Source organism: Onychostoma macrolepis, chromosome 06 (assembly GCF_012432095.1).
Source record: "Onychostoma macrolepis isolate SWU-2019 chromosome 06, ASM1243209v1, whole genome shotgun sequence".
In the NCBI taxonomy this organism is placed as follows: Eukaryota; Metazoa; Chordata; class Actinopteri; order Cypriniformes; family Cyprinidae; genus Onychostoma; species Onychostoma macrolepis.
Window position 1 is genome coordinate 2,760,960 of NC_081160.1, and position 269,903 is coordinate 3,030,862.

A 269,903-nucleotide genomic window follows, 5' to 3' on the forward strand; every position below is an offset into this window, starting at 1 on the left:
TTTAAGTACATTATGGAAGTGTACTTGTGTTTCACCGGGGAAACTCTATATGTTGAGATGATTTAGAACTGAATTACTGTGTGTCAGCGGTCAATCAGTGACAGACATGTCTCAATGAAGGGTCCTTGAAGACGACATCTGTTAAACATAAACCACATGCTTCACATGTGCAATGCATTCTTTACATTCGATCTCCTTACCAGACGCTCCTAGAAACATTCAAGCATCTCAGCATCAACAGACCTGAAACACACTTTGTCATTGTAACACAATAGTGGGTTCCTTGATCGGTGTATCATGGATTTAAAAAAGCTTTAGACCACAGGTTTCTTAGCTTTCCAGATTTACTGAATCATAGCTTTTTTGTTGCTTTTTTTAATTGTGTACTTATAAACCCACTGTAACCAAACACTTATTGTGACTTTTATTCCAAACACAGCGGGGAATATAAGTGAAATTTCTTTCTTCCAGGGCGATGTCCACTTAAAGCACTAAGAGTGAATGCATTCAAACCTCACCTCAAGGAAATATCCTGAAAGTAAACAGAGCACATGGGGAATGCTCTTGTGCTATGAATGGCATGCTCCAATGATGGTCAACAAGAGGTCACACTTTGTCTAAATTTTAGAAGAATCTCGAAAAGCCGTGCATAAGTGCAGTGCTATATATATATATATATGTATGTATATGTAGGATGAGTCTTTAATTCATTGATTGGATGGTGACGTGTGTCATTATATAGCTACAAAACCTAAACATTAGGCTACTAACAAAATTACATTATGAATGAGTACATTTTAAGTAATTTGTTTTGTTCCTGAATGAATCGGTGTTTATGAATGAACTGGTTGAATGAATAATTCAATGACTCTCTTATTAAGACAGTCAGTTGTCGCCACCTACTGGAGCATCAAAGTAACCTGCAGAAAGAATCACTTTAAAATCCTCACCGTACACACAGTTTGTAAGACAAGTGGAATGATACAAACAGCAGTTTGACCAATCGGATAAAAAAAAAAAAGCTTTCAGAATAATTATCAAAGGCACAGTTTTTGTTAATATTGACGTGCAGTGATGTTTATGCAGGCAGAGCAGTAAAGATAATATATCCTGTTCTCACTCAGCTCTGGACATCGGCACCTGGGATCTGGCGTGTCAGTTCAATAACACTGATCACCACACGGAGCTGAACGGCACTGACCGGCTGATCGTACGGAGAGGACAGGCCTTCACCGTCAGCCTGTACCTGAACTCCGGCTCTTACCAGCCCGGATACAGCCAGCTGCACATCACTGCAGAGACGGGTAATGCGCTGAGATCTTAACCTAATATTTTAATACCCCAGCTAATGTTCTGACAAGTTTCTTTCAAAATTATGAAGAGTTCTTCCAGTAACATTAATAGAACATTCATTCAAAGTTATGATGGAATGTTCTATCCTGGAATGTTTTGGTTGGACATTCACCTGAACATGTGTGTTTTTTTTTTTTTTTTTAATGTTACTATTTGTTTCAGATTGTTCATTCAAATGGAACAGTCCCATAATGTGTGCAATATAATAAAATGCATATGTTCCCTGAACGTTCACATAACCAAGGAAATTTTTTTAAAACATTTTAAAAACTGGATGTTTTGAATGTTCAGGGAACATTCAGAAATAATGTTTTTATTACTAAATAGGAATGTTAGCAAAACATTCTTGCAACATATTTTTGTCAGCTGGGACATTATCGAGTGCAGGTAAGATGTGATAGTTTAGGGCAAAAACAAATTAATTTAGATGCTTTGTTTTATAGATTTTTATACCCCTACTGCCTGTTCTTTATGCCTGGGGAAAAAAAAATGTTTGGAAAGAAAGGTTGATTTAATTCTGTGTTTCAGTTGTGGTGAAAGTTAGTTAAGTTCTTCCAGAAATAAACAATTTAAACTAGCCTCAGGTGGTTTTCTCATCTCAGCAAGCATGACCACCTGACAAGTGCCTAAAACTCCCCTAAAACCATGAAAACAGACCAACCCAACCAGTTAATCACAAACTAACCAGGTTAGGCTGGATTTGTTTTGTTTTTTCCTTTACTAAATGAAATGACATTAAACAAAAATGTGATTCTTTTACAATTTTTTTTTTTGGGAATCGTTATGTACATAATAAGAGTGTTGACTGACATGCCTTCTGAATGAATGAGTTTTAAAAATGTTAAAGTGAATAATCTTTTTGAACACTCAAATGGCAGAAATTCCCCTTATAATAGTATGTAAGCAAGTCCAGAAGCCCTCTATTGTTCCTGTTTTCCAAAAGGGGATCAAGTTCATTTTTTATAAGTAATATAAACAAATGAAACACAATACTCAAGTGCAGTTGAGGATGAAGGTTAACACTACAGAGGGAATGGCAGGGCTCTTGTTGGACTTTGTGTTACAGATTCTGTCATGTGCTGGAGCTGGAGCAAGAGATAACATAAATACATTAGTGAACACAAAGGGAGGCAGCAGTGTAAACGCTGGCGTTCAGACAGGAAGGGCTCTGCTCAGACTCAGATAACTCTAATATCAAGAAAACAAGACCATCTGGCATGTTTAACGGAATCTGTGACCAGATATCACACATGTAAACTCCTTAGAAGTTATCGAAGAGTCAAGTACAAAACTATTGGTTTTGGTGAACGTTCAGAAAAGTGTGTCTTTGTCTTTCTTAGTGGCATGAGCCAAGCACCACACAACTTCTTTAGAAAGAGAATAATAGACTTCTAGAATAAGATCTTTAGGAAATACTAAGTTTAATAATGAGCACAAACATGTCTTGCAGACGGTCACACCTCCAAACCAGCTACGACTGTGACAAGCAATTTATCAGAGTTTCTATCCGAATTTTTTAATGTGAATTTTGAGATGTTGCATTAAAAAAAGTTGAACATAACATTTTAAAATGCACATAAAAGCTTAGGATAATCAAAAGCTCATTGACGTTTAAATGGATAGTTCATCAAAAAATGGAAAAACGGTCATTATTTACTCACGTCATGTTGTTCCAAAACTGTACAAATTTCCTTCTTCTGCTGAGCATAAAAGAAGATATTAAAATAAATGTATTAGTTTTGGTTCTCATTGATCTCCATTGAATGGACAAAAAAAAAAGGAAGTGGAAATCAGTGACATCCGTTGTTCTTCAAAAATATGGCAGAAGAAAGATTTGTAAGGACATGAGGGTGAGTAAATGATGACTGAATTTTCTTTTCTGGGTGGACTGTGCTTTTTATTTATAATGGGTAATTTTGTAGTGGGCGTGGCTACCCATCATGACTCTTCAGAAACAAGTGTTATGGTTAGGAAAAATGATTTATTTTTATTTTTTCCTTCCAGACAAACTAAAACTCAGCCATGATTCAGAAGTTGTTGACGTTGTCTTACTGACGGTAACTTTAATCTCTTCTGTGTTAGTCACACTCGAGCGCTCTGGAGCGAGTTCAAAGGAGTGCTTTTCTGGAAAACATCCAAGTCTGAGCACATGGATTTGCAGTGTGTGCGTTTGTCCGGCGGCCTTTAAACGAGGGGTCAATGAGAGCTTGCATTCCCAGAGACTCAGAGACTGGTGCCGCAGCTGCAGACACATTCCTGACCGCTGTTTAGGGTTGAAGGAGAGGGGGATTTCAGTGTGAATATGGAGAAATATTCTCGTTCCAACTGCTGATCGTATCTAGAAAGTCCAGAACTAATTACATGAGCTCAGACGAAACCATGCATCCCTACAGAACCCTTTATACTTGAAGATCTGTCCTGCAACAAAGCAAAAAAAATTTTAAGATTAAGACTCACCAGAAAATAGCAGATTTTTTTGGGTGATTTTATTCCACTGAGCTTGTTGTCAACGTATTCTGGGGTTGCAGTATCCATGAAGATTACACGCAGTGCTGACTAATTAATATGTATGAACAACATTTACAGTAACACTTTAGAATAGGGAACACTTATTCACTATTAACTACGACTTTTCCCTCAATAAATTCCTAATTTGCTGCTTATTAATAGTAAGTGCGGTAGTTGTTAAGTTTAGGTATTGGGTAGGATTAGGGATGTAGAATAAGGTCTTGTAGAATAAGGCATTAATATGTGCTTAATTGGTTCTAATAAATGGCTAATATTCTAGTAATATTCGTGCTAATAACTAGTTAAGAGTATTACCACATTTACTTTAGAACAAATATTAATATTATGTTCTTACTGATGTTCTTTTGTGAATAAGATTTTTTTTTAAAGTATATTATTGTTTTACCAAGACTGCATTTATTTGATAAAATATACTTTTAAAGTAAAGTGTAATTTATTTCTGTGATCAAAGCTCAATTTTCAGCATCATTACTGCAGTCTTCAGTGTCACATGATCCTTCAGAAATCATTCTAATATGCTGATAATATTGCTTCTTATCAATGTTTATATTATTTTTGTAGAAACCATGATGGATAGATATACAAGTTTAAAAGAACAGCTTTCATTTGAAATATAATTTTTTTGTAACATTATAAATGACTTTACTGTCATTTTTAGTCAATTTAATGCATCCTTGCTGAATAAAAATATTAATTTCCTTTAAATTTTAACGCACAGCTTTACTCTTCTAAACAATTATTTAAAAATTGGAAAAGTTTATGAAAAAGGAAAATATGTATAGATTCCCTATTTAATCATATTTTGGGTAATTTCCATAAACTTGCATCAGAAAAGAGCATGGATTGCTCTTGCTCAGTAATATCGATTGTTTTTGCTGATATAGTTCTGATGTTTTGGCAGGCCCTCAGCCGGAGGAGCAGTATGGCACCAGGGCCGTGTTTGGTCTCAGTAATGAGATCAACGACACGTGCTGGAGTGCGGCGGTGAGCAGTCCGCCCGGAGACACTGTTTGTCTTTCTGTCTGCGCCGCTCCTGACGCTCCCATCGGCCGGTACGTCCTGACTCTAGATGGGCGCATCCAGTTCGACTTCATACTGCTCTTCAATCCCTGGTGCCCAAGTGAGTGAAAACAGATGCGTTTGGGTGTTTCTCACATGCACACGCCTTAAGGTTAAAGACACGGATATCCTGTTCTTTATATGAACTGATGACAAAGACAGATGAGTAAGATCTCCGTGTACTCAACCCATGATCTGATTTACAGGAGATGTGGTCTACATGGACAGCGAGGAGAAACTGGCCGAGTACGTTCTGGCCCAGGATGGGATCATCTTCAGGGGCGACGCCGAATACCCAGTCCCTTTGGCCTGGTATTTTGGACAGGTACCAACAAACACATGGTTACACATGTTTACCATCTAGCTGTGAGCTCATCTCCTAAGAAACACAAACAAGTGAGCGCTGCTCAAAAGACAGCAGAGACACGAATGAAGGTAAAAAAACATGAAAAAGAAATAGGAACATTTCACATTTGTGTGAATCCCACAAAAAGCCTGACGAGAATGCATCTAAATCAGTGTTATTATAGTATCAATACTCTGCTATCATAGACTGTATTTTTTTGCATTAGTTTTTATTTGTATATTTTCTGTTTAGATTTTAATTACATTTTAATTTGTAATTCTGTTTTTGTTTTTTCTTTTAATGTGTCTGTTTAAATTAAAAATTAATGCAATCTAAGTAATTTTAGTTAAAATTTGAAAATTTGCCTTGGCAACTAACTGAAATAAGTTTTAAAAATAAAGAAATGTATATAATTATTCATTTTATATTTTCATTTAAATTGTAATTAAAGTCTTAAATTCTGTTTTGCTGCTTTTTTTTTCTTTTTTTTTTTTTTTTTTTTAAATATGTCTGATTGTATTAATTTCTATTTCAGTTTTTAGTCATTTTAGTACTTCAACTTAAACAAAATAAGACATTTTGCCTTGCCAACCAACTGAAATAAAATGGGTTTAATATAACATATACAATATAAAACATAAAATATTTTTAATAAATTAACTTCAAATTAAATTGACATATTACATAAAACATATTATTTTCTATATTTTAGTTTGTTTCTTTTGATATTTATTTCATTTAAATTAATATAAATGTTTTTTGTTTTAATTTTATAGTTTTAGTTAACAATGACCACACTGAATCAAATCACCCCAAAATGAAAAGCTTGAAGAAAATGAAGCCCGTTTTTGTATCATTAAGATTTTTCGCATTGTAATTATGAGTTCAATTTTTGATTGCAGACTTCTGAGCATAGTTTGAGACATTGTTGATCTCTTATGAAACCTTAGTTTAGACGCATGTGAGATTACTGATGCAAAACATCCAAGGTGCCAGAAATTTCAGAAAGTGTTCATGTGTTCTCCATTTAATCTAATTGCTAACTGGATCTCCGATTTTCCCTTCCTAAAGGCATTTTGAGGAAATATTTTAGTAACCGCTACAGATTGTAACGTGCATTATTTGCATATTGATTGTATCTCGTGTTTGTCCTGTAGTTCGAGGAGGGCATACTGGATGCTTGTTTGAGAATCCTGGACATAAACCCTAAACACAGAAGGAACCCTGGGAAGGACTGTTCTGGACGCAGAAACGTCATTTATGTCACAAGAGTGCTGAGTGCTATGGTCTGTACTGTAATACGCACACACAATTGAAAAATAGTCAATTCTGAAAGAAATGAGTACTTTAATTCAGCAAGGATGCATTAACTTGATCCAAAGTGACAGTAAAGACATTCATAATGTTACAAAAGACATCTAATTCACATTAATGCTGTTTGTTTGAACCATGAAAAATAAAATGTATCCCAGTTTCCACAAAAACATGAAGCAGCACAAGTGTTTTCAGCACTGATAATAATAAATGTTTCTTAGTTGGCAGACATTAGGATGATGTTTTGTCATCGCTCGGCAGATCAACAGCAATGACCGGGACTACGGCGTGCTGGAGGGCTGCTGGAAGGACACGTTTGACGGCGGCGTGAGCCCCATGTCCTGGAGAGGAAGCGTTCAGATCCTGAGGACGTGGAACAGCACTTCCTGTCTGCCGGTGCGCTACGGCCAGTGCTGGGTCTTTGCAGCCGTTGCCTGTTCAGGTATTAAAAGAACACAAAGCATGCTTTAAAATAAGCTAAAACCACTAAAAATTAAGAAGCAAACTATAAGTCATGAGAATTTCTGTAATGAATATGATTTTTTCTAATTATGTCAAGCTCTAAAATATTTAATCGTATAAATGATGATTATTATTATTAAGGCTGCATTTAATTGTTAAAGTAATATTATGAAATACTATTACAATTTGAAATAACTGTTTTCTATGTGAATATATTGTAAAATGTAATTTTATTGCGGTGATCAAAGCTGAATTTTCAGCATCATTACTCCAGTCTTCAGTGTCACATGATCCTTCAGAAATCATTTTAATATGCTGATTCTAATTTGCTGCTCGGGAAGCATTTCTGATTATTATTAATGTTGAAAACCGCTGTGCTGCTTCGTATCTTTGTGGAAACTGATACATTTTTTTCAGGATTCTTTCATGAACAGAAAGTTCAAAAGAACAGCATTTATCTGACATGGAAAACTTTTTTGTAACATTATAAATGTTTTTACTCTCGCTTTTGATCAATTTAATGAATCTTGGCTGAATAAAATAAAAAAATCGTACTGAGCACAAACCTTTGAATGGTATTTTATGCAGTGTGTGGTGATTTTGTTAGATTCTTTTGCATCAGTTTGGTTCTGTTTTGTGTCATTGTGTGGTCAGGGTCTAAATGCAGACAGATGAAGCAGGTTCTTGTGTTTGTCCTCAGTGTCTCGCGCTCTGGGAATCCCATGCAGGGTGATAACAAACTACTATTCTGCCCATGATACCAACAGCAACCTTGTTATCGAGCGCTATGTCAACGAGAAAGGTGAAACAGACAACAGCACCACCAGAGATATGATATGGTATGAAGAACCACGTCTTTCATCCAAACATGTTTTAAGAACACTTCTATAAAAACCAATGCATGCACAGTAATTTGTCAGTCAATAAATATAAATAAAACTACAGGGGAAAAAGCACATATTTGGACACTTACAGTATGGAAATGTCATTATATTGGACATTCAACAGTGTTTTTCTGCTGTAGGAACTACCACTGCTGGGTCGAGAGCTGGATGACGCGACCCGATCTCCCGCCGGGTTTTGACGGCTGGCAGGCCAGTGACCCGACGCCACAGGAGAAAAGTGAAGGTGTGCAGACGCTTCTTTTCTTTCTGACATACAGCAAATCAGACATCCTAAACTTAAAGGGATAGTTCACCCAAAAATGAAAATTCTTTAGTGCAAAAAACGATCGTCTTACCAGTGATATTTTAGTATCGCTGAAATAGTTTTTATATATATTAATATTTTAAATCATGTTTTATTTATATTTACCGATTTCTTTTAGAAGAAACTTTCATTGTGTTTTATTTTTAGTAGTGGGTTTTTTTTTTTTTTTTTTTTTGCCTGTCTATGTAGTTTTTATTAACTTATTTCATATTTAGGTTTAGTTGCTTTTAGTACATAAAGTTCAACTAAATTGAAAGGATAAATGTTGCCTTGGCATCTAGCTTAAAAAAAAAAAAAAAGGTTTTATTTTGGTTACCTTTTATTTTTTCAAGTCATAAAAATAGTTTTAATGGTTTTTATTTTAGTTTCCGTTAATTGTTTATTAGTATTTTTGTCTTGTTTTCAAGTACAAACACCAAAAATTTTAAATCAAGACTTGACACTTACTTGAGAAGCAGAATGACTTAAGATATTACATCTAATGTTCTGAAACAATCAAAATGAATGAGTTTATGCTTAAAACAACAAGAAAAAATATATATATTTGCCAGTACTTAATTCAAAGGGAAAACAAGGTTTCTTTCTTGCACTATTGGCAGGTTTTTTCAGAGATCTTGTTCTAAGCAAAAACCTTTAACTCACTTAAATTTGACAAATTTTTTCAGAAAACAAAAGTAAATTTCTGTTATTTTGCTTCTCAAGTAAATGTATCTTGATTTAAGAATGTTTAGATATTTGTACTGGAAAACAAGACAAAATGCTAAGTAAAAATCATTATTAGAAGTGTGTCATCATTTAATCACCCTCATGTCACTTTGGTTAATTTATTTACTTTTTCTTTTTCTTTTTTTTTCTTTTAACAAAAACTTAAGAGGTTTCTGTCCCTCCATTGAAAGTCCAGGTAACCAAAACGTTGAAGATCTAAAATCATCATAAAGGCACCAATGAATTGGCAAATTAGCAATGATAACTTAATAGAAGTCTTGAGAACAGATACGATTGCTTATTAACCGATATTAACTGAGATGTGTGTTTCTGTGTCTCAGGCGTTTTCTGCTGCGGGCCGGTTCCTGTGCGGGCGATAAAAGAGGGCGAGCTCACCCTCAAATACGACGCTTCGTTTGTGTTCGCAGAGGTGAACGCAGACTTGGTGTACACCCTGAAATATAAAGATGGGAGCACAAGGAAAATCGTGAATGACCAAAAAGTAGGGCAGAAGATCAGCACCAAGAGCGTAGGCCGAGATGAGAGAGAAGACATCACACACCTGTACAAATATCCTGAAGGTAAGAACACTCAAACAAGTGCACTTCCTACCTATATCCACGCACATGAAGACGGGGTTGATTTTCCCACGACCTCTTGCAGGTTCTGCGGAGGAGAGGCAGGTTTTCGAGAAGGCAAACCACCAGAACAAGCTGCTTCAGCAGAAAGGCAACCCTGGGCTGCACATCACCATCAAGCTGTCGCTGGGCATCAGGAAGGGCTGTGACTTTGACGTGTTTGCAATAGTGAGTAATAACACCGAGGAGAATAAGAAGTGCCGTCTGGTGTTTGCGTCACGCGCCGTGTCGTATAACGGCGTCATCGGCCGCGAGTGCGGCTTCAAGGACCTGCTGAATGTGGAACTGTCACCTGGAGGAGGTGAGCGGCCTGGGCTTTCATTACTCACTGCTCTGTGTGTTGATGTGTGAATCAGAACTCTATTTTGTGCACAGATATTTGATGATAAACTCTTTCGGCATCCTTTAAAGTGATAGTTCACCCAAAAATGACACAAAGGAAGATATTTTGAAGAAAGTTTGTAACCAGGCTGTTTTGGGGCACCATTGATTTCCATAGTAGGAAAAAAAAAAAAAAAACTATGGAAGTCAATGGTGCCCCAGAACTGCTCTGTTTCCCACATTCTTCAGTATATCTTCCTTTGTGTTCAGCAGAACAAAGAAACTCATACAGGTTTGGAATTACTTGAGGGTGAGTAAACGATGACAGAATTTTCATTTTTGGGTGAACTATCACTTTAAGTACTGCACTTTGGTTGCTTCAACCTGAGTATGTAAAATAAGACTGCATGCTAGCAATTCATTGGCCAAGCATTCACATGTACATTAGCATATGCATGGAGTGTTTTTCGCCTTAGTAAAGTTTTATAGCACTTTACATATGTGTGTCAATAGATTTCAATAACAATACATATTTTTAAAGGCCATTTTCTCAAAATGATTTTTTTTTTTTCTCCAGCACTGAGCCATAAATCTCCACTTCAGTAGCACTTGCACACACCAAACTTTACATTTTTATTCCTGTCTATATCCTGAAGGTTTTTTACAGAGGGATTTCATATATAATTTGCTTGATTATATACAACACTTTAATCCCCCCAAAATTGTGACAGTGTTTTCTGTCCATTTTAAGCATTTTCTGAATTATGAAGTGACAAAAATTAGATGCCCAAAATTCCCTCTGTAAAAACTTTCAACTTTCAATATATGTCAAAAAAAATAAACAAGAATTTTGAAACTGACATCATCCAGTGTTTAGATTTCATAAACGAAATTTATGAAAATTAGCGCATATTTAATTAAATGACTCATTTGCATATCTAAACCTAACATTTTAGACAGGTTTTTGTTTAACATTTACATTATGCAAGGTTTTTGTAAAAAAAATAACTTGTACATAACACACACACATGCCATTTAATATTATTTGTTAATAATTAGTAATAGTAATCTTTTTATTGATTTTAATTCTTCTTAATTTACATTTTTAATATTTCATAATATAATAAGACAGAACATAATTGATACTCAATTTACATTTAATATTATTTATGATCTTATAAATTGTGTAGATGCTTTGTTGTGCATATACTATAGTGTGCGTCTTCACTGTGTTGTGTGTTTGTTCCAGAGAGGAAGGTTCCTCTGAAGCTGAACTACAGTAAATACTGTAATAATCTAACGGAGGACAATCTCATCCGTCTGGGCGCTCTGCTGATCGACTACAGCACGAAGGAAGCCGTCATGGCCATGCGTGACGTTGTGCTGGATGACCCCGAGATCAAAATCAGGGTACGAACACATTAACCACAGCACCTTTCACAGTGATCACAAGTGGACATGACAACCCAATCATGTACATGCTGTCAGAAGCATGCTGATGTATGTGTGTCATTCCAGATTCTGGGAGAACCCAAAGAGAAGCGTAAGCTGGCGGCGGAGCTCACCCTACAGAACCCGCTGCCAGAGCCCTTACAAGGCTGCTGCTTCACCATCGAGGGCGCAAACCTCACCGGCAGCAGCTGCATCACAGAGAAGTAAGAACTCAAAACTGTGCTGTCTTTAGTACAATGAGACGGTACAAACATGTTTGTGTGCACTTTCTGAGATATCACATGAAAAAATGCTATATGGAAACACCAAGATGCAAATACAGTTCACGAAATGCACTGCAACTAGTTGCACTTGATTCTGCAGTACAGTATGTGCACTTACAGTGTATTTAACCAAGGAAATACTGAGTAATATAAGGTAACTACATGGCTTAAGGTCATTAGGGTTAGGTTAAGAGTTAATACCTATATTTATATAACATTTTAAGTATATTAATAATTGGATAATATAATAATTATTATTATATTAGTAATTATATAATGTAAACATAATTTTAATATTTAATTTATTTTTAGAGGTAAACTTGCACTTTTTATATAATATTTTAAACAATTGATACAGACAGATATTGTTGATTGTATGAGCACAGTAATATAGAGTAACTGCGTTAAGGTTAAGATTGGGTTAATACTACTAATTTTCTACTTATTGCAATAATAATAATATGTACACTAAAATGGTTTCGAAACAATTTTCACTAATCAATTTGACAATTACAAACTGCAAGTAACACATTGAATTAAATGTGAATTTACTTCTTGTAAAACACTCCAATTATTTTCAAACAATAATGTTGTACAATGTATGTACATGTAGAACAGCACTATATCCATTAAAAAAATCCATAAAACTTAAAACCCATAAAATGCATCAACTACAATTAAAACGCATATAACGAATAAATTCATAGATGTACATCAAAAAAGAAGATACCCTTCACACTGTTCTTTTTTTATTGCCTGTTAGCTTCTATTTGAATGAACACTATTCAGACAAGGAATATGAAAAGAATCAAATCTGTGTGATGTCTTACGTGTAAATATTTATTCGTCTCAGACTGGAGTCGCCCATTGAACCCGGGCAGGAGGCCAAAGTCAAAATCTACTTCACTCCCACTCAGTCGGGCCTGCGCAAACTCGTGGTGGATTTTGACAGCGACAAGCTGGGCCACGTTAGAGGATACAAGAACGTTATCATCGGGAAATGAGAGAATGGAATGCGAATCATCTATTTTTTTTCCATGTACTTGTCAGTATTCACAGAGTATTACGTTATCTTTTATATACTGTATTTTTCTAAGAATGTGAAAATCCAAGCTGGGCTTCTGCAGCAGTATATACTGTACATGCACGCTATGTTTTCAAGCACAGTACGCAATAAGAAAATTGAAAAGAAGACATCTTTTCAGTTTTAGGACATTGAAACATGCACATTCCTGGATGTTTGGAGCCACATTGCACTGTGGGAAATATCATGTTGTAAAAACACAAGAATGAAAAGGATGCATGGAAGAGATGGCGATTTAATGAGGTTTTTGGAAAAGGGAGTAAATGTTTTCTATGTTTTTGCTTCATATATCTTTATATTCAGCTGTGACTTTTTCATTAAAAATCATTTATGCTACGATCTTGAATGGAGTGTTTTTAGCCTGTTTCATTTTAAAGGGCTCACATCATGAAGAATCAAATTTGAATTATTGATATTTGAAGTGAAATTTTTTTTTTTTTTTTTTTAACTAAGCAGCAAAATCGACTTTCAAAAACAACTTAAGTTTGTTCACATTAATCATGAAACTGTATAATGATATTGAGTGAGTGCCCTATGACTTTTTTGCAAAAACCCCCTTGACCAACATCCGCAGTATTTTTATCCCATCATTTAATTCCCTACACTTGTTTGATTTACTTCATGCTGTTATCAACATAAACATTAGCAGATTAAGCACATTGACTATTCATTTGCCAACAAAGGCAGCGTACAGGAAGCAGTTACTGATCACATGCGCCTTTCCCAAACACTGTTGCTAGAGCACATAAACATTTACAGTATTACAGTCAAATCAGACATTTGGCATCAATTTTCTGGCCACATTCACTGTTGTTTCATAACGGGTAATAAATGAACTCACAAAGTTACACTAAATCCTTTCTGTATTTCCTAATGTAAATATAGCAGAAGTACTGCAGATAGATGAGAGTGAACTGTCATATGTATTTATTTTACAATTAAATCTTAAAATTAATGAACTTCATCACTTACCCATATGTGTAAGTGGGATTTGGACGGGAAATATTAGTTCAAGTGAAAACAGAAATGATAAAGTACAGTATAGGCCACATTTCCTCGCTTTGGGCCCCCAATCAGCCCGGGCCCATTTTGCCATGCGTACCCAGACACTATGTGTAAGCTGTGTTGGAGCATGTTTGAATTAAACTTTGATCTTGACACCCCTGACCTACACTCTGAAGAACCTTCAACATTTCCATCCGACAAAATGTTTCTTCTAAGGGAAAAGGTTTCTTTAGAATCCTATTGGAATGACTTTATTTCTAAAATTCATGGAGCAATGGTAAAGTAACCAAACCTTGAGACCCCCCCCGCCCCCCTCGCCCCCCCCCAGAGTAATTTATTCTGTAAACTGTCCTTTTGCAACCTTTATTTTTAAGCGTGTATTTGAACTTAAAGCACTTAAAGTTACAAAGAACGACTGCAAACCACAGAGAATAAAACTTTGCCTTCCCATGTTTTAACTCCAAGGAGTGTTTAATAAATATTTTCACAAAACGTTTGTATTTTATATCGTTTTGCTTTGATTTTTAAAAGACATGTAGAAAAAATTATAATAATAAAAACTAAAAATCATCTTTTGTGTGATTCTGTGTATGCAGGTTTGTATTGCAATGCATAAACATTCCAAAGAGGTTCTTTCATTCTACAAGCTGACAGCTGATTCGCATTTATCTTGTACCTGAAGGCGTCAAAAAGCTTTTAACATAAATCAGTCTTTAATGAACAAATCTATTTTCATTGATGTAGGGTGTGGTTTGTGTATTTGGCTTAAAAAGACGTGATGGAGAGTAATTACTGACAGGATTTTAGTTTTATGGTGAACGATCCTTCAAATGACCTTAGCCACCTGAACTTTATTTATTTAGGGTGAAGAATACTGACCTCTGTTGGACAAAGAGAGAAATTATCTTAATCCAAAATTAGAAATTATATTAAATCACCTGCTCAACCCCTGCTCCTGAGCATGTTAGTTTTATAATTCGTTTCGAAACACTCCATTAATTCCCTCAAATTCGTGGCACAACCAAATTCATTCCACAGCCACAACACACACAGACTGCCACAGAAATAGCCTACTTGTACTGAAACAGAGCCATGCAATATTCTTGGTGTTTTCTTGGTCAGTCTGCAGTCTTCTTGGTAGTTTCAAAATGGGACGTTGCTATTGCTCATTAACTTCCTTTATATGAAATGAACGGTGATTTTTAGGAAAGGATCATCTAAATATGAATCTGAAGATTATAGGTTTATCCTGAGGATGGCAGTGTTGCATCATGCACATGTTCAAACTTCAAAGAAGCCTGATGTGACAGACTGAACATAAAGCACAGCAATGCATGCATCACAAACAGACATGCATCACATTTTTTAACACAATACAATCAATCAAGGCTTGAAAACCTCGATCATTCCATACATACAGAATGTGCGCAATTATTTTTTAAATAGGTTTATATGACTTTAATTGAAACAAGTGACAATATCTTCAGAAATTCAATAAAGTTACATAACTGAAACATTTGCTTCCATAAGGAACATTAAAGCAGAACAAAGCAGATATACAGAAGATGCATCATTAAAATCACTTTAACATCAGAAAACCGCAGAACATCTGTTCAACATTAATGGAAAAGCCCATTTAGAAATGTAGCTCTATTTCAAATTCTTATAAAATGCACACACACACACACACACACACACACACACACACACACACTAGCCATATACCATCTTGTGCGCAACACATTTTGTCAAGATACAAGCTAAACAAATGAAAATCACATACAAAGAAGAGAATAGATAAAGTTAAAGAGTAAAGAGTAAAGGTAAACATCCCCAACATAAACAATATATTACATTCAGTCCTTGTCTGTCCTTCTTTTCTAATGAATAAATTAACATTTCACTCTCTGCCTGCAGCTAAATTCACCCTCTTCGTTTCTTCTCAGTCATTAATAATCACCTCTCGTTTCTGTTGCTGTTTTATTCATTCGATTCTTCTCCTCTCCTTATGGTGACCACATGACCAGAGAAATCAAGAGAGGTGAAGCCTGAGCCAAACCAACTCAAAGAAAACTAAAGTTTTGCTGATTGCCTAGTGTTTTTGAGACAACTAGCCAACAGAATTGGTTCCAAAAGTAAGTAGGTTCAATTTTAAAAGCTTTTTAAGTAGTCGGAATAAACTATCCCTTTGAATCTACAAATGGCTGGTTCCTTTTTATAGCACAAATCAGCAATTGCAATAAAACTAATGTTAAGATTAATTACGTGGACAATGGTTTGTAACATCAGGACTGTTCTAGTTTTATCGAGACGTCTCTCTTCTCGTGTGCAGTTTTCAGCAGGACAGTCACTCTGTCTTCATATCTCTGCTCTCTGATTGGTGTTTCTTTCCCGTTCTCGTCTTGTTCCCCTCATGGAGCTGATGATGATCCTCTTCATGAAACCGATGGGCCACATGCTGCGTTCTCTGCTCTTCTTCTCTCTTACGGTGGCTCTTCTGATGATCTTCAGGACCTGCGTTCTGCTCTGATGTCTTCTTCTCCTCTTCTTTCTTCTGGTCTCTGTTGTGGACGGGACTCTGGTGTTCCTGCTGGAGGTCTGGCTGAACCTGCAGATATGCCTGAACTGTGTGCCGCTGGACTCGGCTTTCACTGAAGTCGATGACTCGACACTCGTACGTTCCCTCGTCTGATGGTCTGACGCTAGACAGACGAAGCTTATGTGAGATGTTGCTGCCAACCACTTTTACCACCTTAAAGCAAACACAAATGATTATTGAACAAGAACATTCAACTAACAAAGCAAGTCCTTTGAAGCTAATTACGTTTGGGAATTAAGAAAACCAATCATGTTTATGTGCACCAATTAAAATGAGTGCATCTACTGAAGAAGCATGTTTGGAGCGACATTCTCTCACAGATTCTTTCATAAAAAGTCAAATTAAAATGAATATACAGACATGTGAAATACCCTCATGATCTATGTTTTTACTAGTGCTGGGCAACGATTAATCGCGATTAATCGCATCCAAAATAAAAGTTTTTGTGTACATAATATATGTGTGTGTATTGTGTGTATTTATTATGTATATATGAATACACACCCATGTATGTATACATTTAAGAAAAATGTGTTATGATTATATATTAAATATATTTATATATCATATAAATTATATTAATAAATATATACATGTAAATACATGTAAATCTTTTCAAAATATATACTGTATGTGTGTGTCTTTATATACACATAATAAATATACACAGTACACACAGATATATTATATAAACAAAAACGTTTATTTTGGATGCGATTAATCGCGATTAATCGCTGCCCAGCACTAGTTTTTACTGCATAATTGCTAAAAGAATAAGCTAAAGAGACTAATATCAACAAGAAAATAGCATGAACAAGTCTTAGTTTGATCAGAATGATGTGAATTTGTTAAGAGATGTGAAGTGTCAGCAAAATATAATAAAATCAGAATATAATGCATATGTAAACCCGATCATTAAGCACTTATATTTTGTCAAATTAAGAGAAATGTCAAAATGCAAAACTCACACTTATTTTAGTTGCTCCCTTTGGTGTGTTTTCCTGTGAAACCACCTGCAGACACATATTCTAAATAAAAATTAAGTGTTTAACTGTATATATGTATACATACACAGGTCCATTTATATTTGGATACTGACACAATTTTGGCTCTGTATGCCACCAGAATAGAATTAAAATGAAACAATCGAGATTAAATTGAAGTGCAGACTTTAAGCTTTAATTTAAAGGGTTGAACAAAAAGCTTTGGAATTACAACCATTTTTATACACAGTCCCCCCATTTTCAGGGGCTCAAATGTAATTGGACAAATAAATATAATCATAAATAAAATGTTTATTATTAATATTTTGTTGAGAATCCTTTGCAGGCAATGACTGCCTTATGTCTGGAACTCATGGACATCACCAGAGGCTGGGTTACCTAATTTGTGATGCTTTGCCAGGCCTTTACTGCAGCTGACTTCAGTTGTTGTTTGTTTGTGGGTCTTTCTGCCTTTAGTTTTGTCTTCAGCAAGTGAAATGCTGCTCAATCGGGTTGAGATCAGGAGATTGACTCGACCATTGCAGAATATTACATTTTTTTTAACCGCAAAAACTCCAGGGTTGCTTTTAGTGTATGTTTTGGGTCATCGTCCATTTGTACAATGAAGCACTGCCCAATCGCTTTGCTCCATTTGGCTGAATCTGGGCAGAGAGTATATTCATATACATTTCAGAATTCATCCAGCTGTCTTCTGTCTCATCATCACTAAACACCAGTAACCCAGTGCCACTGGAAGCCATGTAGCTTATGCATCACACTGCTCCACCATGTTTCACAGATGATGTTGTATGCTTTGGATCATGAGCTGCTCCAAGCCTTCTCCATACTTTTTTCTTACCATCATTTTGGTACAGGTTTATCTTAATTTCAGCTGTCCAAATAATGCTTTTCCAGAAGTGGTCTTGCTTTTTAACCCTCTGGGGTCTGAGGTGATTTTGGGGCCCTTGGGATGTTTTGACATGCCCTGACATTTGTGCTTATTTCAGCTACTTGCTAACATGCTATTGGTCAATATGTATTTTTTTTTTTTTTTGTATTCAGCACAAACTGTGCTACAATAATATGTGAGCAAGATTGATCTACATGTTTGCATTTTTTAGAAAAAAAAAAAAAAAAAAGATTATGCATAGTTAGTAAGGTTTGGGGGAAAAATGTAGCTGAAATAAGGCCATAAAACCCATACTGAATAGAAGGGCACGAGCCACGCGTGGGCGGGATCACATTAGAGATAATGAGTTTAGACGGGAAAGACTGAACTGGTTTCATACGGATTACTTTATCAAAGAATATTTGTTTTCGATAAGTCTTGCTTAATTTAAAAGTAGACATCTCAAGCTATCTATAGATATATCTCTCATGTTCTCTAAGAGTTTTAGTTCATTTTATTGACGAGTTTCAGATGGATATTCGTGGAGACAAAGACAGAGAATGCACCATTCTTTTACAAAAGCACAATGTTTTGTTGTTACTGTGAGTTTACACAAATACAAATAGACACTTAACAGTTGCGAATGATATATAACACTTACTTGTGTTGACCAAAATCAACTGAGTATTTTTAGTGTCTTTCAAACTGATCTTAAAAAAAGTTAGCTTTTTTTAATTTTTTTGTTAAGATGTTTTTTTGGCAAAGTCTAATCTAGCCTTGTTTGCACCTTGTGGTGAACCCTGTGTATTTGCTCTGGTGAAGTCTTCTCTTGATTGTAGACTTTGACAGCGACACGTCTACCTCCTGGAGAGTCTTCTTCTCTTGGCTGGATGTTGTGAAAGGGTTTTTCTTTACCATGGAGAGGATTTTCCGATCATCCACCACTGTTGTCCTCCGTGGACGTCCAGGCCTTTTTATGTTTCTGAGCTGAGTAATTCCTTAACCTTTCCTCCAATTTTTCCTCAAATTAAAGCTCAGATTGTGCACTTTAAGCCCATATTCAGTATATACTTGAATATGTTTTGGTCAACAGCTAAAATAATGAAATTTGTGCCTGTGTCCAAATATTTATAGACCAAACTGTATATATCTAAAATAAGGTCACGTAAAAACATCTGAACAAATAAAAAGAGGCTTTCCTGATTGGTTGTCCAAGCTGGTTGCTCCGCCCAGTCTCTGCTGTGTCTGGTGTACCACCACTGGATCTCCAAGGAGACGGAGGAGGAACTAGAGCCTCTGAAGGAGCAGGCCATCTCCACATCATCTCCAGCCTGAGAGACCACGTCCTGAGGAACCTCGGTGAAAAGAGCTGAAGAGAAACAGAGATTTAAAAAAACTACACTTGATACTATATGCATTTTACTGACCATTAGTCATCCTGCTCTTAACAGCCACTGGTTCTGTGAATCTCTTCACACAGATACTTTCAGTCGTGTGTGTGTGTGTGTGTGTGTGTGTGTGTGTGTGTGCATGCGCTTGTGTGTGTGTTTAAAGGTCTGACAGTCCAATGCTCAGGAAAACAAATTAATTGCAAAAGGACTAGAGATAATTAAGCAGACACATCTGAGGACAAACAATATAATGAATTAATTGGTACAAAACACACACATGCAGAGTCTGTGTGTCTGCCGATTGCCTAAAGGGACTAAAATGTTCTCCTAAGAAACTGCTTCTGCAAACTAATGTTCTCCATGTCTTCATTCATTTCTGATAATTATTTCTGTCTGAACTACTGTGCAAGGAACCGCATGCAAACAAGACATTATAAATTGACAATGTACTCTTGTAATCGTACTTCAGGTGAAAAGTAATAAAAATTGTTGGTGTTTTACTAGCTCGAGAGTTTTGCACAGAAAAAAAAAAAAATCTAGGTAGAGACAAAAAATATTAAAAGACAACAGATGATTCTGTTTTTTAACAAATAGCCTACGCTGTTAAAATGAAAGGTTTCAGGGGGTTTTCGCACACTGTAAAAAATAAATAGCTTAGAAAAAATAAATAAATAAATAAGGCAACTTGATGCAGTAAGACTCGAGTTCTCTCAAAAATAGTTTTTTAGTTCTTCTCAGTAAAAATACTTTGTTTAGCTAATGTAAATTTGTTTGTTCATGCAATGGTGATTGTCTTATTTTGCTAATAGAAAAATTCTTGTCACAGCAACTGAAACAGCAATCACTGTCGTTGAGGTAATTGATTTTATTCTGTTTCCTGGAAGAAAGAAAGAATGTGTAAAAACTCACCACATTATTGAATTTATGTTTGTTTACAAATGACAAACCTTAATGGATAACTTAGTCTAATATGTACAACATTGTCTCTGTTTGTAAAACATCCTACAAGACTAAGATATCCAGGGAATGGATGAAAGTGGCTGAACATACTCTCTAGGCCTCAAAACTAGACACACAAACCTCAAGAACAGTAGCAGTCAACAAATGTTAAAAAGATGAGCTCTTTACATAGTACAACGAAAAACTAACAATAATGATAAAACAACAACAAAAAAGTTTAAATGAAGTCAGCAAACAGCAACAGACAACTGTGTTTGACTAGTTGGGACAACATTTGGGGTAATTTTGTTGGTCTGACAAGGGTTATATAGTTTCAAGGAAATAGCATTTTTTTAGTATTTGAGACTCAAAAGGTTTTGATGCCATAGAAGAACCATTTTTGGTTCCTTAAAGAACCTTTCAGTGATCAGGTTTTAAAGGTACAGAATGTAATTTTGACAGCTAGTGGTTGAAATGAAAAACATTGTTTCTCCCACCTTCCTGAGACTCAACACTCACGTGGGTTGACAGATTGAAGACATGCAACAGGAATGAGCACAACTGACAGCGGAAGGCGACAAGCCTCACACTGCAAGCTGATGAGTTGATTTATCTTTTAATGCCTCTGGTCACAGAACTTTTTAGATGGATGCTGAGACTTTTTAGGTCGGCTAGAATCTGTGATCTCTGACCCAGTTTGTTTGCGGATTCCATGACTGCAATATGTTGTGTTTTCCACCATCTGGCAACCCGGGGTGACGAAATACTATTAGGTAAATTGGCATTGGGCAGAGTCACACAGACCAAAACAAAAACTTCCCCAAACAGAACCCATGTAAACACAGCATGTTGTTAAAAAATATCTGCAAACATAGCGTTTTTATGCTTTAGTACAGTCAAAAAATGGCATGCAGTACTTTTAAAAGAACCACTTTTTTTTGTTTGTTTTTTGCTAGTGTGAAGAACATTAAACATTTTTTTTTTTTTTCATTATAAAGAACCTTTTTGGAATGGAAAGGTTCCATGGATGTTAAAGGTTCTTCATCAATGCCAATTAACAACAATTCAGTTCAAACTTTTCAATTCAATTCAAACTTAATTTTTGATTTAATTTTTGAAGACATTTTTCTTCACACATTCAATTCCTGTGAGTAGAACTACTCTTACATTGTGGTTTAGGCATTTTGTTTGAAAATGCTGTGCTGTAAATATTAAAAATATCTAATGGGAAAAATGAAACTAGGCTTATTACATTTGCTTGGGCATCAAAGAACTTTGAAGAGCTTTGAAGATGTTCTGATCATTTAGTGAAGGGATATAAAACTGCATTGCAGTTAATAAAGCTCAAAATACCACATTTATGATTCAAGCATTGCCAGTATTTTGAATCCATGCAGCACTAGTGCACAAACACACAAACATAGCACTCTTCAGATGAAAATCACCACCAGTAAATAAAAGTCATATTTAATCTACATAAACACAACAGCTGCTCTCATCCACGGTCTCATCTTCTGTGCTTTCCGTCTGCTCCTCTCCAGCCTTTCTCATTGATATCCACCTGAAATATGTCAACCTGCTGTAGGGCACTGCTTATGGAACAAGACAGGCTGTATCCCATGGTGCATTGTGCTTTTGACAGCCTCATGACGGATCTTTCTAGAATGGCCTACAAAGATTTGATGTTTAAATAAAATCAGTACTGACGCAAATCAACCTTCACCAGCTCATTACCAAACACAGAGAGACTTTACCAGACGCTGCTAAAAGACAGACTATAAAAAAGGTCAAAATTCGCATTCATCCTTAACATTCAATGTGCCACATTGTCCCAAGCTTGCTTGTAATTAGAAATGAGACATACAGTTAACTAATATGTCCAATTATATTTCACATTTTACTAAGTGAAATGATATAGCATCTAAAACTTAATAATAATAGTAAATTCCATTCTAAAGTATTATTTTGCTGTACATTATTCATATTAAAGTAGAAAGAAAAATGCTTAATATTCAAAATATTTACAGTATAGTAGCGAATGGGGTAAAACTAAAAACCGCAACTAAATTTAAAAGTAATAAAAATGTTACTTATAACTGACTTATTACTCATAAATGTTAATTGAAAGTGAGTTGCCAAGTCTACATTTTTTTCATTTTAATTTAGCTTGATTAAAACTTGATGTACTAAAATAAATAAACTTAAAATGAATAAACTCAATAAAAATTCATAAAAGCTATAGACATTAAAAATGACAAAAAAAAAACTATAATGAAAAACAAAACACAACAAAATTACTAAAACTTATATACAAATATGTTTTAAATATACATTCAAATAATAATAAAAACTATTTTAGTATCTCAATGATACAAAAATAGCTTCGAAACAAACATACAGAAATGAAATGAAGTCAGGATTTAGTATGCTGGTCTGTTTAAATGGTTCAGAAATTGTTTACAACATTTTAGTAAGCAGCTTGAGCCGTAAATTCCCAGAATGTCCACAAAATACTAAAAATATAATTACAGAATATAGGATATAATTAAAAAACTCAATTAATTTGAAAAGTCCTGCTGCAAACAAAAGGAAATAAAATGAGATCATTGTAAAAGCTCCACCACTTCCCTCTCTCTCTCTGTCTGTCTGTGGCAGACGTCATAAATCACACATTCATAAGGATGAAGGATGACACTAACATGCTTACTGTGAACAGAATCTGCTCAACAACCAGACATTTGATTGCACTGCAAAAAATACTGTTTCCACTCCTAAAAAGGATGCACAAAGACAATGAATACTGCTTGAATGCACACATGAAGTCACTCAGTTAACTTGCTTATAAAGAGAAATTGGCAAACTTCCTCTTAAAGAAAGCAATTTGCAGAATTCACTTTTTCAGAACTCTTTTCAAAACTTTTTCTCTGAGCCACTGCAGATAGAAGCACAATTTAAAACATGCAACTTTGGTTTCAAATCTTCTTGTTAGGACCACTATCAGTACTGATAGGCCTACGCTAATCATAGCTGTCATCATAATCTTGATTGTTTTTAAAAATGAAGAATAATGACAAATAAAAAAGCAAGAAATCTCCAAACTGGGGTTTTAAAAGCCGCTGCAGATTAGAGTCACTCTCTCTTTCAGGAAATAAGTGCGTAATTGTCTGAATTGTAGGCTTGAAAGAGACTAATGCAATTCCAGCAGAACTCAAGCACTGAGCCGCTCAGACTTTATACAACTCCCAGAGCAGATTTCTTCTAACCCCAGGGATGGACACTGTGAAACTCGTCTCAATACAATGCATTGTATTTAGTACTGCACTGTACAATATATGTCCATGGAAGTACATTATAAAACTGATCTGAATCTAAATTCTGACTGAGTGAGCAAGAAAACTTAAAATATGCAGATAAAACATTTGCTGCTTTAATTAACAGTATATTAACACCCTACAATAAGCTAATGAACTAAGCTATGTGGTAGATTATTTTTGTAATATTATGTTATATGGATATGACTTGTCATATTTTAATTAAGCTATGAATAAAATGAACAAAATTCATAGAAAAAAAATCCTTGTTCAATGTATCAATGTATGCAGAAATGTTGATAATATGCCATTAAATAAAAAAAAAAAAAAGAATTAAGTAGTGGATTTTTATATTATCAACAATAATAATTACAGGAAATATTTTGATAAAATTATCAATAAAATGACTCACATTTTAGGAAACCACACACAATGGTGGTGAATTTAGTAGCGAAACAAAGAAAGAGCAGTTAGTTTTTTTCAACTGCTAACAAGCATTGTTCAATACTGAAACCACATTTTCAAAACTGTTCATATAGTCTGCATTACCAACAAGAATCTTGGCCAAACAGTTGATCTGACCTCCAAAAACACAAAAACAAAAAAAAACATCATCAGTCTAGTATAATGAGGTGTATGTGCAGTATTGGAGTCCCAGAAGACCTTTGAGTGTAGAGTTTGTATGTTCTCTCCGTGTTGATGTTGGTTTCCTCTGGGTTTCTCCCACAATCCAAAGACATACAGGACAGGTGAACTGGAGACTGTAGTGAGAGTGAATATGAATGTGTGTGATGGACTGGACATCTGTCCAGGAGGTTTTCCTGCCTATGACCCTACATTGGACAAGCGCTGGGAAAATGGATGGAATAAATGGATGGATGTTCACAGTACCGTGAGGGTTCTAGTCCTATCTCTCTCTGCCACTCTTTTTTCCCACCAATGTGTCTTCCCTGATCTATATTTCCAAACAAAATCATTCCAAAGCCATCCATTTATCAAAAGATAACCAAGAAAGAAAGAAAGAAGACTAAAAATAGGACATCTGGCTTGGCTTTCAGCTGAAATTGCATTTAGCTGTGTTTGGAATAATAATTATTCAATTTCATAATAAATATTCTGCTAAGATTTTATATTTCAATATAATTCCTGCAGAAATGGACAGTTTGCCATCGTTCTGATTTGAATGTGCTTTTATCCGTTTTGAAAGCAGTGTGTTAGCATCTGAAAAATGTACAGTGTTTAGCAGGTTGTGGAGTATGAATGACAAAAGTGTTTGTGGATTTTGAAAAATGTGGTCATTGCATGCATTTTGTCTGAAAGCAATGAAAAATGATTCACAGTTTGGTCCACATAGACTTCTGTATTGCTGAATGTGTGAACAGTTTTGAAAATGTGGTTTCAGTATTGAACAATGCTTGTTAGCAATTGAAAAAAAAAAACTGTAACATCAAATTAAAGGTAAAATTTGAAAATTATAATTATTCTTCAAATTTTACAAAATACACTCTAATAATCTTTGTTTTGTAGTGCAACTGAGCCATTTTGGTCTGTACTCTGTACAGTATGTTTCATATTGATATTTTATACAATCAGCTCCACGCACACACACACACACACACACACACACACACACACCACATAAACATCTTTTCCCTTTGCATCTTGGTAATTACTCCCTGATTTCTGCTCTTTGTTTCTGTAATGAGAATGTACACCGTGACCATCTGTTTTCTTTGTTGGAGAGAGAAAGTCTGTGCGTCCTACAGTTCCTCTGGTCATTAATATGCACAGTCTCCATTCAGTTGGTATAAAGGTAATTATCCAGAGTCTAAAACGCTGCAGTGTTATTGTCTGAGAGCCGGTCTGCCCAGCAGTAACACAGACTCAATCATCTCGCTCTTACATCAGTCTGTTTAACACACTTTGATTGCTGAAACTGTATGAGCTTCATCACACTCATGGATCACCTGTGGCAGCACTTACAGCCCTCTCTCTCTCGTTAGAGGAGTCGTTATAAGCACTGCATGATTGACACTGGGATTTCTGATTGCTCTTTTTATCACTCAAATGCCATCTAGTATTGAAGGGCATTGTGTGAATATGAATTTCCAATGCACTTGAAAAAAACTCTTTTTCTTCTCTGTTGTAGCTCGTTTCCTAATCTGACTTTCTAATGAACCTGGCATTGTGTAGTATTGGCTCATGGATGAACTGCTTATGTTACTTTGTAGCAGTGCTGTCAAATGATTAATCGCGATTAAAGCATCCAAAATAAAAGTTTTTGTTTACATAATATATGTGTGTGTACTGCGTATATTTATTATGTATATATACATAAAGTCACATACAGCATATATTTTGGAAATATTTACATGCATATACATGTATATATTTATATTCTTATATTATACATAAATATATTTAATATATAAACAAAATATTTTTCTTAAGTATATACATGCATGTGTTTGTATTTAGATAAAAGCTGCTTTAGATAAAAGTGAGTGCTAAATGCACATTTTCTGTACACATTTGCAAAATGTGCAAAACACACCCATGTATTTAATGTTGATGTGTCTTTTTTGCATAATATTGTCTATATTGTTTTGTATAATATTTAGGATTTTTCTTTTACTCTTGCCTTGAAAATTGACCTTTAAACTATACAATAAAATATTTATTTATTTGTATGTATATAGCTTATTTAAAGGTAGGTCTATTATTATTATTTCAGCATGATTGTAAATGTGATATTGCTTTTATACAACAGTTCGATGAACAACTTAACAGTAAGTAACAAAAATTTGTTCCACCAGCAAAAATATTTCCTATCGAGTCTGTTGAGTAAATGATTCAACGACTCATTCTATAAAGCAGCCATTTGTTTCTTTCCTGACTAAATCACTTATTTTGAACAAATCAGTTGAATGAATGATTCAGCTGACTCACTCAACAAAGACATTTGTCGACATCTACTGGCGAACTGATGTAACCTGCAGAAAGAGTCGCAGTACAAACACACACAAGCGAATGATACAAACTGCTGTTGAACTGTATGTCAGTACTCCTGAAACACTGCTCGACCAATCAGATTTAATGTAGCGTAGTGTTTAAAATGTTAGTTAAAGTGTATACTGTACAGTGTGAATGTGAAAACTGTTTTAAGCCCCTCCACTGTTGCTTGTGTTGGTTTACTATCTGTTGGTAGATGAGTTTTCTTCCAGGTTCCAGTGACCTTGTGGACTGCAAAGTGTTTTCTTTTCATTCTTGCCTTTACTTTGCTTCCAGTCTATTTTTATGAGGTTTCCAGCAGAGCAGCATTACCGCGGCAAGATATGACCACCACATGCTACAGTAGCTGGAGGTGTTACCAATGCTTTACAGATCATCCTGTACACTTCCCCTGAATGATTTCCCAGGAATCTTGTCTTGGAATGTTCTTTCTTCATGAAGACATGTCTCCATGGAAATGCAATTTCATGTGCATAATTGCATGCTGGTGCAATCAAATCAAGTTAATTATGCATTCAATAACTGTATTATTTTTGATTAATTCAGTGAAATTAATTACCTTTTAACCTTTTATTACAGGCTACACGGTTCTATGTTAAACCCATAATTGCTCCATACTGTAACCCAAAGGGTGAATGCATTTGTATGTGTATGTGTAATGCTTTATTTCTTACTATGTATAACATATTAAGCAAAACTGTGAGCATAGTCACGGTTAAAGACTGCAGTAGACAGTGCATGTTGCAGTGGATGTTAGTATAATTTGTATTTTAGAATGACTGGAACATTGTATTGACAAATCGGTCTTGCTGCTCAGTCTTTGAATGACTTTGCAACAGTTTTTGACATTTGCAAAACTGGTTACCAATTGCTTTGCAAAATGATTCACTGTTCTGAAGGGCTTGAAATGAGACACACTAGTGATGCCTGCTGGTCAAAACGATGTAAATGCAAATAAACAGTTCAAAGATGCATAAAACACCCTTTTACAAACCAACTGCAATGTTTTATTGAAAGTGTAATCTAACAAATGCAATTAGCTAATCTTCTTAATACCATTAAATATGAAGCGTCCGTATATTATGTTATTTTTTAAATTTGCAGGGCATTTCGTTTGTTTTATTGAGTATTTGTTAGTCAGGCTAGTTCACTAATAACCACAAATCTTCATTTTTTTATTACATAAATGCATCAATAAGATGTCTACAAATGTATAAAATTCATCCGATGTCAAGTAAAAACCATATAGACATTAGTTCATGGGTTCACAGAGATCGGCCCCTAACAACTAACCACTGAAATTTCTAAAGTTATGACAAAACAAAGCCTTGTTTACTGAAATCACATGACTTTGCCAGTTTGATACATGCTCTGATTAAAAAAAATATATATTTGCAAATGTTTTAAAGCTTCACAAAGGTGCATATTAATAGCTATCAAGGCACCATAACATCATATAAGTTACAACATACTTAAACTTTGGATTTAGACATATACAATGACATTTTTCAGATTTCAGATAAAGCACCTTAAAAACACATTAGTTTTTACTGCACCATTAAATGACATGCAATGTTAGCACATATCTCTCTACCTGCAGAGATGCAAGCATTAACTACTACAGCGATTCTCAACAGGTTTACCTCTGAATGACGAAATAAATAATGAATGAGAAATAAGGAAGTTGTTGACACGAGCATGATATTTGTTCTGTCTCACCTCACCAAAGGGTTGATTGGTTTAATCTCAGCTGGAGGAAGACCTCCACACAGACGAAAACAGACAGCAGAGGTCAAACCCAGCTGGACCCCCTGTCTGAACAAAACCCCCTGTAGACATTATTAAACGACCTGAGACACAGAGAGAGAGAGGAATCACAGCGGACGAGGAGATGACAAATTCTGTGCAGCAAATCTTCCCATCAGACATGTTTCAATATACTGGATATACTAAACGCACATTCGCTTTCATTTATATCCCAATTAATAACAAATGCTAAATAATTTTCTTACTTCGGTTTGAACAGTTTTTGTCTGACTTTTTTCCAGATATATTCCAGCTGTTTCTTCATTTTTCTCTTTCTTTAATTGAACAAAACATGTTTTTAAATATTTAACTGCCTTCAGAGTTCTGAGAAAAGAAGTCAGAATGCCATAATTGCAAGATATTAACTCATAGCTGTAAGAAAAAATACAGAATTGTGGGTTTATATCTCATAATTCTGACTGTATAACAATTGTCTGCTATACAGCTTCTACACATCCTTACGCAGAACATGAAACTCTTCAGTTCGCCTGTACACTTCACAAAAACACAAGATAACAGGACTAACTTTAACTTTTAATCGACTCCCAGTGGAGAGGACGGTGGCGCTAATTGGAGAGTTTCAAGGTAACCAATCAATACTCATCTCATTCACAGCATGCTCGTTTGTATTGATCAAAGACAGAAGAACATCTCAAAAATCCACAGCAATCACAGAGCATTAATCACACGACGCAGAAGAACAAAGCAGAGGAAAAGTTCACGGTTGCACAAAAATATTCAGCAAAATAGGTAACCCTGAGAGCAGCCGCTCTGCTCAAGAGAATAACTAGAAAATGACTGTGAAACTATTTCCAAGGAATTTGAGGAAACAAATGACAAGTTCAAGAAGTTTTCAGGAAAAGGCTCAAGAAGTACTCTAATACAATTACTCAACAAATAACTTCCCACTGTTTTTACACAAGTGAAAACTTTATTAACAATTCCATTAACTAGCAAAAATTCCAAGGCTTTGTTTTTCTAATCCCTGGGGATTCCTTCACTTACATTTTGCAAGAAATGAAATCTAATCTGTTTGTTTGAAGACTGTAGTTCATATCCAATATATCTACACTGGTTACCGTGACTGAAGCACCAGCACAATGTCAAGACACTATAGCTGTCAGTGTAGAAAAAAAGAAAACGGTGAATTTTGCGCTGCTCATGTCCATCTTGACATCTCGGCTTGGTGCTGAACTCACACCGCACATCAGACAGCATTAACATCAGAGGACTTCCAGCGAAGAGCATGAAAAAAATCTCATAACCATCAGAGACAAGGAGTTAATATTTTTTTGTATTTCCTTTTAATATTTAACTAAAAAAAAAAAACTAAATATTTAAGAAATGCAAAAGAATTCATGCAACAGCACAAAAAAAGTATACAAAATTGTTTTGACCATTTAATATTTCAAGAAATGTATCTCCTTATAAAATTTTAAAACTACTAACCCCAACCTGATATTCATGAAAAATACTCAGAAATTCTATTTAAAATTGCCATGAGAAGACAGAACAACAAATTATTTTGTACAGTTGACTCTTGTCTTAATGAAAGCCAGTGTGGTTTTATTGTGTTCATCCATATTGCAAAAATTATGATATTATGATTTTAGATTAAAAAACAGAATTCACAAAAATGATTATACTTAAGACTGTTTTAAATGGGTGTTAACTAGGCCACATGCATATGTAAATGGAAATTTAACTCAATACTTTAAAGTTACATGAACATATACTCCGACAACTTATGTGACATATAATGTGACAACTTGCCCCGGTCTGTCCTGTAGTTGGTTGTAGGCTATTCACAATATTGTATTTGTTTTAATGTGACTTGCCTTTAAAATGCTATTTCTGTTATTAGCCTACCATTTTATCATAAAATCTTAACCTTTTCTCCCCTAAGAAGCTTAAGATTAATTTCCAAATAGCCTAACTTTCAAAAACATTACTTAAGCTAATGGTTTCAAACTCAAATATTCATTAATGTTAAGTTAAAGAATTCATACAATCAAAGAGAGAGAGAGAGAGAGAGAGAGAGACAGAGGAGATCAAAACTTATTGTTTTGTAGTTTCCTACCCAGACCGGATTTTGGGCGTTCTGAATCAGTTCATGCATGGGCTATATGATGCTCCAGAAATGCTCGTTTGAGACACATCCCAGCACACTCAACTCAATGCCATTCCGGTTGTTTCCGTTCCCCGCACACACCTACCGTTTCCAGATACGTGATTGTCCACTGCCAAATTTGCGCTGATTTGGGCATAAAGTCCCAGCGACTGTATAATCCACAGCATCTCTCCAAACGAGCGCATTTGTGCTCTATCACTCATTAGATCCTGCCGGTAAGGCGGCACCTGAGCGTCGGTCGGTGTCTGTGTTCGTCACGCTCCGGAGCGCACTAATTGCCGCGCGGCTGCGGCGGAGGACCACACGGAGGAGGGGCGCGTGTGATGCGGTCTGCTGAACCTCCAATTAGGCGGAGCGATATAAAGTCATTTAGGAACCTTCCCTGCTCCTACTATCAGGTGAAAGTCACTTTCTATGTTGTGCAGACTAAACATTTCCATAGTTATTACCCAGGATTAAGATCACATGCTTTTCATTAGAGTAGCCAAAAACTGTACTCAAGTAAAAGTACTTAAAGAAATATTTACTCAAGTAAAAGTAAAAGTAATTGTCTGAATGGTTACTTGAGTAAGAGAAAAAAAGTTCGGATAAAATCGGATAAAAAAAACTGCTCAAGTAGTTAGTTACTACTAGTTACTTTGAATCATATACACTGTATATCTATAGTCTATTTTTATTTAGATATACAGATAAAATTTATGTAATGTAGCTATATATATACTGTAGCTATAGCCTTTATGTCAGTCTTCAGTGTCACATAATCCTTCATAAATCATTCCAATAGGCTATGTTGATTTATTATCAATGCTGTTCTTTTTAGCTTTCTATTCATCAAAGAATCCTGAACAAAATGTCACAGGTTCCAAAAAATATTAAGCAGCAAAACTGTTTCCAACACTGGTAATAAATCAATATATTAGAATGATTTCTGAGGGATCATATGACTCTGAAAACTGAAGTAACAGCTGATGAAAATTCTGATTTGCATCACTGAATTAAATTATATTTTAAAGTATATTAATTATGTATGCATATATAACCTAAAATGCAAAATGTAAACAAATGTAGCCTATATTTCTGCAAGCGTAAATATTGTGAAAATATCAATATTAATTGTGTCTAGGCAAAAGCATTCCTCCTGGAACAGGTCGCGCCGCTGCGCAGAGCTGACACGGGTTTGGCGGGTGTTCATTTCATACTCTGTGACAGTATAAATTATACATTGTATTTAATGTATAAGGTAGCCTACATGTACAACAAACTGGTAATGTCATAGTGGTAACGTGTACTGTAATCAGATGTAGCTTATCTATACCTGCGGAACCGTAGACAGCACACACGGTGTTCATCTAATAAAGATCTTCATAGCTAGCAAACCATAGCCTTTGCAGATTTGTTTTCAATTTACTGTCGATCCAAAGCCACGTCTTCAACGCTCCTGATGTTACAACTCTGAGTGAGAACCGCTTCAGACGACTCAGCGTGTGTGGCAGGGAACTGAACGAATCATTCAAACTGATTCGCGAACCAGTTCACTGGTCTGCCAACTGGTTTGATCAAGCCTTTGAACAGAATTGACTTAAAAGAATGAATCATTCGCGAACGGGCATCGCTCATTGCCCAGAGAAAAGTAGATGGCATGTTTGGAATAAATTGAAGCATTTTTAACTTGTATTGCATTAAGATAAAGTAAGGAGAGGAGCGTCGCCTACAGTAACGAAGTAAAAGTACCGTTTTTTCACTAAAAATGTTCTTCGAGTAAGAGTAAAAGTACCATCTTTAAATATACTCTAAAAGTATTAGTTACCCAAAAGATGTACTCAAGTAATTGTAACTCGTTACTACCCACCTCTGCATTTAATAGTGTAGTATGTTGTACATCTGCAGATGATCAGATATTATCATTGTAGTCACAAAACCAAAAAAAACAACAACCTTATGGTGCATTCAAGTCATGACGGAAAGATCGAATGAGCTGAACGCACATGATGTTCTAACTACAACTCAACTTTCTTCAAGCAGTTTTAGTTTTGTGTCACTGAGAAAATAGATGCGAAAGATGCAGAGTCTATTTTGACAGTAAATTTGTTGAACTTCATTTTTTTCCATTTACAACAAGCTAGGTTGTCTGTATAAAATGATAGTATTTATTATATAGCGTAATTATGCTATAGAATACGTAACAATTCAATTTACAGCACCTTTGTACAAGTAATAAAAACAGTAAAAAGCAAAACAAAATGTACAGTTTATTCATCATTTTGTAAAAGTAGAGTTATAAAATCTTGCTGGATTTTTTGGTAGAAAAGGTATATTGTTATCTTGCTCTGGCCAAGAGACTTGAACGCACATGATGCCATAATTTCACCTTTGCAATTTGTAAATGCAACCGTACAGGAAAACGTCAGTGTACCATTAGATCCAAGAAAGTCTGACCTATATTATTATTATTGGAAATAATGTTTAAAACGTTCTTACCTGATATACTATATTGCTCTTCAGTGCATGTTTTTACATTATTCGTATTAAAACACTGTAATGCAAAGCTCTAAAGTTTACTTGAGCAGCATATACATTGCTTTACCAGACTGCAGTATTTTATAATCTTACAGACAGTCCAAGCATATCTAGCAGATTCATAAATATTAAACATAGCTGTGAGGCTGAAGGAAATGGAATAACCTGTGCTAAAATGGTTGCACCGGCCTCACAAATGTTAATGTGTCCAGTTCTCAAACCGACTCACAGACATCAGGATCAGGTCTGAGCCCAAGGGAGTCTCGTCCCTGACTGAACGTGTGTCCTTTTGCCTTTTCTGACTTATAAGAGAACATGTTTAACATGTAAATGAAGCGTAAGATCACTACTTGGTGGTGTATTGTAACTGCATGTCAAAAATGGTTCCAGTGAGGAGATACTGCATTAAAAGTTGGCTGCAATCATGTCTCAGTTTCAGTCTCAAAATAAAATAAAATAAAACAGTAGCACCCGAGTTAGATTCCCGTCTCAAGGTCCTGTGCCAATCCCACCCCGCTCTCTCCCTTTAATGATTTCCTCTCCGCTCTCTACTGTCCTATCCAATGAAAGGCATAAAAAAAAGAGAAAAATTATTGTGCACTCTCAATACTAAATAAAATCATTCACACAGTAGTTTTCTGTGTGGCTAAAAGGGTTTTACAAGTTCTTAGTTGCCTTAAAGGTCACTAGAAAATTGCATGCTGTCTCTCTTAACTTTTCAATCAGCGATGTTTGCTTTTAAAAGCAGCGTTTTATTGCAGATATAGTCTGGTGGATGTAAATGTCTCTCTTGCTGTGAAGGGCAAGGCCAGCACTTTAGCAGGTGCTAACCTTGAAGGTGCCATTGAGTGCGGTTAGACGTCTTCATACTTCCTCACAGTATAATCAGAACATGACTCAAAACTCAAATAGAGAATACAGATTTTCTTAAAGCTTGTCTTTAGACTGGATCCTGAATGGCTCTGGATTTCAGGCATGACCTGCGGCTCACAGTGTTAGCTGTTTTGAGATTTTATTTTGGCCTTAGCGCTTAATTGATCAATAGGATAATTGATTGGCTTGCTGTGTTAATGAGTTAGTGATTTAAATGGTAATAAAAAGGTCCAGGCATGCTTCTGCTCCTGCTAATAGTCAGAGAAAACAACAACCTTGAAACAAAAAGAACACACTGTAAAAAATTGTTGTAGTTTCTACAGCAAAATTTTACAGAATTTTACTGTTTAAACATTTTACAAGATGTAGCTGCAATTCGCAATGCATTATGGGTCAAATAAGGTTTTACAGTTGTTAACAGTATATTTCCATGTCAACTGTAATTAATTTACAAGAAACAGGTGTTGTCACTGTAGCTCCTGCTTTTTACACTACTTTACTGTAGTGTGGCATTATGGGATTGCGCGCGCATCATTCAAATCTGAAATCCAGTGACTGGAGCAGTGCCAGAACGATTGAAGATTAGAGGCTTTATTCATAATTCCTGGTAAATTAACTTAATTTTACTTAAGAAATATATCCTTTTAACTATGACAAAAAATAAATATATCCTTTTATATTTATTTAAGTTAATGTATAAGCGATATCATGTGCAATAGCCTGCTATCACGACATTTAGACCAAGTGGCCATGGTAATTTATGTGCAGTAAACTGGAAATTGCTATTATAGCATAATTAGGCTGAATGCTGCATTTTTCTCATTTTGGTAGATTAATTTTCTTATTGAGAGCATTTAAAGTAGTGTTTACCCAACTTTTAACCTAATGCCCAGTGTGAACGATTGTCATAGTTGTCACGGGATGGTCGAGAGATGAGGCGAGGACTCAAGTGCAGGAGAAAGTGGGTCTTTTAATAATAAAAAGAGAACAAAAACCACCCCGAAGGGGAAAAACAGGCAGGCAGGCAGAGACCACAGCACATGTAAACGAACCCACACACAACATGAAACATCTGACATAAAACAACGACACAGCACAGGACTGCAGACACCAGGAGACTATATGGGGAGCCAAACGAGGAGGACACAGGTGAAGGAACTGAAACAATAATGAGATAACAAGGAGGGCGGGTCAGACAATAGACAGGAGAGCACATGGCACAAACAACAAACAATAAGCCATGTGCTGACACACACAGTGACATCTGGTGGCCAACCGGGGCACACCAGCAGGGCCGTGACACAACCCCCCCTTTAAGGAGCGGATTCCAGACGCTCCACACACTAAAACAGAAACCAAAAAATGTCTGGGAGGGAGGAGGGCCGGAGGCGGATCAGGAGAGATGGTGGGCCAGGCCCATGTAGCGGCAGAGGGGACCTGGGCACTGAGGCAGCGCCGGCGGGATGGGGACCCAGGGCAGAACCAGCGGCCACCACAGCAGTGTGTGGAGCTGCCACCCTGAAACAGGCAGTGGCTGGCTCCGCTGCTTGGGGCCTTGTGAGCGCCGCCGCCGGGAGGATCGTGAGAGGCCACCGCCGCCGGGAGCTCTGTGAGCGGGCACCGCCTCGAGAGGAACGTGAGAGGCCACCGCCGCTGGGAACCTCGTGGCGGGCACCGCCGCCGGAAAGGCCTGAGATGAGCCCCGCCCCCTCGGAGAAAAGCTCAGCGGACACCACCGCTTCGGGAGCTCTGTGAGCGGGAACCACCGCCTCGGGAACCTCGTGAGCGGGCACCGCCGCTTCAGGACGATCGTGAGCGGACAAAGCCGCCTCGGGAACCTTGTGTGCGGACACCGCCGCTTCGGGACGATCGTGAACGGCTACCGCCGCCTCGGGAACCTTGTGTGCGGACACCGCCGCTTCGGGGATCCTGTGAGGATCGTGAGCAGCCACCGCCGCCTCGGGAACCTTGTGTGCGGACACCGCCGCCTCGGGAACCCTGTGTGCGGACACCGCCGCCTCGGGAACCCTGTGTGCGGACACCGCCGCCTCGGGAACCCTGTGTGCGGACACCGCCGCCTGAACCCTGTGCGGACACCGCCTGAACCCTGTGCGGACACCGCCGCCTCGGGAACCTTGTGCGGACACCGCCGCTGAACCCTGTGTGCGGACACCGCCTGAACCCTGTGCGGACACCGCCGCCTCGGGAACCTGTGTGCGGACACGCCGCCTCGGGAACCCTGTGCGGACACCGCCGCCTCGGGAACCCTGTGTGCGGACACCGCCGCCTCGGGAACCTGTGTGCGGACACCGCCGCCTCGGGAACCCTGTGTGCGGACACCGCCGCCTCGGGAACCCTGTGTGCGGACACCGCCGCCTCGGGAACCTTGTGTGCGGACACCGCCGCCTCGGGACGATCGTGAACGGCTACCGCCGCTTCGGGACGATCGTGAACGGCTACCGCCGCCTCGGGAACCTTGTGTGCGGACACCGCCGCTTCGGGGATCCTGTGAGGATCGTGAGCAGCCACCGCCGCTTCGGGGATCCTGTGAGGATCGTGAGCAGCCACCGCCGCCTCGGGAACCTTGTGTGCGGACACCGCCGCCTCGGGAACCTTGTGTGCGGACACCGCCGCTTCGGGGCGATCGTGTGAGGATCGTGAGCAGCCACCGCCACCGGGATCCTGTGAGGATCGTGAGCAGCCACCGCCGCCTGAACCTTGTGTGCGGACACCGCCGCTTCGGGACGATCGTGAACGGCTACCGCCGCCTCGGGAACCTTGTGTGCGGACACCGCCGCTTCGGGGATCCTGTGAGGATCGTGAGCAGCCACCGCCGCCTGAACCCTGTGTGCGGACACCGCCGCCTCGGGAACCCTGTGTGCGGACACCGCCGCCTCGGGAACCCTGTGTGCGGACACCGCCTCGGGAACCCTGTGTGCGGACACCGCCGCCTGAACCCTGTGCGGACACCGCCTGAACCCTGTGCGGACACCGCCGCCTCGGGAACCTTGTGCGGACACCGCCGCTGAACCCTGTGTGCGGACACCGCCTGAACCCTGTGCGGACACCGCCGCCTCGGGAACCTGTGTGCGGACACGCCGCCTCGGGAACCCTGTGCGGACACCGCCGCCTCGGGAACCCTGTGTGCGGACACCGCCGCCTCGGGAACCTGTGTGCGGACACCGCCGCCTCGGGAACCCTGTGTGCGGACACCGCCGCCTCGGGAACCCTGTGTGCGGACACCGCCGCCTCGGGAACCTTGTGTGCGGACACCGCCGCCTCGGGACGATCGTGAACGGCTACCGCCGCTGACGATCGTGTGCGGACACCGCCTCGGGAACCTTGTGTGCGGACACCGCCGCTTCGGGGATCCTGTGAGGATCGTGAGCAGCCACCGCCGCTTCGGGGATCCTGTGAGGATCGTGAGCAGCCACCGCCGCCTCGGGAACCTTGTGTGCGGACACCGCCGCCTCGGGAACCTTGTGTGCGGACACCGCCGCTTCGGGGCGATCGTGTGAGGATCGTGAGCAGCCACCGCCACCGGGATCCTGTGAGGATCGTGAGCAGCCACCGCCGCCTGAACCTTGTGTGCGGACACCGCCGCTTCGGGACGATCGTGAACGGCTACCGCCGCCTCGGGAACCTTGTGTGCGGACACCGCCGCTTCGGGGATCCTGTGAGGATCGTGAGCAGCCACCGCCGCCTGAACCTTGTGTGCGGACACCGCCGCCTCGGGAACCCTGTGTGCGGACACCGCCGCCTCGGGAACCCTGTGTGCGGACACCGCCGCCTCGGGAACCCTGTGTGCGGACACCGCCGCCGACGATCGTGCGGACACCGCCTCGGGAACCCTGTGTGCGGACACCGCCGCCTCGGGAACCTGTGTGCGGACACCGCCGCCTCGAACCCTGTGTGCGGACACCGCCGCCTCGAACCTTGTGTGCGGACACCGCCGCCTCGGGAACCTTGTGTGCGGACACCGCCGCCTCGGGACGATCGTGAACGGCTACCGCCGCTTCGGGACGATCGTGAACGGCTACCGCCGCCTCGGGAACCTTGTGTGCGGACACCGCCGCCTGGGATCCTGTGAGGATCGTGAGCAGCCACCGCCGCCTGGGATCCTGTGAGATCGTGAGCAGCCACCGCCGCCTCGGGAACCTTGTGTGCGGACACCGCCGCCTCGGGAACCTTGTGTGCGGACACCGCCGCCTCGGGGATCCTGTGAGGATCGTGAGCAGCCACCGCCACTTCGGGGATCCTGTGAGGATCGTGAGCAGCCACCGCCGCCTGAACCTTGTGTGCGGACACCGCCGCCGGGGATCCTGTGAGATCGTGAGCGGACACCGCCGCCGACGATCGTGTGCGGACACCGCCGCTTGACGATCGTGTGCGGACACCGCCGCCGACGATCGTGTGCGGACACCGCCGCTTCGGGACGATCGTGTGAGGATCGTGAGCGGACACCGCCGCTTCGGGACGATCGTGAGCGGGCACCGCCGCTTCGGGGATCCTGTGAGGATCGTGTGCGGACACCGCCGCCTCGGGAACCCTGTGTGCAGACACCGCCGCCTCGGGAACCCTGTGTGCGGACACCGCCGCTTCGGGACGATCGTGTGCGGACACCGCCGCTTCGGGGATCCTGTGAGGATCGTGTGCGGACACCGCCGCCTCGGGAACCCTGTGTGCGGACACCGCCGCCTCGGGAACCCTGTGTGCGGACACCGCCGCTTCGGGAGCGCGAGCCGACCACGCTGCTCGCATTGACATCAGTGGGGGTTCCTGCACGCTTCGGTTCAGCCCGGGACGCTCTGGGAGCGGGCTGGAGGTACTGGGTGCGGCAGACGAGGCCTCTGACGCCCCTTTGATTGTCGCTGGGGGCGCTGCAGCTTTGTCAGCCACCACTGGAGGCGCTGCAGCTTCGGCGAGCACTGCCTGAGGCCCTCCAGCCACCCTAGCTGGGGAACGTGCCAGGAACTCCACAAATTCCCCAAACGTCAGGTGGTCCAGCCCCCTCATCCTCCACCATTTGAGGGGCTCCTCAAGGGCGCTATTGAAAAGGTCCTTGAGGGCCGCATCATTGTACCCCAAACCCTCTGCTGCACCACAGAACCTCAGGGCAAATTTCCTCACGTCAGTATCCTGCTGACGGAGGGAGCTCAGGGCCTGGAACTGGAGGATGCGTTGGTAGAGGGGGCTGCTGACGTTAGCGGCTGGTGGATGGTGTGAGCCCATTCTCCGCTGAGTCCTCATTTCGGCTGTGTCGTTCTGTCACGGGATGGTCGAGAGATGAGGCGAGGACTCAAGTGCAGGAGAAAGTGGGTCTTTTAATAATAAAAAGAGAACAAAAACCACCCCGAAGGGGAAAAACAGGCAGGCAGGCAGAGACCACAGCACATGTAAACGAACCCACACACGACATGAAACATCTGACATAAAACAACGACACAGCACAGGACTGCAGACACCAGGAGACTATATGGGGAGCCAAACGAGGAGGACACAGGTGAAGGAACTGAAACAATAATGAGATAACAAGGAGGGCGGGGTCAGACAATAGACCGGAGAGCACATGGCACAAACAACAAACAATAAGCCATGTGCTGACACACACAGTGACATCTGGTGGCCAACCGGGGCACACCAGCAGGGCCGTGACAATAGTAACGTTCTACTATCTGTCATAAGCAAAATATGTGAGATTTGATTTGTTTATATGTTTTCAACTGTCCCATATTGACATGACATCTTACTATAATTAGAAACTACATGTAAATGAGAAATTGTGTCTATTGCCACTGTAGTTGTACTCGACATTAAAGGTTGTCCGGGACAATTTTGTAGTGAAAGACATATTTAACGTTACATGCCCGATTGGACAAGATAGCCTGATTAAAGCTTGATTGAAAAAAAAATAACTATGGAAGCATCGAAATGCAAGACTGATTCTGATTTTATTACATTCAACATAAAAACAAATAACTTTAACAGCACACATAAACTCACGGAAGAAACATGAGGTAAATGTTCAAGCTGTTGAGTTTATTTATAACATCTAATGTTACTTTAATATTATTAAGTAGCATAACAAGTGATCTGTTGCTGATTATCACGATTGCAAATGTTACATAGTTCAATAAACAATTAGTTAACATTAAGTTACTTACTTTTTATACACAATATTGACTGTTGTTCTATTTCACCATCGAAAATAGTTCCAAACAAAGATCAAAGCAAAACTCAGCAGTGTTTTTACTGAATGAATCAGCATTCTGAACGAATCGGTTCAATGAATGACTCAACTGACTCACTCATATTGCTGCCACCTAATGGTGGTTTAGTTTCACGTTTAAAAGTATCATTGCATTTTACAACATTTCTTATTTGTAATTTCAAAATTAATGTAAAACATTAATGTCATAACACAGTTGTAATTTTGCATTATAAATTATTTAATTTGATTGGTGGTACAGTTCTACAATGTATTGTTAATTTAATTTATTAATCAAATGTAAAAGTTTATTTTAAAATATATGCATTTTTGGGTGTTCATTTTGGTCTCATTTATGTAAATGCATGTTTTTTTTTAAATCACAAGATAATTTTCATTATTTCTTGTAGGTGCAAAGAATAGCAGCTGATGTGGAGAAATGTTTGATGCTTCAAGACTCTCTGAAGCTGATTATATTAGGTAATGTATTAATTCTTATTAATTCTGTTGTAAATCATTTGATAAACTTGCATTTTAGATTACATTTTATATTGAAATGCTGTATTGTAAGTTACATTATTGCTTCTATTTATTCATTTCAGGTGCACCCAGTGGCTTTTGACTAGGCCTATTCGAGGGTCACATGGTTGTGAATTCATACCTCAACTTTGTGGCTGGATTTTCAGTCTTATTACAACTTCAGCCTGGCATCCGTCAGCAGGCGTCTTTTGCACACTTGAATTAATTTCAAAGGTAACATGTTTTACTTGAGTAATTTCATTTGTGAAAAAGGTTACTTATTTAGTTTAAGTACTAGTAAATGCTGATTGTATTGTATAAGTGGCATTTTTACATTTATTTTATTGAGCTAGTTTCGTTCAATACTGAACTTTATTCTAAAGCTTCTGCTTGTTTTATGTGCAGATGTTTTGTTGGAAACACAACACTTACTGGATACAAGACGGATACATAGAGGCAAAACAAGTGGAAAGGTCTCAGAGAAGAGGGACAACCCTCATGTGTGTGCTCATCTCAGAAAGTTGATGGACTTTCAGTATGTATTTATTAAATTGTCTTTTGCAGGAATATTCTAAATTTAATATAACATAAGCTCAAACAACAGAATTTGTGGTATAATGTTGATTCCAGCATTTTATTTTAATCCTTTAACCAAAATTATACAAATTCTGTTGATTGACCTTAATTTTTTTATAGAAAGTAAATGTTCTACTCAGAATATGGCTTTTTTTTTTTTTGATATAACAGTTAGTTGTAGTTATTTTGTGATGCTATGTTATTTTTATGATAAGATTTTAACTGTTGAAAGACTGACATTTTTATTTTTACCAGTAAAAGCCTTGCAATGTCTTTCTGCCAGTTTTAATAAATATTTATTTGCAACATCTTTGACTTGGTTTTTATTCATTTGTAAATGAATTAAGATAGTTCTCATGATAATTCATTTAAATCAGTATTTTACAGTTTACTGTTAAAATTATTCTTTGCAGCATTTTCATTGTTAAATTATTACAACATCATCTTGGATTTAGGGGTATTTACAGGATTTTATTGGCAACTGTTGTTGCCAGGTAAATACTGTACTTTCGTGAGATTACAAAATATTGCTGTAATATAAACTACAAGTTTAATTCAATGTTACTGTAAAAATACTACAAATTACTGTATTTCACATACAGCAATTAACTGTGATTTGCTTTGCAGTATTATACTGTAATCCATTTTACAGCAATTAACATCATTTTTACAAGATTTTATTGGCAACTTTTTTGCCAGTAACATCCTGTAAATTCTACAGTACATTTTTAACAGTGCAGGGTTCTAAAATTAAGTTTATTTTTCTGACCCCTCTGACAGATATTCTCTTTTTTAAACATGAATTCACTTAATATTGATACTTTTTTTGTTTTTTGTTTTTTCGGAAAATGTCAAGCAAGAATATTCTGATATTTCTCCTGGAAAGCAAGACAAAATGCTAAGTAAGAAAATAATTTTTGCAGTATAGCATGTAAAGTTACTTTGCATGAAAGTTTTATGCATATGAAAATTGCACAGATGTTATACGTACATTCAAGATGATAAATACAATATCCACTCCTTTTTCCAGCATCACTGCACACCATGCAACTTTGGAGTTTGTGTATCAAGACGAGGTCAGTTTTACAAGCACAAAACTTTGCCTTTTACTTTTATTGTCTCAGAGAATGATCTTGCTGGGGTTGTAAAGTGCGCAAACAAACTCTAAACACATCCATTATCTCTTTAAGAGCTGCAGCAGATGGGATTTCATTACACTGTTCATGTTGAGTGATGGCAGCTATAGAGCTGGTTTCTGCTCCTGAAAGCCATGTGTGTCTGTTCAGAAGTGCCAGCTGTGAGATGCCAAGACCCAGAACACTCACCGCTCACAAACGGGCATTAACAACAGATGCACATATGACAGAAAGAGAGAGTGAGGTGAAGCCATGCTTGAAATGAACAACTCTGAGACGCTCGCTCCTATTCTGCAGTTTGCTGAACTCTGATTTTAATAAAATGAATATGCGTCTGATGCAAGTTGAAGAAGTATGCTATACATTTATGCATTTAGCAGACACTTTTATCTTGACTTATAGAAGAGGAGCGAAAGCTATATTACACTTTCAGAAATGTTCTCTGATCAAGCTCAAATGTTTTTTTATATATTTATTCATATAAAAAGGGACAATGTGCATCAATCAGCATTCAAATAAATGTAAATATACCTGAGTCTGCAAAAAGGCTAAATAAAATGATTATAATCAAAATGTTTACTTATTTACGTAATGAAAAGGAAATGATCTGGATGTTCATGATGAGCTGAAGATGATACTGATCTTACACGAAGATGCCAACTTGAAGTGTGTTGTAATATTTTATGTAGTGTTTTAGATATGTAATATGTAATATTTTAGAGCAGTACAGTGTTTTGTGTAATTTTTGTAGCTCACATGATATTAAGATTTTACTGTAAATTACTTTTCATTTGTAAAGTATTTACTTCTAAAAATATATATTGTATTGTGTATTAATATATATACAATTTTGTTTTAATGTATTGTATTTTATGTAATATTTATTTGGGTTGAATTTTCCAAATAATTATATCATGATATACACTGTAGCAAAAGGAAAGAACATTTTCTGTTAAGTTTACAAATATTTCCTTTAACCCTAAAACACAACACAATACAGTTACATTCCTATTAACATAATACATAATACATTAGGCCTTATTTTCACATGTACAGTTACACAAAAAACATAAGGCATTGTTTAAACACATAAGGCATTGTTAGGCATAAACACATTGTTTCTGTGCCTCATTATTTTATAAGATTACTATTAAAATGAACTAAAATGGGATTCCATTGAACTAAATTGAATCTAAAGGGATCTTGCTTTATGGCTCCTGATTTAATTTTTAATTTTAAGCTTCAATTGCAGTTAATTATTTGTCATGCTATACATCCAAACAGACGACGGCATTGTTGAAGCATGCTCTTTTGTTTGCTGTCAAACGCTTGACCACTGTTCGTGTGTGTATCACAAAATGCTGCGGAAAGTCCTACACGACGGTAATAGTGTGATTAAGGTGTGTACATGTCTATACTGCACTTCAATAATGCGACTAAAATAGGAATACTCCACACGTCTTAATTCGATTTGTGTTTACTTCAAGCATGATTTTAGCCAGATTAAGTTAATCAAACATTTCTGTTTAAATGGTAAATTTTTAATTAGAGTATTGTCTTAGTCATGTTAAATTCTGAATATTGTTGTCCATGTAAACGTACTGTTTGTCTAAGCAGATATGAGTGAGAGGAAAGCAGGTTCATGAAGTCATTTAAGCACTCTGAAGTCCTGGCATGGATGTTGGGTAATGTGTGTGTGTGGTAAGGTCAGTTTTCTATTGGTCTCCTAATAGTGCTGCTTTTATGTGTTCCCTGCCTTCATAACAGCAGCATGACAGCTGGTATTTCACTGGCACAGTAATTGGCCTTGAGAGGCTGAAAATGGCACATACTTTTCTATTCCTCTTTCACATATTACATAAAGGAGCATTTTAGTGCTGCTATTTGCAGCTCGAGTAAAACTAGACAAATAACTGGATGGGAAATGCACGCAAGAAGTCTTTGTGTGTTGGCTGTAACATCAATATTACATCCAAACAATTCCAGCACAGAAATAGAATTCAACATCAGAGCGTTATGAAACCCAATCTGTTCATATGGATGCATCATTTTTGGTTCAACGTGAGTTTTCCTCAATATGACCTTCCATCTTTTATTGTTTCATAGAAATTTGATGGAATTAATAAAAGGGAAACACTCACACTCGCACACCAAACAGATGATAATTGAAACTCTCTCACGGGAAGAGAGCAAATAGTGAATGAAATAATAAAGAGAAAGCCACCACAACAGTCTGTGGCAATGAAAGCAAACCGGCTTCATTAGCCAGCGTGTTTGGCAGCACTAATGGAGACAAATGACCGCATGTGAAAATGCTGCCAGCAGAGGCCATATAAACAGAGAAATGCTTCATTCTAATGCACATGGAAACAAGTCCAGTCAGTAAACAACTGCTGCTCACAAATGCAGCATCCCAGACGACCATCAGTGAATGATAATGTGTCAGACTATAGCATCTGAGAACAAACAGTGTCACTAAAATGAGAAAAAAGACAAAAATCTGTATGCATGTTTTATTGTGAGAAAGCAGTGTAGGGTGTCCACACTGAGCTGCAACTCTACACTGAAAATAAAGTGATTTCTGTAGGTTACCACAATGAATATTGTGGTGCAGAAGACTCGGGAGGCTCGAGAGGATCCATGTGCAGAGGTATATTTATTGAAGCAGAGTCAAGCAGACAAGGGTCATACACAGAGCAGGCTCAGATAGCTAATAACAAATAGATAAGCAAGACTTCGCAAGAGTGTGCTGGCCAACTGGGTCTATAAATACACTGGTGGATGACGTAAGAAGAGCAGGTGAGGGCAGAACCGGACGTTAGAATTCAGGAGCCAGCTCCCTCGTGCGTTTGGAGGGAGTGGCAGGTGTGTGTGCAGATAACAGAAATATTTTCTTAATAATGGTCATAAATTAGCTATCAGATATTAGCAAATGAAAATCAAAGTAACAACAAAATGACTGAAACTTTAACCAAAATTAAAATGAAAACAAAATATACACATTAAAATGAATTTGGTACATTAATAACAACTATAATACTTACTAAATAATAATTAAAAAACATTTATCTAACTTTTTAAATGTTTTCGGCCACTTTATTATTTCTTCTGTCTGAAATAAAATGATCATGAAGTTTCTTTAAATGAATACAATCTCCTGACATTAGTTTACTGAACATGCAGAGCCATTTAAATTATTTGTAGCAACTCTGCTATAGTTTGAAGAGAGTTTTTTTTTTTTTTTTTTTTTGCAAGTGTGTGCAAGTTATAATAACTTGGGCCTTGATATTGCCTCCAAACTGTGTTTCAGCCTGGATAAGGGTTGTGTCCGTGGGGAAATAAACACTTCTTTAACTGTACATGGGATTATGACCATATTAGCCCGGTTCTGTCAACACTGCACTGGCTCCCTATCAAACATCAGATAGATTTTAAAATCTTGTTAATTACTTATAAAGCCCTGAATGGTTTAGCTCCTCAGTACTAGAGCGAGCTCTTATCACACTATAGTCCTCCACGTCCACTGCGTTCTCAAAACTCCGGCCGTCTGATAATACCTAGAATATCAAAATCGACTGCAGGCGGCAGATCCTATTCCTATTTAGCACCCAAACTCTGGAACAATCTACCTAACATTGTTCGGGAGGCAGACACACTCTGTCAGTTTAAATCTAGATTAAAGACACATCTCTTTAGCCTGGCTTACACATAACACATTAATACGCTTCTATTATTCAAATCCGTTAAAGGATTGTTAGGCTGCATTAATTAGATCAACCGGAACCGGGAACACTCCCCATAACACACGATGTACTCGTTACATCGGAAGTAGAATGGCATCTACGCTAATATTTGTCTGTTTCTTTCCTATTCTGTTTCTCAGTCCGTATCCGATCAGATGGTGATCAGCACCAAGAGATGATGTCTACAGCCCTGATCGTCAGCGGAGACCAGGACACCCAGATGACCCCCAGAGACATATCCCCAGTGAAGACCTTGATTAAAATACAATAAAACTAAAAAAATATAACAAAATAACTAAAAATATAATAAAATACCTAACTACATAATACTACTATTGTTAGAAATTACAACAAAATTAAAACAGAAATATAAACTTTTGAACTGCGGGTTTCGTCTGGTCAGAGGAGAACTGGCCCCGACTGAGCCTGGTTTCTCCCAAGGTTTTTTTTCTCCATTCTGTCTCGGAGGGAGTTTTGGTTCCTTGCCGCTGTCGCCTCTGGCTTGCTCAGTTGGGGACACTTAATTTCTAGCGATTATCGCCGATTTGATTGCACAGATACTATTTAAACTAAACTGAGCTGAACAATGACATCTCGGAATTCAATAATGAAATGCCTTTAACTGAAAATTGAGTATTTAATCTTATTATACATTACTGACACTCTGTCCTCTAATTTGATACTGTTAAGTGCTTTGACACAATCTGTATTGTTAAAAGCGCTGTATAAATAAAGGTGACTTGACTTGATGATGTAGAGTAGAACGATGGCTTATCTGACAACTGTACGCAATATTTGGGTCAGTAAAGACAAAGCAGCGAACAATGACCCAGTTCTCAGATTAATTCACAACAATTGCACACTGCTTCCACTCAGAAGAAAACAGAGAGTGGTTTGGAGAATTTGAAGAGTTTATGAAAAAAACAAAAACAAAAAACAGATGATATATGTCATTTATTCCAGCATGTCACCACACAGACTTTCAATAAAAAGGATCTCTTAAACAGATTAAACTCACTCATATTGATTGTGTGAACATTTGTTTGGTTATGATGCCCAAACCAACAGAGATGTAACAATGTTACATCTTAAAGATCCACTTTTCTATAACAATCAGAAAAAAAGGTTTTGATGTCTCATTTGACAAAATGTGGAAAAACCGAACACTTTATCTCACAAAATTTGCTTATTTAAAATAAAATAATGCATGCGAATTTTGTCCAAAATGAGTTTTAATTTGTTCATGGTGGTTTTGTTTAAAATGACACAGCTCACTGTAAAATAACTGTACATCACTTGTAACTTATTCACTGAAGCTCCATTTTCATCTGATGAATTGCTCCAAGTAAGCGTGTCCAGAAAAACATATTGTATTTTGAACAAATGTTCTATTAACGTTACTGGAAGAACTTTGAGAGAACACTGCCAGAATTTTAGCCAAAGTACAGAGAACGTTCCCTGGTATCTGGGTGGTTGCTTTCCGTATAAACTGCAACATTTTCAAAATGACATGTGCATGTCACGAATCCTGTCCGTGGCCTTCTGTCCACTTGCCACCAGAGGTCGCCCTCCGATTACATTGACTTTCACAACACACAAACTGTTACATATCACCCTGGACTACAATTCCCATCATCCATTGCACTGATGACACACACACACACAGCTGATTCCCATCACACACCTTACTTAAGCCATGGACTTCCTCAGTCAGCTCGCAGAGTATTGTTTAGTGTTTATCACTGTGATAGCTACTTTACGGAGCCTGCTCTAGTTTTCATAGTCTAGTCATAGTCTTGCCTGTTTTCCTGGTTCCTGATTCTTGCCATGTATCTTGGATTAACCCTTTGCTTGCTGTTTCGGACTGTGTTCGCTCCTCACCTGGACTTAAGCTCATGTTTATGGATTACGTTTGCTGTTGTCTGACTCAAGCCCGTTTAGGATTGCTCTTTTGTCTTGCCTGTGCCATACCTGTTTGCTGATGTTTGACCCTGCCTGTGTTTCTAAAAGCTTGCACATGGATCCTGTATGGCTCTGTTACAGTGCATTGGGATCTGTGAGCCGCTGCAAATGTCTGATTTAAATAAGATGCAGTGTAATGAGACGGAGAGGGGAAGGTGATCTTGACGCCTAATCACAGAGACAGAAATGTTCATCGCAGGTTGACTCTGTGAGAGCCACTCTATAACCCTCCTGTGAATCATCTCATCTTAATGTGCATTTCAAACCCACTCAATTATTCTAATTCACCATGGCAACAGCATTAATGAATGTTCTTCCTAGAATCAAACGGTTACAAATGAAGAATCTTGCATGTAACGTTCAGGTGTCAAAGGCACTTTATGAAGGGGTCATGCCGTGTCAAAAGCTTCCCTAAATCATATTTTACACCGGATCTCAGCTGTTTTTTCTCAGCCAGTTTAATGCATTTCTCCTCCCTTTTAGAAGTCAATAAGCCTGTTTATGTTTTTCTTCCTATCGAATCATGATTATATGCTTAGCTGCATTTTTATTTGTGTTTAGCATTTTTTGCATTGCTTTTTGAACAACACACTTCCAGTTGAAAACCACTGATATATTGCACATTTACAGCTCTTTATATTCATACTAAAATATCTGCATGTTCTGTATTTTATTGCATAGCACCAACAAAATAGAAAATAAAACTGCCTTCAAAAATGTGATGAACCAGTACCAAAACCTGCAAATCTCCAAAAAGAGACATTAAATTAAACAGCCACATTCTAACCAACTGTGTTAGAGAAGCTCAGAAAGCCTTTATAACTATTTCAGTCATGAGCACACAGATATAACAGTAAGTAAATCCGTTGAGGCAGCCGACACATCGTGGCTGTTTACCGTCACACCAGAGATGATGATGATGTGCAGAAATGCTAATTTTATTCAGTGTAGGCGCCAAGAGCCACTTCTCTCTGTCTCTCGTCTCTCTAACACTCATGGAGCACTGTTATGCCTCGAATGCCTCTGAATATGGAAAGACATCAGCTTTCAAATCATTCGGAGCGAACACAATGTTCTCAGTGAGCTGCCATACAAGCAATAATTGTATACAGCTGGGAAATAAGACACAGTGCAATGGTGGCATTATACTTTACACAGGGAGTGAATGAGAGTTCCTTATCAGATGAATACGCTTCGGAAAATGTCATTGAATATATGTGAGCAGGATTTATTGTTACTTTCTGCAAACAGAAAGAGGATTTTTCAGTGACTCTTTCTGCAGGTTGCATTGTTACGCCAGTAGGTGATGACAAGCGACTATCATCATTCACTCATGCGATTGGTTTAAAAACGCTGATTCATTCAGGAATAAGTCAATTGACTATATTTATGAATGAGTCATAGGGCTTAGTTCACACTGCAGGTCTTAATGCTCAGATCGGATTTTTTGCTGAAATTTTTTTGCGCTGTTGTTCACATTGTCATTTAAATGCGACTGCCATCAGTCTCATGTGTGAACCGTATACGGCCCTGAAGTGTCCCGCATGCGCAGAAGAAGATGTGACATCAGATGCAGCACACTGTGTTTGCGGAAATAAAAATGGATGCTGCTCGTGTTAGCGTGTGTCTAGCAATTTTTAAGTTAATGTGCAATCGGAGCCTAAATAACGAAGTGATAAGAAGAAGAATATTAAGAAGGAGAGCACGATTTCCTCCAGCGCAGAATTGTGATGTCTGTCGCATTTGACGTAAAAATCACATGAAATGTGACATGACCGTTCAGACAGAAGTCGCATTGCAAAACATCAGATATGTATCCGATTTAGGACCACATATGAAAGTGGCCTGGGCCTGATTTGAAAAAAATCTGATTTGTGCTGTTCAGACTGTCATAAGAAAATCAGATATGAGTCACATTTGGGTAAAAAGTCAGATTTGGGCCACTTTAGCCTGCAGTGTGAACCTAGTCATAGTCTTTATACATTGTCTTTATGAAGGAGTCCCAGATTAATTCGCTCAACTATTCATTCAAAAACACTGATTCTTTCAGGGACAAAACAGCTGACTGATTTATGAATGAGTCATTGAATCGTTCATCCAAAGGATTCATTCAAAAACACAAATTAATTCTGAAAGTATTCAAGTGACTGTGTTTAAAAAGGAGTAACTGATTCATTTACTCAACTAATCTTTCAAAAGGTGAGTTCATTCAGGAATTAAACAAGTAATTGTGAATGAGACATCGAATCATTCATTTGACTCCTTCAAAAACACTGAATCATTTAGGAACTAAAAATCACCCTGTTATTGGTTTGAAACTACTTGTCAGCGGGGAAAAAGTAACTGATCGTTCATTAAAGCAATATCACACTGGGGGAAGTCATGGCCTAATATGTTAATCTGTTGAGAATATGCTACGTTATTTTGTTATTTTAGACCTCCAATAATCACTAATATGCATGAATCTCATTACAAAAGCACCAGGAAAACCAGTGCGCCTTAATCAAATGTTGTTTATCTGTTCTATGCAAATTTAATTAGACAATGCTTCATTTGCATATTTAAACAACATTTCAGAAAAAAAAAAAAAAGGCCTGTGATTAATTAATTAGGGAAGAATGGTGATATCTATTAGATTGTTTTTACCCTATTCACTGTAGTGTCTTACCTTAAAGAAAATGAAGATATTGTATAGTCCACTTGTGCTGAAGAAAAGAAGAGGAATCAAATAAATTGAAGCAAATATAGAACAGAAAGAAACAAGACAGAGCAAAGGAAACCAATTAGTCGGTGCGGTTCAGCCACCCCAGAACCAACTCAATTACACCGAGCATTTTGTCCCAAGGCTGCCAGAATCTTTCATCATTTGATTCTATAGTGGTGGAAATGCCACCCCGACACATCCATCTCTCAAATGAAATGAAAACCTTCATCTTTCTCCTTCCTCCAGACTTCTTCCAGTCTTTGTTGTTCACTCATCTTGCTGCCATCGCTGCAGACTTTAAAAAGGTCAAAAGATGCTCTAGAATTAAAATGAGTGAACATCATACTCTAAAATTCATGTTCACGACTCAGATATTGTGGCTCTGAATATTTAGCAGTGTGAGAAACATTCTCTGCAACTGAGAGTTACTGTGTGATGAAAACAAGGAGCAAAAGCAACAAATTGATCACAAAATTGACAAATAGATTTATTCTAATTAAGAGGAGTCCCCAATCCATATGACCAGATGTGATTTATAGTTCTGAGATTAAATTAATTAATAAACACGTCTCAGATTTTTTCACATCAACTTGGATTTTTAATAAAAGGCTAATTTTAGCTACAAATTTTAATATCCATTAAATTTGAAATGATCTCATTTAATGGATAAAAGTGTAACATTTCTCCATTTAAACATTTGTTGTGTTCTCTATGTTCTACTGTGAATAAAATATTGGCTCATGTGACTTGAAAGTATTTTAGTTTTAATTTTATTCAAATTTAAAAAATGTCCCAACATTTCTGGAATTCGGGTTTTAATTGGATGTTTAGTATCTTTAAGTGCAAGTGAAATGTAAACATAATTTCTTAATGCACTACAGCATTTCCATAAAATGTTACAAGAGTTTGTGTGTGTGTGTGTGTGTGTGTGTGTGTGTGCGTGCTTGTTTCTGGAGATATGACATGACAGCTTGACATTTGGCCTTCACAGTTTGCTTTGTTAATTGCCACTTATAGAATATGAACACTTTTTAATGAGCTGCTGTGTGTAAACATCAGACCATAAGTGTACAGTTTACAAGGTATATTTGTAGCTGACAAATGGACATGCATTTTTTTTTAAATATTTGTTTTAGGGAAAGTGACTTTTTGTTCACTTTTTGGAGATTTTTATATTGTACATTTTTCAAAACTACATTTTGCCAATTAGTCTCTCATTTAATATGAGGCTTATGTTTAGCGTATCACATTTCAAAGTTTTCACATTTTAGCTTTTTTTTTTTTTCAAACGCTGAAATAATAACCAAGAGATTGCCCAATTAGAAAAGGATTCTGAGTAACTATACAAGATTCAAATAATTAATGAAATAAAGAGTGTTGTTAATAGTACATAGGATTTTATTTTATTTTAATTTTAGGGCTATACATTTCTGTTCATTTGAAAAAAATTCTGTATTTCACATCAATCACAATAAAAATCAATAAAAGGGTCAATAAAAGCATATTTCATGTCAATTTGCTTGTGTTCCTGATGCACAAATATGTAACGTAATAGAAGTAAATAATACGCAGAAAATTAGAAAAGTAGACATTCTGTAAAACCGTGATTGCATTGTAGATTGTAGAGATCATCAATGACAATGCTTTTGGGAAGCACAGTTCTGTTCAATTGAGCTGCACTAAAACTCATGAATTTTAACCAGTTCTCCTTCTTTTCCTAATTTATCCCAGATGTACAGGCCTTGTGTCAAGCAGGACACACACACACACACATACACACACATCTGGCTTCATCAGTGCTGATAGGGGAGGACTGGATCTCTTATGGGAATGACCATTACCAGGCAAAAGTGGGTTCATTTTGACCTGTGTGAAACTGTCAGAGAGAATTTCAATGAGGCAACACAGAGGACCAACTAAAGTAAAAAAAAAAAACCCTCCAGGACTACAGGCTGTGATTACATGGAAAACACCTCACATATAATGGGAAAAATGGGATGATTTTACTCTTTTGTTATCAACAAGGAGAAATGTCGTGGTGACGTGTCCTTCAAACAGAGTTCAAATATAGTGTAATTGACCCTTCACCAGGAGGTTGATTGACAAGCAATCTGACCAATGATAAGTCCGAATCTGCCATTTTGTCCGACAAATACACCAGACAGGTGAGTAGATTTATGTCGGTGGACTTGAACTTGAAAAATGGTGTGTACTGACAACTTTCACAGTTGAAACAAGAAACCTTTTGATGTTCATTCATGTTTATTGTGTGCTATAGATTTATTTGTGTTGCCTTGTTTGATTTTAGTACATAAGAGTAATGATATGAAAAAAAAATTGCAGGAAAAAGAAAATCTGTGTGTGTTATAAAGATAATGTAGTGCAGTCTAGGTGCTCTGTAAACGGTCAAACTGTGCTCCACTTCCAGCAGCGTGAGAGATGGTGACTGTGATGATTCAGTTCATGGTGTTTAAAATTAGCCATGACATCCATCACTGGCACCTGGAGAGGAGCAGGGCACCGGCCGTCCTTCAGCCCGCACACATCTGCATCAGTGCACTTCAGAAGAGCAGCCACAGGGGGAGCCAGAGGTCTGGAACACCTGGAGAGAGCTCTGCATGCATGCATCTTTGGCCCAATGGTAGTTGCTCAGCTGGTGCATGTGAGCTGGATCTTTACAACAGAAAATTTCTATTCAAATTTACAAATAGTTGAGCTATAGCCTTGTGCATTTGCCTGCTGTGTCCTACATTGAGCTCCAGGAGCCTTTCCAATTTGAGCCCTTAATTACCATGAGGTATGGAAAAAAAATCATAATGCATTTTAACATGAATGCATGTGATGTCAGATACAGCAAAAGTGACTGTGAGCACCTGCGTTTAAATGAATGCTTACATTAAATTACAGCTCAAGTCAAGTCTTTCCTCTGGATGGAAACAGTTTCAAGAGGAGACACGCTGCCTGCTGCCTACAAAGACAGCATACTAACTAAAAACAAAACATCATAAGAGAACAATGCACCACACAAATACTCCTGCAAAGTGCACTGGAGACTATAGAAGCCCATTTTCGCCACATAAGAAAAAAAAAACTAATTATGGGATAAATTTCATATTTATGAGACAAAAGGCTGAAATTATGTCTTAAAAAGTTTAAACATGACATAGAAAGTCATAATTATGACAAAATTAGAGCAGCTAAAATTATTACAAAACGTTTGTATTTTGACATAAGTCATTATTATGACTCAATTGATATAGTCGCATTATGACAAAAAGTCTAAATTATGAGATACTAAGCCAATTATGAAATAAGATAAATAAGAAATAAAATTACAAAAAGTTTAAATTAAGACATTAAAGTCAATTGCATTTTAAAATTCATAAATACGACAAAGTCTAAATAATGAGATGCCAAGTGACATAAATCGAAATGATGAGATAGTAAGTTATAAGTCAAATTATAAAAAGTTTAAATTATGACATAAAAGTCAAAATAACTGTTGATAATAATGACAAAAAGTCATGGTGAGGTAAAAGAGATGGTAAGGATCCACCCGCTAGTCCAAACAACGGAACCCGGTCGAAGGTTTAATGCATGTTCGGTCTTTTACTTGCGCTTCTGAATTTATCAGGATTTAGTTTCAATTTTAGTCTAGCTCCGTGCTTGATCTGACTCCAGTTTCAAGTGATCATTAAATTTAGACAATATTTATAATTAAAAATTGATCACAGACATCGATTGTATATTAATTTAGATATTTGATTATCCTAGACATCCCAAATTTTCAATTATCCGTTCACTGGGGACCTAATGTCGCACAGAGTCTCACGCCCCGGGTTTTTGCGTAGATCTCACGCTCACAAACTCTCCAGTCCGATGTTAGTCAGAGGGTGTAGGTACAGTAGACTAATACCTAATTGTCTGCCGCCAACTGCTTGCTTATGACAAAAAGTGTAGTTTACTTAGTCTTTTCCCGTACAACTTGCCAGCACCAGTGATAGACAGAAATCTGAGGTCTCCGATGACGTGCCAACTGCTTCAGTTTGATCTATCCTGGCTGTAGATTTGCGGTAACAGAAGCCTCCTCACAGTCTAATAGTCATAATGATTTCAGGACAGTTCAGAATAAATCAAATATAACAATTTATTATTAGTCAGGTAAAGTTGTATCATGCCAATTACATAATGAAACAATTAGAAGCCAATTCAGAAAGGATAATGCAATTGGGAATCACATTGTGACCGCGTGGCAACCCTGCTCCTGTACATAGAGACTGTGGCTATATGGGAAATAGCCAAGTGACCTACGCAGGAGACGAACAAATTTAACATAGTCACACATGTAACAGTTATCCTACTTTAACACAAGACACACGGTCTGAAATGCATAGCAAAGCACTCAGATGTTTTAGAGAATAAACTTAACTAGCCTGTGTGCACATGTAGTAGCACAAACAACTATACAGTGTGCTCTATGGGCACAATGTGTTTAACACAATTACATTTTTAATCATACCTGACAGCAGAGAGACACACAGCAGCAGAGCTCCAGAGACCCTCACACACTGCATGGGGTTTCCTGACTAGAGAAATTCCAAAGTAGTGTTTTGTCACTTCCCTTATATACCCAAATAAGAAAAACAAAAAAATTCTTCAGATCAGTTGTAAAAACATAAAAGACCTTTTGGTGTTTCTGGTTCTAGTGCTCCAGGGTCGCACCTGGATGAAGATGGATAAACATTCCCGCAGACCCCTAAAGGGGACACCACCCCACCCCTCCTCAGCAGAACACAATTCTACAAAAGTTTTCAGTATTTTTCATAATACAACTGACTACTGTGAAATTGAGACCAATTTACCAATCGCACAGAGACCTTTAAAATGATACAAAACATGAAGGGGAAAAACAAAAGGTTCACAAGATTCATGATATGTGGTATTTGCATATTCTTAATGAACTTTGAGTGAACCCTTTCGGGGAGAAAGAGGGAGATGCAGAGATGGCAGGGTGAAGAACGGGGTCGTAAATGATCAAAGAAGATAAGTTTGGTCAGGGTGGTGTGGTTTGTTCTCTTTGGAGATCTTTTGTTGTCTTTGGAGATCTCTTCTCCAGATTAGTTTTATGGCTTTATTGCATGGCATCTGTGAGTTCCTGAGTTTTGGCTTCATGAGGAGTTAATTTCATAAAGGAAATAATTTCACTCCCTACAGTAAAATGACAAAAGGTTTAAACGGACATAGAAGTCAAAATTATGACAATTTCAATTATGATATTGAGTCATAATTATGAGATAAATCGAAATTATGACAAAAATGACAAAGTTCAAAATCATGACATAAGGAGTCATACTTATTACATAAATTCTAATTTATTTTGAATTGATAAAAGACGGCAAGGCGCTCCCAGTGGATAATTTACTGTAGGCAGAGGAGAGTCGCAACACCCAAGTAAGTCATAAAATGATTACAGAAGTATTGCTCAGAAATAAAAGATCACAAAAGTAAATTAAATTTCAAGTATGTACATAGAAGTGTAAACATGTTACTCAGTTCCCAATTGATTTGAACAGAGCTTATAGCATGTTGCAAAACTGACAACACAATGCTTTAATAAATAAACATTAAAATGCATAGCAGGCAACTTAAACTTTTGTTAATACTTTTCACTATTCAGTGATTAGATCTAACATTGATTCTTATTTCATCCACAATCTTGGATGAATATTTTTTAATGAACTTAATACAATGCATTCTGTAATTGCCTTTCCTGTAAATGATAATGGTACTGCCTCAAAATTTGACTAAAAGAAGGTATCTTCTTCTTAAGTGAATGTTAGTGTTTGTCAATATCCAAAGTCATGAGTTCAATTCCCAGGCAAGACACAAATGCACTGTAAGAATAAAAGTGTTTCCCAAATATGTAAATGTTGTCTATGTAGATATTTTAAATGTGTCGAAACATGTAAGCTTACGCATCAGGTCACAGCTGCAAAAATTGTATTCTCCAGAATTTCAGGTTTGTTCTGTTCTGATGTTTTGATCTTTTTGTTTAGACTGCAGTGTCTGTTACAATAAATATAGCGCAGAAACATGACAGCACGTTACAAAAAGATGACATTTGCATTATGTGTGGGTGTGTGCTCATATATTTGCATATAACTTTACATGGAAGATCTGTCATGATGAAATCTCTCCAGCATTGGCAATGCATCACACACAGCTGCATGAGTTTGGAGCGTGTGAAGATGATGATGATGGAATTGTTAGTTGCGAATGCTGAAGATGTGCCTCGATTAGACTGACCGAATTTAGACATGTGAATGGGTGATTAATACCACAGCAGTTTCACATACAACAACCACCAAATAATTTTTTTATTCCTTCTTACTATGGTTTGAATTGGCTCATAATTAATATCTGTCGGTTAAAATTTAATGTAATTTTTACTGAAATGGTTTGAATTTGCCTCTATATGTCTCTCTGTGTTTTAGGAAACATTCATAACAGCATATCTTCTTTTCTCCTGGCACAAATGGCCACACAGCTAAATAATCATCATGCTTTGTATTTCTATAGTTCATGTTCAGTTTACATGTTCATCACACTTGTAGTTCCAGATCATTACTTTCATTATAAACTGTGAGTTTGCTGCTGTTGTTTTCTTGTAGAGACTGATGCTTTCTAGAGGGTTTGTCAGTCCTGCAGAGACTGGAACACAATAGAGCTGCAGCACTGAACTGTGTCCTGTAACTCCTCCATTAGACGAATCAATAAATGCTGCATCTTCTGCTGTCAGAGGAGAACACAACAACTCCAAACCCCAGAGAAACACAGAGACTACAGTCGTGGAACAGTTTACACTGCAAAAGTATTTAATTACTTATGATTTTTCAATGGTTTTCAGTAACAATATATAAACATTCTTAAATAAAGATACATTTACTTGATAATAACATTAGAAAATCTATTTTTTTCTGAAAAATTTGGTTAGTTTTTGCCTTTGCAAGAGGGTAAAAAATAACAATAAATAAATATTAATAATAATAATAATTTAAAGGGGAAATAGGAAATACATTTTTTTTCTTGCCCCTTTGGCAGATATTTTTTCTCATTTTTAGCAAAACCATGTATTTGCCTTAGTTTGTGGTATTACCGTCACTGTTACTATTTCTCATATAGATTAAGAATGTGAGAGTATTTAAGATTTGAAATTAGATCTTTTTTTTTCTGGTTCATATTTTAACACTAGACAATGGGGAACTGTAAACGGTTTCCAGGACAGTTTTAATTTTAATGTCACATGTAACTAACTAACTAACTAAATAAATAAATAAAACTCAAAAATGTTACTAATCCCTGGGACAAAAGAAAAGTGCCCAATGTTACAGGAGCACTCATGTGTTTTTTTTTTTTTTTTTTTTATTAAACTAGTCTCTGAAACACCTTTATTGCTTTCTGTTTTTTTTTAACACTGTAAATATCACTGTAAAAAAAATATTTTTTGACTTGATTCACTCTGAACTGTATATTCAAGATTATTTAGCCAAAAAATAAAGTATTTTTTCTCAACATGTCCATGTGTTATACTTGTTTGCGATCTGTTCACATGAATTTTCCAGCAGAGGGCAGACTAGTTCACAGCAGGAAAACATTTCTAAAACTGACTTGTTGAAAAGTGTTGGACACATTATACATATTTTAGAAAAAGGCTGACAATGTATTAGAAGATCATTAAATAGTACTTCATGTTGTGGCTTCACAATTCGTTCTAAAGATGTTTGACTCTAAGATGCTTGAACACTGATGGTCTTGAATCCGTGCAGGACGGTGGGAGGATTCATCAACACTAAACTTGCGTAAAGCATCTTAGCACCCACCATCCTGGGAGTGAAATTAATGGGCATCCTCATGGTTTCTCGAGGCTGGATCTTAAACCTGAAATATAAGAAAAAGGACATTTAGGGAGCAACAACAGGCAAGCATCACTGTTACTGCTGCTCATGTTTAGGTTTAGTGATTTACACAGAGGTTCATTTTAGGCCTACATAATGGGGCAAATCTACAATTTATACACAAATGAACTTACACTAGAGATTCTGCGACATGCATACACACAGAAACTGAAATAACCTGTGATTCAGAAATGCTGACGGACAGGTGTGTAACTTTTAATAGCCACAGCTGTACACGGTGAACACCCTTCCAGTGTACACATATATCTGATTGAACTCAACTGTTTGACGCCCATCAGCGACTTGTTCTCACAGACTCACTCTTCAGGTATGTGAACAAAAATTCATCACGGTAACCATAGTTTCTGCTAAAATACTGTTACTACTGTAAAATCAAAATGAATATGGGATCTATCTTAAATCGTAAGAATCTTTCAATTAAGCTAATTATGCAGAGACATTTATTGGTCGATTCTTCTGAAAAGTATAACACTGACACTTTCTAAACGTTATTCTGTTTGTTTGAACATCCCAGCCAGCCCAACTACTGTATCAACTAATGGTGTGCAGTATGAGCAGAGCTATCTGTTTGTTTGACCATAGGACCCCCTTGAAAACAAGATGATGCATCTCAAGGGGTTTATCCCAAATAATACATTTGTTAATGATGTGGGCGTGTTTGGGGAAACCTGTTTCATAACAGTCATTTACTTGTATGATTATGTTGTGTATTCATTTGGTGATCACCCATGAAAGATTTGAAACACTTCATGTACCTTGTTTGAACTTTCTCCTGAAGTCCTGAACAGGCTACAGACAGTTCACCGCTCACTGCAATGCTGAACGGGTTGGTGAAGGTCACTGTGGCCACTTGCGGCATATTGATGACCATATACTCGTTCTGAACCTGGAAGAAAAAATGCAAAAAGATAAAACCTTGATAACAATTTATACATGAAGCCTTCATGTATAATGCATTATAAAGGTGTTTGTACAACATTTGTATGTTGTAATGCATGATACATTTCCATAAATAATTGGAACCAAAATTAACATGCATTTTAATATTTGACAATTATTTGTGATCAGAACAGAACAGAATTATGAGATATAAACTCTGAACTGTGAGAAACAAACTTATAATTCTGATAAGAAAGTAAGAATTGTAAGATATGAAGTAACAAATAAAATATGCAATTTAAAATGGTTTAATTTGTCTTGTCATTTCATCTTACTAACTGCATTCTGAGCACATTGAAGGATGGGACTCTATTTTGTCCTTTGGGAACTGATTGGTCAAGTCATGCTGACTTTTTTAAACTACAACATTAAATGGCTACATGGATTGGGCCAGCATATACCTGTATATTGAGGGAAGGGCTGCGGATGTTGAACTCTTCACAAGCCAGCACTCTCTCCTGAGACTTCACATCCTCAATAACCACGGCCAGGTTTACCAGAGAATCCTCCGCAGCCTCCGTCAGCATGTAGTCGTTGAAGGAGATCTCATGTTGTATAGTCACAGCTGGTGGAGTACAAGAAACAGGAATCGTGGATTTGACAGAGCTCAATTCCTATTGAGTTATTTCGCCACCTTTTGGCATTCAAAATCATATGAAACAATAATATCCATATGTTTTTTTTTACACTGTAAGACTTGGAAGTAGACGACATGTGTTATGCATAATGGCTGTGTTCAGAATGGAATATTAGCTTACTGCACAATGTACACTGCCCACTATTTGTAAAAAAAATTGTAAATGAACAGTATGCAGTATGCATTCCAAGATAAACATATCAGACAGTAGTAGGCTACGTTTTTGGTCACGTGATCTCAACAAAATGCATGCGAGTCGCATCTAGCTTCACTTCAGAAAGCCTTTATTTACCCCCAACCACCATTTCTATGGATGGATGGATGTGCTTTATTGGACTTCAAAATCTCAACACCCTTTCACTCCCATTATAAAGCTTGGAAGTTTTTTTTAAATATAACTCTGTATTTGTTTGAAAGAATAAAGTCATAAACACATAGGATGGCTTAAGGGTGAGTAAATCATGGGGTAAATTTTCATTTTCGAGTGAACTATGCCTTTAAGATTTTATGGGGTATTTAAATCCACCCCTTTTAACCCATCCATCCATTCATGTTTTTTTTATGTTTTGCTATACCTTGTAAGGCTTTATGTTTTAAAAGAAAAATAAGTTTGGCTGTAAAAACCAAAAGGTCTGGTTATACATTTTAAGCTCATTTTAAGTAATTTTTGCCGTTCACTATAGTTTACAGAACTCTTACTTTCTTTTGGGCCAATCATCACGTTGTCTTGAGCCACCCAGAAGCTTCTAGTGGGATTGCGGTTGTACTCCTTGTTCTGAGCGTTCACATGTTTTCTCAGCAGTTTCGGAACAGCGACTTTGTTAGTGATTATGACGTTGAAAAAAATGCTTTCACCAACTACAGGGGGTTTCAGAAGCTGGAGAGAAACTGCAATGCCCTGAGGTGCTGCATGAAAGGACATGCCAAATGAAATGTTTGATCACTGCATTCAGTCATGTTACTCAAACAAAGAAAAGGAAAATCAAATGCTAGAACTTACCCACTCTTCCTGTAGCACCTTCACCTCTGCGAGCTGGAAGAGAGTTTTTTTTTTTTTAAATGCAGATTTAAAAAAAACAACAATAAATCTATAAAATAATAAATGCATATTTACATATAAATATTATCAAAACCATATACGTAGGTGCAAAGACACACACACACACAGATTCTGATACTAGTCAGATGGATTACAATCGTCAGCTTCCTAAAAAAAAAAGTAGAGTGACTTACCATTACTGCTCAGTGCATGAACTGTGCTGTCATCTAAATGAGAAAGAAGGAGATTTTTGTATAAAACTCCCAGTAATTTAACAGTAAGTATTTTGTATTTTTCTGTCTCTTACCCATCTCAGTTTTGTATTCAGACGTGATGTCCTGCATGCGCATGGATCCTGGATGTTTGGTGCAGATCAGAGCTCCAACTCTGTTTTTGTCAATGCTGGTTGATAATACTTTCCCATCTTTGATGATTATTGTATGCACATTCGCATTCACTGCTGCGTAAACGAACGGCACATCATATTGCGCCTCCACCTTCTGATGATAAATGGCTGTAACAGCAGCAGGGCCACAGCGGAACGTTTCTGTGACAGAATATTGATGTTTAAGCATGATTATCATTAAATCCCTCAAAGAAAAAAAAAAAAAAATAGCATGCTTTGGAGAAAATGAATGTAGGCAGCTCATTAGGTTTTGGAACAAAGCCCAAAACTAAACTGGCCCACCAGACCAGTATATAAGAAACTGGTATTTTCAGCAGGAATAAAAAACACATGAGTTTTCCATATGCATTTGCCTGTAATGACAGACCTGCACTCTTCTCTTGTGGCGTGGGGTCGAGAACCTGCCATCCGTCATAACCTCGACCCAGATCAGGCCTCTTCATCCAACTCTCCACCCACATATGGAAGTTCCTGAATAAGGCCAAACACTTTCAGCTCACATTTTAACAGAATAAAAATGAATTGTTCCTTTTTAATGCAATCAGATCATGATTATTTGTATACTGTAGCCTAATGATGATGCAGACGTGTTTACCGAAGCATAAGGAAAAACATTAAAGTACTAAAGATTAAAAAAATCAGAAGAAGGAATAGTTTTATTCTGCTTCTGCATTAAGTTGATCAAAAGTTATAGTGTTACAAAATTTTCGTTCTTTTGAACTTTCTATTCAAAGAATCCTGAAAAATAAAATATATCACAGTTTCCACAAAAATATGAAGCAGCACAAGTGTTTTCAACACTGATAATAATCAGAAATGTTACTTGAGCAGCAAATCAGCATATTAGAATGGAATAAATTGCATTTTAACAGATATTCACCAACAGTTATTTTAAATTGTAATAATATTACACCATATTACTGTTTTCGCTGTATTTTGGATTAAATATGGATTTTAGCATAACTCACCAGATGCTATCCTTGCTGATGGGCAATTTTTCCCCCATCTCATTGTAATATTCCTCGATCTCCATATTTTTGTTTGTGTCGTGAGCGGAGTTGAAGTTGGTGATGACTCTTGTTGGAATGCCAAGGGCTCTCATTACTATTACACAAACAAATGCATTTAATATTGATCATCAACAGCACCAATTAAATTACCATAGTCACAAACTCCCACACTGTTTCAACTGCAGATTATTTTTGTTCAGTCCATGAAACGCCAAAAGAAATTGGCCTTTTTTGAGTGTGGTATTATAAATCACCATTCACTTTCACTGTATGAAAAAGAGCTCCTTTTGTGTTTCACAGCAAAGAAGATGTGAGATTAAGTAAATTAACCCTTTAAAGCACACACACACGCGCACACACACTTAAAAGATTGGGGTCAGTAAGATTTTTTGAAAGAAGTCTCTTACAGTATGGTCACCATTTATTTGATCAAAATCACTGTAAAAACAGTAATATTGTGAAATATTACTACAATTTAAAATAAATTTTTTCTATTTGAATATATTGTAAATTATAATTTATTCCTGTGACCAAACCTGAATTTTCAGCATCATTACTCCAGTCTTCAGTGTCACATGATTCTTCAGAAATCATTCTAATACACCGAACAATTCTGAAACATTTCTGATTATTATCAATGTTGAAAACAGTCGTGCTGCTGAATATTTTTGTAGAAACTGTGATACATTTTATTTTCCAGGATTCTTTTATGAATAGAAAGTTCAAAAGAACAGCATTTATTTGAAACAGAAATCTTTTGTAACATTATAAATTGCTTTACTGTCACTTTTGATCAATTCAAAGCATTCTTTCAAAAAAAAACAAAAAAAAACGCATTGACCCCAAACTTTTGAATGTAATGACTTCTGTTTGTCCCACCTGTACACATGACAGCAGCAAACACCCAGCACTGTCCGTATTTCACAGGCCTGAATTGTGTTTCTGCCCACTTCCAGAGAATATCTGCGCTGCCGGACCACTTTGAAGGGTTGACGCCGTCGCTGTAGTCATCTGACCAATTTCCCAATAACACTCCTTTATCATCATTAGAGTTCACCTGTTTAGAAAGACAGAGAGACTATATTAATACATGAAGAGAGAGAGAGAGAGCAGAGAGGAGCGAATGAGAGCAGATCCTCACCATCGCTGAGATCACGCGGCCGATGTAAACCGGATCGCTGCGGTTCTGCAGATCTTTTCTCATATCCGCTTGATGTTGAGGACTCAGCTGCAGCAATTTCATACAGATGTCCAGTATGCCTTTTTCATACTGAAAACACATTAATGCATGACAGGAGTTAATGTGAAGCCGGTTTTCAGTGCTGAGCTGTCAGTAAATGGTCAAACATCTCACCTGATCAAACGACCAGGGCCTGGAATCGATGTTCCCAAGACTGCCTTTAAACAGCAGGCCGAAATCATTCCTGACAAATTCAGTCCTCAGATCCTCCGACTGCAGGAACACCGAATCAGCTGCAGAAAAACACAACCGTTTGTTTGTTTTATTGGTGATCTTTGTGTAAAGACAATAAATGGAAGCAGTAAAGAGGCTACGCATTACTGTGATTTTAGCAGTGTATAAAATGGCAATGTATAATTACAATACAATTTTCAATGTATAATTACACTACCATTCAAAACTTTTTCTTTTTATTTCTACTTTTATTCAGCAAGGATACATTAACCTGGTCAAAAGTGACAGTATGGCATTACAAAAGATTTAGATTTCAAATAAATGCTACTCTTTTGAACTTCTATTCATCAAAGAATCCTGAAAAATAAGATGTATCACGCAATGTTTAAAAAAAAAAAATCTGAATGATAGCAGCAAAAACCACTCCATTTTTCAGCCTGCCAAGTAAATGCATACTATCAAGGCATTCGGTTTTGTATGGACACAGACAACACTCACCTTGGCACCAGGGGTTGCAGAGGAGCGTGAACTGGCCGAGAGAGTGTGTTCTCGCAGTCAAATGGGTCTCGACTCTCATCTGGAGCGTGTAGACGCCGACAGAAGCAAACGCAGGGCTGGACAGTGATACCAATAGAGAATGGGGTCCAGTCGGGTTCGGGACGCTCCTCTCCAGAACGGCGCTCCATTGAGTCAGAGAGGGCTGTCTGAGCCTGGTGACCGGGACCTCCACAGACAGCGGACCTGCGGTGAGGAGAGGAGCGGGTACTTTTACATTTGCAGTAAAATTATACAAAACTAAAAAAAAATGTCAGGTTTTACTTTCCTTGTGAGGACATTTGGTCCTCATAAAATGTAGGCAAAACCCAACCCCCTCACACACACATACACAAACAAACATACCTAGAACAATTTGGAAGATCAGTTTTTCCTTCAGTGGATCAAATGGCCACCCTTCATAGCTCATTAGTACTGTGAAGACCTGTCCTCTCCGCAGAACCAGAGTGCTGGAACTCAGACCGTCGGTCTTGTGCCGGATCTGGTTTTGCACCTGTTGCAGGTCGATACCCCGAAGTTTGAACTCTGCGTCAAAAATGGTCAAATTATTTTTGAGGCAGCTGCAAATGCTTTTATGTAAAAATATAACTAATTTAAAATTGCAAGTAAAAAATATAATTTCATTAATTTTCAATATTTTTCAAATAGCTGTAATTTTAAATGTAAACTGTAAAAAGCTGTATTTAAGCAAAAAAAAAATTTAGAACTTAATAATGTTTAAGTGTTTAAAGTTAATAGCAATTAATTCATTATTTATTATAGCAGAGTAAATAGTTAAGTAAACTAATCTGATTATTTTAAGAAAAAATTAAATGCAATAGGCTTATAAATATAACTCAAGAACTCATTGTAAAAGGTTTTGAAAATGTATTGAAAGTAAAACAATAAAAAAAATAAAAAAAAACAGAAATAATTTAAAAAAATTAGAAGCTCACCATCCATGATGCTGTGTTGTGGTTTGCTGTTTGATTCAAATTCTTCGTTTATTGTGCTTTTTATACGGAATCCTTCTGCCCCTCCCTATTCAAGTTGCCAGACCACATTCACGTGAAGACACGAAATGTTACAATCAAAAGAACCAACACCTCAAACAATTACGCAATCGTAAATACGTGAGCACTGTTTCAGCAGGTGGATACAGAATGTGCAGGCTCAGACATCTGTGTCATCTAATGCCTTATACCTACGATGCAGGATATTTTTCATGTCCTCATCGTACTAACATATGCTATTTATGCTATTTATTTATTTATTTATGTATGTATGTATGTTTGTACGTTTGTTCATTCATTCTGCCAGTCAATCATTCATTCAAGAGTTCTTTCTGGTCCTGATTGGATGAGCCGTTTCACCATTTGTATCACTCTGTTTGCAGCATTTCTCACAGTGAGTATCATGGCGGATACCCAAACCCACAATAATTTAATAAATAATATAATAATAAAATAATATCTGCTGTTATGCCACGGAATGTAGTTTTAACAGTTTTTTAAGGTAAGAAAGTGGTTTAGACTTCAAAACAAAGTTTTTGGCTGAGGGGAAATTTTCATAAATTTATATTTTTATAAAACTTTAATGCTTAACCAGAGCTCTGCCTTTGTAATCTTGACTGAATTGCTTAGTAACTAATGGCTATTTTTATGCGTGTGCGTGTGTAAAAAATAGCAGTTAATTAATGCTAATTTAAATCAAAACACACAGACACAAATACAATAAACTATTTTTATTTAAAGCAGAATAAATAAAGGCAGTTATATTGATGTACAATTACAAGCGAAATAATATATTTTCTGTTTGTTTATTTTTTTGCATTACAGTATGAGAATTGAATGTAAAAATAGAAAATACAATTTTAACTTTTTTTCTTTTTCTTTTTTATTTATGTTTTCTTTAAGCAAAATTAATGCAATCAACACAATGCAATCTTTTTTTTTTTGGTTCTGGGGTAAAACAGGTTTTGTGCAATTCAGCCCTCAGAGAATACTAACAGTGAGTCTTGAAGTGTTATTTATTTATTTATTTATTGGTTGGTATTTTCATTGTTGCTTGAAAGCTTTATTACTCTGCATTGTATGTACTGTGAATAGTCCGCATTTATAAAGCACGTCATTGCGTCTACAGCCACGGAAAGGGCCTGAGATCACTGAGATTACACGCCCTTATTCATGACAGATATATAACGGATAAGCAATGGAGGGGGTGTGGTGCTTGGTTTCACTCACAGATCACTCATTCACTCTGCCCATTTTTCTCTGATTATGGACTCTGATTATAACACTCTCATTAAGTAGGAGGATTATGAAATACTGTATATGACATAAAACAGCCTCTGGACATACACTGTAAAATGTGAAAGTTGACTTAACTTAAAAAAAATTGAGGAAACCCGTTGCCTTAAAATTATTACGTACATAATAATAATAAAAAAAAGTTAAGTGAACTTGACAATTCAATTAACTTACTTTTTTTAATATCATTTACTTAAAAATTTTAAGGCAACGGGTTTCCTCAATTTTTTTAAGTTAAGTCAACTTATCACTTTTTACAGTGTATTAGGAAAAAACTGTGGTATTTACATGATCAGCACAGTCTTTGTAAATGGACTTCATGATCTACTGTCTCAAATGCTGCACTTACACTGAGAAGGATTAAAATACAGCAAGAACCAGAGTCAAGCGTGCGAGACATGTCATTGGTAACCGTGAGTACTGTGATGTTCCCTAAAACCAGACTGCTCAGTTAAATCAGAAATGTATTTCAACTGTGATTCCTTAACAGTGCCCTGATACCACTTAAAGGATTGCCTGAAGATTTATGATATCTGAAGTCTGTCTTTCTTCCATCGGTGCTCAGCGCACCCACACTCCTGTCTGAGAGCACGAGTGGGCCCATTTAACCAAGGCTGAACTTTTTTCAATACCTGTAACCTCACAGGGGCAATCGAGTCAAATGAGGCAATTGCTGTTAAAAAGACTTTCAATTCATTAAAAAGATTTTCCCAATTCATTGGGATTGACACCAAAAGGGCTGTAAAAGCATTAAAGGTTCGAGTAGATGGACACATATCATTAAAAGGGCCGTAGAAGAATTAAAACATCTAATGAAACATGGCGAATGATAGGATTTGGGCAGAGTACAAGCTAGCACAGAGTCAAAAACCACTGGACAATGATCAGAGATAGCAGTGTCACAAATCTCGAGATTATAGTCACAGAAAAACCAAGTGAAAACACCAAATCCAAAGTGTGACTTTCCTGGTGTGTGGGTCCAGAAACACCTTGTTTCAACAAAGACAAATCAAATACAATACAAGCTCAGAAAATAAAAGATACAAAAGCTGTCACTGGGGCAGTACTCTTTCAAAAGTTGCTAATATGCACACTGGAGGTATTAATATATACATTTAAGGTTACAATATACACCTTTTAGAGGTAAAGTACATAGGTGCACTTTTTGAAAAGGTGACAACTTTTGTAAAAACAAACAAACAAACATAATATATATATAATTTTAGGTAACACTTTATTATAGGGACCAATTGTCACTATTAACTAGCTGCTTATTAGCATGCCTATTATTAACATATTGGCTGTTTATTAGTATTATAAAGAACATATTCTGCATGACCTACATCCTTAATCCTACTCAATACCTAAACCTAACAACTACATTACTAACTATTAATAAGCAGCAAATTAGGATTTTATTGAGGCAAAAGTGAGCGAGAATTAGACCTTCAAATAAAAGTGTGACCAAATTTTACAACCCAAAAATGTAGTAAGAACATTGTTAAAATAGTCCATGTGACATCAGTGGTTCAACCTTAATTTTATGAAGCTACAAGAATACTTTTAGTGCACCAAGAAAACAAAAATAATGAATTTATTCAACAATTTCTTATCTTCTGTGTCAGTCTCTGCTGCATGTTCTCTAGAGTAAAACAATGCATGTGTGTGCATTGCTCTGCTTGCAAACAAGGCACAGCGAATCCAGGTTCTACGTCAGAATGCCAGCTCCTGTGTCAGCAGCACCACATGCATGTGTCGTGATACTCTCCTGAACGCGCATTAATTGACAAGGATGAGAAGAAATTGTTGAAATAGTCATTAGTTTTGTTTTCTTTGTGCGCAAAAAGTACTTTGTAGCTCGTAGTATTTTCGTAGCTTGGTAAATCATAATTATAAAAATAATTGTCATTTATTTAAGTTTAAATTTTGGCATAAAAAGTCATAATTAAGACAGAAAATCAAAATTATGAGACACTGTCATCATTTTGAGATAAATTGAAATTATTAGAAATCATCTAAGTTGAAAGTTATTACAAAAATTTTATATTATGAGATCGCAAAATTGTAAAAGAGCTGAAATTATGAGATAAAAATTATTACAAGTTTAAATCATGACATAGAAGTCATAGTTATGTTAAAAATGAAAAATAGTCCAAAATTATGAAAATTATGAAATAAAAATAGACAAGTCTAAATTATGTGAAAATTGTAATAATGAGATACTAAATTTGAACTGAGATGATAATGATGAGCGTGACATACATCTGAAATGGTGAAAGACAGTACATGACTCTCTCAGTGTTGTGTTGAGAGCAGACAGTACTGAGTAAAATAACAACTCAACTGAGGTCGTTTTTTTTTTGACATATTGAACTTTTGTCAAGACTTTTCAGCACATTACACAACGACGATATATGCATTGTTTGTGCATGTTTGTGGGCGTGTGCGCATATATTTGCATATAACTTTACATGGAAGATCTGTCATGAAAGAATCCTGCCAGCGTTGGCAGTACCTCACACACACAGCCGCATGAGCTTGGAGGGTGTGAAGAAGATGATGAAATTGTCAGTTTATAGCAAATGATCTGATGAAGGATTGGACTGAACAAACTGGTGATTAATGCCTCAGGAGTTCTATTTAAATTAATTCAAAGGGAAAATAAATTATTTATCTTGCCTCTTTGGTGGATATTCTCTTTTGTTTTCTGCAAGACTCACTTAATTTTGACATTTTTTCATAAAACAAGGCTTAAAATCTTATGCCATTTTGATTCTTAAGGTTTAAGAATGTTTAGATATCTGGGTAACACTTTATAATAACTGCACACTATAAATCGTTAGTTAAGCATTAGTATATAGTTATTTCATCCTTTATAAAGCATTGTTTCAACATTAATAGGCATTAGTAAGCAGTTTATAAAAACAGCTATAAATGTTTTGTTCTTGAGCATATCTATAATGTTTAATAATTGTATTTTTTACAAACCAGTTATTTAGAAGTTGTCAGTGGTTCATAAGATCATTTAGAAAGTTTAAGTAAATGATTAATAAACTATTTAAATGTACATTTATAAATCTTATGTAGACACATGATAATAGTTGCTCAGTGTGTTAATAAATGCTTTATTAACACATATGCCTGCTGTAATTCTTCATTAAGTCAGGTATAAAATATTTAGTAGTTGCTAGGCATCTACTTTTGTGAGCTCATCTAAAGTGAGGACTATTTATACCTTGTAAAACATTTACAAAGGAGATTTAAAGGCTCATTTATCTCCCAAACAGAAAAGTTAAACAAACACAACACAGAGGGACACAGAACACAGAAATATTTTTTCAAGATGCAAAAAAATTTAACTGTACAACTGTACACTTGATAAAACAATGAAAAATAAACCTCAACATTTCATAGAAAAAAATAAATAAATAAACATTCAAGTGTACAGTGGTATAGTTTCTTTTTTTTTGCATCTTCAAATAAGTATTTCTGAGTTCTGTATCCCTCTGTGTTGTGTTTGTTTATTTTTTCTGTTAGGAAGATAAAAGCCTTTAAATCTCCTTGAATCAAGAACAAGGCATTTATAGCTGTATTTATAAACTGCTTGCTAATGACTATTAATGTTAGAACAATGCTTTATTAAGGATGAACTAACTATTTACTAATGCTTACCTAATGATTCATAGCGTGTTACCGATATTTGTTTAGATACATCACTGTTACCGATTCTCATAAGGAAGACTTTTATATGGCGTCAAATCTATGCCATTAATGACCGAGCGCACCACTTATGCTGGCGCGCGCGGTAAATCACTTCCGCGAGAGGAAAACAGATCTACACGCGAGGAAACGGCAGCACGCGAGCTAATTTCAAACACTCGCGCGCGTCACTTGTCCTCTATGGCGTTTGGATAGGTTCTTTATTATTACGCTGTAACATATGGCAAGCCAAAGTATTCATAAACGCCTGCTCGGGCGTCTGATTGCACACTGACACGTCAAAAGCGTGCGTTTTGTCAGCAAAACGCGCGTCCTCGACATGTGATTTGCCATAAAAACGTGCGTTGTTGACGTGCGCTTTGGGTTCTTGGAACACGCGCAACGGAAACGCGTGTTTCTTTTAATCAAAACGCGTGTCCACGACCTGTGATTTGCTGTAAAAAACGCTGGTTGTTGACGCGTGCTTTGGAGTCACCAAAAACGCGCGTTTTTGACGTGCGTTTATCATAACAGAAATGGGCGTCGAATACTTGCACAAATAGGGCACAATCTACTATGTTAATATGAAATAATTTTAGGTATTGCTTTTTTACCTGCATTTTAAATTACGCATTGTGTTTTCGGGTTACAATGGATAATGGATAATGTCCTGGAAAATTACTAGCAGCCTATATTTTCCATTTTTCTTACAGCATACTAACTGATCAACAATCGCAAGTACAAGCTATAACAAAGTGTAGCCTATCATAAATGAACAATTATTCAGTTGTTATTATTATTATTATTATTATTATATTGAAGAAATCCAAATAGCAGCTAATTCAATTCACGTGATGTGTGTACTGCTAGGCATCTTTGGTTTTCTTTTTGTGTAATTAGGATGGAAAATGTGTGTCTTTTTATTGTCCGAGTCACTTATCAAAAGTTGCTAAAAGTTGCCAAATAAATTTAAAAAAATTGCTAAATTTGTTGCTAGGTGCTTTTGGAAGAAAAAGTTGCTAGGGTAGTCTGAAAAGTTGCTAAATTTAGCAACAAAATTGTTGAGGCATTTACAAATGTGAAAATATAGCTGAATTAGTAATTATAAGCACAAACTATTTATGTTAATATATTCATTAACTCAATCACAGTCTGTAAAATTCATATATTTGGTCTTTGTTTGTTGTGTAGACTCCTATTATTTTCACATCTTAAATCACTTATTTATTTGTTGATGTTTTTGCATATCCAATCTAAAGTGGAAACTATTAATCAATTGTAAAGGTTTATAAACATTTACTAATCATTAGTACCTTCATGAGCAATCATTTGATGGCAAAAAGTTTCCCAAATGACCAGAATTCACCCTATTTTCACATCTTTACAAATAATTTATTAATCATTTGTTCATGTTTTTGCAGTACCCAATCTAAAGTCGAGACTATTCATCATTTGTAAATGTTTATAAATATTTACACATTTTTTAGTATCTTTATTGTCACTGGACTTTTAGCTACTGCAACTATGTTTGTGTAAAGGGTGGTTAGTTAAGTTTAGCTAAATGCTTGGTAAAAACAAACACATTGTAATTTTGGTGCAAAACATGTTTTTATTACACTTATATTAGTATACTGGTGTGCAGGGACGTGCACAGGAATTTTGAGGGGCAGTTGCTCTGACCTAAAAAAAGGGCACTCGCCTTTCAAGTATTTATGTTCTGCTCAGGCAAGATCTTTGAAATGACCTCTAAAATAGCCTATGTTTTTTTAGATTACAATTATTTAGTATGCAGCTCTTTAACCCTGTACTTTCTAGCATGGTCCTCTCATCTCATATTTGGTGATCATCACTTAGGCCTACCTGATCTATGTGCCTCCTCCTGGTCCACATTTTCCTCACATAGACTGGAGGCTTGTGACTGCTCCTCCTCATCTTAAATGGAATGTAATTATAAAACATTGCCATTAGTAGGCTAAAATATGAGTCTGACTAATTAATCAATTCACATACACAGTGTCATGTCATCTTTATCACAGTGCAAAGTCTCTGTCTCACCTGCTGGTTGGCTTTTTCGCAGCCAACCCTGCAGTGATGTGCTGCCCTTTGCTGCCTCCCTGAATCGTCTCTCCCTCTCCTGAATCCGCCTCTTTTCAGTGGGCATCTTGGCTTCAAACAATACCCAAAATAGTGATAGGATTTAGGCATTTAACCATTTTGAATAAAATAACTAATGTGATGCATTACTTCCATCATTCATTCTTCTTGCTAAAATGAAATGTGAGAAACTAACTATCAGCAGACATGTAGCTTAGTTTGCTTAATGCCTACCAGGGACGATTCTAGGATTTTCATTTTAGGGGGGCTCAGCCCCCAATGAGGGTATAACAAAAAATAAATATTTATAAAAAAAATTATTGAAAATTTGTACAAAAAAATTGTAGAAACTAAAAAACTAAGAAAATTCTACATAAATTAAATTCAAACTTTTTTTTTTTTTTTTTTTCTTTTAATTAATACAAAACACACACACACACACAGTTTCAATCTCTGTCAATCACTCTGATATGCAATTAAAATTAGTGCTGTCGGTCACTGTCTTTAATCATTTCTATGCATAACTGCATGGTAGTTAATGCCACATGCACAGTAATATTATGTTCTATATTGAAAGCTACATTTCCAAATGAAAATAGCAATAACGTGATCGTTTTATAAAGTATGCGTTCATATGTGTTAAGGGCTTTCGCTGAAGGAAACAGCTGTGGTGTGATGAGTGGTGAATGCAGCGAAAACTTTACAGTAGATTGGAAACCATGACTTTTTGTGAACTGTATTTATGACAAAGAACTGCATAGATGTAGATATTATAACAATCTATCGATAAACACACACCTTGTCCTCTCCTCTGCGCCACCGCAGTCTGTGGATTGAAGAACGCGCAGAAAGATGCGGAGGAGCCGAATTTCATTTGAAATTTAAAGGGAAAGAATCGCAAGATTTTTAGGGGGGCTGAGCAGAAATTTAGGGGTGCTAAAGCCCCCCTAAAAATGGCCTAGCGACGCCCATGATGCCTACCAAAAAAATAGTAGCCTAGCCTAGGCTGCTTGTCTGCAAGCTATCTGTCTGATTATTTAGGCTAAACGTGGCAAACTCATCCTGGATTTATGAAGATTTTAATTCATTTCATAAAACTTGATGATAATCGTCCGTTTGTTATACCTTTCCGACAACGTTAAGTCGTCTCACCCGACAACCGCGACAATCTCCTAGTGCCGCTCATGCAGGCTCAGCTCAGGTGCCGGTCGCGTGCAGCGCTGCAGCCACGTAAACAGAGTTTGCCCTTCCCCTATACTGACTTTCACTTTCCCGAATATGGAAGTGAATGAGGCTTTGCGTTTTTTTTTTTTAAATCTAGGCTTACGTGAAATTCTGCATCCACATTTTTTTTATTAATTTTTTTCCACCTCGGAAGGGCAACGTGAGTCGAGAAGGGTATATGGGCAGTTGCCCGGGCAACCTGAGCAACCCCCCTGTGCACGTCCCTGCTGGTGTGTATCATTAAACAGAATATTCTTTGAATCATACATCAACAGGAGGGGGAAAACAAATTTTCAGGAAAATATATGTATCATTTACCAAAGCAATGAAATATAAACGGATTGAATCATGTTCCCTTATCAAATTGACCCCTGTACACTGCTGACCCCTTACCCAACCTTAAACCACCAAACCTGTCCCTAACCCTACCCATATACCTCAACAGCAGCAAAAGTGTTAAGAAAAGAAAAGCTTTTAATGATTGAATAACATGTTAAAATCCTTTGTAGATTTTCGAGATGTCCATGATCATATGAATTAGAAGTTTAATAACATTTGTAAGCATTTTAATTTACATTAAATGTTAATTAGCCTATTAGGTAAGGTATACAGTTATTAGTAAACATTAACAAGCACGTTATTTCACGTTTCTTTATATGTGAATATATATTAACTAATGATCTGTTAACCATTAGGCCTATATAATGTTTGTTAATGATCTATTAATAAAAGTTATTATAAAGTGTTACCCGGTGAATGAAAAACAGTGATTAACCAACCTTACAATTGTGTCTTCCACAATATCGAGGTCCGGGTTTAACGTTGACAAAATATGACGATAAAAGTGATCCTGCACTGTACCAGAATTCTATGAGCCATGGTGGTCATCTAGGTGCTACATGGTGCTATAGAGGTAACATTACACAGCTGCTAAAATGAACAACTTACATCCCTTAGACATCACATAAATTGTACCACACCACTGATCTAGAATAGAGTTTATCAGACCCATTTCTTTAATGAACCTTAACCACATACAATTAAAAATGTTTAATATTTAATATGTTTAATGTGTTTTGTGGGGGGAAAATAATACCATTTTGAGAACACTAGAAGGGAGCACGTTCTTTTCGCCTGTCTGGATACTTCAGACAGGCGTTTGCACCGCCAGTTTGGTTTACCTGTTTACACGTTCATAACGTGAATTTTGTCCGACTCAAAACGCAAGTATTCGACGCCCATTTCTGTTATGATAAACGCACGTCAAAAACGCGCGTTTTTGGTGACTCCAAAGCACGCGTCAACAACGAGCGGTTTTACAGCAAATCCATAGTTTTCCTCTCGCGGAAGTGATTTACCGCGCGCGCCAGCATAAGTGGTGCACTCGGTAATTAATGGCATAGATTTGACGCCATACTTTTAGCTTAATTTGATGTTTTAACACTAAAGCAATGGGTGGGGGGAGGGGTTCCAGGACAGTTTTAATGTCACATGTCTTTTTCAGCATGTCAGTATTTGAATATTTGCTCTCACTGAAGCTGACAGGCTCTGTTGTGAATGACTTCACTAGTCTGCCCTCTGCTGGAGAATGCATGTGAACGGATCGCAAACATGGATAATGCATGGACATGCTTTATTTTCAGGATTGTGCCTAAATAATGTTGTCAAACAAAACAAGTCAGATTTCACAGTAATGTAAAAAAAATTAAAAAAAAGAAAGCAATCATTTCTAAATGTGTTTCAACCACTTCATGAGGGTGCACAATCATTTCTGAAGGTGTTTGACTCTAAGATGCTTGAACATTGATGGTCTTGAATCCGTGCAGGACGGTGGGAGGATCCTCCAACACTAAACTAGCAGAAAGCATCTTGGCACCCGCCATCTTGGGAGTGAAACTGACGGGCTTCTTTATGGTTTCTCGAGGCTGGATTGTAAGGCTGAAATATAAAACACAGGACATTTAGAACAAAAACAGGCAAGCATCACTTTTACTGCTGCTCATGTTTAGTGTTAGTGATTTACAAAAGAGTTTAAAGTGTATATAATGGTGTAAATCTGCAAGTGTAACATACAAATGAACTCACATGAGTTTCTGTGATATGCATATGATTACAGAAGTGCTTCAGAAATGCTGACTAACAAGTGTGTACTGACACTTCTAATAGACACTGTAGCAGTGAAACTGATGTCAAAGATAATCATGTCAATCTCAGAAACACTCCCACTGATTGAAAACTGTATGTACTCGACTGTTTGACGCCCATCAGACCTCACTCAGGCATGTGAACTAAATTTATCAAGAAAATCAAAATTTCTTCCATAATTCCACTGTGACTACAGTAAAATAAATAAACATGGGCTCTATTTTAAGTGTAAGTGTAAGATTCTTTCTGTTATTTTGTTAATTACTTGACTGTAATGTATAGTGTGGCTTTATTGTTGTAAAAAAAAACTAAACTCAATATGGCATTTTCGTTGCCATAGAATTATGGTTACCATGGTAAATTCTGAAATGGTTTTGCACACTTGGGAAACTTAAAATAACTTCTTTTCTACTAAATAAATGTAGGAAGACAGGTACTGTGTGTCATTTTTTGAATGTTAAAATACTTTCTCTCATACAAACTTAGGATGCAGATACATTTGAAAGTTGATTCTTCTGAAAATTGTGACACTTTCTAAACATTATTCTGTTTATCTGAGCATTCCGACCAGCCTGACACATTGTATCAACAAATGGTGTGCGTTTGGGGGCGGGGCTGACCAATGGATGAAAGGGGAAATGTTTGGGAAAACCTGTTTCATTTGTTGATGCTCAGAAAAGAGCTTTAAAGACTCAAACAACACACTTTACGCACCTCATTTGAGCCTTCTCCTCCAAGAGTCCTGAACCGGATACGGTCAGTTCGCCGCTCACTGCAACGTTGAACGGGTTCGTGAAGGTCACCGTGGCCACTTGTGGCTTGTTAATGATGACCGATAACTCATTTTGAATCTGGAAGAAAAAAACTAATTGCTTTAGTTCTTTTTTACTTGTGAATTTAGTTATGCAAAAACATAACCCTTTATGTATAATGCATTATAAAATGTTGTAATGCATTATATGTATTATATATATGTTCTTAAAATAATTATAACCAAAATTAAAAAGCATTATGATATTTGAAGATTCCTTCTTACATCTAGAATATATATATTTTTCAATGCATTATATTTTCTCAAGGTGTAACAATGACTAGATAAGTATTATAATATTTTATAACAATATGGTTACAATTATTCATGAGATCATGCAATGCATTATAAGGGGCATTGAAAAGCATAATTAATGCATTAAAATACTTTTATAATGCATTATAGATAAATGCTTCAAGTAAATTCTCCTACATAATATCTATGATCTTGGAGTGATGCATGGATTTACAGTGTAGATAATAAAAAACACCTGAAAATGGTTTAAATTTGTCACAGAAAAATTCTTGTTTCTTACATAAAGGGGGTCAAGGGTAGAGGTGGTCATGTTTCTTTTAAAGCTCGTATAAATGTCCATGTTGGGCCAGCACTTACCTCTATATTGAGGGAAGGGCTGCGGATGTTGAACTCTTCTGAAGCCAGAACTCTCTCCTGAGACTCCACATCCTCAACAACCACGGCCAGGTTAACCAGATAATCTTCCTCAGCCTCCTTCAGCCAGTAATCATTGAAGAAGATCTCATGTTTTATAGTCACAGCTGGTGGAGTACAGTAAACAGGATTCAGTCACGTGACCTCACAATTCCTAATGAATCATTTTGCCATGTTTTGTGGTATTCGAAACCATGTGGTCCAGATGGAGGTTTTTACAAGACTTAACTTGGGTGCACTGCATTTCAGGGTTTTGGCCTGTTTTGCCAGAGGATAAAGACTGTACATTTTAATAATCTATATCTACTGAAAGCAACATTTGTCAGCGTACAATAGCATATACATGTTAGCATCAGTTTAGATTTTATAGGCTTAAATCCATTCATTTGAACCCAAAATCATCAGTCTGTCACTTTTCTGTTATGTTTTGCTACTTTATCTTTATATTTTAAAAAGTAAAATTTGTTTGGCTGCACTGATTAAAAAATATTTTCTTCCAAACCAACATTAGAGAATCATGATCAGATGGATTGTAATGCTGCCTGAAAAAACAAGTCGTAATATTTCTGCCATTTCATTCACCCCTACAGCAGAATAAATGTGTAAAACACTTACAGGTTGTGATTATTTTTATTTTATTTTTGGGGGGGTTATAAATACATTTGAAACTCATTTTAAGCAATTTTTGCAGGATTCTTACTTTCATTCGGGCCGATCTTCATGTTGTTGTGAGCCTCCCAGAAGGTTCCAGTGGGATCGCGGTTGTATTCCTTGTTCTGAACGTTCACGTGTTTTCTCAGCAGTTTCGGAACAGCGACTTTGTTAGTGATTATGACGTTGAAAGAAATGTTTTCTCCGACTACAGGGGGTTTCAGAAGCTGGAGAAAAACTGCAATGCCCTGAAGAACTGCATGAAAAGACATGATAGATCAACGCATTTAGTCATATTACTCAAACAAATAAAAAGCAGTGTTTATGAGGAAAGGAAAAACAAATGCTAGAACTTACCCGCGCTTTCCATAGTCCGTTCAGAACTGAAACAAATGCTTCTTTCGGCAACTTAGATGAATAACAAAAAATATTTAGAAGAAAATCATTATAAATATTCACATAAAAATATTCTCTCTTTTTTTTCCCGGTGATGCTGTCACTAGTCAAATGAATTACACTTCAGCTTTAAACATTAGAAAGCTAGAATGACTTACCAGCAGAGAATGATACACGAGATGAGTATTCATCTAAATGTAAAAGAATGAGGTTTTTGTATGAAACATATTTTAACGGTAATAATAAAAATAATAATAATAAAACTTTATTTATATAGCACCTTTCAAACATAAAATGTGACTCAAAGTGCTTCACATAATCAAGAATACACAGTTAAATAAGCAGCAACATTATATCCAATAAAACAAATACATCAAGCATTAAAATAAAAAAAGACCTACAGTACATACAACACATTCTATAAAAAACAAACGTACATTTACAAAGTAAACTAACTGAAAACTAAAAAAATAAATTTTTTAACTTCCATTTAAAAATACTGAGTGTACTAGCTTCCCTAATATCTGATGGTTTTGGGACATAATTTACAAAGGCTGCATCTCCAATTTTTTTTTCCTTCTAGAACTGGGAACCTCCAATAAACCTGTATTAGATGATCTTAAAGTTCTGGAATACAATTAACAAGAGAACTGGTAATGTAATTAGGTCCTTGCCCATTACAGTGTAATTCTTACAGCTTTATACTGTATGTAATAAGCAGGACTTCATAATCTATTCTAAATTCTATAGGAAGCCAATTATTCACGTCTCACGTCTCATTGACTCACGTCAATAAAATATTATTGATGTCTCCAAATGGCAGCATATATAATGAAAATAATTGTCTTTTTTTATCATTCTTTCTCTTACCCCTCTCAGTTTTGTATTCAGACGTGATGTCCTGCATACTCATGGATCCTGGTTGTTTGGTGGAGATCAGGGCTCCAACTCTGCGTTTATCGACCGTTTTTGATAACACCCTCCCATCTCTGACGATTATGATATGTATATCCCCATTCACTTCTGCGTAAACAAACGGCACGTCAGACATGCATCCACCTTCTGCTCATAAACGGCTTTAACAGCAGCAGGACCACAGCGGTATATTCCTGTGACAGAATATGGATGTTTAAGCATGATTATCATTAAAATCCCAGCATGCAAAAATCCCAGCAAAAAAAATTGCATGCTTTGGAGGAACTGAATAGCATGCTATGTAGGCAGCTCACTAGGTTTTTTATAGGTTAACATTGTAAAAATCACTGTAATGACAGACCTGTACTCCTCTCTTGTGGCGTGGGGTCGAGAACCTGCCATCCGTCATAACCTCGACCCAGATCAGGCCTCTTCATCCAACTCTCCACCCACACATGGAAGTTCCTGAAAAAGGCCAAACACTTTCAGCTCACATTCTGACAGATTAAAAATCCTGAAACAATGAATGGTTCCTTTCCACCGCAATCAGTTCAGGTTTATTTGTATACCGTAGCCTAATGATGGCGCAGACCTTTTTACAGAAGTAAAAGGAAAAGCATTAAAGGACTACAGAGGGGTCCTATAAACATTTTTAAAAGTTTTTATATATATATATATATATATATATATATATATTATTTTTATTGAGCCAGGATGTATTAAACCAATCAATTTTATAGTAAAAACATTTTGAAATGTTACAAAGTTTTCTATTTCAAATAAATGCTGTTCTTTTGAACTTTCTGTTCATGAAAAAATCCTGAAAAAAAAAAAATGTTTCAGAGTTTGCACAAAAATATTGGGCAGCACAACTGTTTTCAACATTGATAATAATCAGAAATGTTTCTTGAGCAGCAAATCAGCATATTAGAATTTCTGAAGGATCATGTGACACTGAAGACTGGAGTAATGATGCTGAAAATTCAGCTTTGCAACACAGGAATAAATGACATTTTACATTCATATTCACATTAAAATTTATGTGAGTGTTTACTGTTTTTACTGTATTTTTGATCAAATAAATGCAGCCTTGGTGAGCAGAAAAGGCTTCTTTCAAAAACATGAAAAATCTCACCAACGCCAAACTTTAGAACAGTAATATATGTTTTTAGCACTATAACTACATATTTTTAGACTTCTAGGCTTTGTAGCGTAACTCACCAGATGCTATCGCTGCCGATGGACAGTTTTTCCCCCATCTCATTGTAATATTCCTCGATCACCATGTTTCCGTTTGTGCCGTGAGCAGAGTTGAAGTTGGTGATGACTCGAGTCGGAATGCCAAGGGCTCTCATTACTATTACACAAACAAACACTTTTGATATTAATCATCAGTAGTACTTATTGAATTACCAATGGCCAATGAAATTAATACTTCAACCAAAAATGACAATTTTAACTCACTCCCATGCTGTTTCAACCACATTATTTTCGTTCAATCCATGAAACACAAAAGGAAAACGCGCGCTCACACACACACACACTACCATTTAAGAGTTTGGGGTCGGTAAGATTTTTTCTTTTTTTTTTATGTTTTTGAAAGAAATCTCTTATGCTCACCATTTATTTGATCAAAACATTCAATAAAAAACAATAATATTGTGAAATATTATTACAATTTAAAATCAGAAATCATTTTAATTTGGTGATATTATGCTCAAGATATTTATGATTACATAGAAACTTTGAACTAATAGAAAGTTCAAAATAATCTTAATATTTTTTTGTATTAGAAATGTCTTTACTTCAGCTTTTGATCAACTTCATGTGTCTGAATAAAAGTATTCATTTCTTTAAAAAAGATTGCTCTGACCCCAAACTTTTGAATGTAATGACTTCTGTTTGTCCCACCTGTACACATGACAGCAGCAAACACCCAGCACTGTCCGTATTTCACAGGCCTGAATTGTGTTTCTGCCCACTTCCTGAGAATATCTGCGCTGCCGGACCACTTTGAAGGGTTGACGCCGTCGCTGTAGTCACCTGACCAATTTCCAGATAACACTCCTTTATCATCATTAGAGTTCACCTGTTTAGAAAGACAGAGAGACTATATTTGTCACAAATCCTGCCCGTGGCCTTCCGTCCGATTGCCACCAGAGGTCGTCCTTCCATTATATTAACTCCCACACTACACAGACTGTTTTGTGTCACTCTAGACTACATTCCCATGCTCCACTTCACTGATTACACTCTCTCACCTGCAACCAATCACACACACTATATAACACCCACTCAGATCCTGCTCAGATCTCCGAGTATTGTTTAGCGTTAGCTACTGATAGTTACTTTACGGAGCCTGCCCTAGTTTTCCTAGTCTAGTCATAGTCTTGCCTTTCCTGTTTTCCCGTTTTCAGATTCTTGCCTGTGTATTTCGGATTACCCTTTCGTCTTGCCATTCGGACTCTGTTTGCCCCTGCCTGGACTATTGCTGTGTACCTGGATTATCTTTCTTTTCCTTGCCCTGTTGGATATTGTTCGCCGGAGACTGACCACGTCTGTCCTTGGATTACTCTTTGTCTTGCCTATGCCATACCTGTTGTTGTTGTCGACCCATGCCTGTTTGTGACTATGTCATGGAATAAAGCTTTGCATATGGATCCGCATGCTTCCTCTGTTCAGTCCATAACAATATTAATACATGAAGAGAGAGAGCAGAGAGGAGAGAATGAGAGCAGATCCTCACCATCGCTGAGATCACGCGGCCGATATAAACCGGATTGCTGCGGTTCTGCAGATCTTTTCTCATATTAGCTTGATATTGAGGACTCAGCTGCAGCAATTTCATACAGATGTCCAGTATGCCTTTTTCATACTGAAAACACATTAATGCATGATAGGAGTTAATGTGAAGCCGGTTTTCAGTGCTGAGCTGTCAGTAAATGGTCAAACATCATCTCACCTGATCAAACGACCAGGGCCTGGAGACGAGGTTCCTGGGGCTGCCTTTAAACAGCAGGCCGATATCACTCTTGACATATTCAGTCCTCAGATCCTCCGACTGCAGGAACACCGAATCAGCTGCAGAAAAACACGACAATTTGTTTTGTAATTTGTGTGTAATTACAATAAATGAAGGCAAGTAAGTTATAAGGCTATGCATTTCTATTTTAATTTTCTATTCATCAAAGAATTCATCACAAATGTTTTCAACATTGATAATCAGAAATGTTTCCTGAGCGGGAAATCAGCATATTCAAATTTAAAATTATTTCTGAAAGATCATGTGACACTGGAGTAATGATGATGAAAATTCAACTTTGATGACAGAAATAAATGACATTTTAAAATGTATTAAAATGGAAAATAGTTATCTACATGGAACAGTATTACAATTTTTACTGTTTTTTAATTAAATAAATACAGCCTTGATGAGGAGACGAGACTAATTTCAAAAACATTAAAACATATTGCCAACCCCAAACTTTTAAAAGGAAGTGTACATAAGGTATTATTCTTAATAAATAAAATTTGGACCATGTAATATATTTAAGTAATTACATTTACATTTATTCATTTAGTAGATGCTTTTATCCAAAGCAACTTACACATGAGGACAATAGAAGCAATCAAAACCAACAAAAGAGCAATAATAGCAAGTGCTATTATGACAAGTCTTGGCTAGCCTAATGTAGTACACATAGAAAGGATGTATATATACTCTCTATTAATTTTCTAACTGCTTGTTTTCTTGTTAACAACTCTTTATTTTTTATTTATTTTTCTGGGAACAGTAGTATAAAACAAAAAGCAACTGTGCAAATTTAGAACCCACTCCCTGGTAGACATAAAAAAAAAATTAATAATAATAATAAAATAAATTAATAATAATAAATAAATTAATATTAATAGATAAATAAATAATAAAATTATTTTTATAAAGATTTTAGAAAAGATGACACAACATTAAAAGCTGAATGCCATAAATTTACAGTTTTCACATTAGATCCATGTATAAGAGAAGTTGAGAGTTCCATCGAGATGATGTCCAACAAATTGCACAGTCCAGGTTCATCTGTCCATTGTGAGGAGGATTCCAACGGTTGACTAGCAATTTTTTTTGCTGCTGTGAGAGCAGCTAACAATAAACATCTAACTGCTTGTTTTCTTAAAAAAAAACAAAAAAAAAAACCCACATATATACATATATATTAGGGATACACAAATATGACGGTTCGGTACGTAGGCTACCTCGGTTTTAATGTCGCTGTTCGGTATGATTTCGGTAGGTACAGCAGGGGGGAACTAAACTTTTTTTTTTTTTTTTAAATAAACAGTGGTTTACTGAACAAGTTGCTCTTTCTTTAAATACATTCAGTTATAGTTTACATTTTCTTAGTGATACAAATCTACCTCAGCTTATGCTTAAAACTATAGGGAGCCCCTTTACATTATAAGGTTACAATTAGGCCTAACAACTTACCCCAAATTTAAATTTAATTACAATTTATTTTTAAATAAATGATCAACACTCAACTTAAAACAAAATGTATGCAAACACGTAAATTGCACATAATGCAGTTTTTAAATGAACTTCTAAATAATAACATTTCTAGGCTATTTGTTAAAATATATTACACACTGGCTGTCATTCATAACAGATTCATTTAAACATACATTAAATAATTAAGACTAGCAGGTTTCGTAAAATATAATGAGTATATGGTGTAATATTTCGCGAAATTCTCCTCTCTAAACTTCATTTCTCTAGTGACCTAAAGAGGTGTGGACAGTGATGACTTGCCTGAGGTAAATTAAATGCTGCATGATATTTTATTTCCACGCTGTTTTGTTGATGTCTTTCCGTGGTTGAAAAACTGATTGAGCAATTACATGAGGAGAGATGTTCAGTCATGTTTATTCGCGTTAAAACTAGTAGCAGCCTACAGAGGAAGGAAGGAATGATGGCGAGTCTGATCGCGGCCGCTCGAGTCAATGCTTGTGTTGGGTTTATACCAGCACGTTTCGCATATAATACGCAGTTTTCGAGTGCATATGATACGAAATTTGTTGGCGTGCATATGATACACAGTTTTCGCGTACATATGATACGCATCTACCCCACAACCATAATCCTACCCATCGCTTAGCATATACACGCCAAAGTCCATTTTTGCGTATCAATACCACGAGTTTTCATTTTTATTTGGCGTACTATTTATACGCACTTTCATGAGATCGGGTTGTCTGAACCGTCCCAGAAGCGGCTCTCCAAGGCGTTTACAGATCTGTCGTGCCACATCAAAGACTGTCAAAACGCCATTTATTATTTGAATTTCCTGAGAAAAAAATTTATAAAAAAACTGTATTCGTTCCGTACACATGGGTACGAAGACGTGTACCGTTACACCCCTTATATATATATATATATATATATATATATATATACTGTATATATATAATAAAAAGAAAACATGATCAAAACAAGTAGATATAATAGAAAAAGAATAGAGAAAGCTAATGTTAGAGGAAAACGAGCAGTTAGAAAATGAATAGGGCAAGTGTTAGAGGGTCACGTGTTTTTTTAAACAAATAGATAAAATAGAATTAGAAAAGAGAATGAGTTAGAGTTAGAGGGTCAAATAAAGATGGAAGGGATGTGTTTTTAGCTGTTTCTTGAAGATAGCTATAAGGACTCAAATTGAGTTGGGCAGGTCATTCCACGAGAATGGAACAGTTCATGTAAAAGTCTGTGAAAGTGATTTTTGCCTCTTTGGAATGGCACAATAATGTGTCATTCACTTGCAGAACAAACGCCTCTAGAGGGCACACAAATCTGAAGTAGTGAATTTAGGTAAAGGGGTGCAGAGCCAGTGGTGGTTTTGTAGGCAAAAATCGATCCCTTGAATTTTATGCGAGCCAGGAATATTTTATAGGTAGCCAGTGCGTTCTTTTCAGCTCATTACAGATTAATCTTGCTGCCACGTTCTGGATTAATTGTAAAGGTTTGATAGAACTGTTGGAAGAACTGCCAAGAGAGCATTGCAATAGTCCAGTTTGGACAGAACAAGAGCTTGAACAAGGAGTTGTGTAGCATGTTCCGAAAGAAAGGGCCTGATCTTCCTAATGTTGCATAAAGCAAATCTGCAGGACCGGGCAGTTTTAGCAATGTGGTCTGAGAAATTCAGCTGATCATCAATCACAACTCCAAGGTTTCTGGCTGTTTTTGAAGGAGTAATAGTTGATGTGCCTGGCTGGATGGCGAAATTGTGATGATGTGATGGGTTTGTTGAAACCACAAGCAGTTCTGTCTTGGCAAGGTTGATTTGAAGGTGATGCTTCTTCATCCAGCAAGAAAGGTCTGTTAGACCAGTTGAGATGCATGCAGCTATCGTCGGATCATCAGGATGAAATGAGAGGTAGAGTTGAGTCTCATCAGCATAGCAGTGATATGAAAAGCCATGTTTCTGAATGACAGAACCTAGTGATGCCATGTAGACAGAGAAGAGAAGTGGTCCAAGAACTGAGCCCTGAGGCACCCCAGTAACTAAATGTTGTGACTCGGACGCCTCACCCCTCCAAGATACCTTGAAAGACCTATCTGAGAGGTAAGACTCAAACCACTGTAGTGCGATTCCTGAGATGCCCTATTACAATAGGGTTGACAGGAGGATCTGGTTGTTATCCGTATCAAAAGTACTTGCCAATGTATATATTTTAACTTGGAATGAGGCTTTTAGATCAGAAAATCTTAACATCATGCATTTTCTTCAATTGAGTCCTACAAACATGAATGATTTCTCAAATAATGTCTCCAGATAAGAAGAGGTGCTTCTTCATTTACATTTCAAGCAATGAGACTTAATGAAGAGTGATTTGGACTATCAAGTAACTAGTAACCACAAAGAAACATGCTAAAAACCCATGTGATTTTCAGTCCGGCAACTAACATCCTACTAAGGCATTGAGTTTTGTTTGGACACACAGACAGCACTCACCTTGGCACCAGGGGTTGCAGAGGAGTGTGAACTGGTCGAGTAAGTGTGTTTTCACATTCGAGCGGGCCTCGACTCTCATCTGGAGCGTGTAGACACCGATAGAAGCAGATGCAGGGCTGGACAGTGATACTGAAAATGCACGGGGTCCAGTTGGGCTTGGTGTGCGCCTCTCCAGAACTGCGGTCCACTGAGTCAGAGAGGGCTGTCTGGACATGGAGACCGGAACCTCCACACACAATGGACCTGCGGTGAGGAGAAAGGTGTGGATGTCAGGATAGAGCACGAAAATAGGGTTCTGGAATGAGTTTTCTCCATAGAGTAATTGATTGTAAGTTTTCATGTATTTTGTTTATACCAATTACCAAATACCTAACAATTAGTTGAATAAAACTAAAATCATTAAAAAATCTAATTATTTTAAATAAAAAAATGTTAACTAAAATAAAATATAATAAAATACAAAAATACTTACAGACATTTTATTTCAGCTAGTTGCTTAGGCAAAATTTCTCATTTAGTTTAACTTGATGTAATATCTAAAATTAAATGTTACAATGTTAGTATTTATGATGTTTATCTTGTATATTCAGTCACCATTAATGTGTGTTTTAAGTCTTTTTTTTTAAACTTACTTTAGCCTGCTAATGTTTTTTTCCTTTATTCTATTTTGTGTATTTTTGTACTGCCTTATCCATGCTGTAACGTCTAAATTTCCCCTCAAGGATCAAATAAAGTCTTATCTTAACAAACTAAAACTAATAAATGTAATAAATTAGTTATGAATTAGCAATGAAGCTATGAATTATGAACTATGAATTTTATCATAATGGAATTATGCACACACACACATGTTCGTTTTTGTGAAAAGTGGGGACATCCCAGAGGCGTAATGGTTTTTATAGTATACTTACTGTATGTGCTATTGCCCTACACCAACCCTACACCTAAACCTACCCCTTACAGGAGACTGTGCATTTCAACTTTCCCCAAAAAAACCTCATTCTGAGTGATTTATAAGCGTTTTGAAAAGTGGGGACATGGGTCAATGTCCTGAGATGTCACCTTCACCTTGTAATACCTGTCTTACCTTTATCATTATACAAATCTATGTCCTGACTTTTCACAAAAACGCGCACACACACACAAACTCACACACACACACATTAGGTTAATGCTATTTTCTATCAGCTAACCCAACCTCTACCCCTAAACTTACCCATCACAGAAGCATGCGCAGAGTACTAGATTTAAATCAAAACATTTTTTTGCCTGATTTATAAGCCTTTTTAACTATCGAGGACCAGTCAAAATGGCCTCACTAGTGGGTTGTCAAAGTTCTCAAAGTATGGTCCTCAAAAGTATAGTTAAAACAACTACACACATGCACACGCAAACGCACCTAGAACAATTTGGAAGATCAGATTTTCCTTCAATGGATCGAATGGTCGTCCATCATAGTTGATTGTCACTGTAAAGGCCTGTCCTCTCCGCAGAACCAGAGTGCTGGAACTCAGACCGTCAGTCTTGTGGTGGGTCTGGTTTTGCACCTTTTGCAGGTCGAAAGTTCGAACCCTGAACTCTGTGTAAAAATTTGCAAATGTGATATTAATTATCATTATTTTGATAGATAATATACGTAATTGTACCACTAGAAATATTTACGTGTTTGAAATTGCAGTTAACTAATAATTTATGATTAACTATTATAAATAATTTTCTTGAAATAAAAACACAGTAAAAAAATATGTAATCTAAAAAGATTACATGCAGTAGTAAAGATTATTGCAATAAGTTCTTCATAAAGCCATAAATAGCAAAATAACTCAAATAATATTATAGTCTGGTTTTTTTTGTAAAATGTTTAACAAAATGCCTTGCTAATGAACCAGTAAAAATTTTTATAATAAAAACATGAAGCTTACCATCCATGATATGCAACTGTGATGTGGTTTGCTGTTTATTGTGCTTTTATACAGCATTCGTCTGCCTCGCCCATTCCACTGAAATTAGCAGAACCCATTCGCATGAAGTCATGACAATGTTGAAATACATGCCAAATGTTACAGTCAGTAGAACCAACACCTCAAACATTTACTCAATCGCACACGCATAAGTGCTGTGTGTGTGTGTGTGTGTGTGTGTGTTTCAGCAGGTGGATTCAGTATGGGCAGCACAGAATGAGTAATACACATACACGGACATCTGCATTTTGATGGGACAAAGGTGAGATCAGCACAGACAATGTACATATGCAAAAGTGCACAGATTTGACCCTCTGTGCATGTATAAAAGGGCCTGTTAAGAGAAGTTTAAACAAAATTACAACAACATGATGATTTCCCTGTCATAGTGAAGACTGTGAGGAGTGATGTGATCATCAGTGAGTCATAGCACTAGCAGTTTAATCAGTTACAAATGAGAGAATTAATCAAAATTAGGGTGACATTACTATAATACAGGACCTCCATCTTCATTAAGTCACATGTAAAGTTATATGTGTGTATATGTTTGTCTAGATGAGGTGATAATCAGTGGCAGGTGTGGTGATGGCTGACTGAGTGCAGGTGGAAACCAGGAGGAAAGCGAGGAGATGTAGTTCTGTGGTGACTGGGCTGGTGACAGGGGATAGTGACTGTGCTCCCCGCTCCCAGAAGGTGCGACCTCGCACCAAAATAAGTCAAACTGGGGAGTGGGAGGAGGACAGGACGGGATGAAGGTAGAATCCACAGCAGTGGTGGTCCATGATGCAGGGTGGAGTTAAGACTCCCAAGGTGGAGCTGGCAGAGCAGGAGATCCTCACGATGAAGCCGAAGACCACCACATCCGAGCAGACGAAACTAATCCCAGGCAGACTGGCTGGCTTGAGACCATCAGGAGGATCGGCTGGCTTGAGAACATTTGGGGGGCTGGCTGAGAGATGGGCATCTGGTGTGCCAGCTGACCTGCTGATGTATGGTTTGCTGGGTGATCGACTGACTGAAGGGCTGATTTCAGCAAAAGTTCAAGGGCAGCCTCCATGGCTGAACTCGTGATGAATCGCCGAGATTAGAGTGGTTTTTAAAATGAGACTTCTGGGCTGGAGCAAAATCTGACAGTGATTGACAGGAACAGCATCTAGGACTGAAGCAGACTCATGGACTGGCAGGAAACTAAATGACTTATTCGAAATGGGCTGACTTAAAATTGCTGATCTTGATCTCCTAGCCTTATTTATGGACATGATGAGAAAATCCTCCACTTTAGAAGTTATTCGAATACTCACTGGCACTCCTTAAACTGTGTTTGGTTGACTTGTCAAGATGCAATGGCAGCTTGGCTCTGATGGTTGTTACCAGTTTGGTACTGGATGATGAGGACTGGCACATAGAAAGGAACTGGTTACCAGAGAATTGCCGCTTAGCGGTATCATTGTTCTTCACCTCACTGACATCTTAAACTGTATAAGAGCCACAAAATTAACAACACAGTCTAAAAATATTCTCTCAGAGTGAGGGTAGGACTGCCTGGTGGTATCATTTGTGCTAGATGACAGTCTAATCCAATCCAAAACAAGTCCATGAGAGATTAGGCATCTCAGGGTACTACACGACAATACTGGACAAATTCCTCAACATTCCTATTTCCCTTTCCCATACAATGAGGGTAGGCAAGGTGAGTGCTTGATGTGTCTAGATGAGGTGATAATCAACGGCAGGTATATATATTTTTAGCTTTACAGTTTGACAATAGTGAAATCATCAGATGCTTTTAACAGGTTTTATGCAATTCACCGTGATAGATGACCAATAATATTTTTGATATTTTCCTTGTTGTCTAAGTGAATAATTAACCTGCATTAAATAAAGACTGAATAGTCTGGATTTACAAAGCATAACATTGTGATGCGCAGTCATGGAAAGGGTTTGAGATCACACACCCTCACTCACACCTGTGAGACTGAATATTATATAAATCATGACAGATAAGAGATATAAGACAGATATATACATGTAGATACAAAACACTTTTTTTTAACCCAAGTGATGGGTTCAGCCCGTTGGGTCATTTTATTGGGTTATTTTTTATATTTTTACCCAGGTGCTGGGTAATTTTTCTGTAACTAAGTTGCTGGGTCATTTTTAACGCTGGGTTATTTTTTCTACCCAATTGCTGGGTTGAGCCTGTCTCCGATGAAACAACCCAGCTGCTGAGTTACAGAGCACAGGCTTTTTGAGTCTTCTACAGAAGAGAACGGTTCTCAGTGCCACCGATTTGGTGCACTTCTTCAGAGAAATAAAGGTTTGTATACATTTTATTTCATTTATAAAGTCTTTACTGTGCTGTAAATTGTATTATTTTACCAAATTGGGTTGTTTGTAACCCAGGATTTCTTAGAGTGCAGACAAAAGGTGCAGATATATCTGTGGTATACAGATATAAGGTGAGGTACTGTCAGGCCTGGTCTTAGTTTCATTTTGGGCGACACACACTCTTTTACTCTCCCTTTTTTCCTGTATGACACAATCATTCAGTAAAAGGTTTGTGAAATACTTGACATCTGACAACATCTGCACTTATTTAGAAAAACATTTATGGTATTTCCAGTATCAGTGGTGATGAAGATGATTTCACAAGTTATGAACAAATAAAGACTTGCCTGTAAGAAACTTGTGAAAAAGTTAATGAATTTTATTATGTTGTATGTACAGTAGATATCTGCATGAATTAATTATAAACGTATTTATAATTATAATGTGGTTTGAAGATGTTTTTATTAAACTTTACATAATTTTTCATGGCCATATGAAAGGCAAACTAACCTGCAATAATTAAACGTGTTAAACAAATATCCTTTATTTAATCCAATTTTATTAACCAATGTCTTTGCTGTTGATCTTCAATGATCCAATTCAAACATACTAATAAGCAAAAATGAAATTAAACATTTGTGTTTCATTTTTTAATTATTGATTCTCCTGCATCCTATTCTTCATGCAATCCAGAATGGCAGCATAGCTGAAAGGTTTGTTTGAGCTGTGTCTTCTACAGTACAGACATGAATTTATACTTGCTTCAGCCTGAGGCTTATTGATTTCACTTTTGGCCTGGAAGAACCTTTACCTAGGAACCTTAAAGAGTCTGCCAAATATATATATTTTTTATGTTAAAAACAAATAAGCAAGTGCAGCCCAGATGAGGAAAAGTAATGTAACGTAATGCATTACTTTCTAGAAAAAGTAATGTTAAGTAGTAACATAACGTAATGCATTTATTTACTTTTCAGGGAGTACCACAATACTGTAATGCATTACTTTTAAAAATAACTTTGCTTATTTGCAAATAATGCTTATTTACTTTGTATTATTCTTATTTTATTTATAAACAAATATGCAGGAATATGTTTTATTTCAACCTTGAAAATCAGGAGGACTTAAGTCTCTGCTTTTAAAAAAAATCTCTATATATTTTATGTCTTATTTCACCCAAGTAACAAAAGAAAAAATGAGAATTTACATTGCTCATTGAAAATTAAGTTTTGACAGTTTTCATGATTCACAATTCTTATTACCATGATGCAAAAAAGCATATGTTTTGAAATTGTTAAGTACTAATGCATCATTAATTAAACTAACTAGCATGGTCCTGAATGCAATCATTCTGCATATGCATTCGGTAGGTATGTACAGTATCAGTGGTGGTGAAATACTTCACAAGTTATGAAGAAACAAAGACTGTGAGAAGCAATTATAAACGTAGTTATAAATAATTATATATTACATGTATTTAGAATTATAATGTGGTCTGAAGATGTTCTTATTAAACTTCACAACAGTTTTGCTAAAGCAAAATAATCAAACATAATCTAGACCAGGGATAAGCAGTGTTGGTCCTGGAGTGCCGCTGTCCTGCAGATTTTAGCTCCAACCAATCAGCACTTTTAAACAAACAGTTGAGTGAATGAAAAAAAAGACTCCTTTATAAAGACAGTCACAAGTGACAATCACTTGTTGCCACCTACTGGTGTAACATCTCGGTTACGTAACCCTCGTTCCCTTTCAGTCAGTCACTCCGAGTCACGTCGTTGACTGACGAATTGGGATCTCAAATATATATCCCCTCTCTGTTCGCAGAAAGTTCAGGCAGGACCACTTTGGCAAGTTATGTTGAGTTTATTGAAACAAGTTATCTTTGGCGGAATGGTTCCTTGTGGAGTTCCATAATTATTTGCACATACTGTACGAGAGCTTTAGCATTAACCTCCCGGAACCATCAGCTTGAGTGATATACAGATGATTAAGAAACATAAGCAATGTCTTAAGCGAAACAATGGTAACATGTAGACTTTGCAGTGAATCCTGGGACGACTATACTGTACTGTAGCTTGCTATGAAGAGTGAATATCTCTCGGCAGTGAGGTCCATGACAGCTATGACTTGAAAGCCTTAGTAATCTGAAACAAAAAGAAGACGACAGCCAGAAGGTGCACAATAATATGCTTGATACTCATAGATGGGAGGGAGGGAGGGTTGCAAGCAGTTTGAGCATACATCCCGACTCCCGAGCTGTAATGCCATGTATATATATCCCCAGTCTAATAGAAGAATGGTAGAGGTTGGAGCAATTTGTCTGCTGACCGCATCAGTTGACCACAGCACTATGCCTACGTGGCCTCACTAAACTATCGCTGCACTTGATTTCAGGCAGGACCACTTTGGCAAGTTATGTTGAGTTTATTGAAACAAGTTAGATTTGGCGGTATGTTTCCTTATTTCCTTATGGGTGTTCTCGCTACATAATTATTTGCACATATGAGAGCTTTAGCAGATAATGAGGAAATTACGTCTCTCCCTTTGCCAAGTGCATTCCAAAAGACTACATAATGGCACGCACGTGCCCTGTTCACTCCAAAGTCCCCACTTCAAGGGGATAGGGATGATCACTTCCATTTGGAATTTGCCTCATGAACTGTTCGCTTCGATACGCGTACCATTACACCCTACACTTTACAGGTTGTCGCCTCCCATTGACATTTGTGCTTGTTGTGTTACTAGTCCTCAATCTGGCAACCCGCGTGAGCGTTGACAAGTCTCTTACTGATACACTAGATGGCTTTCAGCAACAGGCATTTTACTTGCTTAATCACAGCATATGCAAAAGTTAGAGAAGCTTGAGAAATAGCATTTCCAATAAACAGATGAGTCATAAGCTCATCTGGTTATTGGAAATATTTCGAGACAATCAGATGCCTTGAACAACAGCCTAAAATTGAGTGTTGAAAGTTTAACCGGGTAACAACCAATAGCCTCAAGCAACAAGCATGCCTATTAAAACATGTTACTGAACACTAGATAAGCCTTAACAAGCAAAAATCCCAATACTCTAATAGCTTTAAAGCAGTGACCTTCTGAAATAACATAGACCTGGGGCCAACCTGATCTCACAGAATTCCGTGTAATGTTCACGGACTTAATTAACCCCGAATCTGTGGTGGCATCACGGAATCGCCGAAAATTCCGTGATGGGCTCACAGAAGGCATCAGCCGTGGTCCATGCACGGATTCACTGGTTCAACACCAGCGCTGCATCGGACCACGTAAAAAGAGTGATTCCGATGCAGTTATACTTTCACTGGAGTACCTGACCCCACCCCTACCCTAAACCTACCCAGTTCTGAACAATAATGATGACGATAAATTTCCCAGTATAGCGTCGGCATACTGATGCTAAGGGTTTCCGTGCGTGGAGCACGGCTGATGCCTGTCACTGACTTATATTGGTATCACTTCTGTGAGCCCATCACGGAATTTTTCTGTGATCCCATCACGGAATTTTCGGCGATTCCGTGATCCCACCACAGATTCGGGGTTAATTAAGTCCGTGAACATTACACGGAATTCTGTGAGATCATGTTGCCTGGGGCAGCATGCCCTTAGCAGAGAAGAGCAGCAGCGAAGGGGTGTTCTTCTTTAAATAACAGACTTCATGCTTTCAAAGTGGAACTAGGCACAGCTAGATGGACCTTCTTCTCAAACTTTATAAACAGTAACTTAAACACTCGCACTCTTTTGCAACAATGGGCTGAAAAAGCAAGACATTTTGAAAAGATTCAGCTGGGAGAAAAATCTAGCAACTAATTAAGTTAATTGAGATCAGGTCATGTTAATCATGTTACAATTAGCTATAAAAGGGATGTCTTAGAGAGGCAGAGTCTCTCAGAAGTAAAGATGGGCAGAGGCTCTCCAATCTGTGAAAGAGTGCGTAAAAAGCGTTATGCGGGTGCATAAGTGCATACGGTATGGGTAGCTTGCATGTTTTGAAAGGCACTATGAATGCTGAAAGGTATATAAAGGTTTTAGAGCAACATATGCTGCCCTCCAGACGACGTCTATTTCAGGGAAGGCCTTGTGCATTTCAGCAGGACAATACAAAACCACAAACTGCAGCTATTACAACAGCATGGCTTCGTAGTATAAGAGTCCGGGTGCCTGCAGTGCAGATCTTTCACCTGTAGAGAACATTTGGCGCATCATTAAATGAAAAATACATCAAAGATGACCACAAACTCTTCAGCAGCTGGAAACCTATATCAGGCAAGAATGGGACCAAATTCCAACACCAAAGCTCCAGAAAGTCATAACCTTGATGCCCAGACGTCTTCAAACTGTTTTGAAAAGAAGAGGAGATGCTACACCATGGTAAACATGCCCCCATCCCAACTATTTTGAGATCTGTAACAGGCATCAAATTTGAAATGAGCTCATTTTGTGCATAAAATTGTAAAATTTCTTAGTTTAAACATTTGTTATGGTCTCTATGTTCTATTGTGAATAAAATATTGGCTCATGTGATTGGAAATTCTTTTAGTTTTGATTTTATTCAAATTTAAAAAACGTCCCAACATTTCCGGAATTCAGGTTGTAAATGTATAAATGTATGACATACTACTTTAACTTGCATCAAAAGCATATTAATTTTATTAAAATCAGAGTTCAGCTAGAACTACAGAATAGGAGAGAGCATCTCAGAGTTGTTCATTTCAAGCATGGCTTCACCTCACTCTCTCTTTCTGTCATATGTGCATCTGTTGTTAATGCCCGTTTGTGAGCGGTGAGTGTTCTGGGCCTTGGCATCTCACAGCTGGCACTTCTGAACAGACACACATGGCTTTCAGGAGCAGATTCCAGAGAAAACCAGCTCTATAGCTGCCATCACTCAACATGAAACAGTGTAATGAAATCCCATCTGCTGCAGCTCTCAAACACAGCCAGAGATAACGCATGTGTTTAAGTGTGCGTTTGTGCACTTTACAACTCCAGCAAGATCATTCTCTGAGACAATAAAAAGTAAAAAGCAAAGTAAAAAGCTGTTTTGTATTTAACATTTTGAATTTATGTATAACATATTTGTGCAATTTTCATATGCATAGCATATGCATTCAACGTTTTTCTTTAATATTTATTAATATTTCTTGTTTTCCAGTAGAAATATTCTTGCTTAATTTTCTTGACTTGAGATTTTACAAAAAAAAAAAGTATCAAAAACAAGAGAATATCTGTCCTCGGTGTCAGAAAAATAAACGTAATTCTTAATTAAATAAACTTATTTGTTGCCCATTCATAGATATTTTTTTCATGTTTTATTCATAAACTCCTAATTTGAATACATTTTTATTTTAGACAGCAAGACTTAATATAATAAATAAGCAAATAAAATAAAATAAATAGCAAGACTTCTTCAAATAAATTGTGTGACGCATGTGGACCGTTCTTTTGTTAAATCAGGCTTTTTTAAATCCTGTTCTTTTTGTTTCAAGGTTTGTTTCAGAGGGTCGACCATCATCACGCTTCCGATGTGAACGCTGTCAGACTAAACACGCGCTGCTCACGCGCCACTGACGCTTACGATGTGACACAGGTGTTAAAGACATTCAAATCTGCATTCATGCTGCTGCTGATCCAGCAACACAAACAGTCTTTTCAACCTCACATCATTATTTCTGTGTTACAGACATTTAAATAACAGAAGTACTCGGATAAAAGTTTAAGCAATGAACATTTTGTCAGAACAACTAGTAAATTACATTATTTTGTGAGAGAATCGTGATCTCCAATTTATATATATATATATATATATATATATATATATATATAAAATTGTGATTTCTCAATTTATCCAGAATTGTGCAGCTCTAGTTTACATGTTGTTTATTACTGCATATAATTAATTAAAATAGAAGTTTAATTTCATAAAGTATGATGATTTCAAAATGCACCAACATTTTTGCATTTTGTGTTTTTCAGTTGAATAAAAGACTATTTTCCCTATATATTCCCCATCATTGAGGATTTAAAAAAAAAAAGTCAAAAAATATTGTCTCGTCGCATCTCGTTCTCGCGAACCCAGTCTCGTGTCTCGTCTCGTGGGATAAGTGTCTCGTCACACCCCTAATATGTATGTATATATATATATATATATATGTGTGTATATATGTGTGTGTGTGTGTGTGTGTGTGTGTGTGTGTGTGTGTGTGTGTGTGTGTGTGTGTGTGTGTGTGTGTGTGTGTGTGTAAAACCATGCAATGAAGAACAATAGTATGCATTCTTTCCAGTGATAATAATAGCTAGATAGTAAAGTTTGTAGACGAACTTAAAACGACAAGTTGAGAAAACTCAAAAATCTGCTGAAGCTGGTTGCCTTAAAATTTTAAGTTGGCTCAACTTTTTTTTTTTTTACAGTGTAGTTGAAAACCTGTATCAGGCAAGAATGGGACCAAATTCCAACATCAAAACTCTAGAAACTCATGACCTCGATGCCCAGATGTCTTCAAACTGTTTTGAAAAGAAGAGGAGATGCTACACCATGGTAAACATGCCTCCGTCCCAACTATTTTGAGACCTGTAGCAGGCATCAAATTTGAAATGAGCTCATTTTGTGCATTAAATTATACAATTTTAGTAATTTTACAGCAAAAACAGTAACATTCTGAAATATTTTTATTCTTTAATTCCATTTAATATTCTATTTGAATATACAGTGGGTACGGAAAGTATTCAGACCCCCTTAAATTTTCACACAAAAAAAAAGTTGACACAAAAACACAGATTTGTTGACATTTTTGCAGATTTATTAAAAAAGAAAAACTGAAATATCACATGGTCCTAAGTATTCAAACCCTTTTCTCAGTATTTAGTAGAAGCACTCTTTTGATCTAATACAGCCATGAGTCTTTTTGGGAAAGATGCAACAAGTTTTTCACACCTGGATTTGGGGATCCTCTGCCATTCCTCCTTGCAGATCCTCTCCAGTTCTGTCAGGTTGGATGGTAAACGTTGGTGGACAGCCATTTTTAGGTCTCTCCAGAGATGCTCAATTGGGTTTAAGTCAGGGCTCTGGCTGGGCCAATCAAGAACAGTCACGGAGTTGTTGTGAAGCCACTCCTTCGTTATTTTAGCTGTGTGCTTAGGGTCATTGTCTTGTTGGAAGGTAAACCTTCGGCCCAGTCTGAGGTCCTGAGCACTCTGGAGAAGGTTTTCGTCCAGGATATCCCTGTACTTGGCCGCATTCATCTTTCCCTCGATTGCAACCAGTCGTCCTGTCCCTGCAGCTGAAAAACACCCCCACAGCATGATGCTGCCACCACCATGCTTCACTGTTGGGACTGTATTGGACAGGTGATGAGCAGTGCCTGGTTCTCTCCACACATACCGCTTAGAATTAAGGCCAAAAAGTTCTATCTTGGTCTCATCAGACCAGAGAATCTTACTTGGAGTCCTCCATGCGGGCTTTCATGTGTCTTGCACTGAGGAGAGGCTTCCGTCGGGCCACTCTGCCATAAAGCCCCGACTGGTGGAGGGCTGCAGTGATGGTTGACTTTCTACAACTTTCTCCCATCTCCCGACTGCATCTCTGGAGCTCAGCCACAGTGATCTTTGGGTTCTTCTTTACCTCTCTCACCAAGGCTCTTCTCCCCGATAGCTCAGTTTGGCCGGACGGCCAGCTCTAGGAAGGGTTCTGGTCATCCCAAACGTCTTCCATTTAAGGATTATGGAGGCCACTGTGCTCTTAGGAACCTTAAGTGCAGCAGAAATGTTTTTGTAACCTTGGCCAGATCTGTGCCTTGCCACAATTCTGTCTCTGAGCTCTTCAGGCAGTTCCTTTGACCTCATGATTCTCATTTGCTCTGACATGCACTGTGAGCTGTAAGGTCTTATATAGACAGGTGTGTGGCTTTCCTAATCAAGTCCAATCAGTATAATCAAACACAGCTGGACTCAAATGAAGGTGTAGAACCATCTCAAGGATGATCAGAAGAAATGGACAGCACCTGAGTTAAATATATGAGTGTCACAGCAAAGGGTCTGAATACTTAGGACCATGTGATATTTCAGTTTTTCTTTTTTAAGAAATCTGCAAAAATGTCAACAATTCTGTGTTTTTCTGTCAATATGGGGGCTGTGTGTACATTAATGAGGAAAAAAATGAACTTAAATGATTTTAGCAAATGGCTGCAATATAACAAAGAGTGAAAAATTTAAGGGGGTCTGAATACTTTCCGTACCCACTGTATTTAAAAATGTAATTTATTCCTGTGAATTCAAAGCTGAATTTTGTCACATGATCCTTCAGAAATCATTCTACCATCATTCTAATATTCCTATTTGCTGCTCAAAAGCATTTATTATTAGTATTATGTTGAAAACAGCTGAGTAAAATTGTTTTCAGGTTTCGAATAGAAAGTTCAGAAGAACAGCATTTATCTGAAATAGAAATCTTTTGTAACATTATAAATTCTTCATTCATTATAAAGTCTTTATCATCACGTTTGATCGATTTAAAGCATCCTTGCTAAATAATAGTATTAATATCTATAATTTCTTAAAATATATATATACTGACTCCAAGCTTTTGAATGGATATAGTGTATAAATGCTGATCTTTGAATATTTCTATTCATCAAAGAATCCTGAAAAAAAATCTACTCAACTGTTTTAAATATTGATAATAATACTAAATGTTTCTTGAGCAGGAAATCAGAATAGAGAACAGTGAAGTGAAGTGTGGCCAAGTGTGGTGACCCATACTTGGAATTTGTGCTCTGCATTTAACTCATCCAAGTGCACACACACACACACAGTATGCTCAAGGGTCTCACCTCAGTCATGGTATTGAGGATGGAGAGAGAGGATGGAGATGGAGATGGATTCACTCCCCCCACCAACAATTCCTGCCGGACCTGAAACTCGAACCTGCGTGAGATCTCATTATTAATAATTATAATTTAACATCATGCGTCATTAAGTAATGCCTCATGCCATGCACATGCATAGACATACTGTCTCAGAGGGAAGCATGCAAACTGTGGCACTGGATGTGCATGGAACTTAGACTTACAAACTAACTAATGGAGATATATCCGTATAATAATACAAAAAACAATGACATTAATTATCTGGTATGTATAGCATATTTACTGAAATGGTTTAAATTTGGCTTTATGTTTCTCTCTGTATTTTAGGAAATGTTCATAAGATACTCATGTGTTTCTTATGCTCCCATCGAACATTATTCATAACAGCATATCTTCTTCTCTCCTGGTACAGATGACCACAAAGCTCAAATATCACCATGATTTGTATTTTTATAGTTCATGTTCAGTTGAAATACAATTGTTGTTGTACCAGTGACTTTGTTACTGTTGTTTTCTGGAAGAGACTGATGCTTTCTAGAGGGTTTGTCAGTCCTGCAGAGACTGGAACACAATAGAGCTGAAGCACTGAACTGTGTCCTGTAACTCCTCCATTAGACGAATCAATAAATGCTGCATCTTCTGCTGTCAGAGGAGAACACAACAACTCCAAACCCCAGAGAAACACAGAGACTACAGTCGTGGAACAGTTTACACTGCAAAAAAAAAAAAAAAAAAGTTCTTAGTTTTTGCTTAATTAAAATGTTAAAAAGTATTTGTCAGTGGTGCTACGTTCCAGGACGTATTTGTTTAATTCCCTGTCTGCATCTGTGATGTATGTGGTCACCGTTTATTTATTTATTTGGTGCAATGTGGTTGTAGATTGTTTTCTTTGTTTTGCATTGTGTTGTTTTGTACTCCCTCTCTGGTTGTTCTCTCTCTCTCTGTCGTCCCTTCAGCCAGGTATGAGCATCAGCTGTGCCTAATTAAAACCAAGCTCGGTAACACTTTAGAATACTCTTCCATCATTAATCAATAACTACACAAGAACACATGAGTAACACAATATTAGCACTTTAGTAACTACTAGTAACTAACAAGCAACTCTGATTAATGAATTAGTAATTAATAGTGCTTAGTCGAATGTGGTAGTTCACTATTAGCTAATCAGTAACTATTATTTTTTCATACCTCCCTAAGAACTACTGTATACAGGTTCATAATTAATATGAATAATACATAATGCATAATTAATTCTAAAGTAAAAGTCATGGTAACTCGCTAGTAATGACTCAAATATTACCAAATTCTTCAGAAGGAATTACTAATTATTTGGATCAGTATTCTAAAGTGAAGATCATGATAATTCTCTTTTATTGTAAACCGTTGAGGTTTTTGTAAGGTCAGGTTAGTAATTCATTTAGCTAGATTTGGTAACACTTAAATCATTACTAGTGGGTTACCGTGATCTTCACTTTAGAATACTGATCCAAATAGTAGTTTCTTCAGAAGGATGTAGTAATTACTATTCACACGAGTAATTACTATCCAAAACCTTACATGTATTTCAAGAGCTCACAATGACGTCAGTCAATATTAGGAAGTTATGATGATCTTCTCTTTAGAATACTGATCCAAGTAATTAGTAATTCCTTTAGAAGGATTTGGTCATTCTTGAGTCATTACTAGTGGGTTACCATGATCTTCATTTTAGAATTAATTATACATTATGCATAATTCACATTAATTATGAAGCTGTATACAGTAGTTCTTAGCAGTTCTCCGGGATATATATGTAAAAAATAGTAGTTATTGATTAGCTAACAGTGAACTACCAGTTTCAACTGAGCACTATTACTTACTAAATCATTCATCAGAGTTTCTTGTTATGTAATGGTAGTTACTACAATGTTAATAGTCCATTAGTCACTTGTTCCTGAAGTTATTCATTAACGAAGGAACAGTATTCTAAAGTGTTACCCCAAGCTCTGGGGGTGACCTGATTGGTTGATGAGATGGGAGCTGGTGGATAAAGCTGAGGTGGAAGCCAGGAAGCCGAGTGTCTTTCCTCCTGCCCCAGCATGTGATTGTTGGTTGATTTTGTGAGGGCCTAAAGCCTGGGCTTGTGTTACTAAGTGCTTGTTTTGTTAACCAATCTAACCTGTTTATAGTCTGACTCTGTTGAACTATACTATTCAAGTTCTTTTGCCTGTAGAGAGGTGGACGCTATTTTCTTTTGCTAATTGTGTTTTCTCCTGTTTTTGGTCAGATAGGGAGTGAGGTAAAAGTTATGTTGTTTATTTGTCTTTTCTTTATTCAGGTCAGATAGTTTGCCGCACCTTTTCCCAAACCCCTAGACGGGGATGGAATGTGACAGTGGGGTGAGACAAAATGAATTCAAACAGAAAATAAGTTATTTTTCATGCCCATTTGTTTTCAGCAAAAACAATGTTTTTTTTTTTGTTTGTTTGTTTGTTTTTCATGGTGACAATAATTTACAGTATTAGCATCACTGTCAGTGTTGCCAAGTCTGCTTCTTTCCCGTAGAGAGCAGGGATTTCTCAGACTTTTTATAAAATACTTGCAACTTGTCCAATACCTTTCAGCATGTCAGTATTTGAATATTTGCACTGGCTGAAGCTGACAGGCTCTGCTGTGAATGACTTCACTAGTCTGCCCTCTGCTGGAGAATGCATGTGAACAAATTGCAAACAAGTACAATGCATGGAAATGTTAAGAAATATACTTTATTTTCAGGCTTGTGCCAAAATAATATTCAATACACAATTCAGAGTGAATCAAGTCAAAACTATTTTTTATAGTGACATTAAAATTAAAAAGCAATCATTTCTAAATGTGTTTCAACCACTTCATGAGGGTGCACAATCATTTCTGAAGGTGTTTGACTCTAAGATGCTTGAACATTGATGGTCTTGAATCCGTGCAGGACGGTGGGAGGATCCTCCAACACTAAACTAGCAGAAAGCATCTTGGCACCCGCCATCTTGGGAGTGAAACTGACGGGCTTCTTTATGGTTTCTCGAGGCTGGATTGTAAGGCTGAAATATAAAACACAGGACATTTAGAACAAAAACAGGCAAGCATCACTTTTACAGTTACAAGCATCACTGTTACTGCTGCTCATGTTTAGGTTTAGTGATTTACAAAAGAGTTTAAAGTGTATATAATGGTGTAAATCTGCAAGTGTAACATACAAATGAACTCACATGAGTTTCTGTGATAAGTGCTTCAGAAATGCTGACTAACAAGTGTGTACTGACACTTCTAATAGACACTGTAGCAGTGAAACTGATGTCAAAGATAATCATGTCAATCTCAGAAACACTCCCACTGATTGAAAACTGTATGTACTCGACTGTTTGACGCCCATCAGACCTCACTCAGGCATGTGAACTAAATTTATCAAGAAAATCAAAATTTCTTCCATAATTCCACAGTAAAATAAATAAACATGGGCTCTATTTTAAGTGTAAGTGTAAGATTCTTTCTGTTATTTTGTTAATTACTTGACTGTAATGTATAGTGTGGCTTTATTGTTGTAAAAAAAAACTAAACTCAATATGGCATTTTCGTTGCCATAGAATTATGGTTACCATGGTAAATTCTGAAATGGTTTTGCACACTTGGGAAACTTAAAATAACTTCTTTTCTACTAAATAAATGTAGGAAGACAGGTACTGTGTGTCATTTTTTGAATGTTAAAATACTTTCTCTCATACAAACTTAGGATGCAGATACATTTGAAAGTTGATTCTTCTGAAAATTGTGACACTTTCTAAACATTATTCTGTTTATCTGAGCATTCCGACCAGCCTGACACATTGTATCAACAAATGGTGTGCGTTTGGGGGCGGGGCTGACCAATGGATGAAAGGGGAAATGTTTGGGAAAACCTGTTTCATTTGTTGATGCTCAGAAAAGAGCTTTAAAGACTCAAACAACACACTTTACGCACCTCATTTGAGCCTTCTCCTCCAAGAGTCCTGAACCGGATACGGTCAGTTCGCCGCTCACTGCAACGTTGAACGGGTTCGTGAAGGTCACCGTGGCCACTTGTGGCTTGTTAATGATGACCGATAACTCATTTTGAATCTAGAAGAAAACACAGATTGCTTTAGTTCTTTTTACTTGTTAATTTAGTTATGCAAAAATATAATTCTAAAGGTATTCATAATGTACCTTGTAATGCATTATATATGTTCATAAATAATTACAACCAAAGTTTAAATGCATTATAGTATTTAAAGATTCCTTCTTACATCTGAAATTGGTTGTTTGTCATGCTTTAATGCATTATATTCTCTCAAGGTGTAACAATGAAGAGATAAGTATTATAATAATGTACACAATTATTCATGAGATCAAGCAATGCATTATAAGGTGCATTACAAGGCATAATTGATGTAATAAAAATACTTTTATAATGCATTATAGATAAAGGCTTCAAGTAAAGGCTTCCAAAGCACATAATCTCTATGATTGCATGTCTTTGAGTAGATAATTTAATAATAGTGAAACAACATCTAAAATGGTTTAATTTAGTCACGTCTTGTTGATTCTTACAAAAGGAGTCATAGGTAGAGGTGGTCATGTTTCTTTTAAAGCTTGTATAAATGTCCATGTTGGACCAGCATATACCTGTACATCGAGGGTAGGGGTGCGGATGTTGAACTCCTCTGAAGCCAGAACTCTCTCCTGAGACTTCACATCCTCAACAACCACGGCCAGGTTTACCAGAGAATCCTCCGCAGCCTCCTTCAGCATGTACTCCTTGAAGGAGATCTCATGTTTTGTAGTCACAGCTGGTGGAGTACAGTAAACAGCAATCAGTCACGTGACCTCGCAATTCCTAATTAATCATTTCGCCATGTTTTTGCAGTAAAAAATCATGTGGTCCAGATGAATGTTTTTACTTTTGCTGTGTGCAATGTTATACTACTCTGCCTACTATTAAATAAACAGTATGCAGTATGCATTCCATGATAAATATTTCACAGTAGTATGCCACATCTTGGTCACATGACTAGGGATGCAATGATGCACGCAGAGCTGGTTGAATATCGATAAAAACAATTCAAGTCAGTTGAGACATTAAATGAATCGTGATACAATTTGGGGTGGGAATTTATATTAATGTATCTCTGAGGGGAAGTCTTCCCAAAATATATTTTTTTCATCTTGCCTAGGTGCTGCTTTGTTTACAATGGTAACGCTGTTCCAAAAGCACAACCTGCTGTCAGAGAGTAAATTTACATTCTCATTCAGCCCATCTGCTGTTTTTGTTTCATGCAGATGTTTTATGTCATCTAGTTTTACAAAGCTAAAGTCAGACCATTCTGTTTTTGATTCAAATTTTGAAACTATACAATCTCATTTAAAACAGAACCTGCTCATGCTGCATGTATGCAGCGTCTTTATTTGGACTGTGATAAAAATACAGCGGTTGCCTCTAAGTTTAAGTGGGAAGAGCGCTGGCAAAGCCTTAGTTTGTTTATATGGAGAGATTTCTTTTATTTATTTGTTTTAGGATTTGTTTCAAAATTTCAATTTAGTTTGTTATTTGACATATTTCAATTTCACAAAGAAACGTATAGCATTTTGTCTGAGAAATAATAAAAGACCTCCCCTCCTTTTTTAATTGGTCTTAAATATGATTTTGTTAAAAAATCGTATTGTGAAATTAGTATCATGAATCATCACATCCCTACACATGATGCTTTCATGATGCATGCAAGTGGCCTCCTGCCATCTTAAAAACAAATGTGTTTTTTCTTTTTTTTAATTACATTTTTCTGTAAACATTCTGGCAGTACGATGAAACAATGAGTATATCTGCTGAAAGCAATATTTGTCAACCACAATATGTTAGCATCAATTTAGATGTTATGGATTTAAGTCCATTCATCTGAACCCAAAATCAGCAGTTTGTCATTTTCCATTTTGTTTTGTTACCTTATATGGCTTTCATTTTTAAACAGGAAAATCAGTTTCTTATAAACCAACATTAAAATCAACCATGATAAGATTGTGGAACAAATCATAATATTCCTGTCATATCGTCCAGCCCTACAGCAGATAAATGTGTAAAACACATACAGATTGTGATTTTATTGTTTATAAGTACATTTTGCAGGATTCTTACTTTCATTCGGGCCGATCTTCACGTCGTCGTGAGCCTCCCAGAAGGTTCCAGTGGGATTGCGGTTGTACTCCTTGTTCTGAGCGTTCACGTGTTTTTTCAGCTGTTTCGGAGCGGCCTCATTGTTAGTGATTGTGATGTTGAAAGAAATGTTTTCTCCGACTACAGGGGCTTTCAGAAGCTTGAGAGAAACTGCAACAGCCTTAAAAACTACATGAAAAGACATGATAGATCATTGTATTTAGTCATATTACTCAAACAAACAAAGAGCAGTGTTAAGGAAAAACAAATGCTAGGATTTACCCTCTCTTTCCACAGCAGCTGCAGGTTGAATACTGTATCTTCCAGCACCTCCAGCACCTTCAGCAATTCCAGCTAATTCAGCACCTCCACCATCTTAGATGAATAACAGTTTTTTTTTAAAGAAAATCATACAAATATTTACAAAAAAATATTCTTAAAATGTATTTAGTTGCCATTGAATTCATTTAAGTCTGTCATGTGCGTCTTTTTTATGTTAAAATGTTTCCTCAACGTTTTCAAGAAAAAAACAAAAAAACTGTTAAAAAAAAGTTTAAGCAAAACAGATTATTGGAGTATGTTTTACAAGAAAATACTATTTCAGTATTACTACTTGAAAATTTCAGTGTGTTAATTGCCGTTTCCTTCCATTTCCTAGAAAACAGCTTTTAAACATTAGAAAGCTAGAATGACTTACCAGCAATGCCTGGTGCACGAGATATAAATTCAACTAAATGTGAAAGAAAGAGATTTTTGTATGAAAACAGTATTTTAACAGTAAGTTTTAGTCTCTTTTTTATCATTCTTTCTCTTACCCCTCTCAGTTTTGTATTCAGACGTGATGTCCTGCATACTCATGGATCCTGGTTGTTTGGTGGAGATCAGGGCTCCAACTCTGCGTTTATCGACCGTTTTTGATAACACCCTCCCATCTCTGACGATTATGATATGTACATCCCCATTCACTTCTGCGTAAACAAACGGCACGTCGTATTGCGCGTCCACCTTCTGCTCATAAACGGCTTTAACAGCAGCAGGACCACAGCGGAGCATTCCTGTGACAGAATATGGATGTTTAAGCATGATTAACATTAAAATCTCAGCTCTAAAAATAGCATGCTTTGGAGGAACTGAATGGCATGCTATGTAGGCAGTTCACTAGGTTTTAAAACAAAGCCCACAACTAAACTGGCCCACTAGACCAGTACTAACCAGCTTAAACCAGCCTATATGAAACTGATCTTTTCAGCAAGTTTTCCATATGCATTAGCCTTGTACAAATCACTGTAATGACAGACCTGCGCTCCTCTCTTGTGGCGTGGCGTCGAGAACCTGCCATCCGTCATAACCTCGACCCAGATCAGGCCTCTTCATCCAACTCTCCACCCACACATGGAAGTTCCTGAATAAGGCCAAACACTTTCAGCTCACATTCTGACATTAAAATGCAAGGATGCATTAAATTGATCAAAAGTGACAGTAAAGTCATTTATAATGTTAAAAAAGAGATTTAGATTTCACATAAATGGTGTTCTTTTGAACTTTCTATAAGTTCATGTAATCAGAAATGTTTCTTGAGCAGCAAATCAGAATGATTTCTGAAGGATCATGTGACACTGAAGACTGAAGTAATCATGCTGAAAATTCAGCTTTGATCACAGCAATAAATTACATTTTGTAACACAGAAAACAGTTATTTCAAAATGTAATAATATTTCACAATATTACTGTTTTACTGTAGTTTTGATCAATTAAATACAGCCTTGGTGAGCAGAAGAGACTTCTATCAACAACATGAAAAATCTTACAGACGCCAAACTTTTGAACAGTAATGTATGTTTTAGCACTATATCTACAGAGACATTTTAGCGTAACTCACCAGATGCTATCGCTGCCGATGGACAGTTTTTCCCCCTCCTCATTGTAATATTCCTCGATCACCATATTTTTGTTTGTGTCGTGAGCGGAGTTGAAGTTGGTGATGACTCTTGTTGGAATGCCAAGGGCTCTCATTACTATTACACAAACAAATGCATTTAATATTGATCATCAACAGCACCAATTAAATTACCAATGACCCATTAAAGCACTTCACCTAAAAATAAAATAATCTGCTCTTTCAAATGATTGTTTTATAAGATTTTTGAGTGAATTAACACTTTAAAGCACATACACTAAAATTCAGAAATGTAGGGACAGTAAGTTTCATCTGCTCACTAAGGCTGCATTCATTTGATCTAAAAACACAGTTAAATCAGTAATATTGTGAAACATCATTAGAACTGAAAATAACTTTTCTACTTGAATATATTGTAAAATGTAATTTATTCCTGTGATGCAAAGCTGAATTTTCAGCATCATTACTCCAGTCGTCAGCAATCATTTTAATTTACTGATTTGCTGCTCAAGAAACATTTCTGATTACTTAGAAAATTTGAACTTATAGAAAGTTCAAAAGAACACCATTTCTGTGAAATCTGAATATTTTTTTTAACATCAAAAATGACTTTACTTCAACTTTAGATCAATTTAATGTGTCCTTGCCGAGTAAAAGTATTCATTTCTTATCTTACTGACCCCAAACTTTTGAATGTAATGACTTCTGTTTGTCCCACCTGTACACATGACAGCAGCAAACACCCAGCACTGTCCGTATTTCACAGGCCTGAATTGTGTTTCTGCCCACTTCCTGAGAATATCTGCGCTGCCGGACCACTTTGAAGGGTTGACGCCACCGCTGTAGTCACCTGACCAATTTCCAGATAACACTCCTTTATCATCATTAGAGTTCACCTGTTTAGAAAGACAGAGAGACTATATTAATACATGAAGAGAGAGAGAGAGAGCAGAGAGGAGCGAATGAGAGCAGATCCTCACCATCGCTGAGATCACGCGGCCGATGTAAACCGGATCGCTGCGGTTCTGCAGATCTTTTCTCATATCCGCTTGATATTGAGGACTCAGCTGCAGCAATTTCATACAGATGTCCAGTATGCCTTTTTCATACTGAAAACACATTAATGCATGACAGGAGTTAATGTGAAGCCGGTTTTCAGTGCTGAGCTGTCAGTAAATGGTCAAACATCTCACCTGATCAAACGACCAGGGCCTGGAGACGAGGTTCCTGGGGCTGCCTTTAAACAGCAGGCCGATATCACTCTTGACATATTCGGTCCTCAGATCCTCCGACTGCAGGAACACCGAATCAGCTGCAGAAAAACACAACCGATTGTTTGTTTTATTGGTGATCTTTGTGTAAAGACAATAAATGGAAGCAGTAAGTGATAAGAGGCTACGCATTACTGTGATTTTAGAGGTGTATAAAAAGGCAGTAAAAGCAATGCAATTAAAGACGCCAACTACTTTTTAAAAGATCGTTTGTCTGTTTCTGAAAAAATTAATACTTTTATTCAGTGAGGATGCATTAAACTGATCAAAAGTGACAGTGAAGGCATTTATAATGTTAAAAAAGATTTATATTTAAATTAAATAAAAGCTGTTATTTTGAACTTTCTTTTCAACTAAGAGCCTACAGCACTCACCTTGGCACCAGGGGTTGCAGAGGAGCGTGAACTGGCCGACAGAGTGTGTTTTCACATTCAAGCGGGCCTCGAGTCTCATCTGAAGCGTGTAGACGCCGACAGAAGCAGACGCAGGGCTGGACAGTGATACTGAAAGAGCTCGGGGTCCAGACGGATTCGGGACGCTCCTCTCCAAAGCTGCAGTCCACTGAGTCAGAGAGGGCTGTGCAATCTTTGAGATTGGGACCTCCACAACAATCGGACCTGCGGTAAGAAGAAAGTGTCAGAATACTGCTCGAAAATAGGGTCAAAATAATATTAATTTTCCCCATAAAGGGGTTGAATTTATAGGCAACTTAACTTTTAATGTATTTAGTTTATACCAGGACTATTCATTATAGTTATAGTGAACTAACCATAAAAAAATCTCGCCATTTTAAATATATTAAATGTTAGGGCTGTCACGGTTATTTTGGTAATCGAGTAATCAGTCGATTAATTGTTCTGATGATTAATTGGATAATTAATAATATATATATATATATATATATATTTATTTACAATAGCCTTTGAAATTACTTAAAATAAGCAACATATATAATAGCAAAGAGGTAATAATTAATTTAAATAAAATATCAAAAGCAAGTAATTATATATGAGTAATAAGTAATTTGTTTTATTGAACAAACGTGTTAAAATACATATTGCATTATAAACAATACAGCTAATGTACATTATGCATTATGCTATGGTCTGTCTGAATACTGGATTCTGATTGGCTGGCAGGTGTTGATTAAATTCGTTGAACTGCACAGGTAGTTCCAGGTCAGTTTAATCACGTTCTATATTAATGCGCGTCCATTGGTAACCATAGTAACATACAGTTACAGTTGAATAGTAACACAGACGAAAATAACAGTCACTTTTATCGTTCCGGTCAAATATTGCAGCGCAAATATTATTAACATCCCAGATGAACGTTAAACCCAAACTCACAACAATATGCAGAGATGGAGGAGTTTGAGAAGCAACACACATGTAAATGATAACAGTTTGTGTGGAGCAGCATTCACGTAACCTACATGCATCTAAATAACTAAAGCGCACATATTAAGCCTGCATTGCATATATTTATTTAATTAAATCGTGGCGTTTGTGAACTCAATATGCTTTTTTTTTATGATTTTTAAATGGGTTTATATCATGCAGCCTTGTAAAACGCGCATAATACTGTGCATTTCATGGATTCTCGTGGAGTGCGCCTCTCGGTGTTTTGTTGGTTACTCAAGGTCAAGGGGCAAAATGCAATCGTGGATTTTATTTTATCAATTTTTTTTTTTAATCGATCAGGCCTACTCGGATTGAATCGAGGAATTGTGACAGGCCTATAAAATACAAAAAAGTAAAAAAAAATAATTTTATTTTAGCTAACATTTATAATTATCCTTTAGTTAAACTAAAACTAATAAAAATGGCAAAAAACAACTTCCACTGAAACTGAAATGAAAGTAAAAGCAGAAAATGTAATAATAATCAAATGAAAAATATTAACAAAAAATATAATAGTATATTAGTGAAACTAAAATAACACACAAACTGCTTTTACAATTGCATATTGGAACAAACCTAAAATATATTTGTTTTTATAGTTTCATCTTTGACTTTTTCATAGCCATCATCATTTTTAGTCAAAGTACTGCAAATAATTGGTTACAATGTAGTAAGTCACTCTGGATCTGTCTAACTAATGATTACTGATGAATTTCATCACAATAGAGGGAGTGTGATGTGAGATGAGGTTGCATTTTCAATTCACACAACCACCCACACACAAGCACTCAAACATACCTAGAACAATTTGGAAGATCAGTTTTTCCTTCAATGGATTGAATGGTCGTCCATCATAGTTGATTGTCACTGTAAAGGCCTGTCCTCTCCGCAGAACCAGAGTGCTGGAACTCAGACCGTCAGTCTTGTGGCGGGTCTGGTTTTGCACCTTTTGCAGGTCGAAAGTTCGAACCTTGAACTCTGTGTAAAAATGAGCAAATGTGATATTAATTCTCAGGGAAATGTTTTAAGAGAGAGACAGAGAGATAAACTAATTTGAAGTTGCAAATGACTAAATATAAAAAGTAGAAACTGAGTATTATTATAATATTATTATTATAATACAAATATAATTATTTTAATATAATTTTTTAAATTATCAGAAAAGCTGTTTTATAAGCAAATAATCAACTTAATTGCACAACTAGAAATAGTTAAGTGTTTAAAATAGCAGTTTATGATTAACTATTATAAATAATTTTCTTAATAGTAGATTAATCTGAAAAGATTACATGCAATAGTAAAGATTAATGCAATAAGTTTGTTATAAAGCCATAAATAGCAACAATACTGTTTTTTGTAAAAGGTTTAACAAAATGCCTTGCTAATAAACTAGTTAAAATTATAATAATAAAAACATGAAGCTTACCGTCCATGATATGCAGCTGTGTTGTGGTCTGATGTTAGATTCAGATTCATAGATTATTGGGCTTTTATACAGCATCCATCTGCCTCTCCCTTTCCGCTAAAGTCGCCAGACCACATTCATGTGAAGTCAATACATGCCAAATGTTACAATCAGTAGAACCAACACCTCAAACAATCACACAGTCACACATGCATGAGTGCTGTGTGTGTGTTTCAGTGGAGTAATGTAATGTAATGCAATGCCAGAGTAAAGTAAACCACAACAGATCTTTTTTCCTGACAAAATCAATATAATGCAATATTTCTATCTGCTGAATGTAAGCTTTTCCATATTCCAAGCTTGCGTGCTGCACCGGGGACATCACATGCATGTGCGAATCATGAAAATTATGAAAATAAATCTAGGAATTATTTGATTGTTAGATTCTAAATCAGCAGGGTTGAGGCATCAAAAGTAACTAAATAACTAAGCTGTTTTATGGAAAGTAAATATTATTACTGAAATCTTATTAGTAATTAGTTACACTACTAGTTACTGCAAAAAGTAATATTACAGTAACTAAATTACTAGTAACTAGTTACTGCCCAACACTGGTGGGGAGTGATGTGACCATCAGTGAGTCATAGCACTAGCAGTTTAATCAGTTACAAACGAGATAATTAATTAAAATTAGGGTGACATTACTATAATATAGGTCCTCCACCTTCTTTAAATCACATGTAAAGTTACCGGATGTGCACATCTGTATAAACAAGAAATCCTGCAATACTAAAATTCATAAAAAGTACATTTTCATTCCATCATCAAATGAATAAATAAATAAATAAATGTGCTGGAGGTAGATTATTTACAAATTGTAGTCTGCTATTAATTACAAATTACATGTCAAAAATTGTAGTATTAGATATTGTATTTGTACTATTTAATTGCTTTTAGGTTACTTTTAACCTTTTAACACAGATTTGAATCTATCTATCTATCTATCTATCTTATGTTTTTTATTGACTGTAATTAGGCATCTGAATAAAAAAATAATGAAGTGCTTTACTATTTTTTCTGTCTTTCTTGTATAACAGTAAATTTGGAAATTCATGGATAAGTAACTGTAATTTATTTATGAGTGTTTTAAAATGTGATACAATCTAATTAGTAAATACTTCATTTTTTAAATCGGATTAATCCAGATTACAGATATTATATATTTGTTTTTGCATTAAAGTATGACGATGGTAAAATCGTCTTGAGGAAACAATTACAGTATTAATGGTTCTTTATAAAGGCTTAATTATCTTCAAGGAATGTGACTAATGCAATGCAGTCTTTCTTTTCCCGGGAAAAGATACAAGATGCTCTTAACAGGTTTTGTGCGATTCACCCTCATAGATGACTAACATTACTGATAATTTCCTCGTTCTCTAAGTGTGTAATTAACCTGCATTTAATATCAACTGAAGAACATCACATCACGGAAAGGGCTCGAGATCACACGCTCACTCACACCAGTGAGACTGAATATTAAATAAATGATGACAGATATAAGAGATCAGTGTGCAGAAGGTGCGGTGCTGTCAGGCCTGGTCTGAGTTTCATGTTGGGTGACACCCAGGTCACTCCTGTACTCTTCCTATTCTCCGAAGAGATCTCATTATGACACACACATTCGGTAACAGGATTACAAAATACTGTATTTTACACATGATGACATCTGCACGTATTGGGAAAAACATTAGTGGCATTTACAGTATCTGTGGTGGTGAAGAAGATTTCACAAGACATGAAGAAACAAAGTTGTATGTACAGTAGATGTCTGTTTGAATTAATTATAAACATGTATTTATAATTATTATGCGGTCTGAAGATGTTTTTTATTAAACAAACTTAACTTTTTTCATGGCCATATCTGTAATGGAAAAAAATCAGGTGTGGTGTGATTTCGGCTGCCGATTATTATCCTATCATTTAAGTGATTCAATCTCATTTGCAAAACAAATGGTTTTTGTTGTTCTCAGCCGGTTTATAGGCTGTACAAGGAAATAATCTAGGTTATTAATCTAGGGACTGTTACAAGTTTGAGGCCCTTCCCAATATAAACACACCTTCAGCGTAGGTTTCTAAAATTACTCACTCTTCACAAAGCCATTCAACAAACTGAAGTGGATCATAAAGGCCTTGTTAAAGTGTACAAAAGCACTCTTATTCTTGACAGATGAGGCTGTTAAACTAAAATCACACCAAAAGAGTCTGATGCTTTAGAAAGGAAACAAACGGGTTGTAATGTCAAGTGAATATCAATGACAGAACAGCTGTCAAAAATAATGCTTCTACCAAAACCAGGTTTAAAATACTTCACAGAAAAGCCTGTTTTGGGAATATCTGGAGTGTCTTTACGGCCTTATGGTTTGAAATAATTAAGGGAACAATGAATTAATCAACAAAACATTACTAGTATTACATTCAAGAAATCTGGACTTTAAATGCTTGTTTACTTTTTGCATTATTGTTGTTTAATTTAAAAATGATCAAAAGGGTTTTATTTCAATCTTAAAAGTACAGTCATGAGGACTTAAGTCTTTGCTTTTAAAAAAAAAAAAGTATGTTTCTTCTTATTGACTTAAAAAAAATATTTAATTAATTTTAGCTCACTGTGATTAGTTACGACTAAACGTTAAATACAGATTCTTGATTTTGTGTACTTGTATTTCCAAAGCTAAGAAAAAACACTTTTGACTTTTAATCATGTACAATTTTTGACTCAATACTGTGCCACAGTTTCAATATTTTCTATGTACATCTTACACCGTTTTTTTAGCCCCGTTGTATACAATCCAGTGAAGCATGTGCATAATGTAGGACTATATGGACAATTAACATATTTAAAACAATTATAATGACTCTCCTAAACATTCTGGTTCTGTATTTAATCAATTAATAGATACATTCTTACATCAAATCCACACAAATACAACACATGGAAAAATGAATCTTGAATATAATGGCACAAAATTACTTTTGAATTTCAACGTACTAAATTGTTGCTCATATTGGCCCTTGCATTTTGATTAATAATAGTTTTGCAATCAGCAGAGGAATAAAATAGATTAAGTACCTACCCAAATTAACAATGCTGTGGTGAGAATCCAGAATAAACTATGGACCCACATGACAATTAATTATAATAAAGCATTAATCAACAGAGTACACAATGCCATCATCTGTTTGTTTGTTTGATTAATTGTTAGTTTACTTTATAAAGTCATGTGACACCAAAAAGTGCTGTTTTACAAAACAGTAGTCAGATCTACATTCGTTAAAATACAGTAGAGCGGGAAAAAACACCAGTGACTGACTGCAGAATCTCACCAAAACACCCGGGTCATATTTCACCCCCCCAAAAAACAAGAGAAAAACACGGAATTTAAATTGCACAGATTGCAATTCTCATTACCATGATGCAAAAAAAGCATATGTTTTAAAATTGTTAAGTGCAACATTATACATCATTAGTTAGAGAAACTAACTAGCACGGTCCTAAAAGCAAACATTTTCCTTATGCAAAATAACATAATACTTCAAGCAAAATAATTGCTTTCAATTGCTTTAGGATGAAATGTGTCACGGAAATGTTTTTGAGAGATTTAAAATAATGTTGGTTTCTGTTCTTTCACGATGGTTTAATAAAGTTATCATGAAGTTGTGGTGAGGGGGGCGTGGTCCGGCGGGGTCTACGGCGAGAGAGAGAGTAAGTACATGGGTCAAGTTCAAGATGACAAACATGGGATAAAGCCTCCAGGAAACGGGACTAAGGAGAGAGACTTGAGACGGAGGACTCGTGTGCTGCTATTTGAGAATCTGTTTGTAGCGCACGCTGCACGCGTTTATTTGGGGTGTTACCCAGATTTAATAAAAAGCCACGAGTCTCACTACCTCGACCCCGTCTTCTTCCTTCCAACCCTGTTTGAACCGTATCACAGAAGTGAAAGTAGTAAATCTCATTTAAAGTGGAGCGAACATAATCTAGACAGTGTGCAAAGAAGTCAATTAGTGCAACCTGTAACACGTAAGGCAACACAGTTTTGACATCTCTGATTTCTATATGTATCACAAATAAAGTTAAAGTAATTAAACCCTTCAATACAACAAAACTAAAAGGAAACAAAAACTCTAAAGTGGTCTCTTATTTTGCTAGATTCTATGGTTTAATGCAGGAGCCTAAAGTTGTCCAACTCATTTGGCTTTTGGTTTGTTATAGATGAGAAAGTCTGAAATGTCATGCCATGTGTTGCTGTCGTGGTAGAGGTAGTTCATGGAGGACTGGAGGGACGGCTGAAGCGTATGAGGATGATACTCAAACAACCAGAGCACGATTCCCCACACCAGCGTGGCAAACAGCGGGAACGGGTCTTTCTTGGGCTGCGGGATGAAGCCCTTTTCCACGGCCAGTCGAGACAAAGCAAAGAGAATCCTGGACAGCAGGTACATGTTTATCTGGGAAACGGACCAAATTACAGAAATCAGAGATATTACAGTACTGGTGAACGCTTGATGAGTAAAATGATCATTTATCAATTATAAAGATCATTATATGCCGATTTATTATTATTATCAAGGTGCAGAATATTAATATATAAATATATAACAATTAAATTAGTGCTGTCAATCAATTAAAAAATGTAATCGCGTTAATCACAGTCATGGACTGTGATTAATCATGATTAATCACAAATTTAAAATACTAGGATTTACCTGTAAATGTATTGAAATAAAGAAATGCATGACAAACTAGTTTAAGGAAACAGAACCTTTCACACTTCCGCCAGGTATGAGACATAATCCTTATTATTCTGTTATCATTATTCTTTTGTTTTCATTTAGCCATTATCAGCCTTTAAACTGGCAATAAAACTTTACCAAGCCACATCACTTCAATCCCAGTATACATTTAAACAACTATTATCAAAAGTATTTCAAAATAAATACAACAAAACATTCTTGCGACCTTACGTGAAGTATTATGACAAAATGCATTATGAAGAAGAATTGGACCTGTTCTGCAGCTGCATTAGAGCTAATATTAGAATCATGCTTCATAAGACAATTTATGAGATTAATAGTGCACTTTTACTCAGAACTCACTTCAAACCACCATCGAGTGTTTGTAATAAATTCCTTTTGTGATCACGTGTGGAATTTGGTCATTTACTGTTGTTAAAATATGCTATTTATAGCCTTTTATATCACTGAACAAATTAGCATTTCAGATGTACACATTCATCAAAAAAAAAATCACATACAAATATCCTATCGTAATCGTGTGTTTATTATCTTATATAATCTATAGTGGCTGTTGTCATGTTTATTTCTGCTGCTCTGCTGAAACTCACGTTGTTTGATGTTACAACCGTCTCTCCGTTCTTAAGTTGCCAGGGATACATTCCAAGTATAATACACATTAGTAAAAGGATCTATTTTAATTTTTATTTGTCTATATACACTTTGGGCGATTGCGGTACATTATAAAAGTAGCCCAAAAAACCGCAACCCACGGCTCTGTAATTTTTCCCACAACTGTATTTTCAAAATAGCCCACTTGTGCCGCTGCCCTGGTTCACTGGTTCACTGTAGCCTCATCACACAATCATAAATGACCTTTCGCGCTGCACTGTGGTCAGGCCAGCCTTCACTTTGAAAATCACGATCATTCTAGCCGCCACGTTATTTTGTGGTGCACGCATATACTATGCGTTATGGTAATAGCGTGTTAAAACCATACAGTCTATGGTTAAAACAGATCAGAGGAAAAGCGATCTTTAGCTTTTATTTATTGAGCCAGTTTCTCTGTGAATGAATGAATGAATAAATAAGTTTAAAACTATAATGATATAAATAAATAATTAAATAAATAAACCAATTAATATGAACAAAATAATTCAATTCTGATGTAGCATTTCATAATAAAAACCAGTTTTGTCTGATTTTGAATAGCTCTAATTTTGAAACTCCCTGTTTCCACGAACCACTTTCAATTCACATTAGTAGTTCACAACCCCAGGGTGTCACTTAGCCAGTTTTAGGATGGTCTGATGTAGCATTACAAAATAAAAGCCCTACAAAAACCTCATATGAGACCAGTTTTGTCTTTAAATTCAGATAGCTCTAAAATGGAAACTCCCAGTTTCCACGGACCAGTTTCAATTCAAATTAATAGTTCAGCACCCCATGGTGAACTCCAACCGTTTTAACTGATGTGTCATTTCAAAATAATATAAATATATATAACATAAAACATATATGCTGTTTTGTCTATTGGTTCAGGTTGCAACAGAAATTAACTGAATGCTGAACAGGGAGTTTCCTTTTTAGAGCTATCTGAATATATAAACAACCTAGCTTATATATGAATATTTGGAGGGCTGTTATTATGTGATGCTACATCAGACAGTCCTAAAACTGACTGAGTGACACCCTGGGCTGGTGTACTGTTAATCTAAAGTGAAACTTTTTTGTGGAGACAGGTGATTTTATTTTTATAACTATGTGAATTTACAGATACAAAATGGATATGCAAGTTTTATTTTGTTATTTCTCATCAGAGAGTTTTTTTCATATTAATTGGTCTATTTATCTATTTATTTATTAATTTATTTATATCAGACCGTTTTAAACTTATCATTTATTTATTTATGTATTTATTCATTCATTGACAGAGAAACTGGCTCAATAAATGAAAGCTAAAGATCACTTTTCCTCTGATCTGTTTTAACATGCCATTACCGTAATGCGTAGTATATGCGTGCATCGCAAAATAACGCGGCGGTTAGAATGACCGTGATTTTCAAAGTGGAGGTGACGGGAAGAAGTTGGGGTCAAACCTTATCAAACAATTAATTTGCGTTAAAAAAAAAATTAACGCGTTAATATTTTTAGATTAATCGCATGCGTTAACGTTTACACCCCTAAATTAAATATATGCATACTGTATGTAAGCATTGTAACCATTGCTGTTGCCATTTTGCCCGTGTCTGAAATGAGTCATACCGACATTACCTGAGAACTTAAAGTAAAGTTTACCTATCAGTCAGATGCACGTTAAAGTTGTGTTCCCCACTATAGCAGCAAAACATTCATATATATATATATATATATATATATATATATATATATATATATATATATATATATATATACACAGTGGGGCAAAAAGTATTTAGTCAGCCACCAATTGTGCAAGTTCTCCCACTTAAAAAGATGAGAGAGGCCTGTAATTTTCATCATAGGTATACCTCAACTATGAGAGATAAAATGAGAAAAAAAAAATCCAGAAAATCACATTGTAGGATTTTTAAAGAATTTATTTGCAAATTATGGTGGAAAATAAGTATTTGGTCAATAACAAAATTTCATCTCAATACTTTGTTATATACCCTTTGTTGGCAATGACAGAGGTCAAACGTTTTCTGTAAGTCTTCACAAGGTTTTCACACACTGTTGCTGGTATTTTGGCCCATTCCTCCATGCAGATCTCGATGGGGTTGAGATCTGGAGACTGGCTAGGCCACTCCAGGACCTTGAAATGCTTCTTACGAAGCCACTCCTTCGTTGCCCGGGCGGTGTGTTTGGGATCATTGTCATGCTGAAAGACCCAGCCACATTTCATCTTCAATGCCCTTGCTGATGGAAGGAGGTTTTCACTCAAAATCTCACGATACATGGCCCCATTCATTCTTTCATTTAAACGGATCAGTCGTCCTGGTCCCTTTGCAGAAAAACAGCCCCAAAGCATGATGTTTCCACCCCCATGCTTCACAGTAGGTATGGTGTTCTTTGGATGCAACTCAGCATTCTTTCTCCTCCAAACACGACAAGTTGAGTTTTTACCAAAAAGTTCTATTTTGGTTTCATCTGACCATATGACATTCTCCCAATCCTCTTCTGGATCATCCAAATGCTCTCTAGCAAACTTCAGACGGGCCGGACATGTACTGGCATAAGCAGGGGGACACGTCTGGCACTGCAGGATTTGAGTCCCTGGCGGCGCAGTGTGTTACTGATGGTAGCCTTTGTTACTTTGGTCCCAGCTCTCTGCAAGTCCCCGTGTGGTTCTTGGATTTTTGTGTGGTTCTCACAGTTCTTGTGATCATTTTGACCCCACGGGGTGAGATCTTGCGTGGAGCCCCAGATCGAGGGAGATTATCAGTGGTCTTGTATGTCTTCCATTTTCTAATAATTGCTCCCACAGTTGATTTCTTCACACCAAGCTGCTTACCTATTGCAGATTCAGTCTTCCCAGCCTGGTGCAGGTCTACAATTTTGTTTCTGGTGTCCTTTGACAGCTCTTTGGTCTTGGCCATGGTGGAGTTTGGAGTTGGACTGTTTGAGGTTGTGGACAGGTGTCTTTTATACTGATAACGAGTTCAAACAGATGCCATTAATACAGGTAACGAGTGGAGGACAGAGGAGCCTCTTAAAGAAGAAGTTACAGGTCTGTGAGAGCCAGAAATCTTGCTTGTTTGTAGGTGACCAAATACTTATTTTACCGAGGAATTTACCAATTAATTCTTTAAAATCCTACAATGTGATTTTCTGGATTTTTTCTCATTTTGTCTCTCATAGTTGAGGTATACCTATGATGAAAATTACAGGCCTCTCTCATCTTTTTAAGTGCGAGAACTTGCACAATTGGTGGCTGACTAAATACTTTTTTGCCCCACTGTACACAGAGATCTGATCTGATCATCATCAGTCTGTCTGGAATGACATGAAGAAACAGAACAAACTGAAACAGACTAAATCCAGAAGAACTGTGTCTCCAAAAGCACCCTGAAAAACTACGAGCAAGTGTTCCTAGGACAAAAGCTGCTTTAAATGCAAAGGATGCTCGCACCAAATGTTGATTTTAATTTAGTTAATAGAAGTTAATTGATAAGGAAAATCTTTTTATGACATTATTTTTGACAGAATCCTCATTTTACAACATTTTTATACAAGTGCCTAAAACTTTTAACAGTACTGTAAAAATCTCACATATATACATATACGTGTGTGTGTGTGTGTGTGTGTGTGTATATATATATATATATATAATATACACACACACACAGTGTAATTCACAAGTGTAAGTGCTCAATATATGTACGCCGATGCTACAGATATGAATGAGATGAATGAGAGATGTTGATGATTGCACTATGAACAGAGTAAAGTTAAGTCTCTCTTAAAATGCCTCTTTGTTATAAGTGAAAGGTACCTAAATGACAAAATTGATTACCTGACATCTTTATAAACTAAATGCCTTTTTTTTGTTTTGTTACGAAAGTGCGTATTGTAATGTTGTTGGTTTACATAATCAAAATTGTGCAATTATTGCTCTTTTGTCCCCACCTATGTCAACATTAAACCTACGCCCTTGATATTATCAATGTTGAGAAGCAGTTGTGCTGCTTTATATTACTGTGACACACTGTCATTTGGACAGTTTAAAAGGGAAAGTAAATACAGTGTTACAAAATATTTCTATTTCAAATAAATGCTGTTCTTTTGAAGTTTCTATTCATCAGAGAATCCTGAAAAATAAAATGTATCACAGTTTCCACAAAAACATGAAGCAGCACAACTGTTTTCAACATTGATAATAATCAGAAATGTTTCTTGAGCAGCAAATCAGTATATTAGAATGATTTCTGAAGGATCATGTGACACTGAAGACTGGAGTAATGATGCTGAAAATTCAGCTTTGATCATAATTTTTTTATCAAATACATTTAAAAAAAATCTTAATTATTCCAAATTTTGATCACTAGTGTATATATACAGTTTACATTTTACAGTGCCCTCAAAAATGATTCGAACACCCAAAATGTATGAATGTCTTTGCAGTACACAAAAACGTAAAAGCAAGTACAAATTATTTCAAAGAAAACCAGATTAAAACATTTTCAAATAGAACATTTAACTAAAATGTTATTAATAGTGCTGTCAAATTATTAATTGCATCCAAAATAAAAGTTTTTGTTTACATAATGTGCGTACTGTGTATATTTATTATGTATATATAATGACACACACATACAGCATATATTTTGAAAATATTTACGTGTATATATTTATATTCATATATAAATATTTAATCTAGAAACGTAAAAATTTGTCTTAAATGCATACATGCATGTGTGTGTATTTATATATACATAATAAATATACACAGTACACATATATATATATTATTATGTAAACAAAAGCTTTTATTTTGGATGCGATTAATTGTTTAAAAGCACTAGTTATTAAATGATAAATCCAATAATCCACTAACCTGGCTGTTGATGTTGTTATTTTCTCCAAACACCAGCCAGCCTCCAACACAGGCAGCCAGAAACGAGTGAGACTGCAGCTGTTTTCCCTGCAAGCGCTGCTGGAGAGCCTGCAGGCCTTTATAAGTGAACACAAAGCAGGCTAGATTCCTGGAGTGAGTGTATGTGGCCTGAGCGATCGCCCTAAACTTCTCTCTCAGACTGACGTGAAGATAAAGCGAAGATTAGATTTTATTTAACAAGTCATGATGTATATATGATTATTTGATGTGATTATCTGATCAGCTTTGGAACAATGACTATGCAATGCAAAACAAACATACAAAATTACACTGATATATATATATGTGTGTGTGTGTGTGTGTGTGTGTGTGTGCGCGTGTGTGTGCGTGTGTGTACATACATGTATATGTTTGTATGTGTATATATATATATATATATATATATATATCCTAATATGGAAATCATAAAATAACATAGTATTTTTCCCACGTGTTATTATCCATATATCAACAAGTAAAAGTAGCAGTAGCTATAACTATTTTGACATTAAAGTGACATGGAGTTATCTGAGAGTTCAAAGTTCACTTCACCTGCCACTTCTGAACAGAAACGTCATCACTAGGGCGTGAGGGGCACGAATTTTAGCCCCATATCTAGAAAATAAATAAATAAAAAAGAAATAAAGCAAAATGAGACCCTATTCATATTAACAGTATATAATTACTTATTTACAGTGAATCGAATGTCCAAAACTAGCAATATGCAAACCTATTACTTTAAGTTTAAGAATTATAACGCACATAAAGAAAAAAAATCTATGCATTTAAATACGAAAGATGAAATATAATTAAAAGTGTTGCAGCATGTCCAAAAGTAAACATTAGAATTACAACTATGCAAATACATTTATTACCAAACATGCATAAAAACGCTATTTAAAGGTCATTCAAACTCACACAGCTCCATTCCTGAAGCCTTTGACGACTGCCAGAGCAGTTTTATATTTGTGTTGTTGCAGGAGATTGTTAACCGTGTATAATACAGTTTTAAAGAGACCTGAGGCTGCCATGACTCTCCTTTGAGACGGACGCCTCACGCTGTAACACACGGAAACACTCCTGCTCACAACGGTTCCGCTTAAACCGTCCGGAACGACAACAATTATATGAAACATTATAACTCTTATTATAAAAACATCTGTGTCCAGGTAGGATTATTAAAGTCTTAATAAATTGAACCTGAGAAGGAGTTTATGAGGTTTTGCATTCACATCTCCAGCTGTCATTACTGAGGTTCAGCACGAGAGGACGCTGCTGTCATTCCTCACTTTACCTCATTTAATTTCTTTTAACTTTAGGTCTATGTTTTTAAGCTAACAGAAATATTTAATTGACGATTTATGTCTGACGTGAATTATGAAATGAATGCATCATTTTATAAAACTAATTTCTATTTGACTTGGACCAGATAACGTATTTGTGTTTATTGTTTGAATAGTTTGAATCTATCTGTTCTCTTTCTGTACAGAGTGTTGGGCAGTTTCTAGTAACTAGTTACAGTAATGATATTACGGTACTTTATGCAGTAAAGTAGTGTAACTAAATACAAATACATTTCAGTAATAATATTACAGTTGCTATCAATTAAACAGTTTGTTACTTACATTTACATTTAGTCATTTAGCAGATGCTTTTATCCAAAGTGACTTACAAATGAGGACAATGGAAGCAATCAAAATCAACAAAAGAGCAATGATATGCAAGTGCTATAACAAGTCTCAGTTAGTTTAACGCATGTAGCAAGTTTTTTTTTTTTTTTTTTTTAATTTAATTTTTTTTTTTTAAATTAGCCTATATAATAAATAAAAAGAAAACAGATAGAATAGAAAAAGAATAGAGTAAGCTAGTGTTAAAGACCCTTTTTGCTTTTGTTAATTGTATAATAAATAAAAAGAAAACAAATCGAATACAAAAAGATTAGTAGGCTACGGAGCCCTGGAGGGGCCGTCTTCGGTTCACTTAGTTTTGTCATGGCCACGAGATATTAATTTGTGGGAACTTCATATAGACCCTTTTTCTGTTAGTAAACAATGTGACGTTTTCTGTGGGCGGGGCTTAGCTGGAGGCAGAAAGATTCCACTGACCGCTTCACTAACGCTAGCTATGAAGTTTGTGTACCTTGTTTTTTTAACAATGGCTGGAGAAAATCCGATTTTACCTGCATATGTAAGGTCACTCACTGTGCAGGACCATTATTGTTATTTAAATAAGTTAACTTTAACGGACAAAGTCAGATTGGCCGACCCTATGCTGATGGACGATCTGACAGGATTAACGTTACCTCCGATTGAGTGACTCGTTAAAGAAACCTAACGAGTAATAAAGAGACACAGGTGAGTTTCTATCTAGTCATGAAGATGTACATTTCAACTTCAGCAGGCTATTTTTACAGCTAAACGTTACGTGAGAGTGAACTGCATGGGCCAAAATACAAAAAGTTAAACATTCAACGTGATGATATATTATTTGAAGTGATGATGTAACTTATCATGGCCAAATAGTTATTTTAAAATATATACATCCTGTAAATTATGTAAGTTAAATTTACAATACTTTACATACAGTACATTTAAAGGAAGATGTGAATATTTTCTAGAAATAAAAATTCCAGAAATTAATTTTGAACTTTCTGTATTTGATTATTCTTTCTTACTAAGTTCTTAGAAAGTCCAGCCACTATCAATTACAACAATATATATTACAGATTATTAAGCATATACATCGTCAGTTTGTTGTTTTACACACATGCACGCAGACATTATTTCATAGTTGTGAGATGCATAAGAAATCTTTAGACACGTAACACAAACCATAATCCATAACAACAAAAGACACTACTTTATTTAACCTTTTCTGATAAGAAGTGTGCGCTGCAAACGCGAGCATTTCTGAAGATAGTTTCTGTCCAGTCCTCTCGTTTTATCTTGACTAAACACAGCTGTCATCGGTGTTTTGTCGGAGTGGCAGCAGGTATGCGTTAAAATTTCAAATTGGAGCCTGTACTACATAGATTCTTGCATCCAACATCACAACAAGATGATATTTTAAGCTCCTTATGTAGCCGAATCTGCGCTGGTTTGAATGGGCCGCCAACTGACCTGGAACTGCCTGTGCAGTTAAACGAATTTAATCAACACCTGCCAGCCAATCAGAATCGAGTATTCAGACAGACCATGGCATAATAAGCATTATTACGTCAAGGTTTCCCAAACTGGGTTTATGAAGGAACTGCAGGGGGTTTATGAAAATAAAATTGTATAATAAAATAATTTTAAAACGAATAAAATAAAATACTTATTGAAAAACTGAAATATTTTATTTGTTTATCTGCATGTCATGTGACCATAACCAAGGTCAGAGAACCATGAACATGCAAATGTGATACTTCATTGTTAAAATATTTATTTTAAAATCTCAGGGGTACTTCAAATAAAAATATATTAGGTGAAAGAGGATCAGATGACAAAAAAAGTTAATAAATTAGTGAATTTGTGCATTTTAATGTGTTTGAAATGGTCAAATGCTGTGTATCCACTTGACTAATGACTGATCTCTGTGTGAATGTCCTCAAAACTGGAAGACTTTAGTCTTTTAGAGTGTATATGCGGTAGACTATTTTAGAAAGGAACATTTAAAAGGTAAAAAAAAAGGATAATTAGGGAGAATCAATTAATTATGAATAAATTATTGCTATTGTGTAAATAATATATAATCATGTAATCCATAAAAAAATAACTGCAGTTTATTAAGCATATTTTAAAATGTAATTTAATCTAATTACAAGCACTTAATTTTTGGAATCTGATTAGCCTACAAAATCCAGATTACATCTGTTACTACCCAGCTCTGTCAATCACCATTGAGCGTTTATAATGACTTCTGGCTGTGATCAAATGTGGATTTCGGTCAAATGATGAGGCAGAAATATACTGTTAGTAATAACATTTTAGATTTTGTAGGGAAGATACGCAATTACAACTTCTGTGGGGCCTGAAAAAAAGTAATGTAACATCCATCCCCAGCACTTTTGAAAAGCTTGCTACGCCCCTGAGTATCTGTATATGAGTATATGTCTGGGTATTGCGCGTGCCCCGTGCCCCCTCGGAGTCTATCCTCCCACTTGGAGGTCTCCGGGCTGCAGCGATATATACTTGGGATCCTGTGAGGATGGACACACGGCAAATCCTGCGACTCTTGATCGTTTTATCAGGATTGAACGGAGCGTGTGAAGGTGAAGTGTTTGTTCATTACAGCAGTGTTTTGTTTACATCGGTGGGTCAGTACTATATTATTTAATTTGTTTTGGTCACTGAACGTTTGGCGTTTAATACAACGACTGGCTCCATAAATTCTCTGCCTTTTCACTGACATAAAGCAGGATGTCTCTGTTTATGATAGAAACTCAAAATTTGAGGGCTAGCATGCTATCAAGTCAGTCAAAAAGTCAAAGTCTGCTTTATTGTCAATTCTGCCACATGTACAGCACATACATACAGATAATTGAAATTGCGTAACTCTCACAGGGTTTCTGCGGAGTCTTAAATTGTACAAGAAAGTCTTAATTATGATTTCAAGAGGTCTTAAATTTGGAGATGGAAAGACAAGAAGTGCATGGCTGAATGTGACGATTAAACTTCAAAAGGCTATGATTTCATTAAATAAACATGAGCGCTTCAAGTTCAAAGTCCGGTGCTGAGCTGCTTTGTGTTCTGTCTTTACCGGGAAAACCGTAATATTTCAGCCAAACGCGACACCTGCTGGCAGTGAATGAATCAGTTACCATGGGTTAAACTAGTGCGCGTACGAGTTTCACTGCATGATTCAGTCTATTAAAATACATTTAGGGCGAATTCCAAACAGAAGTGAGCATCCCTATGCCCTACTTCCTTCGAAGGGCAGAGACCTTGAAGTGTGTTCTTTAAAGGGTGTAGGGCATTACTGTCTCATATAAGCGTTTGGAACTCGCTTGGTGAAGGGAATGACGGACAAAATGTTACCTTGACAACGCTGCGCGTGCGTGCAGCATTCAGCGCTCCAACAATTGTTGCAAATAAATATTTCTTATTGTTATTATTTTATTCAAATATTGTCTAACTGTGTCTTATTTACTATTAAACTTTTTCAAACTAAACTTGCTTAAACTTGTTAACAATACAGTCTTAAATCATATTTTTATCACTGACGAAAATATTTTGTATTACATAAAAATAAAGAAAATTTAATTAGCTTATTCTACTTACGTTTGTATGTAAAATCAAAATAAACCCCAACTTTGCTTTAAAATGCATCTCAAGATCTCGCCATGGCATGTTCCCTTCACTAATGGACTTCTGGAAGGGCCCTTCATGAAGGGATTAAGTTGTTCACTTTCGTTTGGAACGCCCCTACAAATGGCGTCCCCTTCCCGAAGTGCCCTTCAAGGGCGCAAAAAAGCCGTTTGGAATTCGCCCCATATTTATATCATTTCATATAGTTAATATCCATAGGCAGTGGTGTAGTGGTGCCTGGAAAAGTGGGTATACTCTTAATATATGCCCCCAATTTTTTTTTTTTTTTTCAAATGACCCGGCAAAGGATGAACCGACCTGTGTCATAAACAGTGACATGTAAAACTAGTTTTGCATATTTAGTTCACTATTGTAATATTTGCACACTGTCACTTAACTTCTGCTGCTTGAGTAAGGATCATATGAAAATAATATTATCCACAGAAGAGGTGCAGATTTAGCAATAAATAATTAAAATAAATAAACAAATATAAATAGACTGCAGCAACTGACATTTTGTCAGAACCTCTAGTAAATTGCATGTTATTTTGTTTAGTTGTCTGTTCAGAATTGTGGGAGAATTATGATCTCCATTTGAAACAAACAAAACAATCGTGATTCTCAATCATTTCAGAAGTGAGGGGGACAGAAATGTCAAATATGATAACTTTTTTGTCTAATTGACAGGTTTTATTACAATTATTATTATTATTATTCCTCTTGCTTTTAATTGGCTGAGAAATCAAATACACTGCTTGACTATTATATAGTTATATAATATTATATAATTTATAATATTTTTCCTGTATTTTCCTAATGACAATTTTATGATTTGTTTAGCCTATATACTACATTTTTTCCCCATGTTTATCACAGAATAAGGCAGAATATATATTTTGTAGCCTAGTAGCCTATCTATTGCCAAGTGTAATAAATGCTATCAATTAGCACTGCATTATTCAGAATCAGATGCTTTTTATTACCTGGAGATGACTTGAAAACACACATAAACCATATAGTTGCAATCATGTGTTTACATTCTTAACGTTTCTTTTATTCAGCTTTGCAACAGTAGAGATATCTTTGGCTACAGCGATAGCTGGATTCTTGCACGTCGTGACTCGTAGTTAGTAGCTACTTCTACGAGGCCGATTTGGACTTTCTGCGCGAGAGTGCCATCCGGCTTCGAGTAGCCTATAAATGAAACATACACTGCATGAGAGTGTTTACGTCTCGTTCCTGACCGCATCACTGTCTTTACTGGATGTTTTAGAGAATATTTGCATTTATTCACATACGATTGTATTAGTTACTCATATGCTGGACTGTCATGATTTGGCTAGTGCAGGACGTGCACCAGGATTTAGAAGTGGGTATACAGAATCTCGGCTGATAAAGAAGTGGGTATACGCCGTATACCTGCGTATACCCTCCACTACACCACTGTCCATAGGCGTAAATCCGGGGACGGGGACAGGACCCCCTATCTGAGGCTTGTCCAACATCATCATAACAGTTACTTCAAAATTATTATTTACAACTCTTTGCAGAACACAATCCCTGTTCCCTGCATCTCCCTCCTGCATAATCTGTTTTTCTTTTTGTAGCTGGAAATCAGTGCACAGACAATTTGCGGGCTATATTTTTTTAATACTTCCAGTCTCGCTCGAGAACAACGATCTGACTCACGCAGGTTCTCGCATTATTTCCTTATCACTTCTCGCGTGTGTTTTGTTGTGAAACGTAGTTTGCGGATCAGACAGAGCTGTCGGCGATTCTTCATAGAGCTTGGGAACCTACATCACGCCGCGTCGGATTCCGCCATGTTTTAGGTCACGCTCAGGAGCACACAGCGTAAACAAAGGCAAATCACCACAGAAAAAGCCGACCGTTTTACATTCATATTTTTTGAAAAACATCTTACATACGCTTAGAATAAAACGGACTAATATATGTAAATCTCTTTAAAAAAAAAAAAAAATCGCTGTTGTTTGTCTGAGAGGCTGCAAATATTCATTACTAATTAGTCTAATCTAATCAGTCTCCTTCAGTGGTACTGATATGTACTAACTGCTAAAACACTTATGACAATTGACCATGGTTTTACTATAGTAAACGTGTAGCGACCGTGTTTTTGGTGAATGTATTACGAACTGATATTAGGCTAATATTGTAGACCTACGTGTTGGGTTTAGTTCAATATGATATTAAATGGCAGATCAGTGGGTTTAATGCGGTTGTAATGCGGTCAAAATACTATGGATGATGCAAAATAATAATTATAATATGACCGCGTGGTGAACCATGAACTCATATTTAAACACGGTCTCCATGCTATGTACACATGCTGTGTACACATATCTATACAAGTACAAATTGATAATTTTGGCTGTATTATTTGTATCCCCTTCAAAAATTGCTCTTGAGAAATGTTACGTCTAGTGTCCCCACCTACTGTCAGATGAAATTTACGCCCCTGTTAATATCACATGAAGAGTGCCATTTTTCTCTCTCCAAAAATCAGCATGATTACAAATGTGATATTGATTTTATGCAACAGTTCAATAAACAAGAAGTTAATATTAAGAGACTTACATTTTAGACACCATATTGGCTGTTTTTGCTCTATTTCTACCACAAAAATAATTCCAAACATAGCCACAGCACTGATTTGCGTCTCTGAGCTAGAGGTCTGCATTCCCGCGGCTGTACCGCGGGACCTGACCAGATTTCTTGCGACGCCGGATTTAATTCCCGAATAAAACGCGGTTGCGGTCGGTAACTCTGGTGCAATTTGAACGGGAGCGGGCGGTCTAACAATATCCCGTTCCCGACGTCTTTTCAGAACAACATATCTGTGCTTTATTCAAGCACCGGTACAGCCTGCACTCGCATGCCCTGCACGCATGAACCAGTGCTTCGTTTTATTTGCAAGTGTCTGTGCGCAGCATACGTATAAGGATGCTCAGAGCAGGCTGTAGCAGTGAATATACTGCCCGCAGACAGAACAGGCAGGTTGTCGATGAGTGACAGAGCAGAATAAAGATGGAGCAAAGTGTGGATGTGCTGTCCTTGAAGAACGCTCAACTCAGTTTTGTTTATATTTTGCTTAGCCTATAATTTTAAATGACAGATGTCGAATTTATTTATTTTTCTTCCGCGACACTTTTCCTAGGCTACTGTGTTTACAGCAAGATGTTAAACGAATTTAGTATTTTGACAAGACGAATAAAATTATAATAGGCCGTTTTTGTACAACCTACATTTTTTCCCCCTCTGCGACACTTGTTCCTATTGTGTTGTAAAGGTTAAACGAATTGTATCCTGACAAGACGAATAAAAATAAGGAATACAATTTTTGTACATTTTTATTTTCTCTGTGACACCTTTTTTTTTCGTACTGTGTTGGCAGCAAAATGTTAAACCAATTTCGTGTCTTAAGACACAAAATTGGTTTAACATTTTGCTGTCAATAAAAGACTCTTGACGACGAATAAAATAACAAAAACAATTTTGTGCAGACTACACTTTTATTTGTTAGCCTATCTGTCTTTCTTTCAGTAGAGGAAATTTAAATGTGTGATTCTGGAAACGAGATCTAAATTTAACGGGAATGGTCGGATCGGGAAGAAAATTATTCAAAGCGGACAGCGGGTGAACAAAGAGTAAATATATCGCGGGAGCGGGACTTAAAAAACAGTCCCGCGCAGACCTCTACTCTGAGCAACATGACAGGGTTTCGTTCCTGAATGAATCAAACGTTTTTGATTCGGTTCAATCGCAGTAACTCCCTTATTAACGCTGACTTACTGCCACCTATTGGCCGTTTGAATTTCACATTTAAAGTATATTCATTTTTTTAAATAATTTTAAACGATCAGTTTTCAAAGTTTTATGTTTCAAACATCATTTATGCATTTGTAACTGCGCAGGTTAGCATTCTATGTCCCTCAGAGCTGCATTAAAGAGTGTGCAAATACATCTAAATGCCACTTCAGATGCATTGCAAAGATACATTTTGTTGATACTGATTTCATTTGCTTGGTAACAGCCCAAATGCAAGAATTTGACTCAAAAGATTATGCACACTTTTAGAAAAAATGGCTCGTTGGAAAAGACTCATTTCTGTCACTGCTGTGAACTGACCACACAGAATAAGAAGAATATCAAAGAAATTCAGGAGTCAGCTGTCCATGGTAATCTTTAAGATACCAGCACAATAACACACTCAGCAAAATATCATCTAATTATCATTATCGATAAAATCCCACAAAATATCAAGATATAATTTTTTTGCCAATTTCACTCACCCCTAATTCATGTTATTTAATTTATATAATAATTTATTGATGATAATTGTTGAAATCAATATTATAAATGCTTTTGATTTATCCATTTTCTTAAAAATGGTTTAAAGGCTGAAATGTAAAGTTTATCATTTTACAAAACTTTTTGTTTTTGTGAAAACTTGTAAATTATGCTTTTTACAGTCCTTTTACAGTTTAATATGGTACTATAGACATTGCCCTAACCCTAATTTTATTTGTGCAGGTCTTAAAAAGGTCTTAAAAAGTCAACACTAAACACTAACAGTTGACTTAAAAATACAGATAAATACAGTTTCAATATATGTACATACAAACTATACAGATATACAAATAAGGACACTGTAAAAAAAAGATAGATAAAGTGGCGTAAGGCACATGGCAGATAGAGTGCAAACTCGTTAAATAAACTAAACAAAACTAGACGTAAAAGTACAGATAAATACAGTTTCAATATATGTAAATACAAACTATACAGATATACAAATAAGGACATTGTAAAAAAAGATCGGAGGGTCAGAGTTCAGTGGTGCGTGGGGTAAAAGATGGGAGGGGGGCAAGGTTGGGAGGGAGTTCAGCTTCCTGACAGCCTGATGGATGAAGCTGTCCTTCAGTCTGCTGGTCCTGGCCTGGAGACTCCACAGTCTCCTCCCTGATGGCAGCAGACTGAAGAAGCTGTGTGTCGGGTGGGTGGGATCACCTGCAATTCAGAGGGCTTTGTGGGTGAGATGGGTGCTGTAGATGTCCTGGAGGGAGGAGAGAGAGAAACCAACGATCTTCTCAGCTGCTCTCACTATGCATTGAAGTGACTTGCGGCAGGACGCGTTGCAAGCGCCATACCACACAGTGATGCAGCTAGTCAGAATGCTCTCAATGGTGCCTCTGTAGAAGGTGCACATGATGGGGGCCAGGACTCTGGCTCTTCTCAGTTTGCTTAGGAAGTAGATATGCTGCTGTGCTTTCTTGGCCAGTGCTGCAGTGTTGTTAGTCCAGGAGAAGTCCTCTGTGATGTGCACACCCAAGAACTTGGTGCTGCTCACTCTCTCCACAGTCGCACCATTGATGGTCAGAGGAGCATGCTGAGTGTGCACTCTTCTGAAGTCAACAACAATCTCCTTCGTTTTCTCCACATTCAGAGAAAGATTGTTGTCACTGCACCACCTGGCCAGGCGGCTCACCTCGCACCTGTAGTTTGTCTCATATCTGTTGCTAATGAGACCCACCACAGTCGTGTCGTCTGCAAACGTAATGAAAAGGTTGGAGTTGTGTGACGGTGTGCAGTTGTGGGTCAGCAGAGTGAAGAGGAGGGGGCTCAGCACACATCCTTGGGGGGCCCCTGTGTTCAGTGTGATGGTGCTGGATGTGTTACTGCCAACCCGTACTGCCTGATGTCTCCCAGTCAGAAAGTCCAACAGCCAGTTGCACAGAGAGGTATTGAGCCCTAGCTGGACCAATTTGTGAGTGAGCTGTTGAGGGATGATTGTGTTGAATGCTGAACTGAAGTCTATGAACAGCATTCTGACATACAAGTCTTTTTTGTCCAGATGTGTGAGGGCAGTGGCGATTGCATCATCGGTCGAGCGGTTGGATCGATATGCAAACTGAAAGGGGTCCAGGGAGGGGGGGGAGGACAGACTTGATGTGGTGCATGACTAGTCGTTCAAAGCACTTCATGAGGATAGGAGTAAGTGCGACTGGACGGTAGTCATTGAAGCAGGATGGAGATGATGACTTCGGGACTGGAATGATGGTGGTAGCCTTGAAGCATGTGGGGACAACAGCCTGACTTAGCGAGATGTTGAAGATGTCTGTGAAAACATCGGTGAGTTCCAATGCACAGTCTGTCAGTACATGCCCAGGAATGTTGTCAGGACCCGGGGCTTTGCATGCATTGATCCTGCTGAGGGTGAGTCATCACTTGCTCACCGGGAGGAGGTGGAGTCTTCTGTGCAGTGGTGCTGTGGTGAAGGGCCTTGTAAGCTCCTCTCTGGGTGGTGTAAACAAAGTCCAGAGTGTTGTTTCCCCGTGTTGGAAAGTCTACATGTAGGTGTATTTTTGGGAACACACTCTTTAGGTCTACGTGATTGAAATCCCCAGCCAAGATGAGAAAAGCATCTGGGTGGGCTGTCTGCTGCTCACTGATGTGCTGGTACAGTTCATTCAGTGCCTCACTCCTGTTGTTGTTGGAGTTGGGAAGGATGTATACAGCAGCGAGCAGTATGGCTGTATATTCCCTCGGTAGATAGAACGGCCGGCACATAATAATCATAAACTCCACCAGTGGTGAGCAGTGTTTGCAGACCACAACAGCATCGCGGCACCACGCGTCATTAATGTAAACACAAAGCCCGCCGCCGTGGGTCTTACCTCCCTCTACGAGAACTCTGTCCGCTCGATAGCATGATAGCTGGTCGAGCTGAATGCCGCAGTCCGGCAAGCTGTTGCTGAGCCATGTTTCCGTGAAAACAAAAACACAACAGTCTCTTACAGTCCTCTGAGTTGAGCGTAGTAGTTGGATGTAGTCCAGTTTATTGTCCAAAGAGCGCAAGTTGGCCAGTGCGATGGTGGGGATAGCTGGCTTGTGTGGGTTAGCCGCTAGCCTAGCCCAGATACCTCCGCGCTTACCCCTCTTCTGCTTCCTCTCGCACCGCTTGTGGCGCCTCTGCTGTGGGCGAGATGCAGTAGTGGGGGTCGGTGATGGTGCTGGCCTCCGGAGCAGACCGAGGTCCCGCAGCTCTTCAGTGTGCACTAAGTTTAACTGTAAAAATGTGGTTCTGCCGACGTCGAGCAGAAACTCACGACTGTATGCGCTTTAAGACAGATAGACGTGATGAAGACGTACAAAAACACTGCGACTCACAAGATAAAAAACACAAAAACACCGTTCTGTCAGGAGAGAGAGAAGCTGCAGCGTGTGCACGTGCCGCCATCTTGAATGTTTTTATTTTTTCGTTTTTTTTCTTCATGTGACTGTAGATTTGGATAAAAACTTCAGAAAAACTAAAATGAACTTGTGTGATCAAAATAATGCAATATATTTAAGTTTATATGAGTCTGAATTAGAGGTCTTCATGGAGGACCCGGGACCCGTATGGGTTCAGGTCTATATTTTAAATGGTCAGCCGGGGGTCGGGTCCCAATCTATTACTTCGGGTCCCGGGTCTGTTTAACATTGTGTGTAATACCCGAGTCGATCGGAGAACACCGCACCCGCCAGTGTTCAGTGTCAGTCAGCATGCGTGTGTTTTGTAACTTGCAGTTTGTAAAATTAGGATGAGAAAATTGTGAGCGGGAAATAAGATGAAAGGAAAAAAAAAAAACTTGCGTTACCTCGAGCCGCCAGAAGCAGAGCGCGGGCGGAGTTAATGTAGCCTACTGCAAGCGGACGGTGATCATGGATTCCTTCATGAGTGATTTGGAAAAAAAAAACAAGCTGAAACAAAACTGAAGAAGAGACGTACCTGTTATTGAACACGCACGCAGTAAAGTGTAACGCACTTCTTGTTCTGCACGTTTTTTGCTAAAAAAGAATAGCTCCGAGTCTTTATTACAACCAACAATAAGTATCGTTATTGTTGCATAAATGCAACAGTCGAAGTTGACTTGAGATGAAAAAAACAAAAACTGCGACGTTGCATTAGTCATCCGTCACTGACCGTGACAGCAAGTAGATTTTTAAAGCAATAATCAGTGGATTAAGAAGGCTCTTTCAGTCTGCAATAGAGAGGAACGAGCTAACATGGATGGAAATGTATTGGCTAGGAGGATTGTATGCATCACAGTCAGGGAGAAGGCTACTGACAGTAGTAAGGGATTTTATTTTATTTTTTCTCTCGCAACTTGTTATTGACTTAATAGCAGTTTGCTGTGCAATATGTGCCGTTCGGGTGCAGTCGGGTCTGTGTCTTCCGGCCGGGTTCGGGTCCAACTTTCGAATAATGGTCGGGTCCGGGTAGTACATTTAAGGCATTTCTCGGGTCTGCACGGGTTCGGGTCCCACTTTCAGATAAAATACGGGTCCGGGTCGGCTCGGTGCAGCACATTTACGGGTCTTTTTTCGGGTTCGGTACAAATTTTTGGACCCGTGAAGACCTCTAGTCTGAATATGGTTGTTGAGCGACACAGTTAAAAGCGTTCATACACATACACACAAATTGTCATATTTGACACATTCAATAGGATTTAATTATGTTTCTTCTGAACATTTGCTGTATACTTTTCCTTGTTTTTGTGCACGTTTGTAATTTTGTGTTTTTTTTGTTTTACTATCTAGGAAGTAATATGAGAGGCTTATAATTTACATGATCACAGTATCAGTTACAGTAAACAAATACAGATACAGTGAACTAAAATGGCTTTATTTGGATCCCGGCGGACTGTTTTATTTAAACTTGTTTGTTTGAGCCTCAGTCTGATTTTTTTTTACCCTCAAAATAGCTTATATTAGGGCTGGGCGATATATCTCATGCGATATGCATGCACATCTCATCAGTAAAGCCGGTTCCTTGATTAGCGGTAAATCTCCATCACCTGTTTTCAAATGGAGCGACATTTAATACACAGAGCCGTAGATCAGTGACAAGCTACGCAATATCGCATTCATTATCTTCCATTATATTGCCTAGCTTGTAAGTGATATATCGCCCAGCCCTAGCTTATATAATCTATGTTGGTTGACCTGTTGCACATTAAAGGCAGGGTAAGCGATTTCTGGAAGCCAATGTTGATATTTGAAATCACCAAAACAAACACGCCCCTATACCCCAAAAGGGTCTCACCCCTATTTTGATAGATCCGCCCTACATATACATAGCCTACGCAACCCAGGCAACAATTAGTTCTGTGAAACATAAGCCGCTTTTCCACCGAAATTACCTGGAACAGTATGTCCCAGGAACTTTTTTTCCCCCCCAGACCTGTTGCTGTCTGCGTTTCCATCGTGGTCTAAAGTACCGAGAAGATTAGGCGAATAGTCTGGTGACGTAAGGTTAACGTACATGCATTACAATGAAATGAAATATTATATCAAACATTGCCTGTTTTCATTTTCATTTTAACATATTAATAGAACAATAGAATAAAGACCAAAGATTACCTGTTCGATTTATATGAAGGTAAAATGACGTCAAAAAGATTTGCATGCGCAGGGTAAGATTTGTGAAAGTGTACATACGATAGCAAGCGTAAATTAATTTTGCATTTGCAAGAAAAGAGTTGTAAAAGTGCAAATTGCATTTCAAGCGTAAGAAAAAAAGATTTGCAGCCTTTTACTGTTTTTTGTAAGTGTATATCATGTATTGTGAAACTGCAACTTCATGCTAAGGCAAAATAAATATGATCTGTATTCTTCTGACTTTCATTTTTCCGCGCTTACACTTTTGGCACTGTTGTTTCGCCCAAATACAGCCAAAAGTATTGCAAGCCTGTGCACAGTGTTTTGCAAGTGAAAACAACCTTATCAAGAACTGCAAAACGGATTGACTGCATAAAACCAATATGTGTGTGTAGAAAAAAATCGTTGCAACTGTCTAAATGACTTGCGTGCATAGAGCAAAATGTTCCCCAAATAACCCGCTATGTATGTCTGTGTCTTTGCGCTTGCAGTTTTGGCACGATTCTCTCGGGACCTTCTTCTTTCAGCCAATCAAATGAGGCTCTTGCTGACTCTCGATTTACTCTTATCTGATTGGTTCAATAAACACTCCAGATGTGAGAACACATCTTTATTTTAATTTGACTCAGCGTCATTCTTATTGCGGGGATGGTATTTTTAATGCACAGATACATATTAAAAAATAAATAAATACAATAAAATAAAATAATAAAACAAAAAGCATGTTCCTTAGAAGCTGTGTACCGTTAGGCTGACTACCATGTGCTCATATACTGATTTTCAAGCTAGAGTGAACATTATTGGATTGGTTCGACATTGCATTGAAATTTAATATTTTAGATAATCTGCCTACAAATTATGTTAAACTTTACAATCAAAATGTTTAATAGCGATTTGTCTCCAGATTTGACTGTAATGCAAAAACTGACACTTCAAACCAAATCAACATTTAAAAAACTACAACTACTTTGACAAAATATAGTCTTTAATAAATTCTAAATATATGCATCTAAATGAAAAACCAAATGCAAAATAACTATGTCTGAATCAAATATTCCCAGAAACCATGAAATACACAGTAATGTTGATATTTGTATATGGTTATACATCCATCTAGTGGTTTCACATAGCATTACAGATGGTAAATGCATGATTTAGGGGTAAATATTTAGTACAGTAAAATCTCCTTTAAATACATGTTAAAGGAAAAACAAAAATCTGGCATCAACCCTGATCAGGAGACATGGTGAAATTATGCATAGTAGTGCAGATACTTTCAGTAGCATCAAGATTACAAACTAATATCATATGGTCTGCTGAAGAGGAGGATGATTAGGATAAATAGAGTGAATACACAGAAATGTAATTTCCTAATATTAGCTCGAAATTCAGAATGAACACATACATGGTAGTCAGCCTAATGGTAGCCTACACAGCTTATAAAGGATCATGCTTTTTTTGTTTTATTATTTTATTTTATTGTATTATTAATTATTAATAGATTTTTTAATATGTATCTGTGCATTAAAAATACCATCCCCACAATAAGAATGACGCTGAGTCAAATTAAAATAAAGATGTGTTCTCACGTCTGGAGTGTTTATTGAACCAATCAGATAAGAGTAAATCGAGAGTCAGCAAGAGCCTCATTTGATTGGCTGAAAGAAGAAGGTCCCAAGAGAATCGTGCCAAAACTGCAAGTGCAAAGACGCAGACGTACATAGCGGGTTATTTGGGGAACATTTTGCTCTATGCACACAAGAAGTCATTTAGACAGTTGCAATGATTTTTTTCTACACACACATATTGGTTTTATGCATTCAATCCGTTTTGCAGTTCTTGATAAGGTTGTTTTCACTTGCAAAACACTGTGCACAGGCTTGCAATACTTTTGGCTGTATTTGGGCGAAACAACAGTGCCAAAAGTGTAAGCGCGGAAAAATGAAAGTCAGAAGAATACAGATCATATTTATTTTGCCTTAGCATGAAGTTGCAGTTTCACAATACATGATATACACTTACAAAAAACAGTAAAAGGCTGCAAATCTTTTTTTCTTACGCTTGAAATGCAATTTGCACTTTTACAACTCTTTTCTTGCAAATGCAAAATTAATTTACGCTTGCTATCGTATGTACACTTTCACAAATCTTACCCTGCGCATGCAAATCTTTTTGACGTCAATTTACCTTCATAGATTTACCCAAAACAAATTATATCTTTTATTGAACCACTACAGAGACATCAGAGCCAGCGGAAAATGTCAGAACTCAAGAACCTTCTGCTCCTTGAGTTATCTCTTCTTGCCTTATCGTTCCGCAGATGATTTCCTCTTTTGTTTTTTATCCGCCATCTCTATCTTTCTGTCACTCGGCTCGGCTGTTCACTGAACGCTCTCTCCTCCACATCATGAGTAGACACGCCCCTTACTGCTGATTGGCTACAAGTTTTTTTTGGTGCTCGGCCCCGACCCGGTTTTCTAAAACATTTTTGAAAAATCGCTTACCCTGCCTTTAACAAAGGTGTAAGTTCCTCCAAATGTTTAGTATTGTTTGTTTGTTATTAATGATCGGTTTACCTGTTGTATTTAGCTCTCAGTTCACTGTAAGTACAGTGGAAAATTAAGTAAATGGTTGCTCTCAGTATGAAATGACATGTTAATGTCCGGACAGAAGGAAGGCGTGTAGTCTGCAGATTGAAGCTTTCCTTTTGAGTGATGATATGGTTTTGAGTAACAATAACCTCTGAGCGCAGGTTATGATAATGGTTGGGTGTTGTGTGGGTTAAATCTCAGTTCTTTGTAAAGAAGGGACAAAATAAGGATATGACCGAACAGTGACCCCTTTTCTCTTATACATGTCTGTCTGACTCTTTCTCTCTGCATCATATAGAAATACAGTGTGTCTTTGTCCATGTCTGGTTTGATATGGGGTAACTCATAGCCAGGGGGTTTTCTTTATTGCTGTAAAGGTTTCTTCTTAACCTGCTGTAAAAAAGGCCCTTAATGTTTTCTGCATATAAAAGGCTGACAGGCTTGGTCATGCAGACTAGTTTAAGAGCTCTGCATTTCCCCTCAAGGTTCAGTAAAGTGCATCCATCTGTCTGTTAATATGTTGATCAATATGCCTGTCTAGGAAAGAATTAATTCATTGTGTTCTCTAATGATCTTTAAAAGCATAATACTTTAAAATGATTTATTTATAATAAATTTAAATGCTTTAAAATGTATGATGATAATGCTGATACTTGGCAGTCTTAGATTCTGTACTGGGACAAAATTATAGTGTGATATAGCTAATGTCTTCATTTAGCCTTTTGATGATATTCACTATATTGGTTTATACATATATTTGTTTATATTTTGGTTTCTTCAAGAAATATGTAACACAAGCTATTTTCTGCAGCTGCACACTATTACCCACAGTTTATGAGTGCTAAAGGACCATATCTATTTCTCCCTCCGTCATCCTTCAGTGGTGTGTGCCAATCCACTCGGCCTAAATGGCACACACACACCTGGACAGAGTATGAGTGACCACAGGACTTCATATCAGCTTCAGAGTCATCATGTGGTTGACACATCCCACAAGGACACTGATAATGCCACGCAGCCAAAACAAGCTCTCCTCATGGAAACTATCCCGGCTGAGCCCTGCCCATAGAGCTCATCACAAACAGATTGTGAAATATTACAACAGCTCCAAGACTCAGCACTCAAGGACGACTTTCTGGAAAACATCCAGGACAACATATCACAGCCACCGGAAACACCAGAGCCAGAGCTCATCTCACCAGACACACTATCCCTCTCTCCAGCATCTCAACTTCTAAGCTTCTCACAGAAAATGGAGGAACTGGTGTATGCTGGGATCAAACTCTCCCACTCTTTCGCTGCAAGTCCCCAGATATCAACTAAAAAAGGCGGGCCTCACAACCACCAAAGACTGCAGGCCCAGCTCTCCCTCCTCCTCCTGTGAGAGCTCTCCGACCGCTGCCACAACGCCAGGCCCAAACCCTCCTCCATCGGCTGTAGGTGAACCAAAAACAACTGATAACAGCTCTCAGTGATGTGTCGGGTCCCGCTATATTAGCAGCAACATTCACAAATGTTTACAGAACAAGCGGGAACCCAGTGCTTGTAGCTTTCCCTATTTCTGTTTTATCACGTGATAGAAAGTCTAGGGCCTTCTCAAGCCGTACGGCTGACCCATCTAATCTGCAGCCTGTAATTTACATTTACATTTATGCATTTAGCAGACGCTTTTATCCAAAGCGACTTACATTGCATTCAAGTTACAGTTTTTACATTTTTATCAGCTCTTGCTTTCCCTGGGAATCGAACCCAGTAATGAATCAATCTAAGATTGCTGTAAAGACAAAATGTAATTCCATCAAGTTAGCATTTTTAAACATTCGCTCACTAAAAAATAAATCATTTCTGATCAATTATTTAATAACCACAAACAACCTGGATTTTATGTTTCTAATTGAAACATGGCTTGAAGACAGCTGCAGTGCAACAGACCTAAATGAAACAGCCCCTCCTAACTTTAACTTTACAAGTGTCTGCAGGACTGTTAGGAGAGGTGGAGGTGTAGCTGCTCTATTTAAAAATGTTTATCAATGCAAGCAAGTGTCATTTGGTCAGTACGTGTATTTTGAATATCTAGGTATTGTGCTAAAAGGTGCTCCACGCATTCTGTTTATCATTATTTACAGGCCTCCAAAATACTCTCCAGCCTTTGTTGAAGAGTTCACAGAACTGTTATCAATGATTTCCTCAGAGTTTGACTGTTTTGCTATTGCAGGGGATTTTAATATTCACATAGATAATGCAGAAATTATAACAGTTTTAAACACTTTTGACCTGGTTCAGCATGTGCATGGACCCACACACAATCGTGGACACACTCTAGATTTACTCATCAGTAGAGGTATAAACATTTCATCCGTTGTTATTAAGGATGAAGCACTATCTGATCTCTTCTGTATTTTCTTTGATATATTGATCTCTGTTACCACTGAATCTAGATCTGTCTCTGTCAGAAACAGATGCATTAACGAGAACACTAGTGTGCTATTTATGAAGGCTATATCTTTTAACACCAAGCATTTCTGCAGACTCTGTTGATCTTCTCCTGGATTCATTTAACTCAAAAGTTAAGAATGTTAATGATGATATTGCTCCGGTAAAGGTCAGCAAGAAGACTGGCAGACAAAAATCATCTTGGAGAAAATCAACAGCAGTTCATAGTATGAAAAGACAATGCAGAAAAGCTGAGCGGATGTGGCGGAAGACAAACTTGAAATTCACTATAGCATCTATAAAGACAGCCTTCATGCTTTCAATGTGAAACTAGCCACAGCTAGACAGACCTTCTTCTCAAACAGTAAATTAAACAACACTCGCACTCTTTTTGCTACTGTGGAGAGACTGACAAACCCCCCAAGTCAGATTCCCAGTGAAATGCTCTCCAACCGCAAATGCAATGAGTTTGCTTCCTTCTTTTCTGAGAAGATCAATAATATCAAAAAGGAGATTGGCACATCTTATGCAGAGGTCACACAGATTCGACCGCAATTTCAAAAAGAAGTGACTATGTCTGTTTTTAAAGCAATTGATAGCAAAATTTTGGAATAAATAGTACAGCACCTTAAATCATCTACCTGCTATCTTGACACACTTCCCACATCTTTTTTTCAAAAGTGTGCTTAACTGGTTAGAAGCAGATCTCTTAGAAGTGGTGAACGCCTCACTTCTTTCTGGGACTCCCTGAACTCCCCAAACTTCCTGAAAACTGCAGTTGTTAAGCCCCTTCTGAAAAAGCGCAATCTTGATAACACAATGTTGAGCAACTATAGACCAATATCAAATCTTCCTTTCATAGGTAAGATTATTGAAAAGGTAGTTTTTAATCAGCTGAACAACTACTTAAAACTCAATGGATACCTGGACAATTTTCAATCTGGTTTCCGAGTGCATCACAGCACAAAGACAGTGCTTATTAAGATAATAAATGATATTTGCTTCAATTCTGATTGTGGCAAAATATCAGTGCTGGTACTACTAGATCTTAGCGCTGCGCTTGACACTGTTGATCATAACATACTTCTAGAGAGACTGGAAAACTGGGTCGGGCTTTCTGGGATGGTACTCAAATGGTTCAGGTCACACTTAGAAGGGAGAGGTTATTATGTGAGTATAGGAGAGCATAAGAACGCTCCATGTTTTTAAATGGTATGTATTCTGCCACCTATTGATGTCTCTGGGCTAAGACCCAGGTATCAGTGAACCGTCCCTGCCTAGAATCTGTATCTAACATCACAGATATTCAAAAAGACTAACTTGATCTCTCAACATAGTTATTATAGTGTTAGGGGCGTTTTAGCCCCGCCCAAAAAATCCTGAACATAGAATTGGTGAAAAACTGGTTTAACTCCACAATTCAGTACTACATAGTTCAGTGTCTATGTAATGTGTTTCAGCAATACATTTCTAACATTTGTAATGTGTTTAGAAACAATTCTCAGAATTCTCTTTACACGGACTTTAAGTGTCAGTTTTCTGAATAAATAAGCTTCCCATTGATGTATGGTTTGTTAGGATCGGACAATATTTGGCCGAGATATAACTATTTGAAAATCTGGAATCTGAGGGTGCAAAAAAATCTAAATATTGAGAAAATCGCCTTTAAAGTTGTCCAAATGAAGTTCTTAGCAATGCATATTACTAATCAAAATTAAGTTTTGATACATTTACAGTAAGAAATTTACAAAATATCTTCATGGAACAAGATCTTTACTTAATATCCTAATGATGTTTGGCATAAAAGAAAAATCGATAATTTTGACCTATACAATGTATTTTTGGCTATTGCTACAAATATACCCCAGCGACTTAAGACTGGTTTTGTGGTCCAGGGTCACAAATATGTCTTGAGACTCTCTCTTATAAACACAAAAATGCTTTAGTTCTTTAGATGGCATCTCCCCAAAGCACATCCTCTCATCTATCATTGCTTAAGGCAGCTCAGATGAGTCGAGTCTGTGTGGTCTGCTGTTCTTCACTTTTGACCGTCTACATCCTCCATTTACATGTGTTCTGGTCCAAGTTTGATTGAATCATCTCTGTCTGGCTGCTCTTATACAGACCTGATGTCTGAATCTTTAACCAAGAAAAATTGTGTGGCGGGGAGGAAAGAATGCAGTGGGGGTTGTGACACTTAGCAGCCACAACAGCATTTGTGTTTTAATTACTTTTTCCTTTTTATTCGAAACATTCCCAAACGTATTAACTATATCATGAAATATCTTGATTCTCACCTTTTATAGATTATGTTAGTTGATCTAGTGGGCAATGGTCAAAGTAACCTAATAATGTAATCTATTAACTACACTGTAAAAAAGCCAACTTTCAAAAAGTCCTCCTAATAAACATAAAACAGTAAAATGAACTATGATATTTTCATTGGAAGTGTTCATGCATTATACTAAGTTGATTCAACAAATTCGTTGCTTAAATGTTAAAAACATGCAATATTTTGTTGATCTAACTAAGAAGTTTAAGTTTTCATTGATTCTAACGTTTCTTGTTTGCGCGTGCGCAGTTTGAACCTTGAACGCATGCGCACTTTGATACTTCAGCTACTTCGGCTGTATGACGCAGATTTCAAAAAGTTGATGCTGATGAGGGGTGATATCGTGCCTGGTATGTAGTAATAATATTTTATAATCGATCAATTTTATTTGCCATGTATAATGAATATGGTCTTCTCAAACTTACGGCCTAATCTATTTTGCAGCGTGTTTCTGTTTTCGCGCACTTTTGTGTGGTTGTCGATGCTAACGTGAAGGACGAGTGGCGTCGTGCTTGATCGATCCAGCTTTTCTATAAAATTAAGTAAGTACTTTTTTTTATTTTTCATAATCGACTGTATTTTATTTGCCATGTATAATTAATGTTTTGCTCTTCTCAAACTGACGGCCTAATCTATTTCGCAGCGTGTTTCTGATGTTGTGCACATTGAGTTCTTTTCAAAGCTGACGTGCCAGATAAATCCAGCTTTTCTATAAAATCACTGGTACGTAGTTATCATGTTTTATAATCGACTGTATTTTATTTATCATGTAAAAAATGCATTGACCGTGTAGACATCTTCCTATATTATATGGGTTTGGATTAACGTGGGTTAGAGTAAAAGATGACAGAATCATTTTTGGGTGTACTGTACCTTCACCTCCTAAAGCAGAAAGAACAAATGCAGATTTTATAAACAAAATATATGTTTGTTTGTTTTGTTTGTTTTTAAGGTGAGTGACATTACCAAACATCGTAAAACAACGGCTCTTGAGGGATTGCTACTTTTCCTGCTTGAGAAGTCAGCAAATTTGCTCAAGATATGCCTGGTAAATTACCATTTTCATACCCTATTTCCAAATCCATTTGTAAACTATATATATTTTACATGTATTCAGTTTATTTACACAACAAACAATAATAATAATAATAATAGGGGACAGACGTGTATTCAGACAGAACGGTTCACGGGCAAATTCCCAATGGAAGGGCAGGCACGTGCCCTGCTCACCCAAAAGTCCCCACTCCAAGGACTCTACCTTTTGAAGGGAGTAGGACATAGGGATTATCACTTCCATTTGGAATTTGCCCAGTGAACCATTCTGTACGAATACACGCATCGTTGCACCTCTAAATAATAATAGTAATTATTATTATTATTATTATATGTAAATTTACACTTCCATTAATACCTACCTCCCATCCATTATTCTCCCAGGATACGAATTCTGTGAACTGCTGCACCAAAGGTGTAAAGATTGGAATTCTGACTGTGGAGGAAGATGATGTTGCCGGTGTTACATCGCAGCCCACTGTTATCAACATGGCCATAATCTTGGAGGAGGCCATTGTGCTTGAGGACATTAAAGATCTTCCATCTGCATTTGCATATTTGTTTGGCCTCTTATATGCATTTAACATGGAATATCTGAAAGAATTGAAGTACACTTTTGAAGTCATCATGGATCTAGGTGGTACCTGCTCAGCTAGAGTGCAGTCATTGAAATCCAAACTTTGCTAAATGGATGAAGCCACTTAAATGACGTTCTTGCGTTGGCTTTTTTTAATACTTTTATACTTAATGACTACAAAAAACACCTGTTTTCATTCAGTGTGCTAATTACTGCTAAGGTTTTTGTTTATTTGTTTGTTTGATTGTTTCAGCCTTTGCCTTAAAGGAAAATTCACCCAAAATGAAAGTTCATTATTTACTCACTCTCATGTTGTTCCAGACCTGTGATTTTCTTTCTTTTTCTTGAACACAGAAGAAGATATTGTGAAGAAAGCTGACAACTAAAGGGTTGACTGTCATAATATTTTAATCCTGTGGCAGCCAGTCAGTGACTACCTTCAACTGATCGGTTATCAGCATTCTTCACAATATCATCTTCTGTGATCAAAAGAAGAAAGAAAGTCAGGTTTAGAAAACTCCAGTTGTAAATTAGAGTAAATGATGAAAAACTTTCATTTTGGGTGAACGATCTCTTCAGGCTGGAGTTTCTCCTAGTGTTTTTTTTTTTTTTTCCTGGACAAAGTAATTGTATTTTATTTCTGTGTAGACACTCTACTTCCAAAGATCTGGGTCAAGATTCGATTACAGGCATATCAGTGTATGTTCTGACAAGAAAAAGTACAGTGTACTTATAGCTGCTGAGTAGGGTTTGTAGTGTACTCGGATGCTTTATTTTTCTTATATATATAATGGCAAATTGTTTTTGAGGAACATTTAGGTTGATGTTAAAATATGCAGAATAGAAGTTTTCACATAATTGTTACTTTAAAATCTACCAAAAATGTTAAGTACATTTGCAAATGTGCCTCATGTCACAGGACAGCTAACATTGTATGGTATAATTAACACCGGTTTTGTGGATTTCTTTAACATTCAATGCATTGAATTCAGTGTATAATGTTAAGAAGTTAAAAGGCAATATTTGATACTGTTATGTCATTGCTGTGCATTGGACACAGAATGTTTAAATAAAAAAATTATTTGACCTATGTTATGGTCTCTTCTTTAATTAGACTATTTAAATAATATATAATAAATCAGTCTAGGCCTATTTGTTCAGTAAACAAAAAATATTTAGTTCTGTAATTCATTAGGTAAACATGACAATTTATGTTGTGTCAACTTGTAACCTTAACGTAATCTTTTGAGTTGGGTGGACTTCAGTCCCTGTTTGTTGAGTTTACTCAAAAAAGCGCTTGCGATAGGTTGCCTTATTATTTTAAGTTTACTCAACTTTTTTTTTTTACAGTGTATGCATAAAAACCTGTCTGTTTACTTAATTAACAGATATGGGTGTCATGCCATAACATATTTTAATAAGACTGACTTTATATTTAATGTGAATTTAACATTGAAAGTTAATGTGAATAAAAACATTGTAAGTTAGGCTACTAATATAACACTTTCATTGTACAGAAAGAGAGCAAAGAACATACATTATCAAAGAACATTTTCACTGACAGTCTAGAGTTCAAGCACTCTCAAAACTCCCTTTAAAATCTCTGAAGCTGTTTACACTGTGAAATTAATGTCTTACTTACAGATTCGTATACACATTTGTATTTTGTTGTTTCTGACGAGAGAATTCGCCAGAAAGAGGTATTCAGTCAGCGGCGAGTGAAGAAAACACGGCATTTTAGTGATGACTCATCTGAACACCTCTGATTGGTCATTGCATTCATAAGCTCAACAGCATTGTGTGTGATTGGTTTAATGCGCAGTGCTGTAAAACGCGTCTGTCTCTGGCTCAGCGAATGCAGATTTGAATTTAGCGGCTGATGATATGACGCTGAACGATATAATCACGCCTGTGCGATTGTATTAAATATAGAAAATATTAATCGGCTGTTTTTGTCTTTTGGAAGCTGTTTTGGCAGTAAATAGTTACTAGTAATTTAGTTACTGTAATATTACTTTTGCAGTAACTAGTAGTGTAACTAATTACTAATAAGATTTCAGTAATAATATTTACTTTCCATAAAACAGCTTAGTTACTTTTGGTGCCTCAACCCGCTAATTTAAAACTAACAATCAAATAATTCCTAGATTTATTTTCATAATTTTCATGATTCGCACATGCATGTGATGTCCCCAGTGCAGCACGCAAGCTTGGAATATGGAAAAGCTTACATTCAGCAGATAGAAATATTGCATTATATTGATTTTGTCAGGAAAAAGATCTGTTGTGTAAGTTGTGGCTTTACTTTACTCTGGCATTACATCCCTCTGATCAGCATGTGGTATATTATATTAATATAATTAAAATATTTTTGGAAAATTAAACAGTTTCTTACAAAATGTAATTTGATAAAATACATAACGAAACTTAATCGCATATGGGGAATGGAAAAATTACTTCAAGCTACACATGACAATTAATGAGATGAATACAACACTTATACTTGAATGCCATCAGTCACTATTGAGTGCTTGTAATAACTTCTGACTGCGATCCAATGTGGATTTTGGTCAAATGATGAGGCAGAAATATGTTGTTAGTAACATTCTAGAAGAATTTTATCTGGAAGTTACAACTTCTGTGGGGCGTGAAGAAAAGTAATGTAACTAGTAGTGTAACTAATTACTGTTGCCAGAAAGTAATAAGTGAAGTAACAATATTACTTTTGAAAGGACTAACTAGCAATGAGTAATATATTACATTCTTTGAGTAACTAGCCCAACACTGTTCAAAATCCACTTGGCTCAAAAATCTGAGGGGGCACGTGCCCCCTCACTTTAAATGGGCATGACGCTTCTGACGGAAAGCACATACTCTCCTGCTCGCTTTTCTACATACGCACACACATACAGTACTCGCACACATGGAAACACACGTGCACAGAAACGTGCTATTAGCGTTTAACAGTTTGATCAGTAAAATTGTTTAGCAACTTAAATTTTAGCAGGCTACAATGACATTTCTTACTAGCGAGGTACAGCGCTATCCTTGAAGCAGATGAACCTAAAAGTTCGCTATTAGAGACACTGCTGCCAGGCTCTGTTGAGAGATGCAGACTCGGGTGATTTACAAACACTTAATCTTTCTCTCATAACTGCATTAATAACTGCATTAGTCTGCTATCAACGGCTCAAACCTCTGTTACTGGCTCGAAAATGACATTTTCCTGAAAATAAAATAAAAATAAATAAAATGACACTGAGCGTTTATGGACAAAAACGTCTTTATGTGACAAACGTTAATTCAACGACCCGTTATTAATTATTTCTTACTTGGTGTATATTATAGTCATAGCTGGGTAGATTACTTACAAATTGTAATATGTTACTGATTCTAAATTACATGACAAAAAAATGTAATTAGTAATGTAATACATTACATTGCACAATTTAGGTAATATAATCAGATTTTAATCAGATCTCGTTTTTCACATTGATTTAAATAGGATAATCTTGTACCCAGAGCTGGGTAGATTACTTACAAATTGTAATCCGTTATTGATTCCAAATTACATGACAAAAATTTTAGTCATTAACGTAATCCATTACATTACACATTTTACGTAATATAATCAGATTACTTTTAGATTACTTTTGGATTACTTTTGACCTAACTCGTTTATCACATTGATTTAAATAGGAGAATCTTGTGACATAATCATGTAAAAATACAAATAGTGAGAAAATATATTCCTTTCATTGTAATTAACAACATGAAGTGCATTAAACATTATATCACATCAAGGTTTCCCAAACTGGGGTTCATAAAGGAACTGCAGGGAGTTTGTGAAAGTGATGTGACATGTGGCCAAGTATGGTGACCCATACTGAATTTGTGCTCTGCATTTAACCCATCCAAAGTGCACACACAGCAGTGAACACACACACACATTTTATGTAATTAAATCATAAAATGTAGAATTAAAATAAATCGTTTTAAGATAACAATCAAAATAATTCACTTCCTAAAAAGAAATATTTTATGTTTACCTGCACGCCATATGACCATTAACCAATGTCAGAGAACCAGGAACATGCAAATGTGATACTTAATTATTAAAATATTTATTTTGAAATCTCAGGGGTACTTCAAATAAACAAATATATGTGACACTGGACCACAAAACAGTCATAAGGGTCAATGTTTTGAAATTGAGATTTATACATCATCTGAAAGCTGAATAAATAAGCTTTGTTAGGATATGGCAATATTTGGCTGAGATACAACTATTTGCAAATCTGGAATCTGAGGGTGCAAAAAATCTAAATATTGAGAAAATCGCCTTTAAAGTTGTCCAAATAAAGTCCTTAGCAATGCATATTACTAATCAAAAATTAAGTTTTGATATATTTACGGTAGGGAATTTACAAAATATCTTCATGGAACATGATCTTTACTTACTATCCTAATGATTTTTGGTATAAAAGAAAAATTGATAATTTTGACCCATACAATGTATTGTTGGCTATTGCTACAAATATACTCATGTGACTTAAGACTGGTTTTGTGGTCCAGGGTCACATATTAGGTGAAAGAGGATCAGATGACAAAAAAGTTGGTGAATTTGTGCATTTTAATGTGTTTGAAAGACAAACGCCTTCCAAGGTAATACATGGTAAAATAACCGACTGAGTGATAATTCAAATAAGAATTAATGTGCTCATCAGTAGTTGATGCAATATTGAAATACTTCATAAACCTGAAATGATTTTTGTAAATCCAGTGGTCAAATGCTGTGTCGCCACCTGACTAATGACTGATCTATGTGTGAATGTCCACAAAACTGGAAGACTTTCTGAATGTATATAAGCAGAATTTAGAAAAGACAATTTAAAAGATGAAAAAGAATAATTAGGAAGAATCAATAAATTATGAATAAATTATTGCTGTTGTGTAAATAATATGTAATCATGTAATCCATAAAAAGTAACTGTAGTCTGATTACAAATATTTTAAAATGTAACTTACTCTAATTACAAGTACTTAATTTTTGGAATCTAATTACGTAATGCAGATTACATGTACTCAGTTACTACCCAGCTCTGATTATAGTGTTAATATATACATGTAATATATAATTTTGGTTCTCTCTGCAGCTCTGTTCTGTAACTGCACACACCACAGTGTGTGAATGGATGGGTATAAGTGTAAGACCAACGGGCGTGTGTGGTCTCCACCTCAATCATTGATGGACAGGAGCAGCTTTTGCGGTTCTGCATCCAGAAAGTGGAGCTGGTTCCTCTGCACAAGCCCTTCTACTGCCTCAGCATCAAGGGACTGATGAACACACATTGTTGCTACTCTGATTACTGCAACAGCATCGACCTCAGCCTGCCAACCGGTGAGCATCAGTTCTTTATATCAGCTATAATCATTATCAAAAACGGCTTGTGAATTCCAGATGATGAGCTAATGCAGCATGTTCTCTGTCAGTGACAAGCGGACCGGGTTCAGGGCAGGACTGGGGGCCGCTGGAGCTCACTGCAGTGGTGGTGGTGCCGGTCTTTGTGCTGTGTGTGCTGGTTCTGCTGGGTGTCTTCCTGTTCCTGCACCACCAGCGGGCCTACGGTCACCGGCAGAGACTGGAGGTAGAGGATCCCAGCACTGAACACATGTTCCTGACCAAGGACAAGACCTTACAGGACCTCATCTACGACCTCTCCACCTCAGGATCTGGTTCTGGTTAGTATTGCATGGTTTGTTTATGCATGTATGCAACAGTGTTATTTTAGTATTATTTATATATTATTGTAGTTTGTATTAATATTTTGAATGGGGTTTTATTTTATATATTTATATTCATGTCATACACACAGCGGTGACCAAAATTATTAGAACACTAGTATTTTCATCAGTTAAAAATGGTTTTAAGTCCGTTATTTCTATCTTTTGCTGTAGTGTGTCAGTAGGAAATATCAGTTTACATTTCCAAACATTCATTTTGCCATTAATTGTAATAATCAGTGAGATTTTTGTCTGACAACAGCCAGTGCTCCACACAGAGATCTGATCTGATCATCATCAGTCTGTCTGGAATGACATGAAGAAACAGAACAAACTGAGACAGACTAAATCCAGAAGAACTGTGTCTCCAAGATGCTTCAAGAAACCTACCTGCAAAGCTCCCTGAAAAACTACGAGCAAGTGTACCTAGGACAAAACCTGCTTTAAACGCAAAGGATGCTCGCACCAAATGTTGATTTTAATTTAGTTAATAGAAGTTAATTGATAAAGAAAATCTTTTTATGACATTATTTTTGACAGAAATGCCTAAAACTTTTAACAGTACTGTAAAAATCTCACTGGATTATTACAATTAATGATATGCTTCATATTACTGTGAAAACTGTGACACACTGCCATTTGGACAGTTTAAAAGGGAAAGTAAATATAATGTTACAAAATATTTCTATTTAACTTTCCATTCATTAAAGAATCCTGAAAATAAAATGCATCACAGTTTCCCCAAAAATATTCAGCAGCACAACTGTTCTCAACATTGACAATAAGAAGAAATGTTTCTTGAGAAGCAAGTCAGCATATTAGAATGATAATCCAATAATGTCAGTTCCACTAACCTGGCTGTTGATGTTGTTATTTTCTCCAAACACCAGCCAGCCTCCAACACAGGCAGCCAGAAACGAGTGAGACTGCAGCTGTTTTCCCTGCAAGCGCTGCTGGAGAGCCTGCAGGCCTTTATAAGTGAACACAAAGCAGGCTAGATTCCTGGAGTGAGTGTATGTGGCCTGAGCGATCGCCCTAAACTTCTCTCTCAGACTGACGATGATGTGCAGATAAAGCGAAGATTAGATTTTTTTGATTATATGTTTCATGTCATGCTGTATATCTGATTATTTGTCACAAACAGCATGGGTACAAAAAATATACAATGCAAAAAAAGAAGCACTAATCATCTCAGATTTTGGACCCCACTGTAAGTGTATACAAATAAACAAGATATTAAAAGAAATGTATAATGTGGAAAAAATAAGATGGTTTACATTAGTCACATATCAAAAAGTAAAAGTAGCAGTAGCTATAACTATTTTGACATTAAAGTGACATGGAGTTATCTGAGAGTTCAAAGTTCACTTCACCTGACACTTCTGAACAGAAACATCATCACTAGGGCGTGAGGGGCACGAATTTTAACCCCATATCTAGAAAAAAAAAAAAGTAAGCAAAATAAGACCCTCTTCATATGAACATTACATAATTACATAATTTCAGTTAGTCGAATGTCTAAAACTAGCAATATGCAAACCTATTACTATAAGTTTAATAAATATAACACTCAAAAAGGGGGAAAAAAATAAATCTATATCATTTCAATACACAAAATTAAATATAATTAAAAGTGCTGCATACCAGTGCCCCCCTGTCAACAAGCTTGGCCCCTCCTTTGGCCCCCCTAAATCTGCAATCATATCATAGCAAACAATTTTGGGTGAAATGAGCAGTTGTCCTGTAAACTCTCTCTCTCTCTCTCTCTCTATATATATATAAGAAAAACATCACCAGCTGCTAAATTCAAATCTGCATTCGCTGGCTGGCACTCACACAATTTCTTTTATTTATTTTTTTCAAAACAACATCCACTCAAACAAATAAACAGGGAGGGGGGAACAACAGACACACCATCAACAATTTCAATTTGTAGTAAAAAGGACAAGACAGATTGACAACAATTGGACATTCCCAAAACATGTGGAGAAAAGTATCTGCTGATACAGTGTTACAGATATGACAGTTATAGGTCGATTGCAGTTTCATTTTAAACCTCTTGTAAAGAGTTATGTATGCTCTATGGATGACTTTGAAATGGATGAAACGATGAGCCAAGTTTTTAGAAGTTAAGATTAGATTAGATCACACTCTCTCCCAGTCGACCGATAAATCAAAATCTGTTAATTCACGATTCCAGATAGATTTAATAGAAAGAGACTTTGCAGTGTGATCATTAAGTTTACTATATATTAAAGATGGCCAACCAGAGGTTAGTGCGATCCAATCCCACATAGGATGAGAGGAAATAGGGGATGCCCAGGGAACTCCATAGGCCTTGAGAGCAGAATGTAACTGAAAAAAGACAAAATATGATGATGCTGGTAAACAAAATTAGTCCCTGGTTATTATATAAGTCACCGCATGTGTTTCTGCCCAGTGTAGACCAAGAGGGCTGGACAAATGGCCGATTTCAATGTAGGATCTCTTTTGAACAACACACAAAATAATCGCAGAACAGCACATTCCTTAGAAGATGTTAAGAAGTCTTCTCTCAGCCATCTGCAGTCGTAAAATTAATAAATGATCAATACAACGGCCAATTGTCTGACTGGCTTCCCGTCCTGCTCTCTTCTCATGAGACACATAAAAACAATGATAGACTGGAGAAGAGAAGGACCCTTTCTACATCTGGGCGTATTTAAGAACAGAACTTCAATGTTGTTCCTGACTGGCTTATCATAAATAAAGTTCGAATAAACAACAGTACAAAGAACTGCTTATCTGGAGATATTCCAGAAACAGACGGCTCGCGAGACCCGCGACCCTTTTACGCACAAACTACTAATCTGATAAACACAAACGATTGACTCATAGCTCCGTCTAAGCTAAGAAAATAACCAGATCTACACAACGTTACATTCGCATGACCTCAGAACGGCTCCCCCTTTTCTTTACTGCATTCCAAAGGAAACGTGCCCTTTTCTCTTCTAAATGCAGACAAAGAACACACAAACTTTTATGGACTTTGCCAAAAAGACAATCAATAATTACTGCTGCTATTAAAGCAATATACTCAATAGACAATATATACTAATGTTGTATTTTATGTCTTTTATAAGCTTGCTGTGTTATTGGAATCTATTATATTTTTAACCTTTGCTGTATAACTTTTCCCTTTTAAGCCAGATCACCAGTGTTTAATATGGTATGAAAGCTTGTGTTGTTAGCAACAATTTGGTGTGGATGAAATGTGACCTTCTGCATCATACGCCCGGTTACAACACTTTATAGAAATCTGCTAGGATATTTTCTCCTGAAATCATCTGCTCACATTTTTTAATGGTTAAAAGTTGATGGTTTGTAATGTTTGTAATGGTATTTTTAGTGGAAACCATTAAAATTTTCTGTGGTTTTTTTTTTGTTTGTTTGTTTTTTTCAGTAGGACATAAGCCTATATCAGTTATACAGTGGTATTGTGGCTGCTGTGTGTCACATGACAAGCATGAGAGCCCCCCTCAAAAATAATAAGTGCATGATGCCTCTGACACTACAATACAAAATTATTTGGTTATAAATGAAACATGATGAAATATTGAATTTAGTTGAAATTGTTAGATTACTTTTAGAGATTACAGTGATACATGACATGGTGAAAAATGACTGAATGAATAATACTTCAGGTTAAGATGAATTTTAAAATTGTGCCCCCTAAACACACAAGTGGCCCCTGCCTGAGGTTTTGCATTCATTTCTCCAGCTATCATTACTGATGTTCAGCACGAGAGGGCGCTGCTGTCATTCCTCACTTACTTTACCTCATTTAATCACTTTTAACTTTAGATGCTGACAGAAACATTTAATTGACTTTTTATGTTTGAATGCATCATTTAATCAAACTAATTGCTATTTGACTTAAACCAGTTTGTGTTTATTGTTTGAATAAGTTGAATCTATCAGTTTATAGATGTGTCTGCATACAGTGTCGGACATTAACTAGTTACAGTAACAATATTACTTTTTGCAGTAACTAGAAGTGTAACTAATTACTAATAAGATTTCAGTAATAATATTACAGTTACCATACATAAAACAGCTTGTTTGTTTTGATGCCTACTGGTTTAAAATCCAACAATCCAATAATTCCTAGATTTGTTTTCACAATTTTCATGTCTTGCACAGGCACATGAAGTCACCAGAGCAGAAGGCAAGCTTGGAATATGGAAAGGCTTACATTCAGCGGATGGAAATATTGGCATTACATTGATTTTGTCAGGAGAAAAGATGATCTGAACTGATGTGTAAATTGTGGCCTTGCTCTGGCAGGCTTGCCCAGCCACATCCCTCTGATCTTTATATAAATTGTATTAAACATGAAATTCTTATGAACTTGTGTGATTTCTTTTCATAAAATACACCATGAAATATAATCGTGTATGGGTAACAGGAAAAAAACATTATAGCTACAATTAGCTTCAAGCTACACAATTAATGAGAATAATACAACCCGAATTCCGGAAATGCTGGGATGCTTTTTAAATGAAAACTAAAAGACTTTCAAATCACATGAGCCAATATTTTATTCACAATAGAATATAGAGAACATAACAAATGTTTAAACGGAGAAATTTTACACTTTTATCTACTAAATGAGCTCATTTCAAATTTCATAGCTGCTGCAGGTCTCAAAAAAGTTGTCACGGGGGCAACAAAGGGCTGAAAAAGCAAGAAATTTTGAAAAGATTCAGCTGGGAGAACATCTAGCAACTAATTAAGTTAACTGACATCAGGTCTGTAACATGATTAGCTATAAAAGGGATTTGTTAGAAAGGCAGAGTCTCTCAGAAGTAAAGATAGGCAGAGGCTCTCCAATCTGTGAAAGAGTGCGTACAAAGATTGTACATAAAATTAAAAAAAAAACACTTAGATCACTTACAAATTACAATGTTACATGATAAAAATTGTAGTTAGTAACGTAATCCATCACATTACACATTTTAGGTAATGTAATCAGACTACTTTTAGATTACTTTTGATCTCGTTTATCACTTTGATTGAAATAAGATAATCTTGTACCATGTTTATATAAAAATGCAAAGAGTAAGAAAATATTCCATTTATTGTTGTCAACAACATGAAGTGCATTAAGCATTATTACGTCAAGGATTCCCAAACTGGATTTATGAAGGAACTGCAGGGGGTTTATGAGTTTAATGAAAAGCTAATAATTAATTAAATTATAAAAATAATGTCAAAAATAATGTGTCCGTAACCAAGGTCAGAGAACCATGAACATGCAAATGTGATACTGCATCATTAAAATATTTATTTTAAAATCTCAGGGGTACTTCAAATAAAAACTATATTAGGTGAAAGACAATCAGATGACAAAAAAGTTAATGAATTTGTACATTTTAATGTGTTTGAAATGGTCAAATGTTGTGTATCCACCGGACTAATGACTGATCTCTGTGTGAATGTCCTCAAAACTGGAAGACTTTAGTCTTTTAGAGTGTATATGCGGTAGACTATTTTAGAAGGGAACATTTAAAAGATGAAAAAGAGTAATTAGGGAGAATCAATTAATTATGAATAAATTATTGCTATTGTACAGTGTAAATAATACATCATCATGTAATCCACAAAAAAAAAAAAAAAAAAAACTGCAGTCTTATTAAGCATATTTTAAAATGTAATTTAATCTAATTACAAGCACTTAATTTTTGGAATCTGATTAGTAATCCAGATTACATCTGTTACTACCCAGCTCTGTCAATCACCATTTAACGTTTATAATAACTTCTGGCTGTGATCAAATGTGGATTTCGGTCAAATGATGAGGCAGAAATATATTGTTAGTAATAACGTTTTAGATTTTGTGGGGAAGATACGCAATTACAACTTCTGTGGGGCCTGAAAGAAAAGTAATGTAACTAGTATACTAGTGTAACTAATTCGTGTTGAAAACAACCAGAAAGTAACAAGTAACGTAGAGTATCTGTATGTCTGGGTATTGCGCGTGCCCCGTTCGCGCGCACTCGAGTAGTTATTGCGCGCTCGGGACAGCGGCGTTCACGCGCATTCTCAGTGCGATGGGAGTCCTGTGAGGATGGACACACGGCAAATCCTGCGACTCTTGATCGTTTTATCAGGATTGAACGGAGCGTGTGAAGGTGAGTATGAAGTGTTTGATTATTCCAGCAGTGTTTTGTTTACATCCGTGGGTCAGTTTGGTTCGTTTAATTTGTTTTAGTCGCTGAACGTTTAGCGTTTAATACAACAACAACATGGCGCTGGGATTTAACGACTGGCCCAATAAATACTCTGCCTTTTCACTGACTTTATCTCTTTCTCTGTCAAAAAGGTGAACGTATGATGTGCTTAATTATATTTTATATATGTGCTGTTTAAATAACAATAATAAAGCAGGATGTCTCTGTTTATGATAGAAACTCAAAAGGTGAGGGCTAGCATGCTAACAGGCTAACTTAGTTAATAGGTGGCTGTAGATTCGGATAAAAACTTCAGAAAAACTCAAATGAGCTCGTGTGATCAAATACAATGTATTTACGTTTATATGAGTCTGAATATGGTTGTTGAACGACGCAGTTAAAAGCGTTCATACACATACACAAATTGTCATTTGACACATTATAGGGTTTAATTTGTTTAAAAGCAGTTTTTACTGATCTGCTGAACATTTGCTGTATACTTTTCCTTGTTTTTGTGCGTTTGTAATTTTTGTTTTTCAATTTAGGAAGTAATATGAAAGGCTTACAATTTACATGACCACAGTATCAGTTACAGTAAACAAATACAGACACAGTAATCAAGTGTTTGTTTGAGCCTCAATCTGATTTTTTACAGTCAAAATAGCTTATATAAACACATCTATGTTGGTTGACCTGTTGCACATTAGCAAAGGCTTAAGTTCCTCCAAATGTTTAGTATTGTTTGTTTGTTATTAATGATCGGTTTACCTGTTGTATTTAGCGAAGTAGAGAGGAGCTCTCAGTTCACTGTAAGTACAGTGGAAAATCAAGTAAATGGTTGCTCTCAGTATGAAATGACATGTTAATGTCCGGACAGAAGGAAGGTGTGTGGTCTGCAGATTGAAGCTTTCCTTTTGAGTGATGATATGGTTTTGAGTAACAATAACCTCTGAGCGCAGGTTATGATAATGGTTGGGTGTTGTGTGGGTTAAATCTCAGTTCTTTGTAAAGAAGGGACAAAATAAGGATATGACCGAACAGTGACCCCTTTTCTCTTATACATGTCTGTCTGACTCTTTCTCTCTGCATCATATAGAAATACAGTGCATCTTTGTCCATGTCTGGTTTGATATGGGGTAACTCATAGCCAGGGGGTTTTCTTTATTACTGTTAGGGTTTCTTCTTAACCCGCTGTAAAAAAAATAAATAAAAGCCCTTAATGTTTTCTGCATATAAAAGGCTGACAGGCTTGGTCATGCAGACTAGTTTAAGAGCTCTGCATTTCCCCTCAAGGTTCAGTAAAGTGCATCCATCTGTCTGTTAATATGTTGATCAATATGCCTGTCTAGGAAAGAATTAGTTCATTGTGTTCTCTAATGATCTTTAAAAGCATAATACTTTAAAATTATTTATGTATAATAAATTTAAATGCTTTAAAATGTATGATGATAATGTTGATACTTGGCAGTCTTAGATTCTGTACTGGGACAAAATTATAGCACTGAACTTGTGTGATATGTCTGTCTTCATTTAGCCTTTTGATGGTATTCACTATAGGGTCATTCCATGTCAACTCAACCAGAGGTCCCTGGCTCAAATTTTAGATTTTTCTAATATTTTTATCCTACCCATTTTCACACCAAATGTGGTTTTGTGTTTATCTAGTCATCACTGTTGACAATGCAAATACTAACAGTAACCCTGGGTACAGTAGTACAAAAGTACAGCAGTGTTTCCTCTAGGATTTTTTCCAGCTGTGGTGGCAGGACTATTTCCCATGAACTACGTCCCCTCCCCACCCAAGAATCACGTGCACTCAGAATTTATTTTAACTAAAAAAGACAAGTAAATAAAAGTAAGAACAAATGAATTAATAACAATCATCAGCACAAACAATAACAAGATACAAATTAAATTAACAGTACTACTTTTTTCTTTTTTTTTTTCTTTTTCAGTTAGGTCTAACTATAATATATAGGTACTGAAATACTACAGAAACCGAATAATATATTCAACCGTAAAATAACACTGGATAGTATTCACTATGTATTGACAGACAGCAGCAGGTTTATTTAGGCTGCTGTCTCTTTAAGACCTCATGCAGGGATCTAAAATACTGTTACACAGGGCTCTATGCTTATGTTTCTTAATAGGAGCACCTTCTGATCAATAATCAAAAATTCTAATAAAAAATTAGCCTTCCTAATATGATGTGATATTTGACTCTTTAAAGTGATTTACAGGGGCATTTTTTTTTATTTTTTTTTACCTTTGTAATGGCATTTTTCAAATTTTATTAAAAGTATGTCATTCAGAAATGTATGAGCTTTTTCAAATTTCTAATTAAAAACATGTAAAAAGAAGTAGAATATGACATAAGTTATCATCATATGAGATTTGTATTAATAAAAAAAATAATTTGTACTACAGAGATGGCACAGAAGAACAAAAAAGTGGCTTGTAGGGACATTTTCAGACGTTTAATGAGGCTCGGAGGTGGCATGAGTGCAATTAAATTCATATTGAGATTAATGTTTTAAATATAACATTTTAAATATAGAAATATTAAATGTTTTAAATAACTGAAAGTATACATTAAAAATGCAACTAAATGGTGCGGTGCAGGTGGCGGCAAGTCAATTATTTGATCACTGAATCATTCGTTCAGTTGATTCATTCGAACGTCTGATTCATTCAGGACTTTATGAATGTCTTTATGAATGGGTAATCATGAATCACTGACTCACTAGATTTGTTCAAAAATGCACTTTCATTCATGAATGAAACATCGCTGTGTTTGCTTTTAGTCGAGGTGTGCAGCAGCTCAGCTGTTACTTTATTTGAAACTATTTTCCTTGATGAAATGGCACAAAATCAGGCAGTAGTGTTATAGTCAGACAGCGTAAGTCACTTAATATTAACTTCTTGTTTACTGAACTGATATTAAACTGAACTATTAAATCATTATCACATTTGCAAACTCTTTTAATAATTATTAAAAGCTGTCACTCTCCTTAGTTCATCGCGATCTGTGGAGGCAGAGAGCATGCATGAGTTCTTTCACTTTAAATGAGCACAACTCAAAATTTTTGAGGCCCGCCACGGCAGAATTAATGTAACAGAAACATTGTACAGTGTGATGCATCAGATTATGAATGATCAGGATTAATTGTTAACTCTAGTTAAAGTATGAACAGTGTGAAATGTAAAATAATATTACCCAGGATCCCATTTACCTGGGGTTTAGAATTACCCAGTGTTAATTATTTCAAGTGTGAGAGATCTTAAATGTTTGAGGTATTATCAGCGATTATGCCAAATATAGCCCTTTAGCACTATGACTATGCTCACATTTATGTAACAATAAAAAAGAAAAAGAAATTCTAATAATTAATCCAGTTTAGGCAAATCTTGGTTTATTGATGTGAATGCAATGTGTGGTAAAAGCAACCACTTTTCCCTGGTGTGGGATTTGATTTAAACATGTTACAATATTGTGTGTTTGAACCCTTCGTAGCTTCAGAATCTGTTAAAATGAACAAAATTCCTTCTTACAAATATCCCTGAAACTGATTCAAAGAAGAATCTTATGAATAGACTACTGAAAAAAAAGGTAATGTCCCTCAACTTGACAATTTCAGTGCATTTTTAATACTCCGACAGGTATGTTAAAGATTGCTAAAGTCAACAGTTTTTACTAATGGACCTACTAATCTCTGTGTAAAAATAACATCGTAATGCTGCCATCTTTAAGTCATTTTTAACCTCCTGTAATTTGGCTCTGAATCTCAGGTGAAAATTGCCATTTTGACCCCCCCCCTCTACAAAATAGTGGATTACTTAGTAAATGTTAATCCATGACATTTAATATTTGGGCTATCATCATTATACATGTTTATCTTTCATCAGAAAAAATATTAGCAAAATTAAGAATCTGAGACGGGGAAATTTCTGAAATTTGGTTGATTTGACACAGAATGACCCTTTATTGGTTTATACATATATTTGTATATATTTTAGTTACTTCAAGAAATATGTAACGCAAGCTGTTTTATGCAGCTGCGCACTATAACCCACAGTTCATGTCCTGCAATAAAAACTTCAATAAACCCAAACCCAACCCAACAAACCCCCCGTTGTTCATCTTTTTTTTTTTTTAAAGTCACAAATAACATTATTGGAGTAGCCTATGTTTTACATGAAAATACCATTTCAATCTTTTTCAAAATTTCACATTTAATTCAATGTGGCACTTGCCATTTCTTCGTAATTGTGAAATTTGCTAGCCATTTCTGAGTGAAAATGGTTTCTAAGCCAAATTTATTTCAGTGTGAAGTTGCTCACCCAGTTTTGCAACAGCATGGATAACATTAGTAATCCTCAGAGAGCAGCTAATGCTTTTCCCACCTTGACTTTGCAACAGAGTAAACAGAGATTGTGTATCATATTTAATGAGAGCAGTGAAAAGCTTATCTGAACACACGACTGAAGCGTGTGAGGATTACTCTGCTTCAGATACAACGCATTAATGAGCAAATCTCAGAAATGCGGGGTACAGAATTATTTTTGCCACATCTGGTAATGGCAATGAATTGAACAGTGCAAGTATGTATAATACAATTAGCATTTTATTGAATATGTATTTGAAAAATGTAACTTTGTGGTGTACAGCACAGGTCATCGTGTCACTCACAGCATCATATGCAGGATAACCAGTGTCTCATCACTGCACCTAGTGGTTTTTGTTTCTGATGAAAATCCTGTGTCTGTCACCACATGGCGTTCTTAAGAAACTGATGAATGTATGAATTGATACAATTATTTTATGGTGTGCTTTACCATATATATTAGGGGTGGCACGGTACATCCCAGCTGAAGATTATGAGGACATTAGATCGCTCCCTTTGCCAAGTGCATTTCAAACGACTAAATGGCTCGCAAGTGCCCTGTTTACCCCAAAGTCCCCACTCCAAGGGGATAGGGATGATCACATCCATTTGGAATTTGCCCCATGAACCGTACGGTTCGGTACGCGTACCGTGCCACCCCAAATATATAAATATATAGATATAGAGATAGATAGATAGATAGTCTGGCGAATAAACAAAAGAATATAATATGTAATGTTTGGAAAATGGCACAGCTTTTGAAATATCTAAAATTACACTCTTAACATCAGTCAGTCAAGCATTATAAATATATTTTGAAAATCAAGTATTTAGTTCAGAACTTTAGTAATTAGAATTAAAACTTGGTAACCATGTGTGAATGCATATTAGTCATTTTAACCGAACTTAGGACTGGTGGTGGTGCTTTTTTTGGTCATTCAGTGTTTCTGTATAAAATGAGGGGAGGGAACTATCAATAATACTGATAAGTAGAGCTGCACGATATTGGAAAAAACTCACATTGCGATATTTTGTATTTCTGCGATATATATTGCGATATGAAGAAAAAAAAAAAAACTCCAGATGACTTGAAAAGCTCTATTTGGAAAAAAAAATATTGTAGATGAGTAAATCAGCATAGAAAAATGAACAAATTACAAACATAGATAAATACAATAGAACAAAGATATAAAATAAATAAACAGTGCTTTATATTTTTCCAGTATGTCTAACAATATTCAGGTATACTGGTTGAATAATCAAATGTAAAATAACACTTTATAAATTAAATCTAATAAATCTGTTAAAGCTACAAAAGTGATTTTTCTCTGTGTTTTGCTGTTTGATTAACATTCATGACACTGAAAGCCTTAGGAACATTAAACTGCTGTGAGCCTATACTATCCATTTTCTTTATAAATTTTTTACCTTCACCTAAGCCATAAGCAACTGTGTTTACAAGGATACTTGCAGAGACATGCATTTTGACAGTTTTGCGCGTATGTGTCATTTCAGGCACAAATAGACACGGAACTGAATGGAATTCAGTGTTCACATATATCTGAGTGACTCTCACCGTGTCTACAAAGGGCGCTGACAAAATACAATAGAACCCATTATAATCAGTGATGCACTGCATGCGGCGCGACACGGCAAATCCTTGAGGAAATCCCTCATTCTTTTTATGACGTACTGACACAAAGTTCAAAGGATTTGCAACGGTGATGCGATAGCTGTCGCGAAAACGGTCAGTATACTAAAAATCGCACATCCTGCGATGTGACTATCGCGGATGTGCATATCGCGATATCGATGCTGAAACGATATATATCGTGCAGCCCTACTGATAAGATAATAATCATACTATGAATTCTACTAAGAACAAGATAAAACGCGCTAAGGATTAACGAGCTGCTGGATTTCATGACGTCAATCATGTTGTCTGCATTTGCTCGAACTGATTTGCTGAAATCAAAACGGGGATGATAATAGGCGAGCGCCAGGCAATGAGATTGTCATTTGTGCATTAGCTCCGCCTACTACCGTAGAACCCGGCAGTTCTTAAAGTGCCCCTATTATGCTTTTTCGAATATTATCTTTCATGCAGTGTGTCATGTAGCTGTATGTGAACATAAACTATCTGCAAATTTATGAAGCCGACAGTGCACGATAAATAAAGTTATTGTCTATCAAAAAAAAGTCGACTCTCAGTTGCCTAAATGAGTTGTCAGGAATTCGAATCTTATTCTGTTACGGCTGTACGTCACGAAGTAACACATTTGCATAATGTCCACCCAAGTTCTACGCCGCGAACAACTTGCTATCAGATCTTATAATTACCACAAACTTGTTAACAATTGACACTTACCGCTGAGAAACGTCCTGCTCCAGTCATTCTTGCGAATCAGTCTCTCGTCAATCAGCCACTTCAACCGTTTCACCATCAGACTCCGGCTCGAATTGGTAAGGTAGAATAAATACCATATTTTCTATGTATTGACAAGTCTCCAGGGCTGTCAGTCCGTTATGGCAATGGATGTTTAGAGACTGATTCTTCGAACTGCTTCGCACGAGTTGTTTACGAATCATTTAGAAATGAGGCAAGTTTAAGTGAGAAAATGAAAGTGTTTTTTGTTTTGACAGGAAAATACAACAAAGAATATCATTTACATGTAGCGCATCAATTCTGCATGGTATAAGGCTCTCTCTCTCTCTCTCTTTGCGTGTGAGAAAAAAGCAAAGCGACGGCGAGTCGTGCGCCTTCACACTAGAGTTTAGGGTATGTCAAATTCAGGTGCGACGCGCATCCATTCAAATTAACTGAAAAATAGCACAGATCGTTTGATGGAGAGTGCAACTCTGAAGTGCTCAGTCATAGTGTTCAGCGAGTGAAAATATATCTGTGCTAAACTTATACAAAGCCTCCAACTCACACACTGGCGAGTAAAATCTGAGCACTTTTTAGCCAGTGGCTAATATTAGACATCATTTAGTCGCCTAGGGTAAAGATTTAGTTGCATATGCGAGTGATTTACTGGCAATGTGCTAGCATGTTTGTATTTCTTCTTCGCTGCTCTAAATAGTGGTTGCTTGTGAAGAAAAATTGATTTCCGATTTCCAGCGTTAAGCAAAGCTAGCAGGCATAACTATAGGTCTTGTTTAAGAAAATGGTATCGGATCGGTACATGGGTTCAAGTACTTGCCGATACCAATGCCAGAAATTTTTGTGGTGTCGGTGGAATTTCCGATAATCGGAACAACCCTAGTCACATGTTGAGGGTTAATTTTGGGACCTCCATGTATGTAATGAAGAATTATTTTTCATGTCCTAAAGACACACTTAACATTTATTTTTAAATGTGTACAGTTCCTAACATATTATTGTACTTTTACCAAATGTCTTGTAAAATGCCCTTTGAAAGAGTAAAGTTTTCCAGTGTACCCTCAGTTAATCAGATACATGATTGTGTTAATGATTATTAGCTGTATTTTACACTGAAGTTTACCAGTTCATATGTACTCCTCACAGTTGAGAGATTTCAGCTTTCTCCTCCGTGTGTGTTGGATTGAGACTAAGGTGTATAATTTATGCCAGATGTTTGCCAAATAAGTAAGTGTTAGTCAGTTCGAAACTGTAATTGGCAGAAGCAGGAAGATGTGGTTTGCGTCTGAAAGTCATTCAGGTTTTAGTGTTATAAAAAGCAAATCTGTCGTCATTGATATAGGTCACCTGTCAGATGTTAGAGTCAGACTAGTAATTAATTCACATGTGATATTTGTAAACAAAATAATTTGATATTAGTTTTACAATGAAAATAAAGTTGTTGGTGGTTTTGCAGCAGGATAAAAATAAGCAAAGAATGTCCGTCAACTGAACTGCCAGTCACATTACGATATAGCAGCCACTTCCAGTGTAGACAATTTTTTTCTTCTTTTTTTTTGAGAAACAAATCATTAGTTTCGCTGTGCATCACTCTAACCTGACTGAGTTGTTATTCTGAAAACATTGCATACAGGAAATTATCTTAACTCGCCAGCCACTGCTATTGGTTGTAGATAAGCAGATTTAAAGGTGACAAAGCAGAGCCAGTTTGACTGGTCCAAAACCGCATTTCTTTGGTGAAAATGTCTGGAACTGGGATAGATTTTAAGTGATCATAAAAACACTTAGTAAAAATGATTCTCAGGGAGGTTACTACAGAGAAAAACACTTTTCTCTAAAAATAAATAGCATTACTGCATGTCAATTTACTTGAGACCACCTGCATGTTTCACAGCTATGCTGAGAATGATGTTCTTTAGATAGAAAAGGCAGCACTTCCTGGTTAATCGCACTGCGTGGCCGCACCAAAATCCCAATAGTAAAATGTGGTAAAAGAGTTTGTTTAGGCCAGCATTACTGTCTCAGGACTTGGACAGCATTGTAGGCATTGAGACCAATTAATTCACAGTTGGTCAATTGAAAATCATGCATTATGCACTGGAGCAATTTATGTAGAATATTTTTTTAGTGACACAGAAACTGATTTATTCTCAACTGAACATTGTCAACCAGAACTAGGTTGACAACGTGTGGCTTGTAGCTTTCACTGGAGGTATGAACGAGGCTTCAGACTACATGTTTGTATCCAAGTCATACCTTTTTCATGCTTGTCATACCTTGAGCTGAAAGAGCGCATTGTTAAATGTTATAGCTGTGTTGTTTAGAGTAAAAGCATGAACTTAGTTTAGATTTTATGCCACTCTAAAACAGTCACATGACGGCATATGATATTTGTGTCTGATATAGTTTAGAAACAGCGTGACTTCTCTTGCTTTAGGTGTGTATGGTTTGTTGCATGAGTAACCACATTGTTGATATATTTATTTTCATCAGTCATCTGTAACTTTACATGAATGCGAGTGGATATTCGTTCCCTGGTTCCTGCATGTCTAATGTTCTGTCCTGAGCTGTTTGTGACAGCATTCAGACAGACCTGCGAGTCTCGCTGTGTTTTGCACATGTGTGGGTGTTTGCTTTCAATGCAGGGAAATGCCAAATTATTTAATTGTCCTTTTAATAGGAAATGAAGACTGGCGCTATTAAAAGCCATGTGCGTTTGCATGGGTCTGCACATTACGATACACAATCAGACCTTTTTGGGGAACAAGATTGTACACACGAATCAGACAAAGCCAAGTTCGCTACCTCTAAAGTTCCTAAATATTCCCCCAAGGGTCGTATGATTAAAGAACAACTAGAAATTAGACTGGCTAATATTCCCATCTGGTTTTGAATGGTTTCTTGTTATTAAGCTGAAGTCCTGATGGGTCCCGACGATTGTTTTCCATATTGCATCATATTTAGTTAAGCAATTAGAGCAAAAGCTGTAGAGGAGGAATATGAGGACCAAAGACTTATTATTCATCGCAGATCATTTAATTCAAGAAATGATTAATAAACACATTTTATATTCTACTGTGTAGAGAAGGTCACAAGACCTGCCCATATGACTTTAAATTACTAAAACTGAGGCATAGTCATAGTAGGGCTGGGACGATACGCTAATCTGCTAATACTATCCCGATACTTGTGTGCCGATTCAATATATATTGCAATAGAGTATTGCGATTTTATATAACTCATTATTTCAATTCGATATTACAATTTATTGTGATTTTGTGTTTTTTTTTGTTTGCTTATTAAAGCTGGAACAATGGAAAATACTTGATTATACCCTTAAAAGAGACACTATATGAGTCATATTAACAAAAACAATGCATCACATCTTTCTGAACTTTTATTTCAGGAGCATACACAATGCATATTTAAAGTACCTTGAACCATGAAACTTTCAAGTACCAAAACCCTGAACTTACACATGAATATAATAGTCAAATGTTCAACAAAATGAGTAGAAAAAATACTTTCTGAAATAAAATAAAGTGGTGTTACTTTGCATACCATTTTAGTCATGTTTAGTCATGTTTTCCGGCAGTGTGTAAAATCCAAAGTGTTTCCACACTCAGGATTCAAAACATAAAGGTGCAGAAACAATTCTGGAAGAGGTTTGATCCTCTGCCTTCGTCATGGTTTTGCTTTCTTTCTCGCGTCGGCTTGAAACGTATATGACGTCATCTAATGCAGCGGCACTGCGCACGCAGAACAGAACGATCGTTGTATGACATCAAAGCACTGTGAGAGCAGACGGCTTCGCATGCTTTCGAATCGCTCTTGCTGTACTTTGTCATACGCTGATCGTCTGCACGGTGCTGCTCCAAGTCGAACCCAAGTCATAGTGTCTCATATTTACTAATGATGTTTTGTTACATGTAAGCAGTTCTTTGTGAGCAACATTAGCCGTTTAGTAAAAGATGTATTGGTCATTGGACCTGCTTCAAATTTTAGCACTCAGTGTAGACTGTAATTTGACATGTCCATGTTGCAATTTTATGATGTTGGCGTTCCCTGTAAAATTGCCAAGATTTTGAAGAAATATTATGCAATATTTAATCACACTAACTGGTGGGTTTTTGTGTGTGTATGTGTGTGGTGTGATCGATTTGTGAATAGATGGATTGCAATTTATTAGTGAGAAAATATGGACTATATGCACTGTATATACTGTCTAGTGTTTTTATTAAATATGAGATGTATAAAACCTTTTAAATGGCAGTATGCTACATTGTTTTCACATGACTTCACTGCAGTGCATGTTTAATTCAGCAAGTGACGTCTAGTCTAGAAAATAAAAAGGTTCATTGTTAACCTAATTTTGGTTGAACATCTTGTCTAATCAAATAAGGTGTTAGGGACTTTATTTTGGAAATTTATCAGCGCTTTACCTGTGTACATGTGCAGGTACAAACAAGTCCATGTCAGTTTGAGGATGTGGTGTCGTGAAGTCAGAATTTAGCAGTGAGATCATGTTTTCATGAACTAGCTTCTGTTTTACTTTATAATACTTTATGCACTATCATTTGCTATTACTATTATTTGCTAAATGGTGTTTGGTATTTTTTTTATTTTTTTTTTTTTATTGGCTTAGACAGAATGGGGAAAAAAAAAAAAAAAAATTACATTTAGCATCAAAGTGCAACCTAATGCTGTACTAAAATTAAATTTTCAGAGGCATATTTTGGCATTATACAAAAAGATTAATTGCGTATTAAAAAAATGGGAAAATACGCAATTTTGCCCCCAGCTCTGCACTAAACTCTTGCGCCAACATGCTGCAGAGTTTGATTGAACTTTGAATTTAACAGGAAAAGGAAATGGGACGTGTGTTCTCCTCTGTTTTGGTAAGCCTGATTATTTTGAGTATTGTATGAGTAAGTTGATTTTTTGTTTTTTTTGTTTTTCTTGTCATTTAGAACTGAATGTTTGTTTTTTCCTTCTGTCACTATCAGAAAAGACTCATCAGTTAAATCTCTGCCGTCAAATGTGACATCGACCACAACGGCAGCGTCATAACATCTGTCCTCGAGTAGTTTCGCTCTGTTTGTAGCCCAAGGGGAAGCTCCCATGATGATGGAGCGTCTCTTTACGTCATATTGTGTGAATGGGTGTAAATAACAGGAAATCCCGTCTATCAACTAATATGCCATTATACATGCGATAATGAAATGAGTTCAGTGGAAAACCAAGCTCACATGCTAAGTTTATACATTCTGCTGTGACCTACATACTGCAAACACTTTGATTAATAAACCAGAACTCCTCTGCTTGTCTGTAGCTGAAAGCGGAAAATGTAGAAACAGGCTGGGCAATACTGCAAGAGTATACCATAAAACAAGATCCTCTTAATGTGAATTGATCACAGGCTGAATTTGTTTAATCGCTCTGCGTTTTTGGCTTGAAACGAGCCCTGTTGGCATAAGCTGGAGCTGTGTTCAGTCACGCCACGAATGCAACACGCCGCAGCCTGCATTCAGTGCTGTGAAAACAGAGAACATTTTGGACACAATCACCACGCTTTTTTTCAAATTTCAGTTCACACTTTCTAATTATCCATATGCCATGAAAAATATCTCAATAATGACATTGTGTAGGAGCTTCACCAGAGAGTGAATCAAGCGCCAAATGAATGTTGCACTTCAGGGACTCGCAGCTGTTGCATAACTCTTTTACACAACTTGTTACATGACTTATAGGACTGCCAGTAATTAGTGAAGACGTGTTTTACAGTTTAGTAGCATTTTATTATTTTTTTCCTGTGAAATCTCTAGTCATGTTTGTTAGTCATGGTTTCCTGTACCAAAAGCTTTATTTATATTCTCTGACCCTTGTAATAAAACAGGCTGTTGCTGAAGTACTTTTCAGATTTCTATATGCAACTCTTTTATAGTTTTTTTAATTAATTTAACATTTTATAATTGGCATTTTAAATTGATTATTTATCAGTGCAGGCAGAGATGCTGAAGATAAGTAGGTGTTATGTAAATGTTGGTGGCTGATTTTAAAAATCCAGTGTTGGGTCAAGATGGTCAGTGAGATCAGCAAGTGAGTGTTTTTATCTTTAGCTTTCATGATCATTAAAAGGGGATTTGGAGATGCAACAACTTGAAGAGGTTTTTTAGGCTGTAACAGTAGCTGTTGAATAATGCTTGGTGCTTACTTTTTTCTTCAATATGCATATTGTCAAAATACACCAGGTTTCCTATTTTGAAATGCTTTAGCATTGTTGGCTGCTCATTCATGTCTACGAAATATTACAATATAAAAACCAAGAATTAAACTTTGTCATAATTTCATTGTAAGTAATCGCTTGGCATAAATGCATGTTATTAATTGATTGCTCTGAAACCGCGAGCCCATTGAATGCGCATGTTTTGACTGAAATGTGCAGCGCTCGTATATTAAATGAAACTTGAAGATTAATAAAAACTTTAGGCTGTTTTGTGATTCCTTTTTTTTTCCATCACCAAATTTAAGACCTCTTAAAATATAATTAAGATGTTTATTCAATTTAAGATACTTGAGGCTTTTTATGAGCTAAAATTTCATAAAACAGAGGGACTTTTTTTAATTCACACACATGCTCCTAAATAAATTTTACAGTTTGCACATTTATTTTTAGTCACACATGCGAGTAAAAACAAAGACAAGCAATAAATCATTGTATAGTATGACCAACACAATATTAGATAGATTAAACATAAATGTTATTTTCTGTAGGCCAGGCCTATATGTTACGATGAAATTAGGTGATGCATTAGGTGATGCATGATATGAATGACATTTTTATTTAACAACTACAATCACAGTAGTATATTAACTGATTTGTTGAACTTCCAGACTTGTAAGCATGTAATAATTATAACAACATAAAGCACTGACAAATAAGCCTAGTGTAAACATTAATATGAAAGTCAGTAACAAATCACACAAACTAAAGTAGATTGCAGAAATATAAAAACAAATCTGTTGCTTTACCACACTCAGTATTTAGGTAATTCAAAGTCACTGTAATAAACAGATGTAAACATGTGGATTGCACTTTTTAAACACTGTCTGTAAATTTTAGACAGACTTTAAATAAATAAGAATATATACACCTTATTATATAGCCTATATTATCTTATGGTCGAAGTCTTCAGTAATGAAATGCACTGTAACACTGTTACTGCTTGAGTAATTTCCATGTGCCGTTCTGAAGTATGTTCATAAATACGCTTTCAAACATTTCCGCATGTAAGGGTTGCCAGGTTATCACAACAAAACCCGCCCAATTGCTACACAAAACTAGCCCAATCGCATTTAGAGGGGGGTCCACCGGTAAAAATTGCATTCTTGTGGGGGGATTGCGTTCGCCGTACTTTAACGCCATACACTGATCGATCTTCTGTTTACTCTCTTGTGTCACATGACAGTGTAAAAAACAAGTTTTTTCATATCGCTATATTATCGCAAATGCAATTAATTGTTCAGCCCAAGTTAAAATAGTTTTTAGAAAATATGTCTTGAGACTCTCTCTTATGAACACAAAAATGCTTTAGTTCTTTATGGCATCTGCCCAAAGCACATCCCTAGAATACTCCTGCAGCCCATCCTCTCATCTATCATTGCTTAAGGCAGCTCAGATGAGTCGAGTCTGTGTGGTCTGCTGTTCTTCACTTTTGACCGTCTACATCCTCCATTTACATGTGTTCTGGTCCAAGTTTGATTGAATCATCTCTGTCTGGCTGCTCTTATACAGACCCTGATGAATGAGTCTTTAACCAAGAAAAATTGTGTGGAGGGGAGGAAATTATGCAGTTTTATATTGTCCTATGCAGTATTCCGACAAGAAAACAAATTTGGGACTATATTTAATTAATCAGGAGATTATTGCATCATGAAAACTGATTGCTTTCCATACCACGATTGAAACTTTGTGTTTTGCCTTGATGGCAGACGAAAATGAAAGTTGTTTTAGAGGCATTCAGATGAAATATTATAAAGAACATTTTCACTTGTTTTTTTTGTCTTTCTGAAGTTGCCTTATGTTGGGGATGAGCCAGTATAGACAACTTATCTCACCAGCCATGAAACTGTATTTTAAACCATTTCATTAAAAATATAAATAAATGATATAAATTAAGTCCATTGTTTTATAAATGATGCATAATATAATATTTGTAATATGCAAATTTGCAATCAAAATTTATTTGGATTTTTAATAAAATGCATATAAGAAAAACGAACAACTGTTTCTGGATTCTCCCTACAAAAACAGACATGAAGCTGCTTTGTGCACAGTATATGACTCTACTGATCTCTGCCACCCCCTGCTGTTGAAAAGGCACATCTGCAGTCCATTCACTACAATACAGAAATTCATAAACTGTTTGGGATTGTGGCTGTAAAATAGTATATTTTACTACTGGGCTGTTGAATGCTTGAATCTGATCAAGATTTACATTTTATTATGTATGGAAACCACATACTCTCTCTCTCCTGCTCGCTTTTGTACACACGCACACACATACAGCACTCACACACATGGAAACACACGTGCACAGAAACTTGCTATTATAGCTGCTCTGACAGTTTGATGAGTAAAACTTATATTTTAGCAGGCTACAATGGCATTTCTCATTAGTGAGATACAGCTCTGTTCTTGAAGCAGATGAACCTAAAGTTTCGCTATTAGAGAGGCTGCTGCCAGGCTCTGTTGACAGACTCACAGACTCCGGTGAATCACACACGCTTAAGCTTCCTCTCATAACTGCATTAGTCTGCTGTCAACGGCTCAAACCTCTGTTACTGGCTCTAAAATGACATTTCGGAATTAGCAACGGAGGTGTGGAATGAGATGCGTAAGAAATTAATCCTACACACTGAGCGTTTATGGACAAAAACCTGACAAATGTTAATTCAACGGCCCGTCATCAATTATTTCTTACTTGATGTATATTATAGTGTTAATATATGCATGTAATATATAATTTTGGTTCTCTCTGCAGCCCTGTTCTGTAACTGCACCACACCACAGTGTGTGAAGGATGGGTATAAGTGTAAGACCAACGGGGCGTGTGTGGTCTCCACCTCAATCATTGATGGACAGGAGCAGCTTATGCGGTTCTGCATCCAGAAAGAGGAGCTGGTTCCTCCGGGCCGGCCGCTCTACTGCCTCAGCGCCGGGGGACTGATGAACACACATTGTTGCTACTCTGATTACTGCAACAGCATCGACCTCAGACTACAAACCGGTGAGCATCAGTTCTTTATATCAGCTATAATCATTATCAAAAACGGCTTGTGAATTCCAGATGATGAGCTAATGCAGCATGTTCTCTGTCAGTGACAAGCGGACCGGGTTCAGGGCAGGACTGGGGGCCGCTGGAGCTCACTGCAGTGGTGGTGGTGCCGGTCTTTGTGCTGTGTGTGCTGGTTCTGCTGGGTGTCTTCCTGTTCCTGCACCACCAGCGGGCCTACGGTCACCGGCAGAGACTGGAGGTAGAGGATCCCAGCACTGAACACATGTTCCTGACCAAGGACAAGACCTTACAGGACCTCATCTACGACCTCTCCACCTCAGGATCTGGTTCTGGTTAGTATTGCATGGTTTGTTTATGCATGTATGCAACAGTGTTATTTTAGTATTATTTATATATTATTGTAGTTTGTATTAATATTTTGAATTGGCTTTTCTTTTTTTCTTTTTTTACTTTGTAATTTACTTTCTTTGTGTGCTTTTTTTTGTTAGTTTTTATATTACTATTTAGGTTTTGTTTTTATTACAGTTTTATTTCTTTAACATCATGGTTGCCAACATTACTATTTTACTTCTACTTTAATTTAGTTTCCTATTTTTATTTTTTAGATGAATTAATATACCATTATAGTTTTTATTAATATTTTGAGTGGGCTTTTATTTTTTTAATTTTAGTTCGGGTTTTTGTTCTTTTTTGTTGTTTTGTTTTTAATCAATACTATTTAGGTTTATTTATTTGACTTTTTTTCCAGTTTTAGTCAAGTTTTTTAGTACTTCAACCTAAGCTGATTTCAGTTAGTTGCAATATTTTTTTTCATTTTGGTTTTCTAGTTTTTCATCTATTGTTTGTTTTATTTTGTCAGCTTTATTTCAGTTAACAAAACAATAATAACCCTGATGTGACATGCATAAATCACATTGTGATTTTGTTCATTATCTTAATAGCTTCATCTAGTTTAATTTAGTTGTCTTGTTTAATTAATGTGGAGTTAACATGGAGTTCTGGAGGAAAAAAACTCCATAATATATCCTTTACATAAGTCTTATTTTGTATGTTTTTCCATTATGTACATATCGCTAACAAAATGTCATTAAAATTACATTTTGGCTGCCGTTCTCAAAGTTTCATAAAAGTAGTCCATTTGACTTATGCACAGTATTATTTTATTATTGTTTATATACTAGTATATATTTGCATATTTTGAAATGTTTGTAGTTTTGTTACGTGCTTTTGTCCTTTGTCATTATTTTTATCATCACTATTTAGGTTTCACTTATTTTTATTTCAGCTTTAAGCCTTATTCTCTCATTGATTCTGCAGGTCTGCCGCTGTTTGTCCAGAGGACAGTGGCTCGCACCATAGTGCTGCAGGAGATCATTGGTAAAGGCCGCTTTGGGGAGGTGTGGAGGGGGAAGTGGAGAGGTGGAGACGTCGCCGTGAAGATCTTCTCTTCTCGTGAGGAGCGCTCCTGGTTTCGTGAAGCTGAAATCTACCAGACCATCATGCTCCGCCACGAGAACATCCTGGGCTTCATTGCTGCCGACAACAAAGGTAAACAAATGAATATGCTGTGTGTTTTAATGAGCTGTTTTATAGTATGCATAGTGTTGTCATCTAGGTTTAATGTTTAATTCTCTCTGTCACAGATAATGGCACATGGACTCAGTTGTGGTTGGTGTCAGACTATCATGAGAATGGATCCCTTTTTGACTATCTGAACCGATATTCAGTCACTATTGAGGGCATGATTAAACTAGCGCTGTCGGCTGCCAGCGGCCTGGCGCATCTGCACATGGAGATACTGGGCACTCAGGGTGAGTTTGTCAGGGTCATTCGATTAAATTATGTCCATTCCAATACCTAGTGAGGCAGTTTGCTGCCTACATAGGGAGCTAACTTCTAACTACAGGGTTCCCACGCTTCTTGAAAGTACTTGAATTTCAGACATATGGATTCAAGGCCTGGAAAGTACTTGAAAACAAAAATGGGTCCTTGAAAGTGCTTGAATTAAATTTGAAATAAATTTAGTTTATGGCGCAATTTCAAAAATTGTCCTATATGTGCTGTCAAAGATGGGGTAGCGCCAAAAAAAAAAAACTTGGCGTGTGTTGATGTGCAGCCTAGTTTTCTTAAGTGGCTCCTGCTGAGTTTCTGACCATTACCGCCTGCTCCTGCAACGTGTGTGTCCCGCTCCCGCAAACATTCTATATTGTATATCATTTTTGCGCTATTAATATGTGGGGTATTAATATTATTATGATTTCGCGATCACGCACTCTGTGTAAAGTGAGCACATCTTTACAGTGCGTGAATAATTATTAGGCACGTTGATATTCTGATCATATTTTTTCCAAGAACATTTTACCAATTCCAAACCACATCGATCTTAATAACTACTATTAATTTTGTATTTAATCATTTATAAGTGATATGTAATTGTCCATGAAGGCTGGAAGGGAAAAACTCCTTATATTCATCTGCAGAATTATTAGGCACGTTTTCTTTTACAGATAAAATGAGCCAAAAAGATATTTAACTGAAAAGTAAAAATTATTAAATCCCCAATGAGAAATATTCAAAACCAATGCAATACAGAAATTGTAAAGTTAAGACATGACCATTGGTCAGCGAAATGCTCACTGGGTCAGCGGGGTTAGACAAAAACAGGTGGAGAAGAAAAAACACAAGGTAACTGCAAAATAATTAAGAATTAATGTGAAGAATTAGGTGTAAACCATCAAAACTTTAGTCTCCAGCGCCACTATTTTCCAGAACTGCAACCTTCCTGGAGTCTCCAGAATTACAAGGTGTCAGGTTCTCAGAGACTTTGCTTGGGTAAAAAATCCTAAAAAAATGACCCTCACTTAATAAGAATAACATGCTGAAGTGTTGTGAAATACATGAAGACTAATTTTTGTATTTTTACAATTTTTGTAGACGGATAAGTTGAGAGTGACTCTTGAAGGACCAGCATCACATCCTCTTGTACCACTGTTTGAAGAATTTATCTTCCAGAATAGCAGTAAGTTCTAGGAGCTCATTTTTAGTCAATCTCTGCAAGACAGACTTTTCAGGACAGGAGATGGACTAAAAATGAACTCCCAAAACTTACTGTGACATGGAGCTAAGGAGAAAATGTAGAACTTGAAAAATAAGAAAAACCGCTTAGTACAGTTTAAAAGCAAATAGAAAGTCCTATTTTTTTATTTCTTTTCTTTTCTTTTTTTTTTTTTTCAGATTTGCACATGCACAAGGTTTAAAATGTTCATGACATATTTTTAAAAAATATTGAAATTTTGAGCAGTTGCATGTTTGAGCACCTGCATTCCTTTAGGTCAAAGATGAAACAATGGGGTTTACAAAATAATTTTGACTTGAGTTATTTATTAGTGAGTAACATCTCTATTGGTGGTGGATGAGGAGATCCCCCCCCCCCCCTCTATGTAAAGCGCTTTGAGTACCCAGAAAAGCACTATATAAATGTAACAAATTTTTATTATTATTATTAACAGGTTTTACAGTGTTATTACAACATTTAACATTCAATTTAAAAATTGCAAAATTCTTTCAAATTTAAATCTAGTACAAGAACTACAGCAAAAACCAGTTTGATGCATATTTTATAAATATTTTAAAAATTGTATTTGAATATTACCAGTATTAACTTAAATGGATTTCATTAAATTCCTTTGAACACGACTGCTCAAAACGGTCTAAATTTATGAAACCTACACATTCAAAACATTATTACTCTGAAATTTTTAATGTAAATGTTAAGTGTAAGTAAAATGTTTAGTTCTGTAAGGTCTTTCATGACACTACATATGCTGGCGTGAATTTGATAGGTGCTTGATATAAAATAAATGGTGCTTAAAGTCCTTGAAAGTCCTTGAATCTGGTGTTCATGAAAGAGTGGGAACCCTGTAACTAGGGCTGTGCAGTTAATCGCATGTGATAGTCATGTGCATCTCATCAGTAAAGCCGGTTCTGTGATTAATATTAAATCTCCATCACGTGCTTTCAGATGGAGCGGCATTTACTACACAGAACCGTAGTTCACTGACAAGCTACGCAAAACCACGTTCATAATCGCAGGCGAATCATTAATTGCACAACCCTACTTCTAACACATCATCTTCATCAGATGTGCAGCCTTTCATTGTTGTTTTAACTTGTTGTTTGCCATGAAAATATAGCTGATTATGCTTAATAAGCCAACAGTGCATGTTGTCACATTAATCCTTCTTCCTTTGTCCAAAGTTTCTGCAGGTTTTAAAAAGCTCTTAAAAGTCTTAATTTGCCATTCCACAATTCAAGGCCTTAAAAAGGTCTTCAGTCAAAGCCGAAAGTGTTAAATTCATGAAGTCATGGCATTAATTCAAAAAATTAATTTCTTCCTCAGGTTTTTTTCCCCCCAATACAAATATCTAAATATCTTAAAATCAGGATACGTTTACTTGAAAAATGGAACAAAATTAAGTTTTAATTTTTTTTTTTGTAACCTTTTGCTGCATAATCAGAAGCTACAGTGAAAGTTATTTCCATATTCTAGTGGTTGGGAGATATTCAAGCCTTAAGCGTTTTTTTGTAAAATTGTCAGATACACACATTATTACATTTTGCCTACAGTAATATGGAATAAACTAAAAAAGCTTACTTCAGTAAGCTGATTATTACATGCAGTGGTGACTTGGGCTGTGTTCTTGTGCAGCCCACTGTTTGAAGCAGTCGTGATGCCTAAAAATGTTGTGTATGTGGGAGCGCGTGAGGGTGTGGAACACTTTTCTTCTCTGGTCAGAGAGTTTTGTGTGTAGCTGTAATTATTTAGTTTTTGTCATCAGGTAAGCCTGGCATCGCTCACCGTGACCTGAAGTCCAAGAACATCCTGGTGAAGAAAAACTGCACGTGTGCAATCGCTGACCTCGGCCTGGCGGTTCGTCACGAGTCCGTCACTGACACCATCGATATCGCCCCCAACCAGCGCGTGGGCACTAAGAGGTACAGCTAACATTACTGACTGAACCAACAGCCAAGAAAAACAGACGTATATAAACATACGTTACAATAATCTGACCCAAAACGTCTGCTCATACAGTCAATGGTTTGTGTTTTCTACTTGATGTTCTTTCAGTGATCCTGTTTCTGTGTGTGTTTCAGGTACATGGCGCCTGAGGTTCTGGAAGAGACTATTAACATGCGTCACTTTGACTCATTTAAATGCGCTGACATCTACGCTCTGGGACTCGTGTACTGGGAAATCGCTCGCCGCTGCAATGCTGGAGGTGCTGAAATTAATCGAAACTATTCTTCAAGGGGCACACTGCATAAAAAGGCACTTGAAGCACTTTTAAAGTTAAAGTGAGATATTTTTGTTTTGTTTGCATTCAGGTATTCATGAAGAGTACCAGCTGCCCTACTATGACCTGGTGCCCTCTGACCCATCCATAGAGGAAATGAGGAAAGTGGTGTGTGATCAGAGGTTACGACCCAACATCCCCAACTGGTGGCAGAGCTATGAGGTGAGAGAGAGAGCACAGTAACACTGTGGTGACTCTACATCTACTATTCTGGTCTTCTCATCATTTTCATTTTTTTTCCTGAAGTCCGATTAAAATAGCCTTTCTACTGTATATCAAATATGGTGATTTCTGAATTGCCTGTTTTTGCCATTTTCACCACTTTTCAGATTGGGAAGGTGGTGTTTAGTTCTGAAAGATTAGATTTCCAAACCTTTTCTAATTTTTGCAGTTTCCACAAAACTTCAGTAAAAGAAGTGCTTAACTTCAGAAAGTGTTGTTTGTCCACTTCATGTATAATCAATATTATTAATTAAAATGTTATATGAACGCTTTTATTTTTGCATTTATTTTTACTAGCAATAAACAATAATATAAATAAGTATATAGGTTATGTAAGCCCGTTTCCGCCACTGAATAAAAAATAAAAAAAGGTTATTGAAACTTTTTATCTCACAACTCAGAATTGCGAGTTATAAGCTTTTTTTTCTCAGAATTGCGTGATATAAACTCAATTCTGAGAACATATCAGTCGTTTTTTTTTTTTTCCTCAAAACTGGACTTCATAACTCGCAATTGCGAATTTATATCGCACAATTCTGAGAAAAAAAGTTTATATCTCGTAATTCTGACTTTATAACTTGCAATTCTGAGAAAAAAAGTCAGAATTGTGAGATGAAAAAGTTTCAACCTTTTTTTAATTTTTATTCAATAGATTACAATAGATATTTTATTTTGTTTGTCAAAGGAATGTGACACCCTATTTGTCAGAAGTGCTTCATTATTACATAAAATACTTCGAGTGTAAAAGCAAGAAGCCTGTTTGCTCTGAAATGAACTCTCATGGTAAATTGGCTGTTGTTCCTGCAGGCGTTGCGTGTGATGGGGAAGATCATGCGGGAGTGCTGGTACGCTAACGGCGCCGCGCGACTGACGGCTCTCCGCATCAAGAAAACCCTGTCTCAACTCAGCGTGGACGAAGACATGAAAATCTGAGCGAAACACTACCTTCTGCCAGAAACACTCCTAGCAAAGAGAACGTGTACAGACATGCGACCACTCTAAACTATCCTGCCAGTTTAAAAGTATTTCCGTCCACGGAGTTGGGACGGGGCCTACCTCACCCCACCGCCAAAACTACTGAACCTACGGTACCCAACAGCCCTCTGTGCTCTCCTCCTCCTCTCTACATCTACTACCACTACCGCCCAGCTCGCCGATCAAAATGGACATGTGACTTGATTGATTCTGATCAAATCAGTTTTGCCCCAAAGATCATTTTTCCAACCATCATATTTAAGCAGTTTTGACCAGCTTGTTGCATTTAATTTAGAGCAGTTTAGCAGACTTACCTCGGTTAACTAACTATGTGGAATACACACACTCCAGATAATGGGCGGGTTGAGCTGGTAAACACAGTGAATTAGTGCAAGATGGCACTGTTAGCGACCGACACGATCAGCTGATTTCTTTCATTCGCCAGTGTTTCATAACCACGTCAAAGCTGTTAGCAAAGCAACCTTATTTGCACTTTATCCCGGAGGTTTTGTGAGCGTGAAGTGGATTATAGCCATCTTGGTTTTGGAATCACACACTGGCACACGCGTCTATTCTTACTACTGAATGGTACGGAGATATCTATTTATTTTAGCTCGTAGATCCTTCATATGTCCTTATTTTTTTATCACTGTTAGATTTCCTCCTCTCCTACATGGGCAAACAAAGCTACTGTACATAGTATATTTTTTAAGAGTGTGGAAATGTAAATAGCTTACCCTTTTTTTAATTTCCAAGTCCTTCGACTAAGCTAAAGGTTTGATCGTCCAGGAACATCAGAGATGTGAAGCTGTACGGGTCAGCGGAAGCGGTGGCTAAAGTACAGGCTTTTGTTAAACTTTGTTTTTCATAGCTAAACCTGTCACTGTAGCATTAAATAACACTATAATGATGCACATTTTATTAGCTGAGGAGCGTTGGGACTGTTTTGTACGGACTTGAAACTTGTTTTAAAGGAATAATTCATGCAAGCATAAGCATTTATCGCCCTAATGTCGCTCCAAGCCCGTATGACACAGTTTTTGCTGTAAAACACAAAAAGAGATATTGAGCAGAATGTGCAAGCTGCACTCAAAAAATGATGAAAAATCACCATAAAGGATCAGTATGACTTTATGCTGTATTCAAAGTCATATGAACTACATCTGATAGTCTTTTTGGAGCTTGATGCACATTTAATTGCAAGGCAAAGAGTTTCATGAATGCAAGAAAGTCGTGCAGGTTTGGAGCATCATAAGCGAGAATGATGATAGGATTTGAATTTTTGCATTAACTCCAGCGGCTTCTGCCGCAAGTGAAATTACGACGTGATCCTAGGAAATAGATCTCAATCTTCTTCATGCACTGGGTCTGTAATGAGAAGAACGACTTGAAAATGTAACTTGAAAAGTTTGGCGTGGAAGCGCACCGCTTTACTCCTACTACGCTGTATTTATGACTCCTGACAAACATTACATCTCTCTCTCTCGTACTCCATGGATAAATACTACTGCCCTTCTGTCCCTCACCGCTTAATATGCAAGATGTAAATATAGTTTCTATAATGTATGACCTTTTTTATTAATCAGATTTAAGTAGACAGTTGTGTGGTTTTGTTTTTTAATGTGACTCCATTTTAATTCAGGTTTATTTGTATAGCGCTTTTAAAAAGTAGATTTTAAAGCAGCTGTACAGGGTTTTTGGTCTGTGGTCTTTCATGTAGTTTAATTTTATCTCCCAGTTTCACTGGACTGATGTCTAGAGTTTGTGTTTTGACAATCTGAATAAGTACTGTTATTCTCCTTCGTCCATTTGCAACAATGCAGTCACCTTACTCTATTAAAATGTGTCCAGAAAAAGCCAAAAATGATTGCATATAGTTGGAAGAACATGTTAATGCTTTCTTTAGATTATGTTTTCATGTTATGTAGATCCAAAATGACAAGCTACCATTTGAAATGTATTTGTAACACTGGATTGAGTCGCAACACTACTGAGAAATATAAGACGACACTGGCACATCAGCTGCTGATTGAGAAAATCACCTTGAATTGGGAGTAAGTGTTCGGGTTTGATCTGTATTTGTTTCTACTGTCGAGGTCAGTTTGTACATATATTTATAGTTTCCAGAAAGTGTGTCACTGCTGGCAGGATTTGGGCTTCATAAACGTCTGCACCCTTTCATCCACTGGCTGTAGTGGAGACGTCCGTTGCTAATTATAACAGCTAAACGATGGCGACAGTGTGATTAATGGCTGTGCAAACAGTCTTTAGCATAAGGAAGTTTCCTCGATCCTCTGACCTGTATAATCCGAGTGTATTTCCCAAATCTACATGGAGAGACTTTTCAGGAATTTCAGTTTCCAATCATGTACATGGGTAATTATTAAATAGTAATAAATACAGGTTTTCCTACATTTGTCATGTGTTCATTCTTGCTTCAGAACTTTAACAATGTAAATGTGGCGAGTGTAATTCAGTAACTTGTTCAAACAATAGAAAACATGTAATTTATGTTGTCAAACATGACGTTTGCTAAGATGTTTATTAAAACCGGTTGAACTGGAATAAAGCCTGAGGGAACATAGTTCATCAGATAGCTGTAATGCTAAACTAGTTCAGCTCGAAACATTAGACATTAGAAATACAAATGCAGCTTTCATCTAATAAAGTGACCGTTTTACATTTTTCTTTGACATGTTTTAGAGCCAAATAAAGACTTGATACAGTCAAATCACAGACTTCAAATACTTCAACCCGATAATGTTCAAGTAGACGTGAAAATGTGCTCTTGAAACATTTTTGTATGAGAACACAAGTTCTCATACAATTCAAGTTTCGAAATATAAAAATATCATTTGTTTTCTTTTTAAAGACTTTAAATCTTAAGCTTTACAGATACTGAATGCGGCTTTTGAGTAATTTTGCTGAACAAAACAAACTTGCTATTACTATGCACACCAGAAATTAATTGGCACTATTAGTAACAGCAATGACAAAGACTAATTTATGACATTCCTTGACATGGATGTATGATTATCAAAAAAATATATATATTTTTTAGATGCCAGAGAAGATTAGAAGACAAATGTCATTCGTGATCTTCACAATGTTCGTTGAAGGTTATGAAAAATGTCAATGTAAATTCATACTTTTATTCAGCAAGTGTGCATAAAATCAGTGGCAGTAAAAACATTTGTAGCGTTATAAAATATTTATATTTCAAATAAATGCTGTGCTTTTGAATTTTCTATTCATTAAAGAATCTTGGGGGAAAAAATGCTTGGTTCCACAAAAGTGCTCAGTTTATCCAAAATAAGAAATGCAACAACTGATAAACTGAATAGATTTTATTTGCTTGTGCCTTGAATAAAACATCTTTGACATGAGAGCATTAGAAAACAGTTCAGGTGTACTTACAGATCCACCTTATGTGGCATAACAATTATTACAGAGAGAAATATACCAGCAAAATATATTACAATAAAATGATGGAATGATCTATTCTCATAGCAAAACAAGCTACAATAAAAACAAGAGAAGTGCGAGTCGTCCAGAGCCGATCTGATGTTTCTCGTGATGGGTAACAAACATGAAAAACTAGCATTTTCGCTGTTGGACCCTACGGTACATTTTTGTCAAATTACATCAACAGCTAATTGTGGAAGTATATCTAACTGAAATGACATTACAATTTACCCATAATGCACAGCTGACAGGAGATCAGTGGCCGCTTCTGATGTTTTATCTATAAAAACACTCTGCTTCCTCTTCACGTCAAAGCATTGATAAAAGCCACTGAGATCATGGAGCTGAAAACAACTGAAGCAGAATAAAATCAGTAGCAACATGTTAAGAGCAACTAGAAGTAAAACACACATCTGCATCAGGCATAAAATTGTCTGTCTGGCCCAAAACAACAGGGAAGATCAAATTTATCTGATAATATACTAAAAAATACATGATGATAATATTATGGAGCTGTAATGGTTTTTCCAATGCTATAAATATTCAATGGTTAATTTCAAAACATAGCAAAGCACTCCATGTTCACATTATAAAGCAAGTTGAAATGGCTCTGGTTTGATGTTCAGAGAAACTGGATCCGAATAAAGCAATCAAGCTTCCTCTGAATACTGCTGGAGCGACTGTATCAGTGAGTAGTGTGGAAACAGACCGATTCAGATTGAAACTCTTCAATATCAAATGCCCACATGATAGATCAATAACGAAATGTTTCAGTTCATACTCGGTATCTTCTCCATTGACACCTTAAGCACCTGCACAAAAAATCTCATCTGCATTTCCAGTGCTCGTCTGTTGTCCTTCTGTGAGGGAAATAACATGAACGAAGGCTGTCACGTCAGCAAGAACAGTGTGCCGAGTGACAGAATTAAAATCATTCGAATTCTGTCCAATTAAAATGATGTAATTTCCTTTTAGACTCCCTGAAGCGGTACGGAGGCTCTATGATTAAAAGAGTTTGTTCTTAGAAGAGCAATGTCTTTTCTCAGCATGTCTCTTTCTTCACTTCACTGTAATCGGTTGTGCTTTATTATCTCCTGTGTTTGGGATGGTTGTTTGCCATAGACGTCTGTCTCTATCAATCCTTCTTCTGGAACTCCTTGTGGCTTATTGAGAGAAGAGGAAATACAGAGGCGTTCTCCTTCACTTGTCTCTACTTCCATCAAGCACTTCCTGAAGAGGAAAAAAGTAAATAATCAATCAAAAATGAATCAGTCCAACTAACATTACCAGTAGGATTTAAAACAAACGGCTAAAATTTGTATCCGATTCTTAACAACTGAAGTCATACAGTCAACTGTAAAAGTGCATTTTGGTGTTTTTTGGTCATATGGAAAAGGTTATATAAAGATTATTTTGTGTTCCACTGAAATAACAGAATATGAGCATTAATGCTTCACAATATCATAATGCAGTCTTACCGTCGTCTCCATTGGTGAGCACCAGCGCCTGTAAGATATCAGACAGAGACACGATGCCTTTCACAACCTCCTGCTCATCCACGATCACTAACCTGTGCACCTAAAAAACAACACACACACACATCAGTCTGTGTGATTACATCATCTTCATCTGTCCATCCAAACATACATGCACAACTGAAAGTTTTATGTTTTATTTATCAGTCAAATCAAAACCATCTGAAAACAAACACTCACTCACTCACACACACGTTTTTTTTTTGTTTTAAGAAATTAAAACTTTTATTCAGCAAGGACAAAAGTGACAGTAAAGGCATCTATGTTACAAAAGATTTCTATTTCAAATAAAAGCTGTTCTTTTGAACTTTCTATTCATCAAAGAATCCTGAAAGATTAAATGTATCACAGTTTCCATGAAAATACGAAGCAGCATCGGTTTACAACATTGATAATAATCAGAAATGTTTCTTGAGCAGTAAATCAGCATATTAGAATGATTTCTGAACGATCATGTGACACTGAAGACTGGAGTAATGATGCTGAAAATTCAGCTTTGCATTACTATAACAAACATTTTACAAATATATATATATATATATATATATATATATTTCAATAGAAAACAGTTATTTTAAATTGTAATAATGTTACACAATATTACTGTTTTTAACTATTTTTGATCAAATAAATGCAGCCTTGGTGAACAGAAGAGACTTTTTTTAATCTTACAGACCCCAAACATTTGAGCAGCATGTGTGTTTCTCACCTCAGCCTCCACCAGTCGGTTGATAATGGCCTCTAGCGTCTCACTGGCTCGACAGGTGAGCACACCCTCAAAATACTGCGAGCGATGCTGGAGGGCTTTAGTCACGGTGATGTCCAGGTTATTGTATGTCTTCTCAGCGGCCAGATTCTGTGTGATGATAAGAAAACCAGATTGAGAGATACAACACAGAGACTTTAAAGGAATAGTTCACCCAAAAAAAATAATTAAAAATCTATCCATAATAATCCAAAAGAGCTCTAAACAAATATGTGTGTGTGGATTTTAATGTGAGAGACAACAGGAGATGGGTTTTTTAACTGGAGGAAATGTTATTATGGATTATGGACTCCGGAAACAAAAGTTTGAAGTTAAAAACGTCTTAATGATGTTCCTTGTGATGTTTTTATCAGTTGTTTGGACTCTCATTCGCTGCAGACGATCCATCGGAGACGGAATGCTACATTTCTCCAAATCTTTTCCTATGAAGAAACAAACTCATCTACAACTTGGATAGATCTTGGATCAGAATTTTCATTTTTGGGTGAACTATTCCTGTAAGATATTAAATTAAGGACATAATGTTAAAAACCCACAGCATTATGAGTATGAGATCATGTGCTGCAGTGGCTGCATTCCCTCAAGCTGATCAATACGAAAAACACCAGAGGCTTTAGACACACTGAGTCCAATCGAAACGGAAACACCATCACACACACATTCAATAATCTAACACCACCAGCACAGCTTAATGTCCAGCGTTCTAGTTAGAAACAACAGACACAAACACACAAAACTTACTATAACGTCAAACTTGGAGTAGATGTCGACCACACGTCCTGTCGGCAAAAAGGAGAGAGAAACCACGAAAACACATCATGTGAGGAGGAAGAAAATAAAACCACAGATTTGTAATTTACAATATATAAAAAGTAATGTATTCATTTCCTCTCACCATTTTCATCCACCACAGGAAGGGCAGACACTCTCTGATCCACGAAGATGCCGAGCGCGGCGTAGAGCGGCGTATCCGAGTGAACCACTGCGATGTTGTGAAACGTTCCAATGTTCAGCTGCTCCAGCGTTTGAGACAGAAACGCAGGCTTGGGCATCTCAGATATCTGTCGGAGATCATTAACATAAACATGAAGACTGTGTTTCTAGAAAGAAAACAAAATTCCAAGTTGGGCCAATAGAGGAGTAAACCGGAAATTTAGAAATAGTTGCTTAAAAAGTTGTGACAGAGTTACAGCAACCGCTCAGTGACAGACTACTGCCAAATACATGAATGTCTATATTTAACTTCATGCGTCACAGAAAACATTCAGTGAGTGGTTACAGGGCAGGGCAGGAAACTTACAAAGAGCTTCAGGAATTTGAGGATCCTCTTGTGTGTCAGGATGTAGAGTGTGTTTCCTGTTAGAGGATCAATGACGGGTAATCTGTGGATCTTATGCTTCAGTAGAGACGAAACAGCATCATATAGGCTGAGAGAGAGAGAAAAACATAAGGTGTAATCACAACTCTCTAACAAAAGCATTCAATCTGCACTCTTACAAACTCTAACCTGGCATTGGGTGATATGCTGACGAGAGGTTTGAAGGAGTCTTGCAAGTAGACCTCTATAGAAAAAAGATAGATCAGTCACAGGCTCACACATCATAGTAGACCTCATGAATACACATACAACTCATTCCCACCTCGCCATGTTTCTATTTTGTGTTCTTCTAATTCGTATATCTGGACCTAAAACAGAAAAAGAAAAAAACATTTTTTAAATGTTCCTCAAAAAGACTTATCAATATCAATGGGAGAATAACAGTCTTAACAAATTTTACCAGAGGAGACTTGTAATAGCGATGAAGTATATTGATGAAATCTGTGATGGTCAGCATACCTACAATAGAAAGCAAAACAAGACACAAGTTAAATCAGAATTACTTTCAAGACATTTGTTCCAATAACAATTAATGTTTGTAAATTAGTTATTTAAATATAATTACATTTTTACATTATTATTATTACACCATTTCAATGTTTGAGTCCAGTAAGATTTTTCAATGTTTTTGAATCAAGTCTCTTCTAAATGCCTTTACTGTCACTGACCAATTTAATGTGGAAAAAAAATTCAACTGAACCCAAATCCCAAAAATGGTTGTGTAATCTTTCAAAAAAAAAAAAAATAAAATAACTTGCTCCACATCTGAATTTTTATTTTTTTGCTGATGCAATCAAAACCACATGGATAGGGAAAAATATAAACAACACAGTCTAACTTGATCCAATCAAATCGCAATGGATCCGATCTTCCCTTGATGATTTTCATTATGTAATATCAATTTATTGTGAATGCAGTTCAAAACATCTTATCAAACAATCACACTATATTTACATTTCCAAAAAAACCTTGCTTACCAACAAAGCACTGCTTCTTGCTGTCCCAGAGAGGCGCTGCTCTCACTCCATTAGACACTAGAGCAAAGAACGCCTTCTTCACCTGGTAACCACACAAACACAAATTAACCAGCAGGCACTCGGACAGCTTACATGTCATGAATGTTGGCTCAAAGTACAGAGCAAATATATCCAACCCCTAAAGTCAACATGAAATCAATACTGACCCCATGTGCCTGATTCTAATATCAATTATTCATATCATTCCAAATATTTTGTGTGTATGTATATTACTTATCTTTTATCAAAAAGTAATAATGTCTTCTATCTCTTAAACAACATACCTTTCCTGCTAACATCACTTTTTTATATAAATAATGTTACAAAATAGCCAAAATGCTTTTTAGGCATAGTTTTAGCAAATGCACATTCAGACTTGCTGTATTCTGGAGTGGAACGGACACTTTACATGATCTAATTAATTAAAGGAATAGTTCATCCAAACATGAAAATGCACTCACCCTCAGGCCATCCAAGATGTAGCTGAGTTTGTTTCTGCATTTGGATTTGGAGAAATGTAGCATTCCATAACTTGCTTACCAATGGATCCTCTGCAGTGAAAGGGTGCCGTCAGAACGAAAGTCCAAAGAGCTGATGATATCTTGATGGATTTGTTTCTTACAAACACACACAGCTTTTCACTTCTCAAGACGTTAACTGATGGACTGGAGTGGTGTGGATTATTGTGATGTTTTTATCAGTTGTTTGGACTCTCATTCTGACGGCACCCATTCACTGGTAAGCATGTGATGGAATGCTACATTTCTTCAAATCTGATGAAGAAAAACTCATCTTCATCTTGGATGGCCTGAGTGTAAGTACCTTTTCAGCAAACCTTCATGTTTGAGAGAACTTTTCTTTTAATGATGAGTAAAATCATGTTTGTTTGTTTTGTTTCACACAGAAATGTGTGATATAATGGAAATGAATAGGTTCTAAACAAGGTTGCACATTTAACAACATTTGATTTCTTCTGAAAACCAACCTGTAGAGAAGTGTCAAACACCACCAACTTTGAGCTGGTGGGCACCAGGTCATAGCAGCGGTGGGATTTCATGAAGCGGGTGTAGACATTATACTCAGGATCTGGTTTGAAATAAAGGGAAAACCCAAAATGAATAATTTGCTATTTTAATGCTTGAAAAAGCATAGTCTAAAAAATTTAATCATGAACAAGCATAACAAAAAAAACATGAAAATATGAGAGAAAAAGTGTCAGAGAACAAATTGTCACTGGATCATATTTCTGTTGTCACTTCAGTCTCAGATTTCATTCCAAACACTGAAGTCAAACCCCTGCTCGGCTCTGCTTTCATATCTCGCACATGAGCTGCAGGTCATCGCAGGACTACAGTATCATCTTTATTTATTCACATTCTTACCCTCTATGTGCGCCTCCTTTTTACCGTCCAACTCATCTAGAACAGCAGGAACCTGAAAAACAGATGTCAAGATGTGAACATTCAAAGCTCACTTTCATTTTTCCCTTATAAATGTGATAAAAGTTCTTGCTGATTAACCCTGTAAATCCTGAAACAAGAAATAATAGTTAGAAAAATCACATTTTAAAGTTTATTGAACCTTTAGACAAAATAAATTCCTCAAAAGCCTAATGATCATATTTGACACTCACTGATTTTTTGCCAATAAATGATGCATGTACTGTATACTCAAGTAAAGCTAAGTTGCTTCAGTCTAGTAAGTGTTCATTTTGAAATATTACTAACAGTATCAGTTATTTTTACGTTTATTGTATAAACAAAGGAGATCCACACTCATCCAACCAGTCCAAAAAGGCTTATATCATAAGGTCAGAGGTCACTAAATTGTGCAAAAAAGTGCAAAGGTGCAGGAGTGCAAAACATTTTTGGGTATTAACTCTTCCGGATCTCCTTTGTCTATAAAGCTTTGTATTTTTTGGATCTACGCACCTTATATTATTGGTCTACTGGACTTTCGGACGAGTGTTTGGCACTACGACCTTTTCTATCTATACGTTTATTATATAAAAATCAGTAAAGATTTTACAACAAAAAGACACATGAACAACCTGAAGGTGGACTTTGTAAAATGATACTAAAAGACATTTTACTTGCTAAAAAAAAAAAAGTATAAACCATCAATCAGACAACAGAAGGCATGTAGTAAATTGTGTCCAACAGGACTTTCAGCAACGTTTTGATCGTGTTGATCATTTAGGGGCCTTTAATGTATTGTATTTGATATACAAATTTCTGAGTTAGGAGAGGGTTAACAAAAAGTTGATTTCGAGCTGTTATATTCAACTAACCAAAGGCTAAAATGTATCTAGTAAATACATATTAACCAGAGGAGTTAACAGCAGGACAGTTCTGCTCGCTTGAAAGAATTGATGTTGTTATACATTAATTAACTCCTTTTTTTTTTAACTCCATAGCTTCAGACAATTTGAGTTAAACCTCAAAGCTTGAGCTCTGTCTATTCCCGACTAGTTTAGCTCTGCCTGTTAACTGACCAATAACTGAGAGAGCTGACAGATATCAGTGAGAAACCTCACAGCTTACTAGCTCAAACATTGTTAGGTTAAACACTGATAATAAGATAAATACTGTACTAACAACAGCAAACTGAAGCACTACTAGTGTAAAAGCAACAGAACTGACTGTACTAAAGTAACAACAGCAAATGTAAGTAAATTCATACTAGAGTTCTAGAGTAACAGCAGTGAATTTGTCCAGCATTACAGTAACTGCAGTAGAGTATTAGTGCAGTAAACGCAGTACTAGTGTAACAGCAGTTAACTAGCAGCACAGCACTAACGTAAGTTAACCGCAGGCGAACTGTAACTGACTTCAAATGAATGGAAAATACTACACGACACAAGACTCACCCTACTAATAACACTTAGCGCTCTATCTTAACATTTGAGCCGATATTAGCTGTTTTGTATATTATAACACAATAACAAACAAAAACCGCCTTTAGTCAGTTAACGTTAGACCTATCGGCTGTCAGATCAACTCTGTCTCAGTTTAAACTCGCACTACTTACACACTCCATGATCCATTCACGGTGTGAAGAAGCTAAAGATGTTTACTTCGACTTCAGAGCGCAGAAATGTAGTTTAATTCGGTCTCCGGTAGCTGAAATGATGTGTATTTCGTCTCTGGTCCCGCTGCTCTGACAGACTTCTTCAAGGATGAGGAAGACCGATGCGGAGGCCGCGACCGGATGTGACGACACACACGTGTGCGCGCTTCTACTTAATAATAACAATGCATAATCGTACATAATCCTGTTGATAAACTGGTTATAAAATCAAATAAATATGAATTATATAACAACACTATAGTCTAAAACATATCTCGACCACTGTAGTGAGAGCCTAAGTGTGGTAGATAAACGTTGTATTTAGATTTGTATTTATTTAATTTGGCAGTATATAAAACAAAACTAAAAGTACAACGATTCTAAGCAGAAGAGGAGTAAATAAAAGCGTTGCCAAGGCAACAGAAAACTATTTGCTTAGCCATAATTTTTAACAAGTTAGAAATGAGACCACAGCAAACCACAGGAAAACATGCTGACCAACAGGGTAAGTTAAGTTAGGAACGAACCAGAAACACAACCAACGGCTATAACATGTATTAAACCCAACTAGCAAACCTCGAATACATTGCAAGGGTATCAGAGTTGTTCATTAAAATAATCTTGAAGTTTATCAACACATATTTGCAGAGAAAAACAACAACATGGAGCTCAAGTTTCTCCTAAAAGATGAAGTTTTTGTGGATTTCTTCAATACATTTCTAAGTCTTCCAGTAAGATGAAATCTTATATCTGCTCCTCATTTCCATATCTTTAATGTGTTGTCTATCCTGGACCGATCATACATGTTTGTCCTGTTTTTAGGTGTTTGGGCAAACCCCTCTCTACATGCTCAAACAAAACAAGTGGTTAATGTGGCCAAATGTGCCCTTTGCTCAGGTAGGATGTTATTTATGAGAATATTAACCAGACCACCATAGCTGTTGGCCAAAACATCTAATATCTGTAAACATATTTACTGTCAGGTGAACACTGGAGCATTTCTGAAATGGTTAGACATGCATCGGATGGTTTACTTCAAACAAACGGAGCTCTATCACAATTTCATTCTCTGCACAGAGATCCTTGACTTTGTATCCTGTAAATCCACAGGTAATATTACGTTCACATGACAGTGATATGTGCTTCTATGAAAGTTGTCTGGTGTGGGTCACATTAAAGGAATAGTTCACCCAAAAAATTTTAATTAGATGGAAATGTCCTCACCCTCAGGACATCTACAAGATGTAGGTGAGTTTGTTTCTTCATCAGAACAGATTTGGAGAAATGTAGCATATCACTTGCTCACCTGTGGATCCTCTGCAGTGAATGGGTGCCGTCAGAATGAGAGTCCAAACAGCTGATAAAAACATGACAATAATCCACACCACTCTAGTCCATCAGTTAATGTCTTGAGAAGAGAAAAGCTGCATGTTTGTAAGAAACGAATCCATTATTAAGATGTTTTAACTTTAAACCGTCATTTTTGGCCAATAAAACAAGTTCATAATACATAATGCTTCCTCCATTGGAAAAGTCTATTGCCTGCATGTCTTCTCTCACATTAAAATTTACTCACATATTTTTTAGAGCTGTGTTGGACTGTTTTTGATCGTCAAGGAGGACTTTTTCAGTGGAAAGAGCAATATATTTTAGCCAGAAGCAACAGTTTGAAGTTAAAAATTTCTTGATGGATTTGTTTCTTACAAACATGCAGCTTATCTCTTCTCAAGATGTTAAATGATAGACTGGAGTGGTGTGGATTACTTGTGCATTATTGTGATGTTTTTATCAGCAGTTTGGACTCTCATTCTGACGGCACCCATTCACTGCAGAGGATCCATTGGTGAAGAAGTGATGCAATGCTACATTTCTCCATCTGTTCCCATGAAGAAACGAGCCTGGATGGCCTAACGGTGATTGTTTTCAGGAATTTGTTTTGGTTTTTATGAAATTTTGGGGTAAATTATTTTAATATATAGTATTAGTTTTGTCTTTTTTGGTTTTAATGATGCTTTTTTTCAGAGGATTTGAAATGGACTCTGGCAGATCAGTGGCTGTTCAGGAAGTGTCTCGGCAGCGTGAGGGGAATCCAGAGATTTCGTTCGTTTCTCAAGGGCGCTGCTGGTGTGAGACTGCACTGATTTACATTATTCTTTTAAATTCATTAAGCATTCAAACCAGTTTAATTTTACAAGACCTCCAATTCTGCAGTTAGAGTCAAGTTTTTATATCAGATTTACATTTAAAATTAAAGTTAGTAGAGCCAATAGCATTGTGGGTAGCGCTCTGATGTTTTGATCTTGTCTCCCACTTTGCATTCTGTCCTCCATACTGTCCCAACTGAATATAGGCAAAATGCCAAATAAATGAATGAAAACGAAATTTTGCCAGTGCTTATGCTGCATGTGTAATGTGTTTTCGAGCAGAGGAGGAGCTTCTTCTTTTCTGTGTGAGAGTGTCCATGTTGTTGAGCATGAAAGAAGAAAAAAATGAAGATGAGTTTCAGACTCTGAATCGTCAAGCACTTAACAAAGCGATCAGACTTTCTCACCTGAGCGAAGGCTCTGCCATCCTGTCTGTCTGCCATATACACACAGGTGAGGCAGTGCATGTGTTCTTCTCCTCTTCCCTTAAATACCACAGTATTTCTGTTCCTCTGTTATTACGCTATCGTAAGTTTGGGGTCGGTAAGATTTGTTAATATTTTTGAAAGACGAGTGTTCTACTCACCAAGGCTGCATTTATTTGATCAAAAATACAATAAAAACAGTACTGTGAAATATTATTACAAGCTAAAATAGCTGTTTTCTATGTGATTATATTGTAAAATGTAATTTATTGTTTTGATCAAAGCTGAGTTTTCAGCATTATTACTTCAGTCTTCAGTGTCACATGATCCTTCAGAAATCATTCAATATGCTCATTTGGTGCCGGTTTTTTAAATTTAGTATTATTTAAATACTATTGTAATTTTAATTTATATTATGAATTAGCTTTTATTTTTGTATTTGTAGTTTTCATTTTGATTTTAGCTTATTTTAGTAACTTTTTACGTGCCTTTCTCGGTTTTTGTTTTAAATATATATCTTTTTAAATATTACTATTTAATTTTAATGTATTTTTATTTCAGATTTAGTTCAGTTTTAGTTTTGATCTATTTCCAGTTAGTGATTTTAGTACTTCAAATTAAATGTATTTCAGTTGAAATTTTTAATTTTCATTTAGTTTAATTCATTCCTTTTTTCAATATTTATATTTTATTCTATTTCATCTTTATTTCAATTAACAAAAATAAGTTTAATATGTTTAGATTTAGTTTGTAGTAATAACCCTGTTTGCTGCTCAAAAAACATTTCTGATTTATTATCAAGTTGTGCTACCGTACATTTTTGTGGAAACCCTGATAAAAAAATTAAGGATTCTCTGATAAACAAAAAGTTCAAAATAACAGCATGTATTTGAAATAGACATCTTTATAATATTATACATGTCTTTACTGTCACTCTTGATCAATTTAATGTGTCTTTGCTGGAAAAAAAAAGTTTTAATTTCTTTAAAATAATTCTTACTTACTCCAATCTTTTGAACGGTATAATGATTTTTTGGGTTTTTTTGTCTTTTAATTTCGTCTGTACTAATTACTGAATATGTTATCATATTGTATGTTTTTAGAGGACATGACTGAGCTTCTGACCAAAGAATGCCCACTTAGTGCCCAGAAGCGTGTTTTGGCAGAGATGAGAAAGAAAGCTCTGTGCCGGATGCAGTCGTATTGGCTTCCTCAGTTCTTACACTGCTGTAAATCCTGGCTGTGGCGTGTGCCTGAATGTCAGCCCATTGTAGAGAAATACACATCTTTTTCCTGTCCTCCTGCTCCATCTCCCTCCTCACGTGAGCGTGAACGGTGCAAGATGAATCCCACGCTGATCCCTGCTAAATCCTACTGCAGTAAACGCAGCAAACGGCTCCTGTGGAGTTCATGTAAGCCAGTCCGTTCACAGTCCAACAGCATCTGCTTGTGGCTTCCACCAGCCGGCCAGGAGGATCTAAAGTGTTCAAACATAGCACATCCTCCTCAGAGAAATACACAAACCTCTGTCCAAGCTATTGTCCATCACACATGCGCCCAAACTCCAGCGTGTCAGATCCCCTGCTGTGTGAACGTTCATACTCCACCATCAGATGTCCACTGCTATCTCCAGCCGGCCCTGTCTGCCGAAGCTCTGGCTGCAGGTCCTCTTAGGTCTTATCTGAAAGCCCAAGACCTGGTGGAAAAGCAGCAGATGCTGGATCTCTTGGAGGATCTGGACTTTTTCCTCCAGCTGGTTCTGAAAGCACAAGGAGAAGATCCAGTCTGCGCACAGAGACAGACAGTGGCCCAGCGGATAATAGAGAAGTACCTGAAAGAGAACATGCCATGCTGTGAACGACTGGATTCAAACACCAGCCACCATCTGCGTTCTCTTCTGCCCAACAGTGCGGCTGTCCCATGGATTTACAGGGCTAAATATGAAATAAGCAAGGTATATGTCACTTAAATGAGTTCATTTTGCTTTCAAGTTAACATGCAATCAAATTTGACTTTCTTAAAACATGTCCTTGGTCTTAATTGTGCATGATTAATCAGTGCACATTATTCCACATGGTTTGTGTTAATAAGTATTCATCAGAATGGATCAAATTAAAACTTTTGAAATTATTTTCTCATTTTGGCTAATGTCACTAATCTTTCATCTGTCATATAGAGATACTCCGATAAGACTTTTCATATTTAGCTTATGATTTTAATCCAAAGCATTTTACAATGCATTCAAATTATTATTATTTTTTTTACATTATTATTAATTCAAGCATTCTTTGGGATCTTCGCTTAATGCTTTTAGAAACTTGGACAGCCACTGCTCACCATTAATTTTCATTATAAAATGAATTGTCCAGTCAAAATAATGGACGGTTTGCTACAATTTCTGTAAGATTTATTTATTTTTTTAAAGAAATTAATACTTTTTATTCAGCAAGAACACATTAAATTCATTAAAAAATATATATATATTTATAATGTTACAAAAGATTTATATTTCAAATAAATGCTGTTCTTTTGAACTTTCCATTCATCAAAGAATCCTGAAAAAAAAAGTATCAGTTTCCACAAAAATATTGTGCAGCACAACTGTTTTCAACGTTGATAATAATCAGAAAAGTTTCTTGAGCAGCAAATCAGCATATTAGAATGATTTCTGAAGGATCATGTGACACTGAAGACTGGAGTAATGATGCTGAAAATACAGCTTTGATCACAGAAATAAATTACATTTTAACATATATTCACATAGAAAAAAGCTGTTTTAAATTCTAAAAATATTTCAGGATTTTACTGCATTCTTGATCAAATAAATGCAGCCTTATGCTTCTTTCACAAGCATAACAACAACAACAAAAAAACATTTGAATGGTAGTGTATTTGTTAAGTGATAAGATCTGGCATATGTTCTATTTACAGGAACTACAAGATGTTTATGACTCATTTTTAGATGCAGAGGATAAAGCTCTAGTGTCTCACCTGGTGAGTGCCCTAAACTAATGCCTCAAACCAGTGGATGCTTTCACTGCAGTTTCCAGGAACCTTCTCCCATGTCTTTCAGAGCTCTTGTAGTGAGGAGATTGAAGAGGAGCTGCTGTTCTGTGGTTTCGAGACAGAAACAGAAGCTCACTTCACTCAGACGGAGGCGTTAGTGTTGTGTGGAGGATGCTCCAGTCGTCTCGACCCCGACGCTCTGTCTCAGGACAGCTGGGCTTTAGTGGCTCTGCAAGACCTACAGAGAGGAGGATCACTGCTGCACAAGTACAACACAGGTGAGAACACACAGTACACTGGCCTCTTTCAAGACCTCTCACGATGACTCACATTCTCTGGCTTGTATTGTGCAGATGCATCTGAGGAGCCATCGATCACAACAGAGAGTGATATTACAACACCCCTTGCTCAAGGTACTGCATACTGTATGTTAAATATTTCATTGTTACTTGCAAAAAAATAAGAGATTTGTTCTTCAGTGGTGTTCTTAATGTCAAATGTGTGTGTTCATTTTAGCAGACTGTATACAAACCTGCTTTACTGTATGCTTCACTTCCAGATGTGCCCGAATCTAAAGCAAAGTGTTCTAATAATCTCCGGATGAAAACTCTCAAAAAGGACAGCATTATTTTTGAAAAGCCATCTACAAAACCCAGGTGCACCCATGTTTCCATTACCTGACATTAAAGGAACAGTTCACCCAAAAATCAAAATTTGCTTAAAATGTACCCACCCTCAGGCCATCCAAGATGTAGATGAGTTTGTTTCTTCATGGGAACAGATTTGAAGAAATTTAACATTACTCACTATGGATCCTCTGCAGTGAATGGGTGCCGTCAGAATGAGAGTCCAGACAGCTGATAAAAACATCACAATAATCCACACCAGTCCAGACCATTAGTTAACATCTTGTGAAGTGAAAAGCTGTGTGTTTGTAAGAAACAGTCCATCATTAAGACGATTTTACCTTCAAACCATCACTTCTGGCTTAAATATGAGACCATAATCCATAATAATGCTTTCTCCAGTGACAAAGTCCACCTCCTGTCTCTCACATTAAAATCAAATATTTACCAAATATTTGTTTAGAACGGTTTTGGCTTGTAAGCAGTGCTTGATCTGAGCAAAGTTCTCTCCTGATTCAGACCAGATGATTTTTTTCACTGGAGAAATCACTATTATGGAATATGCACTAATATTTTAGACAGAAGCAAGTCTCAATTAATGATGAAGTATTTTTTACAAACACACAGCTTTTCACTTCTCAACATGTTAACCGATGGACTGGAGTGGTGTGGATTACTTGTGGATTATTGTGATGTTTTATCAGCTGTTTGGACTCTTATTCTGACGGCACCCATTCACTGCAAGTGATGCAATGCTACATTTCTCCAAATCTGATGAAGAAACAAACTCATCTACATCTTGGATGGCCTGAGAGTGTATAAATGTTCATTTTGGGGTGAACTATTCCTTTAAACTTAGCAGAGGGTCTGGTTTGGAAATATTTCTAAAAGCGTACTAGTTATCTCACGGTAAATTATTTCTGAAACTGAGAAAACTTTTTTCTGCTGAATTCCAGGTCATTTGAAGAGGTCCTCACATCATCTCAGCACACTGGTCATTTCAGACAGTTCCTGCAGGAGCACAACGCGGACGGAGCGCTGCTCTTCATCCAGGAAGCAGAATCTCTGCGCACCATCGATCCCAAACGACAGAAGGCCAAAATCCGAATCATTGTAGACAAATTCTTTCGGCGACAAGATTCCAGTACTGCTTTCATTAAGTGATATTGTGGTGCTATTTCAATTCAATTCAGTGTCAAAGGAATAGTTCACCCAACAAATGAACCACCTGTCATCATTTACTCACCCTCACATCATCTTACTGGGAAGGTGTTTGGCCTGCAGTATGTTAGCAGAGATTCAAACTGACAGTACTGACAAAGTACATTGCATGGAGAAAAGAAAGAAAATAACACAGGCTTGAAATGACGTGAGGGTGATTAAATGATGCTGTTCTTTAAACAAGGGTTTTGCATGCTCCAAAAAAGAAAGAAGTAGCACTATGGTCCGCTGTCTCCCCCTGCAGTGGAGTACCTGCAGTGCAGCGCGGACATCATCAGCAGTGTGCCGCAGATGGACACGGTTCCTCCAGAGGTCATCTTCACCATTCAGCATCTGATTGCCAAGTCATTGGAGGCCACATGGTATTGTTATATAAACTTATGGGAAAATGTTATTGCTCAGAACTTGCTATTTCAGCAGAAAAAAGGTAATCTGTCACTGTGTCAGTACCCTTAGTTACAAAAGCTAAAAGGTACATCTGTGTACCTTATTTACCCCTAAATAGTACATATTAGAACTTTAAAAGAACACCTTTTGAAAGTGCACCAGCCCTGTCACAGCTTTGCACTTTTTTTCTGAGAGTGTAGAATTCTCAGTTATGATTTATTTAACAATCAACTTTGTCTCAGATATATTAGAGGAAATGCAAGTATAGAGCAATAAAATGAATGTGGATAGCAGCTCAAATAATTTGATCGTCTTTTGATGAGGAATTTTTGAATCAGTGTTATTGTTAAATAAAACTAAACTTCTTAAAAATTGCTTTTGGTAATTGAAATGAAGCTGATATAAAATAAAATCTAAATATTAGTGTAAAACTGAAACTTAATATATATAATAATTTTACTTAAACTTAAAAAAACTGAAATATTGCCTTTGCAACTAACTGAAATAAATAAAACAGTTGAAGTACTAAACATTACTAAAAATAAATCAAATAAATAATTAAAGCTATATTTTAAAATGCCAAAAGCATGTTACATAATGACTAAAACTAAAATGTAAATGTAAAAAGAAAAGCTTTTTCAAAGTATTACTGAATACATACTGTATAAGTATATAAATATAAGTATGCAAATAACACTGGTTTGAATTTACACTGAAATCTGTGAATTTTGGTCTGGAATTTTAAGATTTCTTTTGAAATTGAGACACGTGATATTACTGGGTTTTTCTTCTGGAAAAAAAAACATCTAAGAATAGAACATTTATTTGCTCTTGTAAATTGATATAAACTCTATAGCAAATCCCATCTGCTTGATCTGCTAAATGTGACTATAAGATCATGAAGACATTAAGATATTATTTATAACCGTAACATCGTGATTATCTGTAAAGCTGCTTTGAAACAATGTGTATTGTGAAAAGCGCTGTACAAATAAATTTGACTTGACATTCCTTTAACCTTTGTGCTGTCTAGATGATATTAGAGATTTATTTTGATTGTTTTGAGTGTTTTACAGTGGTCTCATACAGCACAAATAGTTCCCTTTGATCTCAAACAGGTTCAAACAGTATCAGGAAACATTTTATTCTTGTTCCCCCGTTTCATCTGAATCGAATCTGAGAGGTCCACTGCTGCTGTATAAACTGGTAAAACATTTCAATAAATTCAAAAACCTGCACTTTTCAGATGATTTTTGAGCAAGTATTGAGCTTGTTTCTTTTGTGAACTTCTTTAGAAAACAAACGCGTGGACGGCTTTCAGCTGCTTTATCCGCAGTGTGACGAAGTTTCTGTCTGCCCTAGAGGACCGTGACTTCAGGACTGAGTTTGAAGACTATCTGATACACGACTACAAGCACTTCTCACAGCGTAAGTCCCTCTATGGTCCATCTGTTCACTGCAGAGGTCATCAGATCAGTGCAGGACAACCAAAAACCCATTTCAGGGTTTCTGCTGCTCTTAAAAAGTATTCATTTACATTTTTACACATTAAGAAAATCAGAGCAGAAAGTCTTAAATTCATGGCATTAAATGTTTCATGCACTGCAAAAAAATGTAATTTTGGTCTTGTGCAAATGCAAATATCTAAACATCCTTAAATCAGCATAGATTTATTGGGGATGCACACTGAAGATATGAAGTCTTGTTTTCTGAGAAGCTGGACAAAATTAAGTGAGTTGATGCTTAAACAAGAACAAATATCTGTCAGTGGGGAATGGAAACTTGTTTTCTCTTTAAATTCAGCTGATTTTTCTGAGCTCGTTGGCAGACATTTGATCTTGTTTTAACCATAAACGTTTTGATCAATTTGATCAATTTCTCATAAAACAAGACTTCTTATCTTTGTCATTTTGCTTCTCAAGTAAATGGATCTTGATTTAAGAATCTTTAGACATTTGGACTAGGAAACGACAGAACTTTTTTTTGCAGTGTGATCAAATGGGACAGTGAATGTATTATTTATTTATTTTTAGTATTAGAGATATATTTTTAAATTTGAAGCTTTTTTTTTTTTTTACATTTAGAGACCATATTAACGTATTGTGCTCCATTAAATTTATTCCTTAAATTTTCTTTACTGGTCTTAAAAAGTCTTAAATTCACCTTCATGAAACCTGCAGAAACCCTGTTGTTGTTTTTATCCAGCTTGCGCTGTTCGCTCCAAAGCCCAGCAGTCCTCCGATATCAGCAGCGACGGAGAGAAGTTTAAACCCAAGATGCGAAGCATTATCAACAAAGCGGTTATAGTGGACTTCTTGGTCAATGACCTTTCCTTCTACATGGAGTGTGAGAGGTCAGGGACTGTCCAGCAGAGGGCGCTCTATACTCGCCATTCAACAGCAGAACAAAGCCCTTCTTCTGTTTTTGTTTAGTATCTCTAAAAGCAGCGTCTGTGATTGAGGCAGTGTATTGATCTGTTCTGAGTTTCTAGGTTCAGGCATTTGGCAGACGCAGGTGATATAATGGCATCAGAGGGCATGTACAGTGAGAATGATTATGCCATGCTTCACCAGAAAGCTGAGCTGATCATCAACATATTCTCCACTCAAATCTCTCTCCAAAGCTCATGGTATCTATAATACTGTCTGTCGTATATTAACCCGCACAAATGAGCTGCTAGATAGTGCTTATAACTAATTGTATATCAAAAGAAAAATGATAAAGAGAACATGAAATACCCAGACCTTAACCTAAACCCCTGAATCAAAGAAAATTATTTCAATATGTGTTTTGATTTATGTACTTGAATTGGTTAAATTGCCTCAATAAGCACAAAAGAGTAGAAACAATAACTGCTTATAAATGTTGTTAAAGGCAGGGATTTTCAGTCTTTTATAATAAGAATAAGAATAATAAACAAATAAAACAATGACTATAAATTTGTCTAAAATATTATTTGGGAAATATTTAGTTAAATAAGTTACATAATAAAAAAAAAAAATTCTCCTCCTACTCATATAATTCTATATTTTTATTTTTATTATTTATTTATTTTTTTAAATTTTATATTTAGTTAGTTTAATGTTTTGTTTTGTTTAATATTTGTTATTAGGAGTTTTTTCCCCGGACCTCAGTTTGAAAAGCCTTTGTTATAAAGTAATTTTTTGTTTTGATATGTTTTTCTGACTGATATATGATATTATTTTAATCAAATATGTCAAAAGTGCTATTTCTTTCTTGGCAATACTTTACAATAAGCTCTCATGTGAACTAACAATACTTCTACAGCATTTAATCTCATGTTATTTCACCTTTTGATTTAAAAAATGCATTTGTAAAAGTTGTATCCATTAACTTAAGTTAATGCACTGCGAACTAACATGACCAAACAATTAACAGTTGTATTTTATCATGGATTTTTTTATTGTATCATGAACAAATGAGACCTTATTGTAAAGTGTTAGCCATTTCTTTACATGTAAAACTTTTTAACAATTGAAAATGTTACTTTAGAGACATGGATCAATCAATATCTTTAATCTGAATAACTCTAACAGCATTCACTGGAATCTATTGTGCGTGTGTGTGTGTGTGTGTGTGTGTGTGTACGTACTATACTCAGGTCAACACCAGTGAGGCTCAGAAAGACGGCATACTGCAGCGCTTTGCCTCTGGGAAGGTGGACCGAACTCTCTTCTATCCAGCTATGATGGATGTGTTTCCAGTTCTCGTCTTCTGCTGGAAAAAGTGATGAGATTTTGTGATTTCACACACAGACTGTAGTGTAAATTGAAAAGCTGTCAGCTGTCGTATAATAATAATAATAATAATCAAAAGGATTGGGACCAAAAAACACAATTCTGAACAAAAAAAACAAAAAAAAGAACTGCTATTAATATTAGCTTACTAGTATTAGGATTATTATTAATTATAATAATAATTAAAAATAAATCAAATCTAAACGAAAAAGCTGGCTATTTGTATTAACTTGCTGGTATTAAGATACATTTTTTAATAATAAAAAATAAAAATGTATAAAAATACTACAATTTAAAAATAAATCAAATTGGGACAAAAAAAACAAATCTGTACAATACAATAGTAACTTGCTAGTATTAGTTTACCATTTTAATCAAAATTGAAACTAAATAAAAATGAAAAATACTAAATCAAATTGAGACAAAAAAATATAAATGAAAAAGTTTTCTATTAATATTAGCTTGCTAGAATTAGGATTATAATTTTATTCATATAGTGCAAAGTTTAAGGTTGGATGAAATAATATTTTGTGAAGTTGGTAATACACATTACTATAAATGACATTTTAAATTACATTCAAATCAGGAATAAAAAGTTTTATTGTAAAATAAAAAAGTTTTGCTGTTTTTGTTTTTTGGTCTATAGCAGATATACAGGTTTAGGCATAATAAGTGCATGTTCCCGTTCACAGGTTTTGTTGTCTGAAGGTGATGAAGCGTCTGTACCCCACTGAAGCACTGAGGAATCCGAAAGCGTCCTCTCGTCTGCAGGAACAGCATCCTTTTAACCTCCTGCGGCAGATAAAGACGGTCAGATCCATTGAAGGTGGGCAGTGAGATCAGGCATCATGTACTAAACCATGAGCAGTCGTTATCGGTGTTTGAACGGTTTAACTCCTTTACTGATGTGTTTGACTAGTTAAAGATGCCATCCTGCGCTTCTCCACCCAACACGGCCTCGTTCTGCTGCTGCCACAGATGTCATACAACTACACACCTGCTGCTTCCCAGCAGCCCTCAGTCCGATGAATGACATTAAACCACTTCAGTTCAGACTGATGCTCTTCATGTTTGTGTGTGTGACAGTTACTCCATGAACGAAACCCAACCCTGCTATAATCCTGGTTCTCCATATTCATGGAAAAAAATTACTTTAAATAAAATACATTGTTTAAATTAAGTTAAGATAAAACGTACCCTCTCAAGCCATCCAAGATGTAGATCATCTCATTTGGATTTGGAGAAATTTAGCCTTCCATCACTTGCTCAGCAATGGATGCTCTGCAGTGAATGGGTGCCGTCAGAATGAGAGTCCAAACAGCTGATAAAAACATCACAATAATCCACACCACTCCAGTCCATCAGTTAATGTCTTGTGAAGCCAAAAGCTTTGTGTTTGTAAGAAACAAATCCATCTTTGAGAAGTTTTTAACTTCAAACCGAAATACGAGTCCATAATCCATAGTAACGCTTCCTCCAGTCATCTGGTCTGAATCAGGAGAGAAATCTGCACAGATCAAGCACTTTTTACAAGCCAAAACAGCTCTAAATATGTGGATGGAATTTGATGTGAGAGACAACAGGAGATGGACTTTGTCCCTGGAGGAGCGTTATTATGGATTATGGACTCATATTTCAACTGAAAGCAACGGTTTGAAGTTGAAAACATCTTAATGATGGATTTGTTTCTTACAAACACGCAGCATTTCATTTCACAAGACATTAACTGATGGACTGGAGTGGTGTGGATTATTGTGATGTTTTTATCAGCTGTTTGGACTCTCATTCTGACGGCACCCATTCACTGCAGAGGATCCATTGCTGAGCAAGTGATGCAATGCTACAAAATTCTTCAAATCTGATGAAGAAACAAACTCATCAACATCTTGGATGGTCTGAGGGTGAGCACATTTAATTAATTTTTTTTTTTTTGGGTGAACTATTCCTTTGAAACAGATAAAACCAAAACAATTACTAATACCAGCTAGAATTAAAATGAAAACGGAAAATATAAAAATAAAACTAATTCACAATATTAATAAAAATGATAATAGTGTACTGTATGAATGATACTAAAATAACACTACTGTAAGGAGAATGGCATGCATCCTCTAACATTCATCATGTGGAGCAGCAGCTCATGGGGAAAAGAATCATAAAAGCCGCTTGTTTTGTTTTCACACTTTCACCTGCAGTGATGAGAAATTAAATGGTATGAAGTGTAAGAGTCGAGTGAAGTGCGAAACAGAGGCCTTAACACTCATTCTCACTGCGGCACCTGGGGAACGTGTTAATGACCTCGTCAAAATATGCTGCTGTAAATGAAGAATTACAGTTGAAGCTGCAGAACTTATTAAAGAAGCCACACCGATAGAGAAAAGACAATGCTTTCTAGGGAAAGTGGGAAATTCTCATCATATTGTTCCAAACCTGTATAACTTTCTTTATTCAGTGGAGCACAAAAGATGTTTTGAAGAACACTGGTGGAACGCCAACACTGGACCTCATTGGCTTGCACTGAATGGACAAAAGTCATGCAGGTTTGGACTAAATAATGACAGAAGGTTCATTTTGGGGTGAAATCTTGAGGGTGTTCTTCTCACTGCTGCCTCTAGATGACAGTGTAACATTAGAGGAATCTTCATTAGCTCCACTGAAGTCCCAATAAAGCCACACATCTGCTCTCAGTGTTTCACATTATTTTCATGTGAATAAACAAAGGCATGTGCACATATGTGATTAACACGTGAACCAGAACATGAGGGATGGAAATGCGTGAATACACTACAGAAGTGCAAAATAAAAATTATTTTAGACGAATAGGTTTAGCATGTTCAGGGGTGTTTGTTTTCTGCTTTTATTTTCTCACGAAACGGTTTCCTTGTCCATCACATCCATATATGTTGACACCATCACATAGTAAAATATTATTGATATTATTAATGAGTTGAACATACAGGATGCTTATAGATTTTCATTTCAATCAATAATCCCATATTACCTGCTGACACCACTAAGAAAATATATCCCAAAAACACATTTTCCACATAACACATGGATTAATGTAGAAACCATATTGTTTTTCTGGTGTTGCTAAAATTAGTAAATTATTATTTTTTTAAATGCTAAACAATTTAACAATTTGTGATGGAGAAAATAACACATGATATATACATAAACTATGAGCACAATTACATTAAAAATGTCAAATATCATAAAAAAAAAGAAGAAAAGAAACTCACCAGAGCCTGTGTGTATGATCTTGTTTGTCTCCTAGCTTGTGAAAAACAGAACAGGGAAAAGGAAAGACCATATTTGATGTTATTATTATTATTTTTGTAATAGTAAGGCTTCAAATTTGGCCCATGTAAAAAAATAAAATAAAAAGAAGTGTCAATTAATACAATTTAGTACTGATCATCCCTCTATTGTACAGAAACCATGATTACATCTACAACATGCTCCTGTCTGTTAAAAAGACGGTAGCGTCCTTTAATTACTGTATCATGAACTTTATTGTATAAAAATATAATATCGTATTAGTATGCAGGGCAATGCTTTACATATCAAAAAATTAATTTACACTGGTAATTTGAATTCAACTTTCTATAAGACAGGGTAAGTAGGACAGGTCAGTGGAGGATCGTCTGTGTGTGTGTGGAGGTTCATTCTGAAATTACTCTATTGTCAAACATTGCAAAAGCAATTAAAATGAAGTGAGAGTGTTTTCAGTCCTTCACTGTCAATGACACTGCGGCTCTGCAAGGAGGAGGAAACAATGAAAGAACATGTCCAGGACATATTTCATGCCAAAATCAAAAGTAAATAAGAAATCACTATGTATTATTCATATTTTGCTTAAAAATTATTCTCATTACAGCAATGTGTAAATCTCATCATTTTCATTAATAGAACTTGCAAATCAAATATTTAAAATGTAAGGCATTTATACAACATAGCAGTATTTTATTTATTTATTTAGCTGATTGACAAGAAAAAATCACTGATTAAATAAAATATTCAAATTTCATGAAAGTTAACAGATTTCATCAGTGGAGCAAATGTAATCAAATTTTCAAAAACCTACCTTTAAATGTTGAGTTAAATATTTAATAACTGGGAACTACATTCATTTCAATAGGTCACATACTTTGCTGTTTAATAGCCTATATGTAATTTTTAATATGATTGTTTTGACACGTTAATTGTTGAATAAATGAATATTTTAACGTGTGTAAAATCAGGAATACTTTTTTTTTCTTGTTTGTTGCTTTTGTTTGTTTGTTGTTGTTGTTTTGTGCACAAGTAAGTGTCCAAGTCTACTGAAAAAACATGGTATACTGCCAGATTACCAAATTCAGTGACCATGGTAGACTACTCTAAAATGCTTCAAAAACATGGTATCTTACTTTAATATATGCTGAATGATTTTCATATCCTTATACCATACTATTTACTTCAAACTTCAAAGAATACCAAAGCTTTATCAGCACCCAGAAAATATGGTTTTAACATGGTGAGAAAAAACATGGTAAAAGTATTTGAGGGTCTGTATGCATTTTGGCTTCACACTGCATGGTATGTGCTTGTCAACTTTTGTGCTGTTTTCAACTTTTTAAAATAAGTTACACAACATTCAAATCATTTTTTTAAGTTGAAATGACTTATACAGCTAAGTTGATTGTACTTAAAAATTTAAGACAGCTACTCAAGTGTTTAAGCCCACTTCAGCTTTAAAGACTTCACTTTTCACTATTTTTTTAATGCTTTATTTAATTTTGTTTGATTGCCATGTTTCATTTTTGTGCCCCTCATCGGACTGTTAGGATGATTCTGTCCAGATCTCATTTTGCAGGAGAAGGATGACACTGAGATCAAACAATCTCTGATCCTGGCCAACAGCACTGAAAGTCAAGAGTTGCTCTTCACACACACACACACACACACACACACACATGTTGGTTTATGTGGTTTACGGGGACTCTCCATAGGCGTCATGGTTTTTATACTGTACAAACTGTATGTGCTATTGCTCTACACCAACCCTACACCTAAACCTACCCCTTACAGGAGACTGTCTGCATTTTTAGATAAAAAAACCCCACCATTTAGTATGTTTTTTAAGCCTTTTGATTTACGGGGACACAGGCAGTGTCCTCATAAACCACCTTCAAATTGTAATACCTCTGTCATACCCATGTTATTATACACGCACACACACACACACACACACACACAGACACAGACGGACAGACAGACACACACACACACACACACACACACACACACACACACACACATACACACAGACAGACAGACAGACAGACACACACACACACACACACACACACACACACACACACAGACACACACACACACACCCAGACAGACACACACACACACACAGAGCCGTGGGCTGGATGTTATCACAGCACAGCCCGTGTGAGAGTGGAGCCAGAGGCAGAAGCCGACAATTAATTTCTTGAAAAAGTGCTCTTTTAATTAAACAAATGGTCCTGAAAAATGGTGAGCAAGAACTAGTGTCAGAATTCCCACATGTGGAGGAGTTCATTACCGTTCACAGAGCCGCGGGTGAACCGACCTCTGCTCACACACACACACACACACACACACACGTCTGCAGTTCAGAGGGGTTTTACTCTGCTCTGAGTTACCTTTAACAGTCAAATGATAATTTACTGACTTTAACATAAATAAAAAACACACTTCAGATGTCACAGCTCATTTGTACATTTTCAGGCTTTATTATGTTGAATAAAAATCACTATAAAACTCACCATATAAATCATATTATTACTAATAACCAGTACTTTGGCTTGAGCATAGTTGTTTATTTTGTCAGCTTCTACAATTAAAAACTGTCAATTTATTAAAAAATATCCAGGTGTTTCTTCTTTGTTGTTGTTGTTGTTTTTCTTCTTGGTAATATTGATTTAATTAATAATTTTCTGTGTCCTCATTATAACTTTCCATCTTGTTCTCTTTTATATTCCCTTTATTTATTTTTTTGATTGATCATTTATGAAAGATGCACAAACATAACTTACAACATGTGGATAAAAGAATACAAAAAAGTAAAACCCCATTAACTTAACCCGGTCCTTAATGACATCATCCTCCAGGAAGTGACATCATGTTGAAGGGAAATCAACATCACAGACATCAGCATTATCAATGAATTATCAATTGTGGTGTTACTTGGTTCATATCTCTGCCAAGAACAAGTTTAAGAGTCTTTAAGCAACTGTTTAAAGTTAAACATCTTAATGATGGATTTGTTTCAGCTTTTCTCTTCTCCAGATGTTAACTGATGGACTGGAGTGATGTGGATTATTGTGATGTTTTTATCAGCTGTTTGGACTTTCATTCTGACGGCACCCATTCACTGCAGAGCATCCATTGGTGAGCAAGTGATACAATGCTACATTTCTTCAAATCTGATGAAGAAACAAACTCATCTACATCTTGGATGATCTGAGGATGAGGACATTTTCAGCAAATTTCCATTTTTAGTGCACAATTCCTTTAACTATTAGCTTGTTCCACTATAACCACAAACAAACATAAAGTCACATTCATTTTGTCTTTAATACAGGCAAAGTCCAGATTCACACTGTAATTTGTCCATGTGTCCACTGCTGAAATGAAACGATCACAGCATCGTCAGCATCTGTCTGTCGACACGTCTAACGAGACTTTCATCCGACAGCTCGACTTACTGGATCTGGTTAACAGCTGCCTGACATATGTGACGCCTTTACATCACTATTCTCCAAGGATTCCAGAATTCTTCACACAAACATCTTTGCGTCTCACTGTGGAAAATTAGTGACACTATAATGTGAGTTTTCAGGGAAGTCTGTCATTCTGCCGGCTTGTGTTATATTTACACATAAAACCCTTAATCTTTCAAACATGCAGAAACAAACATAATAAATGGATGTTAATAAATAAACACAATGAATAATGAAGTGAGATTCGTTAATATAACTTTTTAAAGATGAATATGCATGAACTATTATTTAGAAGAAATCTCCTTTTCATACATAATGTAAAAAAAAGTGTCCATTTTTAAGTGTCCAAATATTTTTAGAGGAAACATATATTATATTATATAATATTATTGGAAAATTAAATATACTACCATTAAGATTTTGCCATTGTGGAATTATTATCATGACAATCAAGCACTTTCCCCCCATAAATTACCCCAAAAAATATCACGAGCATTACTCTAATGCAATTATTACTATAATTATTAAGTATTTTAAATTGTACTATATTGTAGATCATTACTTGTTCTTATTATTTGTTATGCCATTAATTTAAAACATTTGATGTATGATTTCATCTTAAACAATGTTGTTTAGCCTATTTAATACTATTATAGTATTTATTCATATATTGAATTAGCATTTATTTTTAATATTTTTTTCCATTTTAATTTTAATTTGGTTGCTTTTGTCATTTTATTATAATTAGTATTAGTATTATTTTTGTGTGTGTGTGTTTGTACTTGTGTGTGTGATTTTATTTCATTTAGTAGGCCTAGCCAAGGCAGCATTGCTCATTTCTAAGTTTATTTTTAATTTTTTATAATGCATAAAGTTATTTTATATTTATTTTATTTCAGCTTTATTCAAATAAACAGAAAAGTTAATTTGATAGTTTTAGTTTCAGCTCATAACGTTTCTCTCACATTAGCAGCATGAGGCCTGAGGTTTTGTCACATTTCAGGACACAGCGGTCCGGTGGCCCTCAGGAACCTCCAGCTGTCTGTCACCCTAAACACACGCACACACACACACACACACACACACAGACACACATCAGCACTCAACAATACTACATTCACCCACAACCACCAAACGAAACTGCCTGCAATCCACTCTTAACTCGAGCTGAGCAGTGCTAATGTTCGCGGTGAGAATCGTGCTAATGTTAGCGGGCGCGAAGTCGTTGTTTACTGCAAGCAGCTGTGGGTGCAGAAGATGCTCAGATTTACTTTCACACAGCCAGGAGCGCATCAGAGAGCAAGACGCGATGTCAGACATGCCTCGGTCCCGCCGCCGCAGGAGCACGCGACGCGGTTAAGAATAGCAGAAGTCACGTCGCATCAGATGCAAGTGCTCGGCATGTTTCGCTGCGTCTCCCCTCCTGCAGTGATTATCTGCTGCCGTTTGCATGCTGTCACTCTTCCTCGGCTCTGCGCCGGAGCTCTGGCCCTCAGGTTGACAGAATCCCGCGGAGGGGCCCGATCGCGGACCCTTTATTAAAGTGATTCTGTTACAGCGCCGGCAATGCGCTGTTCCCCGCGGACTCTGTGCTTATTGTGCAGTGGAAACATCTCTTCTTGTTTCCTTTCTGTGTCGTTTTAAAAAATGTGCTTTTGGTTTATTGACTAAATTAAAGTAAAACCCCACCTATATGTGTATTTTAAGGCAGCAAAAGCTGTTTCAAAATCTACAGCATGATTGTGCTGTCTTTTAAGATGTCTTTTTTGCTCATATTTTAAGGGACCAAATGCATTGCTACAAGCTCATATTGCAAAACCTTATGGTGCAGTCGAGGGAATATACATACTGTTCAAAAATTTTGAAAGGAACAGTAATATTGTGAAATATTACAATTTAAACTGTTTTGTCTTGTAATATACAGTAAAATTTATTTTATTCCTGTGTTGCAAAGCTGAATTTCCAGCATTACTCCAGTCTTCAGTGTCACATGATCTTCAGAAATCATTCTAATATGCTGATTTGCTGCTCAAGAAACATTTCTGATTATTATCAATATGTTGAAAACGGTTGTGCTGCCCAATATTTTTATGGAAACCGTGATACATTTTATTTTTCAGGATTCTTTGATGAACAGAAAGTTCAAAAGAACAGTGTTTATTGAAATATAAATCCTTTTAACATTATAAATTTGTTTACTGTCACTGTTAAATAATTTGATGCATCCTTGCCAAAGAATCTTCCTGAAGGTGTACAGTATATATCCTGATTCGATGTTTCTCCTGAGAAACCTCAGTGATCAACATTTTCCCTTAAGCCTTTAAGAGACATGCAAAGAGACCAAAAATGATCCTTCTTTTAATATTTACTCACTCTTGTGGGTTTTTTAAATCCCAAATTGACTTTCTTTGTGCAAAATAGACGTTCATGCTTTTTCCCAGCTCTGAAAAGGACAACATAAACCATATGACTTGTGCACTATATATCAGATCTTCAGTGAGAGTCACAGACACCACTGTATTTGACTACAAACTATACTCAAAGCCATGATTATACCCTGAATATCATATTAAATAAAAAGCCCAGTCTTGGATATGAATGAGGACGTGTGTTTGCCGTCTTCAGCTCGTGGTGTTGAGCGCCGTGACACCTGGCCTTGTCCAGAGCAGCTATTAGCCTCCCAGCTAATGGAGACTCGCTGTGGAAGGTCTGAGATGTGATTTTCCTCAGATCACTGCCAAGAACACAAAGATCACCAGACGCACAAAAAACAACCGGAGACACAGAGTACAGTGTGTGTTTAGTTTCATAAAGCTGATGTGTTTAACGTGATTTACTAAGTGTTTATTGTGGTGGGACATTCTCTTTCTAGACAGCATTTGATTGGACATTCATTGAGACACGCCCACCAGTGCAAGATGGCATCATCATTAAAATGATTTAGGACACGTAAAATAAAAAATAAAAACATTTGTTGATGTAGAGTATAGAGTTGTATAAATGTAGATAATGCTCAAACAATCCCATTGCAAAAATATTTTAATATTTTTTTATATATTTTAAAATTGAACAAAAAAATTATAAAAAGTATATTTGCTAAACATGTTTCAAAATATATTTGTCAATATATTTTCTATCAATATATTTTGGTGCTTATATATATATATACATTATATATTGCAGATTTTTCTGTATTTGTAAATTGTCTTGTGTAGCACTTTGGGTTTGAGAAAATCATCATCATCATATATTTTTGAAAATATATTTAAAAAATATGAACATTTTTAAAGCATTTAAAAAGGTATTTTGCCCTTCATGCATTTCAATCCAAGAAGATACATTTATGCCACATTTGATTAAAAAAAATAAACATTTGAATATATATATATATATATATATATATTGAATAAGTTCAAAAATGTATTTCATTGAGTTTCACGGTTCAGTTTTTTTAAATTGATTTATGTATTGACCTGTATGGGCTTGGGAGCACATATTTGAGTTCATTCTGAGATCTCTAAAACATCTGAGAAGCAAGACACTTCTGAGGAAAGTCTCCATTTGAGCTCCATTTACTCTCAATGCTTTTAAAGGTTTGAATGTCTTTTATATCAAATTATACACAACACAATACACAGACTCTTTCTGATTGTATAACAGCGGTATTTCTCCAGCTCTGATGGCGACGTGTTTGACACATGTCGACTCTTTATGTCACGTCTGTCCTATTTCTTCACGCAGTGATGTATATACGAACTCTTTGATGGGGAAAAAAGATTTACTTTCAATTAAAAGGCTCTGATTGAAAAAAAGACCATTTCTACAAACTTCATTCTTCATCAAGAATCCAATTACCGTGTGAAAGGGAAAGTGTAAAGAGTTTTTATTGAATGTAGTTGGTAATGATGGACTCTGAAGGTAATAACTCTGCCAATTAGCCGTTTTCATTTGATTTAGACTGACTTTATGATCTCTCTCAATATCAATTACACGGAAAGCTTTCAAAGCGCTTCTTCACCGTGAGACGGGCAGAGGAGAGTCTAATTAATGCATTCCAACCAGTTTTCATTTGCGGGTTAATTACCAATTCACAGTTTCTAGGTCAAACACACCGTGTCTACTGTCATTCAAAATGACTCTTTGACAAAGTGCTGTGGCTATTTTGATTTTAACAAAGAAAATTTAATAACCAATCTATTGTACAATGCTACACATTGTTATTACTATTTTAATTGACAAGTTTTACAGAATTTATTCTACACACAAGTTAGCTATGTAAACTTGCATTATTATTATTATTATTGTGTATTTTATCTTTATGTCAAAAGTTTGGCAGAATTCTGAAATTGCTTCTGTATTTAGTGATGCTGAAAATATCATGCTCCTAAAGATCTGTCAGCTGATTGATTGACAGCTGTCACTTAATGTCAGCAAGTTTATTTAGTGCTGAATAAAGCAGAATATTCAGCAGTTTCAAGACTTTGCTGTGCATTTACATCACTGAATTTGCCATTTGAAGACAAATCTGTTTATACCTTAATATATGCAATTTTGCATTTACACATAATATAGTTTACCATCGAAAGATAGCAATGCATTACTGTGGATATTGTTGGATATGTTGTTCCTATCATGCAGGTTTAACTAAAACCGTTAAAAAATAAAAAAATAAAAAAAATAAAAAAAATAAAAAATAATATATATATATATATATATATATATATAAATTGTTACTTAAAATAAACAATAACTTAAATCAAATATGAACTTATTTTAAACTCTTAAACTTATTTTATTTCAGCTAGTTGCCAAGGCAACATTTCTTATTTTCTATCAGTTTAATTTAATGTAATAAAATAAATACTATTAAATACTATTAAAAAATAAATATAAATGATTAATATTAATAAAAAAGTACATAGAAAAAGTCACAACATACTAAATAATAAGAAAATAACTCAAATTTGAACTAAAATACAGCATTTTCAAAATATTAATAAAAGGAATAATAGTATCTCATTTGATACATAAATAACAATGCTGTGATCAAATTATTCTCATTTGTAAATTGCTTTGGATAAAAGCATCTACTGTATACCATCTAAAAAAACAAAAAAACATGCTACATATAAAATCTCCAAAAAGACTTTTTAATATTATTAACATTGTTGCTATGGTTTACTTTAGACCTGCCTAAATGCAATTTTCAGTGCTAAAAGTGACTCAATAGTCAAAGGATGTGATCTGAAGGTCTGCTGCTTTGCCCTGTCAGCAGGGGTCAGTGTTGCTGTGAAAACTGATCAAGTGGAAACTGGGGACAGTGGCCAGCAGCACTGGAGCAACCATCAGAATGATTTAAAACTATCTATCTGTCTGTCCAGTAACAGTGATTTATATGCCCATTTTATATGCACAATAAAAAACATTAGATATTTTTGTTGGTGGTAAATCTACACATTTATTTGCCATGCATATGTAATGCAGAGTTACTCAGTCTCTTCTCTTTGCATCTACAAAGTTTCTAATTACTTTCTAATTACACACTCTTTTGTATATGTTTGTGCCTCATTCATAGTCGGTGAATGGGGAGATAGTGCTGTGGATTGGGTATTGTTGTGTGTGTGTGTGTGTGTGTGTGTGTGTGTATTGCTGCTGCAGTGATTGATGTTGTTCTTTAGCGGAGTGTGTGTTCGCTGTGCTCAGGGAGCTGCAGTCCAGATCTCTGTTTATTTGTGGTCAGAGAGCCGTTCAGTCAGGGGCCGCGGCCCTCAAACAACTCCATCCTCTCAGACCACCGCTGGGTCACTGTGTGCTCAGACACCGGCCTGATACGACCGCAGCAATAAAGAGCACGATATTAACACGCATCAAAAACACTCTTCACCCTGAGGAACATCTTATTTCTCAGAGGATGCTCTTTTTCAGCTTTGTAGCTTTAATGGACCTCTTGCTTATCTTTCATTGAGGTATCAACTTTAAGAATCTAGTTTAGGGTTGGTAAGATGCTTTAATGTGTTTGAAAGACGTCTCTTCTGCTCACCAAAGCTGCATTTATTGTGAAATACTATTGCAATTCAAAAAAGCTGTTTTCTATGTGAATATATTGTAAAATGTAATTTATTCCTGTGATAAAAAGCTGAATTTCCAGCATGATTACTCCAGTCTTCAGTGTCACACGATCCTTCAGAAATCATTCTAATATGCTGATTTTCTGCTCAAGAAAGTGTTGAAAACAGTTGTGCTGCCGAATATTTTTGTGGAAACTGTGATGCATTATTTTTTTTCAACATTCTTTGATGAATAGAAAGTTCAAAAGAACAGCATTTATTTGAAATAGAAATCCTTTGTAACATTTTAAATGTCTTTACTGTCACTTTTGATCAATTTTAATGCATTCTTGCTGAATAAAAGCATTTCTCTCTTTTAAAAAATATCTTACATTACTAACTCCAAACATTTGAACAGGAATATAGAACTATAAAAATGAATATGAATTTGATGCTACATGTTTGCATTCATATTGAGATGACTGACTTTGGATTGCATAACTCTCTTGGCAAATCTGAGCACAGATGGAGACATTGCTGAGATCTCTTCTGAAAAGGAGACACATGTGAGATTACTGGGGTCAGGACAAACATCTGAGAACCAGATGACCAGGAAAAATCTCAATGCCGTCAAAGAAAAGCAACCGAGATATTAAACAGATCTTATGTGATTTTTGAGGATAGATGACAAAAACCCAACATTAAAAGAATATTTAAAACCTATGCCTTTCTGCTGAATGTAAAAATAGATATTGTAATTGCAATTAAGAAAAAAGCACATAAAAAATCTCAGATTACTAGGTTAGTAAGAGTAATTTGCATGCAGTTGTGATCAGCCTCAGATCTGCGGCCATGCTCACGTTGAATGATGGCAGCGGCTGTTTTGCTTGTGGAGTCATTCGGTCACAGTCTCTCTCTGTGTTTTTCTCTCAGGTTCTGCTCGGCACAGCGAGTGAAGAATGATGTGCTTTGCTCTGATGTAGGAAAATAAACCTTTCTAATGTGACATGCCGCTCTGGCCTGAGGAAGAGAAAGGCCAAACAGAAATCAACAGGGCCTCCGTGTCGCCCCCTCAGCCAACTCCCCGAGGGGCTATATGGTTTACACCACTGGGCAAAAGGGCCCGGGACTCCGGGGAAAAATCAGACCACATGCTCGCTGAAATGGGACGGAGAGGGAAATATTTATATTCTCAAAGAAACAAAGCAGTGAGGCGGACTCTCTCTGAGAACAGTGTTTGTGGCCAAACCTTTCAGCACATATCATTTCCTACTCAAAAAACAGACTTGATTTGGTGTGAAGACATCGCATCGGACGTATTGCATTAACAGAACATTCTGGGTTCAATACATTGGCACAAAAAAAATTTGATTTCAAAAAACAAAAATAGTACAATTTATAATAATGCACTAATGGTTGTGTATGGGATAAAGCATTGCACGCTGCAATGTCATTCACAAGTGTTCAAAAAACTTTAAACCTTTATTCTTTATTGATCAAAAGTAACATTTATACTATTACAAAAGGTTTCTGTTTCACATAAATGCTGTTCTTTTGAACTTCACAAAAATATTCAGCAGCACAACTGTTTTCAACATTGATAATAATCAGAAATGTTTCTCGAGCAGCAAATCAGCATATTAGAATGATTTCTGAAGGATCATGCTGAAAATTCAGATTTGAGCACAGGAATAAATTACATTTTACAATATATTCACATAGAAAACAGTTAAATTTTGATAATATTTCACAATATTACTGTTTTGTTTAATATTTCTTATCAAATAAATTCAGCCTTGTTGAACAGAAGAGATTTCTTTAAAAATCTTAGCAACCCCAAAATTTTAGATTTCATAAAATGAAGTACAGTGGAAAAATATAAAAAAATAGGCTGTTGACAAAAAGAAAGAGCAAGGAAAACTTGAAAGACAGCAAACAAAGAAAATGTAAGTCCATTTGATGATTTTAAGAGCTTTTAAAAAAAGAATCTGTCACTGGTAAAGCACCCACTATTATATAATGAAATCACAGTAAATTATATGATGACTGTCAATAATAATCACTACTATTATTTTCCAGTGCATACAGCATCTAAAAACTAACCATCTAAACCCTGACCGCTTGGAAATATCCACCCATTTACACTGTTAACATAACCAGAAATAGAAAAATAGTCCTCCTCAAAAGGACAATTTAGACAGCTTTACATCTCACACAACACCTTTTTTACAAGCTGCACCCTTCAGAAGGTCTAGTGCCATAGACGTCCACTGTAAGTGCATTAATGTAAGCACAGCTGAAATGACCGCACTATAGTCTGAAGCACTGAGCTTCACATTCCTTTAGTATCCATTCGGCTCGTCTCATTTTGCATGGCTGGTAAAAGAGTCACAGTTGATCTGTTGGTGTGTGATGTTGTTGATCCCGACACCTTTTTCTCACACCCCATAAGTTTAAATGACGGCGTAAGATGATTCACACACTGCATTTTTACTGATTTATAACCTCCGTTAATAAAAGACAAAAAATAGATTTGCAGAAAACAGCCAAAAATGAAACCTGTGACTTTTTGCTTTCATAAAAAGGAGATATTCTACAGATTGTCCAAGGCACAGTATTCCTTAGTGATGATGGTTTTTACTGCAAAGCTTTGAAAAACATTAATTATTATGAGGGTTTTAGGCCTCACACACATACGCACACACACATACACACACAGTCCTTTCCCCCTGTGGTCACATCTGCATGAGTTTGTTTTATAAAGGCTGCCCTCTCTGTCTGTCATTACCATCTCACCCCAGGTTAATGGCGCTCTTTTAAAATTAACGACCCCTAAAGATATACAAGCTCTCCAGGTTAAAGGCGTGATATATGATTTTTCTCTGGTAATTACCTTTAGCAACCGTTCCCCCTGCATGACGAGAATAATGTGGGATTGTGTTTTTGTAGTCTAGTGTTTCTTACGAAAGCTCCTTCAGAAAGACAAAATGCTCGCAGCGGAGAAAATGAATTATTTCCACAATTCAAGGGGCTTTTTGAACAGAAGAGGTCCAATTATTCTGTCTCTAGTGGCATTGATTCACAATACTGTCACATTTAGCTGCGGTGTGATATTTAACGGTGTGTCAAGAGCGGCGCTCGCCTTCAAAGGCCTCCTCTAAAACGCTGATCACAGCTTCGGCGGCGCCATCGACGAATTTAACTGATTAACAATACGGAGGTCTCGAGGTCAGCCGCGGAAAAGACATCTTAGTGAGGTTCGATACCATTTCGCATAAGAGAAAGTCTCCACAAACTCTCTTTTCAAGCTGCGGCTGACAGCCACTCTCTCCTCAGACGAGGGCAGGCCTGCAGGAGGAGAATGGAAAAACGTGCAACTAGCACTTTGCGCCGCTGCCGCCTATCTGATGCGTAGCCGGATTGATCTCCTATAATGCTTCGTCTTGATGAGACAATGAAAAATGCCCCCCGCCACCGGCGTGTCAATATGAGCGCGGGAGATGCGGCGGCTTTTTATTTAACCCGTTTTTTCCGTTAGATGATGGCTCTTGTTACATTTTCACTGCCTGCCTGTCAGCCTGACAACGCAATATTCGGCTTCTCCAGCGCTTCCTGGTCGGTTTCATTTATTTCAAAACACCATTTCACACACGACTGACTTTAACAAGGCGTTATACACTGTAGAGGGTAAGTCGAGGAGATAGAATTGTGACAGATACAACATTTTTTACCGTGAAAATATAGAATATTGTAAATAGCAGACTCCATAAACGTGGCAGAGCTTTCTGTCTTTTGTTGGGTGTTTGGATGCAGCATGAAATAATATCAGTTATTGGCTGGTTTTTATGGTTTCTTTTGTGTTTTGCTTCTTTGAAATGAGCACTTTGCTGTTTTACGACTCGCACGAAAGCACAAGACTTGATCTTCTCCAATGAGTTTGCAAACAGATATTTCAGTCGTGGATCATATGATGAAAAATCTAATTTGCGTTTGATCTCTTGAAATAAAAGCATGCAAGTTTCAGAACTCGAAACTTCCTACCAGGCCATGAGCCACTAACTTCCACAGCTTCAAACATCTGATGACAGATAAATACATCTATACGCGTTTGACCACATTTGGTGATCAGAAACTTGGCCTATCTAGTCATAGTGAGGTAATAAGCAGGATCCAGCAGCACAGGAAGATTCTACTAAAGCTTTTTTTTTTTAAACTAAAGGGTTAGAAACAAGCAGTTGACATTTATCTTTAACAAGGTCCCCTGATAATTTCAGCCTGATCCCATGAAATTGTTTCAACAAATGCATTTTTTATACTATGTTAACATATTTCTTATTGAAATGGCTAGAGTGGGATATTCTCACAAAATTGGTAGTATTTTCATGTAATTGATACCGTATCTTTAAAGGCAAAATACTTTGAAATACTGAAGATTGGTGGTGTAAGCATCACTCTCACCAAAGTCCCTTTTGAGGAAAGTCTGTTCACTCGGCAGCCGTGTATTCAACGCCTCCACACAGTTATTTTGGGCATGCAAGACCAACTCTGTAAAAAATACTGAAATCTTGAAAACTGCTTTACAGACTTACATTTAAATAACATATTTAATTTGGATAAAAGCATCTGCTAAATTAATAAATGTACCTGTAAATCTGCAATAAAATCTGATGTGAATTGTCCCATAAATTTGTTTCTTATGCTCAAATACCAGTAGCGTTTAAACAGCGTAAATTAGTCCAGCCTGTGTGCATGTAAAGTCCCAAGCCTCAGCACTTTCTCTTTGGGAACCAGAGAGTCACACACCAACTTTACCAATTGTCAACTGACTCTTTTATTTAGAATGCAGGGACTTTTTGTGCATTATTATTGTGCATTGCATTTTCTCCAATTCATAATATGAGTAAACCATCTTGGTATAGCCTTCTGTGCTATTACTATTTTCATACTGACAGAGATTTGAACAAACCCTAATTATTAAATGATCTATTTTCTAAATGCATGTTATAAAGTTTATTGTTGATCCTTGCACAGGTTTCATTTTTTTCTAAATGTTTTGACCTTGAAATCTTTAACTCCACTTTTGAGTGCCATGCCCACATCTCAACATCCAATCAAGTCTATATAGTTTTTAATATTTTAAAAGATATTTGTTTTTTCAATATCTTCTGTTTCCCTTTAATTTTACTTAACGTTTTAGCAGTTTTGATTTGAGTTTTTGTTATTTTGCAACTTATAGATTTTGGCCTGATAGAAGATCTTTTGACTAGAGCCAGTAGGTATTGAGCACCACTGAGTTTTGCACTCTCATTACACTACACACAAAATGCTTCTGATAGTAACTTTCTTCCGTTTAGTTGTGCACTATTATCAAACGCCCTGACTCTGTTTTTAATTTGTATATTGATGTTGTGTCTAATGTATAGGTGTGCAGCTCATTGGTCATAACATGGTGCCTGAAACGGCTCCAGTGGGAGACTGCAGGGATTTTTTCCTCTCTATTTCTCTCTCTCTCTCTTTCACTCTATTTCTTGTTCTCTCTCGTCTGCATCGCTGCTTTGGGTGAAACACGGCGTGGCTGACATATCAGTGCTGTTTATTAAGAGACGAGTCTATCAGGTCTCATAAGCGGCTGCTCACGGGCGGCCCGTCTTCTGTTGCTTCCGAAGAGTGTCATCAATCTTACACCGGCTGTCCTGATGCATGATGGGAGATCACAGATACCTCTCCCTCTCCGTATGGGACTCGACGGGAGAGGCAGGTATGACGGCGCTGCATGCTTCACTGAACATAGAGAGAGAGAGAGACTTAGCACATAAACACTGGACACATAAAAGACGGCAAATGTTTAAGCACTTCATTCTTATGAGCCAGTTAAATCATTTTTAATTTTGCTAGCCAGTTTTTAATGAATAGTGGGGTTGTTTTGAAATTTTGAAATATTTTAATGTAATATTAATGGTAAACTTGCTTACATGACTTTTTATGCTTTAAAAAATACAAAATCTTTAAGAAAGCAATATCTGGGACAGCAAAAACACGAAAATCCCAGGAAACTTCCTGCTGTGTAAAAGAGCAGTGGAAAAAAAAAACAGATAGAAGATAAAATAGAGAAAACTTTTGGGGGAAAAGTCCATGTTTTTGACTTAATCTCTGAAGGTTCTTTATTTCATAAAATATAAAACTTTTTAAAACCCTAATAATGCATCCCAAATTATTTATGTAATTCTGTATTGAATATTTAAAAAGTTAGTTCACCTCCAAAATTTTAATTCTGTCATTATTTACTCACTCTCATGTCGTTTGTGACTTTTGTTCTTTTCTGGAACGTTAAATAAGACATTTTGAGGAATGTTGGTAACCAAACAATTTTGGCTACCATTGACCTCCAGTTTATGATCAAAAAACATTTCTTAAAATATATTATTTTAGGAGACTTACATTTACTGTTAGACTTAACTTGGAAAAATGTATTAAGTATTGGGATGAATGCACATACCATTGAGGATAAGTGTAAAACTATACTCCAAAGAATGTATGGAAATTGTATTGTTTTGACACCCATGATGACCTATTTGTTCCTTGTTCTCAATAATAAAATAATAAAAGTAAAAAACAATAACATTATATATATATATATATATATATTATGTTCCACAGAATTAATACATTAATTACTCCCTCATAAAGAGTGTCACTTGATTAATCCTGAATGAATCAATGTTTTTAAACAAATTGGTTGAATGAATGATTCAAATAACTCACTCTTGACAGTTATTCCTGAATGAATCAGTTTTTAAAAAACAAATCAGTTTATTATTAATGATTAATAGAATTAATGATTAATAGAATTAATGATTCATATGAGGGCAGCTTTTATTGTTCCTGAATGAATCGGTCTTTCTAGACAAATCAGCCGAGTTAATGATTCAATGACTCTTTTCTGAATCAAGTTTTTTTTGAGTCAATCACAACCATATCGTGAATATAATAATGACTGTGAAGGGACTGTGCATCATAAATCAACTTAAACAGGACTTCTTATACCTTACAGTTTAATTTCAAACATTTAAAAGTGTTTTGCTTTGGCAGGATGTGATTTGGGAGAGAAATAGGGATGGCAAAGCTGATAAAGCCATCCTGTTGAGGGAAGAATAAGACGTCTGTACAGACAGATTTGAGAGAGGGACAGATAACGCTTTTGGAGTGTCATAACGCTCATGTAAATCTGGCTGCCTCAGTCGGTCCGGGGAAATTGAGCTTCATTAAGTGAGTCAGAGCAGATTTATGTAGTGATCTGAGCCGCAGTCGTTTGCATGGACACTGTACAGCGCACGGCAAGATCATGATGAATCTACTGCACTTCTCTCTGGCTGGACGCCCGCATGCTGCACTGCCATCTACACACTCGGGAGAGAGACGGGTTTAATTCTCGATAGTCCTCGCAAATGTTTTGGAAATTCACTGTAGCTTTTGTCATCCCATGCACAACTGAACTGAAATGACAGGGAGAGAGACAGAAAAAGAGAGAAAGTCTATCATTTGTTTACATCTGAATTGTTTAACAGTGTGTTCAAGATTCATGATGATACATAATCAACATTAACATGCCAATAAACACCTCAGCAAACGCTTCTCACGTATACACTAAACCACACAAGCAGCGAAATGTTTGAACTGTGTATCGCAGTCTGTAAATCGCTGCTTGATTTACATCTTTATCGTAACATCACATTCGGAGACGATCTCTGCTCGGTCTCAGGGGAAATAAACAGGGATGAAATAACGGCCTTCCACGTCTGATTCAGATCCAATCGGCCTATTACCAGCAGCGGAGCCGTGAGAGAAACAAATCTGCTAGCTCTGGACCAAAGCGAAAGCCAGAGAAGATTTGAATCAATATTTCCCATTAGCGTGGCTGATGCTTAGACCAACAATAGAGCGCACTCACGGCCGAGCTGCTTTGTGTGTTCAGGTGTCTGGGATAATTGAATCTGTCTGCGCCGTTCTGATTAAACTGCAGGAAAAAACACAATCGGATGAAGGTTATGAAAGACAAAAATCACACACCTTTGAAGCTGAGAGAGACTGTTGGATGCTAACAGTGTGCTCTTCTTCTACAGAGTGGCTTAAATCATTTGAAATTTATTAGTGTGTTTGTTAATGGATGAACAAAAACACAGACCTGAGGCAACCACCTGCCAATGCACTAGAAACCACCCTGGTCACCACAGTAACCTTCCAGAACACCCTACTTAGCAATGCCTTAGCAACCAGACACAACACCATAGTAACTATCTTGCAAAGTCCTAACAACCACAAAACAACCAAGCAGCCACATAGGAACACCATAGTAACCAGTGGTGTAGTCGGGCAAAACACACGTATGCTTATTTTTTTGCCCAGGGCTGTTTGCGTGTAAACACTCTCAAACCACCTAGCAACAGCCTAGCAAACACCCACAACAATACAGCAACCATCTAGCAAAGCGCTAGACACCACCCAAAACACCCTGACAACCACTCAGAACACCCTAGCAACTATCTACAACAGTAACCTTCCAAAACACCATTGCAAATACTTAGAAACACCTTAACAACTAGCGACACCTTAGAAATCACTCACAACAATATTGGAGCCAGAGTAAACACCTAGCAACCATCCACAACAACACAGCAACCATGTAGCGAAGTCCTAACAACCACCCAAAACAATTTAGCAACCACCTACACTGTAAAAAATGATAAGTTGACTTAACTTAAAAAAATTGAGGAAACCCGTTGCCTTAAAATTATCAAGTAAATAATATATATATATATATATATTTTAAAGTTAAGTGAACAATTCACTTAACTTATTTTCTTAATTATAATTTACTTAAAAATTTTAAGGCAACGGGTTTCCTCAATTTTTTTAAGTTAAGTCAACTTATCACTTTTTACAGCGTAGTAACACCCTAGCAACCACCCACGACAAAACCACAACCATCAAGCAAAGCCCTAGACACCATTAAAAACAACCTAGCAACCACACAGAACACCTTAGCTACAATAATTGTATTACAGAACACCTTAGCAACCACTTAGCAACACCTTAGCAACCAGCCACAACACAAAAGCAACCACTAACACCCTAGAAATCACAACACAGCAAACATCAACCACCCAAAACACTCCACCTAGTAACACCATAGAAACCACACACAACGATATCACAACCACAGAGTAACCACCAAGCAACAGCCTAGCAACCACCCACAACAACACAGCAACCATCTAGCAAAGCTCTAGACACCAGACAACAGTGACAATTCTGTCAATTCTGTCTGAAAATGGCTTTCTTATGCAGAACACAAAAGGAGTTACTTTAAAGAATGCTGGGGTCGAAACAACAATATTGACATTATATGGGGGAAAAAAAATAAAAATTGCATTTCACAAAAAAGTCATACAAATATCATAAGGAAGAGTAAATGATGACAGAATTTTAATTTCATTGATGTACTGTTTAATTTGGTGCACTGCAGTACATAAAGACATTTTTACAGACGAGTAAAGAGTTTTCCATGTGTCGATTGTGTTGTGATGGCTCTATATGTGTGTGTGTGTGTGTGTGTGTGTGTGTGTGTGTGTAGTTCTTCCAGGTGTGTGTAGTGAAATGGAGAGCGAGATAGGGATCAGGCAGGAAATGGCCACTGCGACGTTGACCTCTACTTTACCTTCCCTCGATCTGTCATACTGTCCTTCGCCTGACTTTTCACCCCTGCACTCTTGAGTTAGAGGAAATAGAAGTGCACTTCTGCTGCTTATTTTGGCCCTGTGAACACACACACACGCACACACACACACACACACACACACACACACACACACGCATACACACACACACACACACACACACGTATACACACACGTATACACACACACACACACACACACGCATGCGCACACACACAAGTATACACACACACACACACACACACACACACGCACACACACGTATACACACACACACACACACACACACACACACACACACACACACGCATGCACACACACACACACACAGAGAGAGAGAGTAAGTTTATTCACTTGAATTCACTTCAGCTCAAACCGTGTTAACTTTATGCAGTATGTAATTTCTCAAGAAAAGAATCCATGCGATTTCCATTAATAAACGCTGGTGGAAATATTCAAATCAAGAGAAATGAAGGCCTCATGGATACTGAAGCATAGTTTTGAAAAATGCTCAGATTTGTCTTCTGTTTTGTTCTGTTCAAGTTACAGGTTTAAACCAGAAGTTTAATTGTTTTCTTTGCTCACTAAAACTTTCAAGTGACCAAAATAACTTTTTATCTGTTTGTACATTTATCATTCATAAAGCAGCAAATGAAAATACACCATCAAGACGAGTACAGAAAAAAAAAAAATAATGAAACAAAAACAGAATTAGGTCTTTTGTCAATGTGTTTCCTGTTGTTTTCCCCTATATCCTGTGAGAGGAACCGGAACTACAACAGGAAGAATATTCTGTCTATAAAAGTCTGCATCTTGAGGAATAGTTCGCCCAGAAATAAAATTTGTTATGATTTATTAACCCTCATATCATTCCCATATGTAGCTCCTTCCAGATTAAACTGCAGAAAAAAAAAAAAAAACATCATCAGATGAGGGTTATTAAAGACAAAAACAACCACCTAGCAACCGCCCACAATGGCCTAGCAACCATCTAGCTATGTCCTACCCAGCTAACTGGACAAGTTCTCACAACCTTCATTATCGCTTTTGATACAGAAATGTTAGGACAAAACATTCTTAAATTAATGTTTATGGAATATTCTTGTAACTTCATTAATATTTGATATACGTTCTCATAACATTAAGAGAAAACATTCTTAGAACATTATTCTCTGAACATTCTCACGATGTTATTGTTACTTGATGAATGCTCTTAAAACATTTAAAAAATGTTCTGAGATCAACTTTCTCAGAACCTCCTTATGATGTTATTTGTACTTGATAAATGTTCAAAGAAACGTTTTTGTAACCTTTGAATAATGTTCTAATCACAATAAGAACATTCATAGAATACAAAAAATCTACATTTAAATAACGTTATTTTTGGTTAAAATAAAATTAATAGAACATTTAATAAATGTTATTCAGCTCTAAATAACATTCTAATCACAACAAAAAATGGACATTTGAACGTTCTTGAATACTAAAAATAAACATTCAAAAACATTGTATTTGTAAAGGTTAGCAGAACATTGTAAGAAATGTTTTTGTAAACTTTAAGTAACATTCTAATCTTAAAAATGGTCATTTTAACATTCTTAGAATATTAAAAATATTCGAATCGCATAACGTTATATTTTGGGTGAAAGTAGAACATTTTAAGAAATCTTTTTGTAATTTTTAATTTTTAATGTAATCACAGCAGCAAAACTGGATATTTCAACATTTTAGAAACATTTCACAACAATGTTCCCACGATGTTTTTATAACCTAAAATTGTATCCTAGGTAGACACCAACCAGAACGCTTTAGCTACAATAGTAACCTTATATCTGTCAAAACACACACACACACACAAAAAAAAGAGCTGGCGTGCCACATTGAAATTGACGATGTCAAATCTGATGAGATGCATAAACAATTTGGCAAAGACACAAATACGATTTCAGAGATGCACAAAAAAGGATGAGTCCTCATTCAGATTGATCATAATGACTAAAACTTGGAAGTTGCATGAACTATATTTATGCTGATTTTATCCAGAGTCTCAGCATCCTGAAAAGCTTCATGTCCTTCTTTTGGAATTCATATCTTAAAATATTCACACCAGATTTGAAAGGTGAATTTATTCAACAATGGTGTGCATAATCTGCATGGCCTTGCCAATGCAACAAACTTTGGCTGAATAGAATTTGAATAATGGGGCCTCGTTTGTGGCCGGAGCTGTTTTTAAATGAGTCGACCTTGTTTATGTGGGAGTTTGGTGTGAAGGTGGGCGACTCCACGGGGAGCAGCCAACTGCCACATTACCAAACCCCTCCGCTCCCGACACACTCTAAAACTTAATCACACACTCTTTGCTGTTTTCTTACACGTTTATTTCTTTTGTTTACCCCCCGCCAGCTGCGTGGAGCAAGTTTAAGGCAGTTTGTTGTTTGCGTCCATTCTTTTTTCAACAATTATAGCAGTTGCATTTATAACAGAGTCAGAATGACTAAGGACATGAGTTGTGTGTCCCTATTTGAATGTCACACAGTGTTTGTGTTTGATAAATGCGAGCACAGCATGCCTTTTCTTCAAGTTTGTTGTCATTTTTTTTTTTTACAATCTTCCTGATGTCTTGTCAGCAGTGTGAGTGAAAAATATGCTTGACTATGCTTTTTTCGGCTGGATTTCTCTGCTATTTCTAGCTCACGTCTCTGTGGAAGAGATTATCAGTGGATTAGATGAAACTGCCTGAATTTCGAGACTGCAGCTGGATCGTTTCCCATATGTCGGATGAATGCTTGTGAATATTTGTTTGTTTGTCCTACAGTGATCAAGAATAAGCTTACATTTGTTTCACAGGCATCTGTCTGGCTCTTGTCTTCTGCACTCGTTCAGCACCTGCAGGAGAAAAAGAGAAAACGGCTATCTGATAAAACTGATTGACAGCATGGAATCGAACTGGCTGTAAAAAAAAAAAAATACTAGAGACATATATCACCACAAAGTGGATCAGGAACAGATTAAGCACAGAGGAAGAGGAAGATTGTACAAAAAGTGTTTCAGAACTGAACTCAAAATGTGATAATGCTCAACTCGGGTTGTCAATGTAACATGTTCATTTAGTGCAATGAATTGTTTTAAAATAAAAATGCTTAAATTGAACAGAACAGACCATAGGGCAGTCACAAAAAGATTGACAAACTCTGATCAAGTGTGAAATGATCACTGGACTAAAGGCCGATGATAGACTGCTGTTGAGTGATATTGAAGTGCAGAAAACAATATATTGCATTCTAAAGCAACATCACAATAATGACTTTGAATTATCTTCATGTCTTCCTATTGTCTTCAAAATGTCTTGAATTCATGTCTTCAGATGTTTTTAAAAGACGTTTCTTCTGCTCACCAAGGCTACATTTATTTGATCAAAAATGTAGTTAAAACAGTAATATTGTGAAATACTATTACAATTTAAAATATCTGTTTTCAGTAATATATTTTTTTCTATAATATAACTGTAACCCAGCTAACAGGGAATGTTTCTATAACTTTCATTAACGTTTTTGACATTATATAAACGTTAGGACAAAACACTCTTGGAATAACGTTAAAGAAACATTATTAATATTTTACATAAGTTCCAATATGTTAAGAAAAAGTGTTTTTAGCACAATGTTCTTGGAATGTACTTATGAAGTTATTCATACCTTGTTCAATAAAGGTTTTCAGTAATAAAATCATACAATCTCATAATATTTTCAAAATTATAGAATGGAATGTTTCTCTAACGTTTGTATAACCAAGAAGAAATGCTCTTAATACATCAAAAAACTGGATGTTTGGAATGTGTAAAAATCTTCAGAAATAATGTTTTCATAATGGTTTCAAAATAATAAAATGGAATGTTCCTAACATTCACATAACCAATTATAAAATGGACATATAAAACATTCTATTAAAACATTTTCATAACTTAATGGGAAAATGTTCTTAAAACATATTTTTGTTAGATGGGAATTTATTCCACTGATGGAAAAGCTGAATTTTCAGCAGCCATCCTTCGGAAATCGAAATAAATTTAAAAATGAACAGAAAGATCAAAAGCACCACATTTATTTGAAACAGAAATGTGCAAGTGTTTTTGTGATATCTAAAGATATTTTACTGTAAAACACATCATACTAATCAAAAAAGGTTTTTGCACTAAAAAGATGCTAATGGTCAACTTTCGGCCCACTAATCTTTTTTGCATATCGCCTGATATAATGCTAGCCTGAGTTGTCATCAGAAGGCCCCAGCTGTGTAAGTCATAATCCAGAGTAAACCCTCATTAAAAACCATGTTTCCCATAAGTCTGTGCTGCTCACTCACAGAGATCAGCTAATCTGACAGCAGAGGTGCTGACTGTCACGGCTGCATTATTCCGGAGACACGGTGTTGATATGAGTTCCTGAATCCTGTCAGTCCCTCTCCGACTCTCTCTCTCAACCTCTCAGCACCAGCACGCAGAGAAGAATCCAACCATTCAATTATTCCTGGAGCCGAGCCATTCTGCACCGGGGCCGTGTGTATGTGTGTGTGAGGCCTGAACGACACGGGGACACGGAGACGCTCGGCGCGTCTCTGCGATCAGAGAGTATTACTGTGCAGCGGTGCAGGGCGGCAGTGGCGGTATTAACTCTACACGTGTACGCTCTCACAGTCATCAGCTCACACGCCGAAATGGAGAAACGCGTGTCTTATCAAACGCACCTGTCAGTCACAGAGATGTCAGCAGATGTGAAATTGATGTATGTGTGTGTCGTGCTCGGCGAGGAGCAGTAAATAAAACACTAGAACATGACTGTGTCACGCCAGCGAGAGCGTTCACCAGAGACTCCACGGCAGATCTGTGTAGCAGGCGGCGCCATCGCATTGCTGCCGTGGCATTTCGCTGAAATGGAGTGGTGGCACTGCAAAAATCGAACTGCCTGAAACAATAAAGAAAGGAAAAATTACAAATGAAATCCTTTTAATATCTCGATTATTTCCCTCGGACAGCAGTGGCATTAAAATCAATGTGAAACGCCATTCGCAATGCGCTGGACTTCCCTAATCTGGCGATTTCCAAGAGAAACAGGATGTTTAGTGAGAAATGCATATGGATTTTATTTAATGGAAATTGATTGGGTCGTGAAAAGTGGGCGTGGTTAAAAAGTAAAAGGACTTGGTTATGTCATCTGAAAAGTCACATCTCTTTAGAATCTCAATTGTTTCTCCTAGACAGCAGTGAGAATAAATGGAAAGTTAATGGAGACTTTTGCTTACTGTTTTGCTTAATGAGTTTTAAAGGAGAATGAACGGTGGCGCAGTAGTGCACAACACAATGAAATCTCCAATAAACTCTCCACAATACAATGGAAACAAGCCACAGCACAACAAAATTAGTACAACACGATGCAAACAAGACGCAACACAATTAGCACAACCAATGGAAACAAGCTGCAAAACAATGAAATTAACACAACACAATAGAAACAAGCTGCAACACAACGTAATTAGCACAACACAATGGAAACAAGCTGCAACACAACGTAATTAGCACACCACAACAGAAACAAGCTGCAACACAACGAAATTAGCACAACACAATGGAAACAAGCTGCAACACAACGTAATTAGCACAACACAACCGAAACAAGCTGCAACACAACGAAATTAGCACAACACAATGGAAACAAGCTGCAACACAACGAAATTAGCACAACCAACAGAAACAAAACACAACACGACGAAATTAGCACAACACAATGAAATTAGCACAACACAGTGGAGCCTGGCCGAGAACAAGCCACAGCACAGCGAAATTAGCACAACACAAGTGGAGCACAACCGAGAACAAGCCACAGCACAACGAAATTGGCACAACACAATGAAATTAGCACAACACAATGGAAACACAACCGAAACACAACGAAATTAGCACAACCAAAGGAAACAAGCCACAACACACAACACAACAAAATTAGCGCAACACAACCGAAACAAGCCACAACACAACGAAATTAGCACAACCAAAGGAAACAAGCCACAACACAACAAAATTAGCACAACACAATGGAAACACAACCGAAACACAACGAAATCAGCACAACCAAAGGAAACAAGCCACAACACAACGAAATTAGCTCAACACAATGGAGCACAACGAAATTGGCACAACCAGGAGCAAGCCACAACACAACAAAATTAGCACAACACAACAAAATTAGCACAACACAACGGAAACACAACCGAAACAAGCTACAACACAACGAAATTAGCACAACACAACGTAACACAACGAAATTAGCACAACCAAAGGAAACAAGCTACAACACAACGAAATTAGCACAACACAATGGAAACACAACGAAATTAGCACAACCAAATGGAAACAAGCCACAACACAACAAAATTAGCACAACACAACGGAAACACAACCGAAACAAGCTACAACACAACGAAATTAGCACAACACAATGGAAACACAACCGAAACAAGCCACAACACAACGAAATTAGCACAACCAAAGGGAACAAGCCACAACACAACAAAATGAGCACAACACAACGGAAACACAACTGAAACAAGCCACAACACAATGAAATTAGCACAACCAACGGAAACAAAATGCAACACAACGAAATTAGCACAACACAAGTGGAGCACAACGAAATTGGCACAACCAGGAGCAAGCCACAACACAACGAAATTAGCACAACCAAAGGAAACAAGCCACAACACAACGGAATTAGCACAACCAACAGAAACAAAACACAACGAAATTAGCACAACACAGCGAAATTAGCACAGCCAAAGGAAACAAGCCACAACACAGCGAAATTGGCACAACACAATGAAATTAGCACAACACAATGGAGCACAACCGAGAACAAGCCACAACACAGCGAAATTAGCACAACCAAAGGAGCAAGCCACAACACAGTGAAATTGGCACAACACAACGGAAACAAGCTGCAACACAGCGAAATTAGCACAACACAGTGGAGCACAACGAAATTAGCTCAACACAGTGGAGCCTGGCCGAGAACAAGCCACAGCACAGCGAAATTAGCACAGCCAGGAGCAAGCCACAGCACAGCGAAATTAGTACAACCAAAGGAAACAAGCCACAAAACAACAAAATTAGCACAACACAACGAAATTAGCACAACCAACGGAAACAAAATGCAACACAACGAAATTAGCACAACACAGTGGAGCACAACGAAATTAGCACAACACAACAAAATTAGCACAACACAGCGAAATTGGCACAACCAGGAGCAAGCCACAACACACAACACAACAAAATTAGCGCAACACAATGGAAACACAACCGAAACAAGCCGCAACACAACGAAATTAGCACAACCAACGGAAACAAAATGCAATGCTGTGAAATTAGCTCAACACAACGGAAACAAGCTGCAACACAATGAAATTAGTCCTATGAATTGTGTTGTGGCAATTTCGTTGTGTTGTGGCGATTTTATTGTGTTGTGGCGATTCTGTTGTGTTGTGCACTACTGGGTCATCATAAGAAAGTGGTTCAAGCAGTACTCAGATTTTCCAAGAAACTAAAGTCTGCGTGGTCTCAACATGAATTCAAACATTTTTCATCAACTTCTTCCAAGACTGAATGATCTGAGCTGCTTTACACATGCATTTTGTAGCTCTGTTCTCCTAAAGAAACATCTGAGACAAAGTTGTTATTAAACAACAAAAATTGTCTGAGAAGTTTCACAAAACAGCATAAAATAGCTGTGATATTGTGGTGTAGCTATTGTCCTGACAAAAAGGAGTTTCAAAGGAGAAAGTGTCTCAGATTTAACCAAGAAACTAAAGTCTGCGAGATCTCAACATGAACTCAAACATTTTTTCATCAACTTCTTCCAAGACCGAATGATCTGAGCTGCTATTCACTTGCATTTTGTAGCTCTGTTCTTCTAATGAAACATCTGACACATGTCTTGACCAGACGCAATGCTGTGAGACTACAGTGACAAGAAATTTGTCTGTCCACACCAGGCGAGATGAAGCTATGCTAAGCTATGACTGACTGATTGACAAAATCAATCAAAAATCACAGCCAATCAGAAGAGAAGGCGGGATCTCTCTGCAAATGCACTGCAATTGCAATGAAATTGATAAGTTACTACATAATCTAATTTATCAATATTAAACCATTTTAACATTATTAAAATTACATGAGTGACTGAAACTTTGTCATGCAAGAATCTTGTTGGTTCACACTGAGTTTCAGTTTTAACGTTTACTGTATGTCTCCTTTTTTCAAGATATGAGGTAAATTATCCATATTCAAACTCACATTAGATCCTTTTAACATTAAATAAAGCACATAATCAGTAACTGAGATCATCATTGTCGTAGCTTGTATGTTGTTGTTCTAGACGCGACTTTGCAGAAATAGAAACCATTTCTAAAATAGAATCTTAATGTGCCTCAACATTGCAGCTGGTTCAACTGACCTATCAGTAAGCCCCTCCCCTCGAACGCAGACTAGCCAATGGCAGTCGAGTATCAGTTGCATGGGGAGCGGAACTCGGACATCTTTAGGTTTCAGCGCCATAGAGAAACATCGGAAGATCCGAAGCTCGCATCGGTTTTATGGGGTTTATGCTTCAAAAATGGAAAAACGATGTGCCTGGGGTACTTGTAACACTGATTCCAGGTATCCTGAGAGGATAGGCAATATAATTTATTTTATTACATTTCCTGAATCCAAACAAAACAGAGCAAAATGTCCCTAAGTATTCAACCCCAGTACAAATGAAGACAAAACCGTTCATTTTCTGGTTGAACTGGTTAAATGTGCATTAATTTAATCGTACCCTGCGATACATGAACAGTGTTAATCCTGCATGTTGTCATCCGCGATCGTGATGACCGACCGTAATATGAGACTTCTCCCGCTTACATTGTGATCTGTAAACCCTCGCTTCGAGTTACCCACCATATTTATTTTTAAATATTTTATAAATCCCTCCATGGAATATTTAATTCCCATTTGGTGGCCTTCTGTGTCTAAAATTGTTCAAAAACACTGTGGGACAAGGTTTTCACACTGTAGCTGTCATAAGACAGTGAGCAACAGTAACTAAGGGGGGCGGGGCTTACCGATAGGTCAATTAACATGACTCTGATTAACATGAAAAAGTTACCTTTATCACATGTTGTGGATTCACGTCTGGTTAGGACACAGTGTGAGACAAAGTTGTCTCAGATTAAGTGAGTTATTAAAGAAATAATTGTCTGGGAAGTTTCACAAAACAGCATGAAATAGGTGTAAGACTGTAGTGTAGCTGTTGGGGAGAGGCTTTGACTCTGATCGAGCAGATGAAGCTAAACGAGCGTGAAAAATCTCTGGATCGGGCCTGATGATCAGTGATATGATGGAGCCTGAGGAAAAGCAATGTGGCAAACTTCATTCCCTGACCTTTCGTATGTCCACACGATTTACAAGCGGCCCAAACCAGTGTACCAAAGCACACGAACATAGAGAGAATTTATCCATCACATCACATCGTTTGGACATTTGGTTCACAAAAAAAAAAAAAAAAAAAAACTTGGAAAAGCTACATTGTAAAATGAAACTAAATGTTTAATTTCACATACCAAGTATCTAGTCAATATAAAAATTCACTGAGTGGTTTGAACAATGATGATATGTTTTTGGGGACCAAATGGTCAAAAAAACATTAATGAACTATATAAAACAATTTGTGTGTAGGAAATAGAAAATCTCATTAGCTCAGGCAATGATGTTTTGTGTGTGTGTGTGTGTGTGTGTGTGTGTGTGCGCGCACCAGTGTATATAGGTAATGAGACAGTCTCTCACTCCTCCTGTGTGCCTGAGGACAGACCATGAGCCTGAGAATGCAGCCCACCTAACTAGCTGAGCCTGAAGACATCGCTGTGTGTTTGTGTGAGTCAGTGGCACAGGTTTGAGAGATTCATGCCAACTAGCGATGAAGAATCTCACTGTGCCCACAGCAGTATCGATCGACAGCAGAAACAAGTAGCAGCACCAACTGCAGAAGCTGAATAACATTTAAATGAGATGCAGTGTGAAATATTCTGTTTTCGGCTCTAAGATCCAGTCGGATGGATTGTTTCTTAAAATAATCAATACGCGCTCATCTGTGAACCCACAGCAGCTGAATTCTATATTAATGCACCAAAATGCTATGAACCATAAACAGTGAACAGCTTACAGAAATATATTATTTAGCAGAAAAAACAATATTTAATTTTTATGTATTTTACTTTATTAATACACCGCCATTTTATGAAAGCAATTAACCGCACAAGGCAATGGATTATTTTATTATGCTGGAGGTTGGTAACCACTCTGCATCATGTTTTAACTATAATAAATGTTGTATTACAAGAGTGAATATTGCTATACAAACAAAGGTTATCAGATTTCTCTGAAAAAAGACAGTGTACTTGATAAACCTGCAGTTAGGCCTTATTACTTGACAAAATAATTTTATATTCCAATAATTATCTAAATATTTTATATTAATTATTTACTAAACATTATTGCACGACTCTCTAGAATACTTGATTCTGATTGGTCAACCGCGCGATCCCGTGGTCTGACATTCCCTAACGTTATCGTTAAATAATCGAGGTTTATTCATGGTATGTTAAAAGTAATTTTTAAATGCTTTTACACCTTTAAATTTCCATTTAAAATTTGTAAGTTTAAGGGTGAGTAAAAATGTCACTTTATTGTGTCAAGTTTTTTACTTTTGCCGATTGTTTACGGTTTAAGGTGAGCTCTACTCACAGAATTCGTGAAAAGCATCATGGGGCGTAGAAAAAGGTGAATACAAGTAAACCTCTAAAGCCGTTTCAGCTTAAATAACGTAAATATGTGTCATGTCCACCTATATCGTATTTATTTGGTGAGTAGCTAATAAGTGAAAATGTCTGTCACTATCGCAAAATAAATCTGTAGGCCTACATGTTTCAATTACTTTCCTCAACATCAGTAAACCAGGTTAGTTTCTGTGAAGAGAGTGAAGTTGATAAACTTAGTGAGTTTAATCAATCATTTGAAGAATGGCAGATTTCAGTCTGGTGGCTAATTTCGGCACAAATTAACGCGAGAAACAGGAGGAATTTCTCCCTACAGCATTTGGTGCACAGTATCAAGCTGTTCACATCTGCACACACGCACACACACACACACACACACACACGCTAAAGTAGAAGTCTCGCATGGCCTCAGGGGGGTTGAGTCGCATTCTGTCCATCCTTACCTCTCTCGCGTTCTCGCTCCTCTCTTCTGGGACTTCTCCTGTTAGTTTAGCGTTTTTCTGCGAGAGGCGCGTCTGCTTCTCCATATGTGCCCTGTTTGAGAGAGAGCTGAACTACACTCCATGTCACACAAGAAGTTGCTGAATTATTAAGATCTCCAGATTTTCTGTGTACTACACATCTTTGATCCATCTGTTGGAAAGACGCTCATAGCTGCTGAAGTGTACCGTACCTTTCCTCTGGCTCGCAAGCTGTCGCGGATCAAGTTTGGAAGACGTAAACTCATGTTGTCGTGATCTAGAAGTTTGACACGCTAGCACTCCAACTCCTGCTCTGACCGTCCGTTTATGGTGTTTCTTTGACTATTTTATTGTTTAGAAAATATAATAAATCCCTTAAAACACACCTTTTCACATTGTCACTGATTTGTTTAATTTGTCAGTGTCCAGTTGTGGATATAGTACATGCATCAGATTTTTCCTCCCGTAACGTAATGAATAAATGTAAATTTCATCACATCTCAAATTCTGCATTTGGTTTAGCCCATTTCATTTTGTTGTGGAAATGACATTTTAAACATTAAGGGAATAAAAATGCCTGGCTCCTTTGTTTACTGCTGCCAACTGTATGTATAAATACACAATATTCATAAATAAAATAAAATCAACTATTTTTATATCACGCTTTAAATATAATTTGAAACATTTACAGCCTGTTAGGTTATATTTATCTTGATCTTTATCTTTTTAAATAGAACTTTAACTTTTTCTTATAAAAATGTAAATAAATAAATGTTTTAAAAAAAAAAAACCCTTTAGCTACACTGTAAAAAATGACTGTGATTTTAACTGTAAAAAACTGTGAAAATGCTACAGTAAAAACCTGTTAAATGGTTAACGGTAAGTTCCTGTAAAATTTACAGGGAAAACCCATAAACTGACATTCCCAGAATTCCCAGCGTTGCATTTCTAAATTTGTTTAAATTTTATGTTTTTTCTTTGAAATAACTGTTTCTTCTTGGTTTTTTCTTATCAGTTATGTTTATTAGGGTTGTATGTTACATCTAATGTTGTTAAATTAATGTTTATTGCATATTTCAGTTTAATGTGTCTCACCATGATGGTGTTTAGTGCTTGTGCGAATGACACTGTGCACCTTCTGTACATGTTATTATTTAAAAGCTGCTTGTGATGGGCTTTGGTTCATCATGTGACTTTCTCATCACCTTCTGCATTTGGTGGTTATCAGTGTATTTCAAAGGCACAAAACAGATTTCAGTACTTCAATAGGTTGGTATATTAACATTATATCAGTTAATGAAATTACAGTGTTTAACTGTAAATTTAAGTTAAAACCGTAAAACCTAAAATGTTATTACCGCATTTTTTACGGTAGAATTCCAACAACCACTGCTGCCGTTTTTTTACCGATTTTTTTTTTACAGTGTAGATTATCATAATTTTGAGCTTGTGATATTTTGGTAACACTTTACAATAAAGTTGCATTTGTAAACATTAGTTAACAATGAACTAACAATGAAAAATACTTCTAAAGAATTTATGGTAACACTTTACAATAAGGTGTCATTTGTTAACATTAGTTAATGTATAAACTAACATGAACAAATAATGAACAATGCAATGAACCATATTGTAAAGTGTTACCGAATTTATTAATCTTAGATATTTTTAATTTCAGCCTTTACTAATAATATAAATATCAAAAGTTGTGTCTGTAAATGTTATTTAATGGACCTTCGCAAACATGAACTAACAAGGAAAAGTTACTAACATTAACAAATATTACTGTAACAAATGTATTGCTTATTGTTACTTAATGGGACCAATATTTTTATGATGAATTTTCATATTTTAAGATCAAAAGCCTGTGTCTGTGACAGTGCAAAGCAAGAAACATGCATAAAATGCATGAAAGTAAAACATTCAAAAGATCCTTTGCCACCTTAATATAACAAAAAGAGTTAAAATCTATAAGTTTTCATAAAAATCAACCCCTTAGACATAAAAGTTCCCATAGTCCAAAAAATACCAACATGCAAACTCAAAGCTTGTTATTGAATGCTACCTCACCACAAGCAAAACCTAGCAGGAGTTGTGGTTATATAGATTGTGAGCTCTCAATCGTTCACGTCACTGCAGCGGGAGTTACAGATATTCACCGTGAAGCAACAAGCAGAAGATGTTTGCACCAGTAGGTCTCGCTGTGTGAGTGTCAGAAATCGTTCATCTCACCAGCAGTCATCACAGCATCTCAACAGGAGCAGAAGAGTGTGATTTGGCTTATTTCATGACATGGGAGAACTTGTTCTGATGGCAAACGGCAAATGAAGATAATCATCTCTCAAATTGAGTGAATGCATGTTAGACTCAATAAGAACTGTGATATTTTAGGGTGGGCTTATTTTCGACAAATGTCTGAGACAACATGAAGATCCCCGCCGTTTAATCGTTTTATCCACAAATGAGCTGAATTATAAAATCTAGCTGGTTTTTGTTTTGTTCTACAAGAAAGTACTATTTACAGCTGCCAAAGGGTCTCTGTTTTTTTTTTTTTATTAATACTTTTATTCAGCAAGGACACATCAAACTGATCAAAACTGACAATAAAGACTCTTACATTATTATTTTTTAAACTTTCCATTCAGAACGTATCACAAAAAGTTTTCACAAAAATACTGGGCAGCACATCTGTTTACAACATTTATAATAATCAGAAATGTTTTTGAGCAGCAAATCAGCATATTAGAATGATTTCTGAAAGATCACATGACACTGAGGACTGGAGTAATGATGCTGAAAATTCAGCTTTACATCACAGACATAAATAACATATATTCACATCGAGAACAGTTATTTTAAGGTGCAATAATATTTCACAATATTTCCGTTTTTAGTGTTTTTTTCCCACACTTTGAATTTGTGAGCATGAAACCTGTCACTGATTCTCACAGATCTTCATCCACACAAAGCAAAGAGGGTTTAAGTGTGTCGGGGTATAAAAATAGCATCCCATTAACAGTAATTTAATCACATCATGTATAGGGGCTGCTCACAATGGCTTCTCCATGCATGTATAAGGGCCAGTGGATCACAATAGCATAATGGGCTATACTAAATCCATTATTATTAGGTGTCATTCTGTTATCTCCTGTGCATTTACTTTAATTGCACCTGTGACTTGAATCCTGAAGGTATACTCAATATGATAAAGGATGGAGATCTGGCTTATCCATTCTAGATTGTCCATCAAGGAATAGTCATTATTAGGTTTTTTTCATTTTCTTCCTTTTCATGAGACATTTTTAAAAGACCGATGCATGTTGTTTAGAGGATCAGGGCAATTCTCAACCTCTCAAATAATCGAATAGTATCTATTTTAAAGGAACAGTTAACCCAAATTGAAAATTGTTAAAAACGTACTCACCCTTAGGCCATCCAAGATGAGCTTGTTTCCTCATCAGATCTGGAGAAATGTAGCGTTCCATCGCTTGCTCACCTGTGGATGCTCTGCAGTGAATGGGTGCCGTCAGAATGAGAGTCCAAACAGCTGATAAAAACATCACAATAATCCACAAGTAATCCACACCACTCCAGTCCATCAGTTAATGTCTTGTGAAGACAAAAGTTGTCTGTAATGAACATTTTGGCTTCCGGTACTCTGTCCATAAAATTGCTTTTTCCAGTGAAACAGTGAAATATGAACAGATCGAGCACCATTTACAAGCCAAAACAGTCCTAGACAAATGTGTGGGAGGACTTTTTCACTGGAGGAAGCGTTATTATGTGTTATTGACTTTTATTTTGGCCAGAAGCAATGGTTTTAAGTTCAAATGTCCTAATGATGGATTTGTTTCTTACAAACACGCAACTTTTTGATGGACTGGAGTGGTGTGGATTACTTGTGGATTATTGTGATGTTTTTATCAGCTGTTTGGACTCTCATTCTGACGGCACCCATTCACTGCAGAGGATCCATTGGTGAAGAAGTGATGCAATGCTACATTTCTCCAAATCTGAAACAAACTCATCTACATTTTGGTTATAGCCTGAAGGTACATTTTCATAAAATGTTTATTTTTGGGTGAACTATATGAACACACCTTATGCCTTTATCATTCTACTTTTCAGTCTGATGGTGTGTCTTTAAATTTTACTGGTGCCTGTTGTGTTGTCTCAGCCCTGTTGCCTTGGTGACCTTTGCACTTGACATTTGCATGATTCACATGTGTAGAGTGACGGACAGCCTGAGGGCCAGACGAGCCTTTAGAGAGACACTCCAGTATTCACTGCACTTTCTGTGGAGATGAATTTCAAACGCATTATTTTTGTACATTCTACATGAATTCTATCCTATGCATAATCACAAAGTATGATTTAGTTTATTATAAAATGTTCCAGTATTTACAGGCAGAATTATTCAGGCAGTCAGTACGTTGCTGCATGGCATAAATAATAGAAATAAATTTAAAGAAACTGCAGGCTGTTCTACATGTATGAGGCTGCGGCCAAGCTCGGTTCTTCTTCATAAATAATAGATAAATAGAGTGTATGAGAGAAGCAGAAAGCAGTGAAATAGTGTGCGATTGTGAGGAGAGGGCTGGTAGAAAAGATGAGGGCCGAAATCAAAGCCAAATAAGTGTGTGTGTGTGTGTTTGGGACAGTATAGCGTGTTAACATGCATTCATGTGTGTGTGCAATTGCTTCTGAGTGCGTTTGCATGGCTTTGTGTCTTTGAATAAATGAGAAAGGAAGACGCAGAGCCTGACAGAGATGAGACTTCAAACGCTGCAGAAAGCAGAGACTGGATTTTATAAGCATCGCTAAAGTTCTTGTTCTCATTCTCACAGTTCTGGGTTTGTTTTGCTGCAGCGTGGCTCTTGACTAGCTGGCCACTGACATGAATATTTCTGCTAGATCTTGTAGTGCTGTGGATGATCAATGCTGTGTTTCACAAAGCCTCTCCTTGCCAGAATATACCATGGTAACTGCGGCAACTGCTAAAATGCTAAATTACATTTTATAAAGAATATGTGAGAGATGCTTGAGCACACTTCACATTGCTATGATGTCATTTTGTTTGAGTCAATTCTTATTTATTTTAGTGGTGACTAAAACCAAATTAGCACAGATTTAGTGTTTTAACGGTAGTAACTATTTGGCAGTCATGTGTTTATTTAGTTGTATTTTATTTTTTATATTATCTATCTAGTAGAAATGAATACTTTCATCAGCAAGGACACAAATGACAGTAAAGACATTTACGATGTTACAGAAGATTTCTATTTCAAATAAATGCTGCTATATTAAACTTTCTATTCATGGAAGAAGTATGAAGCAGCACAACAGTTTTTAGCATTGATAATAATCAGAAATGTTTCTTCAGCATATTAGAATATTTCTGAAGGATCATGTGACACTGTAGAAAATTCAGCTTTACAATTCATATATGTATATCTAGAGAGATAGATAGACAGACTGATAGATAGTTTCTGCCAATAAAATAGCTTTAAAATCACTCTCTTGTTTTTTCATGCCATCATTTTTGAGGCAAAAGCAGACACACATACTGTTACAAACGAGGATCTCTATTAACTCCTGCTGCTGCACAATTCCCACGAACACCAGCAAGGCTACTGTAAGCCTCCGCTCCGAGACAAAGCACTCGCTCTATGGAAACAGCAGGCGAGATGGATGCCTGTCAGCACAGCACACACACGGTTCCCTCGGCTATTGTGTAATATCCGGGAGCGAGTCCTTCAGGGCCTATTGACCCCTGCAGACGCAGTAAATCTGTGTGCTGACAGGACGTCAGGGAGAGAGCTAGCAAAAATCTGTGTTTTAGAGGCCTGGATTATTCTGTTATTGTGCTACAAAGCTGTGTGGATGTCCGTGGCTCGCCATTTAGCCTGCCAAGAACCCCTCAGGGCTCTCGTTTAACCACTGCCATTTAGTCAGTGTCCAGTTGTTAACTCTAAAGGGGCTGAAATAGTTACGAGAATATAAAATTTGATGGTCCCCCTTAGAGAAGACAAAGGCCTGCAAGAAGCTCGTCCACCGCAGGATTAATGGCTCTGTGTTTCTCCAGCAATTTATACGACTATGGCTTTCTCTTTTTCTTAACAGAGATACTCACAAGCTGTCATAAAGAGGAGTCTCCTCACTGGAGAGAGATCGCTCGTGAAGGGAAGAGCGTTTTTATACTGCAAAGTCGTGACATTATGTTTAATGGGGTGAAGCAGGTGTTTACTGTGGCGCGGCTCTACAACGCTCTTTCTGTGCAAATTAAAAATGAGCTCACCAAACATATGGGAAGGGATTTTTGTTAGAGGCTGTCAACAGAGAATATGTTGTTTTTTTGTCTGCACTGTTTTATAGTTTGTCTGTATACATTTTTTCTGTATACATATGGTTGACAGTATAGCACCTGCAAAGCTAACAGCTGCATTGCCATTTTCTTTATTTTATTATTCTTTATATAGATGTACATAATACAGTTGACAAAGACTGAATGCTCATTATAATACAATTGAAAGAATACCATTTAGGACTTTGAAATGGACTTTAATATGTCACACCATAAGAAAATTAAAATTAATATGCCATTTTGAGGCTTTAAAGCTAACAGCATTTGACTTTTAAGGGCCTTGCTGTAATTTGTATCATCTACTGTGCATACATTCAAACAGAACAGTAAAATAGGTTGTGATCAAGCTAAAGCTGTAGTTTTATTGAATCTAACATCAAATTCACTTGGCGGGCCTGTCTAAAAATGAAGCTTTGGATATATTTTATCAGAGAAAACATTTGAGACTATTTTAAATTAACTACCAGATTTTTCAAGTGCATCTTTTAAGCCAACAGCATGCAATGATGTTTTTTTTTAACCTGATTTTACCAAAATAATTAGTAATTTAATGAGATTCTTTGGTGCTATTCAGCACTGGACATTTTAGGGAAAAATATTCTCCACATTTCTTTCAAAATTGCATGATGAAATTGATACATACTGAGAAATTTGAGAATTGACTTCAAAAATACAAATTATTCTGCATATCCTGCAAATTGCAGTCAAATTTATTTGCACAGTGTTTTTCACACATTGTTTCAAAGCAGCTTTACATAATGTTATGTGAATAAAATCATGAAGTTTATGTTTATAAATATCTTAATATCCTCATGCCTTATATTTGCATTTCATAGATTAGAGCTGGGAAATAATATACTTTACATTTTGAGATTTCCTATATGTGAGTATATCCGACTTTATATAAAGAGCTTATTTATAAATAATGATATTTTTTTATGATGAGACTGAAAACATGATTGCATGTTTTTCCATGTAAAGAGACATCAGGAATTATGTTACTGCCCTTTGACTTCATCCAACATCCCACCTAACAAAAATACATTCTAAGAATGTTTTGCTTATGTTGCCATTAAGTTATGAAAAAAGTATGTCTGAATGTTCACTGAACATATCAAACATCCAGGTTTTAATTTAAATGTTTTAAAAAAATGTTTTTTTTATTTTTTATTGTTTATGCAAAATTGCATCATTGGAACATGGAACATTCCACTGTATCATTTTGACAACATTATGGGAATGTTACTTTTGAATGTTCTCTTAACATTCTGAAACAAGTAGTGTCATTTAAAAAATGTTGAACGAACGTCCAGCTAAAACGTTTTGAGAATTGAATGTTCCAAGAATAATGTATAAATTAGGCCTACATTTTTGTGCAAACGTTTTGAGAACTTTAAAGACCAGATCATTTTGAACGAACATTCATCAACATTACTGGAAGAACGTTTGTTCATAACTTTGAGGCCAGAACATTAGCCAAAGTTAGCTGGGATATGCATTTTTATGTTTATTAGAGTATTGCTAGGCTTGCAACATGCTGACATCAAACTCTACAGGAATCTGTTGTGCATTAAGTCTCATTTTGTGTGGTGTTGATCTTTTGTTAGTAGCTTTGGATAAAAGCGTCTGCTAAAAGGATGTCCTGGCTGTTTAGAAAGTGTCCGATTAGTCACTTAGCAGAACTATGCTCTCCACCTAGAACTTGTAAAGTGTGTTTATAGGTAGGCGGAGCAGCAGTTAGTTGAGATCACAGGAGCAGGGTGTTGAGGGGTGGGCTCATGTTAATGGGTTTATGTTGGCGAGGGGTTGTTGGTAGGGTTAATAGCTGGCAGTTCATGACCGCGGCACGGGACTCTTTCTCAAGGTTAACCAAACCCAGCCCAACGACACACCGCTGGGGTTTACGAGGCCCACGCCACGGCGCACGCCACGCTAAAGAGCCCCTAATAATGACACCAATTACTGCATTCCGCTTAAACAAACGGCAGGCTACACAAACCTAATCACGCTCACATCTCATCGGCACTAATGAGATAAAGACTCCAATTAATCCTGTGCTAATTGCTGTGGCTCATTTTCAGAAAGCATTCAGATGCAAGCGTGGTAATGAGAGGCAGACTGCGCTGAAGGCTGGAGGTGCGTCCCGTCGCCTAGAGCCGGATGGGCACAAATTACATTTATTACACAAATCACTGCACTGCTTACAGTATCGCTCACGCCACAGCTGCCGCTGTACTGAGCATCAGTGCAAACAATCTCAAACTGGAGTAGGACAGATCAGAGTTACTGTTGCAATTTACTTTGGATCCTATATGTGGCAGCCTATTTTTCTTTAAACATTAGATGCACACATGTCATATAGAGAGAACTATTAAATATGTTTGAGAAACTATTAACTAAAAAAAACTAATAATCATTTTTAGAAGTTTGAGGCCCTGCGTGCCCCTTTTTTTTTATTTATTTTTTTTATAAGTATATGAATTTCTTTGAATTTTAATTTCAATTTTGCTTCTGTACATTAAAATTCAAATTTCAATTCTATATTCTGTTTGCTACCACAATTCGAATGTAATTCAAATTTCATCCATAAATCGGACAGTATTTGGTTTCAAACATTAATCACAAATTTTAACTATTAAATATGTATTGAAGCCTGTTTCCACAATGGAATTAAAAAATGAAAAGAAAACTATGACTTTTTATCTCACAATTATGACTTTTTTCTCTCGCTGCTCTGAAAAACTTAAAAATTGCAAAATATAAACTCCAAATTCTGAGAAAAAAAATCAGAATCACAAGATATAAGCTCTGACTTTTAAAAAAAATGTATTCTGATGTTTTTTTCTTGCAATTCCAAGTTTACGTCTCACAATTCTGTTTGTTTATTTATATATTTATTTATTTATTTTTAAGTGTCCATAACAAAATAAAACATAAAGAAGGTAATTAAGATTTTGACTTTTTTCCCTAGCAATTTCAAGTTTATTTGGACTTCTCAGAACCGCAAGGAAAAAAGTCACAATTACTTTTTTATTTTTTATTCCATGGTGAAACCAAGCTTCCATATATTATGTTTACATTGCATTTTCATTGCTTTGCATTTTCAGTCCCTGTTTTATGCCCTTTTGTGGAAAGCCCCATTTCTGTTTGGTCTCTTTATGCTTTTATATTCCTTCTGGATTCATCTGGTTTTATAGTAACAGATGAATGTATGTAATTGTGTAAAGTGTGCATGATGATTAAAGGTCAAAGGTTAAGAGGTTTGCTTCTCCTGCTGGTCACTGTCACCGAGCAGGTCGGACTGTAATGGTCATGAACGTCTCCGCTGACACAATGACATTCATAGTGACCTCATTAAGGTTAGCGATGCCATTAACGCTACACACGTGAACCTACGGCACACGGCAGGTCCTTCATGAAATCACCCATAAATCCCCACGTCTCGTCCCCTGGCCTCTTCAGTTCCTCTGCCGTCTTTCAGCCGTTCTTCCGGCGCTCCTTAATTGTAGCACTCATAGTTTTCATCTTTTTCTTCCCTGTGTTGACATGCTGTAATGGTCTGTCCTTTCAGAGTGGACGTGCGTCGCCTCTGCCATTACAGAAGCCATTTTCATTCCCAGCGGCTGGACGTTGGCTCTCTCTAAATCACCTGCTCATGTAATTGCTCCATACTTAGCCAAACAGCTCTGCTTTCCACTCTCTGCCTGAGTGCATTAACTTGAGCTGATGTGTCGAGCTACAGCAGACAAACCGTATGAAAAATCACAAAGCATCATTTACTCTCATGTCATTCCAAACATGTATGATTTTATTTTCTCTTGTAAATGCAAACAAATAAAATGCAAAATATCTATCTATCTATCTATCTATCTATCTATCTATCTATCTATCTGTCTATCTGTCTATCTGTCTGTCTGTCTGTCTGTCTATTATTCGTTCATTCATTTGTTCTATCATTCTATCGTTCATTCTGTCTATCTATCTATATGCATTTTTCAAAATAATGTAACTTTCAAGGTTTCATCAAGCCAACATTGTCTTTCTTGACAAACATTATTTTTCTAGTTATATTTCATGTAATTACAATTATGTGAATTTCTTTGAATTTTAATTTCAGTTCTACTTCTGTACAATAAAATTCAAATTTCAATTCTACATTCTGTTTTCTACCGCAATTCGAATTCAGTTAAAATTCATAAATTTCATAAATTTGGTTTTAAACATTTGAGTCACAAATTTCAGCAATTAAATATGTATTGAAGCCTGTTTCCACAATGGAATAAAAAATTAAAAGAAAATTGAAACTTTTTGTCTCATAATTCTGACATTCTGTGGCAGTAAAAAACTGAATTGAGATATAAATTCAAAATTTAAACTGAGAAAAATTCTAAGAAAATTTTTGTCATTCTATCTATCATTCTGTCTCTAGCTTTCTCTTACATTCTGTCTCTTAAACATTCAGTTTTTCTGGTCAAAATTACAATGATCTGAATTTATTTGAATTTAACAGTTTTAAAATTTGTCTTCAAATTTCTAATTTAAAAAAATTCTACAAAATTCTGCATTGTGTTTGCTCCATCAATTCAAATTCAAAAACCAAACTGGAATTTAAAAGGCATTCTCGTCTAATTCTGAACGGTGCACAACCCTGCAACAATGACGTGACTATATGGTAGTTCAGGATGTTACAGTAGACTCTGCTCTTTATTTATATATATTTTAGGAGGATCAGTCAGTTGCATATAAACAAAATGTCCAGTTTAACTGATATAAACAAACATGCATGAATACTTTACCGTCTCAGTGTGTGTCTTCTGATCACTTAACCCTGCTACTCTGCTCAGCGGGTTGTGTATGAAACGTCAGCAGTTGTTTGTTGGGTTTGTTGAGGAGACAGGCAGCTCCATCGATTTTGTGACAATTGGAGAAAATCGAGCAGGAAAACAAGAGCGAAAGTTTCAATTTGCTCTTTGTGACTCAAATCAAGGGCCACAATGGATCTTTTATGACTTTTGGAGCAGAAAATGATTGAAATCAAGCCGCTATTATCAGTCAGTCACATACAATATTTTTTACTGCAGTGATTCAGGTGAAATTATTAGCAGATCCATAATAAGCTGGTCATTATTGCAAATCGTGCAACAGTTGAATCAATCGTCAAATCTGATTGGTTTTCACCAATGTTGCCACAAGCATTCAGAATGTTAAATACAAACTCTCATTTTTCAAGCACACATCCTCATACTGTTCAGCCATTATTCTAAATATTGTTTATGATGGTTATTTTGTCTTGCAGAGTCATACTAGTAATTTGCATTTTTACAAGTGGTTGATTTTCATCGCTTTATTGGAAGGACAGTCACAGGATTTTCCTCCAGAGTGGGCGGGACTCTGTTCTGGCTGTCGGCTCTGCCAACGATCGCAGCAGCCCATTGGCTAATTACTCAGTCAGCGCGGTATTGGCAGCTGACCACACACCTATCGATCAGATCCCTCAAACACAAATTAATCAAGCTATATTCTGGCCTGAGAAAAGATGGATTTGAGCCAAGGCAGATACTTAACCGAGTGAGATGTTCTTGCATCGACAGATCTTACAGGACAGATTCTGATGATATTTGCAGAGGGAACTTATGCATGAGGATGCTATTGATGGAGAATAAAACCTGCTGAGAGTTTGAGTCAGAGAAAGATACGGCCGTAAGAAGAGTGGAGAGATGCACTCAAACTGTTTGAAGATTTAAAAAAGATAAAATCAAATATGCACTTGCTTTTTTACAGTATATTCTGTTTATACAAATCTACTGTATATCCTGAAGAGATTTTCAACCGTAGTGGTTCAATTTGTGAAACATTAGTTTTGGTGTTTGTTGAGCAGTTTTCAGATATAGTGGGTCATTGTTTGCAGAAATGAGTTTCATATTCTTCGTCAGACTGACGCCGATCAGAAATTCAGCAGCTCGACTCTCCTGAGGCTGCATGTGAAATTAGATTAAAGAGAAGTTAAATATGGCAACTGGTATTTTTAGAAGGTTTATGGATTTGAAGACCACAACATACTTGTTGGGCTAGTTTTATGAAGAGTTAGGTGTGTGATCAAAACATCATTGCGAACAAGACTTTTCTGTCCAACTTGTAATTTAAAGAGGTATTTGGGTGGCACTTTATTTTACAGTATGTGTACTTACAGTGTACCTACCTAAGAAAAGACTGGTAATATAAGTTAACTACATGGGGTAGGTAGGGTTAGGTTTATGGGTAGGTTCAGGGTTAGTACCTTGTTTTTACCAAGTTATTGTAATTACTATAATAAGTACATAGCATGTACATGAGTAACAAGATTGTAAAATAAAGTGCTACTGGTATTTGAATAAGTCCAATATTGATTTTGCATACATTTCAGTGCTTTTACCACAACTAAAAGTTATTGTTCTGTGAAGCAGGATACTAAAACATTTTTATATGTGATAAATTCATTTTAACGTACAGCATCATGTGACTTATTATATTGCTGCTAGTGCCATCATTTTATTTAAAAAAAAAGACACCAATGTTCAATTTGTTACATTTATTAATAATAATTCCATAAGGGATGTTTAATACAAGTTATATTTATACATTTATAATTTATAAAATTATAATAATATTTAAAATAATTAAATCATAATTTAATTTGTTCTTCCAAAAATAATATATTTCATGCAGTTAACTGTGTTTTTTACAGGCATATTAATATAGAATTCAACTTGTGCAGTAACAGCTATGCGCATCTCAGCTATTTTACAATGACTCAATCACATTTTAGAAACAGATCTGTTTATTAATTTAAATGAAAGTTTTAGAGCATTAATTGTAAGTATTGATTAAGGAGTCCTAATTGTAGGCACTATTTTTCATCGGTGTGGTGAAGTGTGTAGACTGTAAGTGTGTGTGCTGTGAGTGGATTTACTGCGGAGGGCTGGTGTTGTTCGTGTAGTGGGCAGGAAGGATTGAAACACACGCCAGGGCTGTGATTAAGCGGTAATGACACGCCGGAGCGTCAGTGTGTTCTCTTGCTGGATTTGTAGTCCCGGCTGGCACACACACACCGTCCGAGGTACTATACATCACCTGCTCTGTGTGTGTGTGTGTGTGTGTGTGTGTGTGTGTGTGTGTGTGTGAGAGAGAGAATCACACAGTGCAGCTCTGTTCCAAAACCCAACGAGCTGCCTACCTAGACAGCATTTTAAGACAACACAAAGACTCATGTTGCCTTCTTCTTGCGGCCTAAGTAAAGGGTACTTCAGGTTCGTCACAGAATGCATTGCAACTAAGATGACAGACAATGAGCAATAATAAAATATTATATTATTAAAGAATGATATAAAATCAGTTATAATAAATTAAAATAATTATTAAAAATAATATTGAAAAAAATCATTCTAATTTAAAATTGACTATTTTAACCAAAGTTTTGTATGCAACAAAACAAAAGAAAGCAGCACTCAGCACTCAGGATGCTGCTGATGTCCTGTAGGTGGTAGACAGCAAGACAGTTCACTAGGTTTTAGGACAGAGCCTGTGTGTGTTTATAATATAACACTGAAAGCACAGAAGTATTTCAAGAAAACAAAAAACCCTGTGTGATTTCAGCCTCTTTCTGACAGACTTTCAGGAGTTATTTCTCATTGCAGTCATGCCTGCAGTAAATACCTCACTTTACCCACGCTGCTCCTGTCGTGACCTCTGACCTCCATCCACACTGCCGTGTTCCCGGCTCAAGGCCAGCCGGCCGTCAGCGCTGCAGAAAAGTGGGCGGTAATTCACAACCCTCCACATCACCTGCCAGAAGCTATTGATTTTTGTTTCCCCAATCTCCAGAAGAGAAGCCGAGGAAAGATTAAAAACACTGTCAGTTTGGAGTTGAATAAGGATGGTGAGAGAGAGAGAGAGAGAGAGAGAGAGATACGCTTTACACTCTTGAAGAGATACTTCACCCGAAAAATTACTGTCATTTTAAACCTTCTCTGAAAATTAGAAATGTTGAAGAATATTCTTGTTGCTGTTATAATGAAAGTGAATAGGGGCCGCAGCTATCAAACTTTAAAAGGACATAAAAAACACCATTCAGATATGATACTAATAGCACAAACAACTTCTTAGCTACATTGCAAGTCTTCTGAAGCTATTTTGAGGAACAGACTGAATATTAACCATTATCCACATAAAACAGTGAAGAGCTTTTTAAAGGTAGGGTAGGCGATTTCAGAAAGGCTAGCGATAGCAAGTTAGCTTTGAAAGCAAGATCTCCACCCTCCCTGCACAATCACTCTCCAAAGCCACATCTCCCCCAAAACACAGAGACCAGAGACTAACCTGCGACACGATGAGAGATGGTGTTAGCGGAGGATTGAATGCAACACTGTCAGATTAGCTTATGTCTCATTCACCGGTGAGAAAATATTACAGTGCAAAGCGCATTATATTACAATAATAGCGCCTTTTCATTCTCTCATACATATTTGACAGGCAGGCAGGGCAGCCTATCGTAATATTCGGACCGAACATTTTGATTGGACAAAGTTTTTTCCACAGATTATATAAATACATATAAATACATTTAGACCACTTAACATAATGAGTGCCATCGAGATGTGAAGAGACTTTCAACCAGCATAACAAAAAATGTTTTTGAACCAAATCACCTACCCTGCCTTTAAGTGTAAATAGTGAGACATTTTTACTGTAGGCATCTGTCTTCTGACTTCAAACCATTGCTTCTGGCCAAAACATGAGTCCATAATCCATAATAACGCTTCCTCCAGTTAAAAAGTGCATCCCTCTGTTGTCCCTCACATCAAAATCCACCCACATATTTGTTTAGAGCTGTTTTGGACTGTTTTGGCTTGTAAACGGTGCTCGATCTGTGCAGATTTCTCTCCTGATATAGACCAGATGATTTTTTCTTCACTGTATGAAGTGTTATGGATTATGGGAAATTTTCATTTTTGAATGAACTATTCCTTTAATTAGATTGAATTTTTATTAGTATTTTTCAGTGCTGAATGCAATTTACATACAGTGAACATTTAAATTGAACCACCATCTTCAATTAAAATAAATAAATAAATAAATACCTAGACATTCTTAAATTATGGGTTCAGAAAAATAAACTTGTTTTTCATTTTTCTCACCTTATTGACAAAAAAAGTGAGCTTATGCTTATAATTATGTTTTGAGCATAAGCTCACTAAATTTTGAAGCTATTTTAAGAAAACGACTTTATATGGCATTTTAAGAATGGTTAGATATTTACTGGAAAGTAAGACAAAAATACTGAGGAAGAAGATCATTTTTTTCATTGAATGTGCGAAAATACTGACAGAATATTTGTTTCAGTGAACTATTATTTAACCCCTTGCACACTGAATGCTCATAAATCTTGAAACTCTCTGGAGGATGGCACACATCTATTTACAAACGCAGATCGCTGTGACCGGTTATGTGTCAATGGAGACATGAGAGATGTTCATTATTACCAATGGGCTTGATGGAGTTATTGCTTTCAGGACGTGACATTTCGAGAATCCTTAACTAAATTGCACTGCATTTGTTATTTCCCTAATGCCCTTCAAACAATGTTTGGGGATTCAATTGTATGGCTGGAATATTGGATGTGTTATTGGTTAAACTGATGGCTCACTAGATTAGTTCAGTGCTGGTTCCACCCATTTATCAGCGGTAATGACCAGCCTCGCTGTTACACAACACAACTTTCATCATTAATGACAAGCTCTGATTGTTTGTACTGCATCCCTGCCGTCATGTGTTACAGTCACTGCGGTTTGCACGTGTGTATGTGTGTGTGTGTGTGTGTGTGTGTGTGTGTATCTCTGCGGTGCTGAAACGGCATTTTATTGGCCTTGACCTCTTATGAAATATTGTCTTATCAGCTGTACATGAGTTGCTGTAAGACATTGAAATGGCACATCGCAACAGCATTCCTTCAGAACACCACAAACAGCTCATGAATAATCAAATATAGTCCATTTTATCCAACATGGTCTAATCAGCTTCCCTCTGCCACTTAGAATATACTAGAATTCAGACAATTTCCAATATCAAAACAGACTTGTCAGGTATTCTTAATTCACATATGCATGTACATCATGACTTCTATTTTTAAATGATCTTTCTTAGGACATTAAGATATATTTAACTATATAAAAAAATGTATAACTCACTCCAAAACACAGCCAAAATGGAAACTAAAAGCAGTTATTATAGTTAACTACAACTAAAACCAAAAATAAAATATTTCCATTTCTTGAAACAATAAATGTTAACTTTTAAATAATAAAAAAATAATAATAAAACTTTGTGTAGTTTAGTTTAACTTGGAGTACTAAAATAACTTAAACTGAATTGATTCAAAATAAAAATAATAAATAAATAAATAAAATTGATAAAAATGAATGCAAATTAATAAAATGGAAACTAAAAGCAGGGTTATTATTACCAAAAATAAAATACTTGAAAATATACTTTACTTGAAACTAAATAAATGTTAACTGAAATAAAATAACTATATTTTTAATAAACATATTTTATTTCAGCTTTTTTCCTAAGGCAACTTTTTCACTTTTGTTTAGTTTAACATGAAGTAAACTAAATAAACTAAAACTAAATAAATAAGTATAAAAATTAATATACATTAAAAACATACAGGCATAATTAATAAAAATGACAAAAAAATTACTAAAACTTTCAAATGAAGTGAAAACAGAAAATAAAAAATAAGATTTATTAAAAATAAAATACAAAACTATAATAGTATATTAATACTTCTAAAATAACTTAGTTAAATGCATAATATACCAAAATGACCTGAGAAGACTAAATGTGAACAAGTGTTCTGGAGATGTTATTAACTGTTCGTGAAAACAAGCAACACGATGCTGTTATCGTTTGGGGTGAACTATCTCTTGAACAGAACACACCGAGGTTAAGTAGATTCTGTTTTGCTTTAGGTAATTTCATTGTCTGTTAGCATACAAGTTACCAAATTATTAATACATGTTTGCTGTTATTGTTTCTTCAGTCTGAAAGAAACTCTTAGAAGTTCAACAGTCTCCAGCAGTGAAAACGCACAGATTTGTCTTCTGAAGATCTGCGGCTTACAGGAACGATGTCACACCTGAAATGATGTTTTCGTTCATGTGTCATGTACAATAAAAATGCTGGTTAAATCTCTGGCAGTTATGCAGCGTTTGTGCATCTTCATTACATGCTTCAGATATCATAGAGCAGATATTTATTCATCTCTGTCTTTTCGTTCAGTGATAACTCATGAAGATGTCTTTCCCTACTAATGGCGCTCTATTTTCCTGAGCATCTACACACCTACTTCTCCCTCAAATACAAAACCGCTTCTCATGAAAAATGAGCATCTTCCATCAGCGGCTTTTTGTGTTTTAATATATCAAGGAGATCCAAATTAATTCTCCACTGGAGGGTCTTGGATAAATCTGCCCATTTACTTGATCACCTTGAAAGTGCAGGGCCACATGTGAAAATATATGAATGCAATAATGCAGCCCGCATTCAGCGTTAGTAATGCATTTACATATTAAAATGATCTGCAGCCGCAAGCTGTAATTTCTTGTTGGACACATACACACACACACACACACACACACAGATTGTGTGTTGAAAAAGCATATTAGTTTTGCTTTTGGATTTTAATTTATTCTGCCTTCCAGCCTGGTTTAGACTAACCTCAACAACCCTTCCCCCAAACTCAAACCCACACCCGCATTACGATATTCCTCCATCGTGCTTTCCGGTGGGAAGTGACGAGGCCTTCTGCCCTGGATCTTTTTAGTGCATGCATTAAAAAAATTTATTATTAAACAAATAATTTTGGTCCTAGATGCTGAATGGTCAATCAGGCGCTTATGACTTATAGTCTGTTTTTTACTTTAGCATTATTGACTGGATATTTACTGTGTTCTGCTTTTTTTAACGGGTTTTGGATGGGTTGCTATCATGTAGCACTAAAATAAAAGGAAAACCAGATCTCACAGGAAAATGCAATTATTTTACAAAATGCCATTTTTTTTAATGAATTTGTATGATGTGCATTGTACAAAAAATTTATGATTTTTGGAAAAAAACTAAGCATGAAGGTCCACCTATAAACGTAACTGCCACTGTGGTGTAATCATATCATACCAGCTGTTATTTTAGATAGTAGGCCTATTATAGTTTTATTAATATTTTGAATAATATTTTTATATGTTCCATTTTTTACTTTGTAGTTAAAAAAACATTTTTTGTGTGTTTATGTATTTTGTATTAGTTTTTTAATATGTCTGTACAGTTTTTTATTAATTCCTAATTTTAGTACATCAAGTTAAATGAAATGAAAATTAAAATTTTGAAATTGAAATTTTATTTTATAACGTTAAATGTTTGTTTAGTATGTTAAAAAAGTTTTATATTATAGCATTTTTATTATAAAGCTTATGTATATTATATTATTTGTATATATAATAATATATAATATATAAACCACTGTTTTTTTTTTATATAATTAACTATAATAACCCTGAATCATATAGGAAAACACCATAATTAGCCACCAATTGCCAAAATGTAAAATGTGCCAACTTCACTGCAAAGGTGGCGCAGAAGCGCTTCTAAACTGGCAATATGAGGTGTCTTTACACAGACGGTTTGATGCTGCTCAGAGCTGGCATCAATGCATTTACACTTTCAATTTCAACTGTGTGCTTTGTTGCTAGGGGACAAAGTGGGTCAGAGCAGGCATAATTTATGGCAGTTATGCGGAATTATGTCTGCCAAATGGATAAATGTATATGTAAATGCATTATGTCTTTACACGGTTTTGAGGTGAGTTTTGAGCAGGCACAGAGCAGGATTAATTTAGCTGTGATTTTTACGATTATGTTGCATAAATTATAGCACAGATTTAACACTATTGTCTTGAAGAGTGTTGTCACTTTAAGATCAAAGTGAGTTGCTTTGAGCATAAAAATGCAAGAACAGTGGAGCTGTGTATGTTTTTGGTGCATAAAATGAGTTCATTTCTTAAAAAAACAACAACATGAATCTCTAATTGATTCTGTAAAGATTTTAGTTCTGCTCTCTTATACCAAACCTAACTATAGCATCCCCTTCTGTTATTATGAGCACTCTTTTATGCATTTAGCAGACTTTTTTGAGATCTTTTCTCATTTAAACAGTATATATTTTTCTATAGAAGTACTTATTCTTTATCTTTCATAGTGTACATTATAATGTTATGATGACTAAACTAGTTTGCGGCACACTTCCAGCTTAGTTTTAATTATTTTTTATTTACTTTTTTCCTCCACAAAGTAGTATAGATTTGGCCTTCTATAAGTTATTGGCCATTACATGATATTACATATTAACATCAGTGTTTCCCTGCTCTTCTAATCAGCAGGTTTTGGAGCTTGATTACATAAATGTCCTTTTTGTACTGAGGACCTTTTAAATTATGAAACTTGCAGGATGTCAAAAGTTGAAGGAAAATTTGATTTCTCATGCCATGATCCATTAATATATCAATTGTCGTAGAATTATACTAGACAGCAATAGCAAATGGAGATTTTTTTTCTTATCTCCAGATGTTTCTGCTGAGAAAAAGACCTCATTAATCTCACGTGTCTCCTCCTTCAAAACAGATCTCAACAATTTCTCAAATAATGTCAGAGACCTCAACATGAACTTTTCTCATCAAAATTTCACTAGATTGAATGATCTGAGCTCTCTATGTTCAGTTTATAGTCTGACTCTATGACAACTAGTGACTCATTTGTGTCACAAAGGAATTTTCAAAGAAAAAGGAAACAAACTCCAATCTATACATCTATACATTTACGCCCCACAAAGTTTATTCCATTTTTTTTAATCAATATTGTTTTATATTAATATTTGTTAATTTTATATCAATTAATTAATACAATAAACCATGTCAGGGATCTCAGTGTGAACTTTGTGTCAACAAATTCTCCCAAGATAGAATAAAATCGATCTGCTCTTCACGTTCACTTTAGCTCTATAATCTTACTGTATGACAACTGGTGACTCGTGTGTGTCTATTTTTATTTTCCCAGAGGAATTTTAGGAGAAAAATCTGAAACAACGTAAGTCTCCTGAGCTCCTATGAAACAGCAACCTCAGAGCAACGAGATCGTGTTTGAAGAGCCACCGACTCGTTGCTCTGAATGTATTTTCCTATGGTGCCACACAGGTGTGAGACATGCAAATATGACCCATGCAGCCCCCGCCGGGACCGGACTGTATCGGCCTGTTTATTTAGTTGCTGACTGTGAGAGAGAAAGCGAGAGGTTATGTTTAGCAGGAATGATTACAGATGTACCGAGTCTCCAGCGCGTGTTCACATCACAAACGTGAAGCCGAGGCCCAGGTGGATTGGAAGCAAGCTGTTCTCTGCAGCCCCTCCCAGCCCAAACGCACACTCCCAGCATGCCGAGCTGTCAGCCAGGAATCTCTCATAATGAAGGCTAAAATATTTTATTCAGATTTATTAATTTGAAAATGAAGCGTGCCTGTCGGCAGAGGGACAGCTCTTCTCAATCTGTCATCTGTGAGGCGCGCGCCGGTGACACCGCCATACATTTGTCTTGTCGTATCTGACAGTCGGATTCTCCCGGGCGCTTCTCCGCCAGGGATCACCCAGGGATTTTTTGAGCGGAATAAAACACATTCCGACAAGGAACAGCCTCTTTATTAATGCAAATTAGGCCTGAAAAAACGCCGGCACCAGGCACTTGGCTTTAGACACCTGATTGTGTGTGTGTGTGTGGTTTTAATAAAAGCAGTGAGTGAGTGACTGTGGGTTTGAGAGCTCCCACACAAATCTGCCAGTCTCGGCTGTGACAGACCCCCAGAGCTACGGGGGGTTTATCTCACCAAAGCCCGTCCAGATACAAACCAACACAGCCGCCCACTGGGATTCGCTCGCACTCGCTCACTGTTTTGACTGCTGTAAATTGGGTGGCCGAAAACAAACATTGGCATGAATGTTGCATTCATTTGTTTAAGGGTCGATAAGGATTTTCAAGAGGTTTTTTCTCTCTCTCTCTCAAGAGGAGCAGGCTTTTAATGAGACTTTTTGTTCATTGCAGCAGTCTCAACGCTGGATGGTGACAACACTTCAACATGTTTGACTTTATGCCCAACAAAATTAATTAGTATTCATTTAATTCATTTTTGATTTTAATGTGTTTTCATTTAATGTTAATATTAGTTGATCATATAAACATTAAAAAAACGATTATTTTTAATTCTGAATTGCAAAGTGCTTTTGTAATTTATTTATTTACTTATTGTTTGTTTGTTTTTCAAGAATAGCAGGCCTTTAGTGTGACTCTGTTCATTGCAGTCTCTGGATGGTGACACCTCTTCCACATTGTTGACTTTATGTCCCACTAAATTAATTAGTATTAATTTTATTCATTAACTATTTAATTAAATTTTAATATTAACATGTATTAATTTATATTAATTAATATTTTTAATTCTTAATTGCAATTATTTATTAATTTTTTTGAGAATGGGAGCCTTTTAATGAGGCTTTGTTAATTCTGACACCATTTCAGCATTTTTGACCCACGCAATTAATTATTAAAATTAATTAAATTTAGAATATTAATTGTATTAATTATTTAGAATAATATTCATTGTATATTAATTTATTAACATTTGATAATGTAAACATTAAAATATTATAATCAATGTATTCTTTTTTTTTTTTTAGTTGCAAATTGCATTTTTAATTTGAACTTTTTTCATGATTAGCAGCCCCTTAATGGGACTTTTTGCTCATTACAGGACATTTTTGTCCTTATACCCCACAAAATTAATTAATATTAATTGTATAAATTTTTCGTATTGACATGTATTTGTTTTATATTTATTTAAATGAATATTAATATAATAAAATATAAATATAAACATTCAAATATGAATCATTTTTTATTTTAATTGCTTTTTTTCTAGTCACACAAAAAATGACATTATTGACCCACCCAACTTTAACTTTTTCCATCATGTTGAAAATCAGTCAGTTAGTCATTGTTGAGAAGAGAATCTGTTGTGTTGTTCATGCTGATGCACAGGCTTCTTTCTTGGTCAACCAACTTCACTAGAAAGCCCATGCTAGTTGAACCACTGACTTATGGCTATACAGCCTCAGATGACCAGAAACTAGTTTAGAAATAAAAGGTGAACACACGCTGTGTGTGTGTGTGTGTGTCAAAGCTGAAAGGTGTGTGACGTGGCTGTGTGTTAACCAAAGGGCAGGACACTGTCTCTGTGTGTGTGTGTGTGTGTGTGTGTGTGTGACTCTGGCCTGGATGAGCACAGTCGAGTTGTTGCGCGTCCTTTGACATTTATCTCTCCTCACCTGCTCTGTGATGGAGATTCAGAGTGACGTGTCTCCCTCTCTGCCTCTGTTTCTCTCTCTCACGGCTAAATTGTCCCACTTTTTCTTCTCCTCTGCCCCTCTTTTAGCCACCCTGTCTCTCTAGTGTTTCCACTAATGTTCTTTCTGTCTGTTTATTTTTACCTCTTCTTACCTGCTTCCCGTCTGCTCGAGGGTCTTAAACTATGATGCCAGCACCCCAGCATCTCATGTGAGGGACCACAATATTATTTTTCTTTTAACAATGTAGTATATTTCTTATAAATACATTACATTTTCAGAATTCATTGACAAAAAAATTTAAAAATCAATCAAAAATTGCATTTCTCAATTAATAAAATCTCAGTGCATTACACATGCAGAGCAGTATGTAAGATATGAGAGATGTGAGTATAACTCTGTAACTGTGCAGTATACATGTATATACTTATAATTCGTGCCATGGAGGTATAAATTAGTTTTCCAGAAAGACTGCCAGTCTGTGTGTAAGTTGTGTGGAATATTCAGTGACTCTTTCTGCAAGTTACATCATTACACCAGTAGGTGGCGACAAGTAGCTGCCTTGATGAGTCAGATAAAGTGAATCATTAATGATTCATTAAAAAAATTAATTCATTCAGAATTTATTCAGGAATCAAACAAGTAACTATCATTATGAGTGAGTCATTGAATCATTCACTCAACCAATTAAATAAAAACCCTGAATTAATTCAGGAATTAAACAATAACAGTCAATGATTCATTCAGTCAAATGATTTGTAAATAAATAAATAAATAAATAATAATTCAGGAACAAAACATGACTGTATTTATTGCTGTTATTTCTAAATTAATTTAAACAATATATTAATTATATTGTTATTTATTTCATATTCAGTTTTCTTTTATTATGCACTATATTAGTAGGCAATTATACACATATTTTAAATGAATGTTATCAGTGTTTATTTGGTATAACTTTTAATTGACCGATGATTTCAAGAAAGGACCTGATGTCTCATGTCTCAAAGCTGTCACTGGGGCGGTACCTTTTCAAAAGGTACATGTTTGTACCTAAAGAGTCCATTTTGGTACCTTAAAGGAACATATTAGTACTTAAAGTTTACATATTAGAACCTAATAGGTACAGAAGTGTACCTTTTGAAAAGGTACCGCCCCAGTGACAGCTTTTGTACCTTTATTTCTGAGAGTGCATGATGGGATTGTTTAATTACCTAAATGGATGAGATCGGTAGTGGATTTAGTGCATAACCTGCGCTGTTCAGACTGCTAATTATTTATATTCCCAAACAAGATGGAGGTCATACAACAGCGCCAGTAAATTACATCACTGAAATATAAACACACTTCCAGGATGTTTAGGTGATCAAACAAAAAAGAAATGGTGACCAGTTACAACACTTAACATATATAAAATTTAGTGGTGTCAAGCGATTAATCGCATGCAAAATAAAAGATTTTGTTTACATAATGTCGGTTTGTGTACTGTGTGTATTTATTATATATAAAAACACACATACAGTATATATTTTGAAATTATTTCCATGTATTTCCATGTATATATTTATATTAATATCATTTATATTATATATAAATAAATTTAATATATAAACATTACATATTTTTCTTAAATATATACATGCTTGTGTTTGTATATATATATATACAATATAGACTTTGGGCCCTATTTTAACGATCTAAGTGCATGGTCTAAAACGGAAAAACGGTCGGCTCGCCGGGGCGCATGATTTAAACGGGTTGTCCCTATTATCTTAATGAGTAGTGGGTGTTTTTTGGGCATAACGTGCAATAAACCAATCAGAGTCTCATTCCCTTTAAGAGCGAATTGCGCTCGTGCCAGGGTGGATTCGCTATTTAAACGGCGGAATTTTATTTAAGGCGCACAGAGTCTGAACGTCTCCACAGAGCAAACGGATCTGCTCATGCGCGAGCAAATAGGCAGCCTCATTCTGATACATGCAATGACTATCCATTACGACATGTATGCCATTTTTATATTTATGTAGCCTACACAGTAATATTCTTTTACACTGTAATCCTTTAATTTTTAATATTTGGCATGTTTGTGTGCTGCAGCGCATCTGTGTGTAATAAGCAAATTGAACGTGCGTTGTGGACCCACCCAGAGGCGCATTTATACTAACGCGCTCTTTAAATAACAAAAATATTGCGCCATTGACTTTAGGCCACACTGTAAAAAAAACAGTTGAGCCAACTTAAAATTTTAAGGCAACAAACTTCAGCAGATTTTTGAGTTTTCTCAACTTGTTGTTTTAAGTTTATACAACAAAAATTTGAGAATCTCCCACAAAAACAAGTTGAGCAAACTCAAAAATCTGCTGAAGCTGGTAAAAAATGTTTTTTTAAGTTCGCTCAACTTTTTTTTTTTTTTTTTACAGTGCAGCACGCCCACACTGTAAAAAAAAAAAAAAAGAAAAGTTGAGTGAACTTAAAAAATTTTTTTTGCTTCAGCAGGTTTTTGAGTTTTTTTTTTTTTTTTTACAGTGCATGAGCACACAAATGAGCGCAAATGCATTTACTATTTAAACAACTTGGCGCAGGACGTGAAAATGATAACTGCATCAGGCTGAAACTAGCAAAAACACTTGGGCCAGGTGTATAATAGGGCCCCTTATGTTTGGTGTATATGGAAAATATGATTCAGCCACATCTGTAATCTGTATGACACAGCTGTACAGGATTGAGCTTTCAACTTTATTTTCTTTCTTTCCAGAGTTTTAGTGTAATTACAGAGCTGACCCGCATTAGTTCATTAAACCTAAATTCAAAGAAATTATCATCTGGCAGAGAAATAGAAAGAGAGAGGATGTTTCACCTTCCCTTCTGCCCTCCTCTATCCAGCCTGCTCGTCCTGACTTTTTACAAACGGCCTTTAAAAGCCTTTTTTATGTTGTTGTTTTTCCCTCATACAGTAAATGGAGCCATAATTTAACATTTTAATGCATGTTAATGTGTTGTTTAACCTTCTCTCCACAATCAAGTGTCTCTAAAAGGTTAACCTTGAACATGGGCCAGTTCAGACAATAATGTTCTCTGAGAAGCATCACTGTCTAATGGAACTGTGCATGATTATACAAGTATGTCAAGATACATATATAAAAATGTTTATATAAGTTCTATATAAGCTTTGTCAGCAACAGCATATTCTTTTATTAAAAAAGGAATAATTGCAAATTGCATTTATGTTCATTGATTAAATGCACAGAGCAAGGGATGTTTTACTTTGTGTGTTGTACAGTACACTTGGCTAGCATTCTAATGCCCTGTTTTCGATGTAAAAACATCCTGAAGTGTTTCTCATGATTGTTTTCCATCTCCCTTTAGGTTGAAAACAGTTTAATGTTATTCCATAACTTGATTGTGGACACAAGTAGTCCAGGAGTTGAAGTCCATAGACGGAAACTTAATTTGTCTCACTCTGTCCATGAGCTGTGAAAACAATCCCTCTCTGTACACATATAAGAGCATGTATGGAGCGTCTGATTGAATTTTCTGAACTACTTATGTGTCTCAGAGGACACTTTTCCACTCTAGGACTTTTCATTTGTATCCTTGGCAGTGGCGTGTGTGTGTGCTGCAGAACATCAACTTCATGAGTTCATTAGATTGTGGGATAGCTACAGGGTCAAAGGTCAAAGGCAGTTCAGGCACGTTTTACGGCACTGGGCTGCAGATCCGCTCTGAGTTTAAAAGACACGGCATGTTTATAAAGTGATTTTATCACAGAAAACAGATTTGTCCTGTTCTTGTGAAATATAGCAGTTTAGAGTAATATTCACAAAGATACTCTATTCTAATCTGCATACACTACCATTCAAAAGTGTGAGGTCAGTAAGATTTTTTTTTAATTTTACTGTAATTAATGCTTCCATAGAGCAAGGATGCATTAAACTGATCAAAAGTGACAGGAAGGGTGTTTATAATGTTACAAAAGGCTTCAATTTCAAATTGAATTTCCAAACTTTCTATTCATCAAAGAATCCTGAAAAATAAAAGGTATCACGATTTCCACAAAAATACTCGTCAGCACAACTGTTTTCAGCATTGATAATAATCAGAATGATTTCTGAAGGATCACGTGACACTGAAGTAATGATGCTGAAAATTCAGTTTTGACCACAGGAATAAATTACAAAAATTAGAAAACAGTTATTTTAAACTGTATTTGGTTTTTAGAATTTTACTGTATTTTTGATCAAATAAATGCAGACTTGGTGAGTCTTCTTTCATTAAAAAACAAACAAAACATGAAAAAAAAATTCAAATCTTACTTGCATAACCTATGGTAATATGCGTTTTTGTGTATGCCGTACTGTATGCGTATGACAATGTGAATTTCACCTGTAGGCTAGCCAGTCATAACAGAGGGGAGGATGCAGGAGGAAAAGGGGAGGAGAGGAGGAGAGGAGAGGAGTGCAGATGGCACACTAACATAATGAGCCTTGCAAATAAACAAGCGGTTGATTGATGTGATGGAGGAGACGTGCAGCTGATGGAGACCGGACTGCGATGGCAGCAGAAGCTCCTGAAGAGCTGGAGATGCTGGAGTCTCTGTGTGAGGAGGCATTGATGTGGCTCTGGGCGAGTGATTAGTATGTCTGCTGTAACACAGCTCCTCTTTGTTCTGGGCTCTATTGATTCTTTCAGGCTCGTCAGTGGAGGCTTCACTGGCATGTTGCTGAAAGCGTTTCTGAGGTTCCTTGATGCCCTGGAAGCTAAACGCTCATACCACAAGCGCTGACCGTCTCTCACGTGTCTGTTTGTCTCTTATACCTACAACATTCATTCCCATGTAGAGATGTCACTCTCATTAGGACTAAAATCATTTCTTGTTTTTAAGATGTTTGACACTTCACCTTCAACAATTTTACGATACGATTTTGTATCTTATAGTGTTTAACAGGGTTTTGGGTAAAAAAAAAAAATTGGATTAAAAGACTTTGGATTTTTGAATAAAAGACTATGAATGAGAGTCTCTGCTAAATGCATTCATGTCAAGTATTTCTAGAATGTGTTAACAAAGAGTGAAGTGTGCTACTTTCTTTCTTCTTATGACGGTTGTTCTGATTTCTCCCGAAATATTTTGGATGAATTCTGGGGTTTCAGATTCTTTGTGGTCCTACTTAACATTTACTAATCGGTTTAGCTGTACTGGCTGTATTAAGTGTATTCAACTCTTTAAAATTAGTAAATTATCTGTAGTGGAAGAATCAAGGTATGAAAATCACAAGTTCTGCTTTTTGTTTGTAAAACATTTTTATAGTTTTGGTTTCCTTTCTTTGAACAGATTGAAATCATTCCGTTACATATACAGCAATACAATTGACAAGTGCCAAGCAATTATACACACGTAGTTTAATGAAAAATAAAGCCAAATAATAAAGGTAAATAATAATTAAAATAAAATAATAATAATAAAACTAGGTCAAATCCTTGAAGTGTTCCATGAATGGCCTCCAAATTTTTAAGAAGAGTTTAGGCTTCTGTCATTCTTAACATCTTAAGAGTATATAAAACCATCTAAAAACCCAACAGCGATACACAGGAGGAACTGCTGACTTCCAGTTAGTAAGTAAGTTAGGTTTACAGTTTAGAAGCATTTCAAAGATGTGGGATCCAATGCCTCGTTCAGACCATAAGTGTAAGTTCACAGAAAGCAAATGATTTGAGAAAAAGCCCATTGCTGTCACACTTCACACTAACTCCAGGATCAGCCCCGAAACTGCAGCGGTGTGAGAGGAATCTCCTGGTGGAGAGGAATGACCCGCGGCACACAGAGAGATCCAGCGATCCACTGCTCCACTGCATCGCTGTCAGCTTCAATCCACTCACAGAACACACATGTGCCGGCGTAACGTGTGTTTGTGTGAAGCGGCACAGATCGTGTGATTGCGCTGTGTGTAGAGCGAGGTTTTAAGTGATTACTGTAAAGCTCTTTCAGTGATGAGAATTGTGATATACGATTTGGCATTAATTCATGTTTTTATTGATATGCAGCTGCAAAGCCTTAAGTCGTATGTCAATAGCCATTCCTGGTTGTTCTTTTTATGGTATTAAAACTGTAAATTAGGGTATTTTATCTATGGCATAATGTGTAAGTCAGCGCCTACAGAATTGGTAGAAAAGCTCCATAGATTTTCATATCATTCACAAATCTTCCTTTGCATGTTTGTTTATTATAAATTAACATTTAACGATACTTTCACCTCCTCTGAACACTTTTACTGTTTTTTTAATCCATCGCAGAATTCTTCTTACAAATGTAAAAACTCTTGAGATTTTGCATGGAAATCCAGGTCTTGATAACTACTACATGATTTTATTCAAAGAATGGACACGTTGACTCTGATAGACAGATGATCCAGTGGTTTTCCATATGGAAGTAGGACGAGGAAAGCGTCTTCCCTCACTGTGGTGTTGCATTTGACATCGTGGTCTGAAATGGACTCTGTTTCTGTTAATAGCTGTGAATGTATGACACAGAATCACATTAGGGTGCCAATATTGTGTCTTATCATACACAACTATGAGTGTGACTGCCACAAACAAAACTACACGTACCCAGATTCTAAGAGGTTCTGGTCATTTTGACCCCAAGACGATTTTTGTTTTCCTGAAAATGCTATTTAATGTCCACATCAGATTAAAACTTACTGACTTTTCTTTCATATATATGTGTATAAAAAAAATTGTATTTTTGAGAGGGAATTTTTTTTCTTTTTTTAAAAATGTTTTTTTTAATAAATTTCTTGTTATGCTATATTATTACCAAATCTTGGATTCATTATTGTTGTCAACTTGTTTTCTATTTTGAGTGGTTGATCGTAGGCCTCTGAGCTCATGCATCTCTATTTTTCGCTGAACATTGCCAAAATTATCCAAAAATAAAGCTTTTTTTTTCACTCAAAAACTGAGGTGCATGAGCTCAGATCAATGAGGCCTATGATCAATCAGCTCCAAAAGAAATACAAAACCTGTGCTAATTGAAAGAAAACAAGATGACAAAAGTATCAAAGATTTTGGTGATATTATTATATATATCAGCAGGTGGTTTCAGATTGGTTTGGTTTGCATTAAAATTGAACAATTTTTTTCCATATTTAATCATTTATTTTTATTTTTTTGCTACACTCTTTCACTTAAAAGAACAATTTTTTCTTCTGAGAAGAACCTTTTTCCACTCTTGTTGTATGAAAAGTCTCCATGGATTTTAAAGGTTATTCATGGAACCATCAACGCCAATGAAGAACCTTTATTTTTGCGTGTATCTATACTATGCACGATTAGTCACATTTTATTATCTCCATTTTGGAGTCGTGACCCTCCAGTTGAAAATCTCTCATGAGTGAATTTTACATGATTTAATTTGCTGAAATTTCTTTAACTTACAATTAAAATTCATTATTTTGTGAGGATTCTGAACACTAAAAAAATTCGAACAAGGCCCAAATCTGCAAGCACTTTATTTCCAGTTTGACCCACATTCGTAACGTTCCGTGAAGTGTGTTGTGTCTGAACGCTTGTTAGATTGATCTGATGAGCGAATGTGTTGCTGTGTGCTGGTCAGGACAGATGTTTGGACAGTGTGACCGTCTCTCCTGCTACGTGAAAGATCTCTCAGGGATTCCTGTTACGCTTGGCAGATGGCGAGATGCACACTACAGAGACGCCATCGCAGCGCACACAGGTACAGAACTGTCCTTTTACAAACTCAAACTAAGGATAAACAGAGAACAACCAGGGGACTGTCTGCAAAGTCATTCCGAATACATTCCAAGAAATCCGTCTCGTAGCCAGAGGCTCACTGCTCAATTTGGAACAGGGAAACTAGCCTGAAGTGTCTTGCATTTATTTTCGCTCCAGGATTTGCTGGATGTTCTCGGTTGAGTTAAGCAGGCATCTCTCAATCATACACACTGGATCAAGTGTGTGTGTGTGTGTGTGTGTGTGTGTAACCTCCCCCTCTTTCCCAGTGGCAGGAGCACTAGAGTGGATGCTTCAGACCTGGAAGGCACTTTTCAGCCTGGTCACACACACTGAGGCCCTGCTGCTTGGCTGCGCACCATGGGTCACCGGCTTACATTAGAAAAACCCAAGCGAACACAGTGAAGCATGCTGCTTGAACATACCTGACAAAACCCAGCGCTGCACTGAGCATTAAAACAGATCGATGCACTGTGCTCAAACAAGATGCTTAAATAAAATGCATAAAATCATTTTAGCCTTGCATTCCAGGAACACTTTGCTACTGCTTAATTAAAAGACGAAATCAGTGTGAAAAATGTAAAGATTCAACATTATTCATTGGGATTGAAGCGAAGGATAGAATCATTCGATCGTTAATCCTGAATTAAGCACATTAACCGGGTAATAACTGAAATGGATGAAGGACAAGGTCGATTGTTTTGATTGGGAGTTTTACACCTCTGTGAAATATATCTATTCCTTGGCAGCGGGCTGGAAAATGAGATGGAGTCGTGGAGAGAAAATGGAGGTCTATCACTGGTCAAAGGCGAAAGTGAGACAGACCCTGAACGTCAGACTCAATGATTTAGCTCGTGTTCAAAACATCAATACATCCCACCGCCTTCAGTGTCCCTCGTTTTAAAGTGTCTAATGAGTTCCCACCACAAATGAATGAATAAATTACAATAATAATAAAAAACTGATATGTATTGCTTTTCTATAGAGTTCATATATTTCTTATTATAATGTTTTACATTATTGTTTGTTTAGATTAAATAAATAAACAAATGATTTTTCATTAGGTTTTTACGATCATACTACTGCTTGTTACACAAAAGCGTATTACAAATGAATTATTAATTGAACAGAATATTATACTGTGATTACAAAATTAGAATTTATTTGTAAATATAATTCATATTTAATATAAATAAATGTGAAAATAAATTAATTTATTTAGGTTTTTATGATAATGTTACTGCTTATTACACAAAAACATATTACAAATAATTGTAACATTATTATATTTTAATAGATTTTTATAGATTAATATGCTAATAGAGTATTATATTGTGAATGAATGAGGCATTTATATAGCGCTTTATTGTGTATTGTGTATTGTGGTTACTCAATTATATTATCATAATGAATGAATAAATAAATAAATAAATAAATCACGGGTATTTTAAAATATAATTCATATATTTTTATTATAATATTTTACATTATTGTATTGATATAGTTTTGAATTGTAACAAACAGTATGAATTATTTATAGAAAATAAATGAATTTTCATTTAGGTTTTTATGCTCATACTAATGCTTTATGCGTATTTATTACACACACACACACACACAATATACAAATAATTGTGACGTTAATATATTATGATATAAATGAATATGTTAATGGAATATTTGATTATTAAATGATATTAATATTAGGATATCACACCCCCAAACGTTTGTTATCACAGAA

At 36.4% G+C, this 269,903-nt stretch overlaps 9 protein-coding genes, 1 long non-coding RNA gene and 1 pseudogene across 26 annotated transcripts in view; 4 read left to right on the top strand and 7 right to left on the bottom strand.

The window, feature by feature from the left end:
• The window catches only part of tgm2b (transglutaminase 2b), a 15,592-nt gene extending 2,511 nt beyond the window's left edge, over positions 1–13,081 (top strand). The window contains exons 2-13 of the mRNA XM_058777893.1: positions 1,125–1,304; positions 4,784–5,002; positions 5,148–5,266; positions 6,445–6,573; positions 6,863–7,043; positions 7,764–7,902; positions 8,088–8,191; positions 9,319–9,558; positions 9,641–9,916; positions 11,186–11,346; positions 11,455–11,591; positions 12,505–13,081. Coding sequence (XP_058633876.1) covers positions 1,125–1,304; positions 4,784–5,002; positions 5,148–5,266; positions 6,445–6,573; positions 6,863–7,043; positions 7,764–7,902; positions 8,088–8,191; positions 9,319–9,558; positions 9,641–9,916; positions 11,186–11,346; positions 11,455–11,591; positions 12,505–12,655 — 2,036 coding nt within the window. The 3' untranslated portion in view covers positions 12,656–13,081. The remainder of the gene's footprint in view (positions 1–1,124; positions 1,305–4,783; positions 5,003–5,147; positions 5,267–6,444; positions 6,574–6,862; positions 7,044–7,763; positions 7,903–8,087; positions 8,192–9,318; positions 9,559–9,640; positions 9,917–11,185; positions 11,347–11,454; positions 11,592–12,504) is intronic.
• Positions 13,082–15,202: 2,121 nt separating this feature from the next.
• Positions 15,203–31,091, bottom strand: vstm2l (V-set and transmembrane domain containing 2 like). The gene is made up of 4 exons (XM_058779528.1): positions 30,887–31,091; positions 19,410–19,580; positions 17,308–17,351; positions 15,203–16,492 (listed from the first exon to the last, which is right to left on the bottom strand). Exons 1-4 carry the CDS (start codon positions 31,002–31,004, stop codon positions 16,088–16,090), a joined length of 738 nt encoding a protein of 245 aa, XP_058635511.1. The 5' UTR covers positions 31,005–31,091; the 3' UTR covers positions 15,203–16,087.
• Positions 31,092–57,885: 26,794 nt separating this feature from the next.
• On the bottom strand, positions 57,886–74,238 carry LOC131542869 (protein-glutamine gamma-glutamyltransferase 5-like). 5 transcript variants are annotated; one of them, XM_058779919.1, is made up of 18 exons: positions 74,222–74,233; positions 73,058–73,168; positions 72,863–72,934; positions 65,951–66,035; positions 65,361–65,540; positions 64,959–65,201; positions 64,401–64,519; positions 64,188–64,316; positions 63,926–64,103; positions 63,005–63,140; positions 62,404–62,507; positions 61,938–62,177; positions 61,825–61,857; positions 61,592–61,624; positions 61,291–61,497; positions 60,356–60,519; positions 59,771–59,901; positions 57,886–58,977 (listed from the first exon to the last, which is right to left on the bottom strand). In XM_058779919.1, the coding sequence occupies exons 3-18, from the start codon at positions 72,932–72,934 to the stop codon at positions 58,827–58,829; spliced, it is 2,205 nt and encodes a 734-aa protein (XP_058635902.1). In that variant the 5' UTR covers positions 73,058–73,168; positions 74,222–74,233; the 3' UTR covers positions 57,886–58,826. The 5 variants fall into 5 exon arrangements, with proteins under 5 accessions (XP_058635902.1, XP_058635901.1, XP_058635900.1 ...); XM_058779918.1 differs by lacking the exon at positions 74,222–74,233 and adding an exon at positions 73,895–73,916; XM_058779917.1 differs by lacking the exon at positions 65,951–66,035 and having other exon boundaries at positions 74,222–74,238.
• Positions 74,239–75,976: 1,738 nt separating this feature from the next.
• LOC131542257 (protein-glutamine gamma-glutamyltransferase 5-like) lies at positions 75,977–88,834 on the bottom strand (annotated as a pseudogene).
• A 13,967-nt stretch (positions 88,835–102,801) lies between these two features.
• On the bottom strand, positions 102,802–112,380 carry LOC131542423 (protein-glutamine gamma-glutamyltransferase 5-like). Of its 3 annotated transcripts, XM_058779111.1 has the most exons (15): positions 112,249–112,380; positions 111,621–111,800; positions 109,794–110,036; positions 109,342–109,460; positions 109,129–109,257; positions 108,867–109,044; positions 108,131–108,266; positions 107,550–107,653; positions 107,067–107,306; positions 106,949–106,981; positions 106,534–106,626; positions 106,234–106,440; positions 104,730–104,893; positions 104,047–104,183; positions 102,802–103,129 (listed from the first exon to the last, which is right to left on the bottom strand). In XM_058779111.1, exons 1-15 carry the CDS (start codon positions 112,253–112,255, stop codon positions 102,979–102,981), a joined length of 2,121 nt encoding a protein of 706 aa, XP_058635094.1. In that variant the 5' UTR covers positions 112,256–112,380; the 3' UTR covers positions 102,802–102,978. The 3 variants fall into 3 exon arrangements, with proteins under 3 accessions (XP_058635094.1, XP_058635095.1, XP_058635096.1); XM_058779112.1 differs by lacking the exons at positions 111,621–111,800; positions 112,249–112,380 and adding an exon at positions 110,769–111,034; XM_058779113.1 differs by lacking the exons at positions 111,621–111,800; positions 112,249–112,380 and adding an exon at positions 110,134–110,186.
• A 2,771-nt stretch (positions 112,381–115,151) lies between these two features.
• pxmp4 (peroxisomal membrane protein 4) lies at positions 115,152–123,671 on the bottom strand. The gene is made up of 4 exons (XM_058779080.1): positions 123,512–123,671; positions 123,146–123,208; positions 122,555–122,753; positions 115,152–116,733 (listed from the first exon to the last, which is right to left on the bottom strand). The coding sequence occupies exons 1-4, from the start codon at positions 123,622–123,624 to the stop codon at positions 116,473–116,475; spliced, it is 636 nt and encodes a 211-aa protein (XP_058635063.1). The 5' UTR covers positions 123,625–123,671; the 3' UTR covers positions 115,152–116,472.
• Positions 123,672–124,699: 1,028 nt separating this feature from the next.
• acvr1bb (activin A receptor type 1Bb) lies at positions 124,700–156,462 on the top strand. 11 transcript variants are annotated; one of them, XR_009271621.1, is made up of 7 exons: positions 126,707–126,845; positions 140,722–141,346; positions 144,925–145,025; positions 145,120–145,217; positions 145,319–145,398; positions 145,628–145,723; positions 146,113–146,494. XR_009271621.1 is itself a non-coding variant. In XM_058777997.1 (5 exons), the coding sequence occupies exons 3-5, from the start codon at positions 151,646–151,648 to the stop codon at positions 153,069–153,071; spliced, it is 402 nt and encodes a 133-aa protein (XP_058633980.1). In that variant the 5' UTR covers positions 124,700–124,947; positions 140,722–141,346; positions 151,462–151,645; the 3' UTR covers positions 153,072–155,507. The 11 variants fall into 11 exon arrangements, 7 of the variants coding, with proteins under 7 accessions (XP_058633980.1, XP_058633978.1, XP_058633983.1 ...); XR_009271620.1 differs by lacking the exon at positions 140,722–141,346 and having other exon boundaries at positions 126,712–126,845; positions 146,113–146,476; XM_058777997.1 differs by lacking the exons at positions 126,707–126,845; positions 144,925–145,025; positions 145,120–145,217; ... (1 more) ...; positions 145,628–145,723; positions 146,113–146,494 and adding exons at positions 124,700–124,947; positions 151,462–151,706; positions 151,799–152,047; positions 152,980–155,507.
• A 1,652-nt stretch (positions 156,463–158,114) lies between these two features.
• Positions 158,115–183,339, top strand: LOC131541936 (activin receptor type-1B-like). Its single transcript, XM_058777993.1, has 9 exons — positions 158,115–158,262; positions 174,117–174,362; positions 174,455–174,703; positions 175,689–175,919; positions 176,015–176,182; positions 179,210–179,366; positions 179,526–179,650; positions 179,757–179,887; positions 180,755–183,339. The coding sequence occupies exons 1-9, from the start codon at positions 158,199–158,201 to the stop codon at positions 180,878–180,880; spliced, it is 1,497 nt and encodes a 498-aa protein (XP_058633976.1). The 5' UTR covers positions 158,115–158,198; the 3' UTR covers positions 180,881–183,339.
• A 915-nt stretch (positions 183,340–184,254) lies between these two features.
• prkag1 (protein kinase, AMP-activated, gamma 1 non-catalytic subunit) lies at positions 184,255–192,263 on the bottom strand. The gene is made up of 13 exons (XM_058778785.1): positions 192,113–192,263; positions 190,465–190,516; positions 190,068–190,168; positions 189,044–189,125; positions 188,467–188,525; positions 188,329–188,374; positions 188,196–188,250; positions 187,989–188,115; positions 187,584–187,749; positions 187,430–187,467; positions 186,632–186,778; positions 185,866–185,965; positions 184,255–185,617 (listed from the first exon to the last, which is right to left on the bottom strand). The coding sequence occupies exons 1-13, from the start codon at positions 192,119–192,121 to the stop codon at positions 185,607–185,609; spliced, it is 993 nt and encodes a 330-aa protein (XP_058634768.1). The 5' UTR covers positions 192,122–192,263; the 3' UTR covers positions 184,255–185,606.
• A 199-nt stretch (positions 192,264–192,462) lies between these two features.
• Positions 192,463–204,947, top strand: LOC131542271 (regulator of G-protein signaling protein-like). Its single transcript, XM_058778783.1, is given in 21 exon segments — positions 192,463–192,656; positions 192,800–192,882; positions 192,974–193,048; positions 193,135–193,261; positions 194,174–194,275; positions 194,578–194,748; positions 195,824–196,674; positions 197,652–197,714; positions 197,794–198,004; positions 198,080–198,139; positions 198,286–198,382; positions 199,309–199,496; positions 199,818–199,935; positions 201,079–201,166; positions 201,256–201,388; positions 202,166–202,313; positions 202,452–202,558; positions 202,561–202,589; positions 203,583–203,707; positions 204,411–204,544; positions 204,638–204,947. Coding segments are annotated over 21 exon segments (3,063 nt in total). The 5' UTR covers positions 192,463–192,613; the 3' UTR covers positions 204,748–204,947.
• Positions 196,346–197,852, bottom strand: LOC131542273 (uncharacterized). Its single transcript, XR_009271686.1, has 3 exons — positions 197,712–197,852; positions 196,552–196,654; positions 196,346–196,479 (listed from the first exon to the last, which is right to left on the bottom strand). It is a non-coding gene; the product is annotated as an uncharacterized LOC131542273 (long non-coding RNA).
• Positions 204,948–269,903: the final 64,956 nt, after the last annotated feature.

What these genes read in the sequence shown, in the direction of transcription:
- LOC131541936 (XM_058777993.1), top strand. Translation starts at nt 158,199, where the DNA reads ATGGACACACGGCAAATCCTGCGACTCTTGATCGTTTTATCAGGATTG. An exon ending in CATTGCTGCCGACAACAAAG is followed by an intron (nt 175,920 to 176,014) that starts GTAAACAAATGA and finishes TCTCTGTCACAG; the next exon opens with ATAATGGCACATGGACTCAG. An exon ending in TCGCCGCTGCAATGCTGGAG is followed by an intron (nt 179,651 to 179,756) that starts GTGCTGAAATTA and finishes GTTTGCATTCAG; the next exon opens with GTATTCATGAAGAGTACCAG.
- vstm2l (XM_058779528.1), bottom strand. Translation starts at nt 31,004, where the DNA reads ATGAGTGATAGAGCACAAATGCGCTCGTTTGGAGAGATGCTGTGGATT. An exon ending in AGCTTGGACAACCAATCAGG is followed by an intron (nt 17,352 to 19,409) that starts AAAGCCTCTTTT and finishes TGTGTCTGCAGG; the next exon opens with TGGTTTCACAGGAAAACACA. An exon ending in AGGGAGCAACTAAAATAAGT is followed by an intron (nt 16,493 to 17,307) that starts GTGAGTTTTGCA and finishes GTTTGCTTTAAG; the next exon opens with GTGGTAAAAGTGGTTGGCAG.
- acvr1bb (XM_058777997.1), top strand. Translation starts at nt 151,646, where the DNA reads ATGAACACACATTGTTGCTACTCTGATTACTGCAACAGCATCGACCTC. An exon ending in CGACCTCAGCCTGCCAACCG is followed by an intron (nt 151,707 to 151,798) that starts GTGAGCATCAGT and finishes GTTCTCTGTCAG; the next exon opens with TGACAAGCGGACCGGGTTCA. An exon ending in CACCTCAGGATCTGGTTCTG is followed by an intron (nt 152,048 to 152,979) that starts GTTAGTATTGCA and finishes TCCAAACACCAG; the next exon opens with CCAGCCTCCAACACAGGCAG.
- LOC131542423 (XM_058779111.1), bottom strand. An exon ending in GATCTTCCAAATTGTTCTAG is followed by an intron (nt 110,037 to 111,620) that starts GTATGTTTGAGT and finishes TTCTTACCGCAG; the next exon opens with GTCCGATTGTTGTGGAGGTC. An exon ending in GGCCCTGGTCGTTTGATCAG is followed by an intron (nt 109,258 to 109,341) that starts GTGAGATGTTTG and finishes ATGTGTTTTCAG; the next exon opens with TATGAAAAAGGCATACTGGA.
- pxmp4 (XM_058779080.1), bottom strand. Translation starts at nt 123,624, where the DNA reads ATGGCAGCCTCAGGTCTCTTTAAAACTGTATTATACACGGTTAACAAT. An exon ending in GGCTTCAGGAATGGAGCTGT is followed by an intron (nt 123,209 to 123,511) that starts GTGAGTTTGAAT and finishes TTTATTTTCTAG; the next exon opens with ATATGGGGCTAAAATTCGTG. An exon ending in ATAACAACATCAACAGCCAG is followed by an intron (nt 116,734 to 122,554) that starts GTTAGTGGATTA and finishes TCCGTTTCCCAG; the next exon opens with ATAAACATGTACCTGCTGTC.
- prkag1 (XM_058778785.1), bottom strand. An exon ending in TGTTTGACACTTCTCTACAG is followed by an intron (nt 189,126 to 190,067) that starts GTTGGTTTTCAG and finishes TGTGGTTACCAG; the next exon opens with GTGAAGAAGGCGTTCTTTGC. An exon ending in CAAAATAGAAACATGGCGAG is followed by an intron (nt 188,251 to 188,328) that starts GTGGGAATGAGT and finishes TTTTTTCTATAG; the next exon opens with AGGTCTACTTGCAAGACTCC.
- LOC131542869 (XM_058779915.1), bottom strand. Translation starts at nt 73,207, where the DNA reads ATGCCTAAATCCTATCACTATTTTGGGTATTGTTTGAAGCCAAGATGC. An exon ending in GCCGCGTGATCTCAGCGATG is followed by an intron (nt 64,104 to 64,187) that starts GTGAGGATCTGC and finishes CTTTCTAAACAG; the next exon opens with GTGAACTCTAATGATGATAA. An exon ending in TCATGCACTGAGCAGTAATG is followed by an intron (nt 61,625 to 61,824) that starts GTAAGTCACTCT and finishes ACTCTCTTCCAG; the next exon opens with CTCGCAGAGGTGAAGGTGCT.